The sequence below is a fragment of the Megachile rotundata genome, chromosome 6, assembly GCF_050947335.1.
Source record: "Megachile rotundata isolate GNS110a chromosome 6, iyMegRotu1, whole genome shotgun sequence".
Taxonomy (NCBI): Eukaryota; Metazoa; Arthropoda; class Insecta; order Hymenoptera; family Megachilidae; genus Megachile; species Megachile rotundata.
Genome location: NC_134988.1, coordinates 16,288,744 through 16,543,717, shown reverse-complemented (window position 1 = coordinate 16,543,717; position 254,974 = coordinate 16,288,744). Strand labels below are relative to the sequence as shown.

Here is a 254,974-nt window from a genome sequence, read left to right as displayed (position 1 = left end):
GAGCGTCGTGAATCACCGGAGGCCCGTAATTCGAAGGATAATATTAAGATTGCCGTAGAATGGAACAAAAAATACGATCGTCCGGGCATTCGTGTATGCGTGTGTGAGCCCCGGTGCCTGCCCTAGTGGCGCCGTGAGATCAGAACCAGAAAGGACGAGACGATCGTTGACGACGACTTTGCATCTGAACGAGACGCCTTCATTCGATATCGTTAAAAGAATAATCAAACATTGCCTTTCATCGAGCACACCCTTAAGACTCGAAAACCGGAAGAAAGTTAATAGACTGCTAATGTAAGAATCGTTCCCAAGATTTTAATCGTTTCTAACGTACTCGTTGCGAGCATATCTCGTTAACCGTCGTTTTCGCTCGGTCAACAGATTTCTAACGTAACGTCGACCTTGTGGCGTGTGATTATTTCAATTATTTTATTACGAACCGTATCAATCTCGGCTCATATAATGCATATAATCAAGAGACTATTATTTCACGAGCGCACGGTTGGCGGAAAGGACCTTCCCTCTACCCTTCTCATTGGTCCATAGACCATAGCATACCATGGCATAGCATCTTGCCTCGCTCGTTTTCGTGATATTGTAATTTGGAGACCGCAAACTCGCTGACGTCACTGGTGCACTGGAGCATCTTGCCGGCGCGGCGCACGATCGATTCCCCTCTTTCTGCTGGCCTTATTGGCCGACAGTTTCGATAAAAAGCGTATTAAAGGCCGACAAATTATAGGAATTTCGCCAGATTAGATATACACCGAATTGAAGGATTGCGTTACTAATTCCATCGAAAGACCGACGCGCTCCTCGTTGTTCAAAGATTTATTTGCGCACGATCAACTCTGATAGATCGTAAAAGGATATAACAACGTCGTTTCATAACTATTACGTAATAGACGTGTATTTGAATCCTGATCGGCTTAATCCGTATTTAGAGAAAAATCCTCGTGTGTTTCTTATCGACCGAGGAGAATAAATAATAACCCCTCGTTTGGCGAAACGAAAGGAAGCACCAATAAAGAGGGTGCATTAAATCTTTGTTCAAACAACGCTCACCTCTTGTGCCTGTCATTTGGTTAGAGGCAATTGTAACATCGTAACGTTTCGCCGGTCATTTGGTTGCGGTGCTCACGAGCGTACCATAAGCTTTTATTGCTATAAAAAATGAAGATGGATCGTAAATGGTGCGTCGAATAACAGGTTACGGGAAATAAGAAGAGAGTTTGCATTGAGAGATAATAAATGTAGAAACGATCGTTTAATGAGAAACTCCCAGAACTCGCGTTTACGAGCGAATAACGTCGAAACTATCGAGTACAAGCCAATTAGTCGGTGTATAAAATTGTTGTATCTCGTTACGATACGCGCACTGTAATCACCGTTCGAGATGACTTAATTGACACCGGTGTTAATCGATATCCTTTGTTTCGAATTAAAAAACCGCTACATACGGAACTATCAATTACATTGTCGATGCTTCGCGGATTCTATTCTTTCCGAATTTTGCAAGTCCGTAGAATTTATAACCATCTGCCGATACGATCTAGCCGCTCGAGACAAGAATCGAAGAAACGAGACAAATTAGCAATGCATAAAGGACGTCGTTGCAACTTCTCGACAAGTGGGATACGCGGTAAGGTTTATCGGCTGCATTACGCGCTCATAAAACGCGACGCTGCTTCCAGTTTACATCCGCTGTTTCGCGTTTTTACGAGGCAAATGAAAGATGATAGAACGACCGGTCTCGCTTATCCCAGCTGTTGTTGCGTCGTTCGGAAACGAGTTACAACTCGCGGCTTCCTATCCCCGTATCCATATTCGGGACAAAGTTGCCAGGGAAAATTACGCAGGAAGCTCGGTCGAGCAAATGGAAAAATTCGTAACGGAGTTAATTCCGAAATGATAGGATCATTCGAATCCGGTGAGGATACTTTACCGTGAAGAGACTTCCTTCTCGTTAACGGATAACGTTGCTCGTAATTATTGTCTAATTCGAAACGACTGGTTTTTCCTCGCTTTCAAAGGGGAAGAAAGCCCGCGATGCGCTCGAGGAAGATGCTCGAAAGGATGTTAATACGGGAGTGATCGTTTCTTTATCCTTCGAAAGCTTCTAAATTATACGCGTTCAAGTTGAACCAGATTGTATATAACACCGTGTCGGAGTATACACCGCAGGTACGTCTCAAACAACTAATTGCGTAGGGAAGTAAAGAAGAAGAAGAAACCTTGATAATTTCTTGAACATGTAGCCACGCAATTAAGGTGTAACGTTTCGAAGTTCTGCTCGTAAACAACACGGGCAAAATAGCGGAACCTCCAGGCTCGGTTCCGCCCGTCAATTGTTACCAATTGTTGCCAATCAGAGTAATACGTGTCATTATGGCGAGAAGGTTAGCAGCAGTGCGCACCGTTCCATCGTCTACCGACCCCGATTGCGCTACACACGATATTAATTTGGCGATAATTACGTGATATTCGTTGGACGCGTGTGCAGCTTCGAGTTATGATTCCATCCCGTTTTTTCGTCAAGAATTATTCAATTGCACCTTCGAGTTCGAGCAACCGTATTGCACTGCGACGCGTGTTACGCGAACTTGAAACACTCGTAAACCTTTAATTACAGTTTCCGTGATTGATCGATAGGACAATAGTAATTTACAAATATGCTAATTAAATCTATAAGACTGTAAATAGCATTTCATCGTTTTAATTTATAGACGGGCGAAAGCTATTATTATGTATATACAGGCGCACAGTGATTAAAATTAATTACCGAGATAGGAAAGGTTCTTAATACGTCTTTAACAGTTGCCGTTCGACGAATAATTTGTAAAAAATTAATCGAGTAAGCACGTATAATGGTGTAATGGTGAACTTTACAATCCAGAAATCCGGTACTTTAGTCGTAGGACGCGTATTCCGCCTTTCCTCACGGATTTATTACGACTTGACGGTAGTAGCGCCGAAGATAATCTATAATTGCTACTTCGCATCGCTCTGCCTTAATTACGCCGCTATTTCCCATAGACTGGTTGTACGTTGAAACCCTTCGCGATTGTATAAAAGTTGGCGGCCGCCGTTTACCGCCGCGATTTCGCAGCTTTAGCCGATCTTACGGAGAAACAAAGACGAAGATCGATCCCCGATTTCGCGCAGCAGAAACGATTCGAGCGTGAGCGGAGGTCTTAACCGGTGAACTGCAACGTACCACAAACGATTCGAAAGTCGCGACTCGCGATGTATCGTGCCGCTTGCAGTCGGAAGAAAAAGAAGTAGTGGTAGTAGAAGAAACAGAAGAAGTAGAAGAAGAAGAAGTGGAAGAAGAAGAAGAAAAGGAAGAAGAAAACCAATGCGTTCGTGCATCGCGTGGCAGAAAGTGAACCAACCAGTGGCCACGCCTCCTTAGACAGCCGCCAGCCAACAATTAAGATTTGATCGGCAAAAATGGTCGAGGCAAAATGGCGCTGGCCACTGAATACGTAATGCCCATGGACGAGACTGGCCGACCTGCTGGCGGAACCGGCACAACACGTGCTTCCTTGCATCCGGACTGCGGTCAGACTCGCGGTTATGATTAGAGGGTAACTTCGCGATTTACCTCGACTCTCGTGCTTCGGTATAACCTTTTTCACGTAGAAAACATTGTTGCTAAACCTCGGTTGCCTTATCGCGTCGTCGATATGCCGTGTTTCGCGTAGAACTCTTTTTGTCCCGGCCGCTTTCGTCCTCGATCGGTCGGAAACGTTTTGAAAGCGATAACGCGAAGGGCACGCTACGAAAAGGATACGGCGAAGAGCGATGCGTTGCGCGCCTAAACGCAGGCAACCGAGCGAACGTTCGTGCATAGAGTTTGACTGGAGAAACACGGACGCGACGGTAGCAGCAAATCGATCGTTCGAATATGGTTACATTTCATTGCACGGGCGGGAAACGAGAAAACAGCTGTGTGGCTTGGTAAAATATTTACGAAGAAAAGAATATCGAAAGAAGGAAAGAGAACGGTATAGGGAAATTACATAGTTTCCGTAAACGCGACAGGCCAAGGAACGCGTAGTACACGTTGTGGTGTCACGAGTACGTCGTAACGTCGCACCATAAATCATATCGGTAGCGACCCACACGTTTCGTTCACGCACGTTTCATCGTGTACGAATAGCTCGATACAGAAACGCGTACGAATATATCCGCGGATATGTACGTGCCGATCGGTAAGACCAATCGTACTCTTCCAGACGTTCGTTCGGTTAAGCTTTCTGTTCGTTCCTCGTCGATTATATACTAGTACATCGTTTCGCCGACATTCCTTCTTCTCTTCCTCGGACGAAGGAAGAGTCTCGAGACGAGGATTAAAATTGCAGGAGCGATTTCGCGAACTCACGATATCGGCGAAAATGCAAGCAGAGGCTCTAATCATGGCGGATACACGCCGCGGTAGCTGCTACCACGTTTTACCCCTTAACTCAAGACTCTCATTACACTAATGTCCCGCCAATCACGGACCCTCCGCCGTCTGCACCTCTACCCCCTTCAGCCCCTTCCCCACCGCCGAACCCTACACTTTTTCTCAATCGCTTCAATCAGAATCATGCAAACCGATGCAAAAATCGAACGTCAGCCCGGCCGAGACACGCAGCTACCAGTCAACATCTATTATTTATCGATCGCGATATCGGAGCCGATGGAAAGTCGGGAAGAAACGTTATTTAGCATCTTTTCTTTCGTTTTCTCGCGGGAGTTGACGAAAATGATAAATAAGCGACGATAAACGAGGCCGTCGCATATTAATTCGACGATTTTATGATTACCACATGGCCGAAATGAGACGGTGGTCTCGTACAGAACGCGGTCTTTTGAACCGTTCAAACGTTACAACGGCCCATCCGAGTCTTTAACAGGGTACTTGGCGAAATAGCCGAAGAAACGCTCTTTAGCATACCGGCAGGGCCAACCGTTGAGTCGGTCGTTAAGTTTATGGAGGAGCGCGAGATGCGAGAGGTTGGCAATTAGATGCCTTCTGTGAACACTGTGATCTTCGCCACGCGAAAGAAAACGACCGTGAGCAAAGCTGCCGAGCAATCTCTTTAGAAGATGCACGCTTTTAGCGGGCAAACGAGGAAATTGAAATACGAAAACCGACTTGCTCGACTTTCGTGACCACGGTGTTCTTTCTTTCCTCTTTTTCCCAACACGATGCGTATTTTGAACGAGTCCAACTGTCGATGGAAACAAGGTGGATCGAAAAAGTACTACGGTTTTCAGTAAGATCGGACGTTCGAAGAATAATCGAGTTCGAAGTTTCCGAAAGTGGAGAAGACGTTTCCTACCCGCGCGGTGAAAATGGCGCTGAAAGAGGCGACCAGAGGTAATACAGCGACCATGGAAGAGCCGAGAGCAACCAACCACTTATCATTAGCCGCATCTTCTACCGAGCAGTCGGGGTAATTGTTTCCTCTGGTTTATAGTTTTATTCCGACTCACCGCGGTCCGATGATATCTCTCCTCGTTTTATATTCCTCCAGGCTATATCAAACCATCATGGCCGACTACTTTTCTGCCTCCCTTTCTTTCTCTCCATTTTACCCGCGATTGTCGTTCTTCTTTTCTCCGTAAAACGGATGCCTCTTTCTTCGTTCGAGGTTCGCTTACCTTTTGACATTCTTTTACCTGTTAATCGTGGAACGGAAGAAATTCTCGCGCATATCTCAAGAAACGAGTCGGTTTTCTCGTTTCGCTATCGAGTGATCGCCGGGTAACCGGTACTCGCGTAACAAGATCGACTTTTGATCGAACGATACCCGAGCATGTTCGTGCTCGAGAGAGGAGAAGGATCCTAGAAGATCGTGAGACCAGTTTTTCGGGGCAGAGGATAAAAAAAAGAGGGAATCTCTTTAATAGCGCGCCATCTTCGAGAAAAGGGGTTGGCTCGGTTCCGATGGTAGCATTAACCTCGCCTAGTCGCGCGATATGGAAATATTCGAGCCAGGTGTAATAACATGGCATCGAGCGGGGTGTTCTTTCGGTAAACGACGACGAAGAACTGGACGCAAAATATTTTCGTGGAAACAGAGCGACCGGCTGGTGGCTGCGGCGTACTCGTTTTGCTTGGAAATTAAGAGTCTCGCGTACGAGGGCGGCGCTGGAAACAGGGCCTATCGTTTAAGCCGGATTTCCATGCGAGATTACTGCCCCCGGGGGTGGCAGCGAAGGTATCGGTGGAGGTGGTAGTGTTCTGGTGCCGATATTGGTAGTTGTAGTAGTTTACTCGAAAGGCGGACCCTTAGGCTTCCCCACCCATTCATAATCCACCACGCTGTTGGATACAACGGGTTGCCTTCAATGCCTGGAAAACTCTTCTCGTCGTTAACGAGCATAAAACTATTCCTTTGATTCTTTGCGCGCTCGTTTCGCAAACTTTCTCGCTCCATCGATTTTCCCTGCTGCGACCGATATCCGTTCGCATGAAATTTGTAGGTAAACGCGAAAACCTCGAATTCGTACGCGGAAAATAAGGGAGCACCGAGAGGGCACGCGTTGACGCGGATACACCGTTATTCGAAAACGCGTGCTACCCCCTGCATCTCTAGGGGTGTGTCGAGGGCGTGAGAGTCGCAGCTGCACCGTTGCTTTGCACGCGTCTCGTTCGTTCGAATCGAATACAGAAATATATGTCAAGTTTGTTACGACCAGTAAAATCTCCGATAAATAAATTTCGATTTATTATTCCCACTCGCGTTAATTGCATAGTTTGCGCCGTGATCGATGTTTCTCTGGTGGTGACACGCGCGTGCGTTCGCGATCATTGTCGATGGCGCAGAGACACTCGCACACGGATTAACGGAGAAAGGTCGAGCTTCTACGCGTAACGCACACCCCAAAAATATATCGGGACTCGTGCGATGGGCATGACCGTCGACACCCACCGGAGCCGTCGGTTCTGTTGCTAAATAATAAGCGCTTCCAGCCGACAACGAGCCCCGAAAGAAGAATAACGAATCCCCAGCAGCAGCTACCCCATTAGGTAAAGAATCACCTATTAACGTGCCGCGGAGGGAGGAGCGGATTTTTAGGGTGCCACTAAAAGGGTCTCGAGTGACAGGAAGAGGCAAAGGAGAGTATGCTCCGTTTTCACAAGACTTCCGGCTTTTTTAGCGGCACCTTAGCCGTTGTCGAATTTGCTGCTCCTTTTCCACAGACGTCTTTTTCATTCCGCCGTAAAAATGTTTTTCATTTGCTACCGTAAAATTCACTAACAATGTTTTGCCGTTTTTGTCGACGATTTACTTGTTTTGCAGAAGGCAATTTGACCACGTGTGGTTAGTTCGATGTCGAATAATAGCGGTACGAATTATCAAATAATGCGAGTTATCCCAACCGTAATGACTGGAATCATCGAGAACGAAGTCCGATTCGATCGCGAAATAGGCACGTTGTTTTCGTCCGCCGTGTTTCGGCAGATGGTACACCAAGAAAGCCACGTGTCACGCTAATAGTCGCAGAAGGCGATTCGTCTTCGTGAACCGATAGATTCTCGCAACTGGCCAGGGCGGCACACGATTGGGAAACGACTCGAAATTACCGTGAAATCTTTTCGATTTAGGACAATCGGTGGTCGGTCGTGAAGAGACGTATATTTCCCGCGGGATAGAAACTGTTACACGCCTCCGAAGACCTCTTTTCTGATCTATCCTTACAATTTTATTGTACGTCCTTGTTCGTTCAGGTACGCGAACCGGTAGCGGAACCTTGTGTTACGACCCTGTTTCGACTCTTTTCACGACAGAAACCGAGGAAATCTGTCACAATAACGGACAGAGCAGCCGCTCGTCACGGAAATACAACGTTACAAAAACGATCGTACTTGGCCACTATTCAATGCTTCTGTTACCGTTTCCTTGGCGGCAACGTCTCATCGTCGATTTTGTGATACTTACGATCGGTAAGGAAACTGTTTCGATGCGTTTTCGAAAGGAATGCGACGGCGAGTACGCGATTCCGCTGACGAACACACGCGAACGGGCATCCTTTTCAAATAATAGAACCGTGGTTTCGCGATAGTCATTGTTTCCTCGTGCCGCGACGCAATCGTATAATTAGCTACACAGGAAGGACGTATAATACGCGAATAGATCATCTTTGTCGCTCATTTGCCGGAACACGGTTTATCATGGTCTTATTACGCGGAGGACCGCCCACGATCACGGACGGTCACGTATTTTGTGTATATTCTTCGATATCGCAACCACGCTAGCTTCGTTTGCATCGAACACGATTTCACGGTGCGTGCAAAATCCCATAAAATTGTAGGCATCCTCCAGCGTGCATCGAGTACATTAATGTCCGTCTCGTTAGGTTTCTTGCTAGACAGCAATTATTACGCGTACGACGGGCCCTCGATGTTCCTCCAGTTTTTCCGCGAACGAGATTTTGCGCTTGCGGCCAGGCTTCTCGCTAGATCACGCTCCAGTGTATTCAGCCTCATTTGCGTCTTTGATCGCTCGCCACGGGAGTAATTACCATTATTTGCCGAGCAAAAATACTGCTTTTACAGGGCATAATGAGGATTTTGTATCGAGCTTACTTATCCGTGCAACATCGTTTGGATGGACTTCTAACTCGAGTCGAGTGCTCGCGGATGAGCGAAAAGAAATCGAGCGCCTTCTTGCGAGGCGCGTATTAATCTTGTCGAAGATAATCTGTTATAAAGTAGCATTAAAATCGCTAAGCGAACGCAAGATCCATTTACTAGATTAACTCTACGCATACGGACTGTCTTCGCGGCAAATACGCGACGCACGAAAGAAAGGCTCGATATTTCTGCGAGGTAGAATCGAAGCATTAGGTATGGAACGCGTGGAAACATTACAGATGTTTCCATTATTCGCGGTGGGCAATGGACGATTACGGAAGGGGTGCGGTGCATATTATCTAGCAGGGAGGTTCGTCGATATTACCCTTGCCTCGGTGCAGCCGGTAACGAAGGCATTCGGTTCGTAATGACGAGGCCAAGATCGTAAATTACGGCACACCGAGTGCAACGGAGATTCAGCGAGAAAGAGAGCCAGTTCTCGACGACTGTCGACGGAAGAGGAGTCGGTAGCGATGCTGGCCATCGATGCCAGCAATGGCCAGCAACGATCGTGCGGTATTATGGACGCTGGAAACGCAGTTTGTCTTATCGTCCGTCATCTAGCAACGCCGAGAGGAGCATTGCTTTACGACTAATGGACTTGCACCGGTAAATCACCGGGCACAATACGCGCCAGCCTGTGCACGATTTACGAGGGTCTAGCAGCATCGATTCCTCTCTCGTTTTATAAAAGATCCGGTCGTCGAAGTTCAAAGTGGATTTGACCACGAGTTCGTAGGGAAAAACTAGAGAAAACTCGAAGACGCCCAAAAGTTGCGCGGCCCCTTATCTGTCCGACCAGTATCTCCGTCGTCGTAAATCACGGTAAACGTAAATAACCACGAAGACGGTGGTTTCTTAACACCTCGTCAACGCGTCGGCCAATTCGACCGACCGCTAGGATTACACGGTCGTGGTAACTTTATGATACGATATCCTCGTCGTTTATTTAGCGAGTCGAGAGGGAGAAAAGGCAAATAAAACGAGTAACGAACGTACGCGCAATTACGTTATGCGTACGACGACCAGGAGTTTGTCAGAGTTTCCGTAAAGTTACGCTCGAGAGTTATAATCTAGCGTGAACGTCTGTCCGGAATAATAATACTAATCACGGGACCCGAGATTTCATTTGTTAAGTTGGAGAGTTTCAATTACTGCACGGTCGAACGTCCATCAATTTACGGTTGCGGCATTATCGAGCTCTCTCGGACGATCCCGGATACAACGGGAGATGCCGTGCTCCTCGATCCAGGCGCGATCTCATCTTAAAAAGCACTTTCGATGCTTCAGAGCGAAAAGCACTTAGGGAACGCCTCGGGTATAGCATCGTGGGTAATAATAACGTTATCGAGGTTTCCTCCGAAGAGACGATAAATGTTTAGCGACGGACGGTTACGGCCACGTAAACAAGGATCCGGGGGCGTGAGTAAATCTATAAAGAAAGGACCAAGTTGCAAGAATTTCACTCGCGTTGCCGATTCGAATAGTTGCTTTTCCGGTCAACGAGATTCTTCTATCATTTTCGGCGCTCTTGACGCGCAGGTAGAAGAGGATGAGTGGAATACATTTCGTACAAGTGGTTACGAGGATCTTAAGGTCAGCAGAGTGGCTAATTAAATTATTCCGCGAGTCAATTAGACGGATTGGGCCAGGTATCCGACCGAGATTTTGACCAGTCACTGCTTCGTTCGAGAAGCTATTGTACTCATCGACATATTCTATTTCTTTGCACGAATTAATAAGGCAACGAAAAGAACCGATCGGAGAAGTCGACTTTCTTTCATCGATTATCCCCGTTCGTTTTTCCTTTCATAACTCCGCTCCGAGGGAAAGCGACAATCGACGGAAAAAAGAAGAGATCTCGTATAAATCCTGAAATAAGTGACTTTCGATTTTGCACGCGGTGGCTTCTGTCCATTAGACGGATAAGATCTCTGTATCGGTCGATTGAACCTTTACTCTCACGACCCCAATTTGTATCTCTTCCCCGCGATCGCGGTTACCTTTTTACCGACAGCCGACTTTGTCGGAATGCGAAAAGCGATACTTAACTTCGCGATAAGATCGCGAAAATGTCGCGCCTCTCTAATCGCTGCGCTGTGCCAGTTAAGAAGGATGTTCGTTAGAAGGAAAATTAGAAGACGGTTGTTCTCGCGAATCATCGGTTTTCTCGAGGAGGGTTCAACAGCTTGCGTGGAATTTGGTTGGTCGAACCTCGCCGCTGACCCTTGGGCGCCAGAATTCGTTCCCGCCGTTAACGTGATCGATGAACTATCCTGTTTGTTTATCCTCCTTTTCCTTCCTTCCCTTTTCCACGGTTAAACACGAGAAACGCTAGTTCGCTTTCTATAACGGGGTATATCGAGGACGAATTAGTAACGCCGACGGAGATTTTTCACTCGTCCCCTTCTATTTACCTTGTATAATAGTCTGAACGTTACGAGGAACGTGGTCTCTTTCATCCTACGTTATCGAGTCATATACAGATACTAAAAAAACGTCGGAACTCGGTCTCTGAGACACAGGTTTAGCGAGGAGAATCGAGTAATGAATCGGAGGATTCCTGGCGCCAGTGTCTTCGACTTGTTTCATTATAGTGGCGTTTTGTCACGGTCACTTTTGGAAACTTGATTGCTGGATTATTGCTATGACACGGATAAAAAGAAATCTTTCCGTCCGAAGAAAATTCTTTGGAAGCAATAATCGAACGTGTCGGGGTTTATTGACCATCGTCGAGCGAATTCGATTAATTCGCATGAAAATTGTATCGAAAGTTCATCGAGGGACGGATATTGGACGGACCGAAGGGGGTCCGACTTTGAAGGTGTCCTCTTGTGTTTCGTATTACTATTCGATTATATAGTCAAAATCGAGATTCTAGATTCGAGCCGTGGCGAGAAGACGAGGGTCTGACTGCCTCTTCATTGTGTCGGCTCCTCTGCCCTTTGCTTCCCCCGATAAAGGATAGCATTAGTAATGGGTTTTAATTACTTTATAATGAGGCCATGATTTGCTTCTCCGACTGGCGCCGGGATTGGAGGCGCAGAAAAACAGAGACTGCCGTGGTGGCTCGCGGTTTGATGGCTTTATACTTGATTTTATAAAGAACAAAGAGATCCAGGACCTTGAATGAACCACTTTTTCAGTAAAAGTAATCCAACTCGGACCCCTCGAGTTACTCTCTTTTTGCGACGTCTGGCGCCTTTGCGAGAGCTTTCGAATCGACGATAATTTATTTACGTTAGCGAGCTGTCCGATCAAAATGGTTTCGATCGTTGACAAAGAACCGTTTAAAAGCGCGTTCACGATATAATCGAAAAATCGACGCGATTCGAAAATCGGAGCGAAGAAGACACGCGTTGTTCGCGGCTGTAGCGCCTATTAACGATTCTGAGCAGCTCATTTAGATACCTGCAGCCTCAGCATCCTCTCCGTTGAAGAGGGACAAGCGAAGAGAACGAGAAGAGTGACTAATGCGTCTGTGGCTACCTGAAAAAGCGACCATGCGGCGAAGCATCAAAGGATTCGTTGGCGCCGCCTGCGTCCATCGAAAGAACCGCGTCGACGTCTTACACGACCACTTACATCGGACTTTACACGTTGTTGTTCCTTTGTTTCGCGTTGAAAATCTCTTCCGACGGAGATTACCGAAAATCGAACGAACGAGGTAGGTAACGGAGGAAAAGGCGTGAAGAACTTGTCGCGTATCGATGGGACGATCTGTTCGCGACAAATTGGTCGTTTAAGTAAAATCCTTCGGGTTTTACGAGTGGCTGGTGTTTTCTCACGAATCTCACGCGCTCGGCTTATCCGAGATCTCGATTAATTGTTTTCTTCCCAGGCTGTCGCTATTCGAGAACGAGGACTGTTAAATAGTCGACGTGTCTCGATTGGCGTTCTTACACGAATACCGTCGCAACAGCCATTTTGTACCGCGGCCGTTTAACTTGATTAATTTGTTATTCGAAGCGAACGGAATCGTCATAGATTTCCCTGTTAAATCCAATGCAAATTACCAATAAATTACACCCTTATCCATCGTTTGACTAGCATGCAACTTCTCTGAAGCAATTTCCCTCTGGTTTTATATCGTTTCCTTTCTCTCTCGCGCGCGCTTTCTGTCCGATTCACCCTTCGTCTCTGTTCCCTCGTTCATCGAGTTCTCGTGTATCAATCAACTAATTGCTCTATGAGCCAATTATATCGTTATTTAATTAATTACAAACGCGCAATTACTGCCGTTTCACCGTCGGCGTTAGCTCACCCTCCGGTTCCTATTCTATGCCAGACTAATTACAACCCGTTCCTCGATTTCTCTGTTCCTGTTACCGTTATTGTCTTTCCACCGGTTATTTCTGGTATTCGTGATACCTTGCACAATTAATTCTGCGCTGCTGCGATATTTGGCAACGATCGTTTTCGATTTTATTATGCGGAATTGATTTATTTTAACTGTCCATACTCGTCGACGAAGTAATTTCTTGTCGGTCAAAGGATCAGAAATTTCAGGGCGATGATTATGCATGCAATATTCCCAAAATACGAAGAGGCACATGACTTTCTCGCGATTTCCGTAGAGGGTGGGAAAGAACGGAAAAGAGAATAATAAGGCATCTCGTAATCAGAGCGAAAAGGGAAAAAATGGAGGCTCATGGAGGATGTTCGTTGGTAATATCTATAGACTTTATGTCCTGTCGTAAACTGACGACCTCTCCTTCTGTTCGAGAAGGCGGTGGCGGCTGCCACCTTCGGCTATTAAAGGCAACCGAGCCTGCTCCTCCGTGGCTAATGAGCCACGTGTGTGTGCGTCGATGCGATTTGCGGTCCGACTACCGAACCCTGGTGGTCTCATCGTTAATTGGAATTTATTAAATACCACTTGATTCAAACGCGTTCGAAGAAACGGTGGGCCAAAGGATGGCGGCGGTTCGTTTCTGCTACACGTCTAACGAATCGCGATCGTCGCCCAGGCCGCTTATTAAATCGTTTTCGTTTTCGTTGATCGAAATGATATTTACGATGGTCAAGCGGAAAGTTGATATCGACGGAATCGCGGAGGACGAGCGGGTTCGCGACGAGTCGAGAAGGACGAGAAACCACTAGTCTGGAATTAAACCGTACCACCCAGTGACGCCCTGGACCACCTAGGGGTCGACAGGGGCGTTGGTTCGAGGCGTCCTTGATACGCCCCTGCGCGTGCTATAAGAACTTCCCCGGAGCCGGGAGCTGCACGCGCGTTATTCACTCGTGGATAAAGATTGCGCCGTTGCTCGGTGGAGCACATGCACCGCAGTCAGAATCGGAATTATGCTCGCAGGAGCGAGGGCGTGCCCCTGGACAACCTCCCGAAATTCAACGCACTGCCAGTCCCGTGGAGAAAAAGCGCGTCACCGCGGCACGCGTTCTTCCGTTCTCCTCCCTCGAAACGTGTACTCTCGCAAATAAGTCGATACTTTGTTTTCCCCCTCTCGCCATTCACCCTTTTCTTTCTGAGCGAATCGACCGTTAAAAAACCGTATGTGCAGTATCGATCGCTTCAGCTTCTCGATCGACCTTAGATCCTTCCGTTATAACCGAAACGGATTCGTGTTTCACCAGCCGTCGGAGTTGACTTTCGCGACCAACTGACACTCGTGTCGGGCCAGATGACGAAGTGGCTTCTCGATGGAAACATAACGAGGTAAACGCGTATCCTCGACATCTGGAGGATCCCGATTTTCTGAGGCCTGTCGCGGCGAACGCCATGTGGCGGAGCATCGATTCGCTTGCCACTTTTCGACCCTATCAACTTCGATTCGATAACAGTCGATCGATGTACCTACAATGACTTCTTTTTCTGCGAAAGAGAACGCGAACGTTTTCAGAAACGTGTCAGTTTCTGGAGGAATTTAAATTTGCCGACAAAAGCAGCGGAAAAGGAGTCGTAATAAAGGTAAAGTAGGCGGAGTTTCATCTAGCAAGGATGCCGTTTGGAACACGAAGGATTTTCCTTTGTTCTTCCGACATCCTCTTGACTCTCTGGTCGAAATGATGTTCCAAAAGGGAAACGAGGGTTTCAGAGCGTAATATTTCTTCGATTCGTTAAACGAATCCGTCGAGGATCTAATTCCCAACAGGATGGGAAAAACAAATAAGTATCTAGAAATAACTTCCGATCACTGGATACGAGACTCGATCGGCTATCGTCGTTCGATCGATAAAGGAGCCGCGAGTAAGATCGTTCAAAAGGATTTGACGTGTACGTTCAATGAGAAACGGTCACCCAACGTACCACGTGTCCTCGTAATCGGATCCCAACGCTCTTATATCTTCTATCGACGGACCATTCAGGCGCCGGTTCAGCTGCTTCCGGTGGGCGTTCACGGTGAAAACGGGTTCGCGATTCTTTTCGAGTACCGACCGAAATGCAACGAGCAACCAACAACCCTCTGTTACGTCGTTGCAGACATTCTATGGTAGTTCCATAAAAAAAGAGAAAGAAAGAAAAATAAAGAAGCACAAAGAGAAAAAAGCGGGAGAAACGCGCGTACTAGTTTGGTACGCTTGCGTCCAAACCGGCAAAAGGGTGGTCGTGGCAGTGTTCTTGCGCATATCTCAGGGGCGTAACCGGTGACCTCCTGCCGATGGGGCACGACGGGTACTTCAGGGTGCCCCTACGTCGAATTATCGTCCCAGGAGGTGCCGAGATCGTACCCCGTCCCTTCGATATGTTTCGCTTCTCCTCCCTTGCCCGGTGGACGCTGCTCCGCGCCGCGCCGCGATGATTGCTGGTGTCTCGTGTTTCCTCTCAGCACGTGCGACCGCCCGCCAACGTCCCACCCTGAGATTTGCTAACTTATTGTCTTCGTTGTTTGCTCGGTTTCCTAGCGATTTCTTCGCACCTTGTCCTTATAGACAAGAATTTTCGCGAAAACCAGAGAGCAAAGCGAAGCAGAATTCGCCACGACCATCCACGTGCCGAAATTATGATTGGCTACGGTTTGAGGACCACGATTAATCTCTAGATTAAAGCGAGAAACTTTGATGGATGTAACTGACGCCGGAAAAGATCGTGAGGGTCTCGCGAAGGCAGAGAAGGCAAATAAGAATAGTAATTATTGTAATCTGCGCGCAGTGGGAGGACAGCTGGGAGGTCCTACTGCTCTTCTCGCTTCTTCAGCCGTGTCTAATATCGGACGCTACCGCGGAATTATCTTCTCGGGAGGTCTATTTCTCTAATTTGTATTATTATTTAAGTCGCTTGTAATCGAGATCACATCGTGAACCTGGGAGATACCATTGTTACGCCTCGTGTTTCTTAAACGATCGTCCAGAGAAAGAGGCTGACCGTTTACGTCGCTTCAACTGTGACGTGTAATTATCGCGATCGAATTGAAAACGGGTCACGCGCCTTGAATAAGAAACTACGAATCGATCATTGAATTATTCCTCGGGCGATTTCTCGTTCCTTTATTACACAGCGACGATGTTTGCGGTACTTCGTGTCTAATATGGCAATCTTTACATCTTCTTGCAAAATATCTTTCCGATCTGGGAGCTTCTTTATCTACGCTTGAATTACGACATCGCAGATAGTGGACAATTAACGTTACGAAATTAATGAAACTCACGGTATAATCGCGTGTCGCGATTCATCGTGGACGCGATTCGATACGCGCAAGAGGTGCGCGCGTCTCAGGTGAGCTATCAGGTAGTTCAGGTAATGTCCTGCCCCGTGAACACCATTGGTTGAGAAAAGACCACGCCTGCTCACCTGCAGCTAACGCATTTGATGGTGGGGGCAAGACTTACCTGACGCTGACGTCACCGAAGTCACGCTACGGCAGGCCCCAGGTAAACGCTGTCAAGAGCTACGTGCCCCGTCTCGCGATATTTTCTCCTTTTTGGCACGCATCGATAAATTCCAGAGTAAGACGATCGAGGAATTTTCGCGTCTACACGAAAGTGGTCGGTCCCGCGATCGGTAGACATCACGGTGAAGCGAAGATGTCGTGAGAATGCTTCGAAGGAAATTTATTAGCTTCGCGGAGAGAAAAAAGAAACGCGAAGGGGTAGAGTCGGAATTAAAGGCAATGGCTGTTGATTCAGCGAAGGTTCGGTGGCACGGAGGACCGCGTGGAACCCTAACGCGTATGAAAATTCATGAGCGCCTGAAGTCAAAGGCGGTTGATATCCATATTCAGAAAATGGCGTCGTTAACATTAAATGGGCACCATTATGCGCGACTACCACTACACGTTTGGCTCGGCAGTCGCGTGCATGTGCAACAAGCCGGTTACGAGTCCCAGGGGTGGCGAGTGTACGTAGAAACGCTTATACAGGAACGTAGATACGTATGTAGCTGGAGCAACGTGCTCGTAGCAAAGTCGGCGGCGTCTCTGCGGCGCTTCACGACATTGCCGTTTGGCATGCGACGATACGAGTCGTTTGGCCGCGCTATCATTTCCAGCAGTTTCATTTGGAAAGGGTGTGACTCGGGGTGTAATTTAAAAAAAAAAACTAAAAAAGAAAAGCGAGAGCAGGAATAAGAAACCGATTACTTTGAGATTACCGCACAATAAGACGCCATTAACTCGCTTATCCTTTCACGGTGCGTGTTCCAGGGGAGCGTACGGTAATTATTCGGTATCGACACCGTGGTTTCGTCTAATATATCGAACGCGGAGGCGAGCCGTGTATTACTTGCCGATCGTTTTCCCAACAATTACCTGCCTTCCAGCATGCAGTTCGATTCGTGTTGCGGAATTTTTATCGTCGAATGCACTTCCCGTCGATTACGATCAATTTCAACGACGTAGAAAACTTTTTGTTTAGACTCCACCTTTCGACTTTGGCACGAACCGGCAATCGAATCGTGGAAAGCGCCGAATCGAACAGCATTACGAGCAATATCGACGGTGATATTGAATGTTTCTGGTGGGCTCGAGGCACGGGTCTCTTTGCCCTTTGCGCGTCGATCTTTTATCCCCCTTTCCCCCTCGGTGGATGCGCCTTCACAGTCAGAGCTCCATTGTGGCATGTTCGATGAAGCAAATACACATCGGTTGCTCTTGGACCGGGTTGCCGCATCCGTACGCGCGTAAGCCTTCGATGCTTGCTCGCCTCGTGTCTACTGCGTGCACGCAATGCGAATTTGTCTGTGTGCAACGGCTGCTACACACCCCGTGGTGCGTGTATTTACATATCAAAGTGACGGTTTCTCGCACCCTACAGCAATCTTGCAGCGAACCGGCAGACCGGCGTCTCTGGAAAATCCTTCCGAATTCGCGGCTCGTCGTTATTGCTTCCAATATCCTGTAGAAACTTCGTCGACCGAATCGTCGTGTTCGGGGTTGCGATCTTTTGACGGAACTTATCGTAATCTCCCTCGAGGCACGTGGCTATTTAAGAGCGCTAATTAGACAGTGGATACCCTTCGTTCGAAAGCGGTATCTAAACTCGCTGGCGTCAAAACATAGGGAGACCCTTTGAGGGATCGAAAGTTTTCAATGAAAAGTTATCGGTGCTCGATCACTCGGCGATCAACGGAGTAGCGACGTATACGATGCTAAGCAGTCAATAACATCTATCACCGTCTGACGAATTTGTCAAAGGCGAGACGCGATGGAGCGATTAGCTCGGGGGTGCCGATTCATGGGTTCTCCCCATGGCTTACTATTCCAAAGTTCCCACGTCGGAAGGGCGCAGCGACACAATAAATAGGCCGTCTTCTTTGATTCACGAGCGAACTCGCTGTTAAAACTGACGTCCAATGTTTGCGGAGAGCGTGCACGCGATCTCGACGAGAGGAAATCGCTGCAACTTTTTAATTCGGCCGATTTTCGAACGAGATAAAAATCTTCGATCGTGGTTCGAATAGAAGGGGCGATGGCTACGAGTCTCTCCGATTACAGCTTATTAGGCGAACTTTTCTAACGTGGGTTTTCCGTTCCGTGCATTCAATCGAATGGAAGAAAGGAGGGTGTTGCGTTGCATCGGGCTAATTCAGAACGAGAGGGTGTTCGATTTCCGAGCAAAAAATCGGGTGCACCGATTCTGAACTGCAGCCAAATTAGTCGTATCGAGACAGGAAGACAGTGGGTATTTTTGGAAAGCATTTTTCTCGTCCCGATTCGGTGCACATTGAATCGTCCTTTTGGAAACGAGATCGTACGATAACGGGAGCAAATGGCTCTGCGTGTATCGCGTTAATTTCAACATCGTTAGTATCGACTTTAGAAGATCAACGCGTAGATTAAGTATAATTAGAGTTTTACGGCGGGAGCCGGGGTATCCAGATAGAACAAGCGATAGAAAATGGGGATCAGCTTAGGAACTGGCTAGAGATCGAGTTTTTTCCGTATCAAGAAGCAACGCTGCTACTCTCTGCGCTCGCGGCCAATTGGAATCATAAACCGCCATTCGCGGAAGCAGGTGCATTTGCGGGGACGACGAGAAACGCGTTTTCTGTTCTTTTATCGCTCGAAGAGATCTTTTCCCCAGATTATTTGCATCTAACGAGTGAGGGATCATAGTTTCGCAGATTGTTGAGCATTATGCACGAACAGAAAAATAAACGCTACGTTAACAACCCGTCTAAAGTTAATAACTCCCCTGCGCGACGCGAACCGCATTTACAGCAACGTGGTAAAAGTAGAACGGTTAAATGTTTGACCGATAAATTTCAAATTTACCCTTTCGTAACTAGTTCGTTGTCCGCTGAGAAATCTCGCCTCGTTGTTCAAATACGGGAAAATTAATGCGCGAAGAGGATCTGTTTTCCTTAGAAATTTTTTACACGTATCAGTTAGCTATCGTAGCAGCTCCGAATCACGGATGATCCTGACGACCTGCTGCTTCGGGGTCAAGGTAGGACTTCGCCAATGGGTTCCCCTCGATCGAATACAGAAAATCAGCGGAACGACTTAATAAGCCACGATTGCGGGACGATTGCTTCACCTCGCCGCTGTGTGACGATTTGCATACACGATTATAGACCGCGGAAGGCTGAACGGACGAGAGGGAAAAAGGTTGAATTCCTTGGGAGAGGCAGGTCGAGGCAAAATGCCAAAAATGTAGCTATATCCGCCTGCATAGGTACTGCGCTTTTACTCGCGACTCTGCGTACCGGTTACGCGGATATCGCGTACCAAATACGCGCCGTTACGCAGGCGTTCTTGCACAAAGAACGCGTTATCGAAAGTTGCCTCGACGATTTTTGGAAATCGCGAATACGGATCTCACGGCCGCAAATGTAACTACGTTGCGCAGCATGGAAGGGAACGGTAAACGTTCCAGCGGTTCGAGCGGATACGCGTATCACATGAATTAGAGTCAGAGAGGACGGCCTTTTATTAGATTCGCCAGTAGGATAATAACAGCTCGATAATTCAGTCGAGAGTAGGTATAATGACGATGTCGGAGGTTCGAGGGGTAATGAACGTGTCCGGAAAAGAACGGATCACAGTTGGTTGCGCTTCTGCGACAACACGCGAAGATGCCGTAACCCTGGATCCAAATTTTAGAGTCGCCTAAAGACGATGTAAAAGCGACAAATGATCGCAACTTTACCGTAACGAGCGAATGCGTTCCTGAATTCCTCGCAGTTGAGGGCGAAGTCGGAGGTCGATAATCAATTACGCTGAAACGTATACGGCGATTACGTTGTGCACCATTCTGGGCAAATTTCAATTACCGTGCAGAGTACGCGAACACGGAGGTTCTTTTGCTCGCGAAGGAATTATCCACTCCAGTTGGACGATTCCTTCCGAGCATCGTCGATAGGATCGCGATAAAGAGAAGCTCTTTTCGCGACTGTACGATCAGAGAAAGAAAAGCAATCGAGCCTTCGAAGTTATTACCGCTACAGATAATGGAATATTTATTTTCCTCGAGGGAATTTACAACCCTCAGCCTAAAGAGCAATTTATAAATGAACGACTCATCTAAAATCAGCGTGAATGTTGCGTTCGGAGATCGCGTGATAGAAAATAATTGTTCATAGTTGCATAACGAACGAATAATGTATGCAAGACAGGAAAACGAATCATCGACGGCGTTCTCGGATGCGTCAAATCGTATCCGGTCTCGTCCGAGGAGAAACGATTCCGCGTATCGGTCAAGTGTATCGTCTGTTCGATCGGCGTTTCGATGTGCGACGGCGTAGGTGGATAGACGGAGCTCTGTCACCCGAGGTAGGTTGCGGGCGAGGCGGCGACTTCAAAGAGTAGGAGAGAAGTGCACGCGGGTCCATCATAAGCTTTCGTGAGCCTTCGGTCTCGCCTTGGATCGAGACGTGACGCGAGCGAAGCGATTTATTTGCCATTGCAGCTCCTCATTTCATGCGACGTGCCGCAGACTCGACACGATTCTACGTTCTCCAACCTACCTAACAAAGGCGGCAACGTTTTTCATCCCTCCAACACGATCTCGATCGGCTATTTCGAAGTCGAATTTTGTTCGTGACGATTAAAGTTTCGGTCGTTTTTACGAAGAAAGAAGATTTCGTAAAGCTCGTCACGGTGTTGTGCCATCGAAAACAGTCTTCTTTGGAAGGTACCGCAGGTTCTTCGAGGTTGTCTGCCAATTCATCCGAAGCAGTCGTACTCTTCCAGGCTCTCCGCCTATCCACGCGACTCTCCGAGGCACCCACGAACACGAGCGAAGCCTGTAATTCGCGTGATGAGGCCGCCCGATCGCGACACTCGAGGACAAAAATGTCTGAGCGCGAATCAAGGTTGTAGGCTTGGCAAACGACCCAGTCTTCCCAACAAGAAACAACGTTGATAGATTTTCCTTCTCTCGTCATGCTTTTACTATCTCGATGCGTAGAACAGCGTGTTCAGTTTATTTTGCAATACATTTAACAAACATTCGTAGAGACAAATATGAAATTTTCAACAAGATTTTTTTCCTTCGATTTTGCGGTATTCTGCAGTATCTTCGGGGATGACCCGCGTCGCAGGTGCAGCTTTCGAGCGGTGCTGCCATCTCTCAGTTACGCATCCAAAGCGTGGTCACGATATTCGGCAAGAAGGGAGAAGAAATTGGCTCTTCTACTCGAGGTGGGTGCAATTGCTTTGGGAATGTTAATCGTTGGGACGACGAGCCAGCCGGTGGTCCACGAGACCAAAATTACGTTTTTGGTCCCGAAGGTACTCGAGTGCAACGCGCATTAAGGTCATCCCGATTCGAGAAAGTCCGTTAATGATTTCTTCTGTTTCTTGTTTCCTTCGTCCGTTCGTAAAGAACTTTAGCCGTTCCGTTCTTATTTGTTCGGTCCGCTTTTTCGAACAAATTTATTTTACTTGGACCCAAATCGTGAGCTAGTTACGGTGCAACGTATGAATCGTTTTATTTGCTCGACGATAAGATAGTTGGCGAGAAGTGGCCAGCGTTTTCACAGATTTGTTCGGTGCGTATCGGTCGGGCGCGTTAACGAGGATCGTTTCATCGACGATTAACCCTCACCCTGACTGACCCCTGGGCCAGTGTTTGCGGGCCTCTTTCGGAAATTGGTTCGCCGTTCTTGCCAATTTCCGTAGATTGCTGTTCGCTTCCCTCTCCGCTTTCGATCTTACCTCGTCCGTGGATTTTTCTTTTTTCCCATGGCCATCAGCGTTCGCCGTTGTTCGCTACCAATTGCGTAAATTTGCCGGCTAACTATTTATCTTTATGATCCACCGAGAACCCGACGTTTCTTTACACTCCTCTCCGGTTCGCACGGATTCGCGCTATTTGGAAATCTCATAGAATCATCTGGCATCGATATCGTCCTGGGGTTCATCCGGATGCTACTTATCGGCTCCTGGTTACAACTTCCTTCCGCTTTAAGGATCGTTCACGGTTGAAAAGCGCCGGAGTTTTCGACACGTGACCGATTTGTCAGAAACTTTCAACGATAACGTGTACTTGGCGACAATGGCAGAAACGTCGGAAGGTAGCTTTGGAAAAACAAGGGGTGGGGAGAGATCGAGAAGGGAAAGGGGACAAAACATAGATCGACACCCTAGTCGCGACCCCTACGGATGCATTAGCTTTATGGTCAAAAGGTATGCCGTGGTTGAGCCTGAAGCAAACAGGAAATAGCTCGGACGTTGCAGAGTTCGGGGTTGGTTCCGAATGTTCAGTTTATCGTCGGCCATTTTCTGGAGCGTCCACCTCGAGTACCCGGTTGCCACGGCCTTGGGCACTAGTGGCCACTTAGCCGCTCCCTAATGATGGAAACGAGTTCCCGAGGGTCGACCGTCTACGAGGGATTCTTCGACCCTTCGACTGCGGCAATCGTTACGTTTATCCTGACCAATGGATAGTTTCTACCGAATGGAAAGGGGTGAAGTTCATAAAAATGCGCCAAAGCTGAAGATTCGTTATTCGTCACTGTTCTAATCGATGTATTCGCTACGAATATAAACGTGTACTTCGGATACAACACCTTGATCCAGGGACCATATAGCGATCGAAGGAAAAGCACTTGGCTATCAGTGTTTTAAAGATCGTAAAAGAGACGATATTCGGCAAAGGGAAACACATGGCAGCAAACAGCCCTTCTGTTTAGTTACACCCAAAGCCGGAGGGATGCCCGAGACTCGAGTATCGGAACGAATGATATTTATCGACCGGGCAAATTTGAACTCCACTCAAATCCCAAGGGTGGTCCTCGCGTCTCTACCTCTCGATAAATAATATCCATGGACTCGGTCATAAAGTGAAAATAGTACCAGACGTTTATTCGTGAGGAAAACCATGGGGAAAAAACGTAAATGCGTCGCGATGACCCATGAATTTTTTTACGACCGTGAAAACGCTTTTTCCGTGGCGAAGTTGCTCGTCTCCGAGGCATCGTCCGGCAAAAGGTTACCCCAATTTTTATTTACGACCAGGGAATCTCGCGTTCTTGCTCGAGGACGATTCCGAAAAGCCGCAACGCGACCGAACTGCCGGTTAATCCCTTTGGTTTCCCATGAATCGGATCCCCGACGGTTCGTTCTGAATGAACCCGAAGGTGAGCTATTAGTGTCCTGCTTGGTCAGATGAATGAACGAACGGTCGCCCTTTTTCGATCCTTGCGAGTCGCACAGGTTGCACCCTGCTGGGAAAACCGTAGGCCCCGATTCCTGCAGGTTCCTATACGTGGCTCGCGATCTATCGACATCCGATACTAATTGCCCCGCTCTGTTCCCTAACAGTTTTTTACCTATCCTTTGAAAGTCGAGCACCTATGTACCTGCTACAATTTCAAACATCTTCGATTCATTAATTGCACTCGATTATAACACGAACGGGTTACCTCGTTAGAATCATACGCGTACGAAGTCTGTACGAGTGTAACTCATCGCCGCGCAAGAAACGCGATTACACGGAGGGGCTGAACCAAAGAGGTCCGTGTTAAACCGTTTGTAATGAATGTGTCATATCCGCAGTTCTCGTCGCGTGTACGAGTGCTAGATAATCATCCCGGATCGATAAAAAGCTTGCAAATCAACTCTTGGCAATGAATTCTGGATGATTACACGTCGTTTTTTCTGATGTATGTACAAACATCGTTGAGCGCTCCTTCGTAGAATTCATGAACACGAAATGGCTTTGCTACTTATTAAGTTGAAATGTTCTACTACCGCGACGTAATTATCGGTGACTCGTCGTTAACGACAGAAATGGTACCGGATGCAACGGTACACGTACAGTTTAAAAAACACACTGACATACATACCTGTCTGTGCGTCTGTCGTATAAGATTTCCTCAACGAAACTATCGTGCGTTTAACGAAGATTTTCGTTGAAACGACTTTTACGAACCGTGTATCTTACGAGGATTTTAACGATCGTTTCGCGAACAAAATAGTCGATAAAGTACGGCTACCTGAACCCCTACGCTGAAAGCTTGCATCGCCCAATGCATATTTCGACGTGGTTCGTACAAGGAAGTGGTTCGATGATTTATCGTCTATCGGATAAAGAAGTCAGGTGACAGAGGGCGAGAAAAACGAGTAACGGGAAAAAATACAGGCTCAGGCCAAAAGCTTATACTGCAGAGTCACTTCGAAAGAATCGCCGCATTCGTTTACTCTTGCTCCGCCTCGGAAGGTTAATTACATTCTGTCATCCACTTTCCCTCATAACGTCATCATTCGATCTTTTGGTTTCTTGGCGCTTTTTCATTCCGAAAGTTTCGACTTGATTTCGGAACGTTTCGACTTTGTAGACCTACGAATCGTCGCGTGCGAGCAACAGGAAAAAGGGTAGAACCGAGTCGTTAATAAGCTCGTCGTTCGCGCTTCCAGAAACAATTATTCGGGATGGCTGTTCGCGCATTCCGTGCTGTCCCTGATGTATATATATCGGACGAAGTGCGGATATGCCATAAATACTCGGGCGAAGCAGTATATCTCTTTCGCGTTGGTCCACGCCCCGAGCACATGCTGTCGGCGACACCTACGGCCCCTCTTCTCCTACAGGCATCTTCTTAAGCTTCTTCTTGGGCCTCGTCGAGGCCGTAAACCCCGTTCTCGGATCGCTAGAAATCCATCGTGTTCAGCGCGGAGCTTGTTGGACCACGAATTCCCGACGTTGTCGAGCCGTTTGACACCTGACCCCGACGCTTTGCGTTTCTTTGCCGACGCACCCGGACGTCAACTGGAACGAACCTTAAAACGAGTAACCTCGACCTCGATCGAGTTGCCGCTCTTTCGACCAATTTTAAAATCGTCGAACAATTTTTTACGTTTCGATTTATTATCGTGCCCTTCCGGTTTCGAGGTATCGCGAAACAGTATGATTCGTCATTTCTTCGATCCGCGTTGAATTCCTTAAAGGACCATAAAGAGCAGATGGACCAGAAACAAGGACGCGCTTCCTCCTGACAGTCTCGCGTCGCTCGCATAAAACAAACTCGGCGTCGACAGAAATCCGTTGGTTGGATCTGTGCGGGGCGTTACGGAGGACCAACTTTATCGCCCGCTGAACTCGTAACTCTTGCGAGCAGTTCTTCACGCGGTTGACGTTCTACCCTTTCAGACATTTTTACGTGATTTCGGAGACGCCCGATCGGTTATTTTCGGAAACGGCACATTGTTCCGAAGCTCCTTACCGATTGGGAACGAAACTTATTCGCGTCTCCGAAGCGATCGCGAACGTTCGGAAATACGACAGCGATATTGGTCATGATCCAACCACGTAATCTTCGCGAGACTATACCAAGATTTATAAAGCTTCGGTCTTTGCTACCGACGAAAAGAGGGGACAGTTTAACCGCGCGAAAAGGATCCGCTTTGTTTGCCTACTCGAAAGATTTCTCGACTCGTCGACGAATCGATCACTGAATCGTGGCTTCTTTCTTGCGAGGACGAACAAACGACACGCAGGTTTTCCAAACGCTCCGAAGCATCGTATACCCGTACCATTTGTCATCGTGTCGTATTATGGTCGCGCCTCTGTGCCATGAAAATACCGCGACCAGAAATTTCTTTCCTCCTCGAAGGGAGAACGATCCACATCGAACATTGTTACCGGGTTTCGCACCGATCCAGTTTGATTTATGCATTCCGGCTCGGGATAGAGAAAACCCGAGTCGGGCCAGCCGACAATGCAGCCCGAGAAAGAAACCACGGAAACGTCATCCTCTATTTTGGGGTACCGAGTTAGGAACCCCTGTGCCCGAGGGCAGCGCAATGAAAGGACGAGGTTAGGGGCATCCAACGCGCCTCGAGCTCGAGCATCTGCCAATATTTGTCATCTATTATCGGCATCGCCTTGTAAACAGCAGTTTATGATTCGCTTGTTATACCGCGGGTAGCACGTGCAGCTACGCGTCTTCTCGTACTCGGACATGTCGATTAATTGCACCTAAAAACGATCGGCTGACTGCGTTTCGGCGTATACTTGCGTATCGTTCGAGGACTAACGCGGAACGATCGCTACCAGACAAATTATGCGTTTATACGTACGCGTCCTGTAGTATATCTTCTCGCGTTTAGTACCAAGAAATTTAACGACCGCGCGACGAGATACATCTTTGGATCGTAACCGTACTTGACGACCATCTGTCCACGAACATTAATCGCGACGTGACTGGACCGAACTGTTTACGATCGCTTCGCGTCGATTATTAAATACATGGATCCGATTACCGTTTACAACCATGAAACGCTACTCGATTTCACGATACGCGTGATCGGTAACCGGAAAGGAGTCCACCGCGAACGAGAATAGCCACGATCGCATGCGTACGACTCTCTCTCTCTCTTCATTGACCGGTCGCTATTATTCCTTCAGGCATATGTGGGACAGCTATTCAAAAGAAAACGTTTCCGAAGACATCGACTGCTCCACGAACGTGTTTCTCCATCTGTTGCCATTACGCCACTCGCGTTACCCTCCAAGAACTACAGTTACCTTATTGTTGGCCGCCGGAGTGTCGAACAAAAACCCTTCTCCGCGCGATATACGAGCGAGGAAGGAGCTAGAGGATGGGAATTTCTCTGTTCGAGGCAATAACCGTACACGCGTATTGCGACAATACATACCGCTGACACGCGATATCGAGAAGTATATTGTTCCCGTGAAATTGTTTTCAACTCTTTCCGAGACCATCTGTTCCTCGTTCGAGATTTCTTTTCCTTTTTTCCTAAGATTGCTCGACAAGCGGGACCAACGGTTGGCCGTCGGTCTCTCGACCGATACACTTTCCAACGCGTTGTTTACGCACGAATGGAATGAGATATATTGGGTACCACCCTAACCCACCTGGGGGCGGCATCGCCTCCGCCCCGGCCGCCCCCAGACGTATTTGGGTCGCGCGAGTAATGCACGTTGTCGCAGGGTACCGAATTATACAGACGGACAAGACATTGCTATATGTATATCGTGATCTCGTACTTCCGCATGACTCTGTCCCTTTTCGTTTCCCCAAAACGGACAATGCGAAACGATCCTCCGGGGAATCGGGTAAAATGAGAATCGAAATAGAGGGCTAGGAACGGTGTGATAGATATCAATTCAGGACACCATTATTTTTTCTTGGTCTTCCGCGTATTCGTTATACATCTCGAACGATCTCATAGACCATAATAGTCGACTCGTATTATGTCTTCTCCGACGGTTCTCGCACGATCCGGTATGTCATACGCGTTGGATGCGTGATCGCACTCGCATCGAAGCCGTGCCTGGAGAATAGTAGTTGGCGAACGCGCGCTTATAGCTGGTAGGTGTACGCTCACACGCGTTCACGGGACAGACGCGCATGAATGCACGCGTGCGCGCGTACGTGGAATGCGTGTGTACCCTCACGGGTACGTCCACGAAGACCTCTTACACGGGCACGGGGTTCAGAGGCGTGGTGGGTTCACTCCCAGGTGCGCCTCATCCTGGGACGTACAATACCACGTAGGAAACGACACCATCGGACACGCCCCGATCTGTGTGCCCTAATATTCACTCGTGTCGCGCCCCGTGTCGCACCCGGGGACGTCTGGCAGATGCATCGACGTGTCTGTCTTTGCGAACCTCGTACGCGTAAACTACCGGCGAATAAATGATTCTCTGAATCGGATCCATTCGTTGACGGGACTCGGGAGAAGTCGTCGAGTTTCTGGGACGCGATTGTAATTATCGATGGTCGACGGTTCGCGAGTTGGCAAACCGCGCGAACGGGAAACAGATGCGACGAGCGTTGCGGTTGACGCGAACACGACGCTCCGCGATCACACGAGAGATGCACGCGCCCCACAAACGAGCGTTGAAAGCTCGACCGTGGAATACCACCGCTCGATAGCAGCATCCGGGTAGAAAAGAGTCGATGAAACGAAAAGAATAAAGGACGCGAAGAAACTGGCCACGACGAGAGTCGACCGAACGTATACGCGACCGCAGACCACGTGGTATCAGACTGCATCCTGTATTTAGTCGCATCTGACCCAGTTCTAGTGGTCCGATTCTCTGTTCGAAAAAGCAGAAAGGAACATGGATAATCACCGACCTACATTACGTTTCCTCGCTCGATTTCGCCTTATTTTCACGAGGAGTTTCTTTTACCTTCGAGATTCGGGTAATCGCTCCGACTCGCGCATTGTTCGCGATTCCGCCGAAAGGACGGATCCGAAGCAAAATAGGATCGACGCATCGCGTCGTTGACAATAGTATTATAATTGCGCGGTTCTTTGTCGTTGTACCGCAGAAATTTCTTCGTGCCCGCCTCTCTTCTGTTCTCGAACTCGAACAACTTTGTAGACTCGCCAAACTTTTTCGCCTCGCTCACGAGTCGAATAAATTCAACGAAAGTTCCAACGACGACTCGGTTGAAAAATTTGCTGGAAATCCGAATCTGGAATAAAATGTTTTCTTTTCTTTTCGACTATCCAACCGTAGAACTGTCAGAAGTATCCGTTGCGAAAATGCTTTCCAAGGGACGTTACAACCGGGAAAACAAAGAGGTTCGTATTTTCCCGCGGTAGGTCTGTGGCGATGTATCCGTTGTTAGGAGCGCGCAATCAACGCGTGGAAGCGGGCAAGCGAATCGTTCACGACATCCGAAGCATTGTAGCGCAACGTGTCATTCCGGTAATACGGCGCAAGGTACGAGCGTAACAATACCGCGCATATAGACGTTTAATTATCATAGAGTAATGCGTCTAATGACATACATTAGTCCGCGAGTCGCCATATGGGGACCCTTTTGTTCGCCACTATATACGGCATATAATAATAGTCGCTCACGGAAAGAGTTGTGCACGCGCATGCGTGGCGAGGAGACCAGCCTCCTCTTCTCTTTGCAGTTCCTTTCTGTCGTTCCTCTTTCCTTCCACCGTTTTCATAGTTTTCTCCCTTTTTCCTGCCTGTTCGCGGCTGCTCCCTCTTACTCCCTCCTGTTCCCTCCGTGCCTCTCTAACTCGCTCCACGCTAGTCCTTATGCCGCCGTGAATCATTCCGCGTGCGACTGCGTGCTACTGATTACCGTAATCAGTTCGTTCCTGTTCCGGTATATCGGCCACTAATTATAATCATCGATTCGTCCGACGTCACTTCCTCGTTTTCGAGCTGACCAGAATACCCGGCTCCCGTCGTTTCCTCGATTCGCGAAGGTTTGTCGTTCTTTGTCCGTGGTCGAAGTCCGGTGTATCGAACAGCCTACTCGCACGCACCGGCACGATCAACCGACTTTCAAACTGTCTCGCCGATGCGCTCGGTGCACCGACGATGCACCCTCTCGATCGAATCATCGCGACACGCGGAACGAAAAACGAGCAAGAAAGTGGCATGCGCGCTCCCTTCGTGCACCTCGAGTGGCTTGTCCCAGGTTAGCTATGCACTTCGAGAGCATCGACGAATAAAGAGCTGAAAAGAAATCGGGCTAAAGTCGTTATAGACTTTTCGCTCGAAGGTATAGACGTCGCTTCCAGATGTTTTGTAACGCGAGCAAACAGAATACGGCTACTTTTGCGACCACACGAGTGGTCTCCTCCGGTGCTCTCGAAAGTCTACCCGGTGGGTCCTGCCGAGATAAAGGGACTCGACGTAAAAGCCCAAACAAATCCATTGCGTCGATTCTTCGTGCAACCGAAACGTCCCGTCGAAGACTACCGGTAATAATTCTTCCCTCTCCTTTCTGCCTCTCAAAGCCACCTCTTTATCGAGCTTTGTCCCTATGCTGCTGCGACGACCTCGATAAACGTAGCGTATGCACGCGTTTCTGCGACGTCCAACACGATGGATCTTGAAGGATCGATATAATGACAGGGTGGGAAATCGAAAGCAAATACACGTTACAGAAGTTCGTAAGAAAATTATTAGGATTTGTCGCGATGCCAGGGAAGCACAAGGACAATCGTTTTCGGAAGACCGTGATTAAGTTTTCTATTCGCGAGCGTCGCTGTCAAATCAGGCTTTTCCATTGCGAAACGAGGGAACGATTCGCGAGTAACGATTACGCGAGATATAGGCAAGGCCGGATATTGTATAATGTCGGACGTAAAAGTCTGACTGCCACTTACATGGCTACCCTTGCCCGCCTCTGCAAACAAACAGACACTGTTTCCACGTTGAAATTGCGCGCTGCAACGCAGGGAAAATCAAAGCACATTTTCCACGAAACTAGAAAGTACGCGCGCCTTCTTCAAATTACAGTCATTATTCGGCTGTAACTATTCGCCATTCAATTTACCGATTCGTTTTGTCGAAACTTTTGCGAAAGCTTTACGTTGCGAGTCGACGTAGGCACGCCACCGACGGCTACCGATTATTCGATCGTATTTATTTACAACGTTATCAGAAATTTATTAAATCGATCATCGCTTTTGTATCGTATTATCGATAGCATGGGGCATCGGCGTTAGCCTATACATAATTCAATCCGGGACGAAAGTTGAAGGAACGTTTTCGGTAGCGTTACCTGTCGCATCGGATCCGTTTGTGCCCGAGATGACGCGATCTGACGTGGTCAGCGAGTTGCGAAATGCGCGGTCACGCGCGTTAATCGCGATGAAAATACAAACAAAAGCGGCAGGTGGCGAAGTACAAAGAAAGAAAACTGCTTTTAATTGCTGAACAATGAGCCCGCTGCGTGCCACACCTTCACGCATTGTCTCGCGCGTTTTAGTTGATTACTTACGCCGACTGATCACGGTGAATGTCGGTGACACGGCCAATGGTACTGCTCGACAATTAGCGGCCCGTGCTACCGGCAAATTGTTCTTACCGGGAAGAGTTCTTCTCTGCGAGTATCGGGCAGGTTCTTCCGCTAGGCAACTCGAAATACATTTTTATACGACACGGGACAAAAAGCTATTCGAGCTAAGTTCTTTTCGAATTGAAACACCGGTTAACAATACGTGTCTTGTCTATAAGCGAGAATTAGAAAATGAATCGACACCTCGGTACAATCGCAGCTTGTTTCGGTTGTTGGTACGGCGGCAGTAAAATACGTTCCACGCACGAGTGCGCTCATTGATTTCTAATTAACGGTTAGATGGAAGAACAATCGCGATATAATTTCTCCGTGTCCGGTAGAATAAAAGCGGCGCGACAATACAAATTCCCCGGGGTCTCTCTCGGTGTGTCTCGCCGGAGAAGCATGACAGGGGGGCGTACTCCGTTTCAGAAATTCGTCTTTGGGCCCGGTCTCTCCGGTCTTTCTCTTTCACGTGAAAAATGCCAGATGTTTCGCATGTGGCCGACGTAACGTGCAATGCCGTTGTTCCGCCTCTGTCACGGCAATGCCTTATTCATGCGTGGCCGCGAATTCAGATCGAGTCGAAGCCTCGGGGCTGTCGAACCGCGAACGAATCACGCATACGATATCCTTTTTTCTTCCGGTATCGCAAAATTACTCTCTTCGAGCAGTGGGTTCCACTCGACGATTTGACGAATTCGTGAATAACCAAACGGAAAGAGTATATCTCGATCGATGAGTAACCGTGAAAACTGCGAACGAACGATGCCGACTCGATCCTCCCCCCTGTTCAACGCAGTCGACGTTTTTTACACGATTTCCTATTCCAAACTCCCACTCTGTTCGACCTTTCGTTTCTTATCCGAGCCATCTTCGTGGCGCGGAACTTACGTACGTTCGCTCGTGTACCGGCGATGCCTCATTATACAGGACTCGTATATCGGAATCGATCACCGTTCCGGTGGGCGTACGTTCGACGAAGGAGGTCCTTCAGGTTGACGCTCGTCGACCTGGCAACGTATAACGCCGCGTCGGATTTATTCAATAACGACGATCGTTAAGCTCTCTCGTAGAGGGGGGCGGGTCGTGGCCCTTCCGATATTCGACGCCAGACACGTGCTCCAGCCTAACGTGTGCTTTCAACGCCAACTCTTGGCATAGCCTTATTAACGATGGATCGTCTTCCGATATCCTTCGGATCAGCCTTCCGCTCTTTGTTTTTCCTCGTTAAAACGTCGTTGATCAATTTTTAATTGACAGAGACCTGGCAGCCAGTCGCGTCGACTTATAACCACGTTTTCGGACATTTCAATCGCACCTAATCCACGGCGATCTTAGATCCGACCGATATTCGGTGATTCGTGGAAAGTCGAGTTTTCCGTGATACGAAATGGCGGAATGGTGCAGCTCGATGCCGTTCTACGCGAATAGTCAAAGACGTTCGCGATGTCGTCGCGAAGTTGGCACATCCGTTCGTGGTCGGTGTTTTTTTGGCGCGGTGCCGTAACACGGGAGAACAGGCACTCGCTCGTAGCGAGATAAAAATACGGTCGAAAGGGTATTAGTCATGTTGCGATGGCCCGTGAGGTTCGGAGAGAAGCGTGCCCTGTATCCGTCCACTTCTCTCTCTGTTTTTCATGCGGGCCAACTCGTGTACGTGTGTTAACTAGATCGCCAGGAAGCGGAGCCGCTAAATCACGCGGGTTAGGGACAAACCCAGAACGCTGAACGGACCAACGCTCGAACCAATTCACGCACACCGATCTGGACCAGGCGCGAACTGCCAACGAGTTCCTCTCTCCTTCTCTCTCCCGTTTCTTTTTCTCTTCTTCTGGCTCGTTTCTCTTTCTCTCTGTCAGCTCGTGTGTGTATATTCTGCCGCCGCTTCGGGCGCAGACGTATCAATTAACTCCGGAACTCGACAGCCATCTCGACTAATTTCCATCCATTCTCGACATACCTACTCGATGTGCCATGAAATTATCGGTCGATAGCTACTGTGCCATTCTTTTCAGACTCGAGAAACCTTTTACAGCACTCTTCTTCTGTTCGATCGCTGACAGCGAGAACAGTTTTTACGACTCTATCGTCGCGATAACACTGTCGCTGAAATTACCGTGTTCTTCGTATCCGAATGGCCAGAAGGGTAATTGATTATATTCTATATCGACACTGAATCAGCTGCGCGAACAGATCCTGTTCGTCGAAGATGGTAGAGTCCATTTAGAAACTTTTTCGATGCCTCGGCGCGCAAGCAGAAGTCGACAGCGTGCAAAGATAAATGGTTCTCGATCGGGATCGAGTCGGGACCGTTTCGCGTTTTCACGTACGAAGTGTTAATCGACTTTCCGTGAAAACATCATTTATCAGATTTTTAACCGACCCGGTTCCAGCCAGTCGGCTTCGTTCGACGTCGAGAATGGTTTATGAGTGGCGAGTCGACCATGCGAGTCAACCGGAAGTCGCGCGGTGCCTTTTGTTCCTCCGCTCCTTCTTACCGCGTACATCGTTCCAACCTTCGTTTATCGCATTTACATTCTTCGTTCCTCGAGTCCTCGCCTACTCACTCTCGTCAGATTATTGAATTAGATACGAAGGAATTGAATTGATTTCTGACAGTCATCCCACGATCCGTCACGCTTGCAGGTATAAACGTGTTGGCGATGCAGAGCATAGACAGTGTTTCTGGATAAAAGGGCAGTACCTTTCGTGGCTCGCGTTGTAGTTTTTCGCGTTGTCCCAGTTTTCGTAAAATTCACGCGAGAGGAGAAACGTCGACGCGTTCGCTCTGCCCTAAATGTAGCTCGTTTTTCAACGGGAACAGCGGACCGTCTCCTCTTGCAATTTGTTCGAAGGTCGAAAAATAATTTGGCGACGCGAACGGGTTAACGAGTCTCGCGGGAGAACGAGCGATCGATCAAAGATGAATAGACGCGGCTCGGAACCGAATAATTTGATCATGAATCGGCAGCGGCTGGTAATTAGTTTCGGTGACCCGTTTCAATTAGGGTAAGCTCCCGTAACGAAGTTATTGTCGGACCGTGTTGATTCACTGATCGGGTACGAGGAATATTGCGGCGTCACCGGCTCCCTCCGCGAGTGTCGTATGGACCAACCAGATACTTTAATGACCTTTAACGACGAGTAATTAGTTGGAATCGGACGAGTAATGCTATCGGGTTTGTGTTACAGATTCGACCAACGTAGTTAAACTTCTATTCTTGTTTTACTTCGTCTAATGGACGTACACCTTTAACTCGATTTCAAATTATTTACTCGAGGTTCGTTAGAAGCGTTTAAAAATGACTGTTATCGCTCGAGACACCTACTCTGAAGCATACCTAATTTGTCGATAATTTACGCAACAGACGGCTAACTTTTCAAAGGTAGTCCACTCGAGAACTCGAAGTTAAAACTACGTTCTAATCTGTCCGCCTGTCATGCTCGAGAACAGGACGAGGCCCTTCTCCGTGTAGCGGCACTTTGGTAACAAGACTCGTATGCCTTTTGGTACCAGCACGTGTGTGCTTTTCTGATTCGTGTGCGGGCGTGTGTGTTTCTCTCGAAGCTTGTATCAGCTCACGCATGTGTCCCGTACCCTACGACTTCGTTAACCACATGCTCTCGGTTTCGTTAGCGTTCTTCCTTATCGAGTACGTCGTTGAATCGTAGATCACGATCGTATCGAAGTCTAATCTGTTCGCTCGTTACGCGCCATCGAGATTGCCCTCAGGATTTCCGGCATGCCATAAATTCGCGGACACTCGCGCGATAGAGTCGATATTAAACCGTTCCTAGAACTTGTTAATTGAATTTTAAAAAAGAAGCAAACGTGTTATGTTCTCAGTGTTTTTCTTGGTCGTTTGTTTGGTTAACGAAGCCGACCGGTTGATTCGACGTTATTTTTGGATATATTTAATTATAACACCTCGGGGAACGAGTTGCTTCTTCGCCTACAAAAGGAAGAGGAAAGGGAGAGCCAGGTTAGCTTTTGTAAATCCGACACCGTGGCGGTCTCGAAGCAGGTCGAGTCGTTAGTTTCATGAGGTTTGTTAACGGGCCTCCGAGGGCCGACAAGGATACTTACCGCGTGGCTTTCGAGCTTTTGTCCAGATTCTGTGCTCGTTGTCGCCGGCGATGAGAACGGTGTGGGATTTCAAAGTGTTCCAAAGTACTTCGTTCTCTCTTGGACCTCTTCCACGCTCGTTCGATAACGCGTGTCTAAAGGGCGTTAGGATTTTTTGGTTAAAACCGAGAAGGAAATTGATGGATGTTTTAGAATCATTACTCGTTACAAAAGACTCTTTATTAAACTTTTCCTTTATTTTTTCTCTTCTGTTTCAGATGCTTTTCAGAATATCAAGCAGACGCGCGGTTACCAAGCAACGAGCAGTTCGGCGTTTCCTGTGACAGAAAGAAGAATCTTATTACCGAAGGGAGGAGATCGAAGAACTACCGTTCTGTGTACATCGCTGTAAAAAATTGAAATAAATTTTTCCACCTACCTCTCCTTAGGATGTTTTCGAAGCGTGCAAGATACGTTGCGCTGATTGGAAACCGATGATGTCTGTAAACTACGTTAATGTGGTGAAGGAACCCCTAATGTAATGGTATGGAGTAGCAAAGTGCTTGGAAATAGAGGCGAAAGAAACGGATGGAAGCGTACAGGACGGAAGGAGGATGACAAATAAATGGCAATCGTATCCGAACGGAGGAGGAGAAATAGTTGTCGGGTTGGAAGCGTGCGGTGACGGTCGTAAGGCGCGATGATCCCTGGGTAGAGAGGGAAAGAGCAGTGACTGGTACCAAGGGGATCGCAAATTGAATAACAAACGTTCACCCTCGTTGGTTAAATCACCGAAAAAGCCGTCCCCTGAGCTTGTACGGTGCTCGACATTAACCGCACCCCCCGCGGATCGTTGCGTCGCAATGCTTCAGACCCTCCACCGACTGCTTTGCATAACGATCTTATTTCGTAATCTCTGCCATATTGATCCGATTTAGAGAGCGTACCGCTCGCGAGCGGGGATCGCGTTTATGGCTCGGTTACGGTCTGCCGTTGTCAGATCGCTCAATTTTCTCCTCGCGTTGGCCGTTGTCGACGTAATTGTCGAGCTCCGAATGGAAGAATAGCAGACAGAATCGCTCGATTCACTGGACACACATCCTTCTTTAACGACGCGCGATTAAAAGGAAATTACGCGGACGTTCGAGAACCGGGGGTAATTAAATTTATCGGAGCTTATAAAGCTGCGTGTCGCGAGTATACGTCATTATTTAGGCATTAGCGAAGGAAGTTCGAGGCCCAAGGTGTTCGAATAAGCCGAGTCATCCTCGGTAATAACGTCGAGTGCTCGGATACGTAGCGAGCAGTCTCGGGACACTGGTAGAAATAGGCCAAAAGGAGTGTATCGTAGACCGAATAAAAAAACGCTTACCGAGTTAATCGAGCTAAGAAGATGGTCGAGAACCTTTCTCAAGATTTAGTTCGCGAATCCACGTTGCAAGAAAGATCTAGCTAAGACGACGTTCACATAAATGGCGCGTGTTATCTCCTGCCGTGCATAAGTGAACAAGAAACTAACAATATTTTGGAAATAAATAGCTTACTTTCACGCCGGACATAGTGGATTCGTGTCCTTTCCCGAGAATGATTACCAGGGTCGATGATACCGATTCTCGGATTAGCAGCGATAGAAGCAAGAGCAGAAAAGTTAAGAGAGACGAGAGACGTTTAGTGGAGAACACGATTACGAGAAAAGAGAATCATCCAAGCACATTCTGTTACTCACAAAAGCATCGTTTATTTCCTTTTTTCTTTTTTAAAATGAATTTATAATAATCTTTATAATGATACATCAATAATAATTAATTAATTAATTAATTAATAATTAATAATAATAATAATAATAATAATAATTAATTCATAATATCGTGATGTAAAGATCGAAGAGAGTCGTCGTTGATCAACGCGGAGTCTTGTCCGAGATTCAAGTTCCAAACGGTATTAGACGCCACAGGAAATAAGCAAAACGCGACAATGAAAATTCGCCGTTCGACGGATCTGTAGCACGGTCAACGACGTTTGGAACCTGCTCGGAGAGATTTTTTGTCCTGAATCGAGGGTCGTACGTATCGCCCGTTCTTTCGATTCTCCGTTGCCTCCACCGAGAATGTTGGGAGGCAAGTCGTCTCCTTTCGTATCCATTTATCGACCGTGTTTAGTGTTTACGTATATGTGTGTCTACGTACGTGTCAGTGTATGGTACAACGCGACAGTGCATTTATATAGAATTTTTACACCGCTTAACATTACACCGCATAATATATAATAATATAATATATCTTTCTCACGCGCGCTATTTATAGTATTTACAAGTAACAAAGTCAGTTTGTTTCGGATAGTAAGTGAGTGCCACGAGAGGCTCGAGCTGCCGACAGAGGGTTGGAAGGGAACGATCGAGGAGAGAATTGGCAGACACCGAGAAATTCCAACGAAAGAATCTAGCAATCGATGCGACGAGGACGTTCTCGTGGAAAGACGGTCGAAACGATCTCTAAAAGCAACGAGTTGGACGGTGCCGCCGACAGGAATCGGAGGAAAGATAGGTGTGACGGAGCCAACGGTGTCAGAAGGAGAGTCGGACGAAGCGACAACCTAGAGACTATGTACAGGCGCAGGGGACGAGGGTGAGGGAGTCTGCGCGGTCCCCGGCGTGCCAGGATTTTGTTGCACGGAATAGGAATTGGTTTGACGCGAGTGCTGCTGTTGTTGGTGGTGATGGTGTTGGTGTTGGTGTTGGTGATGGTGATGGTGATGATGGTGGTTTTGATGCTGATGATGGGACGTGGTATTGACGGTAGTGGAGGTGGCATGGTGATGAGCGACAGTCGCGTGATTCTGCACGAGGTTCAGGTTGAGGGGGTAGGATAAGGGGGAGCCCAGGGCCGCTGCGGCAGAGGAACTGCAGGCACCGGCTCCGGGCCCCACCGGGCTCAGTGCATGCTCATCCCCGCGTGCGGATGGTGGTGGGCCGCCGCCGCCGCCGGGACGGATGTTGCGTGATGATGCGGATGGTGCATTAGAGGAGGGAGATGGGGGTGGTGGGGATGGTGTGGTGTCAGAGGCGGCGGGGTCATCTGTATTGGGGTCATGGGCGTTGTCGGCTGATGGCCGAGACTGGTGGTGGTGGTGGTCTGGGATGTGGTGTTGGTGTCCTGGCCCGCCGCCACCGCCGCCGCCGCTGCCGCTGCCGCCGCCGCCGCTACCAGCGCCTGTTGTTGCTGCTGCTGCTGGGCCTGACCCGGTTGCGTCGGCTGTTGAGGTGGTTGCTGCTGCTGCTGCTGCTGCGGCTGCGGCGGCGGCGGCTGCGGCTGCGGCGGCACCGAGCTGGAAGTGGGACTCTGCTGACTCCCGTTGTCCTCGCTGTCGGAGCAGGACTCGGCTGACGAGCTCCCCGCTCCCCCCTTGCCCTTGCTGCCGCTGCTGCTGCTGCTGCTGCTGTGGGTCTTGACGTGCTTCGCGAGATGGTCGCTGCGCATGAACCGCTTGTTGCAGACCGGGCAGGCGAATCTCTTTTCGCCGGTGTGGGTTCGAAGGTGCCGCTGCAACTCATCCGAACGTGTGAACCGCTTGCCACAGAAAAGCCAGTTGCAAACAAACGGTCGCTCACCAGTGTGCCACCGTAAGTGGGCCTTCAGATGCGACGTTTTCCCGTAGACCTTACCGCAACCGGGTATGTGACAGCTGTGGATGTTCTTCTTCCTGAGATGTACGCCGGCCGGACCGAGTCTCTCAGCTTCTTGACAATTCGGACAGTCGCAGGTGGCACGGCCGGTGTAACGTCTCTGGGAGCGCGGCGAAGGGGCCTGACCGACACCGCCGGCCCCGACGCCGACGCCACCGCCGCTACCCTGAGGGCTGCCGGCACCGGCGCCTGAGCTCGCAGACGCGGCCGCGTGATGGTGAAGCCCGAAACCCGGGGGCCCACCCGGCAACATCGATTTGTACGTGTCTTGAAGAAGATTATGACCGGCGGTGGTCGCGGTGGTCAACAAATGATTGCCCGCGAGCGCGAGACTGGTCGAGTAATCGGCCGAGTAGTTGGCCATTTGGGCCGCGTGAACACCGACGCCAACCGTGCTGCCGACGTCCAGCCAACCGCCGGCAGTCGCGGCTCCGTGCACGTCCCACCAGCCGTCGCTCGCTTTGATTCCGCTGTGCGTCGCGCCCGGCATAGCGTTGAACGGCCACGATTCGTACGGATGCCGACCGTATACCGAGCCTAAGGTTGCACCCTCGACCTTTCCGAGCAAGCTGCTCTGATGATGATGCGGATCGCCGGCCGGTTGTGCGCTGGCCGTTCCGGGAAAGTACAGATCACCGCCGTACTGGGGCGCGGTCGACGCGCAAGAAGTAACCGGCGCTCTCGCGTAACCACCGGTTGTGCTGCCGGCGCTGCTAGTCGCGGCCGGTCTTTGACTGACTCCGGTCGTCGTGCATCCACCTCCTCCTCCTCCGCCGCCTCCTCCGCCCCCTCCTCCACCTCCGCCGCTTCCAGTCGAGTGTTGGGGCGAACTGCCGCTACTCTGCGGGCTTTTCTTCCACGGATGGAAACCTTTACCCACCGCTGCGTCGGCTAGCGGCGGCGGACTTTTGCTACTCAGCTTGTTGCACTGAGCGGCGAGCATCGCTAGTGGAGTACCCCGTAAGCCTGGATGATCCTGGAACGAGAAAAAAATAACGATCGGATTACGACTCGACTCGATCGAATTTTTCGTCGGTCGACCGGTTGGCGGGCCGCGTTGCACCCTAGCCAAGATTTTATTACGGTCGAAATGCGTTCTCGAGCAGGTGTTACCTGAGAATTACGGCCCAGTCTTCCGATACGATTACGCAAACCGATAATAACGAGTTTCGATGGGCTTCGCGAATTAGGCGCTCGCGTATATCGATCGGCAAAATCGCTCGAGGGATTGAGACGCTTTTTCAAGGTAACGCGGCTCGTAATATCGAAATCCAACCGGACGCTGAACGCCGTGCCCATAATCGTGCTTAAATCGACCCAAAAAGGAAACATTGCCTGTTCTCGTCCTGGCGACCGCCGAAATCGAGTCTTCCCCCGGAGGGTATATAATGACACAAAATTATCGGTCCTATCCTAGAAGAGATCAGCGATCGCCCGTACGCAGGGTAGATTAGACTTACATGCTTTGTGCCGCATTCGAGACGAGCGGCGAAGATTTTTTCGATGTCTACGAGGACGCGAGCGACTCTCATGCAAATCATCGTCGGGACATTATTTCTGGAGGTTCGAAAGACGAGCGGACTAGATCGGTGGCTACCGAAAGGTTGGAGGCTGGGAAGGGACCGCAGCGGATTCGGACGAGGAAAGGTAAAGGCAAAGGGTCCGCGGAAGCGGCAGGAAATTAAAGTCTGGCGGGCTGCGCAGCCATTAGCAGCCGGCGCCATCGAGGCGACACGCCCCCACGCGGTTCAACCTTGCACCAACACCGACCAAAGACAACGGGTGCACGCACCCTTCGATGATAGAGGCAAATAGAGGGATGGAGAAAGAGGGCACCCCACCAATCCGCGATGAGCCCGCGGTGTAACCGTGGGCAAGGTTGCCAGGAATAATAACCGTGGTTGCGACTATCGGTCATCGTGTAGCTCCTTGTCCACGGTATCATTAACGCCGTGGGGTTACTTCGCTGTGCCACCTTATCGGTTTATCCGTGATACGCGTCGTCGGAAGACACACGACATAGTTACCGTAGGATAGTCGAACACGTCGACGAATAGGAAGGTGGCTGGGAGTTTTGGCGCTTGCTCGTCGTGGCTTCCTGCGAGGGGTGGAAGACAAAATCGTCCTTGCTAGTCCGTGTAGCTAGGGCGAGAGGTTGCAGAAAGGGGAGAGAAGCTGGAGGAGAGACAGAAAGGGCGAGAGGGACCGAGGTGAACCGGAGAGAGAGAGTATCTCTCGGCCGGTGGTGTTCGAGCCACGCCCTCTTTGAGCTTCGTGAGTGCAGGTTGTAGGCAGGCTACGTATTGATCCGCTGGAACGATATGACAGTGGCCCGGTGGAGACAACGACGTCTCTCAATTAGCCTGCTCTACCTTCGTTTCGAGCCTGTACGTATATCCTCCCTAACGGCGATCGAGCGAACAAACTTGTTCCGTTCGTTGTCGCGGCATAAGTTTCGAGAATCGGTGACGCTCGACGGAGTCAAACACTAAGATCGATTTCGCATTATGACAATCTAAAAACACCTATCACTCCATTGATTCGGATAGTTGCTTAACAAGAAATCGGGGTGGAGGGCGTTAATAGGGTTATCGATTAGAACGATGGTTCTAGCCGGTCTGTGATTACCTAGCGCACAACGAAAAGCAGTCGTTATTCTATGCTAGCTGAACATGAGCGGCGCCTTCGAGTCGCCGATATACTCGACTCGACTCGCCTTTACACGTATACCTGTCCTGTCGATTACCATGATTCTTCGCGGACCGGGCATGTTTTATGCATACTATGCACGACAGCCTGTGTACGAGTTTCTTTTGTTTGCACGACGAGGTAAATTCGAACGACCCTCCAGGACGAGATTTCCGCATGGTTAAACGAGAAGGACGAGCGAATCGAAAGCAGTACGCGAACAAAATCCGTCGTAGATTTCGCGGCCTCCTGTCGGCACGGTTGAAAGAGATCCGTCGTGGGATGGGCACGGTTAGGATCCTTTGTTTTAACCGCGTGACGTCACGCCCATCCTAGCCAGCTAGGACTAATAACGCCTTCGGCTGTGCTGCGCATAAATTAAAACCAGGAGAGCTGCGTCCTCTCCCTTCTTTTTCTTTGCCTGTCGAGCAAACTACCTTCCGAGAAGAGTGTGTAACGGCAGCCGACTGTTTCAGGGGATGCCGTGTCGACATAAACTTTCTTCAACGAGCGGTCTAATATGAAAGCTCGTGTCTCTAGCAGAGCGAGGATACGTATCGAACCGACAGACGCGTCTAAGAATGACCCATCTGTCGATGATGCTATCGATAAGGTAGCGTGAAAATGTCTTCGCGGTGCTTCCAAAGATGCAAAAAGATGGAATTCCTTGTTCCGTTCGACTCTCCATTATGCGAACATTGGAACGAAAGCGACGATGAGCCGGTGCAACGATCCGAAAACCGATGGGTGTTGAAGCGAGAGCAATAGAGCGACAGCTGAACGCGGGGGAGGCAGAGTTCGAACGGCAACCAGCCGACAGCGAGGGTGCGAACTCCGTAAACCGGTAGGGTGTCGATTCGGCGGTGCATGCGGCGAACCACATCCGACGTCTACGCGTCAAGCTTCTTTTCCACCCTGTCAGCCAAAGCGTCCTTCTGGTCGCAAATAAAGTTCTCGACTGCGATGCGAATCGAAGCGATGAAACAAGGGTAGAATCTTGGGTAAAAATGGAGTTTTTAGCCAAACTATAGAAACAGAAGAATACCTACATCTCGAAAAGACAATTAAACCGTGTATCGCGGTAAAAAGCCGAGGGAAGATCGGGTCCTGTTTTGGCAGGTAATAGAGCTGGACGCGAAATTAGTCGGCGGTCTCTTCTGGTTTCCCTGTAAAAAGCGTTGGTCGTTTTCGAAAGCCATTGACCGCCGCCTATCCGACACCTGCCTTCACTCGTTTCTGATTGGATCCACCTGCGTGTCGACCGCGGGTTAGGCAACGAAGAGAATTCGAGCGCTCTGCTCATTTTTCCGAATCGTGGAATTTCGAGAGCTCTACGATGATTCGGAGTTATCTTTTCAGAAACGCTGGCTCGATATCTCTCGCGAAACGCTCGTAAACCGTGCAATAAAGATTTTTCGTTTCCTGTTTGTTGCCCGGCATTCACGAGCATAATGCGTCCGAGAACGAGTCACGCGTAATCTTAATATCGAAGGCTTCTTAATAAAAGCAACGCAGCTTGGGCTGTAAAAATTAGCTCTTCCGTAACGCGATTTGCCACGGTAATAAACGTGGTAGCAAAAGATTAAGTTGAGGAAAAGGAAGAACGGGCAAGCGCAAGATTTTCAGACTTCCTGTTAATCGTTTTTCTTGAATACTCGGAGGGAAAACAAGTCTGCAAGTAACGCGGTAGGCGTTCGCCGTTAACGCTGCTTCGCATCGAAGCCAGCCTTTTCGATCTTGACCGTAGCTCACTTCTAATGCTAATTATTTGTTTATCGGCCGTCGCATGCAACTGCGCCGACACGCAGACTTGTCTCGATAAAACGCCGTGATTTCCTTCGAGCACTATACCCGTCCAACTTATTATTCGCCCTAGATCGCGATTACCGAAACGTGGCGCTTTTCTTACGAGAAAGACGAAATGAATTCTAAAAGTGTTTCTCGAGATCAGAATTAAGGTCGGCGGTGTTTTACGGCTATCGAAATCCGAAAGATAGAAAAGTCGGAATCGAAAAGCGATAGAGAAGTTTTAGTTGGAAGACGGGATTAATAATTTTATTCATGAATAGCCGAAGCTACACCGCGACCGAGCCTCCGTTAGTTCCCACCAAACGGCAGCGCTACCTGTTACCCTCCCTTCTAAATTATGTTTTTTAATTAAATCCATCGTGAGAGAGCGACTCGCCTATCTCTTTTTCACCCTCTGTCCCCGTGTGGCTTCTCTCGACTGTCCGGTGTGCGCGGCGCGTTACGAAAGGTCCGATCGTATATCCGAAAAAGTCTACCTTGCCGTAACCGTGGCCCGGGGCCAAAACAGGGAGCTACCCAAATTTATTCGGCTATCGAGCGACCAGAGGGAACAGAGGCTCCTCTTCTTCTTCTACTTTCCCCTCTTTTTGTTCTTCCACTGTACTCGGCACCAAGTTTTTTGGCCCCCATAGACCCTCGACAAATTTCAAATCGCCTTTGGACCTAATGATTTCCGGGTATAGAATAGGGCACCCACGTAATCGACCGCTTCGAAACAATGCCTCAAAGAGAAAAGCCGCGCGACAATCTCTCGCGCAGTGACAAATCGTAAATCTGCCATCATTCTGTCGGCAGTTACTCGCGAATAGCTCGTGATTTATAACTAATTATTACGATGATAAAATGCAGATACCGATCGCTGTTCTTGAAAATCGTTTTTAGCCTCTCAAAAGCAGCAGTATTAACGAGGAGGTGTTTCGACTAGACGCCGTGATTTTTGGCAAAAATCGCAACTCGTTTTTCAACCGTTACGTCTTCATTAGGATAATGAGGCTGGCGTAAATCTTACGAGAGACCGTCTGGTCGTTGAAGTTGCGCGTGCTTCTGGAACATCAGCGCAGCCGGTGAACGGAAGCTACCGCATTTGCATCAAGTAATTTAGTGGTACATAAAATTCTGCAGCCAATTAACGGTCAAGTGTCCGACCTATCGCTCGGCTAGTCGTTTATATCTTTCCTGAAATTCTTCCAGAAAGGAGACCCGTTCTCGATGTCCCTCGCGAGCTTTCTTTTCGAGTATTCCGGTAATCTCGTTCTTTCCCCGACAGTTTTTACTGCCGCGGCTGTCTATCGGCCCGGCTATTCAAATCTTGCGTAAGCACCGCGTTCGAATGGTCATTTCAACGAACAAACACGCAAGCGGGCGGGTATAAAATTGAACATTTACAGAAAAGGTAGTCTCATTTTGGCAATGCGGTCGATTAAATTAATGTTACGAGGACAGTAAAAGTCGTGCGCTCGGTCGCATTTTTTTATCCGCGATACCGATCCGAGATACCAGTGTTTCGCGCGCAGATTCCAACTCCTCGATTTAATGAACGCAACGGTGTCGTGATTACGGCTATCCACATTTTATACCTGGCAATTCGACATCGGAGAAGTCAGATGGGAGTATATTCGTGTTCACGTCGAAATGATTTGCGGATTTCCAATAACGAGGTGGATGATCGAATCGAGCTCGGTATCATAGCAAAGTAGCTGCAAAAGGAAATGACAAAGTTGGAGGGTTAATTTTCGCCGAATCTACGAAAGGAAGGAAGGAAGGACCTTCAGCTTAATCAATGTCCTGTCTCGTAGAAGTCGAAATCGCCTATATTTCAAAGAGGGGACTCGCTGTAACGACAATATTTTCCGCGCCATTTGTCCTGTGGGACTGTCGCGGCCGCGTCCCAAAGACGCGTCAAGGGGCGGAGTTCTAAGCGCATCTTTATCGTTTTGGTCAGGTAGACTAGCGCACGGTCTATCGTTCGATATATTATTCGCCTCCTAGATCAACCTACCGAGAACTCTCCATTGCCGTTCCCGTATATTCGACATTTTATTGCCGCCGCTGCACGGTGGTCCTAGTCGGCGGCTTTCTTTCAATTACAAAAGTTTAAGCAAATAGCGTCGCCGCGAACCCGGGAAACGGAATTGTACGACCATAAATTAAACGAGTATTAGCATTTAAATGATCCGACGGTTTACCAGGGATTTCGATGGGATCCCATGATAGTCCATGTGAAGTGCGAAAAATCGAATCGAGCGAAGAAACGTTTATCGCGCGACATCTGCTTTACGTCGATGTTTTCAATGCGGATCTACCTCTGTGATGGATGAACCTTTTCACGCTTCCATCGGTCACCCATCGCTGTCGTCCAAAAAACACGCCGTTAGCGTTGCCCGTCAACACGAGCTTGGTCGACCGACCGTCTCGTGTCCCTCCAGCAATAATGTAGATCGAATCGAAGCTGGGTAGAAGAAAAACACGCTCCTTGCGTTTTTACGACGTTTTCTGGATCCAAGTGAACATTCGTGGAACGGTCGTTTGAGAAAATACCGATACGGATAAGGGTAACCGTTGACGACTCGTTGCAGGCCACACACGGCTGCGTGCGTCCGATATTATTATTTATTCGCGACGTTCACGGAACCTGGAAGATTCGTCGATACGGAAAGAACGTGAATCTAAAACCCGCAGCGTAATTTAGTCGTGGCAACGTTTTACGAGAAGTAAAGGGGCCGAGCGAACGGTACCCGACAAAATTCGCCAAAGAGCCAACTCGCGAGTCGATAAATTTACACCGGAGTGCGGCATACTTCTAACGAGCCAAGTACTTCTTTTACGACGGAAGCCTACATTGAAACCAAGATACGGCCGATACGTGTACGCGAGTTCCTTCCTCGTAATTGAGGCTGAAATCCACCGAGGAGAGACCCAGAGCGGTTCTATGGCCTGCACCTGCGAATATTTACGTTCAATTAAAAGCTCGTAAACACCTAACACCGGCTAAATCTAAATGAACTCCTGGCGGGGTAACGGAGATCCGCTCGTTCGTTCACCCTCCGAGCCGACTATAGCGAAACGCGTTCTCCTTGGAATAAGCGTCTGACCCACATACGGGTGAATGTAACGAGTGCGTTTTTATTTTTTCGCCAGAGAAATAGAGACTCTGCGTTTTCACCGTGGATGTCATCGCGTGTCGAGAGGCGACGGGACCGATGCACACCTGCCCGTCCGCAGCTTTGCCCCGTCGCGACAAAAAATGTTGCAATTTTTGGAAATATTTTAACGAGATACTCGGATCAAAGTCAAATTGGCCATTTTAAAACAATTACATTTTTTGTCCAAACTTCTCGGATAATTTACCACGATTATCTTCTTCAAAACTTTCCAAACACAAACTCTTACCGAGAACAGATTTCCGTGAATTAAGAACATTTATTGGAAACGTGTACGCTTTGCCGAACTTCGTAACTAGCCAGACGTTCGAGCGTGCTCGCAATAACGAGCGCGAAACAAACGGGCTACCGACAAGGTTAATCGATCTTGACGTTCGGCATTTTCGATAACGATCAGCTACATTGCCGATGTCTATTTTTCTATGTTGAATCGCGCCGACACTTGACAGCATCGCGACGTCGTGACAGTGTCGACGAGTAGCTTGCTCCAAGCCATAATTTAGCGGCGGGCAGACTCCTCGCGGAATTTCTGCTTCCTGTAACGGACGTATAGAGTGTTCGCTTGTCTCGAGCTTTACTGACGGTGCTACGTCGATGAATTGCCATTACATCACCTTTGGCAGCCCGTAAACCTGTCCATCCTATTCGACACGAGTGTGTTACAACAAATCGCTCAAGAATCCAATTTAAGCCTCGCTTCATCGGCAACGCGGCGAAAAGTGGACGATTACCGGATTGATCTTTGAATTGATAAGGTAAATAATACTGTTCGCTAAGTTTTGCCTCGCGAATATAATACACGATTTAAGATTTCGGAATAAGTTCGCAGCTGATTAGTTGAACAACAATAAGCCGAAAAAAATGCGTCCATGGATAGGCGCGCACGTACCAGGAAAATGTGGCTTTCTCCAACTATGAATTATACGCGTAAGGATTATAGGTATTATGTACATGCAGCGAGCATAAACGAGCATGTTCGGCTAGAAACCGCTAAAGAGGATCGCGGAGGTCGTTTAATTTCGCTACTTATCCGTCGCGCGACACGCCCGATAAACGCGTGCTCGTAATTTCCCTATCGCTCCGAAACCGTGGCTACTTTCAGAAACCACTCTCTAAAAGCTCTTAGGGCAATATATTAAAATCACGCTTATCGAAAGGATGATGAATATCACCATTTCCTGTCACCGCCTTCTGAAGTCTACCGATGCCCGCGTTACGAACAGCAACGTACCGTTTCGCAATTATCGAAGCTCGTGGCTGGCGAAAATTGATACACGATGGTTTTCTGTCGGAAGAATATCGTCCGGAACGGCGATTATCGACGAAACGATGCGCGTAGTCGGATCGTCTGGCAAATTGGTTCGCGTGTCTTCTGTGAGAGTTCGCGCCGCGATTTATAGCTTCATCGTGCTTTCATATCGTAAATTCAGGATATACGCAAGCGCGTGCACGCGGCCACGAGCTTTTCCTCGCTTTACGAATACGCGACCGTCACACGCGGTTCCCAGATTATGTAAATTGACGCCGGTTAACCCGATCGTCAAAGATTATAATAATTTTTCAGCTGTCATGTTTCGTTTGTAATGATCACGATTTCCCGAGCGATAGCGTGCCTCCATGCTGTACGTGTTACACGAAGCACCGATCCTTTCCAGCTTACAGGAACTTTGCTTTGTTAGCCGTCTCGGAAGCACGCGGTCTGCCGCTTCTTGTTTAACCGTGCCCCAACATCAATTTACTAAAAGCAGCTTATGCGAGATGAAAGAGGCACGAAGGCGTAACAAAACAATGGAGATCGCGTAATACTATCGCGATACGATCCATCGTTAATGTTGCCCCGTGTGGCCACCGAGTCACACACTCAGAATCCTTGAAACTCGCAGAAGTATTCTGTACCCCGAGGGTGTCGATTAGCGGCGAATTGAAAAACGACGATCCGCTTAATTCGAGCCACGGAGACGCGTGTATCGCGGGATCAGTTTATCGGATCGTCGCTATTGAATCAGTCCATTAGAAGCGTAGAAAGCTAACCCCTCGGCGAGCGTAACCCTTAGAAATGGTTGGTTCGCGCGCATCCACCCTCATTTACGACGACGACCTTTGCCGGAGAGAGCGCTGCAACAGACTGTGACATATTAGGCTACCCCCTGAGGACATCATCCCCGTATAAGAGGTCCATAAAGAGGGTGACTTCGTTCTCGGATTTATTGTTTCGCGATTTAGTGGCCAAGCAAGCCGTGGGAGCAACTGCGGTTGTTCTCGCTTCGACCCTGTCACGATATTCACCCCCTGAACTCGTAAATAAATTATCGCTCGTACGGTAAACGCGGCGAGATCAGAGACGATCGCGATCTAATATCGGAATCGTTAATCGTTCGACAAGCGGTTGCAACGTCACGGGTACTTCAGAAGAAATACTTTCTACGTGGATCTAATAGGACACTTTATTTCCATGAAACTCGACAACCGTTACCCGTCCATAAAAATTCATGACCAAAATAAAAGCCTCCTCTTGACTCGAGCACGCCCGAATATCATTTTTCGAAGAGTTTCACGAGGAAAAAAAGGGAAGAGGGATGTTCGAGGAACGAAACGCTTGTATGTTGAACGAGTGATTAGAACGTTTCTGGTGATATAATCAACGGTGTAGTTTATTCCTGGAACGTATCTCATAAATTCACCAAAAACTCTGGTCTTGTATCGTTTAACGAAGCGACCAATTTACCCAGACAAATGGGACTCGTTATGCAATATGTCGAGAGGATAATTCGTACCCATAGGAAAGGAGCAAATACCAATTATCTGTTTGCTGGGGTGGGTGGAGCAAAAAAGTTGAGGCGCAATGGTGATCAATCCATTGACCGTTCCGGTTTTAATTCTTTCATCCGACTACCGCGTTTAATTTTTGCGCAACCGTGATCTTAGATAGCCATTGCAAATCACGTTTACTATTTATCGGTAGAGGATCGATTCCTTTAAAATGGGCCAACTCGATGTCGAGATAATTTCTTGTTTACGACGTACGTCTATCGTTTGGTTGCAGCTGGATCAATTTGTGCGCGGAGAGTATGGGAAAAGCGATACAAATACGTATTTTCGTCCCGATCGATACACGCGATTCTCACCGATCGTGAGTAAACGAGTGCAGACCAGTTGGGTATATTTCGATAGGGACGATGTCCGCCATCTCGAGAGTACCGTTTCAGGATCGGTTGTGTGGCATTTCTTTGCCAACATCTTTGAAATACAATTATCCCAAGCATCGTCGAAGACGCACCAATTCCTCTTTCGCTCGCGAGGATCACGCAACGATCGTGGCATCCCAGGGACGCAGGGGGCGAGAGCGTGCCTTCGGTCGATCATATGCATCCACAAAGGGGAAAATCGTGGTTGCATCTTCTCTCGTGCAGAGTATACCGGAAGTTTTTATGGACCTTGAAAACGGTCGTTGCTCCGTACCGCGTCGCGAGAGATAATCTCGCTTTCGAGAAACGACTTGGCGTCTTCGTCTCGAGCGCAGTGCTCATCGCATAAAACTGGAATTCGAGTTAATTACTCGCCGAAGCCGCTTGACGCGCGTCTTCCGATAAAAAGCAACCCCGGTGCGACGCGACGTGGCAAAACATTTTTGCCAGGATACCAGTTTGCCGTCGGATTCTCGTGAATCGTGGGATTACCGGCGAGCAACTTTCTTCCACCGTCTTAAGATTGTTTAAGATTTCCTCGTTATCTACGAGTAAATAGGTGAATAATAAATAGCGAGATAATCGCGGATCGCGTTGGGAAAGATAATCGAAGTGTGGAAAATCGCGCGATCGAAAGAGCGTAGCGAGAACGAGGAGCAAACGGTGACCGTTGCGCGAGGAGTAGAAAATTCGCTCGATGGGACGTATAATATGCAGTCGATAAATCATCGCGCGCTTTGGCGGGCCGATGAGCCAACGTTTGGTATTTTGGTTCCGACTCTGCGGGGGTTTGGCACCCCTACAGGGAAACCCTGCTGTTGCCACGCTTCCTTCGACCGACCAGATCGACGCGATCCGATCGTGGCCCCGAGGTGTTTGCCACGCGAAATAGAAGCGCACGGGTTCGCGATGACGCTCGCATGATAATGGACCGTGATCGAGAGACGAAAAAAAAAGACAACGCAGAGAATTCGTAGAGAAGAGCATCTCTCCCTGCGTAAAAGGGAGATCTATCACTTGTAATGACGGTAAGCGCAGCAACCGATTCGAGCGTGTAATTTTCGCTGCTGGAAAAATGTTGCATTGTGTTTAATGGAGAAAAGTAGTCGGGTTAATAGAATCGAGAGTCGTTAATAATCGTCTTCCACTTTGCTCGAGTGGCGCGCGTTAAAGCCTCGAGGTGTTGACCAGATCGAGTATTGTTCGCCTTTCCCATGATGGTCCGGTGAATGACGCTGCTTGCGATGATACGTCACGATAATGGCCGGTAATTCGACGTACCATCTCTCGGGGCTCGTGCGCGCGCTCTACGGGGAATATTGTTTACAACGACGATACAACACGCTGAGAAGTCTTGCCTTTTCAATTATCGAACCTTCCAGCGATACGATGATGGTCGCTGGAAGGCGTGCACACGAGTCGTTGCGAGCGGCTGGTAAACCCACACGCACGACTGTATATTCCTACCAAATGGCAGTCTCGACCGGACTCTATCCTTATACTGGCTCGAGTCCATCGCGAGTTTGTCCTTTCGTTTCAACTACTACCGTAACAATATTTTCCAAGTTTTCATCCTGTTCTGCGCCGACCGTCCGGTAAGTTAACTCGTAGTTAGGTGAAAAGTTCAAACACGAAAGGAAATTCCTCCGTGTTGTTCGATGAATAATTCCATATACGATGGTACTACGGGGGAATAATGACCAATAATTCGAGGTACCGACTCGGGCGCGTGCAATAGGAATACGATCTACGCCGAAGAAGTTAAGGGGCGGCTAGGGTTTTCAATTATCGAACCATCCTTGATAACGACGCCGGAGAAACTGTGTGCGTGTATTTCCCCTTTGCGAGTACATCCCCTAATCGGTTCTCGATGAAATTACATCTTTGACCACGTTTAATGAAAATCGAGTGCACAGCTTAATATCTCTTATCCTTCGTTTCCTCGACGAACGCCACCTGCTGTTCGCTGCAATCTTTCGCGTTACGAAAAACGCTATCGACGATCGGGTACCTTGACTGATCGACTCCTGAACGTCGAAAAAAACTCTTCCCGATTTCGCGACGAACGTTGCAGGAGTCGAAGGACCATGAAATTGATCGATCATTCGCAAAAACAGCTATTCAAGACGCGCGCGTCGTACAAGCATACAGCGGCCATATTGTCACCCTGAACATCTGCCACTTTCGAACCCCGCGTTTCCAACCAGATACGCGGTACGAACGAGTTTTCGAAAGGGTGTTTACATGTCGGGACTTGCTGTGTACTCGACAAAAATAATTCGTTAAGCCCCTGTGCGCCGACTGTGGTGGGCGTGACAGCAATCGGAAGGGATTTTGTCATCGTACGTTAACGAAGAACGCGCGAAGAGCTCGTGAAACACGGGAGGAACGACGCGAAACGTTTTCTATCGAGGGGTGGAGTCGTCTAACGAACGCTTCTTTTTTTTTAACCGAGCAACAAACTTAACATTTCCGCTCGTCTATCCGTTTACGATCATTTTCCTGCTGTCTGTCAGCGTCGTTTCGACGCGTAACGAGGGAAATGGGAAAGTAAACGAACGATATCGAGCTCGTGAAGAAAACGGATCTTTTAGAATCTAGTCTTTGGGAAATTTGTTCTCGGAGGGGATAAATTAGGATGACAAGCTCGTTGCATCCGGTGCTTCAGGCAAATCCTCTTAGGTCACGTAAAAAGGCCGCGTTGTGCTTTCATCCCCTCCAGCGTGACGAAGGTCGGATTTTTGCGACAAACGATGCACGCTGTCGGCCGTTCGCAGTCTATTGTGGTGCTTGAAAATGTCAACGGGGCGTCGCTTAAAAGGACACTTTCACCCTACGAATCGGATTATCGGATTACCAGCATGGAGGTGAAGTGGAGCGAGATTTCCAGGATCTTCGGACGCGACGAGACAAATTTCCTGTCCTGTTTTTGGTCGATGTACTCGTCGCTAATTGCACCGCATTCTTCGTTCGACTCGTTGTCCATTCATACGATGTTGCGATAAAAAATCGGTGGCACGATAACGTCGTCAGAACTAATATCGAAACACGGTCACAATCTATAATTGTACGTATATACAACGCTCACAGCGAAACAAAGAGACTCATTGCGTTCTCGGTAAGAAGCGACGGGGTGCTATAAATTTCAGTCCATGAATTAATTATGAGAATTCAAACGATATTCCTTGTGTGCGCGCGTGTATCTATTTTCGCGATCAATGTAATAAGTGTTGAAAACAAAGTCTATCGATCGTCGACGTGAAATGGGCAAGCTAGTCACCGGTAGGATTGCTTATACCTCGACGTACGTACGATGATTAATTAATCAGTTAAGCAATCCGATGAAACTCGGCATTGGTTGACAAAAGTTTTCTAGGAACGAATAAAACTTCAAAGTTATGTCTTCGTTCACGCACAAACGAGGCTACTGTTATACAATGTATATTTGATGAGTATATAAACTTGAACGTTGATAAGAATAAAACGGGAGCGTCAAAAAGAGCAAACGAGAGCACAATGATAAAAAGTATGAAAAAGGAAAATTCTCGCATGCGCCCGTCACGAGGATCGAGTGACGAGAGGAAGTAGGTATCGTGTTACCATCCCACGCATCTTGTCAAGTGGATCCTTTTGGTTCACAAAGAGGAGCAGACAAATAATTGGCTGCTTGGGCGCACAGGTAGAGACTAGTCCCTTTGATCCCTGAGAACCTTGCGTAAGGACTATTATGCTAGGGATACTCGATACATTTGGATCGGATGCTGCAGCGAGGTGAACGAGAGAAAAGAGAGGAAGAAAAACAAACTGTTCGCAACATTCTCGGCGTTGACAGCATCGTTGCTTCGACCACATTCTTATGTCCGCCTCGTTCTGGTCCCACGTTCGGCATACGCGAATCGAAGTTAATTCCCGCAATTGTTTATACGACGTCGTTTCGTAAGTTACGACGATCTCGCAGAAATCGACGACGAGAAACGAGCAAGAAGCAAAAAGGAGCAAAAATGGGCGCCGAGATGGTACAGGAAGAGGCCGCCACGGTCGAGGCGCGCAACGAAGACTTTCCACCGAGATTAATTTTCGGCACGACGCACAGACAGAAAACTTTTCTGCTGACTTAATTAATACTCGTACGGGTCTCTTTTTCGACGTCAAGGATTTAATTACTTTTTTACGTCGACTCGTAAATCATCCAGTCGAGGCCACGGCGTCCTTCTTGCCGAGTCATAAAATAAAAAGTTCCAAACCCGTGTGCGAGCGGAACACGTGTTGCGTAGGGAGAGAAGAAGGCACAAAAGCCGGTCGTGATGCTCGGACGTTTCACCGAGCAAAGCGATTCGTGGCCACGGACACCGTCGTTTCTGTCAAAACAGAATAGATCATCCAGGATGATCTGACCGGATTACAGACGGCGCAAGCTGATAATGCGACGCCCAGGTAGCTCGGATCCTTGTACCTGGACAATGCGTCAAGGATGCAGGGACCTCGAAACGATAATGCGGATGCGGAAATGGACAGCATCTGCGCAACCGAGATGCTCGCCGTCTCTTTTGTCGCGTCCGCAGCCAACATCGTGTTTTTGAGGCTCCGGTAATCGCGTTCTCCAAGCTTGATTTATCGATTGGCGATCGGTGCTTTAGATATTACACGGCACGTTATTATCGATCGAGGAACGGTCGATTCCGTCCGAGACGCCCTAACGCGGTGCCGACGCGACGGTAATATCTAAAACGTAGTTAATTTGCGCGGACTAAGGAGGCCCTCGATTTTATCGTCCCAGCCAGTCAAAAGCTTTCTAGTAAAAGGTGACAAAGCACACAGTAGCACCTGATCTACGAGATCAACGATTCCTACCTGGTAGGATTAAGATCCCTATCTGGAAGGAGGCTGAGTAATTGACCTTGCCCGAGGGAGATCAGAGGTTGACAGCTACCCTTGCCTCGGAAGGCAGACCCGTATACCTTAAAGCCCACGATCACGACACAGATCTCGCCATTAATCCGCCGCTAACTCGACCATTTTACTCCCATTGATAAAGCAAAGTCTTTAAACGAGTTTCACGGGTCGTTACGTAATCGTGATAAGGTTTCGCGCGGATAAGAAACTCGACGATAGATGATCGAGAAAACTCACCACATGTCCGTGTACCGGTGATTTGGCGATGGACTGTAACTGTGGATATAGTTGACCAGCCGCGGCCGGCGTCATGTCGGTCAACATCTCGTTGACGCTTCAAAGACTAGACTCGGTGAGTCGCGGAATCCTGCTGGCTGCTGTTCGACGGTTCGAAGACTAGTCGCAGTTGTTGAAGCGACGCGACGAGAGGGTTCGGACGATGTCTTCGGTTTGGTACACACTTCACTTGCGATCACCAGGAGGATTCGTAACTGGACTCTTACGGCGAATGAAATAAAGAAAGTGCAACTCGGAGTCGAGTCCGCAGCCGTCGGCTGGGTAAAAAAGCGAATGGGTCGGAAACGTGGAAGTGCTTCGGGGAAACCGGTTAACGTGGTTCCCGTTCTTCGCCCCGTGACAGACTGCCGGCTATCCGATCGGCTTTGCCCCGACCAGACAGGGGAATGGTAGTAGGGAAGCAACCAGAACTCGGCCCCCGGGCAAAAAAGGGGCAGAGCCGGCTGGGCGGAACCTAGAGAGAGCCAGTTACCGCCCCTGACCGCCTCCGTACCATACCTGCTTCCTCTTCACTTTATTTATCCCCACCAATTTTCTTCCCACTCTCGTCTCGTCCCTCTTTTCTCTCCCGTTCTCCTCTCTTTTCTTCGCCAATCGTTCTCTCTTCCTCCAGCCGCCACCGTCACCACCGTCACCGCCGCCGCCACAGCCGCCGCTGATATCCACAGCCCTTCCTATGATAATTTAACTGTGAAATGCGCGCGCACCGCGTCCACCCGAAGAGGAGGCACGCGTACGATACGGCAACTTTGGTGGTGCCCTCTCGACGTTTCAGCTTCGTCCAGAAACTTTCCACGTTTGGCCTTCCTCTTCCTCCCTTTTTCTCTCTTCTCCTCTTGCTGTTACAGGCCGAAGCTTACGTGACCCGAAGTTGTCGTATCAACTTCGACCTCGTTGTTTGACGTAACGGTATGCACGCTGTTGGTATTTAAATACCTACATACCACTATCCGATAGCTACGAAACAAGCAAAGTTCATCGACCAGGACCCGCGTAATTGATACACAAATCGAATTCACGCGTTCTGGCGACTGTTCGCCTTGGAAAGAGACTTGCCGCGCGTTCGAAAGGTTCACCGGCGCGTCTGATCGGACACGTTCCCAGTTAGACTCGCAAAAATCACTCGATACGAAAGGTAGACAGCTCTTGATCGATCGGTTTACTTCTCGCGAAGCAGATTATTCCGTAATTTACTACGACGTTCGCAACCTCTGGTTCGAAAGGATTCGTCGAATCGGGAGCATTATGACGTTGTCCGAGAGGTCTTCGCGAAGGGAACGCAAGAAGATCACGGTATACTGTCTTACGAGCGTCTAATGTGATTTTAATCGAGGAGTTTGAATTTCAAATGCTATCGACTCGAGCATACGAAGCAGCCAAGCGTATGTCGAGTAAAATTTCAGCGGACGAAGAAGGGATCCGTTACGACCGTTACGTTTACAGTGGCGTATTTGTCCGTTTTACACGATTCTACACGATTCGGGTCAATAGGATTGAAAACGCGAACGAGTAGAATAGCTACGCCAATGAAGGAAGAATAGACGCCGCGCGTAGACGCGTTCGGTTAGCATTAAGCCCTAATTTTCTATAATAGAGAAGACGGAGGCGCCACTGTGGCGAGGCGACCGTCTAATCGCGGTCCATTCATAACCGCTTTGCTCGTCAAGAGGCCATCTTCTAAGTCGCGCGTCCGAGATTTCCGCGGTCAGTCTATGCGCAATATCTCGCGTTAATATACGTCAATTTCGTAATTTTCTCTGGTGATGTTTCGTACGCGATGGAACGCGTACACCGGTGAACGCTAGCGGTTCTCGAATCGCGACGCATTTTGCGCGTGATGCGCGTACGTGTGCAGGAAATTCCAACGTCCTGTTGGAATCTTGATTTCTTTATAATGTCGCTCGTAAAAGGAAAACAGCGTACTTTTTTGTCGCGAATCATTTGTTATTCCGTGTAACTCGACGCGCAGGACGCTCGTGGAAATCGATAAAAAGTGGCGGAGCAACGAACACAAATATTTCGCGGAACGCGAGGCATTATCGGTGACCATCCCCCTCACGACCCGAACAGACGATGATGCGTACATCGCGTGCGATCAGGCCACAAAAGGTGTGATCTACCCCACCTCCTCGAGGTCAGAGGATAACGGCTAGCGTTATGGGGAAGCGAGAAAAGGGATGTTTTACAATGAAGCGGAGCGGGACCGGGCGTTACCGTCTTTCGAAGGAGCAAACGGTATTGGGTCGCGCAAACGAGGGTGCAAATATCTCACCGGAGGTTGCTTACTTTTTGTCTCGTTGATCGATGCTGCCTCCTTGTCCCGTATATCGTGCCTTTTACACTTTTTTGGATAAAAATGAGCCACGTTATTTATTGGCACGAGTTTGATCACGCATAGTCGTCGAGGACGAGACGAAGACGGTAGATAAGCACGATGATTTGACTGGAACGACGGCGGGAATCGACGATCGAAGGGGAAAAGTTGATGAACGAGCAACGATTGATTTCCTCGGTAACGATCGAGCGATATCGAGGCAACGAAATGACGGATCACTGATTGGCAGAGACGGGCTGAACGGGGTTGAAAGGGGAAATGGGCCCCATAGGCCTGACGGGGGCGGATAATGACAGGGCGGCCTCGCGAGGCTAAGATGGTCCGCGTTGGGACCAGCTCCGGCTTTTGCCTCTTATACGGCCATGTGGCCATCGGAAGATGCTGATGGACTAATAATTACCAAGGAACCAGCTTCTCATATAGCGGCTGGGACCGTCGAAAATGAAGATTCACCGGACCAGACTGGAACCAGAGTCGCGTTCGGTATCGTCGCACGAGCTTACCGATAGACTGCTCGGGAACGGAAAGATCTTCTTCCACTTTAATAACCATTACGATCGGTATCTCTCTGGTCTATCCCTAATCGGGTTTGATAAAACGGGACGATCATTATGCGAATACAAACGAGTTTAACTTTTCACGCGTACACGACTATAATTACTGGACTATATTTGACGCGCCCCTGAAAATAGAATAACGAACACGATCGGATAATCAACGTTTTATCGTCGGCGCGCAATGTCAACCAGTTTTAATACTCGTCCCGTAAATCAAACAAAACACTCGCGCGTAATAGAAGATAACGTGCAAACGCTCTTTGACTCGTACAGACGTAGAAACGCTTCGTTCGTTGCACGCGATTGTTAACTCTCTAGTATCCGACGTTTTCGCGGTCGGAAGCATTTGATCGAAGCGTCGTACGTTTGCTGCTACGTACTCGCAACGTACAGTCGCAAACGTTTTCTCGCGCGAGTTATTCTCGGCGCCGAGAAGCCGCTGATCGGTCGTGCTGTTCTAATTGTCGAAAAGAATTATAGCTATAGAGTAACCACGGTAAAATAAATAAATATTGCCGTGGTTCGTTCTGACCGTTGTGTCGACGATTCGTCTCTGGAAACGGGCCGAAGGAGGCGCGTAGAAGCATCTCTTTGAGGCTTTTAAGATCGAGCAGCACGTTTTGCCGTGGAAACAAGGCGAAGAGAAACTTGTCTAGGACTGATTTACGGACTCGTTGGCCGGGCTGGCGTACAACTCGCGGTTCCGTCTACATCGTGGTCCGGAATAGAGAAACGCTCACGGCCAGATTTATGGGGTGTTTCACGGGGAGGAGAGAAGCCGATCCTCCGTAATTCACGTGGCACACGGTTTTCTGTCGACGCGTAATCCGCAAACTAGGAACTCACCGGCCGTTCTCGAGCAAAAAAAAACAGCAGGAATACGATATCATATTATGTAACATAATCCATAAAAACGGTCGCGATAAACAACTCGGAAAAAAATTGAACGCGACACAAAGCCCATAATTGTAACCATTAGAAATTACATTTGTGATAAACGGCGCGAGTGGACGTTTGATTCCTTGTCAATGAAAAGAGCTACGAAGCAATTAGTATAATTACCGGCATTGACGATAATTACAGATCTAGCACGGGAAATCGTCGTAACGATAATTAAAAATGCTATCACGCATCGCATCGTCGAGTAGAAACTATAACTCGCGAGACGCTTTTCATCGAATCGAGCGGAAACAAACTGGGTCGAATAATGAGCGTTTAATGGGCGCGGTAATCGTATCGACGGTGATTTTCCTGCGGACCACGCGCTACTTCGAACAAAAGGAATGAAAAGAGCGTGAAGAATTAGCGCAAAAAGGGGGAAACAATTAGCCCGGCGCAGGACCGCCGACAAATTTGCGCGCATGTTCGCTGGAAGTTGAGATTGCAAAATGACGTGCAAACTGAGGGACGCCCTCGTCCGCCCCCTGGCAATACGGTAATCACTATAATTACGTATCGAGCCCTTATATTAATATCCCCCAGCTACGTCTCTCTTTCTCTCTTTCCTTCTCTCTTCATTTCGCGGCGATTCTTTGGTTCGCCTTAGCCACGCGAAAGGGCCGACTCTTTTCCGCAACCTTTCACGCGAACCGATCAACTCCGATTTGTATTATTGCCGTGAACGTCATTGGGTTCGTTAACGAGCGCTTTAAACTCGACGATCATCGTAGTTTCTTCGCGTTCGAACACGTTCTTTCCGCGGCGTGCTCGCGGATCGAGAGACGAAGCTTCGTCAAATTGAATTGCGAGATACGATTGGCAATCGTGCAAATTGGATTCTCCGGCGAGAGCCGATGAATTGGCAGCGCGTTAAGGAGAATAGGGGTGCGCGAGGTCTCGCATTGGCCTCTGTCGCTACCGGGAGATGAACAATTAACGAAGGGTGTTTCTGAACCGCCCAGGATGTCGTCGCAGAAGGGAGCAGATGCAGTCGATACATTTTGTCAAATATTGCTGGCTGTTTGGCGGAAACTTCCGACAGACCTCCCGCGTCTGTCTTTTTACCGAATAATCGTAATTACAAACAACGTTACCTCTAGGTACTCGGTATCCGTGGGATGATGAGGTTGCTGTGCAGCCGTCGTTGGTATGGTCATGACGTTCTGCGGATGAGTCGTGTACGAATACTGGTACGCGCAATTCATCTTTGTGCACTCGTTAGTCCGAACGATCACGCGTTAGAAGTCGACGAGCACGATAGATAGCACGCAATCTTGTCTATGAACGCGTCGGCGATATCGCGACGAAAGCCGATCAGACGATCGCAGGCACGAGGATCGCGTCAGGTGGTTCGAAACGAGCGTCCCGTCGAGCAGAAATATCAATGGACATGTTTCCTCGATGATTCGATGACGAGCCGGTTCACGATCGTCCGTTGAAAGGAGAAGAAATCGCAGCCTCCCGTTATAGATCCTTGAAGTATCGAGAGAATCCGTAGCAGATGGGTCGTTCGTGCGGCAGAGACGCTGCTCCTCGACATCGGTAGTCCGTTCGAAGGTTGTTGCCACGTAGCTCCTCGTATATCCTGGTAATCACAGTAATTTCTCTGGCTGTTGGCCACGGAGGAACGGCAACAACACGGAGGAGGTCGGTCGTCGATGAGGTCGGTCGAGGTCGCAGGACGATTCGCGTGGTCGATGCGTTGACACGAAACAAACTGACAATTAAACGGCGGGACTGGAGAGGTGCAGCTCGCGGCGTGCAACAATTATAACTGAGCTTTTTCGTGCCCCACGTAGGAGAGGAGAACACCTCTACGGAGGCGGATCCTCCTCGCGTTCTCTTTCTCTCTTTTTTCGTCGATCTCCCTTCTTCTCGGCGTCTCTACTACCACGGCTGGCCTTTTCAGCCCGGATACATAGGTGTCCGGATACGCGAGTGCGTGCAGGGAGAGTTCGCGACGAGTGGCAGTGGCCGGGCACGTCCCGCAGAAACTCCACAAGTGTGTTTCCATCCTGGAAGGTGTTGCTGGTGGGGCAGCAGCAGCGCCCGCCCTCGCAACGGTCCTCCTCGTACAACCTCGCGATTGTCTAATCCTCGTGGCAACCCTAACGAACCCTCATCGTCTCCCTTCTCTCTCTTTTTCATTCCCTGTACCTCTCGTCCTCCCTCCATCGTACCGCGGACCACGCTCCCGACCAATTAAAACGCGCTACGATCACGTGGTTCACCATCGCGGTCTCTATTTCTTCTTCTTCTTCTTCCACTTCCACTTCTTCCTCTTCTCCCATTCTTCTACTTTTTCTGCTTTCTCTCGTCTTTTTCTACTTTTTATACACCCTCGCTTTTACCATTGTTTTTACTTCGTGTTCTTTGTATCCACCCTCGCCGCCCTTTTTCTTTACGGTTCTCGAGTTCTTCTTGTTTCTCTCGCGTCGGTACTCGTTCGTGGTGAGACGCGTGGGAGGCGAATGGTCGGATAACGACGAGCGCGTTCGAGATATCGGTACATCGTTACGGTAAGAAACAGATTTTTCGATTCCGCGAAGCCAATATCGGCGTGTCGCGACGAGATAGGATCGCGTTAATAGAATTCCTCGAATACGTCGGCGGGAAATAATCGCGGCAATTTCGTTAATGAAGTATCCACCGCTTGGAGGCAGGGAATATGCATTAAGCGCATTCTCGTTCGACGATCATTTACGGGACAAAAACCGATAATTAAAATTCAATTATCGAATCGACTGACCGCGTTCACCGCTGCGTGTCCTGCGCGATTAATTCAATTTACTGCATTTAGAAGATAGCTAGTTATCGGTGGTACAAGTTAAACAACCGCCCTGATACTATATCTGGTCCTCGTTGAGTTATTGCTTCGATTAAAAAGCAGGTGAGAAAGTTTCAGAAAAACCGCGAGCAGCACGTACGCGAGATTAATGCGATAAAGTAACTCGTAGCACGTAATAGCAGGATAGTGCCAGCTATCTATCCGTAATGCTCGTAAGTTACGCTGCCGCGTCGATGCGTGCCTCTTTTTAGCGTTCGATCCGCGGCACCGTAGCGATATAATGAGTCTAGCCTCGGGATCGAGCTCATTATTCCCTGCACTAATAATATTGTATACTCGCCAACAATTTATCGTGGCACGAGCGTTGCGCCGCGTACTCTGATTCCGATCGCGTTTCCGCGACTACCTATTGTTCCGATCGGTCGTTACGCGGAATCGTCTCGAGAACGTTTCGAGAAAAACGCAGGATCCGCGATGAAGAAACGTGAGCGAAAAATGCGGATCTAACGATTCAGACAACTCACGAGCGGTGCACCGTTAAGTATTATAATGCGACATTTAACCTACGATCGTCGATGCCACTTTCTCTATTCGTAGGCACGGCTAGTTACACGTTCGATCGAGCACGATTATCCCGCTCGATTCCTGCGAGCGGTTCGCTTCGAGATCGCAGGAGATTTTTTTCCTTCCTCCTCCTACGATTCGCCGGGGCAGTTTCCCCCATTTCGGTGTGAATTGCTCGAGAGCTAGTTTAACAACGAAGAAGAATGAATGAACGAACGAACGAGACGGAGCGGTGCGGCGCGGCGGGCAGAACGCTTGGGTGAACGGATGATTGCCGGTGAATGGATTTGTATTCTCCCTCGAACGCATAATGCCAAAGTGCTTCTTGCTCTTTCTTCGTGCGCGTCTCCCTTGGCCTGTAACTCGATACAGTGGGAACCGCGTGTGATCTCCATTCAACAGCGGCTAAAACGTCGAAGAAGGACCCAAAGGATTGCTTCGCCGACACCGAGACTACCTCGCCGACAAAGTCTTTCGTCTCCCCGAGCGGCTAGTTGAAGGGATACGACGCTCTTTAAACGTAGCCCGTGGCCGATCGACGGACTTTTATTTTGCGCCTACATGCGCGCCCGATACACCCAGCCCCGTATTCCTTTACAAAGCCATCGGACGTTACGAGGCGTACCGACGTCCATTTTTGTATTTCCGTGCCACGAACGGAGCAAGAGCGAAAGACAAATAGTTGGAGCAAACTTTGAACCAATATTTCGTCGAACCGATTAGGGGCGCGATCGATGGACGTATTTCGATCACTCTGTAGCATGCGGTGGTCCTCCATCCGGTAAACCTTTCCGTTTAGGTACAGCTCGGGGTAGACGATTGACCAGGTGGCGCCAACGAGCTTTTCCAGGATAAAGTAAACGCCGATCGCATTAAGGGATGATGAATGACTGGCCCGAAGAGGGCACAGGGTAGACGGGAAGAGGCGTATCGGCGTACACCGCGACGCACGAGGATGCACGATGAAAAATTGTGCCGCTGGAGACTCGTGCGTTCTCTCGGATATGAAACTGCCAGACGGATGGACGTACGGACGTACCGAACGGACGGAGGAAAGAACGGATGGTCGTTCTTTTCGAGCGTGAGCGGGCCAGCGCTCTGTTATTATATCTTTCTCCCTTTCTCGTTTCTCTTCTCTTTTCTTCGAGTCTTAGAGAAGCGGATCGCCGTCCGGGCCGCGCGTTTCCGACGAGAGAAAGAATAATAGTCTCCCCCTACGGTGGCCGCGGTCTACAATTAAAACTCTCGCGCGTTCCTAAGGGCGGGAAGGGCCCTCGTTGCCGCGTCCCGACTAATCGACTCGTCGAATGTCCAACTCGTGGACCACGCTCTCTCCTCCTGTCCTTTATCGCGATTCTGTTCGGAATTCGAGTCCGAGGAAAATTTACGCGAGGACTCGCAACTTCCGGAACCCGTCGAACCCTCTTTTTCGCCGGCCGGAAAGGGAAACATTCGTTTTGTCGAGATCGTTCGAAAAAAAGTAGGGTCGGGGAGAACGAAGGGTGCGTCGTTGGCGAACCTAAAGTACGTCTTCGCTTTGCAACAACGATTCGCTCGTAACATAAATATCGCTTCAATTAATCGTAAATTAATTGGACGAGCTCGGTCCAAACGAAACGAAAGTAATCCATAGCTGCGTCAAAGTTTTGCGGCGGTAAGGAAGGAACGTGATCAGTTGCTGTCGGGTTAATAACATAAATTAGCGAGCGTATCGGAAATAGGTATCGTACGCGGCCGAATGGCAAGCATCGAGGGAAGAAAAAGAAACGGCGAAGGCGCATGGCAACGGTGGCAGTTGCTCCGGTGGTTTGGTCCGCATTACGGGTTACGCGGGCGGGGTAATCACGATGATTCCGAGTTCGGGGTCGGTCATCATCTCGTCACCGCGTCACCCGCGGCCACAAAACCGTGGCACGCACGTCCTTAACCCCGTGCACGTTCCCCGGGCATCAACAACTCCGCCACCATCGACAACGTCGAACCGAGGGATCAGGACCAACGGTGGAACAGGATGCGCGGAATGGTTTATGGACTTATCAATCATTTGGTAGCTCCGTGCAGAGAACTGACCGGTGCTCCGACTTTCTTGCCAATTTATAGCCTGTTATTAGGGAGGATTGAAAGATTCCGGGGTCAGACGGAATCGAACTCCATTCGCATGAATTTACACCGAGTATCTCCGCGTGGGTCGTATCGACGACTGCTCTTTGTTTCGGTTCGTTGCGAGCGATCGAAATTGCCCCGTTGCCTGCTTCGTTTCGATTCGATCGCGAGCCGAGCACCAAAATGGCGCGAGCTTCTTCGGAAACAGCGAACCTCGCGAGATCGAGGAGAAAGCGTTACGTGGGTGTAAAGCGAAACGATGATTGGTTAATGGACATACCAGGCGTATCGGATCCTAAGCGACGCGCGGAACCGATCGCGGGAGAAGAGAAAAAAATCACAGGGCAATACTCGCTGTCGCGGCAGAGAAAGAATTGATCCCTCTTTCGTGGGTGGATTCGTTCGAGACGCATTTACGTGTGCTCGCGTATGAATGTACTCGCATTTTGACCGGGCGTGTAGAGGGGGTGGGGGTGGGGGGCTGGGACGGCCGCGGCAGGGCCCCAAACCCGGTAATTAAATAGCTGAACCCTGCAATTAGGGCCACTAAATCGTGGCGGACCCCGGACCTGGCCAGCCAAGGGCCCGCCAGACACAAAAAACAACGTCGAAACGTTGCTTAAGCCAGCGTGAGCGAACCTCGCACACCGATGTACCGAGCGAGACCCGAACGAGACGCGGACGTCGCGGGGGTGGCTCGGTAACATGTGGGAACCTAATCGAGAAAAAAATACCCTTTTGCCTAGACGCGCACCCTGCCAGTCTACTTTGTTCGCACGCTTCTTCCTCCGTCGACTCGCCAATTCTCGCGTGAAAGCTTTGTCAAACATTCGCCGACTGGAAACGAACGTATCGTCTCCTTCTTACGACACGTTCAACATCACGAATTATAGACGAGTTCGTCGACGACGCCACAAGCGCTATCCGCGGAAGCTATAAGTTACCGAGTTCCGACTCTCATGAATTATATCGTCGTTCGACGCAAAGTTCACGACGCAGTGATTGCAGTTGCATCGATATTCGTCGAGAATTTCCTGCTACCGTCGAGCAGCGCAATTACGTATATAGACAGGAACGAAGATAATGGTAACAAACCGTCTTCCTTCCTGTTACAGAACTTCTTCTACCTGCCCTTCACGGTGCACGTTAACTCGGGAATGCATCATGATTTCCGTGTATGCAAAATCGAGCATGCACACGTACTAACGGGTCTCGCGACGTTAGATGGATGACCGAGCATCACGCTCCCCGTCGTATTAAAATATCAGGAGAGTTACTCCCGGTCGGCGCGCGTCCCTTGTGCCTAGGTTACCCCACGTTTTCCCTTTGGTTGCTTCGCATTAAATCAACCACCCACCAGCCCTCGGGTTATCTTCCAAGCCTATCTTGTGGACCGGCTAAGATATCGCCCTAGAGTCTAGAGTCTCCCTGCTTTCGAGCGAGTCTCTTTGCATTCGTAGTAAATCTACCGGCTTTCCCTTTCTTCCTCCAGTTCCGCACGATACCGCGAAGGAGAAAGCACGGAATAAAAAAAGTTCGGATCCTTGCACGAAGATGCAACTTCGAGCGACAAGAAAGATGGAAGGGTCGTCGATGAAGGTTCGCGATGAAATATAGATTAGCAGGTGCAAGCATCCTTTTACGAAAGATACGGCGCCCGAGAGCAGACAATTTAATTTTCTAATTATCGTGACGCTCGGTCGATTGGAGAGGTACGGCATCGTTATCTCGATGTACCATCTACGTACGTACTGGCTTGGCCCTCTACGCGTGTATAAAAGCTAATGGATCCCCGGATCCGTGCCTCAATCTCGACTAATATCCGTGCTAGTTGCTGGTGTCGGTCTACACGGATACCCGCTCACCAAGTAAACGTCGAGGCAGAGGACGAGGGTGAGTCGGTGTGGGATGCCTGCGTACTGCACTGCGGTAAATTAATTGATTACCGCACGTACCCACGTACAACCGTTCTTGCCGAGGAGGAGCAGCATGCCTGTTTGGGAGAACGAACGATTCGCAAGAGGGTGGACGGAGAAGAAGAAACGAAGAGGTACGGGAACGTCGGAGAATTTCGCGGTTCGAAACGTCCGTTCGTTCGATCGACGAGTTTCAACCGACTATCACGAGAGATTGTTCTTTTTCGATGGTACGAAGAACGTAGGGTAGTCGTTTCGCGTGGTTCCGTTCGAACCGAATGCAACGGCGTGAAGTTACAAGGACGGAGAACGATCGAAAGCGCCGGGAGAACGGAAAGATGGCACGTTGTATCGTAAAGTCACCGAGACGAAAGGAACAAGCGATCGCCCGCTGGGAGAGCACACGCTGCGAAAGATCGCTTCCCGGCCGAACACACCTTCGCGGGCATTGTTAGACCACGGGTGGCATCGATCTTTACAAATAGGTTGCTAATGCAACAGGATGTACGGTCATGTAGGCGCTAAGTGGAAAGCGAGAAGTAAACTCGACCGTCGATAGAACGTTGCCGTTCGATCGACACCTCGCGCCGATCGACTCGCGCCCCCCCGGGACGAGATCTCGATAATATCCGGATTACATTAACGCGCGTGTTAAATCCAACGTGATGGTCCCTTTGGCAACAGTTGTTGGACTTGGTCGAATCGAGCGATCCTCGCGTATCCTCTCTTTTTGGTCCACGAACCTCGAATTTTCGTAAAGGACGCGAGAATGCAGGGAGGATCTCGTGCCACGAATCGTTCGAGCAAGACGCGGACCGTGCAATTATCGAAGGAGCATGCAGTCGTTTAAAGTAGCGTGGCAAGGTAAGTTGTTGCGACCGCAATCACGAGTTCTAAGTAGCGAAGGCAAAACAGGAATGGAATGAACGAAGCTTAACCGAGAACCCTTACGGTAGTTGCTCGTACGTGTTGGCTCGCGTCGAACCCGCGGGCGCGCAGCGAGCGTGCACCGATCCCGCTGGGTTCGCCAGCGGTTAGACCGCGGTTACCGCGTGGTTATCAAGTTAACCTTTTACCTCGAACGCGGTGCGCGGTACCACGGCTCGGCGAGAGGTTTGCGGCCGGGCCAGAAGAACGTCGGAACGGAAGGAGAAGGAAAGAACGAACGGGCAAGGTGTGAAACCGCTCCAAAGCAAAGAGGCAAGAAATTGCGCACGATTATCCTCCGGTAAACGTAGCCAGTTCGCGATCGCTCGACAGCCCTTTTGGTACACCTTTCGATAGCGATTCGACGAAACGTCTCACCTCCGTTGCTCTTCTTTTCCTTCCATCTTCCCGTTCGTTTTTTTCTCCTCTTATGCCGTTTCTCTTCGTGCAAAAATTACGCGTTCCGCGCAATCGCGTATACATAATGGAAGCCAATAACGGGCAACAGGTACCGCTGAAACGGGTAACGAGAAAAAAGAGAAAAAGGGCCGAACGAGGGAAAAAAGCGCGAACGCGTATATATACTTTATTCATTATCCGGTTTGTAATTCATAACGCGCCATTAGTCATATTATTATAGTATTTACTTGCGAGCCAATAGCGGGTGTCCCGAGCGTAACTCGTTATTACACCGCAGCGAGCGCGGTAATTACCGAGTTCCATGTGGAAAGGGAAACTTGGAACTATGTACGTGCACGTAGGCGCGAACCGTAAACGCTACGAAATACACACGTGCGCGCACGCGCGCGCGCCTATTAACGTCATCGCTCGTGCCAAAGACGAACTCCACAGTCGTTTTATACGTTTCGCGGTTCTTTCGTGGGCACCGATCTCGTCCTTTCACGGTGTTGCTCGAAAATAAGCGATAACAGGACGAAAAAGAAAATAACGCGGAACGCGTTAGCTCGGGTCCAATGAACGGTACCGGGCCAATAGTCAAGAAGCAGCGTAGTCGACGAACGTGGTACGTTGCACGGAGACGAGGAGTTATGGCCGCATTCGTCTCCATTATCCGGTGAATCATTGAGGGAACGACCTAACCTGGACGTTCGAGCTTGAACCGCGCCAATTCTTGTACGTGGATATCCTTTGCCGGCGCAGCTCTGCTCAGGCCGGTTATATACCACCGAGCCGCATTTATTGTTTGCATAAACGCGATCCGTAAATCTCCCCTCGTTCGCGTCGATTTGCAATCCCTTCGCGGTCGCATGTACTACGCTTACGTAAATGCGCGTACGACACACGCACGGAGCACATATTTTAAACCGATTTCTAGGAAACCACCTGCTTTCTATCGTCTCGAGGATTATCGTCGCACGAACCTACTTCTACATCGCTTTGTACCGTTCCGTAGAGGGGTGATACGCGAAGCTTCCAACTTTCGAAGCTTACGACGTTCGAACGTTATAATGCTCGGACGAGCAAACAACCGGCGTTTTATCGACGAAGCGATTCTACTCGTTAACCCTTAATGCGTCCCGAACGACTCTACGAACGAACGTTTACCGGAGGAAAGGTTAGAGAGAAGCACGAGCGTTCTTGGCGAGTAACAACGCTCGCTCTGTTCGACGAACTCCGTAATAACTCTCATAATTCTTTGCTTCTCTTCTCGACTCGCTTTTCGCTCGCTCTTTTACCTCGCCGCGAAACACTTTATCGATTTAACATTTTGTTACGTTCCACCGGCGTGGCAGCGATGAATTATCGGTCGCGTATAAAATACTTTATTTGTCATCTCGATAATAACCAAGGATTTTCTCGATCGTCGGACCAAGTCGGTAACGCGATCCAAGATCGTACTACCTTGTCGTGTATCCTCTGCCAGCGTTTGATGGATAGGCGAAAATTAGAGCGACCAATCTCTGCACCCTCAGAAGGATAAAGACCAGCGTTCTCTAGACCAGTGTTTTTGGTTCGTGGCGACCACATTAACCAAAAGATTATTTTCTATCGCTTTTGAAGCCACGCGCGGTCCCCCGATAAATCATCCGCTTCGATGGTTAAACTGGTTCGCGTATTGTCCACACAGATTGCACGCGTTCATGTTCGATCACCACACGAGCGCCGTCAATAGATTCGCCGTCGGGTAATAGGAGGATAAATTTCTCTGGCTGTAGCTTCACGGCGTTATTATTTCGCGCCGTGAATTTCATAGTACACTCGTGCGAATCCATCACGCGGTTATTAACATCCGTTTACGTTCGAATTCTTTTAAGCGACTCGATTTTATAAGAAAGATTTTATCGGGTAAAACGCGCGAGAAAAGACCACACGAGTTGCATCAAGCGACAAGATTTTCCGTAATTGCTGAACGATTATGTCTGCACGATGCGAGATACGCGTATCGAGAAATTCCGTGGCTCAAAGCTATTCATTACAGTGTCCCGTTGCATTAGCGCGTAATTCTTCTTTCTTTTAACCGATTAACGTAATTACCGCCTAAGAAGCAACGAATCGTCGATGTCAATAGACCCGGGCCGCGGTTCAACTCGAGCGATTACAGCAAAATCAGCATGTTGCGTGCAACGAACTCGTTGACAGTTCGTAACTGTTTATTTTTCATTAACTTCGTGCATGTTAATTTATTAAAATTCCGTTAATTGTTAAATGCACGATGTGTGGTCGCGATAAGCGATCTCGAAGGAGGCTCAGAAAACGCAACGGTGCGCGCGGCTTTCTCGCCATTTTTCCGAGCGGCTTGCTTCCTCGACGATCATCGACGAGCCGTTAGCGAGAGAAACAGAGTTCGACGTACGCCTGTTAATCTCAATAATGCTCGTGCCAGGCGGATGCACGGGCTCGTAAATCGGTACCCCATGCGCGCAACATCCATCCCCTTTCTTGCAAAGGATTCGTTTCCCCCCGATTCGCTCGGAACGTCTCTCGGTACACGACCACGAGAATACCACCGACGTCGACGACGGCGACCACCGGACACGATGGTATTTTCTCGACGCCAGTCGCCGCAGTCCCAAGCCGCATACATAATTTATACAATTAGTCGAGGTGTCCGTCGTGTCCGTTGGAATATGAAACTCCGATCGGACGACGCGACGACGAAAACGCGAATACACGACGACGGAAGATTACTCCGACGTTCGGACGAGAGAACGGGCTTACAGGCGGAAAAAGCATTTATCGTTGATTTTACTACTGGCAGATGCTCGCGATGAACGAGCATTTTGCGAAACACGCGATAAGGCCGATGCGAGATTCGCGACGAGAGACGGTGCAAAAAATCGTCTGAACGATGTAAAGATCCAGACAAAGACAATGGAGAAAGGTACGGAAGATCGGTGATCCCTCGCAACACCTTGCGTACATGCTTTGTCTACCGTCTTCCTGGTACGAAAGAAGGCGGTGTATGCCCTGCACTCCGTCGTGCTTCTACCAACCGAAAGAGAGAAAGAAACACGCGTGCGTAGGGAGAGAAAAGCAAAAATGTACAAACGGATGTCCGTAGTGCGATCACGTGATCGGGATTTTATGGTCGGTGAGTAACAGCGTAATTACGTACAATGGAGTAAAGCGAACGTATCTTGATCGCGTTCGTAATAACGTTTTGTGGGAGATTGAGTCGACTACCAACGCGATACATATTGACGTTTGCCCTCTTCGCTGAACGTATACCGTACACCCCGTTAATTATTCCGCAAATCATGGTACACTCTCTACGACGAATTTTTACGTTCGCATTTCGAGTGAACGGTACAGCGTTTACTAGAATGAAAGAAACGGTGAGGGGAAAAGAGTACGGTACGCTCTAGGGCTAAGATGTATCGATACATAAACATCGATATCGAGGCGCAAATGACGGTATACGTGGGTGCTTTGGTGCAGTTTCGCGCGGATAGGTGTGCGTATGTAGGTGGATCGGATTCTATCCGGCACTCGGGATGCTTGGGTACACCGATGTCGCTGAACGAGTCGACGAACGCGCCGGACCGACCGACCAAGCTGCCCTGTAATCGCGAATCGCGCACTGCAATAATTATTGCCTTCGCTCTGTCATCTGCGGCGACATCTATATACAGGTTATATATTGCCACGCTTCTACTCGTCGTCGTGGATGGCAAGGAAAAGGGGAGCAACGGAAATAACTCACGCATTCGCGCGGCCACGTCGAATAAGGGTGTACGTGAAGGTGGCTCACACAAGCGCACGGGAAAAGTGGCTTCATCAGGGCCATATTGTGAGATGGTTTTATAATCAGTGCCGCTCTCGTTACGGGACTCGTTTCAAGGCGGTCGAGCGGATATGCTTCCCTTTTCAGCCGACGCGGGTCGGAATCGAGGGAGCGGAAAGGAAGAATTGCCAGATCGTGGCAATTAGGCTCAAAAAAAAAAACACGCGCGATACGTGGAACGAAACGTTTAGTTAGCTAATTTACGTAGATATTCGCGCTCGATGTTACAAGAAATCGTGCTCGATCAGATTTTCACGAAAATACAAGTTCACGGGATACATTGGCGCGGAAACGAATACGGGCAGAGGTTAAGCGTTCGAGAGAGAGACGAACTCGGTGGTATCATGGTCGATGATTTAGTCGACGCGTTAGCAGCTGGTAATATCTCCGCGCGTATCTCACCGTCATCTTTACATCTCGCGTATTTCCATACAAGAGTGGCGGCATTTGAATATCCCCGTGTAGCCCAGCGCCTTCTCTCGTCTTCCTTCTCTTTTTCTCCCGCTGCTCGAAACCAGACGGGCCTGCACGGCCGAGCGAATTACATAGCCGACATCGGAGCGTGGCGATCTGATATCTCTTCGACCGATGTAACGCTGCTGCGTGAGCCCCGATGACTGGCGAAAATACAACAATTTTGACAGCGCGTCTAATTAACGTGCTATCGAGCCTCCCACTGCACGCCACTCTCTATTGTTTCCTCGACCAGTCTATTTATAAAACGTTCGAGACTTTTGTCGCTGATTCGTCTTGTACGTCAGCAAATCATCGAACGACCGACATTTTTAAATCGACCGTTCGAACGACCGCTTCTCTATAGACACGATCGCGTTACGGGATTATGGATAGTCGTGGTAGCGATCGTGGGTAAAAGCCCCCGGGCTATCGTACACGAATTCAATCGCGTTATTTCCACTAGAAACGTTTCGTAGACGCGAACGTAATCGGTCATCGAGAAAATCAGTCCATTGAAAGGCGATTCTCGTTCGCGAGAACGTTTTTCCCCCTTGGTTTCGTGATCGCGCGATCCTCGACAACGATGATACGCCATCGATCGCGTACGATCGCTCGTTAACGAGAATTTCTTCCTCTCCGATCCGCTCGTTCGATAAAAAGGACATTATCCCTGGTCAAACAATAGATTGCTCGTCGGAGGAAGGTTCGCGAACCGAGTCTCTTCGAGACCGAGAAAAAAATCGGTAAAAAGCTGGTCGAAACGTTTTCATTATTTGCCCGCTTCGTAGACTTCGTTGCGAGAGAGAAGAACTCGTTTCCTTCCCATTCTCCGCGGTCTTTGACTAATTACCGGTCGCGGAAACGAGGAACGGTAGTTCATCGAATCTTGCATGCCTCTTATCGATTCTTACTTCGCTTTTTTCCTTTTCGTTCCATAGATTTCAAATAACATCCGCGTACCATCTGTCTGAATCGAATTTACGCCGTTCTCTCGAAGACATAGCAATTGCTCGAATTCGATTCGTTCCGCGATCGTGACCCTCGTTAATTGCCATTCGTGACAATTGTCGGAAATTTCAGGCGCGATTTTATTTTCGTTAGCATCGATTGCTGCGACCGAATCGTATCAGCGTTCCTTCGGTTTCTCTTCGTACTGTCGGAGCAAACCGGAGATGGACCGGTCGAGATAACGCCGCGGGGTCAGTAACTGCGGTAATTGTCGGTGATTAGAGGAGTCATAATTACCGGTCCACGTATAACGTTACAGAGTCCATTCATTCTCCGCTCGATTCCTCGCTGTCTTTTCTCTTCTTCTTCCTTCTCCCGTACCCAGCCGAGATTCGTCGATCTATCGCGAGATACAGCGTACGATTCGAAATCGTTCGATTGGCGCGATCCTTTTAGCCTCCTTTCCGATCCTCGATCCAAACGAATAAATCTAATCGAGGGATTCGCTCACGCCACACCGTTTCGTTCGCGAATATTGTTGCGGCAGCGGCAGCATCATCCCGAGAGATCTTCGAAGATGCATCGAAAGTCGTTTCTTCGAGCTTGAAAAATGTTGCAGCCCGCCTGGGCCGGTTCCCACGTGCAGAACGAGGGAACAATTAAAAGATACTTTAATAACACCTCGTCGAAGTTGCCTATTATGGTGCACGCAGGACGATCGCTCTGGCCCCGAGGGCCGAAAACTCTTCTGTTGGTCGGTCGAGACCGGCCGAGTCTAGCGCAAGATTTTTTAAGTGACGAGGGTGCTCAGTCATATATCTCCCCTCGTGGCTCCACCGGAGTTTCGACGTTTGAACGGCCCACGAAATTATACGTCGGACTCTGACGGTTAAACGTTAGAACGTACGCGAGTCGAGAACGAACCATCAACGAATTTTGCGTTCGCGATTCAACGACGTCTCGGAATACATCGAGTTGCGATCGACGATCGCGATCGGAACTGACGCGTATCGAAGCGCGTGTCGGTAGGTAGATGCGCGTCAAGATACGTCCAAGAGCCAACGCGTACCTTAATACACGTCCCGTAATTAGCGCGGTAACGACTTGCGCTTCTCCAGCGTCAAACGGGCCGCAGATCGAGTCAACACCTACCGTGGAAAACTGCAATTATCTTTGAGAGTCGTCGGAATATCGGAACCTGGCGCGTGTATCTTACGCGTCAACGATACCGTTCAATTTTCACGATAATTAGAGCCGATCCGTGAAAGCGCACGCGAGAGTCGACCCAATTAACCATCGATCTTCTCGATACATAACTTACTCGTTAACTTCTACGGCTTTTATAAACTTATAAGACGCACCTTCTCGACTAAACTGGTCGCCGTCGTCTCGGTGTCTCAATTATCGATCGGACGATCGACTCGGTATCGCGGCGATTGCGTGTCATTGCGAGAAGAACGTTACAGCGAGGTTCAAATCGAAGCTTCCTCGATTAGCTGCTAACACGAAACGTCGGAAAAGAAAAGGCAAGAGCCAGTCCTGATAGAGATATAATATCGGCAGGGAATCGAGGTAGAATCGGTCACAGCCGGCCATAATCGCGGCAAGGGTTAGCCGTGCTCGCTGCGTCAATGATATCGGGCAATTTTCTCGATAATTAGATACGATACAGACGCGAAAGAGAGAACGTGCCGAGGCTGGCTGATGCAAGCGCGCTACGCGTACATACGTACGAGAAGCACGATCAAGCTCTTGGCTACGAGAACGAGTCGTAATATCGGGACAAGAGCAACAAGAACCTCTCTCGAGTTTCCGAGTCGTCTAGTCGGCGAATTACACGAGCCACGCCGATGTTAGCAACAGCTACACCGTTGGCTACGGGATACGGCTCGTTATCGCCGATGGTCAACCGATAACGAGATAACCCTACCGGTATGCGGCTGTTTCGACCGATCAGAGTTCATCCTTAAACGCTATCGAGCACCGTAGCTGCCGTTTGCGGTTCGCCGATGCTCCGTTCGTTTCTGTTCTACGTACGACACGCTGACCGCGTAAAAAATTTCTGCGCGGTCGTTGAACGGGTCGTATTTAGAAAGCGAATTTACCGGAGAAGAAGAGCCCCGACGATAAAGGACCGTTCGTGTAATAGCGAATCGTTTAAGCGAATTCGCCCGGAGGTCGATGTCGATGGACAGCGGCGGCGAAAGAAGAGAAGACTAGACGGCGGGAGAGGCTTCTGACGTCACTGGTACATGCAAGATCATCCGGTTTACGAGCTCGAGCGGATAGCACGGAAGACGAGCAACACCGAGAGAAGAATGGAAAGGAGCGGAGAAAAGAAAAAACGAACGAGACATCGAGCAGAGAAGAGGACGAGGAGGAGGGTGGAGTTAAAAAGCGAAAGGCGCGAGTAGGGGAAACATTATCCTCCCACGCAGCTCGGGACGGACCTCGAAATTCCGCAGATAAAATCGGCGGTTTGTTCGAACGGCCAATACATTCACGATGGCCGCCTTCCCGGCTCTATTTCCAGTCCGTTCCGAGCTCGTTCCGTCCAACGGCGAAGAGCTTTAAAGCTCGAAAACGATTGACAGGGCGCGAAGGAATCTTCGACATCCGCTCCGTGTTGCTCCGAGATTTCGTGATTTAACGGAGTTTCATGACCGCGATCGTTAACGAACGAGGAAATAAAGAGTAATTAAAGCTTCGCACGACGCGGTTTCCGCGTGGAAGGCGGATTCGCGATCGAAACGACCGCCGTCGTCGCAGCCGCGCGGAGACCTTTCGCAGCCGAAAGGAAAATGGGATCAGATAGCAACGTGGCCGTTTAGTATGCAGCGATGCATTCATATCAATCGTGGCATGCATATGCAACACTCCGTCCACGCTTTGCCGGCGCGGACTTGACGCGTGTGCGACGTGGCGAAAGAACAAGAGAGAAAGAGAAATACAGCGACGCATAAATTTCCGCGAGCGTAGGCATGCGTGACCGCGCGATCGTTCGTTGCCGCCGTTCGATCGGCGAACCTCGATGAATCGCGAGTCGATCTTTAGAGAGACGTAAGCGTCGCAGGGCGGTCCGCGAAATTTCATCCGAAATCTCGAGCAAAGAATCGAAAGTTCGTCCGCTGGCGATCGGTTCGACCAAAAGTCGAACAAGCTCGACACGCAATCGCAAACTGCGACATCCTGCATTGCCCGCGGCCGCAATTACGTTGGTAAGTATTTCCGCGAAATGTTGCGTGCCGGATAATTTTCCAGCGCGTATTCCTTTACACGATTCCCCAGTCGACGCTAAGGAGACTGCATAAAACGCGTCGTTGAATATTTTACGCCGATAAATCAGTCGACGGGCCGAGAGTCGTTCGGAAGGTTCACGGAAACCGTTCTTGTCGAGGATGGAATAAAAACGACGCTTCTCGTCGGAAACGATCGACGACCGGCTCTCGTTCGCTTCTTCACGATTACTTCTGCCCTCGTCTTCGCGGATTCCTCCGGCCTTTTTATCCGACTCGAACAAACGTTCCCGGAAGAACGGCGATTCTCGCGATAACGAAATTTCGCGAGACCTCGTTCTAACGGCTCGCGATGGCGCTTATTCGACGAAGCGTACTATATCATTCGTACGGTAGCATGAATATTCACGGGCTGGCACGTACGTATAAATACGTGCCGGCGTTTTGCATAGTTGAATGTCAAATAACGCCGCCGCTTTCGTGCCTTGTTGCCCGGAAATCTGATCAACGACCGACGGATTAACTAATTCGCGTGATGAAAAAGTAATTCTCGTGAACGGTGGCTCTCAAACGATTTACGGCAGAGTCCGATTCGATCTCGTGCCCCCGCACGAATTTCCATGCTACGTGTACCGCATGAAATTCCAACTTACTGGTTAGCTGGCCAGAATCGAGAAGGGAATTTCGCTCACCGGCTGAAACAGAAGAAAAGGTAAGGTGAGTAGCGCGAAACGCGCAAGCCCCTTTCGGAGAAAAACGCGAGAGCGTTTCGGTCGGCGAATCGAGAACCTCCATCCGTGGTACGAGCGTCGCGGTATTTTTCGCCGCGATTCCTTACGGAAAGTGTAGCGAAAGCTCGGTTCCCTGTTCGTCGAGGGGACTCGCGGATGGAAGGGCAGAATGTATCGGAGCCTGGACGCGGGGGAGCGAAGCCGAGGGAGGACGACGTACGCGAGTGTACGCGATCGTGCACGTACACGTAGGAGCGTAGGTGCGCGTAAAGTGTACACAGGCGCTGTACGATGCGGCTGGTAAGAGGAAGACGTGATCGATGCCCGTGGGATGCGAGGGCGTTCCTGGTGCGGGAGGCGCACGAGACAAATGGACGTCGCGCGTCTCCCGACCACGCCTTCCCGCGGGAGAAGAAACTCGGTTGCGTGTACCCTTGCCTTTGCCTCGATTCACGATGCCTTTCTCGACCTCGTCTCCGTCTCGTCTCGTTTCGTTACTTACCTCCGGGTGGAACAGACCCGAATTCTACCGGGGGAAATCCGCGCGCTACACTTTCTACGGCGCTACGTAGGGAGCGTACTTCGCGCGAACCGTCTCGAATTCACGGGAAATTGCTCTCGTTACGTATTTATAAGAACAGGGATAAGATAAGGATTTTGAACGATCGTTAGGGAATGAAGAGTTTCTTTGCCGCTCTCGGACGAGCTTCCGCTCGTTCGAGGGCTTTCGAGATGGAGGGTCGTTCGAGAGTTTTCACGGTAAACGATTTTCGAAAACTGTTCGAGGAGAACGGAGTGTCCTAGAGAACGAGTGATGCGATTACGCTCGCGCGAATCGAAACCTGTCGACTCGAAGAAAACAACGATGGTATAGCGGTCGTGATAAAAAATGTACTTCGCAACAATTTTATCCTTGATAGCGGTTGCGTGTCGAGGCAGATTAGGTACAAACGCTATGGATGTATGTACAACTGGCATACGCTACTCTAAATATAGTCGAACGCTCGGCTTGTTATTCCTCCGCGAGGTTTACGCGATTTTTCTGTTAACGTAGCGACCAAAAGACACGTGCAGGACGCACCTATAAATAATACGAGCCGCGGTACGAGGCAAGGGAAAATGGAGGCGAAGAAGAAGGTACGAACGACGCGAAAGTTACCGATATTTAAATTTGTCCGAGCCGCAACGAGCTACAAACAAGAAGAACGTCGATAAATATTCAACGGATCTCGGAAGTGGAGCGAACTCCGTGGCACGTCGTCCCCAGGGCTACGCATGCCCGATTCCAGAATCGAGCGCACCTGCGATGCTCGCACGCGTCGGTCCGATATCGAATCTTGTCGCGTTCAATTCCATCGATTCGATGCTTAATCCGAATTAACGCGGCGAATATACGCCCTTGGTAGCGAAGGGGTTAAGGCGTGTCGAACAGAGAGACCGCTACAGTGCAAACAGCCGCGTGTAATGCGACACGCGATAATATGGATGATCATTTGACTAAATGAAATTCATAGCGCCGGCATATTGGCGTTAATAAAAAGCCACGAACCTGCTACCGCAAAAACGACAAAATATTACTAAATTCTATGCACGCGTAAGCTTTCCGACGATATCGTAGTGACGCGTCAGTGTTCTCGGCACACGTGCATCAACGGTAATTTGCAAGTATAATATTGTCGGTCTAACAAATTGTTTCTAGAGCTACGATATCGGTCGGCCGATAACGCGGGGCATAATTAACACGGACCTGGATGTCAGGATCAATAAGATCAAGGTATGCGTGCCGTCGTGTTGGGGGACGCGACAAGGGAAGGCCGGAATTCGGAATCGTCTCTGATATCGATCGTCAATCCCGAGACACAGGGGCGCTTCGGCGGAGCCGAACACCGTTAATTACTTCCGTCCTCGCGAAAACGTGCCGCTATTAAAGCAAAGAACGGCCGTCTCTCGACTCTCTACAAAGTTTTGGTAGGCTGTCGTAAATGCGGGACCCTCTCTCATTTTAGACAACGACGAATCGATCGAGCCCTCCGTTCGATCGACGCGACAGCGAGAGGCGAAAAAAGGAGAGAAGGGAACCGGGTCTGGATTTCGGTTCGCCCGGCCGCGGGATGAGTCGCAGATCGGTCGACAGCGTCGTTTACAATGGATCGCAGAGGAATGGACGCGCGAGACCCGTTAAAATTGCGTCCCATCGCGGACAGAGGACCACCCAAAGCGTTGGTCCCGGCTATCGAGCATCGACTATCGTCGAGGACGACTAACGATAGCGAAAACCTGTCCTAACAGCGGGATCCGCGAGATAAGGTGGTGAATGCAGGTGTTTAGTGCACGGCCAGTCATCGCGTTGTCATTACTTACGACTGACACCGAACCCGAGGGAGTGGTACGTCACTGAACTCCGCGGGGGTCGAACACCCTTTCAAACCCTAGACACATCGTTCGGCAACAACACGCGTGTACGACGATGAACGACGGCTCGTTGATCCTCTTCCGTAAATATCGACACCGATCGACGGACGTTCCGAAGAAACTTTGTACGGACAACGTCCAAGCAACTTCCGTCGTCCGATCAATCAAGGATTCCGCGGTGATACGACGGTGATTTACGATAATCGCCCCACTTTTTTCAGGGCCCACGAGCATCTCCGATTCAGCGTGGGACGATAATTTTCCATAATTATTCCGCCAGCAGTGGGCCATGCACGTTAGGGACTCGCTAACGAGCTTGCCTCACGGAACGAACGAATCGACGCTGTGCTCTCTTATACCGTTACTACGCAAATTGCTTTTCGTGTCAGTGGGACAATTACTGCAAACACATTCGGAGACGATCGTCGCAACGATAAATGGGGAGCAACCGTGAAGAAGCGTCGTTATTAAGGAAACGCGCGCGGTGGTTGTCGACGACTCGAGAAAATGTCCACCGGATCCAAAGGTCTCGTAAATCTCACGTTTTTACACCGAACACGCGAAACGATTTACGAGCGATCGGTAATGACGCTTTTTGCATCGGCCACGAGTGAATTTATTAAGTTGGTCACGCGTCATCACTCGGCCGATCATTTTTACGAAAACTCGTCAAGGTTGAGCGTAAATCTCCAGCCGTACGTCAAGTATCTTCGTACGCTCTCCAAAACTTTGCGAGAACCCATCCACGAATCTCCTCGTTTCGTCCCTGTTTCGTGTCCGTTCGATTATGCAAAGTGGCCGAGCGTTTTAGAAAAACGTCGAACCATCCGAGGGTTCATCCGAGCCTCGAAAGATCGTGCACGATGGAGGAACGCAAGTTGGACGCACGCGCCGCGAACGTGTACGCGTGTATATAAAATCGTGTCCCGTGTCGTGCTCGTGCTGGGTCGTGTACACGCGCGTGTACGCGTGCGTGCGCGTGAATAGCGTGTGCTCGATGCGTCACGGTTCTCTGACTGCGGGCCACCACGCCCATCGCGACCGCACTCGCTCGTCCATGATGCGGAGCAAAGACGCCGATGTCGGTCGTCTTGCATCCTAAACGCGTCCAAAAGGTGGATGCACCCTGCTGCCAAAAATACGCCCGAAGAAAAGTTGCAACGTCGTCGGGAAACATCGTCGGAATGTCGCGCTCTTTCGAAGGCGTCCGCCGCGACGATTAACATTCGTGTTTTTTCGCTCAAAGGGAGGGAACGCGTACGCGACGTTACTCGAGCAGATTCTGCGGTTTCGAGTCGTCCGAGATCCCGAGAACGCGAGTAACTTTATTTCGCGATTACTACGTGCGTTAAACCGTAACGGACGAATCGATCGACGCGCGAAACCGCAATGATTTACCCGTACGAGAGATCCCTCTTTATCGTCCCTGGACGGGACAAGATTGTTCGAAATCTCTAAAGGACAAGCGTTTACGGCTCATTCGATTCGCCGTTTAAACACTACCGAACGCTAGACAGCGTTGAAACCGTACACGGACATCTCGCGATCGCATCGCGGTTTATCTCGCCTCGATCGACTCGAGGCGGAAAACGAGTGGTACGTAAGATCAAATACCGGGAGCTCCTTCTCCGTACGCGCGTGCACGTTATACCGGGGCAGGAAACTCGGAATCAGAGATCCCGTCGGATGGCGATGGGAAATAATTGCGCGTTTGCGCTCGTTGCGGGAGGAGGATTCCACGGCCGCCCCCACGACTCCCGGTAGTAATTATCGAATCTCTCCTCCTTCTCCATATTCTTCTTCCTCATCTTCTTCTTCCCCTCCTCCTTTTTCTTCTTCTCCTTCTGCTCCTTCTTCGTCGTCATCATCATCATCATCATCACCCTCTTCTTTTGGCCTACCCGCTCGGTACGGATCGCGTTCGCCCCTTGTTTCTGCTTCGCCTCGTGTATTATTATTCGGTGTGTGCACCTACCGGCTAGTCAAGCATCGCTGGACTTCAAGGGGCATCCAACATCGGTACTCTTCGGCCATCGGCCTGGATCAGAAGCCAGTCTGACACGAAGATTACTGGAATTAAGCCTTTAGGTCCGAGATAACGCGACTCGCTCGAACAACCGATCGCTTCGGATTCTTTTTACCCTCGTGCCCTGGCTCCATCGTCTAAGCGAGAAACGTTCGCGAAGTGTTAGATCCCGATGATACCTCGACGTAATCGTAGGAACCGGAGAAATTACAAGGCAGAAGAGTTGTTCTTCGCTTTCGAATTTCTACCAACGATTGACTAGCGTTCGCGTTTTATATCGCACTGCCTTAGGTCGTGACAGAATCGCGTTCGCCCGCATAATGATTCCAACGGAGCTGAATATATGACAGTTTAATTGCTTAATTGGCAAGTTCGCACCGAGCTCCACCTTCTCGAGTACAGTCCTATTAATTTCACCGCACGAACGAGAAATGAAACTGTCCTCGTACAGAGAGCACCGATCGGATCGGAATCATCGACAACGTCTCAATTCGAAGAACGCCGACGATAATATCGACTTTCCATCCCGTGGCACTATTAAAATTTCTCCGAAAGGTGACAGGTAACATTTTCGCGTCGTCTTCGCTCATTTGTCGAGATTAAAATGCAAATTGAAGTTTGCAAAAGTATCGGTGAACGTTACTCGACCGACTGGTTTCGAATAATCTTTTTCCTTTCCGTCTGTGATCGAACCGGTCGATGGAATCGGCACGCGTACAAATCCACGTAATTGTTCGATCCTTTCGAACAACTGCTTTCGTAACACGGAATATCGAACGAATTTTCGCGTACCGGTCTACGTGGGCGCTGCACGATTCGACTCGTAGAGATACCAGCAGGTGCAGCGGCGAGTCTTTTTATCTCGTTCCGACAGCGTCAGCACGCGATTCCTGGCCTGAGAACCCGATGGGAGGAACAAACCAGAGGAGCCCACGCGCCAAAATTTTTGTCTCTGGTCGGACCCCTGTACCGCCACCGCAACCTTTTGTAATTGCCTCGACAGAGATACCGATCTGCCGCCCCGAAAAACTTGGAAAAGTTTCTACTCGGAAATCCAGCCGGACCACCGTGGCTGTCTTGCGAGTCGGCCTTCGAAGCTACGGTATCGCAATTCTTTACACGATATCTACGTGCCAGCGATTTTGTATCGCGATGACAAGGTGGTTCGTCGCGTTCGCAATTGGCCGCTTTTATTGCAGGTAAACGCGTGCTGCACGATATTCCGGGCGTCGAGTAAACGCGGTAACGTGTGATCAGTGGTGTCGCGATGATCGACTCGACAGCCCGTAAATTCGTCACTTTCGACGAGTTATAGCGAACCGTGCAAGAATCCAGCCGCAAGAAACGAAGCTTCGAGTGTAATTGCACGATCGTCGAGCATCGAACGTACTTAAACGTTTCCCTGCAATTTAGCCGGGTCGAACAGCTACAATTTTTCAAAGTAAACTTTGTTCCGAAGCATATGTAATATCGATGTCTCCCTCGGATACTTTTCACCAGCTTTTGCAATTGTTAGCGGTAAGAACGGGGTGTCGAGCGCGGTTAGTCATTTTGTCTCGAGGACAAAGTATCGCAACGTATCATCTGCGAAGCGCAATTGGCGATCGCGGCCGGAAGTCACACGCGATGCCACGCATACGTTTTTTTCCTTCTCGACCGATACAAGGTATTGCGGGGGCGTGTAAAGCCGATGACACGTGGGCTGCGAAACTTTTGTGGGTCGTACCACCGAACCGAGCAAACTTTTACCGTTCGTACCGATTCTGTCGCCATTAATTTTCCCTTGCTCTCGATACACGCTACGAGTCTCTCTTCCACTTTATCGAACCGTTCGTTCCGTTGACGTAGTGCCTATTCTTTCGATAATACCAAGGACTCTGTGGTTGCAACCTCGCGAATAAAATCTCCACCCCAGAATAGATCAATTAACGCGAGGTTTCCTGTACTCGTCGGCTAACAAACCGTGACTTTGTTTCGGTACTTGTGTCGGAAAAGAGACGTTTAACGTCCCCTGGGGGCACATTAGGGTTCCCTGGATCGGGTGCTTACGAAAGCCATCCCTCGATCGCGACCCGAGTCGATATCGTCACCGAAATCGACCTCCATCGGCGCAAATAGGGCGTCTATAAATAACGAGGCCACCCTGTGTGTTGTGATTACATTACCTACGCCAGGGAATCAAACGGACGAAAAGAGAGACGGGTAGCAAGAGAAGGCTGGTGGAACGACGAGTGACGATGTCGCGACCTTTCTGCTACGTCGGATCGTGGCAAACGGAACGGGGAGAAAACCCGGGGGAGTCTGTGTGCTAGATTAAATCTCCGCTGGTTAGCGTTTGATTAAACTTGGGAGTGAGAGCGATGTTAATGCTCGGCCCGTGCTCGATTGCGCGCCACCGAAATTGACAGCGCGAGAACGACACGCGTCGTAAAACAGCCTAGCCGTTCATTTCTCTTTTATAGCACCCAGCTTCGATCCTGGTACCCTCCTGAATTTCGCGAATCCACCATCGCTCGACGACAAAAACGTTAAACGCTACCTTATCGAGATCGTACATCGGCTTTGTCCGCGAACAAAGACGTAAAGTCGCACTGTATTATACGACTGGTTCGCAACGCCTTCGACAGATTTGTTTAATTACTTAATTGTTCGCTTCGGGCTGGACGATACATTCTGCCGTTGCTGCGCTGGCAGATATCGAAACCCGCAGGCGAACGAAAGATCGAACGACCCGTCTTATCTGACGGCCTCTTTGGAAATGAATTTACGCGACGAGCGTTCAACCAACGCTACGAGAAAAAGGAACCTAAGAGCATTAGTTGGACGATCTTCATTCGTGGATGCGAGAAAGAAGAAGAAGAATAGGTCTCCTTTTTCCCGATCTGAAATTGAATCGGTCGATATTAACCTCGTCGAGGAATCGCGAATCGGCCGCGAAAAGGAGAAAAGAAAAGGAAGAGAAGGAAGAGAGCGAGTCGGAGCGAAGGGCCTCACAATTAGCGCATACATCACTGGCTGAGAGGCCGCGAGGGGCTAAGAGAGGGCCCCGTACTGGCAACCTGTTATTATATACGCGGTCCGAAATACGCATGTATCACTCACGCACACAAGTTCTTGCCGTTGGTGAACACGTACAGCCCGTCGCTGGATTAATTCGCACGCGGCCCGATCGCGAACGACGATGGGAGGTGCGCCACTTCCACCTATCTATCTGTCTATGTATGCGCGTATGTATGCTCGTATATATGTGCGACGAAAGTCGATTTACGACCTGGAATATTCGTCTTTCTTATCCCTGGCGACCTTATCCCGTTCCTTATTGTCGCGGGCTATCGATATGCGAACGATATACTTACGAAAATATTGCATTTTATGAAAAATCACGGCGTCGGTACAGCGCGTTTAATTAATATTTAGATGTACGACTATGAATCTGTGATTTATCGCGGTGGTAACGCGAGTTAAGGTACGCGCGTAAATCGAGTCTCTATAAAAGTCTGATTAGCGTAGGTTGTGCAAAATCGCGAGAGAAAGAGATATCGCGAAGAAGTATATCGAGTTAGCTAACGTTCGAACGAGGAAGGATCGTGGGATGACTAACGGTCGAATCGTTGGCCGATTAATGGCAGCATGGCAGCATTTTCTAAGGATCCGAAGGTAATTGATAGCTTCGAATAATGAACGCTCGCGTGTGCGATAAGATCGAGAGATAGAGGCAAGAATTATTAATGCAACCCTTGCGACATTAATAATCGATGACGCAATTGGAATCTAAGTACGTTGCAACGATCTTGTCTGCCAGCAAAAGATATCTACTTCTTTTGCTCGTGGTCGATGCAAATTTGCCTTCTTAATCTTTTATATCTCGGTATCTTGATAGCTACACTTTACGCGATCGAAGATTCAACGGAAGAAGTTCGGAATGCGAAAAGGGTTGAACGCAGCGATCGAATCGGTGAGCAAGTGGCGCGAATTTAAGAGAATAAAGGTGTCTTCGTAGGACCGCAAAAAGCAATTTGACGACAATAAGGGTCGCATCGTAAATAATTGATCGACGGTCCCCGTATTAATAGCAGCTACAGCATCCAAGTACCAGGACCGTGTCAAGGACCACCCGCGGCGAGCTGCCCCGACAATGCCGGGGACAGACGACACGACACAATCAGAGACTCCCTGTTCCGCTAGCAGGCTTGCTAATAAATTATTAAAGGGACACCCTCTGGAAGTGACGTCGGAATATTACGCCGGGAATGACTGTCCTGCTTCTCGATGCACCGTACATATACGCGTATCGTCGTCTATCTTCTAAAAAAAACTTGACTCGTTTCGAGACAACGCGGAAAAATGTAGCTACCCTGACATTACGACCCGCGGTTGTCAGTCGGACACAGTGCTACATAAAGCGATCATAATTTTCGCATCCTGACACGAGCAAGATTAATCGCGATATTAATTTTGCTCGCGTATATTATTCATTCGAGGTACGCGTTCGTGACAGGTAATTAAACAGCGTTTAAACTCGACCGAGCGAAAGTGAAAATCGGCAAATCCTGTTCACCACCTATCAATCCGTCGAGAGTGAAAAATCTTCGGCGATAGGAAGCCGGCTGCTTTGCTTCTAAACTATTAACGAGACAGAGAATTCGAGACGGTCTATCGGCCGAGACGACGCCCAAATTCGTTCCCTTTTGTCTTACCGACCCTGCCAACCTTCCGACCGAATTCTGCCCAACATTTTCCTCTATCCCTCCGAAACTTCTCGTTTTCCTTTCCAAACGATTGCCAGCCATTCGAAATCCGACCCGTCCGCCACCAGGAGCGTGAACTACGGTAACGAGAATCCAGAACGCGCAAAGACAATGAACCACCGTCATGCTTCCTAACACCGACAGCAAAATTCTGCTAATTCCAGCTAACAGCGTCGGACGATGAACCGGAAAAAGGGTGCTCTGTAATTCAAATGTTTCTTTGTCTTTACTTTCGAGTACGCTCCGTGACGAATCGTGTTTCTCGAAAAGAAGACGGATGAATCCTAGCGAATTTTTGGAGAGCGTGACATTGCGCGAACAACCGCTACCCGAAAACGAGAAATTTGATCGAAACGCGTCGGCGATAATCATCGGGTGATATTACAGGGTAGTATCGTAACTAGTTGACCGAGATAGTTAACGAAGACTAATTACCTTGAAGCGAACGTGTCGATAATTTCGCGATAGTGGCACGTGTCGTTATCTAATCCCGCTCGAAAGCATACGCAATTTACACGACACTAATTCAGCAAAGCTTCATTAGGGCCGACCTCGAGGGCCGTACTTGGACGACGCGGGGGGTATAATCATAGTTTAAATTCGGCTCCCATCCATTGAAAATCAGTGGCTCTGACCCGCTTCGCAATCAGGATACCGGTTAGGGAGATAGTGGGTGGGGGCTATCATGGGGCATTTGATCCGTGGCGAGTCATCAATATTGCATGAGGGGACCACGGACGCGCGTACGATCATGCCAAATGCTGGGAATCAAAATAGTGACGGAGTTTATAGTTCGAGAGAGCGAACCGCTGCGCGGCTGTCCCCTTCTGCCCGCTGTCGAGCACGAGTCAGGAGTCACGTTGCACGCGGAACATGCACCTTGCGTAGAAAAATTTTACGTGTCGCTAAAATTGAACCAGGATTTTATCGCGGCGCTGAAACAGCTTTTCCGATAGCTTCGACGAGACTGCTGTCGTCAGCGAAGAATCGAATATCCTTCCTAATCGGAACGAGTTAACTTCGCGAACAACGAAATCTCGAGGCAAACTTCGTTGGCCGAGTGAGTCGATCCTCGAAGGTACAAGATGTTACGAGGGGAAAATCGAAGGTAAAAAGAGGAGACGGGCCTCGAGAACACGTTCGACTCGTACTTTATATTATCGTGAGCGATACATCTGTGAGCGCATTGGATCGGCCACCAAGGTGGAGGGTTCGCAAAACGGACCCGTACGAAACGCTGGAGCAGAAGGGGACGAGTGACCATGCGAGAGAAAGCGTACGAGCAGGATCCGAAAAAATTCGGACTAAAACTCGGAAAATAATGGAAAAAGACTCGTACTTATTCGCGGCTATCGCGACGACTAATCGAGCACCGAAACGGCACCTAGTGCCGAGCGATATCGAACGCGTGCTTTGTCGAAACGTATTTCGTAGCGTCGACGCCCACACCGAAAGAATCGACCCTCTTACACTCCATCCTTTTCGTCGTTCTTCCCTTCTCTCGACTTCGATGCAATGGCGCGGCCTGCGTTAGTAGTAGGTATGCGTTCCTTCTTAATGGCAAATAAAGCAGGTGGAGTAGAGCGGAGAACCGCTCGTGATTGCCGGATTAATTGGCTGTAGCGTGGCTGTAGCAATAACGGAGGATGTACACGGCACGGACGGATTATTATCCGTCCGTTCGACGCAGAGTTATCCTAAACGTTTCTTCCGCGCCTTTTCTTCCTCTCTCTTTCTCTCTCCGTCCCATCGGAACGGGGAATAGAAAATCTTACCCCGTACAACGCGAGAAATTCGCGATCCTCGTCGATTATGACTTTTTTAATAAACCAAGATTTACTCCATTATCGGTTGCCGAACGGAACTTGATTTTCTAAATAAAATACAGGGATAACAAGATTACTTCACGCAGAAATTGGAGACCATAACCGGTAGCATAGTTACGAACTCGATAGCGCGAACAGTCATCGATGTTCGAACGCTTTGTATCAACGTCGCGTTAAACCCGCATTCTTCCTCCTCTTCGAGTTTATTGGGAGAAGCAACTTGGAAGAAACTACTCTCGATGCTAGGACACACTTTGTGCTTTCGAGGCAACCCCTCGCCTCGGTACGGAAGGAGCGGAGATATAGGAAGAACGAGGGACGAAAACGACGTCGAAGTGCTGACGCGGTAACCATCTTGGTTTCCCTGAGTGGCACTGTCGGTAAATGCTGCGGGATTCGAGGGTGAACGCGGCGGAGGAAGGAGGAAAGAGCAGCCAACGAAGAGGTAGAGGCAGCTGGTGGCGGAGGAGGGCTCGATTCCAAACGGGGTCGAGGGATAGAGCGACGAGGGAAAACGGGAATGGCAATGGAAGAGAGAGAGAGGAGACCGTGAGCGACGTGACCGCAAGAATCGATGCGGACGTTCCGCAGAATCGCGCGGTACGTCTGCTGACGCAGTGTTTCCGTAATTCGCAAGTCTTTCGCGCAAAACCGTCCTCGTTTTATATTATCGTCTTCGCGATCTCCTTTCGAATCGTCGAGTCGAAATACGAGTACCGAAACCGTCCTCTTTCTGGTGCGTCCATTTCGAGATTGTTTTGCATACGTAAGAAGGCCGGCAAACGGCCGAAGTAACGACTCATAGAACCGGGAAACGTCTTCTCGGCGGTAACTAACGGGAAAAAGAGGGGAATGCAGGGAAAGGAACAGCGTGGAAACGGCGGCAATAAATGTCCCTTTTCCGAACTGCGAGCGAACAGATTCATTCCGGAGGGGAGCAGGCGACCGAGACGAGCGAAAAAAAATGAAAATGCACTTGAATCCTCGAGTGATATACGATGGGTCCGGTTTCCGCGCACACGTCTCCTTTGCCCTCATGAATTTCATTAACCAGGCATTTATCGAGCTAGTATTTTATTTCGGGTAGATCGCAAAGGTACAGATAAAACTGGAGTTTTATGTAAGTTTTTTGGAAACGCGGTTCCAACCGAGTGACGTAATCTTGCCCGAGAAATCTACCGAGCAAACCAACGACTTCCAAGTAAACCGTGAACTTTGCTCGAACAATTTATCATTGTAAATGAGAAATGCTCGTTCAACCGATGACTTTCGGAAAATGGCAGAGCGATAGCGCTCTGTATATCGAGAAAATAATTGTGTTTTCCAACGAAAGTGTAACAAGAAAAACTTTTAACAACGCGGAAACGAAAAGAGATTACTAGAACGGGTTTCAAATAAATTAATAACAAAATTCACTGTGATATACTGCCGCAGCATGGCACCATTAAACTTTAATCCCGCGTGCATGCGAAATAGAAATTCGCTAACATTCGCGCGATTAATTTGAACGCGAATTAATTTTTGTGCTTCGAGGTCAGAAAAGGCAATTCGGATTTTTACCTGGAGGTTCGAGAGTATGGAAAGCGTAGCGAACTGCACTAGTTTCGTTGAAAACCCGTATCATTCTCGTCCTTCCAGCGTTGTTTTTGCGCGCCGATCTTGTGCGTAATTCAGCGGCAAAAAATGAGGCTATCGATAAGGAAGAAAAAAAGCGGCGATCCGTTTTGCAGAGAACGGCGGGTGTGCAAAGGGCACAGGAAGAGACTGGATGAAAAAACGAACGATCGGTGGATAAAGAGACGTTTCCGTCGTGTTGAGGTCACGTCGAACGTTCCTCAGGATCGTCGGCGGGGGTAGGCCGTGACTCAAGGACGTGGCAGCGTGCTAAGAAATCCGTAGATCGCGTGCTAAGCACGAGTTTTCGTTGTTCGACGTGTACGCGAGGCCTTAAGACGCTTAATGACGATGTTTTCTGTCGGCTCCTCGCAAACGGTCACGATTCCATAACGACCGGTAGCTATGTTACGCGGAAGCCTGCCAGCTAAATATTCCAAAAGGGATGCGACGCCTTCTGTTCCTCGTTTCTGCGTTCTTTCCCGATTACTCGACTCGTCCAGACTGCTGATGGACTCTAATTTCACCCGTCAGTCTGTCCGAACAGTATCGCCGTTGTCACTCGAGACTCGGACGCGTTATAGCAATGAGAATACCGTGACTTCGATGAGACGCGTTTTGCCGCGACGTTCGATCGGTTTTGTGAGCTAACTTTGAACACATTAATCAAGAACGAGGTAATCTGATGCATCGCTCGGCCGCATTCTGGTTTCCACGACGCTAGTTGGTCGAAAAAATGCCGACATAAACCAGTTTCTCGAGGAAGGAGATGAAATTACGACTCGCTTCAGAAATTGACAATTAACTTTTGCGCTAGTTGTTGGACTCATCTTCGGGCAGAATGCTCTGAAGAGTACGTTCGTTGGCGGATCGTAAACGATTCTACTTACTAAACGGGACGATTTCTTAATCCTTTCGTATTCTTTTTCTTAATCCGTTTACAAGCTGCTGTTGCCGTTACCGCCACGAATAGACCGTTTCTTGCGCAATTGGTTCGCGATGCTTGGACGATCGCGTGACCGAAACGATCGCGTTTTCTTTTGTTTGATCGTACACGCTACGAGACGCGTATCACCGTTCGCGTTATTGCAACAACTCTGGTCGTTCGTGGACTCATTTTTCACTTAACATTCATCGATTCGTTACTTATCGGAAAAAAATTATGTATGTCTTTCTCGCGAGTTCCACCGCGAACGTCATCGACGCCATTGGTCGGTGCTAAACATTGTTACGATTCCCTTATCTTTCGAAACTTTTAAAGTTTGCAAAGTAACGCTAAAAACCAAGTTGCAACCAATTGGCCAACGTCGAAAAAATACATTGGCCACGATCGAATTTACTATGTTATTTATGAAAACGCATACGTGAATCAGTTTCTCGTGTTTCCTTCGTGCTCTACTTAGTAAACCAGTTTTTCTCGGGAAAATAAGCTGAAATACGACCTCATTATCCTAATCACGCGTGCATAAATGTCCCGCATAATTACTCTCGATTAAATTCGATACGTACACAAGATGTATCCGACCCAACGTGAGTGGATGTAAACTATTTTTCAGCGGCTATCCGGGAGCGGGACATCCTGTCGAAGGTCCAAAGATGGTTGCTCTCGATTCGCAGCTTCGATTAATTGAACTTCCACCGACGATTTTGATTCTGGATGTGTCGGACGAGTCCGTATCGCGATTGCGATCGTCGAGAACGGGCCGGAAGCTCGATCCACCGGCGATCAATCTTGGGAACGTGCAGAATATCGAGACATCGAATCGGCCATGATTCGCGAGAATTCGATTTATATAACGACCGCGATCGGGTACCCTTATTGTATTCCTTTTTGTTTTCTCTAATTGACCCGTGATACGGTTTACTTCGCGTGTTTTTATCGTAAATGAAAAGAGTTCTGCTATCGTTACGTCACGTTTCGAATCGACATCGATACTGTTGCACGTGTCTCTACTCGGTCTCTATCGAATAACGATAACGAATCGGTAGCCGCAATGCCGTGAAATTACATCGAGCCAGATTCATGGCGGAAGCGGGTATCTGCACCGTATGCAACTGCCCCGTACAATCACCTCGTTTTCTAACACGTTGCACTAGGCGAGGAGCGTTTTCCGCGCGGATTGACGTTGCCACGAACCAACGGAGGAGCTAATACGCGAGCCTACAACTAACCTCTACGATCTATGCACGCGCATACGAGCAGCACGCTGGGTATATTAAGTAGCGGTATTTACGAAGCCACAATTATCCCCATTTTCATGCCGGCGATCTTTTAAACGGCGAACGTTCGGACTACGTGGGAACTTCTGCTTCGAGAAGCTGCCCTGCGCGGACTTTGAACTATTATAACTCGTTCACGTTCGAGCGTTCGCCTTTGGGAAATGCTTCGAATACCGATCGATTGCCTTTTCAAGATTCTCGAAGCCCTTTTTTCGAGGTGTTCGCCACTTCGAAACGCGATCTCGTGATAGTTTGCCCCCGATCGATACAACAAATTTCTGGATCACTTTCTTGGAAAGAAGTTGTTTCGTCATCGATGAGTTTGCTCGAAAAGATCCGTGATAGGTCGACATAATTGGTGGGATAATTTCGTATCTTTGGAGAGCTTCGTGGAAGAAAAACGGTTAACAAACGGATCTAGGAAGTCACACGAGAGGATTTAGAGAGCTCTTGGGCGACTTGATCCGAATTGTTTCAAGGTCGTCGCGCTAGATGAACACGCGATCAGCTAGAGTTTCGGGCAGAGCGACGAATCTCGTGCCGGTGAACGTTTAAACGGTTACGGAATTATTGTCCAGCAGCTAAGCCGAGCCAGACGAGAAAAAAGAAGGTTTCTCCTGGGAAAACGAGCAACTCGATCGCCATCACGAAGCTCGATTTTCGTTCGCCGACTCGTCCTGGATTCTTTCGCAAAGAACCCGATAAAGACGACACTTGTTGCCTTATCGCGAAGTCATGTTTATCTACTATTTAAAGTCGGACGTTCAATGTTGCGTGAATTGATCAATCGCTTCTCGCTAATAAAGTTCAAAGAGACGAAACAGCGATCATCCGGTTATCGGTTCAGTTATCGCATCGCCGCGAGTCATTTGACTCGTATTTGCATTACCCCGTGATTAAGAGAGAGACTGGAAAGCTGAAAAAGTTCTTTTTTGCGAGCGGTCAACGCTCCTTCCTGTCCTTCTCCTCTTCCTCCGCCACAGTCCCTCCCGCGTGTCTCGCCACCCCGAGCATCTTGATGTCATTTTACATTCTTCGCGTTGCGGCGAGTAATTAAAACGTAGTCAGTGCTATTTCAGATCCCTCGACGGTGATTAAGGTTTCCTAACTGATCCGCGTACGCTCTGACTGACGTACTGTCCCGCGTCAGCGTGTTCTCGTTGCACCTTACGTCCACTTCGACAGTGAGAAACCTTGGGATCGCGAGTTAAATCCTCGTACAGTTTCTCCAAGTACAGATGATTCCCGACGAGCTTACGATTCGTCTTGTTAGCCTCGTTCTCCATCCGAGCCGCAATTCCATCCGAATTAAAAGGACTCGTTGGTCTTTGTTTCGCGTTCGTCGACGCGATTTCGCGGAAGCCGCGCCGATCTTCCCCCTCTTGCGAAGTACGCGTCACCGTTTCGTTCAATAAATTCATTGCGTTAAGCAATTAGCTCGGAGCGACAACCTCTGAAATTCCAGAAATTCAAAGGCTTCGGCCCGTTTGTGGCAGGCTCGTATCTTCCCGGAATGCGTTCTCGTAACGTGACATCAAGCTAATAATAACAACCGGCTCTTTCGGATCGAGGGAAAAGAAACCGACGACCATTCAGCGCAAAGGTACGTCGTTCTTCGATGCATTCTGGATAACTCGCGTTTTAAGCAACGAAATATGCATAATGTAAAGGCCTCGCGTCGAAAGAGTTAATTACGGTTTGCGAAGGAAGCAAGGATGCACGTACATATTTCGAAGACGAAGTTTGTTCGCAGCCACGGTTCCCGTACGGCCGATATTCGGCCAGCGTATTTAGAAAATGGCGGATAGCGTGCCTTGGGCCTGACGATTACTCAGGAATGAAGGGATACCGGTATCGCCACGCCAGGAACACGATCCAGCTGTAGCGAAAGAGCTGCTGGCGCCTTCCACACCCACGTTTTATGCGTGTGCGGTGCTCTCCGAACGATTACGGAAGTCGTGTCGTTCTAGCGTTTCGTATCGACAAATTGGATCGAATAGAAAGCGGCAAATTACCGTCGACACGCCAACCGGTCGCTATTTCGAATTTCAACCGTTCAGAATTTCATCGACGCAAGAAACAACGGCGACAGCCACTGTCGCGAGGGGTACGGACGTTTTCTTCGAAATGCATAAATCTATTGCGCGTCGGTGCCGGGAACGCGGTTGCCCTAGGAGAACGCGAACAACTTCGGCATTTTATATGCGTTACTGCACACGCGGATACTTTATGCACGTATTACGCTGCGCGTAATGCGAGTTTTATTGCGGTTACGCGTACCGCCACTTTTCTTACGCCGCTCGAGGCGTATCGCGAACATTCAGCCGGGGTACAGCGTACCACGACTCGAACGAAACGATGATATACTGGACCCGGAACGATATGAAAAATTGGTAGACGCTGATGTACTGCGTGGAAATTATTGTCTCGCGACGAGGCTCGCGGTACTCGAACTCCTGCGACGATGAAAAATACATCGTTGCTCGAATTGGACGTAATCGTGTCGTGGTTTGACGCGCGATTCTCGTGCTTTACAATTATGCAATTTATTTCGAATTAACGAGCTGGTCCTTTTTACCAAAGAACATGGCCAGCGCGAAAGAAAAACTGCGGCAACACGCGAATATGCCGAGTCGAAGCGACTGCAAAAAGAAATATAGCGCTAACGCGGTGACTGCAATAGGGAAAATGACCACGTTCACTGCGACAAATTATAATAATGGTTACTAAGAACGTGGTTACATGATTTTCAATTTAAACTATCAATTTGCTACCTTGTACCGTCGACGTAACATCGGCGTGAGACCGAATTTTCCTTCGTTCTTCTTCTTTTTTAATTATCCCGTTATAACAAAAATTATCCGGAGAAAACTGGATCGAATGGTCTGCTGGTTAAAATGATTACTTTGTTGGAGCGTGTTCAAGGGAACGGAAAATGGAGATAAACGTTCGAGGAACGAGAAGAGGAAGTCGCGAAAGAGAATGCACGGAGACTCGAAGAAGAGAAAGAAGGGAAAGAAGTTCGCGGATCTCGTGTATATCGAGCTTACGTGCCGTTTCCGAGATTTCCGAGAATCCAACAGGAAATGACAATAAAAATAATCACTTCAACAAACTGAATCCAGACTCTCTCTTACTTCAGGCCGTATGCCCGTTACCGGGATGCGGTAATGACACCTAATTACTTTCCACCGGTCTGCGCAGAAATGTTATCCGATTTCGAACACCGGCGTGGCTAATTTGCAGCGTGGCGTCGCGTTAATTAATTCGAGCAGATTGTCCATTACATCGAAACGGACGGTGGTCCTTTGCCGTTTCTAGGACAGTTAACGCTTTAACGATGAATATCAATTACTTTGAAAATGTCACTTTGTACGTTTTAATCGCAAAAAATAAAACGTCGAGTTACGAAAGGATTTATGAAACGCGTAGTCAAACGTCAAGAATTTGTTGCAAGTCAGCACTCGACCTAATATACATTACATTCCTCTATTCACGTGTTCGAGCACCATTCTAGTACCGGAGGTTTGATTTTACGCGAAACCGCACTAACGACAGGAAGACGATAATCTCAACTCGTTCGAGTACATAAGTTTGTTGCTGGAAAACGATCGACGTGCTTTCCACTGTTCTCGGCTTAAGGAAGAGCACGATCGATAATTCGAGGAACATTGCGGTCCGATGACACGGATTGATACGAGCTACGAGATCGTTCGTGCATCCATTACGCGTTTGCGATACTCCCTCTTACACCGAGGTCGACGATCCGACTTAAATCGCTCGAAACGTTTGGTACCGATCGTAGAATCGCGCGTTATTTATTTTTATTTCAACAGAGATTTTATTTTTGAATAAAGTACGTATTTTCACGACTCGTCGATTCGAAATCGTGCAATTTTCGAGCTACCGTGACTTTCTTAAAACGTTCTCAAAGCGGTCATGACTACTCCTTTTTTAACGTTTGATGGCTTAACGTTTTACGAGCTCCATAAAAACTCCGATACCACTCTCTGATAAGGCCTCTCGATATACACTCAGGGATACGAAACTCGTTAAGTCGAGCTTCGTAACGGAGTCGCTTCGTAATGAAGTGTCCTTTTTAAACATACGACCTTTGAATCGTGCAAGTATCCTTAAACAAGTCGAGCTTATTCGGTGATCAATTTCACTCAACGGTAACGCGAAAACGCCGCACCAAGTATAATTATTATCAAACAGCTCTCGAGGGACTATAAATTATCGGATATCGTGTTTCACGAACGCCACGTTATCCTGATATTCCGGTTTCCTTTAACAGATTTGATTTTGCGTCGCGTCCCGTTCGAAATCTATGCGAGATATCTATCTTGTCTATTTCAGAGCACGGTTTGACGAATAGACCGAGCCGATGCGATACAAGTTTCATCTTACCTTCGGAGTTACTTTCATCAAACACCGGTGGAATTCTGTGACGAGCGAGAAATACAAGACGTTCGGATTACTGTTCGAAACTGACGAAAAAGGTCATTCCTTGTACTTCGATATTTCAATGCCGCAAGATAAAAAAGTTGGCATGTATAATGCTCTGTTGCAACCACGGAGTTGAAAATTTAGGTCTTTTCCACAATTACTATCATTACCGACGTTTGTTTGCGATAGGGTTTACTTGCCGTACACGTACTACTTTGTTGAACTGCTTAGCAACAACTTAGCTAAAATATAGTTGATAGCGATAATGACGTGCTGCACTTATCGCGATAATACAATACTTAGTTGTATACATGTATGCCTTGGTAATTGCGTTCTGTCTTGTCTTCTTTTCGTTGACAATGCAAGGAGTGTTTAAGACCATATCGCATTTACTCCGCAGAAAATAGACTCCTACGTTCGTTCCTTCGACGATCCCCCATGATTGGCAACGTATCAAAGTTCTCTCGACCGAGGCCGCGTTAAATTTCATAATTTCGATCGATCGGTTTCCCTCCCTGTTGCCCCAAGAATGCTGTTAAGCAGGAAAAGAGGACCTTAAAGAAAAGTCTCGGGTTCTCCCAGGTGGATTCTTCCCTGTAACTGGTGCGAAGTTCGCAGTCCGGCAATTATCGCATACTACCGACGTCCAGTAATTATCATCGGTCGTTTATGCGCATCTTCGTACAGGTTATCGCGGCGTTGGCCGTTTCGCGAGCGAGCAGCGGTAGCAACCAAGAAGACTGCCGTGTTTCTCTGGATATTCTCCCGTTTTCCCTTCCTTCTTCTTCTTCGTTTCTTTTCACCCGGCTGTCTCCGTCTTTCTCTTTCTCTTTCCTGGTCTTCTGAAAGGATCTTCGAAGGATCTCGGAAGGTCTCGTGGAGAGTCGGAAACTGTGTTGGCTGGCACACACGAAGTCGAAAGAGGCTTCGCAGGTAATTGCTAGGCCGACGGGTCGATAATGAGCCTTGGCTTCGGGGAACCGATTACACCCGGCCAAAAGCAAAGCCAGAGCGCCAAGGAGAAGCAGAGAAGAGAAGGACGAGAGCGATCCAACGAAGGGAGAAAGTCGAAACGGAGGGAAGGAAGGCAAGAAGAAGACGGAAGGCTGGGGTTCCTACGCTCGAGACGTTTTTCGAATCTTCTATAGGGCGCCACGGTTATGGATAATCCTCGAGACTCGGGCGTAATCGGCTAACGCGTTCCGTCGCGAAATTCGATGGAAAGAGTAACGCGTCTCGGGCGAGCGCACGTTTCGAGATTCCAGGATAAAACGAAAGCGCGCTTTCGATGCGCTATCGAAAGGTACAAAGAAAAGAGCGAGAGTTAATAAACGCTGATAACGGGACGAGTATAACGGTGCAGAGACGTGGGTCAAGAATAAAGGCATTACGCGAATAAGAACGGAGGATATCCATTCGAGCGAACAGGCGAGAGATACGGAGAAAAAAATCGTAACTAATTGCTAAATTATCAGCGACGAGCTGCCGATGAGAGGCGAATGACGAGGTGGAATAGAAGGACAAAGAAGAAAGAAGAAGAAGTGACTCTTCCTGTATCGTGCGATGAAACCTGCCTAGATCACTCGCTACCGGGATGAGGGGTAGGTGATCTAATTTCCCGCGCAGTCGTGCAGAAAATGATCCAGGCCGCGATTACGAAACGGCTTCCAGTCTTCGCCGGGGGCACCGAAGGCGCCGTTTTTACCGCTCTCTTTTCGTTTCCATGCACCGTGTGTAATAATCGCGCTGCAAACGTTACCCGCTTCCCGTGGAACGCTCTACTATGCTTCAAGTACGCGGAAAATTATCATTCGAATCAATGATACGCTTTTGTACGATCGATCCTGTTCAATCTCGATTTTACCAAACATTTATATCCATCGAAAATTAACTGTTCGATGCATTCGTTACGTTGCATTTGCTCGGGGCTTCTTTAAAAACGTTCGTACATCGAGTTTGAACATTTTACCGGGATATAAATTTACCGACGTCTCGTTGTACACTCGAGGGAGCAAAAATGGACGGTCGAATTAATCGAACGGAGTAAAAAAAGAATGGATAGCAGCTGGAAGATTGCCTTCGATTTGCAGTGTTTGCTCTTTGAAAGGTGCGTCGTACTTTATTAATTCGTACGCCTCGTCGATGTGGAAAGAAGGAAGAAATCGCGTCGAAATCGAAGCAGAATTTACGAGGTGTAACGGAGAAAACGTCGTGACGCGCCACGGCGAGTGCGAGGGTTTGATACAGAGGCGGCGCGGCGGTGCCCTCTCGTGGCCTCGAGGGTCGCTGGTCCCACAATTAACATAATGAGGTAGAAAACGTAGATATTAACGCGAGGTTAGTTAATAGTGCACTTATCTGGAGAACGTAAATAGTTCGTGGTCGGTGAGGTTCGTGTACAGCGGGGAAATTTCTGTGCTCCTCGTTCCTCTTCTTCCCTTCCGCTGACGGTCGCGCATCCTTAACGGGGCGACCGTAAATCAAAAGTGACAGAATCGGACTCTCATCTGCATAATCCGCTTATATTATTCCGCGCACGCGCTCTCGCCGAGTCGTAAATGTTCGGAGGCTCGTTTGCTTCGTACAAATTATTAATCGTCTACATAAAAGTTAGAAGAGAAGGGGGTGAGATGCAAAGTTTCCACCGATTCGTTTCTAATTAAGAATAATAGCTTAATATTATCGACGCCCTATCACGATCCGCTCGAATCTAACCGATCACGTTGAATATGCAAAACGCAGAAAAATAAATCGATCGAGTACGTGTCACCGTGTTCAGCCGCCGCTATCGACCCTTATTTTTCAATAACCAACACCGGAAACATCCTTTTATGCTCGCCGTCAAAGAACAAGACGTCGATGTCTTTATTCTGGACGGAATTGCATAATCTATAACAGCTGCGACGATTCGCTCGTGGCTGTTGGCGAGTGAAATTATCCGCATCTGGCGGCCGCTCCGATTTCTTAACCGGTGGACGACCGGCATCCTAGGCGCGACAAAAGGGTCGTCGAAATCGAGGATACAGTTGTTTCGTGGTCGATTCGTGGCGTATCGCGAGACTGCAATTTGCAGGTGCAAAGTTCACGCAAAGCGATGCTAGAGGTAAACCGCTAATGAGGGTTCGAGTGCTACGAGGTGTACGACGCGTGTAGATTTTCTGGAGGGACAGGTTAATTACCTGCCGGTTGCCCGGTAAGATATTACGGCGTGGTTTTTCGTGTCCGTTCCGTTCTATAATTCCCGTCAGCTCGACAATGTAACCAACAGTTATATGGAGCGACGCGGTTCTTGTCAAATGTTTCAAAGTTGCGCAGAAGTTCGCTCTCTCAATTAACGATAGTTGCTCGCTGGACTCGTTAATTTTTACGCTATGTAAACGGGTAATTAGTTCTCTTTATTTTTCTTTCTTTTTTTTCTTTCAACGCCTCCTAACGCGAGCCTGTTCGTTTTTCACGGTTGCTACAGTTTTAAACGTTTCCTAGCACGCGACGTGGTAAAAGAGAGAAAAAAATCGATGCGCTTCGTCGAGGAAGGTTCGAGAAGGGATTCTAAATCCTTTCCCCCGGTACGAATGCTAGAACCTTTGATTGTTGCGAGTCGAAAAGCGAGAGCCCGGTACCACGGTTACCTTCTCTTTTGCTCGTTTCTTTTTCCTGTCGGACTTAGCAACCCTAGTGGCGCCTCTCTCGAGATATAAATTAATTAGATTTGTGTGGAGGTGTGTCAGCCAAGTGCCGGCACTGTGTTTCTTGTCTTACGACCGACTGCTCTTGCCTTACGTCCGTCCGCGTTTCAACCAACGACCCAATGGCCTACTCTCTTCGCTACCTATAGACGGTTTCATAACTTTTTAAATATATTTATTTCTCAGCTTAAATTTCTTTTAAATTGGTCACGCTACGCTCGAGCAAACTTTACAATATCCAGTGGATAAAATCCGGTCGACCATCGCGGCACAAATTACTGGAAAAGTCGTGAAAAATATACCGTTGGAAAATATGTACTAATTCCTACTCGATCGAATAAGATTTTCTCCGCGCAAAAATAGTAAATAAACGCGTATATTTTTTTGATAAAGATTCGTTGAAAACGCGTGCGACGCCTTTGAAGCAACGTATACCTCGGCAGGTAGGTCTGCGTATAACGCATGATGTATGGTGGGCGTGAAACGGGCGTAGCAACATAGTAACGTTTACTATATCGGCCAAAACTGGCTAACAGTTCTCTCGACGATTTCGTGTAACCAAATTACGGTTTCACGATTAACTTTTGCGACCTCGCAAATATCGGTCGTGGCCTTAACGAGTAAATTTTAGACCTCCCAACTTAAAACGAAAAAAGCCTTTGATACCTCCGAAACTGAACACGCACCCTGTGCGTCCTATTCGCCGTAATATCGCACATATAACAACGAAACCCTGCGAAACATAGTAGGATCCTTGCTTATAATTAATTACAGGAAAAAGGCGAGAAGTTTGATCATTACAACTAGAATGACAATTTCACTCTCGACGGGGATCTTGTAATAAGCCTCGAACGACTTAAACGAGGGAAGAATGTAAAAGTACAGTACTGTTTGTCTCGTATTTAATAATCGCATTCCACGCAGTAATAAAGTTTCATGGTAGTGAGCTATTAAAAAGATATTTTCGTAAATCGTACAAGAAATACCGATTATGTTTATACTCGCCATAGCTAGCAAATTGACACGACAATTCTGAAGGGTTATTCCTAACGAATCGCAATAAAACGAGCGAACATAGAAATCCCATTTATTATGCATAATTTCAGCTAACGAGCATGATTACAGTAAAAGGGAAAACATGCATGTAGCGTTCATAAACTGAAGATTAATTCGCAACTTCGTTTAAGTTAACCACTTTGTAAAATACTGTTGCGTTAAATAAACTATTTGTTAAACGTTCTTCGCTTTGATAATGTCACGGGAGGATTACATAACAATATGTGTCTGTTGGAAGATAACTAATATATCGATATTCATCAAGTTTTTGCGGTCGATGCTGACAAAAAACAGCAAAACGATAACTCACGTTTATGTTGCCAAGATGAGTTGGGGGGCTGATACCCCTGCGGCCTCCGCCGCCTCCGACCTCGGCGTCCAGCTTGCCGGCTCGCTCGGTCCCGTGGATCTCAAAAATATCGACGAAAGTCGATGCAATCTCAGCCTCGAACAACTCTGTCCGATCCTCAGAACGGCCTGTACGAACACCACCGTTCACACAGAACAACAGCAAACAACACCGCGTCACAACTTTCGATCACTGTGCGATAAACGAGATTCAAAAACATTCTATCCACGGTATGCACCGTATCGTGACTCGAGTTCAACTTTAACTGTACACCGTTGCAATCGATAACGAGGACCAATAAAAGTTAGTCAGTGTTTTAATTCGAAGCGCGCGAATTTCACGACACTTGGCAAGACGTTCGAGATCGAGTAAACACAGCGAATCATCAAACGTGCACACCGAACGATTATCAACTCCGCCAAGATCGATCACAGAATCCCGTCAACGATGAACCTCGGTGTTAACGAGATATCCAACACAATCACGTTGCATTCGTTTCGGTATCGTCACTGTTCGTTCCATGTTCGCCGACGTGTCGCGAGCAGAGCCGTAAACCACTCGTCTCAGAACAATTTTTAACAAAACGAACAAGAGGGTAAACGATTTCGGTGGGCAAGTTGCGTAGTCGCTGATGGTTGTACGAGTAAATAGGCTTGGAGATCGGTAACGGATCGTCTATGAATCGAGATCGATCTCGGCTCGATCGGTGACATGCGCGCGCCTACGAACCTGTTCGTTCATTCTTCGTCCCGTGGACAGTGTCAGCGCGAGCATCGGTACGATGATGACGAGGAGAATCGAGCGTTCAGTAGTATCGACGACGACGACGACGACGGCAACGACGACGACGACGACGACGATGAGAACGACGGCGAGTCGGCGTGTTGCGTATCCGCCTTAAGGGCCGTCCGTCGCAGACGCATGCTCGCGACACGTCGCAGCCTCTTGCACTGACCGCGTGTAACGCGTAAGAGAGAGCTGTGTACTGTGTACTCGACTCACTATCTCTATCTCCCTCTCTCTCTGTCTCCTTTTCCCCTAGAATCGGAGCTGTCCGCCTTCGTCGCGCTCGCGACGACTCGTTGGACTCGCGCGCGTTTTTGTTCGAAGAACGGCGACCGGTGACCGGCAACCGGCACTCGGTATTCTCGCCTCGCGGTGGTCCGCCGTTCGAGAGCCGGCAAACGAGAGACACGGCTCTCTCGTCACTCTGGACTCTCTTTGAATCTCTTGCGCACTAACTTCGCGGCTATCCGCGGTACTCCACGGGGAACGTTGAACGCGAGCCTGGAATTGCCGTGGCGCCACCCCTCCTCTCCTCCTACCTTTCCACCCATCCACCTGATCCTCTTCCTCCATAAACGCCACACCACCGGGGCCTGCGTTGCCTCCTCCGCCTCGTCCCTCCCTATTTTTCCCTATAATTTGCTCCGCGGCTGCCTCCTTTTTGTTTTATTCCATTTTCGTACCCCCTTTTCCACCCTTCTCCTCCCCTCGACCCGTCACCTTCCACCTCCGTCTCGCTTTCGCACCTTCTTTTCGTTTCTTCCTCGATCTCCCTCTCTCCCTCGCCATCTAGCTTTCCCTCTCTCGCGCTTCTTCTACCTCTATCTCTGCGTCTGCCTCTTTACCTCTGCCTCTACGTGCCAGCCATGAATCCTTGCTGGGGCAACGGGGCTATGGGGCTACGGCGCGCCGCCCCCTTAATAGGGCTACGCGGGCTTTTTCCATTCACCGTGCAGCCATCTCTTGGCTGGAATACGAATGAAACGACCCGTTACAGTGCCGTACGCGTTTCATCAATTTCCCCCCTCGAGAAACTCGTTTTCGAACCGCTTCGAAGTACCTTTAAAAACTTTGCCCCAGTTGGACCGAGAAAATCTCCTTCGCGTATCTCGCAGCCGTAAATAGAAACGATCTTTTCTACTAATTTATCCAAAAAAAAAAAACGAAAGGACTATGTGGAGTTATAGAGTTTATACGAAATGACATTTTCCATTTATCGAAACACCTGCCAGGTAGAAAATCATCGAAAACGACGAAGAAGGGCTCGATTCTAAAGTATCCACGCCGCATTGTGCTCCTTGGGCGGGTCTCGTGATGTATCGTATGACAGGAAGATGTCGAGGAGGAACCTGATATACGGCAAGGGAATGATTCGTTATTATGTGAATTTTCACGGTAAATCGAGGCTTTGGTCCGCATAAAATTTACGTTCGTTCTGATCACGCCTAGTCCACGCTGCAACGCTACACGAACAGGTTAAAGGAGCATTTGATTTGTCGAGTTTGGATCGTTCAATAACCTACACGTATTATCGTTAATCATTTTAATTCGTATCGTAATTTAAGTACAACCACTTAATCCTAGGTATAATTTACAAAAATATATCATTTTCTCTCTATGTACAATAATTACAACAAAACAAGGAACATTCGTAAAAGTATTTACAAGGACGGGCACGCAATGATTCCGCGGTCGTATCGGTTAGCACCGTGAACGTCAACTTCTTTCTCGACTCGAATTGTTTAAAAACATTGACAATTCTAAATCATGGTATACTGTGCGCCAATCGATGGATACGAACTCTGCGTGGGCGCAGCGTGCAACGAATTCTCCTTGTTCGATTCCTTCTTGGCCGCGGAACTTTTCCTCTTCTGATTCTCGTGCGTTTTCACGTGTTTGGTCAAATGATCGCTCCGCATGAATCTTTTTCCGCACGTAGGACAAGCGAATCTTTTTTCTCCCGTGTGAGTTCGTAGGTGACGTTGCAGCTCGTCACTCCTGGTAAATCGTTTGCCGCAGAACAGCCAATTGCAAACGAAAGGTCGTTCGCCGGTGTGCCACCTGAGATGCGCCTTCAAATGAGAGGTTTTGCCGTACACTTTACCGCATCCAGGCACGTGACACACGTGTTGCCTTTTACCGTCAATTCCCAACTGAGCTCCACTATCCGTTTGGCAGTTTGGACATCGGCATCTCGTACACTTTCTGCCGGCTTTACCGGTCTCGTCCGTTCCGAGCAAATGATGTTCCGCTGGCGGCGTCAACGGCCACTGGTACGGGGACGCGTGATCCTGAGGGCTCGGTGGAAGTTCGGCAGGACTCGGTGGCAAAGAATAATGCTGAATCGCCGAGATCGTCGTTAACTGAGGCTGGCCGAGGTGCGTTTGAGTGGTCCACGATGCGGTACTGCTCGATACGCTCGGCATCGTGTACGCTGGCGGCGTCAGCGGCTCCGTAATTTGACCGTGACTCGAGGATCCAGGATACCAGTAGCCGGATTGGCTGGTCTGAAGATGATGACTGCCTAATGCAGGATTGTACGGCTGATAATGGATGCCCGGACTTCCGTAGTCCATCGCCGTTGCCTGGTGCATCGGCATCGAGAGGCCAGACATCGGCGTCATGCCCGGCATCGGAGACATCGTCGGCATGCACATCTGCAATACAAATAAAATCGAGGTTATTCCAACGCCGATCAGGAATTCTGTTCAACGATCCGTCGTCGCGTAGTCACTTAGTTTTCGAATTTCAAACACGATTAATATTAAAAAAAAGAAATATCACTTTCGAACCAACGTGTATCACAACCGATCGCGTTAAAACAATGTACAACACAATCTCCGTGTTTAGTTACGGACCTGTTGAAACTGCATCACTTGTGCCATCACTTCGGTTTCCGACTTCTCGTGCTTCTCTCTTTCACAAATATAATTACTCCTTCGATGAGCGTGATCCTTCGACACGTGTTCCCTCGATGGAACAAGAGACAAAGTAATCCCGCGATCTTAATCACTGATACCGTGGGTAAGCAAAACGAAAACGAAAAGAAAAACTAAAAGAAAAGCGAAAAGAACTGCGCTCGGATCGGAGCGTGCGCGGCTCCGAGCGTTCGCCAGATAATTGCTGGTTGCCGACCGTGTCGCCTCGGTTTTAATAACCGAGTGGACAAGGAACCGACGAAGAAGGGAGGAGGCTGAATGCTCTGCCGGGTTCCTCTATGGAGGTGGGGATAGACCCCAGTGAATCCTGTGGCCTGGTGCGCATGCGTTCTCCCCACCATCAGCTCATAAATCAACCCTGCGTTCCGAGGATAGAGGATCGAGGATCGAGGCTACGCACCTTTTGTGGTCGTCCCTGGGGGCTGCCTCATGCCACCGAGGAAAGCCTTCGTGAATCCTACGCTATTCTCCGGAGAGCATCTCTATAGTTTTTATAAATCGCCATCTTTTACAGCGAGCACGCACGGTGTTTTATTTCTAATGCCACAACTTGCAGAAAAACGTACATGCTTTATGAGGAGTTTATAAAAGAGTTTCATTCGATACTTAACACGATAGGTCATTTTTTTTTGTCAAGAATTTTCTTCGAAGTTGTTCATGAACTTATTATATAATGTGTAAACATTCTTTTCTTTATGTCTTTTTTAAACGGTGATCGATATTCAATCACACAAGACTATGTAATAGTTATTTATGGAAACGTAATCGGATGAAAAACTCGATCAGCTTTAATTAGCAAATACAGTATTTTCACTTAATTAAATGACTGACATGTCATCATCGATGATATAAAATCGACAAACGTTTAGATCGTAAAACGATTTGGTTGAAAGACTTAAGCTGAGCAAAAAGTGTGCTCTTTCTGAAAGTTGTAGCAGCGCAGTACGCTAGCTGGTGGCAGAAAAGAGTCAAAGTAAAAATTTTCACGGTATTTAGAAGTTCCTTGGTGGTCATCAAAAGGGACGGAGGAATTTTGCAAAGACGTATCAAAGCGTGCAAGAGGCCCGCGACCTGTCCGCTGCACGGAAGCACGTGATAACGGATGCTAGTTTTCCAAAGGTTCTAAGTGCGCTTTGTGGCGTGCGTCGTACCATAAATTCATGAAAGATGCTGGTCGTGCTGAACGAGCGCATTCACAATGGCTTGTACCAACTGGAACTGAACTGCACAGGCTGCACAAAGTGTCGGTTTATGGTGGCTGTAAAGCGATCATTGGCAGGCGAGGTGACGACACTTTCGCGCTACCGATCACCGCCAGATAGGTACCATTACCGGATTCTGTCGAACGGACAATGCCAACGGTGGTCCAACGCAGGTAGTTCGGAAAAAGTACTGGGAAGTGGGGAAATAAAGTAGGACGAGTCGATAACTTTTTCCGAAGAACGTTGTCTTTTCTATTTCGAATCTTGTTTGTTCAGCTTCCAGTGAACAACTTGTTCAGATAGCATCTTGGCAGTTGACGAAGGCTGTCGTTATCGGTAAAACCGAGCCTGAACCGCTCGGTTAGAATTCAGCGGTTGGTCGCGGGTCCATAGTCTCGCGATTCTTTTTATACGTATCGATGTAATCTCGATGAATACGTCGCAATAAAACCGACAAGTTTCAGCGATACGGAGTAGTTAGTTGACCGACGCGACGAGTCAGCTGCATACCGGAAGGAGATTATCAATTTCCGGCGTGTAGGAAATATCATCTGACGTCACGTGTACGTACACGAAAAGACAGGCCGAACCATCGATCTTCCATAACATTTCCCGGACGACCACAAGCAAACTCTCGAGGGACTCGTGGTTGTTTGTCAAATTCATCGAAAGCATAGTATTGGCAGAAGTGGGAAAAGCATGGAAATTGGACAGTGCTGGATGACACATGTCCAAGCGAGTACCGGTAGCATCGCAACTGCGGCATAGTCGTAAATCTTGCGACAGTGTCGTAGGAGCAGAAGAGCGAAAGTTGAGGGCACGCCCCGAGCAACCCTTTACTTTCCTCTGCTCGGAGCTAGCCATTGTCCCCTAATAAGCCGCTTAACGTCTCCGCCAGGGGTAAATTGCTGCGCTGGTAAACAGTACTCCCACGCGGTCGATCGATTCCCCCGAGAGGGTGAACACTTTTTCCAAAAATTTGTATTTCTCCTCCCTTTACTGATCGAACATTCGACGAATTTGTCCGAAAAAAGTTGAGTCCTTGGTCATCGACTGAGATGAAGAAAAACGATGATCCGAACTGCATTTTCGTACGGAGTGTGTCCAATCGGTAAACGGAAAGAGCCGCGATGGAGGAAAGTACGCTTTGTTGCATTCGTCAGGACGTTCGATGTTTCTGCGAAAACCATGCATTTTTGGGAGACATTCAGAGGCGATGGACCGATGCAAATCGAAAGGACGACGCAGGTCAGATCTTGGCCATCCGCAATAAGAAATTGACGGTCTTCGATTTCTCGTATATTTCTAGGACTTACTATCCTGAGCGGCGCATGCGATTTAGTTAACATTTTAAAAACAACTTCCATTTTTCTGTGCACTCGAACGATAAATTTTACAGAGATTCAAAACAGCTCGTACGAATTAAGGGAATAGCTAGCGGCATTACTTGACAAAAAAAGGACGCGGGAAGTCTCGTAACATATTTCTTGTGGGCAGTAACAGTCTTTCGGCACTCTTTTGTAAAGGATCCGTCGGTTCCTGGACGCATAAACATGAGCTATCGCTTACGGGAACTAATATTCCCGAAAAATGAACGCTTGCGTACGATTTATCGTAACTCAGGAACTTTTATAGTTTGCTGGAAGTCGGTGTGGTCTCAGATCTCGAATTATAAATCGCTTACTAATTTCGTCGAACAATAATCTCTAGACCGAACATCGATAAATTTTCGATATTCTATTTATTCAATAATCGTTGGTAAAAAAAGGAGGACCAAAACATACAGTTTTATCGAATTTCATATGGCACCATCGGATGACTCGAAGGCATTTCCCTGATGACGGTTCATTCGTCGAGACGTCATTAAGGGTCGAACCTTTTCATCCTCGCTACGGGTCAATTTTATACGCGATTTACCTGGTCGAAGGAGGCATCATCGGGATCAGCAGGTCACTAGTCTTGACGGGTTTCTTCTAACTTATGCTCGAATCTGGAAGAAAACGTAGCGAAGACGGGCAGGGAAGGAGACGGAGGGGCGAGAGGAGGAGAAAAAAAACGAGATAGATGACGGTGTGGAAGATACGGGATAGAAAAAGAGGCAAAGGGCCACGTTCTTCGACAATGGACCCGACAATGGGACTAGTCTTCGGAGCTAATGGAGCGAGACTTTGCAGTTTTCACACGATGATCGGCGTAACGTGGCTGCTCACGATTCCCCTGTAAGGAAAGAAAGCCTATTCGAAGCCGATCGGATCGCGTACCTCCCTATGGGGCGACATTAGTCGGATCTGTCCCGCTAACAGCTACATAGTTGCTAATCGGGTTAGGATTACGAGGGCGTAAACAAGAGATTACATCGTTTGCCGGAGATCGGTGGTTACCTTGTACATAAACAGGCCAATTACACCAAAACAGATTTTCAGCTTAGTTTTACCTGGCCAGTCAAATATTTGGAGAAGTACCGTAGCGTTAACAGGATAACAATAAGTAAATCAGGTATTGTTCTACCTGGGTGTCGTTCGAATTTTCCAACTAAACTGCCGATTCTTGGAAGGTTAATAATGTAATCAAACCTAACCGCTATCGAGCCAATTCCAATAACGTTTCAGCATTCGATTAGGGAGCCCGTTCTTTGCTTCGACCTGTTCAGCCGTAGACAAATGAACAGCAAACAGTGCTTCGTCATTAATCACTTGCCGATGAGAGAGAAGGAGAACGGCTGTTGGTAGCGTATAAGCAGGTTCTCCTATTCGCGTTACGATATTCATTTATTACACATCGTTTACGGACAAAGACCGGTAGATCTCTAAGGTTGATAATCGATAAGATCGAGTTGCGAAAGCCTTCTGTTAGTCCAACGTCATGCACGGAAGTCTTATTACGACGATCAAACTTCTCGAAGCTGTCACGTCTTTTTTTCCATCGGCCGTGCCCGAGTTATCAAACGTGCCGAAAGTAGCCGATCGCGGTGAACGAATTAACGATCCGCAAAAGGTGCGAGAACAAGGGAAAAAGAAGCATGTACCTGCTGTAAAACGTCGGTCCCAAGTCCATAAATTTGTGCTTCGTCGTACCGACGCAAGAATCGAGCCGAAGGGGTCTTCTCTCGCCGATCCCATTCGAAGGGAATGACACCCTCGTCACAATACGACCTGTTGCGTTCGAGACGAAGAAAGAGGAGATAAAGAAAGAAACGCCGGAATAAGAACCAGAATCGACGGGTATCCTCGGGATACCCATTGGAATCCGTGAGAATATCCACCGTTCAAAGGAAGCCGTCACATTGTACGCGGATTCATTACGCAATTCGGCGTTTGTGATCGTACCGAATTAAAGGTAACAATTGTGCCACCTTTCAAAACTTGCTGGCCGCTAGTTTTCGCCCGATCGTTTTCCGTTAGACCGTTTCTCGGTAAGGTAGAATAATAAGACCGTCAACAACGGTTAACGAGCACTCCAGGAACGTCGCATTGTCGAACGATTTAAAGGGACTGTTCTAAATATTATGCCTAAATATGGCCTATTAACCCAAAGGCAATTTTCTCTCAAAGAGATAGGCAATATTAACCTCGGGTGCAATTGGCACTTTCCAAGACAATTGCCCAAAAGAACGTCGCTGGTTGAAACGAATAGCTACCCCAATGAAAAGTAATGGAACTTTACGATAAAGATTATCCTAAATAGACCCATTTTTCTCCAATATATTTTAATTAGAGGGAACAGTTCATATCTTTCTATTATCCCAAATAGTGTTCACCGTTTGAGAGCGTAGTTAAAAGATAGAACAAAAATTCTAGACCACGACCTGAATATGATTTGTGTGCCGTTCTCCGGGAACGAATCACGAGAAACTGAAACGACCATGGATAGCCGGACTGATCAAACAGTCCAACATATCTGTGTGTATACCTCACGTCAACTCAACAAGGAATTAAAATGGATAATTGCTTCCTTCCAGAACCGTGCCGGGGACGACCCACGTTGTTCCAGGTAGGGTCGTAAAAGGGTTTTGATATAAAATTAACGACTTTGCGGATATCTCCCGACTCGCTACACAACTTTTTCCTTTAACTTTATAAATGACGCACCGGAAAAAAGTTACCTGGATATTACTACCATTTCTTTTCTCTCATAACTTGAAAGGGAAGATAAGTATATGAGAAGAACTGATTGCGATCGCTGCCGGTGTTTTTCGTTGCAAATCTAAATAAACAAGAAGCTTACAAGAAGTACAAATGTATTTCCCTTTTCCGTAAAAGTCAACGCGTTTTGTCGTGGTAAAAGTCAATGCCTGGAAGTCGCATCAGAGATTTTCCTGGAAAGGAAATATCGTAGGATGCAGAGTCCTGTGGCGCATTGTGTGGTTTTATCTTTCAACAGGCTCGTTTGTTCAACTAGTATCCAGCAGTGCAGCCGATCCAATGTCAAAGAGTGCCGATGCTCGAGCAAACAAGTGTCACCGTAATGCATTGAAATTAATCACGACTGTTGAGTCAATTTGCGCGAACAAGGATGGGTCGCTTTGATTCATACGGACATGAAAAGCAGAGCATTCGTCGCGAAAAATCATTTTATCTCGAAATTCGGGAACAGCCATCGCTTACGTTGACGCGCGGCTGCTCTTCGGATGCAAGATTGACATCGGTGCGCTCGAACAGATCTCCCCTGCAGAGAGGTCTAAAAACGTCGGCGACGGAAAAGGCATAAAGGTTCCTATGAACTCAAAGTCATTTCGACTGCCTCCCTCACAGACCTATTGGCGGAAACTTTAGAACACACTTAAAGTAGTACGACTGAAGTGGTTTAACACGTCAAAGAACCAGCTTATGAGGTGTAGTTATTTGTCCGTCACTTTAAAATAACGTCGATTCGAAAATAATACCTTGTTTAACTCAAGATTCCCACAATAAATGAAATAAAAGAGGTCATATTAGATTATAGTATGTAGGAGTAAGGGAACATGCACCTGACAATATGGAAGTCGCTGGCCTTGGTAAATAAATCTTTGGTATCTATAGAAGCTCTGTGGAGAGTACTTAAGAGCAAACAATTTTTACATAGAAAATTTAATTTAATATATTTTTATGGAACAAAAAATTGATTCGTAAAAGAGTTATAGTAAACGTCAACTGAACGGGAAGATGAACATAGAATAGAGAAAATTGGATTTCGTTGTAAATTACGGTTAATCCACGGCTTATGCGACAACGTACCCCGTTCGAGCGTTTCGTTACAGCCTCGTGTGGCCATAAATTATTGTTAAAGTTCGTGCCTAGAGAGTCCTCGTATTCGTTCAATAGGGATTATATCGTCGAGGGCCGAGGACTCCTCCAGGTGTACCTGAACATTGAAATCTCGTGGAGGAGCAAGAAGAGGTTTCGTGAAGTCATGCTTGTACAACGTGTCTGTGGCAGTGATGCTGAATGAACGTTATTGTTATCTTCTATGCAGCCAATAATTCGCTTTTACACGGAGATTACGGATGCATGATTGTTTTATTGCACTTTCCGCGACGCGACCTTTCGCAGGTAAGTTTGTTGCGGTCAGAGAGGATGATTGTTCATCTTTCAAAAGTCTGTCGATGGTCAACGAGGAGAGGATGTTAAATGAGCGATGGTTGTTAACAGAAACATTCTAGCGGGTTTTCGAAGAAATTGTCTTCAAGATTTTCTACAGTCTATTGAAAGTTTCTGTGATTTGCGATAGAGTACCGTGATACCTTTTACCCTTTCACTAACAAATATACCTGACGGTCATAGTTCGTACGAAAAGTGGTTAGAATTTTCACGGAGATTAGAAGGTATAATTATTTCATGATAATTCCTGCAATATTCTTTTTGTGAGAAATCATTTTGCGGCTAAGGGAAGTATTCAATAGATTTGGGTGGTAAACCGTCATAAAGTTGGGGAACCCCTAATTTCCTAGAAATCGATTTTATCATTTTATGTATGTCGTGAAATAGTATGGTTCGTAAAGTAGAGCACAGAGAAACGTAGAATTCCCGCCTTGTATTCAAATAACTTGGGGAGTATCGACCGTCGCGTGGTTATACATCAGCGCCCGTCATTGGTCCGCTACGGATACAAAATTAGAAAACGAAAAGTCCTAGCAATGTAAACGCTAGTGAGAACAGGTAAAAACGATGATGTTCAGGTCAGAGTTGGATCGAGAATTGATGTCAAAGTGTACAAGTTGAAGAAAGAAAATCGAATCCGATAGAGAATTTCAATATTACTTGTGCCGACCCTGCCACGTCAATGTCTCAAGAATATTTCACTAGATTTCGATTCACCGCAAATTCGTGGCACTTGACGCAGAGGCAGCTGCTTACTGATGGTTATTCAAAAAATTATTGCCTGATCAAATTTGTACTCTAAGATCATAATATGCTGGTCTTCTGTGATATTTTCGATTTCAAAATACTTGTATTTATCTGTTTTTTGGTGAGTATCATTTAAATCGGTATATTTTGTTGTTTTGTCAAAGAAACCTATACAAAATTTTGAATACCGCCAGTAGAACGAAAAGTGACACGTATTTAGGAACCTGCCAATTCTAGACACTCCATTTCCCGTTATTATAGTTCGTTAATCCTGTGTTCCCTTTCAATGTCATCGAACCTAATTTTAATGTATAAACGAGCGGCATAACCTGTACACGTACACAAGAAAAATAACCTCAAAGATATATTAAACAAATCGAATGTGAAACTAATTTCGGTAATGAGCGATTGTTTTCTGTGTCTAATCTTGATCAGAAATCAGTAGCGCATAATAAGCCGAGAACGAAACAATTAAAACACTATACCTAGAAATAAAAGCATCTTTTCAAATTCTATCTCATCGTTTTAATTTATCATTTCTTGATAAACTATCCTAACCATATGTCATGCGTTGAATGTTTTGAAAACTGCACGCGTAAATAATGCATTTATGGGTGTCCTTTATCTTTTTAGGCGTTTTTGCCTAATAATTTAGCGAACGATGCGGACGAAGGTGCGATGTCGCTTACTCAACAAAATATTGATATGACATTAGGTAAAATGAAACGAAATAGACACGATATAAATAAATATAATTGATTAATTTTTTTTTGCGTTTTGTTGTAGCATCGAATGAATTGGTGTTTATAAATTTTTATGCACAATGGTGTCGTTTTAGTAATTTATTGGCCCCTATTTTTGAGGAAGCTGCTACTAAAGTAAGGAATGCATTTCCTGAACCAGGGAAAGTGGTAATGGCAAAAGTGGATTGTGACAGGGAATGTGAGTAAATTATTGAGGGAATATGATTGTTACAATACATTGTTAAAAATACTAAATAGGATATTATCTTCTAGCCTCTATTGCTTCAAGGTTTCACATTACCAAATATCCAACTCTGAAAGTTATAAGAAATGGTCAGCCAACTAAAAGAGAATACAGAGGTCAAAGATCCGTAGAAGCTTTTGAAGAATTTATAAGGAAACAACTCGAAGATCCGATCAAAGAATTCTATGATTTGAAAGAATTAAATAATTTAGATGATAAGAAGCGAATGATTATTGGATATTTTGATAGAAAAGATGTTCCTGAGTATGAAATGTTTAGAAGAGTTGCTACCAATCTCAAAGACGATTGTCAGTTTCACGTTGGCTTTGGGTAAGTTTTATTATTATTTTTTATGAAAATTGCATGCAGCATTAACATTGTATTATGTCTTAACAAATTAACTAACCAATCTGTAAAGTATGCGTAATTATTGTATTGTTTCCTCTAACAAGCACATGCTCAGCTCAAAACTGTGAAATAGGAGAGCATTTTCACTTGCTGTAAGTAAGATGTTGCGCATGATATGGGTGGCATTTACTGTGCTTATTTCTTTCTTTACAAATGTGTTATAAATAGTAGTCTTGTTTTGTGTTAAAACTTTACTTCTTTGCAACATTTAAATCAAGACACTTATGAATTTTTTATAGGAATGCAAGCACTGCTATGCATCCTCCTGGAGAACCTATTATTGTCTTCCGCTCTGATAAAGCGCTTTCTAACGACGAAGATGAAACATACCATGGAAGTTTGAATAATTTTGATGAATTAAATGTTTGGGCACAAGAAAAATGTGTTCCTCTTGTCAGGGAAATCACATTTGAAAATGCAGAGGAATTGACAGAGGAAGGTTTACCCTTTCTTATATTGTTTCATGCTCCTGATGATATCGAGAGCGTTAAAATGTACAAAGATGTAGTTACAAGAACATTAATTGACGAAAAACGTAAGTAAACATTATTGAATAAAGTCTTTAATGTACTTTTAATGTATGCTGCATACTATAATATAAAATTATTTTTCCATTTCAGAAAATGTAAATTTTTTGACAGCAGATGGTTTGAAATTTGCTCATCCTCTCCATCATTTAGGCAAAACTCCGGCAGATTTACCCTTAATCGCGATAGATAGTTTTAAGCACATGTACCTGTTTCCAAACTTCCATGATATTCACGTAGAAGGAAAACTAAAGGCTTTCCTAAGAGATTTATATTCGGGAAAGCTACATAGGGAGTTTCATTATGGGCCAGAACCTAGTACTAACGAAGTCCTTCAAATTGTCGGACAAATTAAGGTGCCTACAACCCCACCAGAATCTACATTTAAGAAACTTGCACCCAGCAAAAACAGGTACACGTTACTCAGGGATGAACTATAATGATAAACTTAAGATATGTCAAAATCTGTATAATTTTGGTTATGCAGTTTGTTAGTTATTTACAGATATTTACAGCGAAATTTAAATTTGTTGTATGATTAGATAAAATTCGGTTCGCGTGTCTATTATTTTATTGTGTTCCACAGTATTCTCGTAAAAATAAAATGTCTACTTAGCGTATTCTTAACCGAGAAAAATTTTAACGGTTAATTTCACGTAAATAATTTAGGAAAAATTATGGTTCCAACGTAAACATTCAAGCCTCTACCAAATGTATACATACGTCTAAACTCTAACCTGTAAAAATTGATTATTCACAACATGTATAGTTGGAACCTTTGTAGAGATTTCACGACAGGGGATAGTAGATTTCATTCTAATTTTACATAACGTGTGCTTTTTATATTATCTTTCCTTTCATATCTAATACACGAAAGAAGTAACTAATTTTTAACGAAATTATCAACAGATGCCAGAGACCTTAATATCTCCCAGTGTCAATATTCGTGTAATAGATGTTATGTCACAATTTTTAATACGATTCATAGGATATTATTCAGAGAAACTGAGTGATTACTTGGTTGTAAGTAAAAAAGGAACTTGTAATATATCGTTTTCTTATAATTAAAACTTAAGTTCTAATATACCGAACATAGTGTTGGCTGCGGTACTGACCTGTAACTTGCGTTGATCCATGTTCCATGATTGAGAGAGATTAATCTTCGAGTTAATCTTCAGTTAACGAGATAATGGTAACGTAAGGTAATTCTTAAGGCGGTCACCTTTTGATACGTTTTATTTACTTGTCCGAAACGTTTTTTCTAGCACAACGTGACACCGCGATACGCGGTCGCGAGTATGTTAAGAGAAGAACATCGACGAGTATAAACGCGCGGGATCTCTAGCGTCCAACTCGATCGCGTTCGATTTTTCGATATACGATTAGCGCGTGAATGAGTGCGAATTTCAAATTGATTGTTCTGTTTGGTGAATACCGCTTCTTGGGTGAAGTATTTTAGACTCGAGAAATCAACCGATTTCGATACTACGAAACAACAATATTACTGCTTTGTACAATATAGTACTAAGATACTCCTAAGAAGCTAGTTTGTATGGATGACGGTATTAATTTTCTCTGTTAATAAACAATTTCTAAGTCAAATATTTACGAATTTTGTTATACCACTGTACACTCGGTATTTCTGTTTATTGTTATTCCGTTGTGTGGTTATCGGATATAGAGAATAGATAAACCTTATAGAGAGGAGAATATCCATTATAAAATGGCTGTATTTAGGGGTAACTTGATACATGTATTACATTCGAGCAGTACATGCCATCACCATTTTATGATGTATTCTAATCTTACAGTACATAACATTACACGTAACATGGTTTCATACAGCTAACACCATACATACTGCACTCTCGCCTCTCACAATTTCCCATCACCTCCGTTTTATTTTCCATCTTTTACGACGAAACGTGAATGGAGCAAGTCCGAGTAACAACCTTCAATCGCAGGTACCGTAGGTAGAGAACAGAATATTCTCTTCACATTACAAAGGAACGGTTTAACAAACAATTTGAACAATTACGAATAGCCAAATAACAGCATTGTCGTTTCTCGTCTTTCCTGTCTCAATCGTTTTCGAGCAAAAGTAGGAAAGCATAAAACGAAATTTGTTCGCTTTCGTTGATAGCCAGTTTTATCGTTTCACCAAACATTTTCTAAGTAAAATATTACAGCGGTATGAACGAAAATTACAGTTTCATTTGTTCGTAATTGTCGATATGAAACGCGAGTCGGTAGAAAATCACTCGAAAGCGATAAGTGATGGCTATCAATTAGTTTATCTAGTCGTACAATGAAACCACGTGTTTTGGAAACTTAGGCATAAATAATATTTACAGCAGTTAAGTGGTAATGAACACCGCGAGAAACGCATTGGTTGTGACGCACGCGCACATTCTTCGTGAACATTCGCGATAAAATTCAGAACGTTATAATAGCATTATCATACATATCTAATACGGTACTTGTAAACAAATTGTCGGAGTAGTCGAAGCGAAACGTAAGAACGCTTGTAAGGGCAAATATTTGCGCCGCATCTACAATAGATCTCGCCTGTTTCTTATTCGAGAGCACGTTTCGTCTTAACACAATAATAATTGTTTCGATATATACTCTAGAAAAATAACATTATAAACATTCCTTATCGGGCGGGAATTAGACATTACAAACGTTATCATAACTTCTTTTTTCCTCAAGTAAAAATATAAATATTCTCATTCACAGTGCGATATCTCTGGTGTAACCTCGCTCGACTTAGTGTTTACTCTATTTTGTTAATACATCTCGAAGATTATATTCATCCTCCTTAAAATCTTAACGAGATTATCCTCGTCTTCATGCCGTATCCCTTAAAATTATTTTGCACCCCACGAAGAACCAAAGACCTATCGAACGGGTCTTCCTTTAGCTTGCTCTATACATTGGATATACACACACGTATAATCGTTTAACTAACACGACTTGTACTCGCGATCATTTTAATAAAGTAATGAAAGACGTTTTCTTATTACAATAATTATTCGTGATCGTTATCGTGTTTGGGTCGTATATGCCGTAACGACATGTTGTATTGCCAACTTGCAAATGCTACTACGATTAGACCGCTTCACATTAGGCGAACCGAGAAGAAAATTTGGGACAGTAATATAGCCGGTATACGAGGGAAGAAAGCAACGAGTTCGTTCACGAAACTTCGTATTTGCTCTTGTTCGCGTGCAATCGAATTTAGTCAAGTTTCTCAACTAAAACTCGTAACAGATGAGCTAAAGATTTGAAGAAACTGCAATGGATCGAAACGCACGAAATGAACGGTGTAAAATAATCCGAACAAATCGAATTCGCGACGCGATGATCGGAAGTCTTTGTAACACCGTCTCCGTCAATTTGATTAATTTTCACTTTCGCCTTGACCAATTTTGATACACAGTCGATTTGATGGCACGTGACGAACTTCGAACCTAGGATAAGTGTAACGCGACCGTACCGTTCGTTTATTTCAAAACCGTTCGATCGAAAAGTCTCTCCAAACTGAACGCTTCGGGTTAGCTGATTGTTGCAAGCAATTCGCGCGATCGATTCTCGTGTACATGAAATCATTTGTAACTTTCGACGCATCCATTGACCATTCTTAAATCACAATTGCGAAGCGCGGAGATACTTTGAACGTCAACCAACGGATACAAAACGTAGATATATTTGATTATTATTAACAAACAACCGATTCGAGGTGTCGTCCCGTTGTAACGAAAACTGAAATCCTTCCGGCGAGAAGGATCTCCAGCTTTACGAGACTGCCTCGTGATTTTTTCAATACAACATAGTTACACTTATTTAACGATTACAATTATGATACATCTAAGTTAATCAGGTTTCACTTGCGTATCTAGCAATGTATATAGTATAATTATTTGATTACCTTTGCATCATTCAACTCGTTTTGATATCGACTAGTTTTCGTTTCCCCTGTTCTTTCGCGCGGCCCCTGATCATCCTTCGCGCGAGCTCTGGTTCGACGCCGTTCTTAAAAAACCACGAGCTCGCGTTCCTCGAGTTCGATTCAAAACACACGTGATATTTTTGCGAGAGATCGTGTCGAATCGTAGAGCGATACGAGCCAATCAAAGCCGAAAGTCTCGACGTAGGAACACGTAGGAGTTTAGGAAGAGTAAACGAAAAATAATTCCTTTCCTCGAGAATTCTTTGATCTCCGGTTTCGGCTTCGAATGGGTCGCGAACGTATCAAACATTTATGAAAATGTCATGGCTACCGATAGGCTCGTAGTTTATCTCTACTTCCAACAAGTAAGCAAAACTATTTATCTAAAACATGGACACAAGTTCGCGGCACAGCTCGTAATGTACAAGCGTATCTATCTCGAACATCTCGCGTTGCCGCGTCATTCTGAAGCTCTATTAGTACCAGAGGATCGATACGAACGAAACAAGCGAAGACTAACTTTCTACGATTGTCTACAAATTGATTCGATAATTTTTCAAGATAATCGTACCAGTTTCCCCCGACTCAACGCACAGAAGAGCAGATTATTTTCGACCGAGTTAATCTTCGCTTGCTTTCCTGACACGTCGCGATTCTGATCCACAGATTCGCTCGATGATTAAGCGCATTAATGTTTCGATGCTTCGGGTATTGAAAGAGGATCTCTCCAAATATCGATTTGAGCAACGACACTGTTTCGAAACAATAATGCGTGAAACGAAACGAAAGTAGACTATTTTCGAAGGATACAACGCGATCACAACAGGTACGCCGTTAAAACGAAATCGTACGGTCATTCTCAAACGTCGAACGGTGCAAATTGAAAGGAAGACTTGCATATTCCTCTTGAGGACGTTTGCGTAATTTAACGCGTATCAATGCCGTCTACCGACGAATATAAACGTTATCGTCTCGTCGTTCAGACGCGTAATAACTATATAGAATGAATAATCTGCCAGCAGAGATTACGATACGATATATGATTTGTACATGCGCGTATACATTCACGTAAATATAATATAATATATAGAGTAGAATATAACGCGATGTCGTATGTATCTCGATGCATCGTAGGAGTCTGGCTCGAAGAGTATTCTATAAAAATACTTTTCGGTTAGGATCGATTGACGCTGGTCCGCTAGGGGCTGTCTCTTTCCCGCGTGGAACAAACATTTTTATCGCGATTAAACTCGTTCTCGAGATGCTTCGACGTTGAAAGATTGATTCGAGACAACCCTGAGCTTTCGAGATTCAATCACGGGAGTTGTACCGTAGGATATCCACGGAACGGAACGAGTGCACGCTCCGGGAAGGAAAAGTAGCGAGTTGCGGGGGACGAGGATGGGAGAAGATCGGTGACGGGATAGAGGGGTATATAATTGATTCGATAAAAAGTGCACATGATCGGAGATCTCACGGAACCGTGTGATGATCTATATTTAGTAAAAGAGGTACCTATGACAAGCGCGCGTGACAAATGTGCGTTGAGTGTCGCGTTGCGAACTGAAAATGCATCTGATCGACGTTCGCTGTTGTTCGATGCGACGATCCCGAGGTCTCTGATCAGGTCACGATTTCTTTTTGGGAAAGATATATACAGGTATTGACGATATCTTGTACTTCTGTGTGTTTTTTTTTGTTTTTTTTTTTTCTTTGTTTCAACCTCCTATACCGAGATAAAGTTCCCGTGTCAGGCGAAAAGTCTATCTAACAAAAAAGTCATGGGGTGCAGTGAAATTTTCCGTGCATGTCGTGTGAATCCAAATGAATCGGCCCATCTGTTCGTCGCATCTTCCAAGAGTATAGTAAGGTTTAAAAGAGATAAAATAAATAAAGGAGAGAAATCTACGAGTCGAAATAATTGAGATCGGAAAGTGCAGTAATTCAGATGAGGCGAAAACAAAGACTAGAAAGGAAATTTGACGATATCTCAAGCTAAACAGCACCTTTTTGACTCGTGTTTCCTTCATCATAAAACTTTTCGTTTCTCTTCTCTCTCTGCATTCCTCTTTCTCTCGCACTTTCTCTCGTTCTCTCTCTCGCTCACTTTCTCTCTGACAGTCTCTCTATGATCTATCTTGTCGGACACACGTGGCAAAACATAGGCCTTCTCTCGAGGTAAATCTCGATTAATCTTCCTTTAGTAAAATCGTTAAAGATATTGTCTTCGGGACGTTATACATTACTATTTTGCGTCGACGTATCGAGCTCTTTTTTATGTTTTACTGTCGAAGCGTCTTGCTTTATGTTTGCGTGTATATTTGCGCGTTTCTCCTGTATCCTTGTTTTATTCCATTTTTATCTTAATAGTTGCACAGCCCACGGCTTTTGTATCGCGTTGTGCACAAGTTTGCGTCACGCCGATGTCAGCCGTTCGTAAAGTTTATCTACGACGAAAGAAAACGTGAACAAATCGAAACTAGATTTATAAATCATAAAATATCAAGCTCCGCCTTTTGTTTCCTTAAAAAACGTCTTATGTTTGCGATCGTACGCGAGGCGGCTGAAAAGGACGATCGCAAAGTTAGGTAAGTACGTCGACCTTTATTCGATTCAAAAATGCATGTCTCTTTCTCCGATATTAATCGTTCTTGGTTGCCTCTCGTCGTACGTTACCTAGCGATCAACTCGAAACAACGCAATGTAACTATACGCGTGTTATCTAACTAAAGAACAGAGTTATTGTCTATTCCTCTATGTGTGTGTTTTGTCGTGTACGTTTGCGAAAATCACCGCTTCGTGTGACCAACATTGCCAACGATAAACGATAGCGTTATTCGCGGACCATCCGTCGACGCTTCTTTAGGACGAAACCAATCGTCTCAACACCCTTAAAAGCTCTTCTTATTGTTCTTTGAATCCCGTATTCCCTTTTCCCTTTTTTTCTCGTCGTTGAATGTTCGCTATGTACACGCGCTTCTCTTCCGCGCTTCGACCAACCAATTTTTCTTTCGCGTCCTTTCACTCATTTTTCTCTCTCTTTCATTCATTCATTCTCACACTTTCGCTCTTCCTCGTTTGCTCTTTCTCTCTCTCTCTCTTTCTGACACTAATACTTGTTGATCTTGTTCTTGTTGTTGTCGTATTTTTTTTTAAAACCATAAAAATATCAATGCCAGTATACCACCGACGTAGGTCGCTAACGTGTATATGTATATATATAATATGTATATATATATATATGTACGTATGTATGTATGTATAAGTATATACTAAATATATTCATATATATGTATGTATATATATGAATATCCATAATAAGGTTACTTGAAGTACCTTCGGTAGTAACACCATGTATAGGTATATATAATAGGTATGTGTATAATGCATCATTTATTACGTGTCTCCTTTCTATTGCGCTAACTAACTACCATCTATTCGCGAACTACGGCTGTGGCTTGTCATCTTAAGGACCTAAGGGTGCAACGACGTAGTTAGTACGGGTTGGGTCGGTGGATGGGATCGAATGTCGAGGTTTTAGGTGGACGGTGTTCGATACAGAAGGGTTCTTAGACACGGGCGAGGATCCTAAGCTCGCCTCGCGATCGACGAGAACGGGCGATACGAGATTCTCGGCTACTTCGTACGATACGGATACAAAACGATCGATAACTAACACCGCACGAAAATCGCGGGCTCTGAGGGTTGTACGTTGAAAAGGAAAGACCGCTACTGGTTGCTTTGATTCTTACTTTCCAGCGACCGTTCTGGCATGTCGCCATAACGTGCGTCTAAAAATTCTGCCACAAGTATATCGTCGTTAAAGCTAATCTACTTGCCAACGACATTCATCTAAATTCGAAGACAGATCGTTTATAGAGTTATCTCGTGTCGAGACTCGCACGCCAGCATGTTTATGACAGAAATCGAAGGGATTCGTCTTGTTTACAAGCGAATTCAACCACGTTGAAGGAACAATACCGATCGAACGATGGGGGTGAAAGGGATGACGAACGGCTCGATCGTTCCTATTGCGGATCGAAGTCGGATATCGGTGCATCGACACCGTTTTCGAAATCCGTAGCTCTGGTCAACGCTTAATAAACGTCGGAAATACAGACCCTCGACGAATGATCCGCCGTTGAACGATTTACGAGACCGTCGCGCAAATGAGACCGGTGAGGGGTGAAGAAAGATCGTTTGGTTCCTAACAATATCAATAACGACGTTGTATAGCATTTAATAGAGAGTATAGGTAATAGGTAGGTAAACGCTAAACGAAGCTCAGTTGATTGTTTCGGGAGCGAGCACCTCACTCGTTTTCACGTACAGTGTCGTTTCGCTAACTTATGCTTGTAAAATTAATTCGAAGGAGCGAGGTGTGTATGCGTGTATGCGTGTGCAACTGCGAGAGTCATCCTCCTTTTCCTTCGCTCTTCCCCTATCCTGTTTTTTGGACATCCTGCTACGTCACCCCGTCACCCCACCACTCGAGACACCATATTCACAGTCTTCCGGTACCACTTACCCTCGCGCGGAGAAAATCTTGCACGCTGAACAGACGTATCTTCGTTCGAACAAATTTTTCAGACCTTGCTTTTCAATGACTTTTCACGCTTTCCTGCTTCTCAGAATCCTATGGTTCCACAGGGATGTCTTGGATGGTGAGGTACGCACAAATCGCTATGGTTTGGAGCAAGGAGGAACATCGCGAGTTTGATTCTGTTCTTCGTCGAAGACTTCCGGCAGCTGTAATAGCTTCTTGTCCGATCCAGAGCCACCGAACTAATTCTTTGACGTCAGGATTGTCACGAATTCTAAGCAGACATCGTTACGTTCGAAAACCAAAATGTACCAAAGAATTTGCTAAATAAAACGAGTTAGACGACGTTCAATATTTAATTCTATCGATAGCTACTTTTTCTATGTCGAGAAACTCGTTGAAACGAACATTACGAGAGGAATAAATTACCTTCATAGTTTACCATCCCGTCACCGTCCAGATCCGCTTCCTTGATCATATCGTCGACTTCCTCTTCCGATAATTTTTCACCGAGGTTCGTCATCACGTGCCGCAGTTCCTTCGATGAGATCAGCCCGTCGTTATTCTTATCGAATACTCTGAGAAAAGCAGACATTCCACGTATAATATTTTTTAGGATTCTTAAAAGTACGAAGCAGCTTTCGATTAAAAGCGGTGAACGCGTAAAGTGGCTTCGTGGTACCTGAACGCTTCGCGCAATTCTTTTTCACCGTCGGCACCCTTCATCTTCTTCGACATCATTTGCAGGAACTCGTTGAACTCGATGGTACCGTTTCCATCTTGATCCACCTCGTTCACCATATCCTCCAGCTCTGTTTCTAAAATGGAAAATCGTCCAGACATGAACCCGCGTCGAAGACGGCAGATCCAAAAGTTGGAACGACGGGACAACGTTTCCCTCGCGTCTTCTTTCTGCTGGTTGTCGTGCGTGTAATGCATGCGCGTACATTCATCGTCGTTTCATGGAAGACATTTAATTTCCCCGGCAAATCCCTCGGGGCGGGAATAGAAGAACTCGACGCGCAGTTAATTAACCAAGGCCTGCACGTGCGCCTGGCTGTCACAGTTTCTAGCTTAGGATCGGTCGAAAGTTAATTTTCCCTAAGCTCTTGTCACAGCCTAGTTTTCAGGAATTCTACCGTTCAACTCTAACCGTTTTCGAAAGCCCTCGAAACTGACGGCCGAGATATTACGTAATTTAGTAAGAACCGTTCCCGTAAACTTCGCGTTATGTTTCGAACTTTTGACGCGTACCTCGGTGCTAGGAACGAGAAGCGTTTATCGGTCGTGTCATCGTTTATTTCGTTGAAACTTTGGTCACCGCTAACATCGTCGTTCCAGCGTGTTCACGACACCGGAATTGGAAAAATGCAACCCGACGCGTCGTTCTCGTGCAATTAGCGCGATAACGGTTAATAGACAATACGGTGGTTAGGTCGGTTAGCGGTTTAGATAGCCGTTATATTTTTTGGTCGCGCGTGAACAGTTTTCACCGGCTCATGGCTTGCAGCCAGCTAGCGATCACCTTGATGCACGTGGTCGACAGACCACATGGGCCGTCGTATTATCCTCGGTTTTCCGAAATCATTCAGGGTATCACTTACCAGACGGCCTCTGTCCCAAAGATCGCATGACCACGCCGAGTTCCGCCATCGTGATGGTTCCATCTTCGTCCTTGTCGAACAGCATGAACGCCTCCTTGAATTCTGAAACCGTAAATCGTATTCATGGACGATACTCGATATTTCACTAATCTGCTTGCTTGCGCCTTAAGTAGCAACATAAATTGAAAACGGGAGTGTCGAATTTCATTTTAACCAATTAAAACTGACTGCACGTTCGGCGTAGAGAGACTGTGGGAGGTACCTGAAGTGATTGAAACACGAGAATAATTTCACCGTAATTTCTCTTTCCACGCTTTCGATGCAGTCGTAGCGACGTGTTTTCGTTGAAAATTCCAGAGACCGGCCAACCAAACCGTAAATAACAAGTGGGGAAAAACTTTGGCGGAAATTTGGCAATAGAACGATATACAACAAACGCTTCTGCTCGGCGTCGCATTGTTGAGAACCCGCGAATTTAGATGTCTATTAATCATGAGCGGTCCCGTAAGAGTGTGTACGTGTAAATAAGTGTGTGGTCACGCGTTACGAGTGGAGCAAAACTAGCTAGAGCGCGCGAGCGCCGGGCAAGTGGCCAGCCACTACGAGAGATGCGCCCGTTATAAATTCTCTGATACTCCGACGAACGGCGCGTAGTAAAAATCCGTGCACGACAAGCGAGTTTCCTCGATGGTTTACGAGATGCGTCGAAGCAGCTTTTTTTGTTCCTTTGTCGACAACACGAACCTGGTATTTTCATTCCTATCTTTGCACGTTCGGGTTTTATTACGACTCTTTTCACGCGCTGTCCCACTTCTTCTGCGCGTTCGACCGTTGAAGAGGCTTTGCGACATACAGTCCCGTCGAAGTCGAGGAATCGGAAAATCGAGGATGTCGCAGCTACGATCGTGCAAACGTAATCGCGTTAGGGTTAAGAAAGAAAAAGAGAATTTCGATTCTGGAGATCGGAAAGGTTCTCGATCGCTGCATTTAATCGGGGAAATAAATTTCTGAAATGTCAATTGGCCTCTTGAACGCGGCACGACTGCTCCGTTGGAAGAACGATTAATCACGCGAGGTAACGAATCCAGTAGTAAAGGTCCGGCAGATTATAGTTCGAAATCACGAAACGCGGCACAACCGCGACGGACCGGCGAACGCGAGTTTCTAAATGTCGTCGTTCGATCTTTATCGTTCGCCACGTAGATCGAACCGCATTCACCTTGCGTTTATCACCGCGTAAATACTCGGCGATGCATTAACGTGCATAAACGAGCGGGCAATTTCTCATTCAGCGGTTTCCCATGGGCGCAATCGGCGATCTGTGGTCGCGTGCCGTGGTAAAAACTTGCGAGCGCCGCGACACGCGTCGCGACGGAACGTTTTGAAAGCTCCTCGACGCTCGATAGCCGCGGAAGCGAGCAAGGCCAATGCTCGCAGTCGCGTGAGCTCGAAATAATGTTTCGTGAAACATATTCCAGCGAGATATAACGAGATATACGCCCTTACGTAAAGGTACTCTCGCAAATTGAATGACCTTACACGCGGCTACTCGATGCTTCTATCTTACCGTTCTCCGTTTCGAAAGCTCGAATCGTTCATGCCGCGATCTCTCGAGTTAATTAATCAAAGCATCAACGGGTAGAAACGAGCGGATGCGAAGCGAGACCAAAGTGCTTTTGTAACACGCTCGCCTCCAAAGGGAAGTAGCTTTAGCACGACGTTCGGCGCAATTAAAAGAGTTCCCCGAGTATTGCGGCATTGCGGTGAAAATCGCGAACAACTTCTGTGGCTGTAATTTGCGAAACGAGGTACATACGTCGAGTACCATTCCCGAGTTAACGTGTCATACGCGTGTTCGCGTTCGTTCATCGTCGAGAACGACGAAAAAATTTCGACTTTGCACTCGTTAACGTTTCGCCGATGGACGCTCGAATTCTGGGTCAAAATCTTGACTCGTTACACTGGCACCGTGTTCGGCAAGAAGAAAGACATTTGTTGCTCTCTTTTTCGCGCCGTTAAAGGCAACGAACCTCTTCAAACGGTTCCACCTGGCAGGGAAAATGGGCTGTAATATCGCGCAAATACGAATAATCACGTCGTTCGTATTTCACAAATTGTCTCGAAAAGCGGAGTTTTTAACGGCGCTGAATGAAATTTTCCGCAAACTGTGAATACGTTATTTAAAGACCACTTACCAGCCACCTGATCCTCCGTGAGCCCATATTCAGACTGAAAAGAGAAGAAGAAAAACAAGAAATGAGCGAAATTAGAAGATGCAGAAGAAGCTGTGAAATTTAATTAAATCGTTAAAGCGACACGGTTACATTTCGTCAAAATTTAATGCGCAGCCGAGACTAATGCACGCTGCGGCAATCTGTTCGAATTCCGACCAAAATCTCATTAATTCGATCAAATTTACGGTGGATAATTTTCTGTTCGGCAATTACCCGAACGGTTGATTAATTTTTTCTCGATTCGCCGGTTTGCCGATTCGATTCGTCGAAATAAAACGGTATTCGGTCCGTTAAGGCATGCGAGGAACGCAGACTCCACTCTAGGGGCGGGTTAATTAATGTAACACCGTTCCAACGTTTTCCAGCGAGTATTTAATCACCTGGACGTATGCACGTACGGTCACGTAGAATTCGCACGATTAACGACCCTGTCCTAACTTGCAAATTGGTCGAGCCATGGTAATACCCGTACCGGCTTATCCGCCTTCTACACGCGACTGTGCTCGACATTGGTAAATCAGCATTAATAGACAGCGGATTAAGGAACATATGCCGGTAGCGCGATTACAGTAACGTCGACTTATCAGCGACCCCGTGGACCGCTATTGACGTTTACGTGGTCGCCATTGTGCAAATGACTTTGCCGATGAAAAGATCCCCGGTGCTTCGAACTTCTTTTGACAAAATATCTGCCGGCGATAACGCGCGAATCACCTTGACACGATCGAGAGAGAACTCGCATCGAACTGAGCTTCGAATGTGACTTAATCGTCTAGCGATTTAATTGTCTATACGAGCGAGTTTGTCATTCGGTCAAGCTTTGGCCGATTGCCTGTTAAGCTCACCCGTACTTCTCTTCGACGATGGGAATACGGAGCGGAGGTCCAAGCGCGATTATTAATAATAGGATGTTGCAACTGCGGGACGACGTGACCGGAATCGCGCGGGAAAACTACGAAAGGTCATTGGATGATTTTGTTCGGAAATCGCTAGCGGATAATTTGCGGCACGATTGCTTCCTTGGAGAACGTAATCGTCTTAGGAAGTGCTGGAAGTAACCAATTTCCTGGCAGTGTCGTTAATACGAGCGTTTTAGAAATAGTTTCCTAGAGCTCGCGCTAATGAAGCTCACCATAAGCCGAGCGGATTGGGTAAGTTTGCTCGTGAGTCAGCCATGGAGTGATTTATGGCTACGGGCGCATCGTTAATGTTGCAATTTCCACCGAAATAAACCTGTTGAATTTGGAAATTCATAATTCATATACTTTATTTAGGAAAATGTCAATAACGCGCTAGGAAACGTCTGGCGTTTACACGGAATTTTGGAGCGATCGCTTTGACTCGCAACGTGTTACATGGTTTAGCATCAATTGAGAGTCACCTTGTCACGGAAACTCGTTCGTTCGATAATCCAGAAACGTCCAGGGATGTCGTTTCGAAATGACTTTCACGGATTACGTCCATGGAGATCCGTGAATGTAACCGTAAGTACTGTGAGAAAGGGACACGAGCCTGTCGGATCTGTCTTAGTCGAAAGCTCTTGGTTCGATGCTTCGAAGCTCTTTGGAAGTAGACAGAGTCGGCATTCAACTGGGTCACGTCCTTTTCCAGCGTTTCCGAGAGGGGCTCGCATAAATTCGCGAAAAGTCAGCGCACCGTTTACGAGTGTACGTGTCTGCCCCGCATTTATATATTTACCCCGATCCCTTTGAATTCCGTTGCAACTCGAGCACGCGATCGCTATCGCGTTCATCGAAAACGAATTAATGCCGAGGGACTTCTGTATCGTCGAGTCGAATTACTTACGCTTATTTGTCGAATTTGTCCATCTATGGTGCTCGTCAATCTTCTCAGCTTTCCATACGCCGTCGTGTACTTCTTCTCGGTGTCTGCCATCTCGAGCAACACCGCGCACTAATTTCACCGATTAACAACCGATTACACCTGACAGCGTACCCCCGAAATTACATCTGTTTCCGTCAACCGATTACACTGTCTCAACCACGTAATGCTTCGTGTTTCTCCTTAATTTCCACTCGAACCTTGTCTCAGCTTGTCTCGGGAACGGCACTCTGCCTCGAAGAACCTGCCACGCGTCAATCGAACTAGCGCGGCTACAGGACCGAACACAAATAATATTTATGGACTAGCGAGCGGCAACGTCACCGGTTGTTTGTGGCAACGGATCGTTCATTCTGATCCTCCCCTCCTGATTCTCGCGTAAGACACCCGGTGATTCTTCTCGGTTAACGGGAGTCAAAGAGCACATCTACTTTCTACGGACGTAATTCGAGTTAAGATCGAACGAACGTTCGAATCACCTTTGCCCGTTTCTAACTTGTCAACGGTCTACAACGATTGGCTCTCTATCTTCTTGCTTCTCGTTCTCCGTCCTTCTCTATCTTTCATTCTGTTTTTGTTAATGGCAACTCGCTCCTGTCAGCTTTGCCAAATGATTCGCGGTCGAAAATGCGTCTGATTCACCTTTCATCCGATTGCGACTGATCGAGTAGATATCTCCTTGAAAACGGTTTTGAGAACGCGGAATGCCAACGCTTCGCCAAGCTGAATCGCGCCTATCTAGCATGATTTAACCGGACAACGACTGCAATAACGAAGTCTGCCACAAATATTTCGGTCGTTCTAACTTTGGGGCGATCTTATTATTGCATATCTTCGGGACACGCTTCGTGCGTCAAGATCGAGTTTCTTGAACTTACGATCGTTACGTGCGCGTATACGTCATCGGAACGCGAAACGAAAATCGTTGAAACCAGTCAATAATCGAGTCGCGTGTACTTTCCTTAGCGAAAGCTTCAACGGGACGAAGGTAAAGTCGTCTGTAACTATTTCTGGATCGTCGCGACGAAAAATCACGGACACGTTAACCCGCTTTGTCGTGGGTGTCTCCTCGTGAATTTCTTGAAATGCATCGGCTCTAGCTATTTTTACGAATATGGGATATCGATGTAAACAACACTGTTGCCGTACCCTTGAAAACAACATACATAGCCGAAAGCAATTTAAACGATGAAAAACTCGTTTCGCGTTTTATTGGATCGTGGATACGCGTCATCGGTGAATTGATCTTTGCTTACGACATTCCGGAGGTTAAGTATCGAATTGAATTCGATTCGAATAAACGACAATTATCGATCGAAATAACGCGTAAACGGCCCATGTGATCGAAGCCACCGAGGAAGAAAAATTATTTCGAAAGGCATAAAACATTTAATAATTAACCGCGCGATCGAGAAAAAATAAATTTTGAACTATAGTTACGTGTCGTACTGCAAACGGCTTTTGCAGTGACAGCGCGTTTAAGTTGGTCGGTTTTCGAATTATTCTCGTTCACGGACCCGTGCTACCATCTGATGGAGAAGGACGGTCTAGATCAGACGCGTCTGGCCACTGCCATCCATTTCCACTGTGCTCGGCATGGTCGGTATCGATGTAGATAAAGAACATTGTCTCTTACGATACGCTACGCTCGTGAATTTCGAAGCGCTACTTTACTGTACCGAGGTAGACCTGATCGCGTCTGACCAATACCGACCGTCTCTACTGCGTATCAGTGCACGGGTAAATCGCGCAGAAAACGAAAAGAGTTTACTCACCAGATTGATCGTGACGATGAGGTCATACTGCTGCCTCTGGCCCTTCTTTTTGTTTTTGCCAGTCTTAACGGAAGCTGCCTTCGGCGTGACCTTAACCTGTCCCTTCTGGGCGGTGGGTTTCTGTGCCGGTTTCGCGGCAACTTTCGCACCAGGCGCCACCTTTTGCCCGGTCGTGAGCGGCGCTTTTTGACCCGCGGATCCCTTCTGGTTCACGTGACCCACTCCATCTGCTGGTTTGTTGCGAGCCTATTGTACGGGAAATAAAAGAGCATCGTTAGATTCGTCGGCGATCGATAGCCGCCACCGGGATACCTCTATCGGCGGACGTGTAATCGCGCTTTGCTTCCCACGTGACCGCGGATTAATGGAATTTCGAGGCTGAGTCGAAACCCAGCGCCGTTCGAGCTGTTCCTTTTAATTGCAGCCTGATTAAACAAGCGGCAAATGGAATCGCGGAATTCGTTTGGGAACTCTTCTCCTTCTTTTTTCCCTTCGTCAGCAGTCTCGTTCTTGCGGTTGAGCATAGTTTCGTTACCGGATCGTCGAATTTCTCCTTTGTTTCCGCGATAACGGCCTTTCATCGAGTTTCGGCTGAACCGCGATGGAAACGAAGCGGCCAAAGTTCGTTCGAAATGAAATCAACGGCACGCTCGGGCAGATCGGAATTCGAGCGACGTTCCCAAAGACGATCGTTAGCTATCGTTCGCCCAGGGAAAAAGTTTTTATGAATTTGCGAGTCCGTTCGAAACGCGGACAAAGCATCGGCCATTGCAAAAATAACGTTGTTTACCGATGCTACTCGACCGTTGTGGCTGAAACGTAAACTAGGCCATCGACAATTGCAAATTTCTTTTACTCCGGTCGCAAGGTTATCTCCGATGTTCCGTATCTCAATCTATCTACCCGATCTCTTTATTCGACGTTACGTATTTCGCTTTCCAGTCGGAGAAGATCGATGTGTTTCGTATATCCGTCAAAGCCGAATTATCCGGGTTCCTCGATTAACCGTTTCGTTAAACGAGTCTTATCTTCGTCGGTTCTAATCGAAGGAAAAAGCTTCTTTGATACGAATCGTTAACGAGAAAGGAAACGTGAAAAAAAATGAAGCGTTACGCAGCGAGAACAATGCGCAGAAACGAAAATTCGTTCCTACCGGAGATAAAAGAAATCTAATGTCGTAGGACGAACAATACCTTCAATTACGAGTCGAGAATCTGAGCGAGCGTTGAGTCAACATTTCGAGGTCGGGGATGCATCGCGCGCCATTGTTCACAGGTTCGTGCTAATGACACATCGTTGAATGATCCACGGTAATTTCTGAGACTTTAGTCATCGCCCGCCACCAAGCCCATTGTTTTATTTTCCTGTTAGCTTTTCCGTGGAAATGAACCGCCTGCCGCGATAATCAACACGCTGATATAGCTAAGACCAACTGTTTAGCTTGTATCAATTTCGGTAACTACGTAAAATAACATTTTCAACGCTAAAAATTGAAACTGTATCATCGGTACGACTTTGAAACGCGCGGATTCTATTTTCCGTACACGATTCCTGAATCGAATGATCCTCAATGAATCAGCTGCGTCATCGACCACGTAATGACCGACAAAGGCCAAAATAGCGCATGAAACGATTCCGTCCACGAGTTGGTTTCAATCTTCAGGGGCATAAAAATCTTCGGATAACTTTATATCTGGCCTATAAATCCGATATTCTCGTTATCGTGAAATAAACGGAAGTGCGCGTTCGTTCTCTCGACAGACAATCGCACAGATTCGGATCTTTGGAAACGATTCGGATTCCGACGGCGCGAATGCGCATCGGCCGAGAATAAATCGAGTTAGTTGATACAAACTTCCGATCGATTTGGAATCTGCTGTCGAGGCCAAGAGGAAGAGGCTCGATAACGCAACGAAAAACGACGCTAATTGGATCGTACGTGGAACGATACGATACGCTCGAACTGTGCTTTCAAAATCTAGGCACGATCGGAATAAAAGTAAATTCTCCACGGTGAGTCATCGTTTTCGAACGGTTTATGCAATCGACGAGAAAAAGGGGTGATCCAAGAAGTTCGTCGACCGTTTGCCCAATTACGCGGCAAGGTATACTCCAGTTTAAATATAGAACGACTCGAGCGAGGTACACAATTGGTATTGGACATTCTAAAAATACTGAGCAGTTTATTCAAATAATAATTCCGCGTAGAGATGGCACGTCTTGCGTGGGCGGAACTGACGAGATAATTATAGCGTTTGCCTTCTACCGCGTTCTTACGAGAAGAAGCGCTATATCACCCGAGGCAGGCAGCCGTAAAAAACGCAGCCAGCGCTGCACTTTGCAATCGTTTACTACCTCTACAGCGCAACAATAACATTTTCTGCCACGCTACGATGAGTCAAGTTACGACGTTATGCAACGACAACCGCCGAGACCCCGTTCCCGCGGAGAGCTGCCATAAATAATAACAGCGGTCCGCGAATTAAACGATGAATTTTAGCCCCTAATGTTCTCGACGGTTCCCAATTAAATCCGATCGTTTCATGATCAACACGGAACTGATCCAAACGTAATGGCCCTTGACGAATTTAAGTAACAATTTCAAAATGATTGTATCTAAGGTTAAAAATTTATCGAGAGTCTGATAAGTAGCGTGGGTTGAAATTGCGTGTATAGAGTTCCGATCGATCCAACATATCGAAGATACTAGATAATTCTTCCACGGGCCAACTCTATGAATTCATGAGTGCTCGAGGATATTAAATTTCTTGGTAAGCAATAAAAAGAATTATTGCACGGAACGACGCGGTGGTTGAATGGAAAGCAGTAGTATCATAGTCTGGAATGTTTTGAAATAGCATCGTCCCCACTTCTTTGCCCGTTCCGTTACCGTGTTTCCGTCCGCCTACTGCGAGACGAGATCCGCGGTGCACGAAAATTTTACTGCTTTTCCCTCAAACTTTTTGGCAGGCTATCCGAACCGTGTCGAAAACAACCACATAGTTGAGGCTCTATGTAATATTCTCTCCTTATAATGTATCGAGTTGGCCACTTTTTTCGCGAACAATCGTTTTAACGCGGCAATTTATCGTACGGGTGTTCGAAACTCTCGAACCATTTAAGAAGCCTCGCTGCACTCGAGAAACGTTCTAGTTTCAATTTTACGAAGAATATCCAGTTTCTCGGTGGGTGCGAGTAAGAGGGCGAGAGAAGTTCGTGAAGATTTTCGAGCGTGGCGATCAAACGCGCTCGAGCATTCCAAGACTGACAGGTTGACACGCGTCCTTGAGTTGGACGCGTTTTCGGGGCGCGTTGGTTAAACGTTTAACACGGAGAACCGTAGCATTATAGCGGCGCGAACTGGCGTCGCTTCTCCGCGCGGGAACCTGTGAATTTCGACAGTTCGCAGGAAGGGATGAGAGAGAGACTCTTCTCCTCCCCTTCCATGCGTTCTAGCTGAGCTTATAAAAGATATCCAGTGCGGATAAACCATTAGTGCGAAACAACGAAGGGACAGAGCGTCGAGGTTATCGCCATACAACCCACGGAAGATGGTCAGTTCCATAGCGATCGCGTGTCAAACGAGGCTCGACCGTGTGACGGATCGTCGTCGTCGTTGTTGTTGTTGTTACTGCACGCGAACGCATTAATTGGTGGATTCTGTGCGGAAACGATAGAGTACCGGCAGCTTTGGCCAGGCGCCAACAATCTTTCGATCGGATCTCGTTTTTCCGTACGGGAAATAATCGACGGACGGTGAATTAAAACGCGCCGGCGAGTCTCCATCGAGACTCGTTCCTTTCTCTCTGCTCTTCTCCATCGTTTCCGCAGAAAAGTGCTATTACACGTTCGAAAGATTTAATCGTACTGAAACACGATTTCTTCTTTGTTTCAGGATGACGAACAAGTGAAAAGTAAGTACGTCTCGACGACGGGACGAGCAGAAACGGGATTTCGATGTATTTTAAAAGCGGATTCGACGCGCGCAAAGGCAAGGAAAGAGCAAACCTTACGTACCGGTTGCGCTCGTCGAGATTCGTTATCCAAACGCGAAATGGGCTTTATCCGACGATATCGATTTATCGGTCGGACGAATAACTCGATTTCACATTATTTCGCGAACTTTCTCGCAAACGTAACACCTATTTTCCCGCGTCCGCCTACGCGTTCCATCGTTTTACCAGATACGACACACGGTGGAGAGCGCGGTACGCTTTCAACGTGATTGCGCAATCCCAGCTTCCTATCGCAAAATAAACCGTCGATTGACTTGGCCGCGTTATTTTAATACGCGCACGCCGCTGGCAGAGCGTGTAAATAAATAGGAACCGGCGAGGCGCGGTTCGGCGTGACGATGCGCCTCGAGTTCGCACAACCGTCCCTCCTCGCGCTCTAGAATTTTCAGAGGAATGCGAAGCCGTTTCTAATTCTGGCGGCTCGTTTCCGAGATACATACGTCGATGAAACAACGAAAATCGACGCCCGCCGTTAACCCGTTCCCATCCCTCCTTTCTTCGGACAATCGGAAAACGAAGCTTCGTTGTATTTTACAGTGCTCAGGAGAGCCTTCTCCATGTTCGATTCGACGAAGCAGGGACGAATCGAGAAGGAAAAAGTGAGGACGATCCTGAACACCCTGGGGCACACTTTCGACGATCACGAGCTCGAAGTGCTGTTAAAACAAGAGGACGAAGATGGTACGGTATTTTCGATTTCGATCCGATCGACGAGAGAACGAACGTTTCGTTGCCTTTCCGCGAGCGTTATAGCAATTTTTGGGCCGACGCTGGGTGCGCCACCGATCGATGCCTTCGTTCGACCGAACCGGGCCAAATAATTCATGATATAATGGCTGAGACGCGGCAATGCACGTGTATAGAGGTAACGAAAGCTAAACGACTCGGACGCGGAAACTTTCCTACGCCTTTCCGGCCGAAGACTCGTTCGATTCAACGCAACGTCCAACGTTTCTCAATCGATTGTCGCGGCTATACTGGTCACCGTTTTCCTACACCCTTTTCAGCTAATTAAACGTACCGCCTCGCGACGTTTTAGCCTTCCGTTCTAGCCACCGACTGGACGTTTCAACGACGATTTAGCCGTGACATCGATCGCCGATACCGAGCCGGACAACGGGAATTAGCGTAAGCTCGTCGAATTGCCTCGAAATCGAGACAATGTCGGTAACTAACAACGCGTTCCATGCTTCAGCTTTATCAGCGAGTATTATTATGCAGATACAGTCCTCCGCGTCGACCAAATATCCGAGATATCGTATGATTATTCCAGTTTCGAATCTAATTTTCTGTCGAGACGTACCTCGGACGCGACCGTTCGACGGACATTACGTATCCAGGCTCGATAGAAATTTCAGATTTATTTTCAGTTCCGCGTAAACGAAGCCGCTTGGAACGCTACCAAGTACATTATTCCGTGGATATTTTTCCACGGACATGGTTGTTTACGGTGTCGCGTCTGCGTCAAAGGAAAGACAACGTGCACGAAGAAGAGGGGTTTTTAATCGACGATTGATCGGGCTTTCAGGCAGCGGCCAATTAAATTTCGATTCGTTCTATCGGGTGGCTAGCCACTTCCAAGAGGAGGACGACGAGGCGCTGCAGAAAGAGTTGAAAGAGGCTTTCAGGCTCTACGACAAGGAAGGCAACGGTTACATTCCCACGACTTCTCTGCGAGAGATCCTGATGGCTCTGGACGATCAGATAACTCCGGATCAAATGGACGGCATGATCGCTGAAATCGATACCGACGGTTCTGGTACCGTCGACTTTGACGGTGAGTTTTCATTTTTTCTAACGAGCTAATTATCCACCTTCGTTATCGCGTTAAAGTATCTCGCAAGTTGCCTCGGGTTTACTCCGAATACGCATTACGATATTTTTGGCGAGGGAAAGGCAAGGCGAGTCCGACGAGAAAACTGTTACGATATCGAACACGCGAACTTTTTTGTTAGCCCGATATCTATAGAGCTCGTTACGGTGGTTCGTACGAGGGCTTGATTAAACCTCGAACGTCTTAATACACCGTCCTTTGAAAGCTCCTTTCAAAATACTCGGGCCAGGCCGCATAAAGGGACAAGGGTACGACCTACTTACTTTCCAGAAGAAACATTCGTCTTGCGCGACGATCGAATGAAAAGAAGTACTTCGTAATAATCTGTAGGATTAGCTACGCAATCTTTCATTCGATAATAAGTACTCGATCGCGAATAGGGAACTTGTACGTCACGAGAATATTAACTTCGTTCATTTCTTTCCTTGCAGAATTCATGGAGATGATGACCGGCGATTAAACGCTTTGTCGAGGGCTCACCGTTTCGCGTGAAAGGAACTCTTGCATTTTCTTTCTACGATACTTCCGTTAATCGCGGGTGAACGAGCGGTCCTTTGTCTTTCCGCGTCTTTTTCGAGGCAGAAATTCTTCGAGGGAGAAACGCGTCGCTGGTTAAAACCGAGCTTAAACAGAAAGGATCCCAGAGATTTCACCGACCTCTATCTCGCTCGTGCCATTTGTTCCCGTGTCATGTATCGGAATCGTTAATTGAACACTCGATTAAACGCTATCTTTCACGATTGCACGACTACTGTTTTCATTGCGAGGACCAATGGACCAAATTGTACGATTCGAATCGACCCCTGGGAGTCGTCCGTCATCCGTTATTCTCCTGTTCGCGTGACGAATCGACGACTATCAGGGGTTTCGAGAGCGATCGCGTTCTTACAGGAAATCGAGCGATTCCATGGAATCGTTCCTTTTTCACGATAAAGACGCGTGGAGGCGGGCAATAATTCTTGAAAGTCTTCTCGAGAGTAGAAAAGTTGTATGGGATATTAATCGAAGATCTCTGTCGAGCGAATCACCGAGCGTGCAGGAGGCTCGTGTTCGAATTCCGCGAAGGCCACTTATTCGATCAAGTCGGCCATCGACTCGCGACTAGATTCGAGGTCTTCGTGCTTTATAGGTTCGCGGTGTGCATGTGTCGAACAGGTTATCGAGGGTATACACGATGATACCGCTTGGTTGGTCATTCGATAACAACGAGAATACGGGACTCGTTTGCTTTTTCGATTCAACTGCCAGGTCAATTGTGCCTCGATCTCGCATAGACGCATTCGAAACGTTGCATCTTCCAGTCTTGCGGCAAATGAAAATCGGCGGTGATAATAAATTAACTTGCCACGCTTCGTTAATTCGTAACGAGAGGGGTAATCGCGCTCCCTAATGATTTCGCCCCAGAGACGTTGCAGATTTCTACACCCGACAAGGGAATAATTTCGGACGATCAGCTTCGAATCTCGAGAACGAGCAGCAGCGTCTTTAAAAGATTTTCTCCGGTGGAAAAGAACGCGAGAAAATCGCGATCCAGTGAAAACGCCCAGAAACACCCGTCGCCACCCAACCTCTCCCATGTTCCGCTTTTGAGTTTCTCTCTCTTTCTCGTCTTCTCTCCGTTCGCCTCGTCTGCTCGACTAGGATCACGGCTGCTGGCCCCGGCCGTTTCACCCACTCAAGTTTTGTCCGAGTGGTTGCGAGCGAGACCCGGAAGCCGCTTCCGAAGGATCAATAATTGGGGCCGACTGCAACCGCCCTTGAAAAGCTATACCCTCTAGGTGGACGTGTGGCGGTTCGTAAAAATGCATGGAGGATTCAAAGGATCGTGTCGCGAGTGGACACGAGAGACTTTAATCGGCCGAGAGTAGCTGTCGAATGAAAAGCTCGCTGATATTTCGGCAATTTTGTTTCGGCAGAAAGTGGGTCTGTATACAAGACCGTATCCGCGGGGATATCTCGAGTTAATGGTGGTCGTTAAAATTGCTCGAGAACAAGGAAAAATCGTTTGAAACGGTATGAAGCACTGGTAAGACTTGTTACACGAGGGAAACAAAAGGAAAGCTATAGCCCCGAAGAGCAATTACTATAATTGCGACCTGGATTGTTCGTCTTTATACTCGTGACGTTGTAACGTCGTCGTTTTCTACGCGTTTAATACGAGTACCGTCGTTGTTTCTCGAGTGACGTAGCGATCTACGTGGAGTGCCCGTTTGCGACCGAACGAACACGTTACGAACGCGTGGACGGAACGATTTAATCGACTGCTGGTCGAGAGATCGACGTGACGCGAATGACGGATATCCGATATATCCGTCGGTACGAGACAGCTCGACATGGCTGCAGCAGGTGCTAGCTCGTGCGTGAAAAAAATCTGTTCGTATCGTTCCAGTTGCACGTACGGTTCTCCGACGGGACCGTGAAGGAAGCCGGAACAACGTTGGGACGTCAAACGCATTCCCCGAAATGCGACTAGAAATTCCAGAGTATTCGATCGCACGTTGCGCCGATGCTCGACAACGTCGTTCCTAATGATTCCAATAACGTCCGATGGAATTAACGCGATTAACGCCAGTGACGATCGCGCTAACGCGGTTCCACAGAGATTTCGCGCGGAACACAAAGGCTACTGCGAGCAGCGGTGCGTGAAAGCGATCAAACAACCGCGCGAAATCACGACCTTGGAACGTGTCACTGCACCTGCAATCGAATAGGCAGAAACAACCGATACGATTAATAATTAAAGTAATAGCCACGGCGACACCAGCGAGAAGGGTGCAGCCGGATTATCGATCGTCGTTCTCAACCCGAACCATCCTCAACCTGAATCTACTGCCTTCCCCACTACGCTCAAACACTGTCGCCGTCCTCTCTTATTGCTTTTATATCGGACGCCTACTTGTCAGAAGGGTGCTCCGAACGAGGGCCTAAAATGCCATTCACCCGGACTTTCTCCTCTCTTCATTTACGAGAGAGGCCGTTTTTGGCGCGTTTGTTTGCAAAAGTGGTTTCTCGTCTCGAAAATGAATCGTCTCGCGCCTCCGCAGTTTGTCCGCTACGACAGGAATTCGTTGCTCCTTTACCGCATTCCGGAAGCGATAGATTCGAACGAACGTCGCCGAGGAAAGAAATATCGATGGCCTTTTTTTATCTTTCGAAACGGTCTACCCTCCGTAAAATCCAGATTCTAAACGTCCTCGAACGACGTTAATTTGTTCTGCTTATTAAACGTTTAACCGACGATTCGCGATGTTGCGTTAATTAGCAACATCGTGCGCCAAGGTACGAAGACGCGAGAGCCTGCTTAAACATTCGAAAGAGCTTATTACTCGATTAAACGTTTCGTCGGACGAAGGCAATCAAGTGTCCGATAACCATTCGCTTCACGACGAAAAGCGCAGCCGTGGCACCACGCCCCGTCGCTCGCACTGCAATCCAGCGGTTTCAAGATCAAACGGTCCCGTCTAAATAGCCCGCAGAGAGAGCACGATTCGCGGTCCCAGTAATTAATATGTAAAACCGCAGAGAAACGTTGCTGGCGAAGGAAACTCGACGGCCGAAAGTCGAGGCAAGAATTAATTACCAACCCAGGTTTCTTCGCCTCTATTTCGATCGAATCAGCTTCGAAACGTCGCGAATCGTTCGAAGAAACCTTTTTCGTTACGACGAATCGATTAAAGCGAGATACACCGTCGAAGGTTCGTTCGAGCGATTCTCGACGCGAAAAAGTTATCGGCATTCAGTTTTTGGATTAGTAGTCCACGTGGCGCGTAAATAACGACCCGTCTCGAATAACACGGGCCGTGTCGCCGATTCGGTTCGTCCGCTATCGAACACGGCGACACCGAGTCTGCGAGCTCGTGTATCGTCGTCCGCTCCTCTTACTTGCTGTACTTACTTTGCGCATCTTCGCGAACTGTGTCGAGAAAAGAGAAAACAGAAGAAAACAAAAGAGAAGAAGGTGAGTAAGAAAGATCGAGTTAGAATGGATGCACGCGTAGAAGACGGTGGACCGAGATACAAAAAGTGTGGTAAAAGACATGCAAGATTCTATGGGTCGGGAGTTGTCGAAGGGGTGTGCGTAAGGGTGGCATGCCTCATTCAGCATTCCTGTGTCTCTGCGCGTGAAAAGAGAAGACCGTCAACATGCATGTACTATAGACGGAAGCATGTACTACCGTTGAATATTTCTGTCGTAAAATATAGAACTATGTAAATCGTAGAGCCTACCGTTTCGTATACCGTTTCGCGATAAAGCGTTTCATAACGGTCGACTAATCGCGGTGACTTTGGGTCGGTCGTTCGTTGTCTCGTTCTCGACGTTAATGGTGTGGCGATCGTGAACGTAATAACGCGATAGAACGTAACTGGGTTAGTTAATCTGATTCCCGGGAAACGGGGAACTAGAGAAACCCGCGTACTCTACGCATCTACGCACGAGCAAATTTAGTGTCTATACTCTAAGTGTCTAGCTATGTCCAGCTAAAATAGCTAGTATTACTAATTTCTCAACTATATGTGGATTATGTCATTTTGGTATGTACCTGGCTCAGGCTTCTAAAGCTACTTGTACTGGCGCTGCGGGCCTGTAAACACAAGTACAGTACAGGTCACCAATCACCACACAACACTGCAGTTGGAAAAGTACAAATAGAGATATGGTATAGAATATATAGATACATGGGATATAGCTGGTTACGATTTAATACGGGCACGTGATAGCGTCCAACATATAGTCCAAAGGTGAGAGTACATATATGGTAGTCTGTGGTAATCTATGAAATACAGAAAGAGTACGCGCATGTAGGTTTGTTAGACGAAAAAACGTCTTCCATCGAGAGATCAGCAGGGAAGGTCCCGATCGCAATCAAATGAAATTCTCCCATGGTTGTACCACGATTCGAACAATGTTCTATTAACTCTTTCGGTGCTAAATAATTTGGACAAACACGCAATTAAATCACAGCGATAGTATTCCGAATATCCAATTTCGCGATGCTTCGTACAGCTCAAAGGGTTAAGGTCGTCGAGGAATATTCTCTCTCCAAACTTCCAGAGCCTCGTCCCATCGAAGCTCCGAGGACATGGCAAGGATATTTTCCAAAGACAGACGTTCCCTGCTGACGTGGAGAGTACGCGAACCGATCTCGTGAAATTTGTCATTTTCGTAAACACGGTATATACATCGTGGTAGTACAGCGTATCAACAGCAGTGCACACCGAACACAGACGACAGCATAGCGTGAGTTCTCAGTGTTGGACAGTTACGAGGCGAGTTTTCGTGTCTTCCGCGGTTACGTGTAGCTCAGATTTCTGTACAACCAAAGCGTTTAGGAAAAGCAAAGAGATAGTATCTCGTGACAAAGTGGAAAGGAAAGGTTCGTGTTGACTCTTCGCCACGGTAACTTTCATTTTGCGGGTAGATTTTCTCGAGGAACGCGTTGTTCGCATGAATCTCGAAGCTCGTACAAAACCTTCTCGAGGTTTTCTCACTGTTCGCCTGCCAGTTAATTTCAATCGCGGCAGTTTCACAGATCCAGTACGCCTCCGTATTCTCGATTAATCCGAACTCGAGTAGCTTCCTAAGATAACGTAGGCTTTGCAGAAAAAAGAAGGGCAACAGTTTCGTTGCCGCGAACTTTTGCGGTTTGCTCAAGAGCCGCTACTGTCGTTTTAATTAGGACTCGGTTTCGTTTGTCAAAGATAACGAGGCGGCACGCGTGGAAATCTCTGACGCATTTGCAAGGGGTAATTATAACCTGATTCGTGTGATCGAACTCTTCTAAACGATACCGATGTTTAAAATATGCCTCATGAAAGTATGAAAGCTCCCCAAAGTGGGCCATCAAAATTTTAGCGTTTGCGTTACGAACAGTGGCAAAGTGTGCAAGGTGAACGAATGCGTTTTCGCGCTCAATTATTCGCTCGTTATGTTTAGTACGCTCTCGCCTGGTTCGTTGCTTCCAAAATACACATTCTGTACTATTAATTCGATCGCGATTCGCGCGTGGAATTCGCAACGAAAGGATCGCGATGAATTCGAAAGAAACGTTAATCGCGTATTTTCGATAAATGGATTTAATTTTCATCGAACGAAGGTTCCGAGGCCTACAGAGATTCGTAGATCATTAAAATTCCGGTCAACCGTAAATGTTCGCTAATTGAATGTTCACCGTGGGAGTAGCGCGACCGACACGCTGAATATTTCCACTGTCGCGCGACCAGTCAAGTGAAAATTTGCAAAACAATCGAGCGACATGGGAGCAATTTACCACACGGTACGTGCCACTCGCCAACGGATCGCTCGCGAACCTCGGTAAATAGCGAAATCTTTAAACCGTGTGTCGTTCTATTTTTACGTGTTACCAGTTCGTTAAAAATTAACGTGTCAAGTGTCTCGAACGAGCGAGTACGTGTGCGACGAGTCGCGAATAGAGTTTCTAGTAGCAGATAACAGGGACGACAGGTAACGTACAGCTCGCAAAACGGTTTGGTTAACGCAAACGAGCTACGATAAAGCTGCCTTGCATCGAGATACGCGTTTGCTTTGCGCGTTGTCGAAGGCTTAACCGGATTATTATTTTCCGGAGATTACGATGGGAGCCAGGGGAAAAGCGTGTCGTGTAAGTGGTGAGAGAATATCTAAAATGGATCTGAGACTGCTCGAATTTCGTCCGCAAAAAGGACGCGTTCAACGCGAGGACGTCTTTTTTCGTAGCGGGAGTTCTCCTTTCGATAATTACTTGGCATGATGCAGCCAGTTGTCGATGGCCACTTAATTAGCCGCAGGAACGAGGAACGGAAAAAGACCAAGCGGGAGGACGTTCGAACAATGAGATGGAAAAAATTCGTCGTCCGGTAAAGGCGGATTTAATTTCCGTTCCCGTGGTAGGGCATAAGCTCGTAACGAATTTTCTTATCGTTCTTACGGTTGCTTTTTGCCAGTGTCTATTGGTTGCGGTTGCGCTCCGAAAGATTGACTGTAAACCACCGTTTGACCGTGCCAGAGACGACGATGTTCGATAACTTTTTACGAATTTTCTCCCAATTTTTCGTCCAATCGAGCAACCGAAGCTTGCCAGCTTTTTTTCTTACATTTATCGCGATATTTTTACAGCGATTCGAACCGCGTAGAAAAAAGGACAAGGTTGACTTCTTGCTTCGAAAAAATACGTGATAGGTGATTCAGTGGAAGTAGCTAAGATTCTCTTAATGGAAAAAAAGGGATCCTTTGGTATACCCGAGAGAAGAGCGAGTAGAAGATCACCTGGCGCCGTAAAAGCTCTCTAAAAGCTCCCATGAATAGCACCGATTTAACTCGCCAAGAATAGTCTTCCTTCTGAGCGCGAAATGTTCTCGAACGCCCCTTTTTTGGACGTGAAAGTACAACGTAACATTTGAGTTCATCGCTCATCTTTTAACCGAGAACTTATGCAAAAAGTGAAATACGTTACTATGCAAAAACCTGTATCTCGTTAAACGCGTTTAGAATCTTTATTAGTACGCACATTGAGCGTACAATTCTCTTTGTAAGTGTAACATACCACACGTCGTCAATCTGTCCGGCGACGAACGAGATTCATGCGAACATTTATCGATTCAAGCGTTTATTCGAGTACTTATTCATGGATGCTTCGGCTATCCATGATTGTTGCTTTTTAAAACAGCGAGATTGTACGATTCGCGATGGAATCATTGCAACGGTATGCTTCTGTATCATAGGGGAATAATAAAAGGTGACACGTGTCCAGATAATACCATCGAGAGGATTAAAGAAAGATATCTATCGAACAATTATAGCGGGAAAAATGTTAAAGTTGAGACCTGATCTGTATAGAAAAAAGTTGTCAGTCTTTGTCTCGCGAACCGTTCAGGATCACGAAATAATCCTAGTCGATCGACGATATCGAATAAAAAAAACGATGCTCGAATTGATCTGTACGAATAAGATTTCGTCGATGTTACCTTGCTCCTGTTTCGTGGCGCGAAGTCTTCTTTGCTGGCCTTCCGTCGCTTATCCTTAAGGATCATTCTCGCCGCGGCGAACGCCATTCTGTCGACGCACTTTCTTTTCGTTTCGTTTCTCTGTTTGGCAGCTTCGTCGGATCCGACGAGAAGAATACGAGCGCGCACACACAATCAACCACAGCCTAGCAGGAAATTGCTGGTAATTCGCGATTCGGTATTCGCGAAATGAACTAATGTAGACTATTATTGCTTCTCGATCACACGGATTATCGTTGAATTACGAACGGGCAACTCGCGACTACGATTTGATCGATGCGCTTACGTACGAACATACGTATACGTTTGTAATTACGGTTAACGTATCGTGTAAATTGAAATCACGCGACGCTACTTTTGTACTACGAAATAACTACGACTCTTCTTTGCCCCTCTTATTATCACTTGACTAGAATTAATATTGACGTCGTCTATTCTGGCCGCCGCCTCCGTCGTTGATTCTTCTACTTGCTCGGCCCGCGTTTCCCTTCGCCCGCTTCGCGACCGAAAAGACGAGATCGTTGAACACCGTCGATTATGATTTTCAGAATAAACACAGCCAATGGTTGTCCGCGGATTGACTAGACTCCGTTTCCTCGTTTCCCAAGTTTTCTCGTGATATCGACACCGTGGACGAGCGACGTTTGACGTCGCCGTTGGTATCTCTTTGTTCCTCTCGCTTCTGGTGTGTAGCTCGATGACGGGCTCTCGCGAAAGCTCGACGAGGACATTTGCCTGTCGCTATGTCACCGTTATTTCCGCTGGATTCTTCGTCCTCGACGTTTCTCGATAAATACAACGTTCCCTCTTATTCTCTCCTCTTTCCTTTTGTTGCGAGCTCGTCCGTTGTTATACGCTCCTTCAAACGACTACATTCCAAGCGACGCTAGCCGCGGCTGATGCTTCTTCATGGCTCGATCGATCGATCATTAGTTGCTGCAATAATGGCCATGGATCTAAAAAGAAACGGACTCGTTCACGGACCGGATCGATTCCGTTTGGTTAACGGTGTTTCCAAGCTCGCCATCCTACTCGACGTTAATTTCCTCGATTATCGCGATTTTTCTTTCCACCTTTGATCTGTTACCAGTACGCACTTTCTTTCGACACGAGAGAACGGAGCGAAGATTTTCGCACTCCCGGTGTTGTTCGCTTTTCTCCGGCCGAGAAAAAAACATTGAAATCGTGATAGAAGGAAAACGCGAAAACTCTAGGTTTGGAGTATGCTTTGAAGAGGAGTCGACGAGCCTCGTTGAAGAGGACGAGAAGGAAGGTAAAATGAACTCCGTTTGCGCCTGGTCTCAGCGCGAAACTTTTTCTAATTAAATTCGCTCGCTCGACGCCTCGATAGATTTTTGCGAAGGAAAACAAATCGACGAGAGCTAGAACGAGTCGTTTTCGCGCTTCTACGCTTTAGCGTAGTTTCGCGCAGGAAACGAAATGTTCGAGTGAGAAACGAGCCTCTTGCATTCCCCCGTTTCAAATAATTCACCGCAACGTCTGCACGGGTTCCGGGTTTCTCGCTCGAAACGTTATTTCGCAATTTACCCGTCCAACGAGTTACAAAATAATTCAATTTGCACGTTAATAGCTCCGCCGCTCTGTGTCCTGTTTAATTTAGCACCGCCTCGAATTTGTCGGATAAGAGGCGCTATAGAAAAATTACTATCGTTATTCTTCCCTTCCCTGTCGAAAATTTTCGGCCAATAAGGGACGCGCACGAAGGGACTTGCTCAACGTTTGACCAGAAACGTCTAACGAGACACGGTCCGTTGTAACGAGACGAAAATTCGCATTTCGAGCGGAACGCGTCGGGAAAATGGAGGAAGTTTAAATCGATGCAACGGACCGTGTTATTCGAGTCCGAAATACTAACGGACAATGCCGACGAATCGCTTTGCGTTGAAAAGCGTCGCGCTCGAAGCTGTCCCGTGAAACGATATGTCCGGCTGAAATTAAACTTTTACTGGCTCAGAGTGCACGATATCGGATGCGCAGACATGGCTCGGTAATAAAGCTTTTAAAAAGTATGCACGATAATACGGACGTCAACTAAGGGGACTAGAGATAAAAAATTATTCGAGCGTGTTGTTACAGGTTGCTTTCGAGGCGTGGCCGCGTACGTACGCCTCGATCTACTTAATCGATTCTGCAGAAAACCGCGGGAGAAGCTGTCGATGTTGAAAAAGATACATGTTGCGAAATAACTAACGAGTTTTATAGTCCCGGTGAAAGATCGCGTACTCGATACTCGTTTAATTAGCGGTCATTCGATTTTCCCGGTTCTCGTGTAACGTTTAAATAAATTACACGCTCTATCGATCGAAATGTTGTAATCTAAAATCAGACACACGCGAATATCTAGGTATTTCCACGAACGGTATCTGACCTGACTTCCATCGCGGATGGCACACCTATGCGGATAATATGCACAACATTTTTGTGTCGCGACGAACGCGGAGCAACGTTTTCAATCAACGATTTGCGCGCTCGAGTTTCCCGTCGTTTCCTTACCTAAAGAAGATATTCGATTTTCCTCGATCGGGCTTAGCCACGGTAACGATAGTTCGAACGACAGGAGTAATAACGTCGATAAGAGCATCCCATCGAAACTCGAATGAGATTTTCCGAGGAGCAGTTTCATTGAAAAATTGCAATTTCTACCCTGTCCAGGGCTAACAGCCTCTCGTCGAGCGGCGGATTTAATCGGGCATGCGTGTATCGACCGTTCTGAAATCATTCTTCTCTTGAAATTAAAATATCGGATTTCGTCCTCCTGTGTTACGAGGTAATATTTCCTTCCGATCCATTGCCGATCTTTCGTGCCTCGAAATCGCGTCACGAGCTCGTCCCGTTCCGTCGGATCACGTCCACGAGAACGCTACAATCGGAGCGAGCGAGCCCGACACGATAAATGCGGTCGACCAACCGCGAAATCGGATCGTCGATAACGAACTCCTGGAGGAGATGGTCCTGCGGAAATTCAGGAGATTATGCGGATATCGAGAAGACTCGTTTTCGCCGATGAGAAGTTTGTCCGTGTAAAAGAACGACGCGTTCTAACAGGCAAGATTAATCTGAAGTTTGGCCTACTTCGAGGAGAACAACGCCACGGGAGTTCCTTATAGGAAGACACCGATTTAAGGCTGATCGCGCGGATTCTGGTAAACATGATCGACAGGCAAATTTTTCACGCCGGACTGTGTGATTTACCGTTTCGAAACTTTCGAAAGCTCCCAAAGAGGGGCAATGCCAACGAGAATTTAAAGTTCGTATCGAGGGCCACGTATCTCGACGAGGATCTAACGAAAACTTATTCGCGCGTTATCTCGTCACAGCGAATTTGCGATGGCTTGCTAAGCCAGTCACGATTCCCTCGTTACAGACGTATGTGTTACGTCTCGACGACCGTGGCGTCGGCCTCGCCCTCTGCTGCTACTTAAAACTCGATTAACCCTTTCGATAGTACGCGTCACTATACTGGCTTCCCGCTAAACGATCATTCGAGACGAAACGTCGTGCTGGCCTTGTATCTCCTTTGTCTAATTGATGTACCAACGTTTGTACCGTGAATTATACTGCCTGTAGTCCGAAGCGGTGGGCGTGTTTATGTATCGACGGAAAGCGTTTCGTGGCTCAAAGTTACGCGTACAGTTAGTCCAAAGGATTAAACGAGTATCGATGTAACATCGAGGGGACGAGAAGCCACGGAAGCCGGATTAATGCCTGTGGTGGTCACGCGCGTTTAAGAACTAGTTTCTGGCGAAAGAAGAGTATTCGACCTGGTGATAAGTTCTATTACATCACGAACGACGGTCGAGATCGCGGGTGCATCGTTGGCAAAACACGGTTGTACGATGTGCATTATCCGGCACGAAGAACATAAATCAATCGGCATAAAAAGGGAATCGAAGGCGACGTTTAATGAGCGGTGTTCGGTTCGTTACGCGGGCGTCGCGTCGTCCGTGTGTGTCTGGCCGTTGCCGATGCAACGGACGAGCGTGTATGCTCGTCGCTGGTATGCAGAGAAACGAAGTCACTGGGCTATCGATGGTGTGGCTAGTTGTTTAGGTTAACAGCCCCTAGTCACGCATTAGCGAACGGATCGCTATACCGTTCACCCTCAGGACACACGTCCGCCCTCTGTCCTTTCCTTCGACTCGCTTTATCGTTCGCTTGCTGCGTGGCTTGTCTGTTACGCTGTGTCCCTGATTTCGATCCGCAGTCTCTCGGCCGAGTAAAATTACCAGATACTGGCCTGTTCGAGAAAATCACTTGGCCCGATAATCTTTGACGTTATCCTCCTCTGGGGATACGATTGAAACGAATTGGCCAATTCGGTCCACTTTTTTTTCTCCTCGATGCTCGGGAATCAGTGCTTCCGAGGAAAATTTGTTGCCGGATAATGTCACGGTTTTTTTACCGCGCCTTTATTTTTATGTTCCACCGTATCTGATTACGCGACGCTCGTTTGCATAATTATCCCATAAATATAACGCGAACGCTCGGTTCGAATATCGTAAAGAATCTTTCTTTCTTCTCGACGTCAAACTTCTGGATTTATTCCGCAAGTTTCGTGCCAGACAGGTTAGCACGATTCAATACCCCATTGGGCAATTATTTTGTTACCCCGAGCGATCGCTTTCCGTGGCCAGCTAAAGCGTGCCTCAAAGAGTATTATCCGCATGATGGAACGATGCTTCGACGAAAGAGCAACGACCATGCGTTGCTTCGATCAAACGTCGCGACGCGTAAAGCGTCGAACGTCTTAACTCGGAAGAAGATGTAACGCTAAATCGATGGAAAAGAGAACGTGCATCTCGTTTCTCTTCGGTAGAAGGGTACGCAAGCGTGTCGAGATAAATTTCTGTCCGAAGAGAATTCCAATTTTCCAGGGAAATCGAGTGCGTTCCGCTCGAGGATTTCCGCTAAGTCGATGATTAATAATCGAAACGACAAATCAGAAACGAACCACTCGACGCCGCTTAGCGTCCATATTTCATCGAATCTGTCTTCCGGTTTCTCGGGAATCTTGGCTGTAGGCTGAGTTCTCGGTATCTTCGCATCAATTTCAGATATTGCAAGGCGGTTACGCAAACTTTCGATACGAGTTAATTCACGCTGTCTTTATATCTCGACGTTTCGCATCCGAACGCAAATAATCATTAACGTCCGTAATCCTGCGCGTTCGCGAGCTGGATAGACATCCGAAAGGAATCTTTCCGAAAATCGTGTCTTCCCCGCGTCCCGTTCCATCTTTGTTACTCTCGTGGGAACTTGGTGTGGAGGTAGTATTGATCACTCCCATGCTGCGCCCACCTCCACCCTCTACGTCCTCCGACCTCTGTTTTCCATCCTCCGTTCTGCATCCTCCGTCCTTTATCCTGCACCCTCTTCAATCCAACGTCCTCCGCTTTTCATCTTTCTGGCCGTATCCTGCAGCCTGCACCGAGCGTCGTTCGCGACAGTGTCACGAAGCAGAATCTTACGTGATTATCGGCTAACGGCAACCAGTTTTCACGGTAAATTGCAGTTTTGGCTCCAGACGTCCGATAGGTCAAAATCGGTGACAGGAAAATTAACGCGGGGGATGTTTACTCGTTTGCACGCTTTTTGATCACGGAGAGGGTTTCAAAGATATTAACCGACGTTGGCAAAGGCTGTCCTGTGAAAAAATTTGCTAATCCCAAGTTGAATGGTTGACAACGCAAGCAGAAATCCGCTTGCTCGGGTTTTTCGTAAGCCGTTCCTCGGCGTTCTGTAGCCGACGGTGGGCGCTAATTCCCTTTTTTCAACAAAAATTTTCACGAGAACTTGAATCGCTTCTATTCTTCGCGAATGTGAGAACAAGACTTAAATGCTTCGAAGCGACGAAGATTATTCGCGCTGTAACCGATATACCTACCGTTGATGGACGATATCGTTGTTCCGCGGCCCAAACGCGAGATTTATGAGGCGGATTCGTAACTCGGCGAACAAAGGGGAAAATGTACCGTTCCTCTTTTTAAACGCTCGTTCCCTGGGCCCGTTACGCTACCGTTGTTTTAGCGAGTTAGTTCGAGGACGTAGGAAATACTCGTGGGTTGGTCGCGACGAATAGCTGATTTATGGAAACCGTCAACGGGAAAGGATCCGGAGAAGCGTTTCGACGCCGACGATGCTGGAGCGCGGCCAACGTTGGGACGTAAAATTTTCGCGTTACGTATTACCGTGTTACGCAAACGATCCGCCCGTGCACGTCGAAAGAGATCGCCGCGATTGACGCGTGTTTTACGAATAAATTCCCCGGAACAGGAAACGTCCAATGTTCCGAAAATGAAAAACATTTACGCGGAATGGAACGTAGAAACCGATTCGTTCGCGAAATACAACAATTACGCAGTGGTATCTTGGACGAAGGCAGTGCACCTGTTGCCACTGACAATAAAATTTCTCGTTCGCGCCTTGTTTTAATAGCGGAAGACAATGGCGAATCTCTACCTGAACGAAGCGACTCGCTATACGGTATTCGAAACCGCGTTAAATTTGCGTTCAACAACGGCATAGTCTTTCCACGAGGAGCAATTAACTGGCCGTTCGAATTCTTCGTTTAATGCGTTCACCGACTCGATCCCTCGCGAGGCTATCTCTCGAACGATTACGTTTTCTTTTCAAACTATTTACCGAACAAATTCACAGGAAAAAAGCCCGCGTGCACGCGTGTAAATGTGTGCGTGCGCGTGCGTAGCATCCAGGTTCACGTCCTACTTACGATATCGAACTGCAGGAGGGTAGGGCAACCCACCGAAAACGTACCGTCGTTCGCTATTTACCCGCGAACCCTCAAAAGATCGCTTTTTTCACGCTTTGACCGCTCGTCAAAGGAACGAGTTAGGAGGAGGAAAAAAAAGGTGCCAAGAACCGTTCGAGGATTCAAGTACCAGCGAGCAACAGATTACCGCGGTCTGAACGAGCGTATTCGAGATTAATTACGATAATGAGCACGAATCTGCCCCGATCGACGATCTCGTGGTTGTTGGAAAAAAGTAATTTCGTAATGCCTCCGGTGGCGGAAAATTGCGGCGGGTTACGCGCTCGAAGAATAAAAGGCTCGAGAATGGTCGGTGAAGAAGTAATCGAAATAATTGCACCAATTAGCGGTAGGCTCATCCCAGCGGCGTAATGCTTCTGCCTCGAAGGAATTCCTCGTCGACGGAGCGAGGAAAAGAAAAGAGGTAGTTGAACGATGGCCAAGTGGAACTGTATGGTCATTCAGGATCCAGAAAGGAACCCTGTAATCGTCTGGAACATAATGCTAAGGGTTGCAACGCACGAGCACACGGTAACTCTGAAAGACGCTGCTTCCACGAGCTCGTCCATTTACGAAATTGGGACGTAAAGAAACGCTTTCGTCGAGAATATAGTCTCCCGTAGTTATCGGTTCGTTGTCGGCCGTTTTCCGAACGGATACTCAACGACAACCGGGAATAATTTGCGAGTCACGATCATTGCGGTCGCGTCGACCGTATCGATCTCGATTACGCCGAAAATCCGGACGTCTACTCGCGTGACCGAGCGATGGAGAGCTTACGAGCGACGCGGAAGCGGAAGAATCGGGGGAGAAACGGTGAGAGGTCCGAAGACGGTGCAGACAACGAACGGAAGAGCAGGCAGGAAACGAAGGGAGGAACAAGAAGGATCGCTGCTAGGAAGCACGATTGTCGCGGTTATCGCTCGAATAAATCGAGCCTATTTTGAACCGAGCACGGCTAATAGTTTCTGCGAGCCATAAACGTTCGAGAGAGGTGCTCATTTGTCCTGACGACCTTCGCATTGTCCTCCTTCGACGACCAAAAGAATATCTTTGAAACTGTTGGTACATCGGGTCTCCCCGGAGTCTCCAAGTTCTCTTAAAAAGAACCTCGCTGCTCGTTTATTACGCGCGTTCTATCGGAGCACCATTAAATCTCGAATAGCTCGAGTATCGGGAAGAACGTAACTTTGGAAACGATGGGAGAGGGAATTATTGAAAAAGTCCATTTTGCCTGCATCGATCTTCCCATCGAAGACTTTCCGTCGCGTCATTTAATTCTTGCAGGGAAATTGTCGTTGAAAATTCAATCTCGTATCTTTGAAGCGCTGTTCCTTTTTCTCTATAAAAAGCACCGAAGCTCTATCTCTCGATCCCGTGAGCCGAGAGCAAAGTGGAAGCACCTCTGCGATCGTTCGGTGAAATATCATCGGGGTTTCTCGAGTGGCTCGTCCTGGCGGTATCATTCTGCCGATATTTCGACGAGAATCCGCGCATCGTCGACGTAATGATTTTACGCGAGTATCGTTCGTCGACGTTCCTCGAACTATAGCGACGACTGTCACGGTTAAAAAAGCTATACGTATTGCGAGATAAATGGAACGACCGCGAATATTTCCCGATATCGTGCACACTCGGGATGTCTGTTTCGAAGCGAATCGTTTCGTCTCGCCACACGCGTGGGCAGTTAAACTTACAAAAACGGACGATTGTTCAAATCACGCGACTATCCCTTCGACTTTCGCATGTTTTGCATTAGGGTCGAATACCTTAAGACGCGATCAATGGCCTTCGCTCTCGCATAGGTACGTCACGGTTTTCGAATACTATCCCCTTGGATCTCCACGCTGGATAATTACGACGAGTTTCGGATCGCGAATGCTTGTCATTACCCTCTGGTTACTTCCGAGATAAAAACGTTAACAAAGCTTTGTGATTGACTCGCGTTTTCAAAATGATAACTTTGAGGGAATTATTTGAAGGATTTATGCTTTACTAACACTCGACACGCAATACCCGTATTAATTACTATAATTTATCGTACCCGCAACAGGTTTGATTAGCGACCGGTTGACATTCTAGATGGCTTCCTTGAAACAATGTTCGCGATTACCATCTTTGTGCGTGAAAATTCCGAGAACACGTCAGGCAAATGCGACACGATAAGATTAACTAATGCCCATAGTCGTTTCATAACTTTCCGGGCTTCCATAATCCTCTTATCGATTCGACGTGCGAAATGAGAGTATAACATGATTCTCGATTAACCCGTTGACTACCTAAGGGATCGTTCGCGTTACGAGTGGAATTATTCATTCGAAAGTAGTCGGGTCCTCTTTTTCATCTTACATCCTTTGTCCAAGAGTAAAGTACCCTCGGTCGGGGAATCGGATCCCGTGGTATTAAAGCCCCGAACCACGAATTTATTGTGCGAGAAACAAAACAGCGAAACGACACGAAATGCTCGTACGTTCCACTTTCCCAACGCTCAAACGTTCCGATGGCTGTTACGAGCGCAAAGTTGAAAAGGCACCGTATCAATCTCGGGCAGTCGCGGTTTATCGTGTCCGTGCAGGAACGTCGGTGTTCCCTCGAATAGCGAACGCATAATATCGTGATGCATCCAGCTATTAAACGGACCCCGGAGCCGTGTTTGTTTTGAACCGCCACGTCGCGTCGGTTCCATCGGCGATTGTCAAACAGCCCTGGCGTACTGGCAACAAATCAGTGCAGAACACGTTCAAACGCTTTACGATTGAATGTGTTCGGTCGAGAGGTAATTACCTGCACACTGTAAAACGACGAACGTGCGGAATGCTTAAACGCGCAGCGACTAAATAGACCGCACGAGACATCTCTCGTAGGTGCTCGTCACGCGTGGAAACACCATTAATAAACGGTTAAGTAATTGAACTTAACGGCAACATTGGCCTGGACGATCGATCGTATCTGTCTAAAAATTTTGGGTGGGAAAGGTGGGAAAATGAAATTCAGTCTGATCTCTTTCTCGGAACCTGGACCGAGAAAATGCCCGTCGTGTCACGCCGAAGATTGAGAGGAAAGGATTCGAACAGCTTCGGTTAGTATTTATCAGCGACGCACGTGGTCATTTCCAGCAGCATCCTCCAAGGAGCAGCTTGACCTTACGTAACACTCCACGCGACGTGCAACATGAATATTCTACTGGTCGACGTACACGGGGTACGGACGAAAGAACACCCTGGGAATTTCGAAGGCTGGGAAAGAGTATTCCAGGCATGCAGAGCACTGGATTTCGATCCCACGAGAGATTGTAGCCATTACGTGTAGCGACTAATAGTTCCATAATTAAGTGGGTGATTCTTCGAAAAACGAAAGGCCGTTTGCTGGGTGTGTTATGTCATTAAGGAAGTTTAGCTCGTTACTCGTGTATCACGTGTCGCGTTTGCAGCACAGAAAACAAGAAGCGCACGTAAAATCGTTAAACTCGAGAACTGTGCGGAAGAGAAAATTTCCTTGGAAACTAAACGTTTTAGAACGAAATTTCACAGCAGTGTAGTTGAAGACGAGCGACAAGTTTTTGGTGGTGTTCCGTAAGGTCTCGAGAAATCTTGAAAGATTCGAAATTTGTCGAGAGACGGAGGAGCAAGTGGTACGAGTCAACGATTTACGCGAGGAGTACAATTACCGAACGACACAGGCAGCGTGCAGTAAGTGTTCTCGACGAACGATAGGCACAGCCTTTTCACCGAGAGGCTTAGTCGCGAAAAAGACGCTCTGAGGAAATCTATTTCCTGCTTAGCGAAAAGAGACAGAGAAGAAACGTTGCTTCGTAAACGGTGTTGGAAACGTGACGATTCGTTCCGATAAAAAACGATTCCACTCGAAAGAACTGCAAACACTTCCACCCCTGGAAACATTCGGAAGCTGGTGATTTCACGAAATAGCACCACGGTACCCGCCATTTTTGACATAATCACTGTAACTGCCGGCGGATGAGTTCCCCGTGTTAATCTTGTTCACGCACCTCCTCGGTAATCCGATCCTCTCCTCGTTGTACGTCGACTAGGTATCGAGAAAGAAATTATCTAACGAAATCCAAGACCGAGGAAACTTCTTCCAAGAGAAATGGACGGCGCGTGTCAACGGGTGAGATAAGACTGAAGAGGATTTCTCGAGGGGCGAAGCAGAAAGGATCGTAGAAAAAGGTACGGGGAAGGAAAAGAACGCGTTAAGAAAAAAGGGGTGAAAGTGGAGAAAGTGGTTTCACAGAAGGGGAGGAAAAAAGTAACCGCTTACGGACTTACGTGTTCGATGGTGGGCAGATGGGCCGTGACTGACACCCCCGGTGCCGCCACGCGCCCCTCGCGCACCGAGTCTGCGATTTCCAGGACAACGCGCAGGCTCGAAGCCCCGCTAGACCGCCACGATCAGAGCTTCTCCGGAGCTTGTTCGGACCCCCGAGAGCATCATCCGTGTCGCTTTACCGAACCAACGACCAATGTGTTCCAACGTCTCCTACGTTCGCGTATGCCATAATTAGGGTGAATGTCTTTTCGCTAACTTCCCACCCCATCTTCGCCAGTCGTCCGGAAAGCAGATCGTTACGTCGGGATTTTGGCTCTTCCTAAGCGTGTTCCTTCGAACGTTGTCTTCGTCGAATCGTCTAATCTTCAATCGATTAGGTGAAAATAATCGAAATCCAAATATCGAATGGTCCAACGAGTAGTCGTGCTTAAGCCGTGTACGAAATTACGGTACTACGATATTAGACCTCGATACCAGAGCTCGTACGATGAGATTTCTTGCGCCTCGATTCGAACTTTTTCAAGATTCACCGACGTAAAAACGCGCGGTAATGTCTCTGTTCCGATCGATCGTTCCAAACCACCAACTGCCATTGTGGTTTTGCCCGGCAATCGTGTTCCACGAGATCGTAGAGACGGTGTACTTGACCGAGCTCTCGTTCTTCCGGTTGATTTCTGTTCGAAATTCTGATTTCCCGAAAATGCGGCCACTGACAGCGACTCGAAGCGTGTTCCTTTGCGAGCACGTGATTCACTGACGAGCAGTTGCGTGCGATCGTATAGGCTCCTCCTTTCGGTATCTTTATACGGTCTTCTAGATCGATACGATCGATTCATCGTATCAGCCTGAAGGCAATTAAAAAGTTGCCAGAAAAGATAATCCGTGGGACTCGAGAACAAGTTACAAGCGAGCGAGCGAGAGCCACGATATTTGTAGCTTTATAATTTCGCGCCCTTGCTAAGTTTAATTACTGTTACTAATAAACGGCTCGAGCCGTCCTCGGGTCTAAATCTTCCACGTAACTCAAGGAGGGGGTGGTGTATGACTAAGGGATCCGTCGCAGCAAGAATTATGGCGTCTTATAATTTCGAGAACCGGAGAACGGAGTTTGCGTACTTAACAAGCCTCCGTTCTACTCGGTAAGCCTACCTTTGCGTGTCTTGTTTTTAATAAAGTATTCAAACGTCGTCTCGTGGAACCTTTAGCCGCAACGTTTAAACGAATCTGTGGCAAGCGTTTTTTTCCCTTCCCCGATTCGTTCTCGTCGCTGCTTCACAAAGAACATCGGTGAAAACTAAAACAAAACGTGTACCGAATAGTCGCGTTGACTGTCAAAGGACCGGTCGCGTTAGCGGACCGTCTTTCAGGTCTGGCGAGGCTTTTGTGCAACTTCCTTTAGAAACTATTGACAGGTGCCACGAGCGCGTTTGCCTGACGTGCATTACACAAACGATTTCGAAGAGCCGTGAAGCTTTCCAATGCCATTATTCTCCAACGCGAAACAAAATATCTTTCGATATCCTTTTTCCTGTAACGAAACGCAGAAACATACCGCGCTCACCTAAACGTCACTCGACCTGCTACAATTTCTAAAGCACTCGTTTCTGTTCTACATTGCACAAGTTCGTGGTTTAGCTAACTCGTGAATATAACTTTCTCGATAAAATTTATCGCTCGAGTAAGCGCTCGATTTCTATGGAGAATCAACCCTTGCAGCTATTCTTCGAAAAACGAGTGAACGTGTCGCGTTTTATTTGGGAAATTGAAGGGCAAGGAAGCAGAGCAAAGAGGCTGGCGGTGAACATTTCATTTCCTCTAAAACGGCTCGTATAGCATCTCCTGACCTTGATTAAAGAGAAGTAAAGCAGACAGCTTGGAGAGCATTGCGCTCGGAGATAATCTGACCAGAGTGCTTGCTCGCTCCTTTCGAAACGCTTCTCCGAGCGCATCTCCAAACACTCGTCGCCTATTTCGTGAGAAACATCGAAGTCTCTTCGACCTTTCATCTCGACTATTAAAATAGAGACATTTGCATGAAACATCGCGTCGGAGAAACTTATCGATTTTTCGAGACAGCGAAATTCTATTTCCAGTCTTTCCGAGCACGTTGTCGCGGTGTTAAGTCACTAAACGACCGATACACTGCTTCATGTAAATCGCGAGATCGTAATGAAACATTTATGCGTCGTTTACGAATCGTTCGTCGGAGATGCGCTTATTATATTTTCATAAGGCGTGGCCACAGCTCCGCCAGCAGAACTTTCGACGACAGTTCTCATAAATTAGTCCCGGAGTGCCATTAAAAGTTGAACGTTTACTCAGTTAGGAAAATACTTTCGGAGAACACTTTTTCGTTCTGTTCTCGGAACGCGGGGGTTCGGCTTAAAATCTTAACCACGGCTGTTTTTACGATTTTTCAACAAGATTACGGCGATTCGTGAGAGGTATTAAAATGCCGCGCGGCAGCGGTATCATGAACTCTTTCAATGGATTGAAAAATGGCTACCGCTCCGAACGACCTCGTTATCGAAGAGAATAAAATTCCAGCCTTCTTTCTGCTATCGAACTCGAGAGAGTAATACAATCTTACCATCGTTGTTTCCGATCAGAAAACAGGAAATGCACGTGGACGATACCTTTGGAACGGAAAAAAAGAGCGAAAGACAAGACCTAACGGAAGATACGATATTTTTAACGACAGCTCCTTTGTTCGCAATCGATACATTAATATTCACCATGAAGCGGTTGTATGAAACCCTGTGTAAGTAACTGCACGAGTTGAAAAATGGTCCGTGTCCTCGTTTTCGCCAAGTAGAGCCAAGGGTAATCGCTCTCTCGATCACTCGATGTCAGAACCACTAGCAACCTTCTGTTCGCTAAACGAATGTTCAAAGGTAACGTTCTACCGGATGAAACGTAATCGACTCTCATTTACTGCACCATATTTTGTACCTAACTTACATTCTAAACGACTATTTACTCTACTTGTACATAACGGTTGGAGCGAAGAACCGTTGATAAATTGAAAGCGAGATACGCAGAGAAAGGTTTATGACCGACGAAGGACAGCTCCGGTTATTAACTCGCTAGCGAGTTACAAAAAAGCTTGTAATTTACAACTCCTCAGATTTTCTTCGGGACACCGACTAAGAAATTTTGGAGACGCACGATTATCTGAGTGGAATTCGGTGATAATTCGAGGCGGAGTAAACGGTAGAGATTCCTCGTGAATTCTAATTGGCCGTTCGAACGACACCCTTGGAAATTCTGTGCATGTTGAACGCGCAGCTTTCCAATAACCCCGCTGCCAGCTGTAACGGAATAATAACTCGTCGCGCTGCTAGGAATGTTCTTTCCGCTGCTAGAAGCGAGCGAACCAGCGGACACGATGCAAGTCCGGCGCGGGATGTAAGCTCGCGATAAGAAAGAAGGAAAAGGATCACCGTCCGCTGATTTATGTCCAAGTGACTTTATCTAACCGGGCACGCGAGTCCGTGACGTTTATCAATTTTTTTTAACGCCGCCCAAGCCGGTACCGACGACCTGACACACTTCGGCTCACGACTGCTCGCTTTTTACTTCCTTCCGAGAGAATCGTTAACGTAACGATCGCGCGTGTATATCTGTTGAATCGCCACCTAGGCGAGAGACTATCGGTGAATTACTCTAGCGAACGTCCTTGACACGGAAACGCTATTTCCTGTACGCAGAAATGAATATTTTATAACGAGCATGAAACAACGACGACAGTGGTATCGGTTCGCGATAGTCGGACACGCTCGACGCCCGATCACGCACGGAATTAATCTACCGAATTCGCTTTTCAGAAATATTTACTCGGTCAAAGATATCTAAACACTTCGGTTCTTAATTGCAGCGCCTCGAGAATGAAAGAACACGTTTTATGCGATGTATGCCGCCTTTTCGTGATCGATACGTAATAAAATATCTCTAGATCGCGTTGACAGCGTGACAGTCATTTGTATAAACGTGCCTGTCAACAGCTCGCAGTGTCGAAGCTACTAAATTATCCATAGAGAATTTCCGCGAAAGAGCTAAACCGCGTATTCTCGAGTTCGGAAAAACGTAACGATTTACATACATTTTCCGCCCAGCGAAGCGAAATGAAGTATCTCCCGTTAGAGCGTTTAGATTATTTCGGTTTAACTAGCTCTTCCTATCGAAAACCTGTGACGATTCTGGACGTGGGTTTCCAATATTCGTTTTGATTATCGTAACAATTTGTTGATACATAGTTAATTAGTATATGTCGAGGGTACTGGACTGCATGAAACTGCACGGTTGTATCGTCGATGAACACGACAGAGAACTGGTAAGACGGGCGATAAGTGCGGCGCAAGTAGTACAGGTCGAACAAAGTGGCGACAGTGCCGGCGCACGATCAGACAGAGCTTTCCAGCTCTGCCGTACCGACCATCAGTACGTCGAGCTTTCACGCGACATCGCGAAGCTTTTAAGATGAAACAGGCTGACTTACCGACCGGGTAACAGGTTCGTCGAGCGTGATAGTCACTTACCTACAAAAGAAAAGAGTAGAACGGTTAAACAGTCTGATTTAGCTTCCTTGAGCGGATGCTGCATCGCACTATAAGGGTTAATCGTAGTACTAAGGTGAAACGACAGATAGGAACGTATCGAACACAAAACGAAACATGCGGCCTAGCTGAAAATTGTCATGCTTCGAAGTTTTCATGCTCCCGATTAATTAAATTTGATATTCGCTCGAAGGCACACTGGCGAACCGGAGCAACGCATCGATACGCAAGTATCGATTCAAAACTCGAAACTTTTTAACGCGGAAACAAGATTACTAGTTTCGCGCGTCTACTGTTGTAATATAATCGTGAAATGCTCGAATGAAAAAAGTTATGCAACGCAAACGTTCTAGGCATTCAGTGATCTAGCTATCGCTAAGTGTCCGAATAAAGCGGTCTATCGTGAAGTAACGATTGCTGTAACGATTTCGATTTGTTACTAGTCGACGATCATTTCGCTAAAAAGCTTCGTTTCGCTCTACTAAGAGCTTTCTGCGACCTACGTGACTAACAGTAATCGCTACTGACCCCAACCGGGCATCGCATTCTAGCACTGGAAAAAAAGAACAATCTAAACTAAAGACGCCTAAGGTGTCTTTTGTGCACTCAGAGACTTTGGAATTTTGCGTGAAGATTTTTGTACCTGCACGACTGCCGGCCCGCGATGCGCCTGTGCAATAGAAACACAAGAAAGAATGTTATACAGACAGGTAGAGGTAGAGTCATAAAAAAAGAGAGTATGTAAGAATGCATGGTAAACAGATCATGAGACGAGTGAAACGATAGGAGAAAGAATAACGCGTTGCATGCAATGAAATTGAACTTCTCGTTCAACCTCTTCGCGAGCGCGATCCAATAATCGTAATTGACCTGGACCAACTCGCGAAGAGGTACAAATTTCGTTTCGAGTAAAGCGATACCCGCAAACGATACGTAGCGTCCTTGTTCGACTTTCTTTTGTTCGTAATTCGGTTGGCAAGCTCGCGAGAGAACATAAAACAGAGGCGATGCGATCTTTCGGTGTCTCCTGTGCGTCTGCTATCTCCTAAATTGCGACCTCGAAATTAGCGGTGGTCTGCTTGCAAATGTAACGTACGGGTCCTAAACCGCGTCGCGTGCATCACCTGATTCGCGAAACTACCGCGAGACTGCTTTCAGGGAAGCACCTGGCGAACGAGTATCGAACTCCAGGATTCGTATTCGCAGTTCTTCCGATAAAACTTTTTCGTCGCGCGGATTAATTACAGGATTCGTATTGCTCGATCGGTGAATCATTATTCAGGTTCCCGCGCGATTGCCAATGAATGTAGCGATCAACAGGAAAGCCAATTTACTTTCAAAGCGCTCGATCCGACCTTCGGCCTCTCCTTCCCCTTTCGGACGAGATTAAAATGTAAAATCGTGCTTTTATCTGTCGTGCATACTGTAAACGAGAACTGACTCGTCGATATACAGCCTGAGGGTAATGAAAAAAGGGAAAAACGAAAACTGGCTGAAAAAGCGACCTTATTGCTTCGGGAACAAAGGAGCCTTGGAACCACATGGTCAAACGATAAATATTCTACGAGGAATCTTGATATTTTATGTTCAAGGTTAATCGCGAAGAAAATATGCGCTGATTTTGTCACGCGGATTTCATTGTTCTTGATACCGTAATTACTTCCGCCCGACTACCGTTGTGGCTTGACTTCGTTCCATTGATTTTACGAGCCGCTTCATATCCGGGAATCACCATGGAAACCCGAGTGTGTGAGAGAGAGAGAGGATGCTGTTTCAATGGAAAATCGAGGCAAGACACGCGAAACCGACGGGTGACCATGAAATTCTCCGCGTGTCGCCTCTCGCCGCGAGAACAGGAAATCTCGTTCATCGGGTCAATAGGACGTGAGCCGCGAGGAGGGATAAAACGACACCATGCTTTTCCAAGGGCGCGTCTTGTTCGCTGGCTGTTCGAAATCCGAGTTTCCTTCCTTCGAAAGCTCAAACACTCGAAGGGAACTTCTCGAAGACAGAGCTTTCGGATCGAAGCGAACCCAGCGACGTTTACGGAAGCTGAGAACCCGGGAACACCTCGTATTATCCAATAGCAGCTGTTTTTTGCGCGCGGCGACACGTGTACGAAATCGACGGTGAATCGATCTCGAAACGAGTTCCGCGTTATTACTTTCCGACAAGCTTCCCAGGGGTTGCTCTGCTCGTTGGCATGTAAGAGACGAGAAGAAAGTCGATGGAGAATGAAAATGAATCTGGGTTGGTGGTTGCTTTTGTTTACCGTGCTTCTGGTATTTCTAGATAAACCGTCTGGGATTAAGCACCCTGTATCCCTTTTCCTTCGCGAGGAACCTTGCGAGAAAGCTTCGATCGACCGAAGATCGTTTGCTCTTTTATAATAGTTACATAAAGGTACAAGATTTCTAACAGAGTATCGTAAATGAAGCGCAAATGTTTGCGTAACCGTTCGAGAGTTATCGAACGCCTCGTAATCGAATTATTAACATAGGATTGTTAGCGGTTCCGGCGCATCCGACGATCCCCATCGAGTATGGCGTTATTATGCTCGTTATTGAATCGCGCTATTGTCCAGTGGAAATTGCAAGATCGGAATCATGGGGATCTAGGTCATTCATGTAGGGCAGGTAATGTCAGGGGTCGCGTGCGAGTTTCACCTTTTGCTCAAGAAAGATTTTCCGTGGCTGTTTTCTCGTTTTCCCGGAGATCTTGGAGGAATTTTCGACGGTTCACGGATTCGCAAGGTTCAACGCGACATCCCGGGCGTATTTGCCGTAGAGATACCTGCTTTCGCTCCGATACGTAGAGAAAGAAACTGCGATCGTCTAGCGAGAAATATGATCTCTCTCGAGACGGAAGAAACGTCGAAATACGGAACTGGAGGGTTCCATCGGGTACAATTTGAAACGATATCGAATCAATGATTCATGCAGCTTCCTCCGTTGAATCGACGTTGATCAAATATAATTGGAACAAAGTTTCGGATTCAATGGTTCAAATGATTGAATAACAAATTGGCGTGGAAAATGAAATCAAGCTACGAGCAATTGATACGAGCTTTAAGGTGCAAACGATCAATACGAGTATCAATTACGCGTGAAACGCGACACAACCGACAATAAAAGCAACGTTCATTGTAAAGTGCTTCTCGGCCGATAGTTACAGAGTGTTCTCTTCCTGAACGTGACAGCAACTTATCCGTTACGAGATGGGTTTCGATTTCCCTTCGCAGAATCGATACGAGCGAACTGCTCGAGGTAATTTGAATTTTACACTCTTAATTGTTCTTCCCGTTACGGACGACGTTTCGAAATAATACCTTGCATACATGAATACAATTTGTTGCGAATTTGAATACGCGAAACACGGAAAAGTTGAGGAAATCTGAGCGACGAGAAAGAAATTTTTGTTCGCTCCTCTGCCTCTCGGATACCGATTTTCCTTCCCTTCTTTTAAAAAGTTCGATCAGTTTGTGCAAGCTCTCGCCTCAAGAGGATCCGTGTAATCGTTGAAAAGCTTGCCTGCTTCCTTCCGTGCCGCGATTGATATTTTCCTCGAGTGGCTCGTTTTGTTTCTACAGCAGCCGAAGAGGGCTTATTCAAGCTAGATTGGTTTTCGTGACCAGCTAGCGAAAGATCGCGCATCAAAATCCCGGTAACTTTCATTCGAGCACAATGGTACCGTTAGTTACGCGCTCGATTAGAACTAGCCATAAATGAACAACCCCTTGTGCATGCATCGAACAAATTTTCCCGGGCTATATCATAACGCGATTTCATCTATCGATGTCGTCTTTCCGTTTCGTAGCTATACCTGTGTCTCCGTACCTGCAACGACACCCCCAGTCCATTGAAAAGTAGAACAGCCACTTTATCAACGTCAGGGAGCGCACATAACGCTGCAACTAGATATTTATCTAGCTCCCACTCGATAAATGGCCGAACGAGTGCGCCGTTAATATCGTCCACAACGTCCCACTCTTTCTTGTATTACGTCGTTCCTCATAACATCACTGTTACTGTTTCCTGCGATAACTTCTACAACCTGTCAGCTCAGTAACGTATGGCCAAAAGATGAATCAGAAATTTTACGAAACTGGGACGAAAAGGAATTGGGTGTATTTTGTTTCTTCTCGGTTCCGTGCTGTTCTTACAGATACCAGGAATTCGAAACGTCGGTGACGCACGAGACTCGAACTCGCTCTGCCTCTGAGACCTAATCTGTTAAGTCTGGGATTTAGAAATTATTCGCTCTGTTTCGAGATGCTCCACTACAGATACCAAGGAGTTCACTTCGATGCTAACTAGTTTACTGGTTTATCGTTTACTTGTATCAATGTAATCTTCCACTGTAATTAGTCGAATAAAGAGAATGGGGTTATCTCGTACATTCGTTTTTCCTTACACACTATCTCTAAGCGACTTCCAATGCTAAGCATTCATAATTCAACGAATTCATTGCCTTAACTACTAGTTTCTTCCTCCCCTGTAAGTTGGCCGCATTAAGGTATATCCTACGTGCTATGAAACATTCTGCTTCGTGTAGAATGCCGACAGGAAGTTTACTAAGTCCGGTGGGAACCGAGCTCAAAGCAGAAGCCACGAATTTCTGAACCGATGAAAAGCCTGGCCACGTGTGCATCGTACATTTAATTACACCACATAGGATATAAAGGTTCTTCGTGCCAAGTCCTCGGTGTTTCCACGTTATTTATGCACCGAGCATAATACCCGTGCACGCATCGATAACGCTCTACACCTCTTGTGCAAACGTTTCGAGCAACGTTTACCACCGAGTATTCTATATTACAGTTTCGGTACGTTCTCGTATCGTGTCTTGAAAATCTGTGGCAAAACGAATCGGAACAATGATCTTTTTAATATCGTTGAGTTTTATATAGAGCTATGGAAACGCAGCACCGATACGCGCGAATACGTATTTCATACGATCGAACATGATCACGTAGCCGACACGTGCAACTGGCTCCCCTAGCAACCGCCAGCATCCAGGGTTTCTCGCTATGGATGCTTGATAACTCACGGAAACTTCATTACAAATACGACGGCAAACGAGATTTAGCTGCGTTGCCTTTGCTCGACGGTATGGAAACTTAGTTAGAGGCTCGCTCGTTGCTTCCTGCCCTTATCTTAATTCTTCTCAATTCGTTTTTCTAAGACATTCTGGTAGTTAGCGAACCGATAACGTAGTTTCAGTTTCGAGTTCTCTTCGGCAATATGACGGTGCAACCGATCGAGAAAAGAACTGAAACCGAAGGTCGGTGCTCGCTACTAAGTTCCATCAGAAGTTAATTCCGAAGTCATTGAATTAAACGATATTCGTGCAGTTTAACGATGTTTTGAACTCCAAGAGTGTTTCTGCGACGAAGTTCATTCGAAATTACGAAGAAGATCGTGAAAAAAGGCAATGCAAATCACTCGAAAGTTTACGAATTACCTACCATTAAATGTTTGCAGTAGCAACGATATACCCGAAGGTTGCCGGTGAAATTTGTAGCATTTAAAACGGATTTCATTTCCTTTCTTATTTTTCTTTTCGAGGAGAGTGTGCTCAGAACAAAGAAGAGAATCGTGGGAGGTAAAGCGGAGGGCAAATATCACGTCCGACTTTGTCGAAGGAGTTACGTATATATCCAACGAGGGCGGACAATCCTAAGTCTATCAATTTACAACCACTTGCGCGTCGAAACTGGCACAAGCTAGAAGAACATAAATATTTAATCTTCGTTTACCCCGCGAATCTAGTCGAATGCGATAAATGAACGCGATAAAACTTCGTTGTTCCAATTTTAGAACGGACGAGCAAAGCGAAAAAATGGAAAACAAAAGTAGTTCTGGAACTCTGTGACCTGAGGGAACTAACACCGCGTGGGTTAAATTACATTTGTGGAAAATTAGATCGAACCGTCTTCTCCGGGCTGAATTAACCTTCAGCGAAGGTAGAAACGCGTTCCATCTGACCGAAAAAGAGAAAAGAATTACTTTGCTCCGCGCTGCCAATACTTTCAGTCTGTAATCGCGCGTAATTTCGTTTCGGCGAATAGGGAAGTTAATTCCCGTGGCGGCCATGAATCGATCCCACTGAAAGAAGGCACTCTACCTAATTTATCTTTTATAATTTATACACGCATTCGACAGAATACTTGTTTCTATTCACCGAACGTTGCATTGTGCTCGTTAATCATCGTAAACTCAGGGATATTACGAGGAGGGTCTAATTTTTCTTCGCGTCGCGAACGTTTTATCGATAAAAGGGGATGTCCGGCGGATCCGGTAGGAAACGAGAAGATCGTTTATCCGGATAATTCGATCGTCCATGGTCGGAAATAAAGCACGGTAGCCGTTAACGGTTGGAACGCGAAGGATTCGAATAGGACGATGAAAATGCGAGAGATCGCGCGATATAGGCCTAGCAACAGGTGGGCTGCACTTTAGGCCGCGCACACAAGTAACACACAGTCGCGCGATGCTTTCGTGTGTCACGGCATTCTTACGCTCGACTGCCAGAGCCTGTTGGTCGTTTCCACCTTCCTTGTGTGCACGGCAGTTAATGCTCTACTCGTTTTTGCGAGTCTCGATGCCTGTTTGCGGATGCTCGCAACATCAATGAGGGTTTATTACCGGATTAATTAAGAGATTGTCTTTTTCGCCTCGTGCCGACCACTGGGAATACGCGATCCTGCTCGATTATTGCCACCGAGCACAACGCTGCTGAAATTCCGGTTAATTCCCTGACGCACTGTGTGACATTTCCATTTAATTTTCTTCCTCTATCGCGTTCTGTTCTCTAGAGCCATAGGTTTTTAACGAATACCTAATGATATCGAAGATGCTCGCACAGAAGAGCGCGCGAAATAATTAGATGAAATTTGTGAAATACGTCACGAAAGTGCATAGTCGAACAGGAACTGTCGTCGAATATTATATTTGCTTCGTTCAATTTCAACGAATTTTCAGCACGTAGCGAAGCGTTTCCTCTCACCGAGGTTGCTCGTGTTCGGAATGCGGAACAAAGAGGGTAAGAATAAAAAGGAGACAAAAGGAAGCGAAAGATTACGAAAGAGGGGAAATGCAAAAGGCAACCTTGTCACCGCGCCGCGGGCAAACCGCGCGAAAAGCTAACGAACGTAATTGCTGCTAGTACCTGTAGCTTTCAAACGTTGCACCGGACAAGTACTAGCGAATCTCGTTTCTTCGAAACAGGGTAACAAGTATCGCATGAATAATTCGCGGTTTTATGTATCGCCGTGCAAAAAGGTAATTTTTTCTCAACAAATTCTCCCATGAATATTAATCCTTAACCTCTGTCGGGCGAAACCCATATGCGGTTCGATAACGGTACCTTTAATTACGCGCCGACGTTCTATGCAAATACGCTCGGGAACAAGCGTGCGGCACCGGTTGTTGCTAATAAAACGCGCCACGATTTAAACAAGGATCGCTGCGGCTTCCTAGAATTTCAGAATCCTCGGGGATGACTAGGGCGGAAATTAAATTCGATGGCTGGGAAAATTGATCCCAGACCGGTGGATACGAAGAGGGACGAGAGCTACCGCGAAAAAATATCCGCGTATAAATTACCTTCTTCGCGTTCCTGTCACGTTCCTTCTTTGTCACTGTCGCAAACTTTCTCTCCGATGACCAGCGGAGCGGATGAGTGAACGGAATAAGACACCTTTCGATTACTCGTTTATCATTCGCGTAGAAAATTACATTAACTTGTTCACGATTGTACAGTCTACTTTCTTCTTAATAACCCTTCAAAGTTAGGCTCGTAACGATCTAGAAAAATAAAGTTATCGATCTTGCGAACCGATGAACGTCTTAGCGCGAGTGACATAGGTTGTACGTGTAATATGTTAGTTAATTATGCAAATAGGTTAATGAGCGGCCGGCTTTAAAGCTCCTGGGACATGGCCATTGAACGAGTGCCTTGCAGCGTCAGGAAGTAATTGCGTTTCTTTTTGTATTCTCTCTGCCGCTGGCCCTTTTGCGCGCTCGTTTAATTCTCGTTGCAAGCTTCGCGAACCACGGTGAAGAAAGGTTGTCGTTAAAGGAAAAAGCTTCGTAAACCGTGGAACGAGCGCAATACGGAAACGATGATTGTACTTCCATTAACGGTTCTCTTAGCGGATTCGAATTGTTTTCGTGAAAACGATACGTGAAAGTATTTCTGTATCTACAGGAATCTATAAAAGGTACAACCCCTGAGCACTTTGTTCGTAATCAATTACTCCGCTATACCGTCGCTAGATCCCCTTTATGGTCTTTATTGAATGTAGGGGTAGATAGGAGATTATTCTGAAATTGGCCATCCGAGAGTGATTCCACTATGCGTCTTTACTCTTATGGACATATGGTACGTTACACATATAAGGATTATATAGAGATCAATTCCAAGCACGAAACGCATCGTATATTCCCTTTGCTCTATTGTAACGCATATACGGTTGTTTATAAAGTAACTCGTATTTCTCAAAAGTGCATCCGAAAAAACAAAAGTTATTGTACCATTCACTTTCGTAGCAGCAATATTAATCAAACGATCGATTTCCATACAGCCAGCGAGATATCGGCCGCACCAGCTAGAGAGGAGCTTAATTAAAAGATTGCTCGAGGAAACGAGCAACAGAACGCCTTCGAAGGGAATTAAAATACGGCGACAGTCGGTCGGTAATCCAACAATTAGGTTAAAAGCTAGTCTGCCACGAACAGCCAAGAAGTTTGGAACCTCTAAACTATCGGTCCGCGTGCATCGCTCTTTGTCAACGCTCTTTGTCAACGACGATGCAACCAGCCCGCGGAATTATGCCGCAATTCCGCTGTCCGTTGGCCGGCTTAATTAAGCTGATGGAAATGCAAGGACTTCGCGCGACAGGATAGTTTGCATGTCGCCCGGGACACGCCGACACACCGCGGTAGTTTAACCTGCACGCCTATTCGTTGTCGTTTCTCGCCACGCGATCGAACGAAAAACACAATTAATCCCTATTCCACGACGGGAATCGTTTGAGAAGATCGGTCGCGATACCGACTAACAAGTTGAAATTATAGCTCAGCGTATCTCGACGCTGTGAAACGCGTTAAAATGAAAATATTTTCGCGCGTGCTTTATCCTTTTACGTGCAACGACTCAATTCGTACGCTCGCTTTGTTACGCGTGCAGAAGAAGAACGATGCACCTTCGATCGGAAAGCGAACCGGTTAACAGGTTAAAGGTACACGCGAGCTGCACCCAACGAGATCAGTCTGTATCGTTGGAAGATTTATGAGCCGACGGTCGGGTAATCCTTGAGCCGCAAAAATAAAGCCAGGATTTATCGTTTCTACGGAGGCGAAACGTGCCGCTGAAACGAACACAGGAAATCGTTCTTCGTCGTCGAATGGCTGAAAAGTGGACCTCGCTTTCTGTTGTTCGTCGCGTCGGTTTATCGTCGAGGCTTGTTCGCGTTTAACGTCGTCGCGTTATTGCTGAAAATGATTTATGATTACGATCGCGCCACCAATGGAGCAGATTGCGCGACCTTTTAATTCGTATTATGGATGATCCGAAGAAAATATTCGTCCTGACGAAGAATAAAACGTTCCATCGTCATCGATAATGTACTCCAGTCAGCGGAAGGATAAAACCGTCGCCTAGGCTTGGTCGCGAAACGACTCGTCGACGTTTCCATTTGGCGTACAAAAGAAACGGTAGCTCGAACGTTTACTTTAACGAGCAAATCCTATTACCGAGAAAAGGTGAATTACGATGAAAGAGATGGATGTCGGATTTAAGAGGAGCGACATACTGGACTGGAAGATAAATTGGATACCAAACAAGCTCGTCCAAGTTCAGAATATGTTTAACCGATTAATTGGATTCGTCTCGTGCATTAACGATACGAGTTACAGGAAGAGGATCAGAGCGATCGATGAATTCCATTTCTGAAAATGTCCATCAGACTTTTCGTTCATGAAATATTCGAAATAGAACCGTGGAAACGAAACGCGTCTAACCGAACTGTCGGCAGCATCAAATTTTGATTAATTTGTTTTGACCATAGAGGTGCAGTCGCGTCCTTCTCGCTTCGATTCTGCCTCGGTCAACTAACGAATCGAAGAGCAGAAAATTGCATCTGGCGCAAAATCGGTGGACGCCAGTCAATTCGCGAGGCTGTCCGATTAATCGACGCATTCGCACCCGGTCTATTTCGGATGATCGGTTTTCCAGGCCACTCCTGCTTTGTTTCGACGTTGTTTCTCGCGCGAAATCCCTGCAACACCTTTTCCCACGGATCGGAAGATCGATTGCCCTTCGAGTGACCTGACATTTGACCTTCCGATTTCTCGAGGATCTCTCGAACGACGATGTCGGGACGATTTAACGGCGCCACGGTTAACCAACGATGCGAGCCAATATCTCTTAATACCGGCGTTTCCTGCTCTAATGGGAGATGACACGCTTTCAGATTCCGCGTATATTTACGATCTTTCACCGTGAAGAATCTCGGCAAAATAACTGCCGAGCAAGTCGTTATCCACGACGACATTATGTTCCCAATAGCCTCTCGAGTGTTCAGGAAATAGAGCGCTGCATACGGAAACAGACGACTACGACGACGATTGTGTCCTTTCTCGAGAATAATTTGCGATCGGTTCGAGGCTTACTCCAGAGCTGTTCCTCAAATATTAGAAACTCTTCGCGCGCGATCTTTTTCCTCGCAACTTTATGGAGCCTTCTGCGGCTTATTCCTCGCGAGTCTTACTCTTGACTCTCTTTTCAAGAAGGATCACGACTTTCATCGTTTTCACGGATAACGGAAAATGCTGGGAATGCTGGATACGATCGAACGATCGTGAAAGGAATTTCATATAGATATAACTAGGATGTTCTTTCCGAGCTGCAGCAGAAATTCTCGTTTAAGCGAGAACAACTTCAAAGGGAATATCGTTTTGTGAATATGAATCGCGCGATAGACGCTAAAGTTCTGTGTTTACCTTGTCGGATACGCGGATAACGCTGGATGCGAATTAGCCAATTTCTCACGATGCGAATGTCTGTATGCAAATTAATGAGATATTCGAACAATACCATCTTGGCATTGCTTCTACTTATTCCAGCTGGTTACGTATTCAGAGTCAAGTTACACGTTCGAATTTGTCTGCGACAGCTTGCAAGGGAACACCATAATCGAATAGGTTGAACCCTTCGCGATCGCAGAGGACACGCAATAAAACGTGCCACCATTTTCTCGATACGTGCTCCACATGATTCCGAGGTAAAACTCGCCGCAAGAACGTCTTCCCAAAAGCAACTAAACTTCGTCGCGAAGAATGTTCCAGCAACTCGAATTCCTCGAATGATTGGTTTTTCGTGTTCCCGTAACTCGCGCAAGAGTAATCCAAAAGATAGACGAATTCGACAATCGGATTACGAGTTCTAATTGCCGACCGTAGCTCGTAAATTCGCAGTTACAATCCGTGTTCTGTTTTGCATTAGTCAACTCCGAGGATTCAGCGCGAGAACTCGTCTCGTATGGCGATCACGCTCTTCTCCGAAAACTTTCTCGTTTTTATTTCGCCGCTAGAACAAAGCTCTCCCTTTTTCGCCCGATAGGACGATATTCCCGGGGCTCTCGAAACAGCTGTTTTTCGCGTGTCGCTCGAGGAATCTGGTGCCGCGATCAATTAACCTCCGACTTAATTGCATCGTGTTGCGCCTTAGACGGTCAATATTATCAGCCCGAAAGGACGGGCGAACACGTTCTCGCTGCGTATACGCGTTACTCGAACTACACGTGCAACGTTGTCAAGTGGAGAAATCAGATTACTCGATCCATTTAAAAAGTTTTAGCAGCAACACCTAACTTGCGAAATTACTTTTGCTCGTTTCGATCTGGGTCCGATTAAACGACTGCCTTCGAAGCGTCTGTCGTTACAAATTGAACGTGTACGGACAACCGTCGAAACTTTCGTTGATTAGATCTTGGGAACGGCTACTTTTTATACGATATCGCACGGAACACGTATTTGACGTATTAGTTACGCGAGAGAAGGGAAAACTTAGGGTTAGGTAATTCGAACGTTGGTTCAATTTATCGCGGGCACGAAGTACAGACGTAACGGGGACGATAGAGAATCTTGGAAAATGATGGCTTTTGCCAAGGACGAGTATCCTGTTTTCCTGGGAAAATGAGGAAACTTCTGGGGCGACTGGGCCTTGGTCGTGATTGTCCCGCGAGAGTGGCAAGATCGCAGGAAAAGGTAAAAGGATTTTCGAGACGTTCGTTCGCTTATCGACGAACGTATATTTCTCTGGAAAATCCTAGCGTTTCCCATCGCGATTGCTATAGGAAACCGTGAACGTACGATCGTGAAACGTATTAGCAAAAGGAACCCGGGAGCTCAAAGTATTTGAACGAAAAGGAAGAATGCTTTTAGGTTAACGGTAGAACGTCTAATGAAATGGACTCGAAGCGATCGATTTTTTTGGAACAAACTTTAATTTACCTATCGTAGTTGGACGAAGATGTCGTACGATTTACGGAGGAAATGTTCGATTCAATTCACGTAACGCGAGAGAAGGTTTTTCCTTCTCTGGCAGAAGCACGAAGAGCTTTGTGGGATTTGAAATATTCGTGTGAAAAGTAGAAGGAAATGGTTCGCGGGGAAACAGCTTCTTTGAATTTGAAACTGTTTGCGCTGCGACTCGGAACGCCTCTTTGTATTCTGGTACGTTGAAAAGAAGACGGCCGTCGAAACGAAGTTATACGGGTCTTCGTGAAACGAGTCCTCTTTGTATTTTGCATGCGTCGGACGAAAATAATGCTCTCTCTTGGAAAACATCTGGAAAATACTCCGTTAGGAAGGTACGGTTTGCCGAACACGAACGAGTCTTCGTGGTGAACCGGAGAGTCGTTTAACGCGTAAATTTTCGAACTTACCAAAAAGGACAAGTTGAACGAGTTTTCTTTTCTCTTACCTCCGGTGATTCGTTTCACGAAAGAACTACAACTCACGCATCGTTGCACAGAAATTTATCAGTTAAGAAACGTCGCGAGAATTGGAGTTAAAACGGAGATTACGTTTTAATCTCCGCGTTCGAATTTAGCGAGTTCCGACCTGAATCATGGTTATTAGAATCAACGAGGGTCTAAGGCAGGACGAGAAGTTATTACAAGACGAATTCTAGGTCGTACATTTCAACTTGTCGTATTACGCGGCTGCATTTTCCAATTTAATTGTCTATCACGGGGATGAAGTTTCTTGGGGAGGATCTAAATTCTGCGAAAGGAAGGTTCCTCTCAGGAGCAGGATTACGGGGGTGCAATTCGTTCGATGAATCCCTCGGAGACGATCGCTCAGGTTTTATTGCTCGAATTTCGCGAGAAATAATTGAAAGGCAAATTAAACTGGGATACTGGCTACGCCTTCTTTCCCCCCGTGCCTCGAGGAAACGTGACAGAGTGAAACCGAACGCTCGACTCACGGTGCTGAAACGTGTATTTGCTTCCTCTGATCTACGAGCTAATTTATATCGCTCGTTCGGACACGAAGAGGCAACGAAACGCTGGCGTTTGGACAACGACGGTTATTTATAACGTTGTATCGGTTCGTGTCAAGCGGCTATAACGCGGGACAATGTCGAACCTTCCTGCTAATATGTAAAGGAAGATAATTTTATTAGTTTCGCGTCGTTGCAAGCGTAAGCGATGGAACGGTTTCGGAAGCCGGTGTAAATCGGTTTAAGAAAAATTTGTGCGATCATAACCGTTTCATAGCTGAATCGATGGTATAAATCGGCGTTATTTCGCGCGTTTCACGCGGGACCAATTCAATTTCACGACGGCCGATGCATCAATTAACGCGTTCAGCGTCGATATTGCGAACTCCTATTTCGAAATAATATCAGACGTTCGAAGGATAATTGATTACCAGCTGCCGTTGCGTAACGCGTAAAATGTAATTGCACGCCGTACGGTGCGAGTAAATCTCGATTCTCCCAGGTTTAAAACGAACTTTCGAGCGATCTTCGGCGTTCACGCTGTCGGTTTTGAATGGCCTAGGGCCGTATGCAACGTGAATCGCGGGTTGAATATGCAATTCGAATGGAATATGCATGGGGAGCGTTGGCTAAGCGAATAAATCAGTTTGCGCGAATAGATTCGCGAATGCTGGCATGAATTTTTACCAGGGGAATTATTTACGATATCACAGTTCCGTGACGTAATGTCTTGGTGGTAGAAATAGCGATCGTATGTCATTCGACAAGAAGGACCTGTTCGTTTTTTGGAAACGGACGAAACAATACGTATTTCTCGCGCGTCCCCGTTCTCGAGCGTCGAGTAAATTCAGCGAACCGTTCCGAAATTGAAAACCGATGCCAAGTTGAAGAGGGAAAAGCGAGCGTTTTATTCCTCGTAACTTTTCCGTGTCCCGGTCGAGAGATACACGAAATCGAGACGAGTTCCGGTTTAAATTCAACCGACCACGGTTCCCGCCTTCGATTTCGTGCTCCTTTACGACGCTGGAAAGATTTTTATCCCAACGTAAAGATTACGTAGGTGGTTTTTGAACGACGGGAAAGGTTTTCGAAAACCCGTTCGCGAATCAGACTGATCGTGAATCTACCGAAAAGCAGCGAAACGTAACGAGGTTCCCTAATCGTGATCATGATCGTCACCGTGTTCTCGATCGGTACACAGAACGCATGAAAGTGATCGAACGGATCATTCGTTTTGCACTTACCCGTCGCATGACGCGCAGAGAGAACGATGACGTCTTCATTTTGGTGGTAATCCTGGCAGACTTGTACGATATGCGTCTGGATGTGGTCGCCCTTGGCCTTCGCGGTGCTCGTCGTTCTCCTCGGAGACGAGAGGTCCAAGCTACGCGTAAGCTGTTGTTACGAGCTCGAAAGACACGGATGGTCCAACGAAAAGCGGGGAAATTCGTCCGAACAGACGTTAGGGGTGGCTCGAGGCCACAACTACAGGTGGTCGCGCGTTGTCGCTAGACCTTCCCGCCGATACGACGTTTCGCTCGATGAAACCGCCACGCAGGCTCGCGTACACCGAAAAAGGCGCTGCCGCGCGAAACCACGATCTACCTGATCAAAATCGGTGAACGGGGAAAGGAAAGGAGAATCGTCGACGTGGTTGCTCCTTTTCCGACAGCCGTGCAGCGGTTCCTGGCGAATCTGATGTAACTTCGTTCTCGAAGGGCCGACGTCGTCGAAGCGGGACAGTCGGAACGGAAGAGCAAGGTGCACAGAAAAAGAGAATAAGCGAAGTCGAATCGCGGCGAAGAAGAAACGTCTTTTTGACGTTTGAAAGATGAACGCGGAAGGACGTTGACGCGGCTCTGGCTCGAGTAGCGTCTGACCGGTTGTCCCGTCTGGCTGGTCTCCGAGCAGCCGAGGTGGAGCGAGAAAACCACCCCGGCGCTTTCTCGCGCACGCTCGTCGCGACGCCATAGCGGCGTACCTCAGGGCCGCGCCTACTTTACGGACGCCTAGACCAGAAGTGCCAAGGTCGAAGTACCAAGGCCGTGGAACGTGCACTATGTCTTGAGAAAGCTTCCGTCGATTCTTCCGTCCACTCGTATCCAGCCTGTTCTCCATCGCTACTTTTCCATGCATTCAAAGCTGGTCAGGAATATCCGAGCTTCCGTTCACGGCCACGATGCTTTTCCCTCGATCAAACCAGTAGGCACCCTCGCGTTACCTTCGCGTTGTCCTTCTCGATACTCTTAGCCTTCGAATTATTCTTCCGCTGTGACGAGATCGTGTGCAAATTGTAGGGAGGACGCGTCCTCCATCTACGCTTCGTCGTTTATTTAAATATTTATCGACTATGTACCTACTTTCAGCGCCTCGGTGATGTCTCGATCCAGCCCGATCAAGTTTCTTCGGGATTTTATCGCTCTTTCAACCTCGTTCGTAAACGATACTAGTCCTGGACTTTGGTAAGCAGAAATAGGGAACCAAAAAATAGCAGTAAAAGTTCGATAGGAACTTAGCGGGGACCCCTCGGTAACTTTTTTCGGGGTTGCTAAATTAGAGTTTAAAACTTTAATATATTTAAAGATCTCTCAAAGTATCGGGGTTTCCTTAATTAACAAAGTCTAACGAAGAGATTAAAGAGTCACGTAAGCGTAGAAGAAACAGACTCCGCTCGAAACCGCATTAAGAAGGCTAATTAACGACTACGTTCTTGATCAGACACCGGACGTGAGTTACTGCTCCGAAAGATAATTCCAACCCTAAGCAAAGCAGACGACGAGAATTCCTTTCTTGAGCAACCCACGCAGCAGACCCTTTCCACGTTTCGTACTTTATTGCTCAGCACGGAATCCACCATCGAGAGGAATCGATTTCTCTTCGCGGCGAATTTCGTTGGACTTCCTCGTTTCCTCATCGCGCTGTACTATTCCTAGACACGTACGCTAATCTGGAATACGTTCTCGATTATAATGCAGTTCTGTCCTTGGTCCCCGTTGTTTTCCGCGCGCTTCGAGCACGAATCGCATTTCCTCTCGCTTCACCATCTCTCGCGACATTATCTCTACGGTTCAACGCGATTCTATGGATCCGTAATTTACCGGCCAGTAGGTACTATTCGTCTACGGGTCTCTGATCAGAAATCGATGATCAGCTTCATCTTGGCCATTTGTTGCTTCCCGAAAGCGCGGCAAGAAGAAAAGGTGTTCTACTTGAAGCTATTTATACATGCAACAGCAGGGTAAGAAAGCGGAGAGCATAAAACAGATTTTCTTTTACTATCATTAAAGATTTATTTCATAATATTACACCAACAACTATTATTGAATTTTTATATAATAATAATAATAATTAATAATCAATAATAATAATAATAATAATAATAATAATAATAATAATTAATAGATAATAATCAATAATAATAATAATAATAATAATAAAGACAATAATAATTCTTTTTTTTACTGCATTGAAAAATACGAATGAACGCTTACATACATACATTAATTAATTGCAGTGTCTTACAATTAATATAATAATAGCCTAAAGACGCGACGCGCGTTAGAAAATATTTCGACATTGTTCGCCATATATATATAATTTTTTGTATATATATGTATATATTGAACTATATATATATATTTATATATATATATTTCATTTCTTTTTCTCTCTCTTCTCTGTTCATCGCTTTTCGATTTGGGTCGCGATCGATCCGTCGAAGCTTCGCCTAGTCCCACAATCGGTAAATTGCTACGGACTCTCTTTTTCGTCGCTAGAACGCTTCGATTTATCCTCGATTTTCTATCAGCCGTCGACACGTGGAATGCACGATTGCGATAAAGTTCGTTGAACGATCTGATGATTCGTGATCGTGATTTCGTTTTAGAAAACGAAACGATTCACACGGGAGGCGTAATTACTAGCGAAATCTTCCTTTTACGGAGATTTCGTACATATTATACTATGGTACGTTAAATACACATCAATTTCCGATCGATCGGTATCGATTCTTGTTTCGTCTTTTTCCTCTGCTTCTTTCTTTTATATTCGCATCCGTTCCCGTCACGTTCTTCGCTATCTTCCTTCATTTTCGTCACCTTTTTTTTTCTACGCAAGAAAGACAAGAGGTACGTTTGTTACAATGATAATCAGGAAACGAAGGTTTCCCGGGGTTTGCATCCACAGACGGCGAAACAACCGGGCGGAGAGTTCAATCGAATACGTGTGTGTGTACGTGTGTGCGTGTAATATAATATATCTATTTATTTATTTATATATATAGAGAGAGATAGAGATTTATGAATTACGCGATATATTATAATATCATTAATATGCGGAAGAAAGAAGCTCGTTAATCGTTTACAGAGCACACTGAAGAACTGATTTTTTTTTTGTTTATTTCGTCGATTAATAAACTGCAAATTTATTCGCAATGTTATGTTACACGGATGGTATATAACGGCGATAACGGAACAATATATATATTTTTTTTGTCATTTATATTTATTCATTTATTATTTATATATTTATATACTTTGCATTCTGTAAAATATAATAATACGGCGATTGTTGCACGATCGCGGTACACGTGCGACGTTCCCACCTTTCGTTCTTTTCCTTCTGACATTCGAGTTTTTTCTTTTTCGTTTCGTGTACGTGTCGCCACTATGTCGGGCTACCGAGAGATCTCGTGCCACTTCCGGCGATGTGACCGGAAGAAGCTTGCCACCGATCGATCGGGGAACGACGCTCGTCACCCTGCTCGTATTAATACCCAGACAATGTAGTGACAAAATAGAAGACAAATAAGTACAACAACTATTGTAGCTTAGATGAGAATCTGTTATTGTCGGGCCTCAGACGCGGAACGGTTTTCCCTCTGTTTTCCCAAGAAAGGCTTTTTTTCGCGTGAATGCTTTTTTTGCGTTTGGCAGTGACATCTTTGCTTTGGACCAACGATCCAGAAATTATTCATTATTAAACTTTTGTGTCTTGAGAAGGCGACGTTTCCTCTTCTAGAAGAAAGAGAGGACACCTTCGCGGATCACAACGTGTCCTTACGAGGAAAAAATAAAACGGAACCGAAAAGTTACAAAGGTTGCCTTTCTACGATCGGCAAAACGACGGATGAACGTGTTAGACGCGCGTTAGAAGGATCGTTTGGGCGTTTTTCGAATATCTGAGGCCACGACAACTGAGGTATTTCTGAACGAACGCACGCCGTGTCGGATTATCTCTGTTCCTAACACTCGACGAACAGCGGCGCTACTTACAACGGATACTCGTTTTCTCTTCCATTCTCTACGATTAAACGCTATGTTCTTTTTCACGTTTTTTTTTTAATTATTTTTCTCTTATTATTTTACTCTCTCTCTCTCTCTCTCTTTCTCTCTCTCTTTCTCTCTCTCTCTTTCGTACTTTTGATATCTTAACTACCGGAATCATTTCCATCCATTAAATCGAAGACATGCTTTATGTATTTGTATTCGTTTTGTACTTGTACTGTTCAGCAAGGCAGCGTGTTGCACTTTGTTTACAATTACAATTATAGTCGGGCCGTGATTGTCCACGAAAGATTCCACAACGTCGCGAATGATTCTCCCTTTTTATTCGACGCACAGGTTCTCTGAACTATGCGCGTGTGTGCATGTACGTGTAATCTGTGTAGTTCGTTTCTTTTCTTCTATTATATTTTTTATTATTTTCTGGATAATGTCGCGATGGAAAACGATCAAAGCTAGATGACAGATCGAGCAGCGAGCACTAAATGAAAAATGGAAGATGCTCGACGTAAACGTAGCTTCGAGCCCATAAGGAAAGATCTCGTTCGTGTCTCGGAAACTCTTAATTGTGAACTCGTTATCTCTTTGTTCGTGAAAAGAAGACGCGAAGCTAACAGCCTCGCGATCGACTGTGCGCGTACTCGCAACACGTGGATCCTTTTGCGCTCGACAACGACCCGGTCTATCTCTTACTAATTTCTGCTTCGTATCGTTAATTACGGGATCTAAAATTAATCTTTACAAACGGATGGAAACCATCGACGCTTCGTGATCGTGACAAGGAAGAATTACAAGAAAAAGATAAATCGCAAGCAACAAAAACTCGAAAGCGAGAAAACGACGACGCCTTCACGATGCGTGTGCGATCTTGAGGCATGCATCTTAAAATTTGCGCACGCATTGTGATCGATCGATCGATCTCGAACAAACAAACAATCGTAATCGTGACAGAACGATAATAATAATAATAATTGTAATAATAATTCTAACGCTAATAATTGTATTATTACAATAATTGCAAGAGTGATAATAATAATGATGATAATAATAATAATATTAATAATTGTGATAATGATAATGATGATAATAATAATAATAATAATAAGTATCCAGTAAGTTCTCCTTAACGCGTTTAAAAATCACTCTGAAAAAATCGCAGTAACAAATCGAAAGAACAGAAAAGATTAAAGATTAACATAAAAATAAAACCAAGGAGAAACCTTACAAAATAGGCCTATATATATAATATATATATAATATATATATGTATAACTGTAATATTATATATATACACATATATCTATATATAATATTTTATGCGTATGTATGCATTCGTACATGTCTGCATATATATGTGTATATATATACATATTTATGTACATAAAAAGTTAACATAACGTGCCATCGACTCCTCGTCACTATATGCATAATATGTATATCGTACATCTTCGTTCTTTATTTTCTTCCCTTGGGAGACTAACTAATGATTAAACTATACCTGGCTAATCGATTAACGACCGTAATACGTTCGTAATCGACGATAAAAAAACAATTATTGATAACGTTAAAAACTGGCAGAAGAGCCGGAAGGGACAAAGTTCGTATGATTAATAACGCTTACGGAGTAGAACGTAAAAGTCGTTTCCGAAGATGTCGGGTTGACAGGAGGATCCGTAATCTATAATCTAAGGGATGCACTCACAGACGATATGTAGAATCGAATGAAACGATGATATTCGATGCGGTTAAGCGTGCCGGCAAAACGAACGGAGACGTACACGCTCTACCGTGAAAACCGAACAGAAATTCAAGTAAATGAACAGCGAATCGGAAAGAATAAAAATTTGATATTCGATTAATCCCGCTAGGATAGCAGGGAGCGTGTACCTCGCGCGCGTTCGTTATCTCGCATACACGTGTCATCCTTTTTGCCGAACAATCGACACGGTCATCATCGACCCGTTTCTTTCGTCGTGCTTTTCATACGGGACGGTTGATATCGTTAAACGCTTGCTCCGAACATCCATGAGAAAACTTGCGAATAAATATAAGAGCCAGAAAAATATGTTTCGTAAAAAAAAACGGGTCGATGATTCCTGACGGTGTTTCGTGAAAATTTGGCAAGAATGAAGCGAGGCGATACTTCGTACGCGGAAGAACGGCGAGTGATTAGCTGTTTTCTTGGAGTTTTTTGTTTTTTTTTCTTCCATGGATTCTTTTTGTCGTGTTCGTTTCGGTTTTTGAGCGACAGAAGTGACAAAAGGACGCACGCTACGTGATATTGTTAGTGTTACATGAGCGGATGTGATCGACCATTGTTATCTTTTTAATCCTAGCTTCTCTTGTAAATGCGATATTCACTTAAAAATGACGCAATTTTTCGTTTCGCTTAATAACTATCGTTACATTTAATTATTCGATAGACAGTAGAGATATCATTTCTTCTTTGTCTTATCGTTTTCACAATTTTTTTATGTTTTTGCAATTTTCCCCTTCCGATAAATTTAAAAACTTTCGTAACAATTAATTTATACTTAAGGTTCTGTTAATATTAATTATGGCACAATATAAATATTATATTTAAAGTCTTTTTGAAGACATAATAAAAATAAATCTAAGTAGTCTTTCTCCTATATGCTCGACGTTATTATTTTTTTTCTTCTTACGTTCGCTTCTTTTCATTTTTTCCCCCTTTTTTTCACCATAATTACACGTTCCTAAGCAGTTTTTGTTATCGTTTTCGATTCCAAGATGCGTTTCTTTTTTTCCCTTCGTAGTTCCACTTTTGTTTTTGATCCCCCTTATTTTTTAAAACAGTGAAAATTTTGTTTCTTTTTCGATCGAAACCGAACTGTGTTCGTACCCAGAATATTCGCGCCGTTTTCTCGGACTTTTACGATACGATTAGCCGAAAAACGATGCATCTTTACTTCGCAAAATAACAACGGAAAGCGAATAGAAACAAATTAGAAGATTTTTCGGATTAGAAACAAAAAGTCTTTCCGTTCATAATGTCCATGGATGGACACCGATTCGACAGCCCGAGAATTTCTCACAATTTTTCCGATGCTCTTTGGTAAGACAATATCACATGATCAAGAAAGGAAAAAAAGTTTATACCAATCGAAAAAAAAACAATCTAATCAGTCGATTTGTCCCTGGTACGCAGGGATTTAAAAAACAAACAAACAAAAAAAGAGTCTGGAAACTAATAAAAAATAAATTTTAGTCCTTAATTAAACGTGGACACGTTTAAAATTATAAAAATCAGCCTTCTCGAAAGTAAATTCGGGTATCAAAGTATTTCGTCACAGCGCCAGGAAAGTAATTTGAGCACCGCCAACTGCTGACTCGGCTCAGGTGCGATGCAAATCGTTAATAGAAACATAAAAATAAGAAAAAATTAAACGAAACCGAGTGACTACTAACGCGATAAAAATCTGTACGTTCGCGCGTTTAAGATCAACGGCTGTAATAACGATTCAAACGGGAAGCTAGAATCTACGAATGTGTATAGGTTGCCGTGGAAAACTCATGGAAGACGAACGTTCGACGAGTTTTCCTTCGCAATCGATCCGGTTGTGCTCGACGGATTCGGAGCGGTACAAAAATGTCTGTTGTGTTGGTTTCGTTGGTGCGATTCACGATCGACAAGAAAAAACGGAAGTACGTGAGTAGAAATAGCTATATCTCGAGACAACGATAAAACACGTATCATCGTCCACGCAAAGACGCAGAGCCTTCCAACGTCCAGTGCATTCGCACACGATCGCACTCCGATGCCAAAATACGATATGAAACGCTCTATGCCGGTCCCAAATTACGATTACCTATAATCCCCCTCTGAGACACCTACCCATCGTCAGAGGTACACACGTTACTTATGGATATCGATATTTACACGCACGTGATATTTAGAATGCAAATAAAAATAGATAGTTTAAAATATTTTCTTTCTTACAACTTTCTCTCGTACTCTCTCGTTCATTCGCATTCTCACCCTCATCCGTGTACTTTTACACCTTTGCTTTCTCTTCTGTCTCGCTTTCTCTCATTCTCATTTAGAACTTCTAACTCTTGTTTTCTTGTATTTTTTTTTTTTCGCTTTTGTTGTTTTAATAGCATACGAGACAAAAATTCATGCATTAAAGTTTGAAAAAGTTCCTCGATAATGTTTCGTATAATATTCGCTTTAAATTCTAAAACGATTAGTGGTAGTAATGATGTTGATAATATTCGTTTCTCGATAGAAGATGCGACGCGTCTCTAACTACGTTTTTCATTTTCCGCCTTCTCTCGTGTAAATAGTAAAAGATCTAGAGTTCCTTGCTGTTTCTTCTCTCTCTTTTGTTTAAAGTTCGAAGACGTTGGCACATTGGAATAGATTCTGTGTACGTGTGTATCGTTTGTGTATGTATAATGTGTGTATATATATATATATATAATTTTTTTTAATTTTTTCCTCTTTTTTGTAATTTTTCGATTCAACACCGTGTCAGCGTACAGTGGGTCAAGTACCCTGAAGAGATATGTTATATAATATATCAAAATACTGCGCTTCGTTCCTCGATTCGTGGCGACTGCCGATCGCGAGAAACGTCTAGGAGCGATTGGTTCGCGCGTCGTTCTCGGAAAAGCTCGTAACACGCTTTGGTTTCGTTTACAGAAGAAAAACAAAAAAAGAGAAATCGATAAAAAAAAGAAATAATCGCAATATAACAGTCAAATCAACTTTGGTATCGTACTGATCGTAAAAATTTCGAGCCAACGAGACAAAGGTGGCTCTCGACGCGACATCTATTTTTCGCGAGATTTTCCTAGAAAATTTTTTCCACGACACGCGGTTCAGTTCTTTGCTCGCGGTGCTCCCGTTGAATTGAACGCGAATTTTTGAAATTTCACGAAAACGGATCAGCGGTCGCCTAGACAATCGTAGAAACTCCGTACAGCATTCGATTTTGAATTTTCTCGGCGTTAAAGTCCCAGCTCGTGTCTCGGCAATTTTCTCCTCTTGTTTCTTTTTCGTTTTCCCCGTTCGTTTTAATTACAATATTAACTTACACAACACCGAACATCGACCTAATTCCGTATACTTTTTTTGTTTCTTCGCTATACCTCTAACATTTTCGTTTCTAGTATACCTCAACTGAAGAACATCACAGAATTTCCTCGATATTAATTAACCAATTACAATAGTTTTCTTTTCTTCGCTATACAATACGCGATTTTGCACACACACACGCCGGCAATCATAATGTGGAAAGGTGGTACATATTTTACTCGTTTCGGTTTTTCTTTTTATACCCCGCGCAACCCAACCCTGATTCCTTGTTCCCCTTTTCATTTTGTAGCGCCAAATACACATCTTGATACTAGTCCGGCGTTATATCACAGAATTATAAAAGGTTTCCAAAATGACTAGGATAATTTTCACTAACGAATTATATTTACGCTTTTCCCGTGTTGAAAAGAAATTTTTTTTCCAGAAAAGCAATCGCGTTCGCGCGTTGATCCCACCCACCCCGTTCTTTTTTTTCTCGTTCTCCACATTATGTTTTGACCGGCCACGGAAAAGATAATTTTTTCTTTCCATTAATTTTTTTTTTAATTCTACGTAATGTATACGCAATCATTTTAAAAACTCCCGTAACGGAAGACACCTAAATCTAAAATCGTATTTCTCGTTCGCGGTATACTTCTCGTTTCGAAGATATGTTTTTGGAAAACCTCGTTCTTTTCCCTCGTTCTCTTAACCGCGTTCCTCGTTCCTTTGAATCCCCTTTCCGTTTTTATGTCCGTTTATCTCCGCGTTAATTCCGTCGTTTAAAGCCTGAGAAGACGCACGCGCACGCGAATTCTACCCATCCTGTCCCGTCAAATATCTTCCCTCTTTTTCTTCCCTTAATTCCCCTCTTCGCTACTACGAAACCTAAGAATTAAGACGTAGACGTAATTTGTTTTATCATTTTTTCCTCGATAATTTGTACTTGCTCGTTAGTTATAATGGCATTTCCTTTGTTTCATTATTCTTTTTTTTTTCGTTTGTAAACCCCCATCCCTTAATTACGATAAAACATCAACTTTATTCTTTTTCCATTTTTCTTCGTTTTATACTGAGTTCTAAACCTGAATATGTTGCACGATGAACAACGTTCTTTTTTTTTTAGGGTTTCCTCTCGCTTGTACGTTCGTTCACGGCATGTACGCGAACCGAAAATTCGAAAAGAACAGGGCAGTGGATCGACGGTTTCGCGCGAACTACTTTTTAGAATCCCTCCCCATCCCAGTGTACGTGTTCTTTTTTTTTCTTTGGCCTAATTGGATCCCTCTGTCTCTTTGTAGAACCCTTCGAACGACACGCGGCGACGAAACGCGAAGAGAAAACGAAAAAGCTCGAGACGTGGAACGAAACGTCGGTTACTGCTGGAATCCTCTGATTCAGCCCCTTACTCGTAATATTGCACATTCGCCAATTGAGACGCGTATACTAGTAATTCGTAAACGCGCGAATCTCGAACGAAACGAAAATGAGAACGATGCGTGAACATTTCTATCACTGCCCTGCCCCCGCCGTTGTTCTATCTACGTCGCACTAGACTGTTTCTCATTTCTTTCCATTCATTCACCCCCTTATAAAACCTGAACAAGAGAATATCATCGTTATCAATATCGTACGAATATAATATATATATTGTATATATATATGTACAGTTCAAAATATTCTTATTTTTAAAGAGTTAAAAATATAGTCTGTAATTTGCGCGCACGACGGATCTGTACACGTGTAAGAGCCCAATATCTAACTTCTACTTGCACTTTTATCTAACGCTTCTCCGCTCCCTTTTTGTCAACACGTAATGACTCCTCTAAATCCATTCCCATTTTGTTTCCCTTATCCTGCTCTACATGGCCTATTTTGCTAATTCGCGATGCATTCGTCTCTAATCGATCCCGTCCGTTTCTCGATTGCCGAAATCGCTGATCCTTTCTAACCCACTCCCTATTCCCGAAATTTGAGCACATATTTTGTAGACTTTGTAATTGAATTTCATTTAGGCCTAAGATACTCGATCTACGATCCCCCACCTCCCTAATATCCGAGAATACCCATGCGTTCCGCGCGCGTGCACGTAAAAAGTTCCAGCAACAGAGCCGTACACTCGACACTCAAATACGCACACCATCTTTCTCACTCTTCACGCATACCATTCGTACACGCGTATACGCGTTAACATCTATGTACAGCACGATGTTTCGGTCATTCTTGACACACGTTTTCCTCAATCTCCATATCCCTGTCGCCATGCTGTTCCTGGTCTTTAGCGGTTTACCTGCCACGCGATTCGAAGTCGCTGCTTCTAAACCCTTTCCCCTACTGAAACGGTCGAACCGATCTAGTGCTATGGTCGTTAGCAAGATAATCTTGTAAATTGACATGTGTCACGGGACTGTGTTCGAGACTCGAACGAACCAACGCGCGAAACAGGCAACGTCACGCTCGTTTTTGCGGAAGAAAAATACTATTTTTTCGTTTTCGTTACGACGTCTTAATTATTCCGAAAGGATCCGTGTCTCTTCTGAAAGGCTAATCTCGTGACATAGAATTTGAAAAAAGGGGCGTGTTTGCCTGTAGAAGCGTTGCCTCGACGTTCCCGATCGAGTCAGTCCCTCGGTAAACGGTTACGCGTTCGAGACCTCGTCGGAATCGGCCCAGGCCACTCGCTTCCGGACAGCGGGGCTGGAAACCGAAGCAATGGAATGTATTCTCAGCCGTTGTGCGCGTGCACGCGCCACAGCTACCATTATCGTTGGAATCCAACGAAACGTATCGTGAAAATATTACGAGATCGCGTGTTTCTCAGTCGATTTTCTTCGCCGTTTTCTTCTTCTTCTTCTTTGGATTAATCGCAGTCTTGACTCGAGGAGAACTACAAAACGACGACTACGAGGCGTAGGAGGGTGTGAAAAGCGCGATTGTCGGCCGATGGGAACACACGGACGAACGAGAGGTGATGGAAAATCGGCAAACAGAAGCCGACCGATTCGAGAGATGAACGTCCTCGGGAACGATCAACGCGTGCCATGAAAAGAATTCGTTCGATCGACCTTCGGAGGATGCGCGACGACTCGGCGAACCGGAAACGCGCGTCTCGTCGCTCTCTGGCGCATCCAGACGCATCGCGGCGGCGTGCTTTGGTCCGGTAAAGATCGACGATGACCGATCGCAACGTTCCGCGACGACGCAGCGGACGCTGAGATCGACGAGCGACGATGGTGGCAAGGACGCGGACGATGACGATGAGAGTACGACGATGCGGCGAGTCCAGGGAACGAGGAGACTGTAAGACGGTTCTGACATTTTCATTGCGGCTGTTGCTGCATCTGGGCCTGTTGCATGCTGCCTAGAACGTTCTTGATCGCCGTGGTCTTCAACAGCCTCTTGAGCATACCGCTGGAGCCACGATGCTGAAGACTCTTGTGCGTCGTCAGCGAGTTCTTGGTTCGGTACCTGCGGTTGCAGAACTCGCATACGTAGAGGGTGTCCGATTGCTCGTGCTTATCCTGGAAATGACGCTTCAGGGAGTAGTAGCATGAGAAGTTGCGACGGCAGTACGGGCATTCCTGAGGCTCGTTTATACCACCCGCCGTTGGCGGAGGCATCCGGTACATGGCAGAGGGAGGCGTCGACGGTGCTGGATGCATCCCGTTGCCCGTACCTGAAAATCGTCCGTTTCGGGTCAGAAAATTCGCACCTCGGTTTGGTCGAGCTTACTGATCCTCGCGCGAGAACAGTTTTTGAACATTCGTTTGCCAGCCCCTTAACGTCCGAGTTGATAGCGTGAACGACGCGAAACAGACGCTGAGGGGTAACGTTTCGACGCGCCCGTACGATAGTAGCTTTCGAGCTTGTACGTCCAGTCGGACGAATAGTTAACGCTCGAGAGCTTCGAGAAAGTTTAGTCGGTGAACAAGATGCTTGTTCGTTCGAATTACTGCATTGTTCTCGCGCGAGACTGTGAAATGTATGATATACCCTTAAGGGTTGATCTTTGTCGAACGTCCGAGGGGAAACGGATGGGGAGAAGGAAGATGGTGAGATCGTGTATCGAAGAGGAACGCGTTAAATCGGTCTACCAGGAATTTCGACGTTAGAGAACGTTCAACGCGACGATGCATCAAGTAATTAACTGGATCCTCGAACGTTCGATGCAGTTCTCGATTAAGGTTTCCCGTTCCCTTCTCGAGACGACCTCGGCTTGGTTTTAACTCAACCCTATCAGCTGTCTAGGGATCAATTAAGGATTAGTACAAGTTAACTCACTCCCTTCCCTTTATCTCGTTCTCACATTTTTCATCGAGTAGTACGGCTGCCTCGTCGATCGATATATCGGATTGACTCGCGTAACCGATCCGTGCTAGATACTGGAACTATCGTTAAAAAATTGATCGAATTGCGATTAGTCGAGAGTGAGTCGAGACGAAGAGGACCAAAACCACCATGCCAGACGCGTCGTGTTCGACAATCGAGTTAGAGAACCGCTTAAAAATTACGTTCGTCATTCCCCGGTGGTTAAATGGTCGCGTAAAGAAATAGAAAAACAAAAGGATGTTAATTAAACGCCTTAGAAGTGCGAAAGGTTACGTAGTCGTGCTGTGAATGCGTGAGACAAGCCACGTACTCGATTTCTCTTATCAAACAAAATATGTTCGTAACGTGCATAAAAGGAATGCGCTCGTACTCGTGCACGATTGGTTAGTGATTAGAGAACTGATAGACGGCGAAATAAATTAAGTGTGTCTATCTTTACAAGCAAAAAGAAATTTTAACGAGAATCAGATACGACTCGCGTGTGCGATACATTGTTCTCATGCAACGATGCAAACTGTTCGATTTGTTGAAAAAGAAAAAGAAAAGAAAAACCAATGCTTAATCGTTTTAAAACGATCGACGATTCGTCGGCGATCGATTCACCGCTCTGGAAGCTTTCGTTCCTTGTTAGCCGCGCAGTCTGCGAAACGAGCTACACATCAGCATGCACACATAACATAGAACATTGAAAAAGCCACGACAAAAAAATAATATGATCGAAATAAAAATTTAGTGAGAGAAAAAAAAAGGTTAACGGTAAAAAAAGAAAGAAGGAAGAAACAATGCACGCATACATAAACAAGGCGACGATACAAAAGGTACATAAAAAGAAGAGAAAGAAAAAGGAAAGAAAAGAAACAAAATAGGCGGAAGGAGTCGTAGGGGTGTTAGTAAGGAAGAACCTGAAGCGTAATTATACCCTGACGTTCGACCGTTTGGCCGACGTAGAACAAACAAGTATTCGACCTACTCGTAAATTAAACGCAACCCTATCGTACGCGATCGGATCGGTTAATCGAACGATTTTTTTCTGATCGACGATCGATTCCCGGTTCGATCGTCTCGTCTCCGGCGTGATCGCTGGCACGCTGAAGGACAAAGCTGAACGCATCGATCCCGAGTCACCGACAGGGGGTATAACGGAGCTGAGAATACCGGAAGAATTCGATCGGCGAGCGTACGGTACCGAAGAGAACGAAGGACGACGGGAGGCGAGGAAAGAAAAGCAGTTCTGAGAAACGAGGATAGAGGAACGACCGATGCTGGAACGAAAGTTCGAACCGTAAGAAAAGGAAGATGAAGAAGAAGAAGAAGCAGAAGAAGAAGAAGAAGTAGAAGAAGAAGGGTCGTTCCACGTGGGAGTCGAGACCGGTTTCTCTGGCATGCATTTTCAGTGAATAGAAAAGGAAGGGAATAAAGTATACGCGGAGCCGAGGTCGTAACGAAGCAATCACGATTGCAGGAACGGAACCTCCCACGATAAAATAGGTTAAACGTGGTAGAATCGAAGGGTGAGCAATGTTAAGGGTGGAAATGACAAAAGAGGGACGGAAGAAGGATCGATGACAGATTGTAAACGCGAGAGACCTCTGAAATAGTGTGACGTGTTGATAGGTACGTGGTCCCTACCTTATCTAAACCTTCAAAAGAACTTAATGTCAATGTCGCCGGGTCTGCTCTTATGATAGGTATATATGTGGGTCATCAGGGAGTTACGCGAGCAGTATACCCGCTCGCAGATGACGCATCTGTACTCCTCCTGTCGCTCGGCGTGCTTGTCGGCAACGTGGCGTTTCAGGGATGCTTTGCTGCATAGCACCTTGCCGCACAGCTGGCAGGTGAACAGCTTCTTCGCTGACTGGGTGTTCAGAGAGTTCAAGGTCAGCCCCGTCATAGAGGTGAGCACTGAAACACAACAATGCACCTCATGCAGCTGCAACCCCTACACTTATACCCTATCCCATATCAAAAAAAGGATGACGCAAGCGATAAACTTTCTCTCTGTTCACGATTCTCTTCCGTTTTTCTTTTTCTTTCATTGATTTTCCTCTTACTCGATTCATCTGTACCTCTGATTCTCAATGTCTCTCCCTCTCATCGGCTCTCCTTGCTCGTGCTCGTACGTCTCCTGAACGACGCGCGATAACTTCGATGGCAGGTTCACGTTTTCAAAGGGGATGCTTTTTACCTCGAAATAACCGTTGTACGCGTTGAACAGGATGAATTCGTATCTTTCTCGAGGATCCAAAAGATACCGAACTTTACGACGGTTACACCGAGTGCGCGATAAATCCTTTCTTCGACCGAATCTTTTCGCGTCTACCCCGTTATTGTCGCGTCCTTTCAAATTATTCACCGAGTACTACCAGCCCGGAGGAGAAACGGTCTTTTACGAACGCTACGGAAGCCCTCGACAATCGACGCATCTCTCGCGACGATTACGAAGGAATCTACGTTTTCCCGCGCCCCTAACATCAACCCATCCCATCGTACGAACCGTTCATTCGACCGTTACGGAATTGAACAAGGCTAAGATTTGACGGAACGAAAAAATAAAAAAAAAGAAAATACAGTCGGCAAGAGAGAAAATAGACGCGAAGCAGCGGAGCACACTCGATACGGCAGCTCGGTTGTGGATAAAAGAAACAGGGGACAACGGTCTGGGGTTGGGGGTGTGGAAACTCTTTCGACGACGTTTCAAAATGCCTGGTCGTCTTTCGAGGGAGCGAAGTAAGAACTTTCAATGCCAGTTTTTTTTCTTCGAACCGCTGCAAACCCACCGCGAAACCAAAGACTTCTTCAAGAGGGTTAAGACTCGCATTCGGGCGTGTGCGCGCGCGACCACGCGGCCCCGCACAGAAAACAAGTAGAATGATCCGGTGGGTCTTGTCAGTGCGTCCGTCTGCGCGACTCTATGCATTTACTCGATATGCAATTGAGACAAGAAGATAGAGAACGAACGAACGAACGAACGAGCGAGCAAGCGAGCAAAGGGAGGGTAGTAGAGAAAAGAGAAAAAGAAAGGAAAGGGGAAGGAAAAAGAGAATACCTGCGGCTGAAGAACGAAACGAAGCACGAACACGGAAACGAATTAAGCGTCGATATAAGAAAGGCGCGCAATTCATTTGTAATGGCCGCGTGTGCTCGTTAATTAAAAAAAAGATCCGGTCAGACAGTGCACGGCCGCTGACGCGCGCGACGACGATACTACCTTATACGTGTGTCTGTGTGCGCGCGCGCGCGTGCCTATGCGTGTACGTGTATGAGCTGTCCATATAATACGGTATATCTACCCTTTTTTTTCTTTCCTTCGCCCTTTAGCCATCGAACGCGAATGAAGGCGAGGCCAACCCCTTCGTTCAATGCCTTTGGCTGGAAAAAAGCTTTTTATCCAATTTCTCGAGCTGCGTCTCGTTAAACTTCGGCCAAAAGAAATTGTGAACAGCCTCCGCTCTGATGAGGTCGGCCAGAGAATTTCGATGGAAGAGAGAGATCGTGGTCAGACGTATTCGTTGCACAAGTACACGAGTACACACACACATATGCGCGCGCGCATAGGTACATGTACACAGGTGCATACAAACCCGTTGGTACGAGCGAATAGAGGAGAACACTGGGACAATAAAGGGAAGGTTGTGAACGGCCGGATAAACGGAGATCCGAGTTGTGCAAAAATTGCGTATAGTCCTTTCTGTCCGTTTCTAAAGAAAAAATATGTATATAAACGCTCCTCCAGTCATTCTACGGCGAGATATACGTACGCATATACACGTATGCTTCGTTAGGCGTCACGCGTTCGTGTGAAGCCTGGGGCAAACGTGAGGAACAAACGAAAGAAAAAAAAAAGAAAAAAAAAGTAATAGTAATAAAACGAACGAGAAGAGAAATAAAGGAGACGACGAGAAGGAAACACTGAGCATTCTGGGTGACACTTAAAGCATGCAATTCGAAGTAAACGTAATAATATGCGTGAGCCTGGCGAGCGGCGTGGCGGCTTAATCGTTCTCAGTTTTAATTTTTTTTTTTTTTTATTTGCCATATTATGAATGGCCTTTGTTTCTCTCACGGTCGATCTTTGTTCGAACGTATCGAGAATGCGTTCTTTGCCTAGAGTCCTTTGATGTGGTACGCTAAAATATTATTATCGATGATGTTTAAACGCCGTCAGAATTTTCCGCGAGAAAAACAAAGATTTGCTTTCCCTTCTTGGAAAACCCTTTCTCTTTTCTTTTTTACTTTTTGGTCCTTTTGTCCTGGTGAACCGCGATCGTTCTTACTTCGATCTCCGCACGACCACGCATCGTCATCGTCGTTGTCTTCGATTTTCCAATTCGACAAAAGACCGTTTTTGCGTGACACGTGAAAAGAAGAATCGACGACGAGGAAAAAGCGCGAACATGTACGCGCCAGAACACGCGTCGAATGAAAGCGTGGTCGCGATTTATCGAACGATCATCGTCCGACGACTTACACTTACCTTCTAGCTGAAAGAAAGAAATGTGACACGCGTGGTATACATATTGCTAGCATTTAAAAAATTTCACAGATTCACACGAGCGCGAACAGGGTTGAAGGTGGACAAAAAGCGGATCACCCTACGTACGCGCGACACTGTGATCTGTGTGTTGTTTTTGAGGATGTGATAGGTGACTAAGAATGAAGAATTAAAAAAAGAAATACAAGCGAATTATTAAACCAAATAGTACATTTCATATTATCTATCTATCTATCTATCTATATATATATATATTTATCTATATATATATATATATATATAAAAAGGTGAAAATATATTAAGATGCATTTGACATTGCTTAAAAATAAAAATAATAATAATAACTATAATTATAATAATATAATAATATTAATAATAGTCATCAATAAATATATATTATAACCAGAACACCTTGGCAGATAACAAATAATAAGTAAGCACGGTAACGCTCGACATATTTCGCTTAAGAAGAAACAATTTGTACCCGAAACGGAGTCGTTACCGGAAAGAATTCAGCCTTTTTCTATGCTCCCCGGATGTTTCGAGATGTTTCGAACCGATGGCACCGGTTGATTCTTTTCTTTTATTTCTCAATACAATTTTTACATATCTGACGAATTTCGAATAAGCTCGTTTTTCTCAATGCTTTTTGCTGCTTTCTTTTTTTTTTGCTCCTTTCCTCGTTCTTTCGTTTGCTCTATCTCTCTCGCACTCTCGCTCTCTCTTTCTCATACACGCGCACAATCTCTCTCTTTCTCTCTCACTCGTTCGCTCGCTTTCTAACTTCTTTTCTCCAACTCTCTAACTGAGGATTACAAAATTAACTTTTCTTTATTCGAACGGTCATCGCGATATATCGTTTTCGCATAAGTGATATGATTTGTTGTAATCGTCTGCTCAGAGTATCCGTGGTTGAACGGTAATCGTAACTCTATCGGTACGGTGAATTGAACGGATGATATACGGCTTACTTTATTTATTATAAGGAAGCTGTTGTACGAAACTGCTGCTTGCTTTTCCCGTCTGTATTCGTAATAATAGCTGCTTGCGTTATTAGGACGATAAAGTAGAAAAACTCGAGTAAAATGTGAACGATGCGAAGATCCTATCGTCTCTATGGCATAAGTCTACGGATTAATAATTACGTGAAACAAGGAAAAAAAAATACAGAACAAAAAAGGATGCATTGTTATATGCGTATAAGTGTGTGTTCGTGCGTGCGTGCGCGTATTATGTAACTATGTATATAAATGTGCATCGTAACCCATGACCATAATTAAACAGTAGTGGTGTCTGTGTGCTAAAAGCCTATCGTGTGTAAAAAAAAAAGACAACAAAAACGAGAAGCGAACGAAGGAAACGTGGATATGTCAGATAGTAGAAAAGTGGTAATAAAGAAACTCGCGTTTACGAATACGAACGAATCAAAAACGTTTGTTGCCTGATCGCGTTATTCGAAACGACACGCTTCACGCGTTCCGCTCATTTATTTATTCATTCATTCTCTTCCTTTCTTTCTTTTTCACTTTCTTTCTCAGTGTAATTCGAACTGCTGCGGTGCCCTGCCAATCTGATCGCGTTCATGCTTTCCCTCTAACCGTGATCATTAACTTAGAAATTAGATACTTTTAATTAACGTCGTTTGGTAACATCAGTCAAGAAATATTTAAGATCAGTCCAATCTAGGCTCGACTAATTAGAAACGATTAAAAACAAACAAAAGAAAAAAAAATATAGAAGAAAAAAGGTAAATCAGTCCAATTCAGTCTGACGCCAAATCGTGTCGCGGATGACAGCGAATGGCTAACTTACGATGATTGCAATCAGGTACACTCGTTTCGAACTTGTGTCGTTTGTTTCTTTCGTGTCATCTTATTTATTTATTTATTTACTTATTTTTTTTTTTCTTTTTTCGTAAATGCTCTTTCACTCGCTCCCCTTCGACCGAAAGGATACGCGAACCATGGCTGCCAGCCGCGACACGTTCAATTCAACAATTCAGTCTTTCGAAGTTCGAATACGATTTTCGAACTATTTGTTAATATTTGCATTTTATTATTATTATTAATTTGCACTGGCCAATCCGTAAAATTAGTAAGGAAGCACCATCGCTCCTTGTCTTTGCGCGCGTTTCGCAAGGTCAACTACAGAGCGCGAATTCCGAGAATTTATTTGCCAACGGTTGGCTGCTATTACGCGTGCCTCGCGAACCGTCGGTATAATTATAAATTATTTTTTTAAAAAAGAGCCGCGGTTGCACACGGTCTCGCAATCTCATAACGCGTTTAACGTAGAGCGAAATTAAACGAACGATAAACAAAGAAAAAGAAGATGAAGATACTCTCAAATAAATCTCTACTAAATATACGATTTGCAGTTAAATATTCATTCAATTTATATTAATTTCATTAATAATTTATTATTCTCATAATATAGCGCCGACCGCGGATCGGAGGGCGAATATATATTTCCGCATTAATATTTGGCCATTTTTTACAGTAGTCACAAATCAATTTCTTCGAATAAATCTACTAGTTTAAATATTATCAATATCAGTTCTTTCTCCAGTCCTGACTACTATAAAATTGTGTTCGTTACTCTCTCGTAAATTTAAAGCTTCGTTCTTCCTCATTTCCTCTTTCCAACCAAACAAAGAAACACCACAACACACTCGTGTCCCGACATCGTTCCTTCTTTCTTTCTTTCTTTCCCCCACTCATCTATTTGCAATAAGAAAATGTTCGGCGTCGAGCGTACTTTCGTGTGCTAAATTAAATTCGCTTCCTTTCTCTCGTTAATTTTTCAACAAAAGATGGATAATTTGGAACGCGAAAGCGGAACCCGCGGGGAAACCATTTCGAAAATACGCGCGACGCGGACCACTTAACGTAATATAACCTAATTTAAATTATCATAGCCTATCTAACGATGTACAAGTGTCCTTGTGTCAACGCGTACCATGTTCCATCGATAAATATGTATATCGAGCTGTCCGTGTTGGTTAGTCGTGTGTAACCGAATGCGTATGCGTGTGTGTGTACGTATGCATGTATGCCCGGTTAACCGTTTGTACAATGATGCACAGTGGATCGATACGGTGTAAAATATATCGTGTGTGTCTGTGTGTACTCTGCGAATTATTTTGCGATCGACCTTCTACAAATGTCGACGCACGACGGGACCTAGTCTGTCTATATGTTTATCGTTCGGGACCTTCGAAGCCTTCCTGACGCGCGATTCTTTCGAAAGACGTACACTTTTTATACGAAAGAGAACAGAACTGCTGCTTTTATGTCTACCGGAAATTTATAGGTCGCGGTGTTTCATCGAATTTGTCGGTCGTACGAGAAATAAAATATACATAACGTTGAATAATCGTCGATTTCGCAACCATCAGGAAGTCTCGGCGAAGGTGGCTTATCAAAGTTCTACTAAAATATAGGTATATGCTATGTAGTCGGTTATATGTATATATGGCTATTATCGTTTAGTATATAAGTAACCTGTCAGTGTTAGTGGACCGTGTTTTCTCATTTCTTATCCCTTCCCCCCCTCCCCCAATCTTTTGAATTTGCTAAAAACCGATTGGTGTTCAAATTCACGACGCGTTTCTGCCGTTTGTAAGAAGTTTAAAAAAGAAGAACGCTTCCCCTGAAACGATGTCGTTATCGCGGCACCCTATCCTCGCCTCTCTTCTCTTAGCACGCGTTTTGCCGCGATTACACGAAAAAAAAAAGAAAATTTGAAGGTGTAAATAAGAAGAAAGTAGACGAAGCGGGTAGACGAGACGGAGAGAGGTGGCAAAGAATGAAGTATGCAAATTAACGCGCCAAGGCCACGAGGGTGAAACACGCCTTCCTTTTCTGCTTTTCTTGCTCCTACTTCTCCCCTCCTCCTCCTCCTCTTCTTCCTCCTCCTCCCCCTCCCACCTCCTCCTTCTCTTGAGTATTGTAACAGTCAAACTTTCGAGAACGGTACGAAGTACTCATGGTGATCGGTTTGTCGAAACGGGTGGCGGGATGATGCGTAACGTTACGGCAGAAGAAGAAACGAATTAAAAGACGAAACGAAGAAACAGAAAAGGTAACGAGTGGTATTACAACGACGACGAGTAACAAGAAACAACGTGGAAAAGGAAAGGAAACAAACGTTCGACGATACTAACGACGACGATGTAACGATAATAATAGTAATAGATATGTAACTATAATCGCTCGTACAGTAATAAAAAATAATAAGATAAGGTACTTTACGTAAAGCCCGGTGTATACCATTGAAATGAATATGTGTTCGTGTGCAAGGTACCCCTCTAAAGCATTTAATATGGAATGAATATATTAAGATAAAATATATGTATATATATTATATTATATTATATTATATCAATGTATCTTCCCCCTCCCCCCTCCCGCCCCGCCCGGTTTCAGGGATCGTCGCGAAACGACAACGAAATCGTCGCGAAGGAAAATTAACGAGTTCCTTCTGCCACGGGTACCCTGACTCTGTGTAACTTTTTTGTAACTTTTTTTTCCTTTTATCTACTTTTTACAACCGTGTCATCATTCGATCGTCATCGATTCGCGACTGATATTTGTCCCTGATTTTGTTTTTTAACGCGTATTTTTCGTCCCCACCCTCCCTGTTTGTTCCTTCACTCTGTAAACCCCTCCCCAACAACATTGAAACAATTAAAAATTCTCGAGTCTTCTGGTTAATCAATATTTCGTTTACAGTCTTGTCGAAACGTTTCGGACGTTTCCGCCTAAAGTTAGTTGGACGATGGTGTCTCCGACACCTGGAAGTATTCTTTTTCCCTCCCTCCCATCTTTCCTTACCGTTCATTCTTTCTGTCGTCGCGATACGTAAATCTACCTACTGTATATAGCCTGCGATTAAGCCGTGTATCGATACGGGAGCCGTCTAGGCGCGTCTCGATGGCAAATCGAGAATTCGCTTTGAGAATTTTCGCGATCGAGCGAAGCTGCCGAGCAGCTTCCGATCACCGTTAACGTACGCCCGAAATTTCCTCGATCCCTGTATCGATCGATCGTTTCGGATAGTCCGATGCTGTTAGGCTTTCGTTGAACGCGGTTTCATCGAAAATTCTACACCGTCGATCCGCGACTCGATTCCCTCGTACACAGTCTTACTCGTTTCCACGATTTCAACGCGTTTCTTCGATCCTACGTATCGTAGAAAGACCCAAGAAAATGACGCGATATAAAAGTAGACGAAAATAACTATGCAATTTATTCTAATTTTGCCCTACTACGTGATTTGCATCGTACGCCCGATTTCTTTCGAGATTGCGCGATAAGAACTACTAGTCGTATTCGAAAGGATCGCGGTCGTTTCGATCTGGTTCGAGGTGTACGTTGAGGGCGACTCGAGTCGATGCCAACGGGCGCGCCTCGCGACTCCGGACGGGACACGTCCGGAAGATCAGTTCGCCTACGAACTTCCGCGACTACGGATCAAAAAAGGACGCTTACGATCCTTTGGCCAAGGAACCGTAACCCTATCCTTTCGACGGAGAATCGATACGTTCTACGATTCCCGATAATCTCATTTCGTATCGCTTAATGCTAACCAACGATAACGTTAGTTCGGCTAAAGACCGAGGCCAAATCGAGCCGAGGTTTTGCAGGGCGCCGCCTTTTCGCTGCTACAAAATCTCGTGCCATAGATTAATATATAAGATACACCGTGCAGTGATTCGACGTCGGAACTCGGTGAAAAATGTCACGATATCGCCACGTTTATCATCATCTTCGGTCTGGAAGCACTGATTTTGTTTCTCCGTAAGCCAGTTCCTTTCTCGATTTTCTCAGGACGTTGATTCGCCTACGGACGTCGTACTCGCTCGCTTCCGTCGACGAACGGGCCATCTTGCCGTGGACAGCGTGCGAACGCTCGAAGAATCGCTTGCATCGTGATAACTCTACTTTTGACACTTTAGCTTCTCTCTCTCTCTCTTTCTTTGTCTTCTCTCGATCCGATTAACTATCAACGCGCGAGATATCTCGTTACCGCAACTGGTCCCATGTATCGCAAACGTTAACAGAGTGATCTCGCGGAACCAACGAACAACCGATTCGAATAACCAACAATAACAACGATTCCGTAAACGCGAACGACGAGAAAACGAGACGATAACGAAGGTGATCGTGCGCGTCGCGTACCCAACATTTCCATGGGATGAACGAAAAAAGAAAGATACAGAAAAGATTCGATAAAGATGCGCGATCTTCGAGCGGACACGCTGTCGACGCAAGTTGATCGGGTCGATTTTCTGTCGTCCCTTGTCGCCCGTTAACGTCGTTGTCGCCGTCGTCCATTGGCACTACACCTATGCGTTTCTCTCGCTGCCTTCGTGTCCCTAACTCTTAAGCTCGGTATTACAGTGTTCCTCGACACGACGCGAGCTAACGCGACAATAACAGGCTCTATTTCTGCCTACGATGGTAGATGCTCTTATGATTGTTCAGACTGTTGAGCGTCCTGAACACCTTGTGGCAGAGGGCGCAGACCGCGCTATTCAAGGGCTGGAAGTGTTGCTGCTCTTTGTGCCGTTTCAGGGTGAGCTTCGTGGAGAGGGTTTTACCGCAAACGTCGCAGGTATAGCAGATACCCGGTGGCAGGAGACTGCCGTGCAACGGGTGCGATAATCTCATCGCGAGAATCGCCGACGGTGGACCTGCTCGATTTGATTTTTTCGTTCGGTTCGAAACGACGATCATTTTTTTGGTCGTTAATGCGATAGAGACGCGTTAAACGAACAGACGGTTTGAAAATTAGACAGAAATGAAGAAACAAAGAGACAGAGATGAAAGTGATATAATACGTTAAGCAGCGTAAAACGAGAGACAGAATTAGGTGAAAGAAATGGTTGAAGCAGAAAAAAAAAAAGAATAAAAATGAAACAAAGGACAAGCGAATAAAATAGATTTATGAAGAGTTTACGGAGAGTTAGAGTAAAAAATAGAAAGACAAAGAGAGAGAGAAAGAGAGAGAGAGAGACCAAGCACCAATGTCCGTTATAAATATCGACACCCAATTAAAAAGAAAAGATATTTTTCCGTTACGAACCAATATTTGTGGCGTAGGAGGAGGCACACGGAGAGCCACGTGTGTGGATGGACCCCCAGCGCAAATCCGTGTTCGTGAAGGTAGCGGGTAGGTACACACAGAACAATGACGAACCAGAGCCGAACGTATAGCCGAGCGAGCGGGACCGGGAACAAACAAGAACAAAGATACGACTGCCATTAATATCACTGGACAAGATTAGTGTACGCTGATGGTATTCTTCGATGCGCAAGGCCGGAGGTTTTGTGATTGTATGATCGGTATTGGGTCAAGGGGTTGTGAGGCTAAATGTGGATTTCGTTGGTGTTTGTAGCAGGCGTGACCAGGGTTAACAGAGGAAGCGAACGAGGCAGTGTAGGGAACGAGAGAAGAACGTGAGCATTGTGAGGACTGTATAAAGGGTAACAATTTCGGGATAAACGATAAGGAATTTCGAAATGCGTCGAGGGGCCGCAGATGGCGAGTGTTCAACCCCCGGCCACGATAACGCAGTGCGGCCGCTCGACATGTTTTGCGCGTCTACTAACTTTTCTTTCTTCGTTTTCTTTCTTCTTTTTTCCATTCGATTGTTCTGATCGCAGAGAGAAAGGTGGCTCGGGGCTCTGGTTTGTCATTGACCGTTGGTAAAACGCGAACGATCGAAGGATCGTCGCCACCGGAAGTCGGGCTGATTCTCGACGAATCACGGTTGTCGATGCGCGTGCACGTTCCTGCGCGGCCCTGAGCCGTGGACCGAGTTCGAGTTCTCCGTTGCATTCCTCTGTAAGCGATCCTTTCCTTACGTCTACGTGCGCTCGAGCGGTAACGCGAAACGCGATCGAAAAATTAGCGTTGTACCGGGAATGCAACGGAGAGCTCGCGGTCTTTACGAGGTGAAAGCGAAGCGAGTGAGACCCGAGGACGGGTTCGGCCGCTTTCGTCCGAACCTGAGGGACGCGAAAACTTCTCTCTTTCTTGCTCTTTGTTTCGTCGTAAAAGCTTCCCTCCCGAGGAAAAAAAGAAAGAAAGGAAGAAGAAGCGTACACCGACGAGACGGTATGGCGCGTCCTCCAGGCTGATATAACGGCGTATTCACGAGCGTCTGACCCTCGGTGCTGTGGAGCGTGAACACGCGTACCCATTGACTCGGGGAACGACGGACACGGGAGAGGCACCTCGGTCGAATATACGTGTCACAGGGTCTGGGGCTTTACGATACGACGTACCACGGTGGGGTGTGTATGCGTGTATGTGGGTCGGCCGGAAGCGCACGCAGGGCAACGAGGTGTAACGCGGCCAAAGAGGAATAGAAAAGAAAATGCAAAACGTCCGAGGTTGCATAACAAGCTACTGCGAAGGTTAACGAGCGGCACGACGTTACCCGCGTACACCTTTCTCCGATACGTGAAAAATAAGAGGGGCCGCTCTCTCTCAGCGTACAAAAGAAATATTTTATTTCATAAATTATTATGGTAAATTGTAATAATAATAATAATATAATAATAATATAATAATAATAATAATAATAATAACATAGTAATAATAATAATAAAAATGATAATAATAATAATTAATAATAATAATAAAGAAATGATCGTCATCGATAATTAATTTACTCGATAATCTGATTAATAGTAACGAAATAAAAAAACAAGGATACGATAAGCGTATACGTGCGTGAGTACTATTGGACGTACGCTATCCCCGAAAGCCTGATAAGAGCAATTAAAAAAAGAAGAAACAACGATATTGGAGATAAAAGAAACGAAGCATGTACTACATATATGTGCGTGTGTGTACGTATTCATAAACTCGTATGTACTGATGAGTAGTTACGATTCGTATCGATAAAATTCAGATATAAAAGAGTTTCTCGTTAAAACGAGTACGTACGCACGCACGCGCGCTCTACGGCGTCTAATCTGTATCATATCTTTTTCTTTTTATTCGATCGAACAGAGTTTATTTACATTCTAAGCAAAAGGAGACGCTCCTCTTTGTCGTTGAACTCGTTCTACGCTCGAAGCCTCATTATTCTCGCGCGAGCCTCAAAATCGAACGTCGGAGAAGAAACTTCTCCCGATGATCGATATCATCGAACGTTTCCATGTTTCGAATTTCTTCCAGAGAAAAATCACGGCAGTTATCGCGTTGCTTGCTTTTATCTTCTAAATCGAAATCAACGATCGTTTCGAATCGCGAGAACGCTACTCCCGCGGTTCTGCCTGCGAGAGAACAAAGAAAAGAAGAATAGATGCTAAATCGCGTAGATGCTAAGCGCGAATGATGACACCGTCGAACCACCAATCGGAATCTCGGCCGAACCGAATGTAACCGCTAATTTAGCAATCGACGTTGATTGTCTCGAATGAAATTATTCTCCGGGGTCGATAATGCGGTCGCGTATGCGCGAACGACGGTACACGCGCATCGTTCTCGTTATTTCCGGCGTCGTTCGCGATTTCCGAAAATTCCGATTTTCGCGCGCGTTCTAAGGGAGAAGAAACGAAAGCGTTTCTGTTCGTTAATCGGCATTTTCATTGCACCGTATCCCGCAAGAACAGGTATCAAGTAATTTCCTTTGGCTGCACCTTAAGGTACCTAACGCGCGTTTAAATGCTCTCGTTAATTCATCGCTTCGAATAGACAGGTACGAGAATGATACGCGTGGAGCGAGAAAACGTGCGAGATCGCGTGTTCTCGGGACCAGTCCTATCTTCTCGTACGAGTCTGGACGGGAGAAGGAGAAGAAAAGACAGGAAAACAGGATGTGAAGAGGACGTGCGACCGAGCGCGTCCAGTACCTCGTCGATAAGGAGAGCATCGCGATTATCGTTAACTTAGATACGCTAACTTATAGTTTAGTTTCACGTTTGTACTGCGACTTGCATTCGTAAACAGCGACTACCACCGATTCGCACCACCGTTCGCGAACAAATTGTAAGTAAATAGAAAAATAACAAAGGAACGTTGCTCTATTTGTTTTTTTTTTGCACGAGAGCAAAAGTATAAATAAAACGTCTCTCTGAGCGAGGAGTTTAGTCTCGACGTTCCTAATTATGTACACTTAACGCAACGTATCGTATATAAGTTTGTGTATGTGTATATATATATATATATCTCTCTTTTTGTAACTTTAGTAGAAAAATTAAACTTTCCGCGCGACACCAGCGCAATTCGAGCTATAGCTTTTCCTTTCATTTTTTTTTGCAGCATTTTCCATCGCACACAATATACCCTTGTAATCCGCTCGACGGTAAACTTGGAAAACTATAATAATAACAGTATCGCTTACTATCACATGGTCTTCCCCGCGATTCGAACTCAAAGACAGCACTATACCCGTAGCCCAGTCTCTCGTGGTGGAGGGGTGAAATGCAAAGCGAATGATCCGCGGTAACGCTCGAGAACGTACGTAAAAACTGACAACAGCCTATCGTGCACGAGTATCTCGAACGACAGAATGTCGATGCCGTCCGAAACCGATAGATTCGAGCAGCGTTTTCAAATAGAGATTCTTTAAACGGCGTGTGCGTACGCGGAACGACGGAAACGCGAGCGGTTTTCTCGCGGATTCGGGCGAAACGTACGCGAAACGCCGACGTCGCGTCCCGTCCCGTCCAGAGACGCGCGCGCGTCGATAATCGTCCGCGAATGATCTGTCCGCTCGTAAACGTCACGGCCAACGTTCGATCGATCCCTCGTCCTCGAAATATCAACGAGGATTCGAGGACCAAGAGACGATGTCACGGATATTCGGCTCCCGTGGCCGATCTTACAGGAATTTATCCTAATCGCGCCTGTTGTTGCTGTGGATCCTGGGGCAGTTGTTGTTGTTGTTGTTGTTGTTGCTGCTGTTGTTGTTGCTGCGACGGCTGCTGCTGCTGCTGTTGCTGCTGAGAGTTTACTCTCTCAGAGTGTTCTCTCTGCTCTCTCTCCCGTTCACGCATCTGTTCCATCTCCTTACGTTGCTGCTCGTTCTTGCTGTGTTGGCGATGATAGATGCTCTTGTGGTTCCGGAGGCTGTTCAGGCTCGAGTAAACCCGCTTGCAGATGTTACAGATCGGTTCCTTGCTGGGCCTGGTGTGCACGTTCTGTATGTGCCGCCTCAACCGCGTTAGGGAGGTGAGGATTTTGTTGCAAGGCTCGCATCGAAACTCATCGGACGCGCCGCCGCTGCCGGCCAACTGACCTGGCGGCAGAACCAGAGACACACAGGGGTTACTTTCGGTTTTGTGCTCGTACGTCCAGAGAGCTCTCGGACGTATCGTGGGTCGGATACGCGCTTTTAACGCGGAACGAGGAAAGCGTCGTGTGTTCCCCTCCGCTCTCTATAGAGTCTTGTCTCTCTCTCTCTAGAGCCACGCGGTATCGCGCGTGTTTCCGCGATCCTCGTTATTGTCCTCTCATTCTTACACCACCGTCTACCACCATTTTTTTATCCGAGCCGAAAGGGAGAGAGAGAAAAAAATTTCGTGCGCCCTCCTCTCGATTAGTCGCGCACGTTGCACCGTCACCCGACCAAGCCGTGCTCAAACTGTCTTTTTTTGCGTTACTTTGGAACCACGTAATTAATATGCTTGCAGGTGCTACCAGACACACAGCATCTTCATCGTATGCCCATTTTACTTTTCATTGTGTGCGTGTATGTGTTTTTTTTTGTTACAACACGATACGACGTCCGTGCTTTCCGGGGGGAAGTGCCTCCTGCGAGCCGTCGTCTTGCCATTGTCACCCTTTTCTACTACGATGCCTCGATCGTTTCACGAAGCTCCGCGTTGTCGTCTCGTCTCTAGAACGCTGATAAAAATCTAACCGCTGGATCGTTAAAAAATCCTCGGCACGGAACAACCGAGAAATTACACACGATGACAATGGCTCTAAAGGTGTTACAGAAGGCTCTTCCCGATCGAAAAGCAACGCGTACCGTATCCCTTTTTTCTTCACGATTCGTCGTTGTGCTCTTTCCGGTTTTATTTTTGTTTTAGCGTATTACAATAGTAGAGTGCAAGCAATTCCAAGATTCCAGTGAACGATCGTGAGCGATGACGTTAGTGTTTTCAGAGCACCAGAGATGTATCCATGTCGATGCGTATTATTTACAGCGAGACAGAGCAGAGTAGATCTTGTAGGTAATAACGTATGTGGATATATATATACAAGAGTATGTGATATTTTGGTCTAACGGAATGATGCGATGAAGCGAACGGTCGGTTTCTTGGTCATTGTTTCACGGTCAGGTCATTGTGATTCGCAGAGCGATCTCGACGCGCATGACGGCAACAACGCAGCTAAATGGGACAGCGGAACCGAGTACGTCTCTTCGACAACCCTACCCCACCGCCCGGGTCATTGGTGTTCGTCAGTGAAATAATACAAATTTCCATTCCTTCGAAGCGTATTTTATTATTTTCTCAACTGATCTCTAAACGACATTTTTCGCGCTAATACGGTTCTATGCATTGTCCTTTTACCGTTCAACGGAGAAACGTATCGAAGCGTAGAAATCGTGGTCGCCGGCCTGGCATGAGAAAGGCGAAGGAGAGTCACTAGGAGAAACGGACGGAACGACGAGAGTAAACTAAACGACGGAGGAACGTGACATCGTCGAACGGTATCCGAAACTTATCAGTTTCGACGGCTCAACGGATAGCAGGACAGTCGAAAACGATCGGTCGATAAAGACCTTCCGATTCGACTGTTGGCCCAATCGAGGCAGAAACCATAGGCAGCGCTAGTGCGATCGACGGAAAAAAATGTTACGGGGTCGAGTTTACCGTGGTCGGTTACGCGAGGTGAACTACCCCTGGCCAGTAACTCGGGGGTAGATGAGGAAGAGCACGATCGTACCGAAGGAGAGAACTATCGATTTTGTTACGGAAAGACACTGGTTCGAGCCGTGAACTTGGCACGGAATAGTCCAGATGGCGGAACCTATTTCCGGTTAGCGAGGGGATGGGCTGCACCTTCCTCGTGCAATCTCGTCGGATGATTACGACAGCGGAGCGGAGAAAATCTTCCGAAGGGAACGCGCGTGTTAACTACCGTTTAACCGCTCTCTTTGGCGTGCATCGAGGTAACTTGTTTCGCGATTAAAGAGGACTAGCTTGAATCATGGTAACGCGATCGTTTCTCGCGAACGAAATGGCAAAACAACGTCCAACGGACGGAGCTAGAGTGGATACGCGTTCGATGAAAATCTGAGACTACTACTTAAGACGTAACGATTTGTACGAAAAAGCGGCGAAAACCGTCAGTTTCCTTTCTCATGCCGGGAATCGCGAGCGATCGTGGACAAACGTCTCGAGACACCGTACGTTTCCCGTGGTGCTTCTGCTTCTCCGTTTCGCACGGTCCGCTTCGTATGGATCTGGTGGCTCGGGGCGGAAGACGGAACCTCGGCGCGGAGAATTCGGTCACTAAACCATGGACGCCGGTAAATACGTGACCTCGCATTGTTCCTCGTGCTCCTTGCGCTCTTTCTTCGCGTGGTATTGGCTCTTGTGGCTGACCAGACTGTTCCTGGACTTGTAACTCCGGCCACACTGGTCGCAAGACAACGATTGCGGCACGTAAAAGTGCGTGTCTGCCAGATGCCTCTGTAGAGACCACGCACGGGAAAACGTCTTCTGACAAAAGCTACAGTACGTGCCGCTGATCGAGCGACCCGATTGCTTCGATTCATGGTCGACGCTCGTCCGTGAAACCTCGCGCAGCTTCGGTGTCGATTGATGATTACCGTTCTGCGTGAGCCAGCGTATATCGGCAAACGAGACGGTTTCGTTCGACGCCGTTCTAGCTTGTTGCTGTTGCTGTCTATTGGTGCTTTGCTGACGAGTCTGCGGATTGCTAGCCACGTTGGCCGAGTCTCGATCCGTTTGCAGATCGATCTGCTCCGTGAGCAGACAAGACTCGAGCTCTTCGATCTTCGGCGACAGAGGTTCCGACTTGAGCACGATCTGCATCTGATCGTTAATGTCGTCTAAGAGATCGCTAATGGGCAGTTCCTGGGGTTGCTGGTGTCCCTGCACCACCTCGCATTGACTAGTTCCTGTACTTTGACTCGATTGGCCGGTTTGCCGTTGACCGTCTCCGTTGGTAGCGGACTGCCAACCCCCGTCCTCCTCGGCGACCTCCCGGTCTGCAACCAAAGAGGAGGGGGCTGAGTCCACCGAGATGTCAACCGAGGTTCACGCTGATCAATTATGCGTTTTCGTATACACGCGCGAGCTAAAGAACGAACGAGCGAGCGGTTGAAACGATTCTAACGACCTTCGTTTGATTTCGCGTCGAAAGGCTCGCGGCCGCGACGGAGGAAGGGGCGACGCGTTCGAGACAAAAGAGGAAGAACAAGAAGAAGGAGGAAACAACAGAAACACGGCTCGCTTTACGACTAAACGGATACGGATGTTGTTAATCGTCCGACGGCTAAAAGAAGTCGTGAACACCGAGAAGACGAGGAAGAAGAGAAACGAAGAATGAAAGAAGTAAAGAAAGAAAGGAAGAAAGAACGAAGGGAAGAAGGAAGGAAGGAAGGAAGAAAAGGAAGGGTAGAAGGAGGGTTGTAAAAGGTGGACTAGGGGAGCTCAGGAAGGTAGAGCGAGCGTACATTCATCGTCTCATAAAAGCCAGTATAACGTCCGTGAGGATGAGATGTCGATACAACGAGAGAGCAACGGTAGTAACAGGAGTAAGAGCAAGAGCAAGAGCAACGGCAAGAGCAGGAACATAACGGCGATGCTTCTTCTTTGCGGGATTTTACCCAGCCGGTTACCCTAGCAACGGAACCCCCACGACCTTCCCCCGTTTTTCCGTGGTGCCGGGAAGGGGATATATACCTAGGATGCGTATTATTCTTAATAACCCCCGTATGCCGTTGCGCTGTATTATGACTGATGTTGACTCTAAGCGCGGAGAGCCACGGCGATCGATAGCTCGCTACCACCGCGACTACGAAACCGAGAGAGCGCAACGACCAAGGGAGGGCCAAGGGGTTGCAAAGAGAAGAACGAAAGAGAGAGACGCCGAGAAGGTGGAGGATAGGGCCGAGGGATCGGCGGGGAGAGAAAAATCTAAGTAGCTTCCGGATTGGTTACGCTAGTCTTACGAACTTTTGAAAGAGTTACGTGGACAGTGGTGGGGACGAGGACGGGGAGTCGCGAAGCAAGGAGGAGGACGACGTCAGGAAGAACTACCTTCTCCTTCGACCGCGGCCCTCTTTCCATCCGGATGCGGTTGCGCGTTTCGCGAAATCACTGCGATCAAACGATAACTCTTCTCGGATATTGGATCTCGCGTTTACGCGTGCTCGTTAATAGGCATTAACGGGAAATTTCGCTTTTACGACCGCGTCCGAGGGAAATCCGCGAGCGAAACGAACGCGACTCGACACTTTGCTCCCGTTTATTTTCTTTTCTTCGAGTATAAAATTCTACGAAATATCGATCGAACACGGAACGGACGAAAGCACGAGAACGCGTCGGGTCAATCTCTTTGAGAGGGACGCGCTCGTGCGCTGTCGGGAACTAGCCGCGAGCCTCGAAACTAAAGTGCCTCAATGAATTAAGCACCGCAACCAAGTAGACCTTCACCTTGTCTCGAACCGTGTACGCCTCTCTCGGAGAGATCCCGATTCGGCCGATTACGCGAACGTGCCTCGGCGGATTCTCCGAGCCCTCGCAAACGATCCCGGAACGGAGAAGGTATTCGTCGCGATGCCGCGAACCACGCGGCGATCGACGATCGATCATCGCGGGTTCTTTCGCCTCTCGGCTCTTACGTAACTCGTGCGAATTCGCGACAAGACGCTGCGTCGATCGAACCGGCAGGTTGCACGATTACCAATAATTCTCGATCATCCGATGGACTCAGCGATCAGAAAGAAATTCGTCGACGGAAACGTATCAGCCGTTTTGGAAAGTATTGCAAAAAAAGATCGAGCCATGACAACAAATGATATAAAGCGAAAGTGTAAACGCCCCCCTCCTCTCTTTCTTTCTCTCTCTCTCTCTCGCTCTCTCCTCGCTCTCCTGCCCCTCCCTGACCCGTCGTTCCTAGCCCCCCTCCCTCTCCCGCCCCCGAGTCTCATGCTCTCTCGTTCCGTTACGATCCGTCCGTCTCCGTCACACCCACGCTCACTGTTGCGCAGTTTTCGAGGTCACCTCAAGTTCATCATCGATAATAGCACAAGGCGAAAACAAGCAGCTAGACCTGGGCGTCCCCGATAAGTACATACTACAGATAAAAAATTCCGTCGGATTTGGTTCAGAACGAACTTTCGTTTGGCCTTGGCGGGCGCCGCGTCCGCGCCCGCGCCCGCAACCCGAAAGTAAATTGCCAACTCGCTAGGCGGATCGTTGGTTACCGAAACGGCCAACGACAAATGGCTGCCGGTATACGTGGTCGTGCGAGCGCGAGAGAGCAACGGGGCAAGAAACGAGAGAGAGACGTGCAAGTATCGAGTAAATAGACGTATGCAAGGAGAAGTTCGTGGATGTCACGTAAGCAAGAGAAGGCAGAGGAGAAGTTTTTGCACACCATTGGAATCGCCAACGTCGCCAGATGGCAGCATGAATTCCACGTTTCGCAAACAGGCTATTAGCAAACGTTACGTAACCTGAAATTTCTTTCCTCGGCTAGTTCGATCCGGTCTCCCGATATAAAATCATCTTCTTCCCTTTCGACTTTCTTCTTCCCACGCGCGCGCATCTGTCGTTTCTCTTACTTTCGCGAGCAGTTCGTTTCGCGAGAACCGCGAAGAAAATCGGAAAACGGGACACGAGGTTTCGGCTCGAACTCGCTCGCCGACGATTCGAAAGGAAAATCGAGAAGAATGGGTCTTGCACACCGTATACGTCCGGCACCGGGAACGGTACCGTCAAATAAATATTTGCCCGTTGCGCTGCAACGCGCCCTCTTCCGATACAAAGAGACGAAGAGAGAGGATAAAGTGATCCTCGACTTTGGAGCCCGGCACCCGCTATTTTTATGCAGGCTGCCTGACTTTTACAACAGGTTAGCGCGGTTTGCAGGCGTTCGCGGAAAAGAGCAGAGGAAACGAACGAGAGAAAATAAAGAAAAATAGCGGGAAAGAGCGGAGGAGAAGAGAAGAAAGTCGAAGAAAAGGGAACCGCGATGGTTGGTCCCGCTACCGGCGACCCAACGAATCGGGTTCTTTTTAAACGATTTCAGTGCTCAGCAAGATACAGGCTAAGAATATCTAGGCCCGGGGAAAGAATTTCTCCTCTCTTTGCGATAATGACATCGAAACCGGCGAGAAACGCGGACATAGAGGCGCGGAGAGAGAAAAGAGCAGAATGAATAGATTTAAAATTAGACCGCGATAAACGCATCTTTCTCCAGAGCGTGTCGGCTGCTCTATGCAAAACTGCTCTTGGCCGCGCTCAATAAACGCGACCTCGCTGGCTGCGAAAGAAACACGCGTGAAACATGTCGTGGTCGATGATCGTCGATCGCGCGCCCGCGCGGATCCTCGCGGTACGGTTTTACGACGATCGCATGGTTCGATTTTATTTTAATTTCAAATGTACCGTACGAAATTGAAGACACTTTCGGGGAGAAAAGAGACGAAAACAAACGTAGTCCGAGTGCGAAAGGTTAACACGTTCGATCGTATAATTTCCATTGTTTCGAGCGATTTCCTCTCGTTGATCTATAAAAATTGTGCATAACGGGCCAACGAATACTTTTGTCTACCGATTCGAAAACACCTCGGACGAAAGGTGACGATACGAAAGAACGAACTCGCGTGTTTCGACCAGCGAAACGAACGTCGAGTAGAAAACGTACGCACGCAGCAGACGCGCTCTGCCGTGTGCTCGCAGGGCCGCCTGGTTGTCGGAATAAAAAGACGTTAAACGAAGCGAGCAAAAGTGTCGAAGGAACAAAGAAGCTAGCTCGCGCGCGCTCTTCTAAGGCTGATCGCGCGACAAGTGGTCGTACGTTGTACTTTCTATCTGGGCACCCGATTGTTTTTTACGTAACCAGACCATTACGAATCGAAGACGATTAAAACGGTGGACCGAACCACGCGATTTACTGACGCGAATAAAATTTCACTTTATCGCTCGTTGTCGGACCGATAACGGCCTTTCTAAAATTGATCTACGAAACTTCTAGACTTTTGCTCCGTTTTTTCGATAACGCCCGATAATTATCGCCTTTACTACTACCACTACAGCTATCACCACCACCACCACCGTGGGTATATCACTATCGTTATTATCGTCGCGAGATCGTTTAGCACTCAAAATCAACGATACATGTAAATATCTAACCGAGAAACAAGAGTCGTGCAGTACGACGCGGTGAAGTCGTGTTCGAAAATCGAAGCCGTTGTCGACATTTAATTTTAACGCCGTACGTGTGCGTGAAAATGTAAAAGAGAGAGAATGATCGTTCGACGTTATTGTCGCTAACGAACAGGGAGTAGGTGGAAAGTTTCGCGAGACCGACGACCCTGCAACTATCTCGCGCGTTCAACGGGCTGAAACGTTGCCAAAATCATGGAGCCGCGACCGACTCGATTCGATCCGAAAAATATGTCCGTCGCGAGAAATTGTGCGCTCGTCCACGATTCGGATGCACACGATCCGGTGCGATGCTAGCCTTAGCGAGATAAAAAGTGCGAAAAAAACAAAGTCGGATAGAGGAATCGCTGCGAATGACCGATTAGAGGAGCGCGTATTTAGAATTACAATTTCAAGGGATGAAATTCTCGCGAGAGAAAAGAAAGAACGATGCGAGATATCGTTTTTAACGAATCGTCCAAACAACCCATCTATTTTTGCATCGAAACGCCGCAGCGACCTCTATGCTCCTCCGCTGCGTTTTGTTGTCTGCTCGGCGAAGATAAAGCGAGAGAGCAAGATGACTTTTCGAAAAAAAAAAAAAATGAAAAAATAAATAAATGTATGAAGAAAAAAAGGAAAAAGTCGAGACAGAATACGACGGGCTAAGACTACGGGTCAAAGTCAACCTCGCGAAACCAGCCACGTATAATTTAATGTGTCTAATGATTCGCAGTGCGCCGCGAGAACGTGAGTGGCGTACCAAGGTCGTCGTATTTTTAGTTAGGCCAATGTTTAGTTCGCCACGTCCGTCGGAGATAGAGGGACCTTGAATTTCGCGGATAACATCTGCGGCCTTATCGACGGCCCCTGATAACTTTTTCAGTACTAACCTAGTATAAGCCAGTCGTTCAAATATTAATCGAGAAGGCGGAGAGAGGCCACACCTGAATTTACTTAATGACACGCTGTCAGAATGCATTTATTAAAAACCTCCTCCTTCTCGTTCCTTCTCCTTACGAATACGATCGTTGCGAAACGCGGCGGACGATCTATCGAACTTCGCGACGTAACTTTCCTCGACACGAAGACAGAGACGTCGCGGCATCGTGAAAATTATCCGCCGTTTCCACGATCATCGTTACTTTATCTCGCAAACAACGAAGAAGAAAGAAAAAACGAAGCTATTTTTTTCATTCGGTCTATGCTTAAGATATTCCCTTCTACTATGGAAACGAGAAGCTCGTGTTTTCTCGACAAAGTTCCCGCGTTCACCGTTATTAACCCTGTTTACCGTTCGAATCCTGTCCCCGCGTACGATACCCCGATACACGTACATCGCGAGGTAAATGTTGGTCGATACAAATTGGGGGAGAGGGGAGGATAGAAAACAGAGATCGACAATAAGTCGAGAAGTATACAATAACGCGACCATAGGGTACGCACGTTGGGGTCAAATGTCGCTCGAATAACGTAAAAGAGCGTGACAAACTTAGTCGTCCTATCATATCCTCTTTCGTAATTGGGAACGAGCAGCAAGCTGCAAAAGTGTTCTCTCGTGACGAAGCGTTTCGCAATTATAGTTACGTACAATTACGGGTGTAACTGTAAGCTTTCGGATTAGTAGGTACGATAACGTCTGTAAAATACATATAATAAAAAGAAACGTGTATAATATATATATAGATAGATACGGTATATATAGATAAATATGTAACCAAAATACGTATGTATACATGTATATAGAAACAAGGTATAAATATATGTACATATATATTGATAAATATATATAATATTGTAAGCAATGTCATAATGCTGTCGTATCGGCGATATCGCGGCAGCGGCGTGTGTTCCGTTACCAAACGTTCATAATAATGAGACAACACTGATACAAAACTTGACGACGAATTGGACAATACGAGCACGGCACGTATATGATAAATAATAGTGTGAACGATCATCGATCGCCGATAAACGACACTTGACGCGAGACTCGCGATACTCGAGGAGAAAAAGCATTTTCGTACGACGGTATCGAATAGTATTTTCACTACTCGCACAAAGAGAACAGTCTGTCGCTGCATCGTTGATCGTCTCAACTTCTTCTGCGCTTTATCATTTCGTCTTTTTTTTTTCAATTCAAGAGGGGACGGGGACATATTTCGTTGCATTTCTTTTTTTTTGCTGGTTGTCGTTTACTTTGGTTTTTCATTAGCTATTATGTATGGTAGCGATTGCGGCGGATATTTTGTACAGTGATGCCAAACAATGATGGTATTCTTTTTTCTCATCGATATTCGGTGCCAATAAGAATCGCAGCGAATTCGACGACTGTACTGTTCGAGCGAATGTATCTGCTGCTCGGTGTTTCGCGAAGGGTGGAAAAGTGAGCTCTCCTTATTTTCGCGATTGTCCACGAATCGTATCGATCGCGAACGTGTTTTCGTTACGTTTCGGGAGAGGTACAAAGAGCAAACGTCGTAAACAATTTAAACAGATTTGTTGTCGTTCGTACCGAAAAATGATAAATAGTGTTACGTCTGAAAAAAGTCCGACCAGGTTTATCTGGTGCGCTGCCACGAAGTTTGAGGAAGAGAGCGAAGGGGAACCGAACCGATAACGATACACGAAACGGATAGGCCAGCAGATAAATTCCTTCTAACGTCGCGCGAATTCGTTGATAATCGCGCGGGCGAGAAAAAAAATACAAGTGAAGTTATGACATCATGAAATGCAAATGCAAGGCGATTCGTAAGTATGTACCGTATAAGATATGATGATATCAATGATTTTTGTAACGCATGCCAATTAGAAGAAGTTTTAATCGTCCAAGCAGACAGTAGTGCTCTTTCACCGCAACCAAATAAATATATATACATATAGATATATATATGTATGTATATATATAAAAATCATTCTTGGAATTCGTGATTTGTTAGTGTTTGATATAACTGCACAAGTCTTGATTTTTTAGTTACTTTTTTTTTATTAGAGCGAACCGCTACACCGCAGACAATTGCGGCCACGATGTATCGACTGTCGGTGGAAAATAAACGGAACAGCATAGAGAAAATGGCCAGAGGAAAATTAAAAGAAATCGACGCGACGAGAGAATCTGCTCTGATCCGATTTACAGCGGTGATCGACGCGGGAGGAAGACGATCATAGGCAAAGGGAAAAAAAGCTCTCTCGGAGCGTTCTCTCGTCACACGACTCTAATGATTTTCCAGGACAGAGCTAATGGTAAAACGTTCTTACCTTGCGAAGTACCTGCCAAGTCCGGTGGTTGCAACCCGTGGCCCAATCCTGGAAATTTCACTATCGTCACACGTAGCAACGAACATTCTTTCGGTGTTAGAGATCGAACGGCGGCCTGTACGCAACATCGCAATTGCTCGATCGGAAGAATCGGGATCGTCTGGGTATCGGTACGCGAAATACCGGTACGATGAACGTATGAAAACGAAAATGAACGCCGAGCGAAACTTGGTGAACGCTCGGAATGAAATGAAACGAAACAATGGTCGAATGAACGAAAAAGAAAAGTAAATGGCATGAAACTCACGGATGACAAACAAAATTGGTCGATGCGTACAGGCCCATGGAAAACGTAATCCGTTTACGTACCTGACAATGGCGTGTGCTCCGAGGCGAGTGCTGCCATACTGAAATTAAAGCTTCCAGGCGTGGCTGGGAAAATTTTCGATTCCGGCAGAAAATTCGAGGTGGGTGTGTGCTCGGATTCGATCTCGTGCTCGTTACTGCTCGCGGAAGCCGGTGGTCGATCCGACGCCGCTGCTCCAGAGTCCGACGAGTCCTCGTTGTTGCCGCCGTTACCGCTGTTACCACCGGTCAACTCCAACGGCTCGCACTTGATCTGGTCTTCCAAAGGGCTGTTCTCCTCGTGCACGCCGTTACCCTCGACCTTGGTCGACAGATGGTTGTTTTTCACCATCGAGAAATCCGTGGGCGTCGCGTCGTTGTTGTTGAGCGGCGGCGACGGCACCCTCGGCTTCTTCGCCGATTCATCGTGAGGATCCGGCGTTCGTCTCTCGTTCCTGCGTATCTGTGCTCTGCGTAGAAGTTGTTGCACGGTGGTGGGCGTCGAAGTGACCGGCGTAGGGGGTGAACCACCCCGTGGGAAGCTTTCTTCCAATTTCTCGTGGAAGGGAAGATGATTGCCACCGGCGGCCAACGCGCGGACATGGGACAACTGGAAACAGAATGGAAAAGAAGAGGAAAGAAGCGATGGCAGAGATCGGAATTCCCTCCGGTTACAGATGGCGTTCTCTCTCTCGTAGTTTAACAGTATCGTAATTCGGCATCCGACAATTTAAGTACGTACGCGCATGCTCCCGCGAACAACGCGATTACGATTGCTCGCACTCTATTTGTAACGAACAGCCGGTTATCTTTGTTTGCTTGACCTATGACAATTATGGATCGAAATCAAGATGGATACACACATTGTGCAGCGAGATAAGGAGCTCTTTAGTTAAAAGTCATGTCTCTATCGCAGAGATAACATGCAAAGCGTAATCAATTCGCGAGGTACGATATTACGCGTACGCCCGATATTATGATGTATTCGACGAACCACGGAGAAAGAGGGAGACGCGAAGCAGGAGCAAAAGGAGCAACGGTTAAGAGGAGGAGACCGGAATGTCCTCTTACCTCGTCCCTGTCTGTTTGGTCCGTCTGTTGCGTAAGTCCCGACACCCTCAGGACTTCGGCGGTCTTCAAAAAACTGCTAAGGGAACGTTGATGCACGTTCACTTCCCCGTGATAGATGAACTCCACCAACGCGTGCAAGTCGCTGAACGCTACATCCTGAAGTACTATCACCGGGTGTTTACACGGTGTGCTCTGCAAAAGGGGATGCAAGAAAGAAAAGAGGAGACATTTTCTCGCATTAGTTAAACATTGACGCAGCACTCGATAGATCGAGTCGAAAACGATAAGGGTTGATACGAGAGAGGAGAATACGTACGCGTGTACGATGGGAGAAAAGAAAACGGGAACAAACGGAATAGAAAAATATAGGGGGTGCGGTGGAAACGAAAAGAGTTCATCTTACCTTGAGCAATTCTCTAAAGTAGGGACTGCAAGCGGAAAGTACGACGCGGTGCGCTTTGAGGCTTTTGCCATCGCAGGCCAGTGTGACATCCACGAAATCCTCATCGTCCCTCAAGTTTTCGAACGCAGACGTTATACTGCTTTGGTAATTATTCCATCGCAGACAAAAGTGTTGCGTATCTACCATCGTTATGTTTATTCACCTATAATCAGAGAGAAATAATGTACGCTATTTAAACCCGGCCAGCTTATCTTATCGTCGAATAAAACCGTTATGTTTCGCCCCGCGAATGAATCAAGGAACGCTTCGACGAATGATTCTAGGATCGACTCGCACGACAGGAATCGAAATCAGCCAGACGCTCAAAACTTTTTCGTTCAGATAAACTTTCCGATAAAATCTGAAACTCCGATAATTGTCGATAGCCTTCAATTTCGAATAAAAAAAGAGAAAATAAAAAATCACTGTTGCAACACGCATGCAACGTGACCGAACATCGGTGACCTCGACCTCCCCGCGTTATATTCGACGAAAAAAGGAAAAAAAGCAAAAGCGCGAAAAATCGTACGTTCGTTCAACGAGGATCACCAACTATATATGTATATATATATATATCGACATCGCACGGCGATTTAATCGGCGTATTTACGGGTAGATGCGGCATTAGAACAGATGTTAATTTTCTTCACACTCTCGGAGAGCCACGAAAACTTATGTAACGCGCGAATTAATGCGGTGGTAATTCGCTTACGGGCGGGGAAAGGAGGTAAACTGGACCAAAAGCGTTGTACAACACACGTCGAGCGTTTTCGGCGATATACAGAATTACGACTGTTTGCCGGTACGCCTATCGAGACACTTACGCGAGAGCGCGATATTTTTACGCGGAGATTCGGGATACGAGAATTACAAAACGAAAGAAATAAAAAAATAGGAGAGCAATCGAACCGAACAACGTCGAGCGTAGACGAAGAATAAGAATCGAAAGAGTGCATATGATGGTGTAAAAATAGAAGCGAAGCGATGGATTACACTACTTTTTATTTGCACCATACAAGAAGAAAAAAATTAGGTCGGCAGACTGGAGCGAAGCCAGAACATACGATTAAATAATTCTCTCAGCCACTTATAAAAGCGCAAGCATTAAATGTATGCTGATAGTGTTATCTTAGCGAAATGATAAAAAAAGGAAAGATCTTAAAACAAATTTACAGTGCTCGTTGCTAGCGTTGTTTCGTAGTTGTGTGTGTCATGACAAAAGCTTCGATATATAATGGAATTAATGATCGTCGATTATTGTTCCTCCTTTTTCCTCTTGTTTTTCTTCCTTTTAGCTTCTATAACGCGTTATTACGATAAGAGACAGCACGGATACCCCGTCTACTATTTTATAAGGTTTCCGTTGATATCGTATCGTTGATTCCGTAGGTATTTTTGCGTCGGTCGACTCGTCGTCGCTTTAAAAAAATAGTTGTCGAAAGAAGTACGGATCATAGAACAATCCTGACACGATCATTGTACACGGTACGCGATCGCTGGTAATATTTTGGGTACGTAACGAACGATTATCGAGGCACGCGAGAAGGGGGGATCGAAAAAAGAGGAAAAGTTTTTTCGACGATACATCTTTTATCATAAACCGCGTAGCGATTCGAAAACTGTTTTCAGACTTTTTAAATTCGCTATCGCGTATTTCTAAATTTATGTGTGACGAATTCGCGATAAGTTTAACAATCTCGTGAAAATCCTGAGCAACGTTTTGATAATAGAAACTCGGTTTAGAACAACGTCAACGATTTAGAGAGTAACCGAGAAAGAAAGTTATTTACCGTAGACGTAGCTAAATATATTATCCGCGAGTGACGGCGGCTGTCGAAAAACCAAGTGCACCCGTGATTTTCCTTTTCCTTTCGTTCGTTGATTTTTCGATATCCCGCCGAGAACGACGGGTTCGTTAATATGGGCAAAAGTTGGAAAAGAAAAGAAGTAAAAAACTGTCGAACTGATCGCGCGGTGAGAACACACAGGAAATCGGCAACGACCGAAAGAAAGCGACTAACAACAGATCCGTCTCGTTATACGATACCTGTTTCTCGGCGATCGCGGCTAAACACGGCTGTTAAGGTTTTCGTATCTCTAAGGCACATTCACAACACTATCCAGAAAGGAATCACAGTTCGAAGAAAGTAGATGCGTTATCGCGAAAGCACACCTATCACTCGTCATGCCGCGTAAGCTAATGACCGAAACAATGAACCGAATTGAAACGCTCTGCGTTTTATCTGCACAACGCCACCTCGCAAAAAAGTGCGCACTTCACAAGTTCGCGAAAAAGTCCCCTACACTCGGCCAGTAGTGCAGCTTCGTACCGGAAAGTCATTCTCAACGGGCCGATCCGGATCGAGACGTCGGTTCTTCGTGCCCTCCTGCGACGATTCTCTCCCCGTTCGATCCTCCACGAATCCGTGTTATCGATCTATCGCCCCGAATCGAATCAAAACGAAATACGGTCACGTCGACGAAATGGTCGCGCGTCGAATGAACCGAGGAACGTGCAATTTCACCGGTCAACGATGCAGGAAGGAAACGAAAGAAGGAAGGAAGAAAGGAAGGAAAGGAGGAAGAAAAGACGGCGGAGAGGAGGAGTAAAAAGAGAGGAAAGTAGGCGAAGCGGAGCTACCGCGTGCGGTTTAGCGCGTGGCACCGCGCGTACACCGAGACGACAGAGGAAAGGAAAAAAATGTCGAAGGAAAGGGAGATAAGTGCGTCGTCGGTTTCCCGCTTTTCCGTGGACACACGGGCTCGCGACGTCGGTCGAGAGAGAATCGCGAAGATCACATGTCACGCGGCACCAACGGAGCAACGAGAAACGAAAAAGACAGAGAGAGAGAGAGTGTGTGTAAAAGAAACAGAGAGAGATAGAGAGACAGAGAGAGAGAGAAGAACGAAGCAACGAACCAACGAACGAGGGAATCGCGTACGAGGGAGGAGACGAACGCGAGCTGTTCGTAAACCGGAAACGCACACGACGATCCTCGAAGGAGCACGTTGGAGCAGCAGTGTCCACCGGTGGCCTCTTTTCTCCGTCACATACCGTGCGAACTAACCCCCGAAACGTCACGTCACGACTGTGCAGCCGTGTGCCTTCGTCGACGCGGACGTACGTCGTCGCGGCGCGGCAGCGAGGCCGCACGAAAACGTACGAAAAGCCGGCGATCGCCGCCGGTACGACGAACGAGAACGCGACCGACAGGAGCGAGAAAGAGCGACCGTCTGACGGAGAAAGACGCCGACAGAGACACGCATACACGCAGCCGGAGACGGTAGTAGAGACGAACACAAGCGAACGGACGGACGCGGACAGTGACACGGGTCGAGAGGAAGGAAGACGAGGGAGGAAAAAAGAGAGCGGGAGGACGGAGACGAGCAGCAGATTTCGCGGAGAAAACGTGGACGCGGAGGAATACGAAGGAGGACGCGAACCCTCGACGCCGAAGGAAACGTTCCGAAGCGAGGGAGAGCGGAGCCACGGAGAGAAGCGGAAGATCACGAGGGAGGTTTACCTTGCGGCACCTGTCGTGTCGGACACTTTGCTCACGTGCGCTTACGGTTCCTTCTGCTCCCTTGTTCGCGCGATTCAGAAGCGCATCTTTCGAGCGCAGGCTGCGCCGCTTTTACGCGCGTTCCCTCGCAGCCTATCATTCGAAAAGCAGGCGAGAAACGATCACGTACGCGGTCCGCGAGTCCGTTATCTCGCGGCGAAACCGAGCAACGACAGTTGCGGTCGCGCGCGTTGCCTAAAAACCAACCACGCACTCTTTTCTCTTTTTCTCTGTTCCTGTCTCGGTCGTACGCGTCGCGAAACACGCACGCACACATGCTCGCGCGCGCGCGGGCGCGCTCGTTCTCGCGTTCGATCTGCACGAGGACGAGAGGAGAGAAGAGGGTAGCCGCGAGAGGATAGGCCTCGAGGCAACCGAGACACGAGGGGAGAAGTCTGAGACTCTGGTTGGCGATACAACGCCCAAGCGGCATACGGTACGCTCGTCGTCGACACAGAAGCAAAGAAGTAAAGAGTGGGAGAGAAAAAAGATCGAAAGGGAAAGCGAGAAAGAAGGAGAGAAAGCGCGAGAGAGAGAGAGAGAGAAAGTTTCGCGTGTTTTAATTCGTCATCCTCTCTGTTCGTTTATTCGCGGTCGCGGCGTTCGCGTTCCCGCGAAATACGAAAACACCGGGGAGGGCAGACAACGCGCGGTCATCGGGCAGGGATCTCGATGCAACGCGCGGGAATTTCGAACCGGTCTCTCGCACGCACGACCCACCTAGCCACGTGTTTCTCTCTGTTCGGGATGCAAGCAGCCACCGTGACGCAAATTGTCGCGCGCTCCACTCCGGAATGCGAAGGCTCTCTCGCCGCTACTTTCCACCGAGAGACACCACCACCACCACCGCCACCACTACTATAACCACCACCACTACCGGACCGAGAGTATCGCGCGTGGGCTCGATCGCGTACCAGAGACAAACCAGCCGTTGACACGTCGGGGAACAAAGTCACTGTCACGGCGACGCAACACGTTCCGCGAGTGCGTTCCACGGAGAGGGAGGTGGAGCCCTCGTGGCGAGGGTGGAGAAAAAAGAAAAAAAAAAACGTGAACGCGGCCGAGTGTACGTGTGCGTGTGCCTGTGTGAATGCGAGCGCGAGCGTGTAGAAGGTGCGAGTAAGGTAACGCAACCTAACGTAACGTACGGTGTCGTTTCGTTTCGTGTCGTATCGTGTCGTGTCGTGTCACGGCGACACCACGAACCGAGAAGCACCGAGAGTACGGGCTGCAGCTCCCGAGTCTGGTTAGGACTAGCACGCGGGGGGAAGCGGCGCCCGCCGGCCGCCGTTATTCTTTATCGGAGCATGAGACATCTGTCGTAATAAGTGCGGACTAAAAAATAGTGCGTACGCAGAGAGAGAGAAAGAGAGAGAGCGAGAGAGAGAGGAAGAGAGACAGAAGAGAGCAACGGAGAAAAGAGAGCCGAAGCCACGATGGTGGGGAGCTTTATGCCTGTGGCCGCATCGGCCGTGCTTCCCCTTTCACCCCGCTCCACCCTGCCCAGCCCACCTCTTTTCTCCTCTGCTCTCTCGCGCTCTCGTGCTCTCTCCTCCGTGATCCTCTCTCTCTCTCTCTGTCCCTCCGTCGTTCTCTCACCCTCGGTTCTCTCTCCTCTCTTACGAGCCCACCCCACTTCACCCGTTAGCCCGCGAGACGAAAATGCGCAAAGCTAACGACTTCCAATTAAAAGTGCTGGAGCTGGAATTTTAAAGACGCCACCACTGCCTACTGCTCCCAAAGCCGATTCGCGCGATTCCCGTGCCCGCGAGGATCGTCGCGAATAGACCGTGACCGTCGTCCTGATTATCCTCGGCGCCGACTGGACCGATATCGCGACGATACGCTCGAGGCTCTCGAGTTTCGGTAACGCTTCGCGAAATCGAAATTCCCGCCACACCGTTCTGATCTTGGTTGTTCACTTACGACGATGGTCGCGCACGCCACCCGGTAGCCGGTATCTTCCCAAGATTCCCATGTAATATCGTTCGACTCGATACGTTCGAAGGTGCCCCGTCTCTCGACTGGCTAGAATCTAACCATCCATCTATTCGGCAGTCGACGGCCTGTCTCGTGGAACCCTCCTGCCGTCCTGCTCCTGCCTAAGCTCGCGCCCGCAGCTACTACTACCCCCTCTGCCGGTGCTGTAGGCGACCCCACTCGATTCGCCCCTCAAAAAATCATTACGCCCTTCCGCGGGCTGCGCATGAACGCGGTTTTAATTCGCTACTAGAAAAGTAAAATGTAAACGCCGCTGGATGAGAGGGACAAGGGAGGGTGTGGAGGGTGGGTCGAACGGGAGGTTGGTGCGGGCTTAGGAAGGGCGAGGGAACGAGAGAGCAAGGAAACGAGCGAAAAGGGCGGCGGGGAAGTTGGATGGAACGTGAAAAGAGGAAAGAGAAAGAGAGAGAGAGAGGGAGAGAGAAAGTGACAGAGAGAAAGAAGAGGTTAAAGCGAGGGAAAAAGCGAGTAGGAGAACGGGAAAGGAAGATTGGTGGGACAGAGAGGGAGAAAGAAGCAAAGTTTCGCGAACATAGTCGAGGACGAAACGAACGAGGAGGACGAGGTACGCGACGACTGTGAGAGCGCGACGTAGGACAGATCCTTTTTCCACCGACGCGACGGAAAGAGGAGTAACGGGAGAGTAAGAGAGAGAGGGAGAGGGAGAAAGACGGAAGACGACACGGAGATGGAGGGAGCCGGGCGAGAGGAGGATACGCTCCCCTACTTCTCTAGGGGTTCCATTGTAATATTTATTGATTGGATTCCTAGGAGCCAAAGCTGAGGGCTGTGGCACCTATACTTCGTCTAGATTGCCTAGAAATGTTTCCGTGCACCGCCGAGAGAACCGTTTTCCCGATCCTGGCGTTTTCTTCGACGGGGCCAGCGGACCGGAGAAACGTTCCACTGACCTTGCTCGAATAATTCACGGTAAATAGCCGTAAGCCGAGATGCGAAGCTTTACACCGATCAACCAGTCACGAAATAAATCCTGCGTGAAAAATGTTTGAAACGCTCTCTCGAACATTGATTCCTCGAAAATTAAAAAAAAAAAAAAAACGAGAGTGGGACCGAGGGTGAGAGAGAGAGGTGGCGGAAGAGAGAGAAGGAACGAAGAGCGCAAAACGTTAATCCTTTTAATCGAAATCGGTTCGACGATAAAGCGTATCGAAATAAAACGCGTTTATCCCATCACGGGCAATTGTGTTTGAAAAAGAAAAATCGACCGTTTGAGCGATGAATCACGGCCGGTGGTTCGCGCTCTATTTCCCTGTTAAAAGTAACTGCGCAAAAACCCATAATTGCGAGCTATTTTATTTTTCTATAAACGCCAATTGAACGGAACAAACCGACCGGTCGGGAACAGAGTGTCGAATAACGAGCGAACGATCTAGAAAAGGATAGATCCCCCGTCGACGTTGTCGTCGTCGTTGCTATTCTCATTCAACGTCGCGCCATTGAGACAGCAGAAACGTTACGACACGACGCCTTTTTCATCCCCTCTCCGATCTATCGGTGGACGATACATTGAACGCGTCGCGTCGTTTCCTATGGAATACGCCATCGGAGTCTATGAGTCAGTTGCCCTTGAACGTGCATATTCAGGATGCCGCGCGTTACGCGTCTCCCTCGCCTCTCCTACGTACACCTCCGCGTTTGCAGAATCGAGGCTACGGCTGAAAAATTAATCGACTGCCGCGAGGGAGGAAGGGGACGCAAAGAAACCCCGTAAGTAACAACGGTGCGAGACCGTTTGCGCGTTAAACGTTGAATCGCAGTAAAACACGGGGCCTAAGGATAATGCATAATAACGAGAAACGCGAACGAGGGCGCACGCGTGCAAGTAGAACGTACGTAGCTCGAACCGAAAACACGTGTACGGAAAATGCAGATGTTTCGACCGGTCCTTCGTAGCGGCATACACAATTTCGTAGTGTCCCACCTGCGTTAGATTCGATCGCGTGATACACGATCCTCTCCCCGTTTCGCTAGCGAGCGCTTCTGTCTGTGCGTAATTTTGCAGCTGCCCGAATTTTGGAAGCGGTTTCTAAACCGTTCGATCCTTTCGTGGCGGGCAAGGATTTTCTTTCGAGATAACCGCCGATCAAATTCCGATATCGTTTATTAAACCATCCTTGCTACCTCGATAAACGCCGACAAATACGCGAAAGCAATATTCTCGGCCAAATTCGACGTACCGTTTCGATAATTGGGTCAAAAGTTTCGACCTCGCGAAAACGAGCGTCGAGAACGAAGCGAACGGATAGTTTAATTCCGATTGGTTTTTCGCGGATCCGGAACGAAGAACGCGTATCGCCCCGCAGATGTATCGCTTGCCCGATGTGTGTCGGTGTACCGAGTTCAAGGCTACCTATCGCGGAACACTGCACCGACAAGACATTGCAACCCTCTAACCACCCCCTACCGTGACCACCTTTCCTTCCCTACCAGTTCACTCACACGCATTTACCAACCCTCTCCGCCGTCCTTTACGTCACGCGTTTGTTTCTCCATCGGTTATCCCCTTTGTTCCCGCGACCCGTCTCTTTAACGTTTAAGCAACCAGCTATACGAAATAGTAATACCGTCCGTGTACTGGACACTGTTCGACGAAACAAAATATTCGTTCGTCGTCAAAGGGAATGTTTTCTCCAAAAAGCTTCCGGGACATTTCATTCTTTGAACGCGACTAAATATTTACCGCCGTAGCTGCCCGGAATTCTTTTTGACGTCTCCGTCAATAAGAGAAAAAACCTTGGGAAAGAATCGTAGTCTTTAAACGGATAGTTTTGTCTCGACGATTCAACGTAACCGTGGACATCTCGATATTCCACGATTATCCGTCGCGGGTACACACCGCCGGTCCAATTAACGAAAACGCAAGGAAAAAGAGGAGGAAAAATCGTTTGTTCGCGCTCATGGTGCCTGGTACAACGAAGAAGCTTCCAAAAGCGTCCTTTTCGGCAGTTTTGAACCCCCGATCCGCTCGTTAACTCGGCCCACCTGCCAGTTAACGCGCTCGCCAACACAAGCGCCGCATGAATTCGTCGCAATAGACAGAAACTGCAGCGATAAAGAATATCATCCTCTTTAGCCACGGCCGTACATGCGTCCTAAATGCACTCTACACACGCGAGCTTTTCGAGGGGGATGAGGTTATAGGTAGATAGGTAGGTAGGTAGGTTGGTAGGTAGGTAGGTAGGTAGGTAGACAGCAGGGCAAGAATACGCGGGGTCTGAAGTCTCTCTATGTGGCTGCATCGTACGTGCCCTCTCTCTCCAGCTTTTTCCTTTCTCTCCTGATCCCCTCTCTCTCCTCCGGCTGTTTCACGGTTCGACGTCACCTCCCTCGTTCCTCATCCCTCGTCTCTTACTAGCGCGTTTCGTTCGAACCGGTACCCTTTCCTTTTCCCTCCCTCCTACTGCATTCGCAAACATTTGGTGGCCGTTGACCTCGAACGGGCTAATCCGCCGGCAGCCAAACAACCAATTATTTCTTTTCATCGGTATAGTAGTGGCTGGCCGATACACCGTAAAACGTGGGGATGTGTTAGGAGGACCCGGCGATGCCACCGTCCCGTGCGTCAGGTGAGAATTGCTCGGGTCAATTTCCTGCGATGCCGTGTTTCGCACCGTGCCTCGGCGAACCTTCGCAAACTTAGAAGCCACGCACGAGGAGATTAGCGAAATTACACGGACTCTGCGTCGTTCTTTTTTCGTTGCGGTGCCTCGAAACCGAAGTTCGACCGATCGTCGATCGATGACGCGATCGATAACGGTAGAAAGAGCGAAGAAAAAAACGAGAAAGGTCCGACTAGAAGGACGCGAACGACGCGAACGCGGAGCGAGCGAAAGGGCCGTAGCGAGACTTTCCCTGTCTGCCTAGTAATAGACATACGCTACTTGCGCCGCGGTCTAGCGCGTGTCTATTCCAACACTGTCCTCTTCCACTGCAACTACGGTTAACTAGCGCTGCACTCGCGCTACTGCGGGCTTGATAGTTGCGTCCGTATCTACTGTTGGCTCGTCGAGTCCGATACCGTGTGCACTTAGTCTCCGCTAACTCGAGTCTAACAGATTCGTCGCAATTTTTGTAATGGACGTTTAAAGCGACGGCGTCTCGTCGCGTCTAAATGGCAATTAAAAGACCAACAAATACAAAAGAGAAGAAATAACCAGTTAAAACCGTCTGGTCAAAAATATACTCCGCTAGATCGAATCAGGCCAATTGTCGATTAAACTGTCAGGCCAACCAAGGATAGCTAGCGGAATCGGTAGAAATTTTCTGTTAAATTGTCTTACTTTGCCCAAACCGTGTCCCCGAATCTCGCGACGACCCACTTTTCCATCGGTGACTCGCGCGATTAATCGAGGAGACGCGATGATCCACCACGCCGATTATTTCTGTCGCCGGTTAAAAATACTGAAAATAGGTCATCGACTGTATATTTAATTGGGCCGCAGACGCCTACGTAGACGGCGATGCATCCGTCAGCGCATCGCGATTCTCGTTAATCGAACTCGACGAAAAAAGAGAAAGCGAGTCCACTTGCTGGTGCACCGACGAGTCCAACTCGATCGGAGCGAATCGCAAAAACGGCAGATCGGTTTCCACGGAATCCCGGAAGAAACGTCGCCGACTTCGAGCGGAGTCGAGAAGAATGAGAGAAGCGGAGATTCGGGCCGAGTCGTTCTTGCACCTTCCACGGGACCGTTATGCTTCGAGGCGTCGACCATCGAAACTCGCTGAATAGGGACAAGGGAGTCGAAGTTTTTCTCCGTTCGATCTTCGGCGCTTTCGAAACGGACGGTAGATGGGAAATTTTTTTATGGACACGTACGTGGGTGCTCGCGTATCCGCATGTGTGGTTAACATGGGGCAAAACAAAGAAGCAACGAACCGCTCTGTCTGTGGTTCTGGTAAATCCTCGTTGATATAACTCGGTTGCCGAGCGCGTCGAACGAACCGTGATTCGTCACGATCAGCTGTGACAACGGAATTTTAAGCTGCGCGAAAAAAAGCCGGTCCCATTGTTTCCCTCTAATTCGGCGGCGGTCAGTTATAATACGCGATACTGTTACCTTAACGATATGCACGCGTTGCTAATTAATCGAGATTCCATGCGACATCCGGCCGCCTTTACGCGGAAAGAATTTCGACCAGTGAAAACGTACTCGTCGAGCCATGATTCGCGAGGTACGCGCTACAACCTTGAAGCATACCTCTCTCGATTCTTTTTTTATTATTAAATTTTTCCGTGACGTTCTCCTCGTCGTACCTATCGCATATTTCGCTATCGGATATTTCGATTCCCTCCGGCTCGTTTCCGCGAAACAGAATGGAGACGTTTCTTCTTCCCTAATCGTTCGTTTCGACGGTATAAAGTTCGTTCTCGGCGACGCCGCGCCGGTCGCCGGATCAACGCGTACATTCAAATGCATGTATATTCGCGAACGTCTCGCCAGTGCTTCTCATAATGGCCAGTGTTTCTCTGTAACGTACGTGCTAGGAGGCCGTGGGCACCGGGGACTCACGATGAATTTCAATGAACGACCACGCGAAATGCATATTTGCCTAGCAGAGGAATCTGGTGGCTGCGATAAGATACCGCTCTTCGATCGCGAATTTTCAATCGATTCGTGAAAAAAAAAATACGTAGAAAAGAACGAAATCCGTTCTCGCGACGGAGGAGCAACGAGAATCGAGAGAACAGAGTTTCGTTCTACCGCGAATAATCTATGGCGTGGCACGAAATAGAAACTCGCGGTGAATCGCGTGGCAAAACGCCGAGCGTTAAATTCTCCCGAAGGTCATTCTAGCATCTCGTCTAAATAACGTATTCAAGCCGGGCTCTAATTTCGCAGATAGCGCGAGCGTCGCGTAATCTAGTTACTTGGCGTCTAATCTAATCGGTCGATTCGAACGGTGTGCATGCATACCTGCGCGTACGACGGTGTGCGTGCAAATACTATCGAGACGAAAAATTCGACTAACCACGATCGGTGCGAAGCGTGACTCGTAGAACGGTTCGCGACGACGAGCAGCCGCGGCGCTCATTAAATTTAATTAGACCCCACTCTCTTCTTTTATTTAAAAAAAAAAAGGAAACGCTCGCGAACTGGGTTGATCTTGTAGCGAGCACGGTTGTTTTCGTCAGCGTGCAAACTGCTGCGATTATTCACGACTTTTGCGCGCGATCCTTTTCGTTTTCCTTACACGACCAATTATTTCAATATTTGTCTTATCTCGACAAACACGCTTCGACGCGTAACGTTCGCTATTTTGTTTTTTCGTAACTTTACGTCATCGCGAAACACGGTTTAATTGTTGGACTTTCTTCGAATTTCTATCGATCGGGAAATCGATTACGATTCGCTGACCGCACCGATTATAGATCGAGAATTAGGTCGTCGTCGTGGTCGTTAAAAGGCGAGACGAAACGGAATTGTCGCGGCGACGATGACGAGGAACAACGATGCACGCGAAGATTGGCCGGGCGAAATACGCACGGTTCCGCGGGAACTCGGCGAGAGGAAATACGAGCGAAGCGGAGAAGAGAAAGGGAGAAATAACGGGTGCGAGAAGCACTGCCCTCCGCCGTTCAAGGAGAACGAACCGTTATCGGACGCTATATACCCCTTTTCCAGGTGTGCAGCGCTGGAAAGGAGACTGGAGATCGCGTCAACGTCGCGAATCGCCTGGACACCTCGACAAAGACGTCGCATAATTTCATTCGGGACTAAATACGTTCGACGACGACGACTATTGTCTCTGTCGAGGATCCGAAAACACGGTAGAATGCACGAGGACGGAATAAAGAAGGGACGTTGAAGCAACAGATGCCTCGGGTAACGTCGATCGAATACCGGTTCTCCGTGTATTTCGAAGCGACGTTATCCTGGCGCGAAGCGAAAACGAGGCCAATTGCAAATTGCGGGTGCAAGCTGAAACGGTGCGCGGCGTTTTGCAACGACAGATTGCTTTCCCGATGCGTTATTGTTTTACGAACACGCGAAGAGGGAGGAACGTAAAACCGGTCGGTGTAGATTATTCGTGGACGTCAAAAGTATGTCGTTAGATCGGCGAAAATAAGTTTGTCGAAACGGAAAGCGTAAGTTTCGCAACGGCACGAAGTGGTTCACGGTAAGCGAATCGTTCTGTCGAGTCATCGAACGTCTCATTGGCGTGGCGCGTTGCACAAAAATGCCACTTGTTCGCGCGAAAATCCGACGCCCGCTTACGGGACGATCGCCCGATGAATCGACGCGACTTGTAAGCAACGAGTCCTTTCTGTGCCTTCTCTTTTGCGTCGCAGGAGTTTGCACGCGTTCGTACGATGGTGTGCGAGCGCGTACGTGTACGTACGGAAGCGAGCGAGCGAGCAAGGTAAGGCACGGTAAAGGCAAGAGGAGCACCTGGGCATCTATGCGTCATTGTGGACGATAAAAAAAAAAGGCTGTAAGGCTGGCTGAATGCAAGGAAAACGTCGACAAAACAGCGACGAGACGGGACTAGCGAGGCTGGTTTGTCTTTTCCCTCTTTTCTAAGAGGCGCACTCACGGTGGTATGACTCAATAGCGATCATCGACGAGGCCTTCTTTCTCTGTTCGCGTTCTTCATGAAAGTCGAAAGGAAACGTCACGCTATTCGGAAAGTATTTTAGGACTCTAACGCGTAAACAGTCCCGTGCAACGGCATACCTGTTTCGAAAATATGTTGACACGCTAAAGCGCGGTCCGAGAGAAATATCCGAGGAACAACGTATTACCGACGCGCGATGGGCAGCGGCGATGTGCAAATCGGCCTGTTATCGATCGGATCTAAAGAAAGGAATACGGAAAAAGAACGAAAAAAGAAACGGGTATCCTTCTAGCGAGGACAGATACGACGAGCTCGTAGGCGAGCGTCGAAGCCTCAAGGCTCCTTGGTTCGCGGTTCCAAACTCTCGCGCGTTCAAGGATCGGCTTTGTACGGAGGAATTTTTATTGGCACACCGCTCCGCTCCACTCCGCGACGACGTGGCGAGCGCGTACAGTCTGACGCGCGCATAATATACGCGTGCAAGCGGCACCGGGTGAATTTTTTCAGGAGCTACGCGCATCGTCATCGGAACGGACACCGCGAGGGAGAACGAGAGAACATCCGATTTTTGTTTCTTTTACCGCCGTTACCGACCGCCCCTCCCCAATTTTCTTCTTTCGTCCGCGGTCTTTCCCTTTCCTCTCGTCCTCTCGCGATTTCTCTCGCTCTTCGCCACGTTCGGTCTCGTCACCCTCGCTTTTCCATCTTCTTTCCGCAGCGCGCGGCGCGGCGTTCGTTCTGTATCGCGAGATCTATTTATACCTAGTCGGCCGGTGTTTTCAACTTGCAGCGGCATCGTGTAACAAACGCGCGTCGCTCGTAAAAATAGGGGATCTGCACGATACGTTGCACATCCCGGAGAGCCACGACAGGGAGAGAAGAGAGCGGAAAAGAGCGAGAGAATTCGTAAAGCGTCCGCAGAGAGAGTGGTCGGGCGTAGGGTCGAACCCGAAAGACCGTGAGAGCAAGTATCCTCTTTGGAAAGGTACACGCGGGGAGATCGAGAAGACGCTGCCGCGGTCGAGGCTACCGCGGACAGGAAAATTCGCGTAACTCTCGGAGAATCGAATTTCGCGCGATTGCGCCGCTAGATCGGTGACGCGCGACCTTGTTCGGAAACGTACGATTTCCTGGTACGGGCTATTTTCGTTCGTTCTTCCTAACGCGTCGGGAAAAATAACAAGCGTCTGGTGGCGCGCAATAAAAAAGAGTGATCGTCACGGCGAATACGACGAAGCCGCTTTAATTGAATCTCGCCGCGACGGACCACGGCTCTACCCGTTCCCGTATCCGTTCCCGCTCTCCGCGAGAGGGCGTCGTCGTTTCACGGAGACGCGGAATTTTTCGTGAATGAACGGCCGGAGAAAAAGAGAGGAAGGAAAACGAGCAACCGGCAGCAACGGTGGCAGTTACGAGGGGGCAGAGGACGGTGGGAAGAGGAGAGAGAAAGACAGAGAGAGAGACGGAGAACACGCGGTACGCAGGAGCGACTAGGAAAACCGGACAAAAAACACGGGAGAAAACGAGAGTGAACGAGAAACCGAGAGGAGCAGGGTCGAGCTTAACGTACGTACGTACACACGGTACTCGTAACACGCGGCCTGGAGCGGCACGGTCCGCGCGACAAAAGGATCAGCCGCTCGCAGACGGATTACGTCATTTCCCAGGCAACCTCTAACGTCTGGCATTATGTGTTCGTCTAGCGGTCGTCTAGCCGCGGCGATCCCTGCTCCGACAAACGCGCCAGCCAGAACCAGTACCGCCGCGTGGCTACCTTTCACGGTCGCGCTCTTTACGCGCCTCTACCTACTCTACCGCGACGCGTTAACTAGCCGCTCGTAGACGCGGTGTCCGTGAACGCGCGCGAAATCGTGCGCGTTAACGATACACCTCTCTTCTTCGCTCGCTCGCGCGTGGACGTGTGCGCGCGCGAGTACGCTCGTACGAACGTACAGGCGCGCATAGTCACGGATGCAAACCACGAGAAACGTACCGTGCACACAACGCGCACACAACGCGACACGCGATAGTCGCGTTTCCGTGGTATGCGTGCACGCATGCAATATACACACACTCTTCTCGTTTCTCTCGCTCGCACGGACACGCGATCCGTCGTTTCCTTTCTGCCACGCATATACACACGTACGTACTTTCTATCTTTGTTCGTTCGTACGCCTCTGTAACCGTCTCCCTTTCCCTCGTTCCCGTTCGCTCTTTCTTTCTCTGTTTGGCGCGCGCGCTCGCGTACTCTCTATCGGTCGTCTCTCGCTTTAGAAGCCGACGGGCGGCCGAAGGCCACCGCTCTCAGCTGTGGACGTACCTTGATCGTCGAGTGCGAAGTAAAGTGTGGGGCTCCTTTGCCCGGTGTCCTTGTCGTCGGTGCTAAACCCACCGTTTGACTGTCGGATGCGACGATCGCGACGACGAGCGAGCCTTCTTTTCTCTTTTCTCGGCCGTCGATTTTTCTCTCTTCCCGACTTCGTCTTCCTCGCCGCGGTCTTCCTTTTCGTCCTCGTCCTCCTCGTCCTCGCCTTCGTCTTCGTCTCCGCTGTCGCGTCGCCCCCCCTGATTATTCACACCGGAGAAATTTGGATCTAATAGAGATTCCCTAAACCACGCGATCGTTTCTCGCAGTCTCGTGCGTTCCGCAGGACCTCGAGGACACTGGTAGGTCCATCCTCGTGAAAAACGATGCACGGCCAACGTATCGACGATCACGCGATTTCCTCGCGAACTCGATCGACTCTACGTACGCGTTCGATCCACGCGAATCCACACTGCTCTCGTCGTCGTTCCTCGTGACGCGACCAACTTTCCTACCGAACAACCGTTTCCTCTACTACGTTTCTCCACCGACGAACGACGTTTTACTACGGCCACGTTTATCGTCGACGACGCAAATATACCATCGCACTTTGTTTCTTCGTTTCCGACAGAGCCCGTTTGTCGTCGGCTATCACTGATCGTCCTGTTCAGCGCGAATTTAGATGACGTCTCGTCGAAAGGGCCCGGATCGAGTATCTCGATACGCGCGGCTGTCACTCGCGCCTCGAAGGACGAAGAGGATGAAGGAAACGCGCGTCCGTGAAGGAACGGTCTTCGTAGCCGTTACGGCGTAACAACACCGTACATACGCGAACAAGGACAAACGTGTATCCCTTTGCCAAGGATCTTCCCTTCTCTCTTCGTTCGATCTTCGTAACGCGCGACGCGATACTGGATCACCGTGAATCGGTATACGCGACGATTGCCATACGTTTCGACGCGTGGCTGCCACTGTTTCGTAGTTTTTCTTCTTTCTTCCGTGTCGGCAAAGACGGCGATGCGTAATGCGTGTGTCCGATGCAACGGGAACAGTGTGGGGAAAAAAAAAACAAAAAACAAATGCACTCCCGTGTGATCCCGAAAACACGAAACGCTGAAGAGTGGTAACGTGGAGGATCGCGAACGACGATCGAATTGCCGGAAAGATTCGTTAAAACGGTGTCGGCGAACGTAGCGTAGGATCTCTCGTTGACCAGTACGAAGGATCCCGCGGTAAAGTATCCGATATTATCTTGCGGGACGACACCATCGAGCGAAGGACCAGCTTCCTGCCGCTTCTTTGGGACACACCGGGGGACTACCTAGTCGTAGAGTGATTGGGAACGCGACTGGCCAAAGCACTTGATTCGCGCGCGGTTCGGTTTGCCCGTTGCTGCGCCTCTCCCGTGCAGTTTTTTCGGCGGTCTCGTGGTATGCGTGCATGCGCGTGCATGTATGCGTGAGCCCGCGCGCTCCTGTGTGTGTCCCTCGGACTTTTTCTCTCTCTCTCCTTCCTCCTCCTTCTTCCTGTCCCTCTCTCGCTCTCCTCGCTGTTACACACGACCGTGTTTCTCTCTCTGGACGCGCGTATGTACCCGCTTAGCCGTCGCGTCCGTGTTGTCTCGTACACACGACTGAATTTTCGTGGCTGCGCTTGTCCGCGTGTTCTTCTGCGCGCGTGTTTACGCGTTCGTGAGCTCCTTTACGCGCTCTCTCGTCGTAACCGTCGCGTTGTCGTCCTCGTCGTCTTCGTCGTGGTCGTCGTCCTCGACCTCGTCGTCGTCGTCGCCGTCGTCGTCGTCGTCGTCGCAATCGTGCGTCTACGCGTGTCCGTCCCGATCCGCGTTCGTCGGTGCTACGTGCGTGCGCGCCCCGGGTAGGCGAGGGTATAGTTACCGAAATGTTAACCTCGTGGAACCACTTTTTATTGAGTGTCGCAAAATTCATAGGAACCTCGCGTAAGGAGGAGAGGGGCAGTGGCCCCGTCTCTCTCTCTTTCTCTTTTTCTCTTCCCTCCGCTATTCGTCTCTTTTTCTCTTTCTCTCTTTCTCTCTCGTGATTCTCTCCACGTTGGCGGGGTTAACGCGTGAGAGGGGCGGCAACCCCCACCTATGCCCATTCTCTGGCCCCGCGCTACCCCTCCGTACACTCGACTACCCTCCTCCTCCGCCGCCACCTTCCTTCTCCTCCTCCTCCTGCTGCTCCGAGCAGTCTGGTCCTCGCCAATTCTTTGGCCCCACCACTTCCTCGCTAGTGGTCCCCCAACCCTCGCTTTTGTCCCTCTCTGTTCCTCTCGCCCTCCGTGCCACGTCCATGCAACTCTTCGTTCGTTCGTTTGCTCGTTCGTTTGTTCGTTTGCTCGTTCGTTCGTTCGTACGTTCGTTCGTTCGTACATTCGTTCGTTCGTTCCTTCGCTCGTTCTCCTCGCCTTCTTCGTCTTCGCGTTTCTCTCTTCGTTACTCCACACCCCGAACCTCGACCCCTGGCCTGCGTCTCTCTATCCGTGCCCGTTTCCTCCGTCTTTTTCTCGCAACTACTTTCCGCGTACGCTTCCCTCCGCTGCCTGCACCCTTCCTAACCCTTTCCCTATTTCGTTCCGTTTCGTTCCATTCCGTTCCATTCCGTTCCTTTCCGTTCCTTCCTCATCCTCTCTTACCCTCTACGCCCTACTCTTCGTTGAACACCCTTCTCTTCGCTTCCTTCTCGTTTCGAACCCCTTCTCCGTCTCTCTCTTACGCTTTCGCCCGATGCGCGCTCTCTTTCTCTTTCTTCTTCTCTCCGTTGCGCACACCCTTCCGTCTTTTTCTTTCCCCTCGCTCCGCTTCAGACCCTACCGCGGCATTTAGCCATGCATAGCCGAACTTATGTACAGTTAACTGCGCATCGAATAGTCTTGTCGATTTTTCGCTCGACGCGATGCTCGGTTCCTCGCGTTGCTCGACGATCTCGCCAATGTCCCCTTCTTATCGATCCTCGTGTCGATCTTTCGCCTCGAACAACCCTTCTCTTTCCGTTGCCTCTGCCAGAGAACGTACTTGCTCGATCGAGCGAGATTTTCGTCGTCGATGCTTCCGATAGTAAGTACACGGGTCTTTTTAACGCTCCGATGGTAAGCCAATAATACGATCGATCGTTTTCGCAGATGCGTTTTCTGTTCGCAATTTTGCTGCTTTCGCGACGCGTCTGTTTCGACCTACAAGAGAGAGAGTATCCTTCGACGGTGCCTAACAATTCCGATGCATCTGTGTCAATAAGCTGCAAGGTGTTTACCTTTCCATGGTCCCAGGAACACGCGTCTAGATCGGAACGATAACGCGCGAATTCGTGTCCTTCGTCGAATCGATCGGCGATCGTTCGATCTACTTGTCGCGCCGCTCGCGTACCCGAGAACAAATTTCTGCCGCGTCGAAATTAGAAGAATTCCGACGATCGCGGAAAGCGACCAGCGTTTCCAAGAAAACCGATTTAAACTCGACTATCGTCGGCCTCGATTACCAGCTTGCTCACGAATACGTCGGTTAACCGAGGCAGCTGCTTTATAAGAAGCTGATGCAGAGACGATTCGATTCCGTTAGACTTTCGGCGATTTTTCGATGGCGAGAAACCGCTCGGAAGCCGAGGCAAATTCCGAATGAAGACGTTCCCTAATATCGTGGCTCTCTTTGTCCCCGGAGAGAGCGTCGACGGGATTGCCGGCAGGTGTTCCACGCGAGACCACGACTATCTCGAATTTCGTTTATTGGTCGATCCTCCTTCGAAGTCGTGTCCAGTCGAGACCCAAGGGCCAATTAATATCTTGCAGGGTCATTAGCGAACTCCCGTTCGTTTGCCCTTAATTGACCATCTTCGATGCAGTCGTACACGCAGCTAGCAGCGCGTACTTGCTAATCTAATCGACGAGTAAGCGCGTACTTTCGACTTCGCGATCGAGCGTGATTCGTACAGCCTTTCTTTCTTGGGTCGTTCGCAAAGAATATCCACGTTCCCGAGATATTTTCTAAGCACGACGATCGTCTCCGTTTTCTACGCGTCGTAAAGGAAAGAGAAAAAAATGAAGGAATGCGTCGCTCGTCGGTGTTTGCGCATGTGGCTGCGACCTGAAAAAGGAACGGTTCGTCGTCGATAAAAAGTTACCTCTGCATCGGGTAGATATGTATGCCATTTCTAAAAATACCATTTCTGAAACAGCGTTTTCGCGCGCTTGCGGTTGCTCGCGCGTGTACTTGTACGTGTTCGCAGACATCGCAAGGCGTGCATTGTATCTACCGCCGCGTAGTCCGATATTTCGCCTCGCGACACGATCGAGGCGTAAATTTATCGTCGACCGCGAGCACCTAACGGTCGATTCGACTACGACGAAAAGAATTCGCCGAGCAAGGATTTCGAAGGAATCGAAAACTCTACGATAGTCGTGTACGCGTTTGGAAGAAGCAGCGAATCTCGCCGACGAACTTCTAATCCTCGCGACTCCGCTCCGCGTTCCGGCTTATCGACTTTCGACCACGGCACGAATCTTCGCAGCCGTCGACTTTCTTGCGGTCTCGAAAGGTAAATCGAGCCGGATCCGTGGCCAACAACGAGTTTTCGACGAGCGGACGCTCTGTCGAGTTTCGTATTACCTGTGACCGAAATTCGCTCGTTGAAAAAGATTCGCAACATCCGAGCGAGAATCCAAAATTCGATTTGTCCAACTTCCAGCCGAGACCCTGAACCATCTCTTTACCCTTCGCCGTGGCTCGCGTCGACGCGATTAATCAGCCTTTCTAGAAGTCACCTATTATCGCGGCGATGCAAAATAAAACCTATCGCTTTCCTGTGTACGAGCGTATTTATACTGTGACTAATGCCAGCGTCAGATAAGATTATAATTTCACACTCGTCAAGATCTCGGTTGCCTAATGCTTGCCCGACACGGTTAGAGCAAAGTATAATACCATTAACGCTACGAGAAAAATAACTCGTTGGACAGTAAATTTCGTACAATTTTTACTCGTGGAAAAAGAAGAGTACGAAATTCGTACGAAAAAGAGTACGGGCATAAACGTAAAGTTTGATGGGAAGATCACGAATCATCGATCTCTGCTCGAGCGATCTCCGTAGGGATCCTTGACCTGACTCATCCGATCGGGCGAGCGAAACGAACTTCTTCGTGCGAGCGTTTGGCGCATAAGCCACAGTCGTCTCGGCGCGAATGAATTATAAATTATAACGAGACTGGCCCGGTGTATCGCACCGTTTCGTGGCAAATAAATCTTCGGCCAGAACGGAACGATGGAATAGAATATCGTGCGAAAGTGTAGCCAATGGGACGAAGGCAGAATTCGGCGAGATCGAGGCACGAGCGTAAAATCGTGAAATCTCGAGAACTCGTTTCTACCGATAGTTTTCCTCGTATTAACGCCTTTCTCCTCGTCGAACGATTCTTCTTCGCTCCGTCGATAGGGGAAAAGAAGGCACGAAACGAGTCAATCGAGCCACTGTTACTCTATTTCGACGAAAGAATCGCGAAGAACGGAGTCGACGAGGGAACGGAAGGGGAAGATTTTTCAACCGCTGCATCCTAGATGTGCATTTCTCGACGTCCTTGAACGCGAAGCATCTAGCCCGAAGGAGCTTATTCGTGCAGGATCGCTGCGCTCCTTCGCACGGGCCTAGCAGATCGGGCAGGATGGCTTCCTGCGAGTTTGCTAGTCGACAGAGGGCCATGAACCCCGAACAGGTTGCCCCCTTGGACGTTCACCTCCTGGGCCGCCTCGACACCCGTCCCCCTGGCCCTTGTTCTTGTTCTATCTCGCTCCGAAGGGTCCGTTCGCCTCGGATCCCCTCTCTCAGCTACCTCGTTCTACCACCATTTTTCTGGCCCAGCTTCAAAAGCTAGCTACCCTGGCCCCAGGGACCTGCGTTTCCCCTCTCCTTGCGTTTCCTCGTCCTCCTACCGTACCTCGTTCCCTTTGCTCCTCGCTCGCTCCTTTCGTCTTATACCTCCGAATCTACGCTGTATTCACGCGCCACTTCGCCGCTGTTAGATAATCTCTCGCGTTAAAAATCTCGCTGGGCCCCGGAGCCCTCTGCAGAAATTCCTTCTGTTCCCCGACCCAGAGTATCCGTTCTGTTTGGAATAGGCGCTACGAGATTCGGATTCCGGTTCGACCCCCTCTCCCGAACATTCTGCCTTTTTCTCCACATTTTTATTCTCTTCTTTCGCTCTTAACTTCTTTTCGCCTTTTTTCCTATCCGCTGTGTGAACGAAACGTCTAAATTCGGAGCGATACATAATGACGTAAATTTACAGGGAGCCCGCATTCACGGAAATTGGGGAATACGTGGAGAGCAGAAACGGAACACGAAGAGCCGGCGTGTTTCCTTTTTTTCGGGTTTCGTCGCAGCGACGGTCGGCCGCGAGGAAATAGGAATGTTTGAAATTTCTCGATCGAGGCGGTTTTCGCAACGTCGTGTCGCGATTACGACAGTCCGCGATCGAAAATCGCAAACGCGTCCGCGGTATGCGTTCGTGGAGCAACCGCGAACGGGACAGCGCGGAAGTTCGTCGAGAACGACGGTTCCCAAAAGACCGAGGATCGAGAACGGAATCGATTGTGTATCACGAGTCGACGGTTACGAGTGATTCGCGGTCTCGAATGCACGGTTGCTCGTATTTCTCCGTCGACGCGTCTAACGTTACCGCGATCGATCGCACGCGACCATCGTTCATCCGTGAACCGGCTAACGGTCGATTCGCTACGTAACTTTCTCGCTTCTCGATCGATTTAATCGACGCGAGCCGTGAACGACGCGTTTGCGAACCGCTGGGCTAGAATGCAACTAGAACGAACTGTTAGGCAATCGCGAAGCGAGCCTTTCCTAGAGCTTCAATTACGCTGACAGTTCGCGATTCCGCTGACTAGTCGGATAGGTGGACGTTACAAAGGAATATCATGGTCGCGCGATATAAATTATTTGCACGAGGATCGCGCGAGCGCATGCCACACGATGTACCGTCGCTCGAAAATGCAACGTCGTCGCTCGCGGACGAGAATGGGAAACGTTCAATGAAGAAATAGGCGTTCGGGGAACCGTGGAGAACCGAACCACTCGCGTCGCCGTTTTAAAAGGTTTATTACCGGCTCATCGGATTTGGCAATCGAGTTTGCCCGAACAATGCATCACTGTCACTGTCACTGTCACTTCGCCTCAATCCGCTCGTTTCCTCGCGCCGCGCACTCGTTACCGTCCGTCCAGCTCCTCCGGTTGCCGTTTCGTCCACCAACTTCTTGCTTCCTGACCCTTGGCCATTCAGCCAAGTCGCGCGCCGGTCGTTGAACTTCGCCCGAGTATTTGGGACGAGCCCTTGCCGAAGATCTCGCGTATCGATATTAAAAATAAATCCTTCCTGTCTTTCCTGAACGTACCAGCGAGAGCAGGTTCGTCTCGAGCCTCGCCTTTTACCCTTTCCCCGAATCCCTTTCACGCCGCTATATTTCACCGATCGAGCAACCTATAACAACCGTGTATTCTTTTTCTTTCTCTAAGCTGTCAGCTTAGTTCGCATCTCGAATATCGCTTAGCCACCGGAATACTCGAGAGTCGAGTTTCCGAAAGATTTCGATTCTACGCTGCGTGATCTCTAGGCCGTTCTAGGACACGCGCGATCGTCGCGAGCAGGATGCTCCGCGCGGAAAGGTCGTTCGGCGAACGATTTTTGCGGGTTTTACATTACCCGGGGACAAACGATCGCTCGTACATTCGCGCTCTCGTATACGGATTGCGGTATCGGGGCAAAAAACAACGTGACGCGGTAAAAGGACGCGTCAAAGAGGCAGAGTCGACGCGAGAAAGCAGGAAGCGCTTTTGACGTTCCTGCAATTTTGCTTGCCGCAGAAAAAAAACGAGGGTACCGGGGACCCTAATTCACCGCGCGGTTCCCCAATTACACGCGTGTGCATTCTAACGCATAATGAAGAACCGGAAATGATGTCCCCCTTGCTTCGTGATTCGAGCGAATTTTTGTGCAACCGATGGACGAGCCCGGTCGCACGTTGGAATTGATAAATGAAAGTCGACGCGCGTAACGAGTGCCGAATCAGCGTAAGCGCGACAATAACAATGATCGCCGATCGAACATTTTTGCCGAACAGGAAATATCTATCGTTTCGAAGCGGTGATTCGGGGCGAAAATTTTTCGTGGAACTCGTAACGCGAGTTCGCAAGATTTCGACCAGGTGATACGCTCGACTCCAGGTATTCGGGAAGGTGCAAAAAGTCCCGTAGCACCTTGACGCAGCAGCTCGACGTTCTACGAATACGTATCGTGCGTATCGAGCCTGATTGGCCGAGCACAGCCGGCGCGCGACATTAAGCACGACCTTATGCACTACAAAACGGGTAATGGAGCAACACAATCGCGCAAACATTCATCGGACAGGCATGAACGTTCGGCTCGAAGCCGGTGACGCAAGACTGGTTATGAAATCGCTGAAACGAGGCCCCATAGAGGCGCGCGATTTTTAGACTCGCTTGCAGATTTCTCGACACCGTTGCATAAATTACGTACATAACCGAATTGATCGTTGTAAATTTCGGCGATGCCTAACTCGCGTTTCCACGCAAGGGACACGTAGCATTCCCGTCCCGGTACGACAAGCTTTACGCGAATGAAACAGGTTCGTGAATTTATCGAGAGATTCATTGATATCTCGACTTTCACCGACGAAAAGAAGGAAGAAAAGCCCCGCGAGCAACCTTCTCGCCGATCTTTTTGCCTCGAACCGCGCTGGACACGAATTCACTAACGATCGGTTATTTCTTAAATCAATTTCTTCGTCTTCGGAAATTTGCGAAAATTGTCGTTCGCGTTGGACAACTCTGGTCGTTTCGAAAGCGATCCAAAAGGCGTTCCCTACGTCATTTTTCATCGTCCGCCTTCTTTTCGTCGTTGATGGTCGGTCGGAAAGGGAACGAGACACGAAGGGGAAAAATAAGCGGAATGGGAAAACGACCAACGCGGTACGCCGTAAGTCACGGCTCGGTCAAATCACGCGTACACGGCTTGTTAAATTCGCGAACGTTGAAAATCTGCTTTCCTCTATCGCGTATAAAAATCGATGTTCACGGTTAAACGTTTTAAATTCGTTTCACGCCCGACGCGGCTTTTAATCCGACCGAGTTTTCGCGGTCGAGTTTTTATTTTCGCGTCACGAAGGATCATTTTCGTTCCACTGTGTTTTTTTTTTTTCGTTTTCCTTCATTCCATTTCATTCACCGACGAACGCCGGTGAAATTCGACGAGGAATATTTTCCACGGGACGATTCCCGTTCCGAGAGTCGAGTATTTTTTCGATCGATCGTCAAACGAGCGCGATTATGCGATTGGACAGTGCGTGGGAACCCCTCTTCCCGGACGTAAACGACTGCATAATGGACGATTATTATGCGCATCCTTACAAATTTCGTCAGAAACATTTTCTGAACGCACGGCGCGCAAACAAACTGACGGATACCTTTTGGCTTAATAATACGATACGGTAGATGTAAGATAGTCGTAATTAGGTGTGTACTCGGTCTAGCAAACGCGCACCGGCTTACCCATGTGAACTTCCTCCTCGCAGTTTTCGGCCATGCCGAAACGTAAAGCCGTTGTCGCGACTATTCCTCGCCTGTTTCCGTTACGAGGGCAAAAGTTGTTTCCTCGAGTAACCTCGTCCGCGCCGTGCAAACGATTCTTCGCCTCGCCGGTTCTTCGGGAATCGCGAACGTCCCGAGAGATGCTAAATTTTTACGAAAATATTCCGACTCGCTCGACGTCGGCGAAAATGTACTTTGCGGCGCGTTTGGCCCACGTTCTCCGTCGCCGGGATAATTCAACTTTAACTCGAAGAATAAAATATAAGAAGGAGCTCCCGCGCGGGAAATTCGAACGAGCTGCGGAACCACCTGCACGGTTGCCGGTGCTATGTCGCCGTAAGTGTCTCGGATGCATGGAATTTTTCAATAGACGCAAAGAGAAATTCTATGCATCCGCGAGTGACTGCTCGTGGATGGGAAGGATCCGGAAATTTCCCATGTGCCGCAGTCGTGCCTTTTCTCGTCCACAATTAACCGTTTGTCCTTTTACTTCCGCGCTGAAGTCGTCGGGAATCCCATGCGGCATCCTGTTTTCGATAAATTTAATCTAAGCCGGCTACGATGTCCGGATAATCACGATTCCCGAAAAAAATGATGTATAAACGATGCGACAGCGATTCCGGGAATCGCACTTTTTCGAATCTTATGATCTATGATCCAAAGATAGATTTCTACGATCGGTCAACTAAAATCGTTTCCGTTAAAGCGTGTAAACGGCAGGTCCCTGCGGGACTTTGCGCGTCATCCAGATACAGGTGACACTGCACTCGAAGCGTTAATTACCCTATGACCGGTGCGTAAAGGCGATTAACGCGGTCGTTTTCGAGCGTCCCCTCGCGCGATTCCTTCCTCGCTTTCCATTTCCATGGCGAAACGAGGCCGATACCGAGCGAAACCTCCGAGGATCGTAAGACTCCCGGTGAAAACGCGACTTTATCCGGAACCTGGTGCTATTTTAGTCAGACCGGTATCGCAATTAAATTCTCAACGCGATACACGTCGTTCGGTTAGGAGCGTCGGTAGGTAATGCGGGGGAAGGCGGCATCGGTCAAGGTAAACAGGGGCGTTTTATTATTTGCGTGGCTACTTTGTTTGCGAAAATTACGTATTCGCGCGACGATCATTGTACCTCGGTTACGTAGTCCCTCATGGGGGATGGCGGATGCAAGCTAGATGGGGGTGAGAGAAGGCGGGGTTAACGGGGCAAGAGATGGTAGTCGAGTCGCGGGAAACAGGGTGGTTCGTTGGCGAACACGCGAGCGCGAGAGATCTCTGTTATTTTAACGTTTTTGCGAGGTCGAACGGACAGGTAGCGTGCTAACCGATTCGTTTGCCGGCAACGTTATAGTTTTGTTCGAATGGGGCGGATGGGGCGGGGGCAGATCGAAGTGTTATTAATGCTGGTGCGCGCGGCGGGAGGCAAACAAAAATAATTAATATTTATCATTCACGATTTCCGCGTGCACGTCCAATCGGAACGCAATATTCCCTGGAGCGGACGCGCTAATGCAAACGCGCCGCGGCACCATCGAAAATTTCGTTCCGTAGACCATCCGCGCTAATTCGATAATGCTGATCACGCTCGACGGCGGATGGCTCGCACATTTATTTCGACGCTCGCACCCCCGTCTCACCCCGTTCGCCCGCCTCTTTTTTGATAAAATTGCAAAAATATAATGCGCCCGGCTCGTCGATAACGCGCCACCCGCCGAAACGAGATACAGATCTGCCCACCCCTTCACCCTCAGCCCCCTTTGTCACGTTCCGCTCCGCTGATCCTATAATCACCTACCGATTTAAGCGATTGACTTTTTGAAAAATTAAAAAAAAAAGATACGAAAAACAACGCCTCTCTCGTTCCTGCAGGTGCTTTATTTTTCCAGTGATTCTCCATCGCTATCGAACACGTTCCTTCCCTCCCCTTCGAACCTTCTCTCCTCTCGAAGAAGACGTTCGCAAACTCGTAGTCATAGATACGTATCGCGAAAAGCACGCCGCGTCGATTTCATTCCCAAAGTTTGTGGGAGAATGCGAGTCGGCAGGATGCAGCGAAACAATCGTTCGCCGGAAGAACGGATAAAATGTTTAGCGAGCTCACGAGTCCGTGACCGGGCCACAGCCAAAATTCACGGCTCGAGGATCGATCCTCCGTCTCGTAGCGAGCTTCTTCTCTTTCTCTGGTCTTCCCATCGGTACCCAGCACGGCGCGGTGCGGTGCGGCTCGACGTGACGCGAGAATATCTTCTTCGAAGTTCGTTCTATGCGCGGAGAACCTGCGTTTTCTCGTAACGCAAGTGTCCTATTTTTAACGGGCCTCCGTGTAAACTTCGAAACCGAGCGGGCGGTCGCGGCGCGAAGTTTTCCGTTGCAACGGACGCTGCTCTATTAATACGCTAGCGGTGCAAGTAGCATCGCCCGGTCTCGCTACTATATTTCTTTTCCTTTCCGTTTTCTTTTTTTCTCTTTACTTCTTTCGCCATCGACGAGCAAGAAGACTCGTTAAATTCGGCGTAGTTTACAGGCTGCGCGAAAGACTTTCCCGGCTGGCCGGGTCACGGCTATTTCTTTCTCAAATCAAACATTCTGGAAATAAAGTTTGGCCATTCTGCGAGCGGGCCTGGTTGTTGCACACCGAACACGCGACGCGCGTGTATATGCCCGCGCGAACACGCAAACTCTCCGCTCCGTCGCGTGCACGTGCACGTACGCTCCACACGCACGCAGCACGCCTACACGCGCACGCACGGTATAGTCACGCACGCTGCAGGGAGTACGGCCCTAGAGAGATTAAGGCCGTTGCACCGGAACCCTCGAAACACTCCACTTGCACGACCGTGCTGCCTACTGGCTACTGGTTATCGGCCTGCTCGACCATTCGATGCTCTTCCTTCGATTTTCTTCGATAATTCGATTCTAGACAATGCTCGTCGAAACTCGAGTCGAAGATACGAGAGATTCTTCAGCGTCTTTCGTTTCTTCTCTCCTTCGTTTGGGAGACGACAAGATCGCGAATCGAAGCGCTAGTTGTTCCTCGGTTCGTCTAACGGGTCGGAGGATCGTTAGAGGACGACCGTCGCAAGGACGAGGAATCGACGGGATAGAGGAGCGAAAAAAGGTCGACGAACGAACGAGAGATTCGATTGGCCGTGTCTCGAATAAAATCCATGCGACGCAACGGTGCGCGAACGATCGAGAGGATACGTAATAGATTATCGTGGCCCGTTTACGTAGAACGGTGAAGCGTCGTCGCTTCTAACGTGGCTAAGTCAAGCGAAGCGAAGCGAACACCGAAGGACGAGGGCAATGCACCAGAGTCGATGCACGTAGGGCGGGTCTTTCGCGGGCAGGTGGTCCCCGGCTCAAAGAACTTTTGTCGGGGCGTTGATCTTCCCGAGCACGGGCTAAGCAGTCTCTCCTTCTCTCTCGCGGCAAAGACACCTCTACGCGAGGACGTTAGCGCGAGGATGACCAAGGTTCCCTGTTCCCAGATTTTAAAAGCAAACGCCGCGTCGCGTCGTCGAGAAAAGGGGGAAAGAAGGAAGAACGGCGCGGTGCGTTGGCCGATGGCGGACGTTCCTACGCGTCCAGGGTTCCAGTTCCGTCAAAATCGCCCGATTTTCGCGTGAAATTCGAAAGCGTGTAGAGAACCGGCCCCGGAAGGTTCTCCGTTCCCCGAGGGGGCGTTTTATCGAACGAAAGTTCGCAAGACGGTTGCAAGGAAAAGGAGGGAAGAAGGCATCTTGCAACGATCTCTTGTGTAACGTTGTTACGCCTTCTCCTTTCGAGACACCATAGAACCAGCTTGGCTGCTTTCCGTCTGTCGAAATCAACGGAATAAATCCATCCGGTCGACTGGTCCGACGACGACAACGTCACCGCGATCAACGATCGTCGGGATCTTAACGATATTCGTCCGAAATCGTACGAAAAGTCGATTCGTCGAAGATAACTTTTCTCGAGCATCTCTATTCGACGTAACGCATTCCACCGCAGTGGTTGCCACTCGCGACTGTCCACGGTCATCCGTATCACCTCCCGCTTCCTGTACGGGAAGAAACTTGGGTAGCTAGCCGTCGCGTCGACGCGTTGTTCGACGAGTCATTTAAATTCCATGGTCTCCGACAGCGTTAATCTGCGAGAAGAATGCGAAGTCGGTGTTCAAAGCTGTCGGTTCTCAGGAGAAATCGGGGACGGCGTCGAAGCCGAGGAAGGCGAAGAGGACGAGGCAAGGGCTTCGTGCTAGCCGTAGTACACGGAGGGCATCGTATTGCATGCAGGACTGGCTGCTAGTAAGCCGAGACGATTGCACGGAAGGGAAGAAAAAGAAGAGAAGAGCGAGAGAGAGAGAGACAAGAGCGAAGCGGAGTGAACGGATGGAAGCGGAACGTTGCGCTACGAGGAACGGAGCAAAGCGGAGAGAAGCGGAGCGTTCAGGGGGGCGCGGGTAACGCTGCCAAAAACCGACTAGCGATTGCATTAAATAGAAGAAGCACGATGATTCCTCGAGCGGTTGCTCGAGAAACGTCTGAACTCCTCGTGGATGCGTAGAGAGTAGAGAGCACGAGGGGCCAGAGGGTAACGACGGCGAGGGAACAAGGGGAACGGTGCGGTGGTATCGTGAGGATGAAAACGACGATGGAGGAGGTGGTGGAGGAGGAGACGAAGCAAAACGGGCGGACGAGGAGAGAGAGGAGCCTCTAGAAATTAGGTTGTTGCACCGGGCTACGGGTGGGAGAAGCCCAAGGCCCTTGTTACCTTCCCCTACGTGAATTTAGGCCGTTGCACTTTTCGGCCCGCTATGGTGGGGGGCCCAAATAGGAGGAATGCGTTTGGTGGGGCAGCGAGGCGCAACGACGAACCACGGAGGGATAGCGCATTTAGGTGCAGCCTCGATTCGGAGAGGGGACTCTAGCAAAGAGACAGGGCCGCATCTGGCTTTCAATTTTTTTATCCCGCCGATTTCTTGTCGACCCTCGATCTCCTTTCTTCCCAACTCGCCGGTTTTCCGTCCAAATTCTCACAGCTTTCGAGGCTGCCACAAAAATTTCAAGAGTTCCACGATGACGTAAGGCTTCGTTTATCGTCGCAAAAATAGGTCCCGAAACGTTGCTTCCTTCGTATCCTGTCCACTTCGTTCCTTTAAATTTTCGCTGACACAGAAATTCAAAAGTGGATCGGCATGCTAGAAAATTTTTTCAAAGATACTTTGTTAGGCACTCGAAATCGCTGTCTCGTTAAGGTTACATGGGATAAGCTGTCGTGCCAATGGGTTTCCCCTTCAAAAAGGTATTGTCGCGTTCAAACTTCTTCGAGATCCATTGTTACTTCCGAATATTTATACGTTCTTTAAGGTCCACTGTCGCGACGTTCCACAGCTACGAGCTTTCGAATCGTTAACCTTCGGCCATAAAGTTTGAAAAGGTCAAGTACTTTCGGCTTGAACGCTCGAACGAAACATTGTCTTATTCCTCGAAGCGAAAATAGTACTTGAAATGCTTCTAAGCAGTTGGTTCGAATGGGCCGCACACGACGAGGGCGTCTGGAAATTTTCATGCAACGAGTGGTCAAGGTGCGCCTCTCCATTAGACGTTAGTTTCGCGCAGAAAAAACTTTCGTAAATTGCGGTTGTTTAAATCGTCGACGTATCCGACGCGTTATCTGTCGAACGAATCTGTTCAAAATCGTGATTTCTTTTCGACTCCTCGATCGAAACCCGGATATCTCGCAACGAGCGTCCGGTGTGTTTTAAACGATGTATGTCGCAATTGCACACTTCTCTTCAAGAAAAAACAAGATCTATTAATACTTCAAGAAAACGATATTATAGCATGTTTGAACGTTGTTGCTACATTGGCTTCTACCTAGTAGAAACACGTCAGAAACAAACAAGGATTATCGATCGAATCGTTCTTTGTTGCCATGTTCCGGAAAAAATTCTTGTTCTCCGACCCTCCTCGTTGCCCTGCAATCCCTCTTCTATTCCTCCGTCGTCGAGTGGAAGATAATCGCGTATAGTATCAATTCATATTATCGCGAAAATTGTTAGTCGATCGTATTGCTACGTCAAGATTGCAACGTCGAGTCTAGGACGGAACGAGTCGGACCTTATATCGGTACGTTTGAATTATGGACTCTATCCGATCGCTTGCACGAGCATACCACTTTACAATGCAGGCTCGATTTGCATCGGCAGATCTAGTAGAAAAAGTCGAGAGAGCGACGGTAGCAGAAGCGATGAAACGGGGTCCGGCTCAGAGAAACGTAGCCCGGGGAGCAACTCGCATTTAGGCCGTTGCACCTAAGGTGGGGTTTGCCCACGCCGCTCCTCCGATACCGGCGATCCTGCGAGTGGGTATAACTTATGTGTATACCTACGTGCCTATTCGCGAAGAAAACGGGCAAGTGGACCTAGCAACTAGAGGGGAGTGCTCGGTGAAGACTGGAGAACTGCATTACGGGGGGGAAAGGGGTAAAGGGAGAGAGGGCCAAGCAGGAGCCGCAGCTACAGCAGCAACAGCAGCAGCAGCAGCGCAAAAGTTAAAGCGGTAGAGAAGGTGATCGTGGCGATGATCGTATTGGTGGCGATGACGATGGTAGTGGTGGTTCGCAACGTAACAGCGTAGTGGTATACATAGAAGCCGTTGCACTTGGGCCTTTCCGTCTTGGTCGCTCGCATCGGCGCGGGCGGTTAGAGGGACGAGGAACGGGGCACCGATGCATTTTGGGACTATTTGGCAGCGGAGAGACCGTAGGTACATTCTGCAGATCGGGGGGAGAGGGGTTGCTTTCGAGGTAGGGGTAGCGATGGCCGTTCGTTCCTCCGTTCCTCTCTCTCGCGAGTTTTTCAAGCGATTCGCTCGCGCGAAAGCTAACGTCGCCGCAAATGTTATGCAAATTTAGACGACCGAGAGACGGAACGTGGAAATCCTCGCTTAGAATTCTTTGAAACGTTCGTAACGACTCGCGAGATCGTATCGCGACTTTGTTGTCGATTAGACTTTGACGACTCTCAGGGTTTTCCTCACGCGTAGATAAGCACTTATTATTAGCGTTACGGCGTGCTCGTATCGCAATTAGCTTCGTTATCGAGCGAAGCATCTTCCACTCTTGCTATCTCGCGTCGTCGAGATCGATGCGCAAAAAGTAGGGTGGGGCACACGGTATCTTCAAATAATATTTGAAACGATTCGAAAGCTTTGGGCCGATGGATTCGAAGCGTATTGAGCCCATCGCTAGGTAGGGGACCGATCGTCAGAGGGAAAGGAGGTTCGAGTGCACGGGGCCGTGGCAACCGGAGGAAGATGCCTAGCAACGCTTTGGTGGGGAGAATTTTTGGTGGGCGGGGGCGCAAGCCTGAGGGGAAAGCCTAGCATGCATTTTAGGTGCACGCTCGGGCCCGGCCATCGAGGAGTGGGCCCAACGAAACGAAAGAAAGGAGCCTGCTCCGGTGGTGGGGGGTACGTAGGGTTCACGGGAGGTTTTCGACTTCTTTGGCCGCAAGAACGCCAACTAGTTTCCTCAGTGGTTCGCAAATTTTAGTCTTGGACCGTCCATTTCGCTTTACTCTCGTCTTTCCCTTCGGATTAGTTCGAACGTAATCCGTCGCAAGAAAAATGCTTTACTTTTGCACGATAACGAAAAGTCTATTTCTTTTCTTAACGAAACGAGATAGTTCCTTCGCGGGAGGAAAAAGGTGCTGCGAAACACGGTGTTTCGAAGCGTATGCTCGCAATCCCTGTCTTGTAGGTACACGATAAAACGGCGACGGTTACGCGATTTTCGCGAGACTGTCAGCACAGCTGTCGCGTCACGCTCCGAGAACGCGCCGCGAGGAAAAAGAAGAGCGCTCACGGGATACGTCATAAGCGTACGAATATTCGAACAACGCGCTACCCTTATATTCGCGCGTTCTAGACGTATCTTACGGCGTGCAAATCGTATCGATTTATTTTCCTTATCGTTGACCTTCGATACGTCGGATATTTTGACCGCAACGTTATCGCGCTAGAAGATGACAAATTTCGGAATCCCGTAACCGCGTCTACATAAAACATGCAACTACTCGCGACATCGCGTAAGAAACGGTTTCAACGTGAATTTAAAATAGCATCGTACCGTTGAATATCAAACAGGATTCTAAAGCGACGCATCGAATATTTCCGTTTCCGACGAAGGATTTACCGGCTCGTGACAGCGAAGAAATAGGCTTCGATAAAATAACGTGGTCGAGCATCGAAAGACCAGCGTGCACCGACCAGTGGTGCGCTAATTGCTGCACACACGCTACCAAGAACGCGCGTCGACGAGTCGGAACCCAGACTGCACACGCGAGCCAGGCGTTATCCGAGATTGAACCGTGGATATAAAAGCTGATAAAGCCAATGTCGCGAGACTATGAAAACGAGTTAGAACGTCGGCATCTTGCACGCGTTCGCGTTATTTCGTGTTTTTACGAGGGCGTATCGAAAGGATCGCGATAAGGAGAAGTTTGAACGAAAATCGATCGATCCGTTTCTTCGTATCGCTTCGTAAACGTCTATTCGTTCGATGAAAGATCGCGAGATCTTTGCGCGAGGTTGTAGTATTTCAGCGGCGAGGAGTCTCGAAACAAACGTCGCGTCGGCAGAGCCGTGGGTAACTTTGATGTACACCGGAGAAGCAAACGATACGTCTGTGCAATTACGCTTGCCACTCGGTATCGACCAAGTGCAGAGAAAGTGCTCTTTTCGAGGGTGGATAAAGCACACCCTTAACTCCGCGAGATCCTTTCGTGTTCCGATGACGAGCGTAGAAGTAGGATCGATCCCGGACAAGGAATCAAGTTCTTCGATAAATACCCACGCCGAGTGACGGACGAACTTCTCTTCCGTCTATTCTCTTCTTGCTTTTTCCTTTTGTCCGTTTGCTATTCGAAGGGGCCGCTCTCTCGTTTCCTCTGTCCGGCATTCCCGGCATCCGTGCTGCTCTTACGTTCGTTTCATCGTTCTTATCGAGCAACTCGTTCGATTGTACGTCACCGCTCGTGCTCGCTCTATCGTCGAACCAGCTACCCCTACAGCCACAGTCCCACCCGATTCTCTCTTTCTCTTCTCTCTGGCTTTGCTCGAAGAACCGATACTGACGTAGGTGTTTCGTTTGCCGCTCGAGCCACAAGTGGTGCACCTTGTTGCTCGCAATCGGAATAATAGCGGCTCGCCTTTACCGCTGCCAACGGGACGTCAGCGACAGTCTACCATCGAAAACCCCGATTATTTCTGGAATATCTACGCATCGCTTAACCTTTTCTCTACGCATGACGCATTGTTGCCAGAATCGATTGTGAATAAACAATGACGAATAAACGACGACGGAAATAAAATCTTTATTATCGCTAGAATAGCGCTTGTCTACGTTTCTAGAAGTTTAACGATCGATAAATGTCGTGTGCCGAATACGAATCTACCGATCGACGCGTTCCCGTCGTGATTCCGTAACGCTGTCAGGATAAAGTCGGTAGGTTCGAGCCTAGATATCCTCGCGTCTTCTTGTTCTGCCGCGCGCTCCGTCCCCTATGTCCCTGTCGCAGTCGCTCCTTGGCCCAAGAACGCGAGTACAGACTCCTTCGTAAGGAGGCCATATTTCATAAGACTCGCTGCTTTCCTTTCCTCCTCCTTCGCCTTGGTCGCTTCCTCCTCCTCTTCCTCCTGTGTGCCGCCGTTGCTGCCGGTGGTGCCGCCGCCGCGGCTGCTGCCACCGCGGCAGTTTCAGCTCCTCCGGTTCTTCTTTCCCTTTCCTTTTTCCTCTTTCGATGGTCGAACGGTCGAGCCAGCGAAGCCCCGTGCCGCTGTCAGAGTTTCTAGCAACGCTTGCGCGACCCATTCCCATCTCGTTTTCCCCATCCAATCCCATGGCCCCTGCCAAGCTCAGTACTGCCAGCCGCCGATGTAATGTTTCTTTTATTGATTTTGCGGCGACCCGCGGAAATTATACGGCCCATGGATGTATGCACGCCCTGGCTCGCCTCGTCTCGTCTCGTCTCCCGTCTCGTCTCGTCTCGTTTCGTTTCCTCCGCGTCCCGTTTCCTCTTTGCTCGACTCTGACTTGGCGCGCTGGATGACTGACTGGTGGCTTGGCAAGTACGCCATCATCTTTGATAACGATAACGACAACGCCGTCTCCCGAACGCTTCTTCTGCTACGCCCCTTCGGCTGTTTCCGATACGGCGAAACGCGCCACGTCGAGATTCTACGCTCGTCATGGAAATTACGAGCTTTCTCCTCCTTCGGTTTCTCCACCGAAGGCTTTGACTCCGCGGGATCGTACCCTCCGCCGACCTCGTTCGAAAGCGTTTAGACGAAACGGAATCGACCCGCAACATCGATCCCTTCGCGGATCCCTGCCTCCGGAATTCAGCGGAAAAGCGGACCGCTTTAATCGATGGTTCGTTTCGATCGGACGGACGCAAACGAGGGAGAAGAGACACCTTGCAACGGGCGACGTCGCGCGTCGACGTCGATAGGTCAAGGACGCTCTCACGGTTCTCGAGGTCAGGTCGACAAATCACCCTTTCCGGGCCGAACGTCCGTGAAAAAAAAAACGGGACGGGGAGAGCACGGAGAGCGAGCAGGAGAGAATCCGACACCCTTCGGGTTTCTCGTCCATCGTTGCTCCCCTTTGACCCCGAAAAAAAATTACAAATCCCGCGACCATTCCCGGGACACCCTCCGACGTTCGCCTGATCGGCCACGAAATTACGTGACTCGCCTTCAACGTTCGGATAAACGCTCGAAACATATGCTGGAAACGATCCGCGTGTCGTTACGCCTACAACCACCATCGAACGACGCTCGTCCCTCCATTTTCGAGCGAACGTTTTCGACTGGCGAAAAGTTCGATGGACCAGACTTGATTTCGTTTTAATTAATTGAAACATATTTATTGGACCGATCACTTACACGAATTGCCGGCAACGACAACAATTAATGATTTTCGCTCGGCGTCCCGTGCCTCTCGAATCAACGACGACCCATTGAAATTGATAAAATGCGTCTGGTTTCTCGATTGTACGCTGCGCTGGTCGGCAAACGAAAAAAAAAAGAGGAAAATTGATAAGAGAAAATTCGATCGGCGATGGTTCGATAACGCGGTCGTCGTTAATCCTCCCTCGCGTTTAGGAACAACTACCGGTATACTCCTACAGCATTTACGCTCGCTCGAATCTCATTGATTCGGTCGTTTAAAATCGAGCGCGTTTCTCTTCCGTCTTCTTCCGCTTTCACCGACCACGAGCCGCGTACGCGCGTGTTGACCGATTTTCACGTTCGACCGCGATGCACCGACGAAACGATCCGCTTAACGAGGCAAAAGGATCCGTTGGGGAAAAAACTGGCGAAGAGAAAACTCTGTTTGCATCGAGTACCCACGCGGCTTATTTTCAATCGTTCGCAAAGCGAATCGAACGCGAGCCGTAACGACGTTAACCGTATAATCCGTGCAAACAATGAACGACGGAGGATCGTTCGCGCGAGCGGGTTAATAGAGAATCGAGCTAGAGAAACGAGAGCGGTCGGGTCGCGAGACGAGAGAAAGAGGGTGGAAAGGTGAGAGGCTGGCCGACCACGTGTGTCGGTGCGTGATGCTACCGGCGTCGGTACTCCGGAGCGTACGTGACTCTCGTTTTCGCCGGGTGCCGTATAGAAAGCGAAAACGGGCTCCTACCTACATTTCGCCCATTCACGCAGAGAGGCCGAGAACCGGAGGCTGGAGGGTAGCCGAGGGAAGGGTAGCGAGGATGGCTGGTAACGGACGGCGGGTGGTGTAGAGCGGAAAAAAACGAAGGAAGAAGAGAGAAAGGAAAATAAAAGGAAGAAGGAGGAAAGGAAAAAAATCGCGGAAAAAGGGAAAAAAGCAGGACGCTCGGTGGCAGGCAGCGGTGCCACTATCGGCAGCGACGCGGCGAAAAAGGGTGTTTTGCGGAGAGACACCGAGAGTACGGTGAACGAGAGTACGTACTTACACACAGTAGTAGCAAAGCGTACGGATACGCTTGGAGCGCGTTGTGCGTAGGCCACGTTTGCAAACGGATACGCGTCCGCGCGAGGGGGTGGTCGAGGGAGGGGAATCGCGAAAAAGGGTGTAGGTTCGTCGCGGATGGGTTGTAGGACAAGGGTCGGTGGGGCGATGGTGCGCGACGTCCGAGGAAGCAAGAGGGACGACGACGAGGAACGATGAAGGAACAGAGACGAACGAAGCGTGGGAGGCAAAGGGGAACGCTAGAGTGGCGAGAGGAGAGGAAAGAGAAACGGGGGCGAGAGAAAGAGAAGTAGCGAAAGAGTACGCGACGGAGAAAGAAAGTAGAGAAAAGAGAGAAAGAGAGAAGTTGAACGCGGGGTAAAAAGGGTGGCTAGGGGGCCGGAACGAGCGGGAACGGGATGGGTTCGTTGCCAGGGATGAAGTACGTAGGTATTGATCTATTTAAAGCCTAGAGTTCCAAACGAGGTCCTTATTAAAAAGCGGAATGAAACAAGGGGTGCTCGTCCCCCGCCGATCCCCGCGCCACTCGCTCTGTCCTCGTCTCTCCGCCACGGCACGCCTTTTACCTTCTTCCTCCTACTTTCTTCTCGCGTTCTCCACGCTCGATGCTCTAGGGTCGGCTTGCCAACAAGGGAGAAAAGTTGCGTACCGAGCGACTGGTAGACGTTCGGCGGCCCTTTGGACCTCTGCTCGAGAACCCGCCCACGCTAGTCGAGAATCAACGCGGATCTTCGAGCTTTTCCGTCCTCGAGGAATCTTTCTTTGCTTTACATCTTCGATCGTCGACCGATGAAATCGGGACCAAAAATTAATCTCCGCGCGTTCGAACAACCCCGTCGATTCTCCGCCGAGCCATCGGCTACTAACGACACGGCGAAACGGAACGGAGTAAACGCGCGTAACGGGAGGATCTCGAAAGCGACATCCGGCAGAGCATCCGAGCGGGATAATAAATTTATCGAGGGAAAAAAAAGTATGTTCGGGGGTGGTTCTCGGTTCGAACGAACCCTCGAAAATCGTAGATCTCGACGGAAGAGCGATCGCGAGGGACGTTTCGATCCCTCCTGCGAGCGTCGAGAAGACGTCGATTGTCCTTGAACGGAATCAGGAAAACGGTGAACCGGTCGGGCGGAGGCGCTTTGGAGACCGAGGGAACTCGTTGGTCGGATATAAAATTCAGGAGTTTAAAGCATTTTAGTATCGATCCTCGTTTTTAGTACTAGACGCGAAACTCCCTCATCGGCGGTCGGCTGGTGGGGATGTACCTGGACCGCGATGGTGGGAGATTCAACATCCCTCTGGCAGCCAGCCCCTGTCGCGGGTTGGCTTGCCAGAGAGCGATGCGTAGTTACACTGGCTGTATAAGTGTGTAAATGCATAATAAAACTCACGCGTTGAGCATCAGAGGGACGTAATTCCTGCGCCCCTGATTTTACTAAAGCGGCAAAAAACATGCATTTCCATTTGACGCGTTTCACCCCCCTCGGTTGCCTATCGCGCTAGTTCCAACCAGCCGACCCAACCCGCCCCAACCCACCCACTCTTTCCACCTACCACCCCTTAACCCTCTGGCGTTCGCGTAATTCGATGAATTTCGTTTATAAATTAACATGACCATTTATAATAATTAGTCGCATTACCGTAGAAAGTATATACCTATTGTTATTTTCCCCGTAGCAACAACGAATGCATTTCATAATTATCTCGACAGTTAAACAAACACGAAAGAGAGCTCTTTCTGTTTCTATGATAATTGCGTACCCACCCATCCGACCGTCCCGCCTCGTTCTGCCAGCGGTCGGTTGCCAGGCTCGTCGTAAATATTCGATTAATAAATTAAACGAAGGAAAACGACTATCAATTGCGTTCGTCCGGTATCGACGCAATATTTACGCGATAAAACGGTACGGTGCGGCGCAACGCGCCGGCCAGGATATCGTCGAG

At 47.6% G+C, this 254,974-nt stretch overlaps 7 protein-coding genes and 2 long non-coding RNA genes across 40 annotated transcripts; 4 read left to right on the top strand and 5 right to left on the bottom strand.

Moving 5' to 3' along the window:
• Nucleotides 1-21,509: 21,509 nt before the first annotated feature.
• On the top strand, nt 21,510-35,937 carry LOC143264601 (uncharacterized). Its single transcript, XR_013038402.1, has 2 exons — nt 21,510-21,678; nt 35,622-35,937. It is a non-coding gene; the product is annotated as an uncharacterized LOC143264601 (long non-coding RNA).
• A 1,119-nt stretch (nt 35,938-37,056) lies between these two features.
• Nucleotides 37,057-102,467, bottom strand: Sp1 (transcription factor Sp8). 3 transcript variants are annotated; one of them, XM_076532563.1, is made up of 3 exons: nt 101,152-102,467; nt 38,951-40,001; nt 37,057-38,882 (listed from the first exon to the last, which is right to left on the bottom strand). In XM_076532563.1, exons 2-3 carry the CDS (start codon nt 39,966-39,968, stop codon nt 37,936-37,938), a joined length of 1,965 nt encoding a protein of 654 aa, XP_076388678.1. In that variant the 5' UTR covers nt 39,969-40,001; nt 101,152-102,467; the 3' UTR covers nt 37,057-37,935. The 3 variants fall into 3 exon arrangements, with proteins under 3 accessions (XP_076388678.1, XP_076388676.1, XP_076388677.1); XM_076532561.1 differs by lacking the exon at nt 101,152-102,467 and adding an exon at nt 59,984-62,045; XM_076532562.1 differs by lacking the exon at nt 101,152-102,467 and adding an exon at nt 54,999-56,112.
• A 1,037-nt stretch (nt 102,468-103,504) lies between these two features.
• On the bottom strand, nt 103,505-115,919 carry LOC100883894 (uncharacterized). 2 transcript variants are annotated; one of them, XM_076532585.1, is made up of 2 exons: nt 115,478-115,919; nt 103,505-104,633 (listed from the first exon to the last, which is right to left on the bottom strand). In XM_076532585.1, the coding sequence occupies exons 1-2, from the start codon at nt 115,496-115,498 to the stop codon at nt 103,737-103,739; spliced, it is 918 nt and encodes a 305-aa protein (XP_076388700.1). In that variant the 5' UTR covers nt 115,499-115,919; the 3' UTR covers nt 103,505-103,736. The 2 variants fall into 2 exon arrangements, with proteins under 2 accessions (XP_076388700.1, XP_003704225.1); XM_003704177.3 differs by lacking the exon at nt 115,478-115,919 and adding an exon at nt 104,835-105,149.
• On the top strand, nt 112,256-115,964 carry ERp44 (Endoplasmic reticulum protein 44). 3 transcript variants are annotated; one of them, XM_076532579.1, is made up of 7 exons: nt 112,256-112,561; nt 113,074-113,155; nt 113,227-113,382; nt 113,457-113,757; nt 113,880-113,927; nt 114,075-114,370; nt 114,456-115,964. In XM_076532579.1, exons 1-7 carry the CDS (start codon nt 112,505-112,507, stop codon nt 114,800-114,802), a joined length of 1,287 nt encoding a protein of 428 aa, XP_076388694.1. In that variant the 5' UTR covers nt 112,256-112,504; the 3' UTR covers nt 114,803-115,964. The 3 variants fall into 3 exon arrangements, with proteins under 3 accessions (XP_076388694.1, XP_012142933.1, XP_076388695.1); XM_076532580.1 differs by lacking the exon at nt 112,256-112,561 and adding an exon at nt 112,603-112,837; XM_012287543.2 differs by lacking the exon at nt 113,880-113,927 and having other exon boundaries at nt 112,259-112,561.
• Nucleotides 115,965-116,057: 93 nt separating this feature from the next.
• On the bottom strand, nt 116,058-175,120 carry LOC100884116 (neo-calmodulin). Of its 5 annotated transcripts, XM_076532588.1 has the most exons (9): nt 155,240-155,295; nt 144,125-145,119; nt 140,704-140,745; nt 130,313-130,558; nt 126,657-126,690; nt 124,462-124,563; nt 123,540-123,675; nt 123,287-123,435; nt 116,058-123,131 (listed from the first exon to the last, which is right to left on the bottom strand). In XM_076532588.1, the coding sequence occupies exons 2-9, from the start codon at nt 144,209-144,211 to the stop codon at nt 123,100-123,102; spliced, it is 828 nt and encodes a 275-aa protein (XP_076388703.1). In that variant the 5' UTR covers nt 144,212-145,119; nt 155,240-155,295; the 3' UTR covers nt 116,058-123,099. The 5 variants fall into 5 exon arrangements, with proteins under 5 accessions (XP_076388703.1, XP_076388705.1, XP_076388704.1 ...); XM_076532590.1 differs by lacking the exons at nt 140,704-140,745; nt 144,125-145,119; nt 155,240-155,295 and adding exons at nt 160,440-160,466; nt 174,553-175,120; XM_076532589.1 differs by lacking the exon at nt 140,704-140,745 and having other exon boundaries at nt 155,240-155,294.
• TpnCIIb (troponin C type IIb) lies at nt 125,146-136,907 on the top strand. 3 transcript variants are annotated; one of them, XM_076532595.1, is made up of 5 exons: nt 125,146-125,208; nt 134,208-134,226; nt 134,866-135,009; nt 135,857-136,105; nt 136,594-136,907. In XM_076532595.1, the coding sequence occupies exons 1-5, from the start codon at nt 125,149-125,151 to the stop codon at nt 136,620-136,622; spliced, it is 501 nt and encodes a 166-aa protein (XP_076388710.1). In that variant the 5' UTR covers nt 125,146-125,148; the 3' UTR covers nt 136,623-136,907. The 3 variants fall into 3 exon arrangements, with proteins under 3 accessions (XP_076388710.1, XP_003704228.1, XP_076388711.1); XM_003704180.3 differs by lacking the exon at nt 125,146-125,208 and adding an exon at nt 133,682-133,866; XM_076532596.1 differs by lacking the exons at nt 125,146-125,208; nt 134,208-134,226 and adding an exon at nt 134,255-134,303.
• Nucleotides 175,121-176,573: 1,453 nt separating the features above from the next.
• LOC143264599 (madf and zinc finger protein 1-like) lies at nt 176,574-189,721 on the bottom strand. Its single transcript, XM_076532597.1, has 2 exons — nt 189,590-189,721; nt 176,574-187,307 (listed from the first exon to the last, which is right to left on the bottom strand). The coding sequence occupies exon 2, from the start codon at nt 187,291-187,293 to the stop codon at nt 186,952-186,954; it is 342 nt and encodes a 113-aa protein (XP_076388712.1). The 5' UTR covers nt 187,294-187,307; nt 189,590-189,721; the 3' UTR covers nt 176,574-186,951.
• An 11,233-nt stretch (nt 189,722-200,954) lies between these two features.
• On the bottom strand, nt 200,955-233,329 carry br (broad-complex core protein). 21 transcript variants are annotated; one of them, XM_012287546.2, is made up of 7 exons: nt 220,660-221,387; nt 217,996-218,385; nt 215,910-216,111; nt 215,507-215,698; nt 214,460-215,045; nt 214,091-214,150; nt 204,910-206,664 (listed from the first exon to the last, which is right to left on the bottom strand). In XM_012287546.2, exons 3-7 carry the CDS (start codon nt 216,093-216,095, stop codon nt 205,943-205,945), a joined length of 1,746 nt encoding a protein of 581 aa, XP_012142936.1. In that variant the 5' UTR covers nt 216,096-216,111; nt 217,996-218,385; nt 220,660-221,387; the 3' UTR covers nt 204,910-205,942. The 21 variants fall into 21 exon arrangements, with proteins under 21 accessions (XP_012142946.1, XP_012142945.1, XP_012142936.1 ...); XM_076532569.1 differs by having other exon boundaries at nt 218,279-218,385; XM_076532568.1 differs by lacking the exon at nt 220,660-221,387 and adding an exon at nt 220,232-220,643 and having other exon boundaries at nt 218,279-218,385.
• LOC143264602 (uncharacterized) lies at nt 208,250-217,200 on the top strand. Its single transcript, XR_013038403.1, has 2 exons — nt 208,250-213,587; nt 213,825-217,200. It is a non-coding gene; the product is annotated as an uncharacterized LOC143264602 (long non-coding RNA).
• Nucleotides 233,330-254,974: the final 21,645 nt, after the last annotated feature.

What these genes read in the sequence shown, in the direction of transcription:
- Sp1 (XM_076532561.1), bottom strand. Translation starts at nt 60,094, where the DNA reads ATGAATTGCGCGTACCAGTATTCGTACACGACTCATCCGCAGAACGTC. An exon ending in CGGATACCGAGTACCTAGAG is followed by an intron (nt 40,002 to 59,983) that starts GTAACGTTGTTT and finishes TTCTCGTTCCAG; the next exon opens with GATCATCCAGGCTTACGGGG. An exon ending in CCACTTACGGTGGCACACTG is followed by an intron (nt 38,883 to 38,950) that starts GTGAGCGACCGT and finishes GATGAGTTGCAG; the next exon opens with CGGCACCTTCGAACCCACAC.
- LOC143264599 (XM_076532597.1), bottom strand. Translation starts at nt 187,293, where the DNA reads ATGCATCCAGCACCGTCGACGCCTCCCTCTGCCATGTACCGGATGCCT.
- TpnCIIb (XM_076532595.1), top strand. Translation starts at nt 125,149, where the DNA reads ATGGTTTACGAGATGCGTCGAAGCAGCTTTTTTTGTTCCTTTGTCGAC. An exon ending in AAAACAAGAGGACGAAGATG is followed by an intron (nt 135,010 to 135,856) that starts GTACGGTATTTT and finishes TCGGGCTTTCAG; the next exon opens with GCAGCGGCCAATTAAATTTC. An exon ending in TGGTACCGTCGACTTTGACG is followed by an intron (nt 136,106 to 136,593) that starts GTGAGTTTTCAT and finishes CTTTCCTTGCAG; the next exon opens with AATTCATGGAGATGATGACC.
- LOC100884116 (XM_076532588.1), bottom strand. Translation starts at nt 144,211, where the DNA reads ATGGCGTTCGCCGCGGCGAGAATGATCCTTAAGGATAAGCGACGGAAG. An exon ending in TTTGGGACAGAGGCCGTCTG is followed by an intron (nt 123,676 to 124,461) that starts GTAAGTGATACC and finishes TTTCCATTTTAG; the next exon opens with AAACAGAGCTGGAGGATATG. An exon ending in GAATTGCGCGAAGCGTTCAG is followed by an intron (nt 123,436 to 123,539) that starts GTACCACGAAGC and finishes TGCTTTTCTCAG; the next exon opens with AGTATTCGATAAGAATAACG.
- LOC100883894 (XM_003704177.3), bottom strand. Translation starts at nt 104,861, where the DNA reads ATGGCACAAGTGATGCAGTTTCAACAG. An exon ending in AAGTGATGCAGTTTCAACAG is followed by an intron (nt 104,634 to 104,834) that starts GTCCGTAACTAA and finishes TTTGTATTGCAG; the next exon opens with ATGTGCATGCCGACGATGTC.
- ERp44 (XM_076532579.1), top strand. Translation starts at nt 112,505, where the DNA reads ATGCTGGTCTTCTGTGATATTTTCGATTTCAAAATACTTGTATTTATC. An exon ending in AAATATTGATATGACATTAG is followed by an intron (nt 113,156 to 113,226) that starts GTAAAATGAAAC and finishes GTTTTGTTGTAG; the next exon opens with CATCGAATGAATTGGTGTTT. An exon ending in CAGTTTCACGTTGGCTTTGG is followed by an intron (nt 113,758 to 113,879) that starts GTAAGTTTTATT and finishes TCCTCTAACAAG; the next exon opens with CACATGCTCAGCTCAAAACT.
- br (XM_012287548.2), bottom strand. Translation starts at nt 216,095, where the DNA reads ATGGTAGATACGCAACACTTTTGTCTGCGATGGAATAATTACCAAAGC. An exon ending in GGAGCACACGCCATTGTCAG is followed by an intron (nt 214,151 to 214,459) that starts GTACGTAAACGG and finishes GTGTGACGATAG; the next exon opens with TGAAATTTCCAGGATTGGGC. An exon ending in CTTGGCAGGTACTTCGCAAG is followed by an intron (nt 206,665 to 214,090) that starts GTAAGAACGTTT and finishes CTTTGGTTGCAG; the next exon opens with ACCGGGAGGTCGCCGAGGAG.